This window comes from Dendrobates tinctorius, unplaced genomic scaffold, assembly GCF_039654945.1.
Source record: "Dendrobates tinctorius isolate UK_male_01 unplaced genomic scaffold, ASM3965494v1 ptg000237l, whole genome shotgun sequence".
NCBI classification, from domain to species: Eukaryota; Metazoa; Chordata; class Amphibia; order Anura; family Dendrobatidae; genus Dendrobates; species Dendrobates tinctorius.
This window is the reverse complement of record NW_027361904.1, coordinates 136178-364294: the sequence shown is the minus strand read 5'-3', so window position 1 is coordinate 364294 and position 228117 is coordinate 136178. Positions and strand designations below refer to the sequence as shown.

General features: G+C 46.3%; 1 protein-coding gene across 3 annotated transcripts; it reads left to right on the top strand.

The window, feature by feature from the left end:
• The first annotated feature begins 60286 nt into the window (after window positions 1-60286).
• Window positions 60287-200691, top strand: DDX4 (DEAD-box helicase 4). 3 transcript variants are annotated; one of them, XM_073556648.1, is made up of 31 exons: window positions 60287-60309; window positions 60814-60859; window positions 74953-75072; window positions 75481-75520; window positions 77172-77231; window positions 99196-99252; window positions 100325-100372; window positions 100940-100981; window positions 105559-105606; window positions 115204-115275; window positions 120273-120317; window positions 138891-138929; window positions 143347-143391; window positions 144310-144354; window positions 144704-144748; window positions 151699-151734; window positions 152285-152320; window positions 152518-152568; window positions 162589-162633; window positions 165035-165082; window positions 165347-165373; window positions 166132-166274; window positions 167357-167509; window positions 167980-168134; window positions 168459-168588; window positions 174274-174440; window positions 174533-174678; window positions 187119-187218; window positions 187765-188041; window positions 189803-189910; window positions 200365-200691. In XM_073556648.1, the coding sequence occupies exons 3-31, from the start codon at window positions 75004-75006 to the stop codon at window positions 200443-200445; spliced, it is 2358 nt and encodes a 785-aa protein (XP_073412749.1). In that variant the 5' UTR covers window positions 60287-60309; window positions 60814-60859; window positions 74953-75003; the 3' UTR covers window positions 200446-200691. The 3 variants fall into 3 exon arrangements, with proteins under 3 accessions (XP_073412749.1, XP_073412751.1, XP_073412750.1); XM_073556650.1 differs by lacking the exon at window positions 138891-138929; XM_073556649.1 differs by lacking the exon at window positions 151699-151734.
• The last annotated feature ends 27426 nt before the right edge of the window (window positions 200692-228117 follow it).

Below are 228117 nucleotides of genomic sequence, written 5' to 3'. Positions count from 1 at the left end.
TTTTAAAAACTTATTTTCATTTGCTCAACTACTACTGCTGTGTAACGTGCCGCCTGCAGAATCAGGTAGGACTGTGTGTTCAATGTGACAGGTTCACTTGAGGTGACAATCAACTTATGGAAAAAGTGGCTTAATCCATTGTAACTGGCTATTTACTTTAGTATTGTTTTTTTTGCGCATTTATGCTGTTGTCATACAGCTTGCTATGGGCAATATCTAATCCTGTATAAGGTGGCAAGACCACCTGAGTGATTTTTTTTCTTTTTACTATATTGCAGAGCTGGTCACCGCATATTGACAACATATTCACAAGATAGGTCATCAATTTGAGATCATTGGAGGTCTGCCCCCAGAATCTACACCTATCGGCTGTTATCAATGGAAACACTCTGATCCAAGATGCAGAGCGCAGCTCGATTCAATTTACGGTTGCTGCTGGGTACTATCAGGGCCAGACTGGCCATCTGGCAATTCTGGCAAATGCCAGAAGGGTCTGTCTGGTCGTGGGCTGCCTTGTCTGCTAAGTTGTTTAAAAGAATCCGTGTTCTCAAGGCACTCAAATTGTTAAGAGTTGTGACGGAGCACAAAGTCGCCGACTCCATCACTCCAGCAGGCCACGGGACTCATTAGAAATATTGATCATGTAGTAAATCTTGCTTTCCTTCATCCAGTGTAATATTAGTAATATATCCCATCTGGTACTTGGCAACGGGAAACAGCATGGGCCTGTATCATTTCAAATGCCAGGGCTGAATTTCAGTCCCAGTCCGTAACTGGGTAATACAGTATTCTTTTGAATGCGCTAGCCTTTCTGCGGCAGTATTTACTTGTGTCACTACACACAGAATGGAGCATTATTTTATTTACGGTATTTTGCAGCTCCGTTCAGCAGTCACTGGAGGACATAACAGCACATGATAATAATTATTTCTATAGTGCCAACATATTCCACAGCACTTTACATTATAGAGGGGACTTGTACAGACAATAGCAATAAACACATAGATCAAAACAGACACCAAGAGGAATGAGGGCCCTGCTCATAAGCTTACAATCTATAAGGAAAAAGGGGAGACACGAAAGGTGGGTGGTAACAATTGCTTTTATTGTTTGGACCATCCCTAGTGTAAGAATCGGGTGTTCCTGTTGTTGCATGAACCAGTTAACAGTCTAAATATGTAACAGTACAGACACAGAGGGCTATCAAATGCAAAAAGCATGTGAGAACATGATGCAAGGAACCTGGTTATGGTAAAACATTTTGAAATGAGCCACACAGGGATATTTAGGTTAATGCATTGAGACGGTAGGCCAGTCTGAACAAATGCATTTTTAAGGCACGCTTAAAACTGTGGGGATTGGGGATTAATCATACTAGCCTTGGTAGAGCATTCCAAAGAATCGGCATGGCACGTGAAAAGTCTTGGAGATGGGAATGGGAGGTTCTGATTAATGAATATGTTAACCTCAGGTCATTAGCAGAACAGAGGGCACGGGTAGGGTGGTAGGCTGAGACAAGGGAGGAGATGTAGGGTGGTGCTGAGCCATGGAGTGCTTTGTGGTTAAGGGTAATAAGTTTATAATGAATTCTGGAGTGGATGGGTGACCTGTGTAATGACTGACACAAGGTGGAGGCATCAGTTTGACGACTGGTGAGGAATATGATCCTAGCTGCAGCATTCAGGACGGATTGGAGAGGGGAGAGTTTGGTAAGAGGGAGAACGATTATTACAGAGTTACAATAGTCCAGTAAGAGTTTTTGCAGGGTCGAATTCTCGAAATGTTTTTGAAGTAAAGATAAGAGCGAGCCAGTGATCAGATGTGGGGGGTGAATGAAAGCTCGAAATCAAGTATGACTCCAAGACAGCGGGCATGTTGCTGGGGAGTAATGGTGGAACCACACACAGATATGGCAATGTTGGTCATAGGTAGTAGAGGGAGGAAACACGAGGAGTTCAATTTTTGACAGGTTCAGTTTCAGGTAGAGGAGGACATGATGTTAGAGACAGCGGTAAGACAATCACTGGTGTTTTCCAAAAAGGCAGGCGTGATATCAGGAGAAGAAGTGTATAATTGCGTGTTATCAGTATAGAGATGGTGCTGGAACCCAAATCTACTACTTGCTTGACCAATAGGGGCAGTCTACAAAGAGAAGAGGAGGGGGCCTAGAACCGATCTTTCAGGAACCCCAACAGTATTACGCCTTCTAAACTCCTGACGTTGCGCCCTAGACAAAACCCCAGCACATTGCATAAGTTCAGACGTTAGTTCAAAAGTTGGCAGCGCCTCCCGTGTAGTTTAACGTTCACGTAAACGCCGATCAACTTGATTTTCTAATGACATAGAGCCATCCAGACCAGAGGGAACAGGAAATGCCACCATAACATCTTTTACGGTCTCTGATAAACCTTTCCAAAAGAGAGCTGCCATGTAGTAAGGACCGCCCACTTTCGGAATTTTTGACAGTATAACTCTGCAGGATCATGACCCTGGTTTAATGCCAACAGGGTTCTCTCAGCTTGATCAACGGCATTAGGCTCATCATACAACAACCCCAAGGCTTGAAAAATTGCATCCACATTAGTCAGATTAGGATTTTCAGGTGCCAGAGAAAAAGCCCAATTCTGGGGATTGCCGCGCAGCAAGGAGATGACAATTTTAACCTGCTGTACAGAGCTCCCCGATGAGTTAGGCTTCAAGGCAAGAAATAATTGAGACCGATCCCCAGAAAACACATCAGGAGTAGGGATCTTGGGTTCAGCAGCATGTGATCGATCCAAAGCACACCGCCAGGGCAACGAAGGAGTGGCTTCGTAAGAAGCATTTCAAGGTCCTGGAGTGGCCTAGCCAGTCTCCAGATCTCAACCCTATAGAAAACCTTTGGAGGGAGTTGAAAGTCCGTGTTGCCAAGCGAAAAGCCAAAAACATCACTGCTCTAGAGGAGATCTGCATGGAGGAATGGGCCAACATACCAACAACAGTGTGTGGCAACCTTGTGAAGACTTACAGAAAACGTTTGACCTCTGTCATTGCCAACAAAGGATATATCACAAAGTATTGAGATGAAATTTTGTGACCAAATACTTATTTTCCACCATAATATGCAAATAAAATGAAAAAAAAAACAGACAATGTGATTTTCTGGATTTTTTTTTCTCAGTTTGTCTCCCATAGTTGAGGTCTACCTATGATGTAAATTACAGACGCCTCTCATCTTTTTAAGTGGTGGAACTTGCACTATTGCTGACTGACTAAATACTTTTTTGCCCCACTGTAACTATGCAGATTGCAGATCCCAGATCTTAACTACACAACTAGCAGCAGTCGTGGAGCGTACCTACGATGATCCTAGACGCCTCGTCACAACCGGAGAGCTAAATAAGCCTAAAGCAGGAAAAGAGGAAAACTAACTGCCCCAGAGCAGACCCCAAAGGAAAGACAGCCCCCCACATGTATTGACGGTGAAACAAGATGAAAACACAAAGGCAGGAAAATAGGCTGAGCAAACTATGGGGCCAAACTAACTAGAAAGGACAGGAAAGGAAAGACACTGTCTGCAATCTGCCATAAACCCTACCAAAATAATGTCCAACACTTCTGATAGCAAAATTAACCCTGAAGTCACTAGACTTCTCCCACTATATCAGCACTCTGAAATATTCTGAGACAGAGCAAAAAGAGGCCAATCTAATAAGGGACAAAAAAGGCAAATTGGCAAATACAGATAAATAAGAGTGGAAATTCAGCACAGCCCCAGCCGGGGCTGGCTGACCACACAAAAAACTGAATTGACCAATAAGAGCAAGTGTGAACATTAGCAAAAACAAACTTAACTTGAGAAGACTGGATCAGAGCTGAAGTCCAAGACCTGAGAAGCAGACTGAATCACCAGCACCAGGATAGGGCGTCAGCTGTCTTATATCCAGTCTGATACTCCAGAGATCCAATGGTTATCCTCATCAGGTGGCAGATCACTACCAATTAAATCAACCTCACTACCTTCTGTCACCACCAGAGGGAGAACGGAAGGAGAACTCTCAACTGGTGGAGCAGAAAATGAGTTCCCAACAGACATGCTAATTAGCTCAAAAAGCGCTCCAGACATCCAGGAAGTACGCCTCCACAGAGTCCTGCAGCATCATGGCACCCTACTACCTCAATGTGGAGATGCTTATTGTCTATAGCGCCCGGAAATCTGGGATCAATGTGATGCCCATTATGCCAACCGGGCAAGAAAGGAGGCGTCGTGGAGGCGCATATGTCGCCAGATGTTCCACGATTTTGGTGATCGGCCACGTGAAAAGCAGCAGCAAATCGGTAAGTACAACCAAAAAAGGGTTTAAAATTACCTCACATCAAAAAAAGGCATTTTGAATAAGCCTCCACCCCCCCTTCCTTCCTATGCTTGGCCTTTTTGCCTCATGAGACATGTAGATTTTTATTTGAACCATTGTTTTACACTGACATAATTTGTCCCTGGCCACAAGCTCCTCATCCTCCTAGGCAACCAAGTTTAGAGTAGTAACTTGACCCCTGAACTATTGTGACCCTGTATATCTGGCCTGGATGCCACAATTATATATGCCACCCTGGGTAGAAAGCACATCCCTAGAAGGCCACATGACTAGGCTACTTTTTGCAAATTTAAGCTAGCAAATATGTGAAATTTAGAATCTTTCCTGTCACATTGCAGTGGAAGATGTGATGAGATGCTGGCGCAGCATCTGCGACCAATACAGGCGGGAACGTCAGCAGCGGGCCAGGAGTGGTGATGCGGGCCACACAAAGCTCAAATACAGTTAGATCCATATATATTTGGACAGAGAACATTTTTCTAATTTTGGTTCTAGACATTACCACAATGAATTTTAAACAAAACAATTCAGATGCAGTTGAAGTTCAGACTTTCAGCTTTCATTTGGGGGTATCCACATTAAAATTGGATGAAGGGTTTAGGAGTTTCAGCTCCTTAACATGTGCCACCCTGTTTTTAAAGGGTCAAAAAGTAATTGGACAATTGACTCCAAGGCTATTTCATGGACAGGTGTGGGCAATCCCTTCCTTATGTCATTCTCAATTAAGCAGATAAAAGGCCTGGAGCTGATTTGAGGTGTGGTGCTTGCATTTGGAAGGTTTTGCTGTGAAGGAAATATGAGGTCAAAGGAGCTCTCCATGCAGGTGAAACAAGCCATCCTTAAGCTGCAAAAACAGAAAAAACCCATCCTATAAATTGCTACAACATTAGGAGTGGCAAAATTTACAGTTGGTACATCCTGAGAAAGAAAGAAAGCACTGGTGAACTCATCAATGCAAAAAGACCTGGGCGCCCACGGAAGACAACAGTGGTGGGTGATCGCAGAATAATCTCTGTTGTGAGTTCATTTTTCCCTTCACCATTGAGGTCTGATGAACTCCCTCCTCTGGTGAAGGAAGGTAGTGAGACTGATTACCAAACACCTGGGCAGCTAGATGATAACTGGGTGGCTGGAATTGAGGACTGGATATAAGGCTGCCGACGCCCTTCTTCCTGGCTGGTGATTTTCCTGCTGGATTCTTGGAGACCAGTCTGATTCCTGCGTCTTAAAGCTAAGTTTTTCTGCTCTGCTTTGTACTCTTCAGTTTTGTTTTTGTTTTGCCTTGTTTTTTGGGAGTTCTGCCATCCCCGGCCGGGGGTGAGCTGAATTCCATTTTTGTCTCTGATCTGTTGATCTTTTGCTCTGTCTTCAGAATATACCTGAGTGCTGATATAGTCTTTTGAAGCCTAGCGACTTCAGGGCCTGTTTTTCCTATCAGTCAGTTGGCTCATTTTGATAGGGTTTTTGCGGATGGCAGACAGCAGCTTTCCTATCCTGTCCTATGTAGTTAGGTTGAGCAAATGATGGGGCCCAAGCTATCTTTCTATCTGTGTTAGGGTTTTCATCTTGCTTCACCGTCATTATATGTTGCTGCCTATTGCTTTGGGGTCTGCTCTGGGGCAGTTTAGTTTTTCCCCTTTCTGTCTTTAGGCTATGTAACTCTCCGGCTGTGATCGAGGGGTCTAGGGCACCGTAGGAACCCCCCACGGCTACTGCTAGTTGTTGTGGATAGGTTCAGGGGTCTGCAATCCGATAGCTGCCAACCTCTCTGGTTTTTCTGGGCTTAGCTGGTATTTTGTTTTTTCCTCCTTCGGTGACTCATCATAACAAATCTCCATGGTGAAGAGAAACCCCTTCACAACAGCCAACCAAGTGAACAACACTCTCCAGGAGGTAGGCGTATCAATATCCAAATCTACCATAAAGAGAAGACTGCATGAAAGTAAATACAAAGGGTTCACTGCACGGTGCAAGCCACTCATAAGCATCAAGAATCAAAAGGGTAGACTGGACTTTGCTAAAAAAAAATCTAAAAAAGCCAGCACAGTTCTGGAAGAAAATTCTTCGGACAGATGAAACCAAGATCAACCTCTACCAGAATGATGGAAAGAGAAAAGTATGGCGAAGGCGTGGTACAGCTCATGATCCAAAGCATACCACATCATCTGTAAAACACGGCGGAGGCAGTGTGATGGCTTGGGCATGCATGGCTGCCAGTGGCACTGGGTCACTAGTGTTTATTGATGATGTGACACAGGACAGAAGCAGCCAAATGAATTCTGAGGTATTCAGAGCCATACTGTGTGCTCAGATCCAGCCAAATGCAGCCAAACTGATTGGTCGTCGTTTCATACTACAGATGGACAATGACCTAAAGCCAAAGCAACCCAGGAGTTTATTAAAGCAAAGAAGTGGAATATTCTTGAATGGCCAAGTCAGTCACCTGATCTCAACCCAATTGAGCATGCATTTCACTTGTTAAAGACTAAACTTCAGACAGAAAGGCCCACAAACAAACAGCAACTGAAAACCACCACAGTGAAGGCCTGGCAGAGCATCAAAAAGGAGGAAACACAGTGTCTGGTGATGTCCATGAGTTCAAGACTTCTGGCAGTCATTGCCAACAAAGGGTTTTCAACCAAGTACTAGAAATGAACATTTTATTTACAATTATTTAATCTGTCCAATTACTTTTGGTCCCTTTAAAAACAGGGTGGCACATGTTAAGGAGCTGAAACTCCTAAACCCTTCATCCAATTTTAATGTGGATACTCAAATGAAAGCTGAAAGTCTGAACTTCAACTGCATCGGAATTGTTTTGTTTAAAATTCATTGTGGTAATGTGTAGAACCAAAATTAGAAAAATGTTGTCTCTGTCCAAATATATATGGACCTAACTGTATATCTATTATGATCGCCTCTCCTTCCTCGCTCCAATTCTGGATCTAAGACCGTAAGTAGATACCTCACACCACATTACACAGATACTTTACAGGGCCAAAACTAATGTTTGGAATTTTGGCTATGTTCTATTTCATAACAGAACTCAGTCAAACCGTACGGAAAGGGAAACTGGCTCAGATACAGAGCCCATCATTGATCCTGCGGCTGGAGGAGAAGAGGTGGCTGGCCCATCTTCTCCCCCTCCAAGAAGCATGGGTGAAGTTTCCTCTCCTGAAAACCCAGTGCCTGCACCACAAACCCCACCACCAGGAGCACATCCACAAGCAGGACCGTCTGCTGCTGCACCATCCGCCATACAGGAGGAGCAGGGCAACATCAGCAGCAGCCCAACTGCCCAGACACAGGGCTCCCCACAGCCTGCTGGACCATCCTGGTGAGGAAGAAGAAGGATCCAGATCCCTGCCCAAGATACCCGTACCAATGTTGACACAGGGGTACTGAACTACCTTACTCGAGTCAATAATGATGATGGGGAGGAGGCGTACTCACGCAGCCTGGCCTGTTATCTTCGGCCCCTTTCCCATGAGGTGTGGCTACGTATTCGAGGATGTTTTCAGATCCTGCTTGATGCAAGCACACACTCCAATACCCCATATGAGTTATTTGAATATCTGGAGAGGTGGCAGCTTTCCCCAAGGAATCTGATGCTCCTTAGACACCCCACACACATGCTTGCTCAAGCAGGCTCTGAGGATCCTCAAACACGTGGGCCTACACCTCACCCCCTTCCTCCCCCTACCCAACCTTACCCACAGCAGCAACATATGTGCCTCTAGCCAACCTCCCCAATATGGCCACTTGTCCCCACCCAGTGTTGGTGGCTGGTCCCAACCTGGTTGTGGACGACATGGCTATTGTGGTGGGTATGAGCCACGGGCCTACCAGCCCCAACAACAGGCCCCTCTTCAATTTCAGTCAGCCCAGTACCCACCACAATCACAGAAGGCAGTACACTACACAGAAGGCAGTACACTACCCACATCATGGGCAACAGTATGCCCCCACACAGGGCGATGGCCAAAGTAGCCAGCAGCAAACACAGGCTGGTCTTCTGCCTTCTCCTCCCCCGACCTACCAACATTTGTAATGTAGGAATATTGGTCTTGCATAATTGTTTTTTTTTTGGTTTTATGAAAATGTTTTGCTTTTAATTTTGCAAATCTGAAAAAAGACCACTTTGGGCCATTGCCACATTTACCATATTGCAATAATATGTTGTTAAAAAAAAAAAGACAAAAGTAAAAACTTGTCTACTACATTTTACGTCTTTGTCTCAATTATGAAAAAAATTATCAGCATACTAATATAAGCTTACCAAGGCAATTAAACAGTCAGAGAATCATAAGGGGTTGAAATATATATATTTACACAGACAGAAATAAAAAAAATTATAACAGACACAGCATGCTCTTGCCAAGAGGTTTCCCCCTCAGATGACAAAATAATTTGTGAAAATATTGCGCACTTTGAGCCCAGAGAGTGGTCTATGTTGAGGGTTGATATGTGGTCTCGCCCTACGCACATTCTCCGACCCACGCACAACTCCAGCTGAGGAGGAACAATCATGTATCCTGGTGAAGTTATGAAGAACGACACATGCCATGATAACTTCATTCACATTTTTTTCACTCAGCTGAATGGCAGACTGTAGGACCCGCCATTTGGCACAAAGAATGCCAATGGAACACTCCACCAGTCGCCGAGCACATGATAGGCGCAAGTTAAAAATTCTGTGCCGGTGGTCCAGGTTACGTCGGGGATATGGTTTCATGACATTGCACGTTAACTGAAACGCCTCATCTGCCACAAGGACATAAGGGACTGATTCTTGAGTGGAGCCTGGTAGCTGGCGTGGTGGGGGTAGATCCAACTGGTTGGTGCGTAGCCACCGACCCATAATGGAAGTATTGAAGACTCTAGAGTCTCCCGTCCTTCCATAGGCCCCAATGTTGACAATTATAAACTTGTATTGAGGGTCGGCCAGAGCCAACAATACAACAGAAAAGTATTGTTTATAATTGAAGAATTGGGATCCAGAGTTCGGCGGCTTACGCACCCGGATATGTTTCCCATCCAGGGCCCCAATACAATTAGGAAACTGACATTCCTCCTCAAAGTCCCTTGAGATCCTCAACCAGTCTTCCATCCTGGGCTCGGGCATGACGAGTTGATGGAGTCTTGACCATATTTCTCTACATGTCTATGCCAGAAATGGTAGATCTTCCAATGAGAAACTCATGGTGGTGGGCGGCATAAGACAAACTAGTGGACAGAAAGCTGAAGAACAACAGAAATGGAACATTTTAGAAGGAAAAAAGGATAAAAAGACCAGCTACAGACATACCAAATTTGCTATTGTTTCATATCTACTAACACACACATTTTTTCTGGCATAATGAATACGTAATATTCAGTACATATTACACATAACATTCTGGTAATTTTTAATATATCTGGAGTAAGATGAGGGCCAAAAAATTATTCCAAAAACAAAAATACACATACTTTGGGCAACACATCATGAACATATAGAATGTGGTTGTGTAGTACATACCGTAATGTGAGTAGAAGTCGCTCCTCTGCAGATATAGATTTGCGCATCCTTGTGTCCTGAAAGGTTATCCCAGGGCGCACTGTCTCCAAGAGTAGATCAAATGGTGCAAGGCTCATGCGACAATATTGGAAAATTTTTTCCGGATGATCCCGCAGAGAAGAATAGAGGCGGTGAAAATGACCTCTTGTCAGTCGTTGCCTCAAAAGTGGATGGACCCACATGCGTCTCCTCCTCCGCGGATCCACTATCACTGGGTATGGGTGACCAAAGCGGCGTGACAAAAGCCAGTTGAAGAGAACCTGCTCAGTTGTGTTGAAACTCAGACTGTCTGCCATGTTGCACATACAACACCAACACACCCAGTGAAGGCAAGGTCACAAATGGACAGAATGGAGGCAGCCACCTGTTCCAGAGCCAATAAATAGGGTGTAGGCTAATGATATAAATAGTTTGCAGGCCTCAAAACCTTTAATTTTCCATTTTGCAAGCCTGCGAGAAAATCTCGCCATATGGATTACATACGGATGATTACATGCGCAAAATACGCGACCACACCTTGCTTACTGATGTCATACGGAGCACTATTTAGGGGACATTTCTCCGTATTACGCATGTAAAATACGGACCGTATTTTGCGTCGGTTAGTGTGACTCCGACCTTAGATCATGGGTGTGGTGGTAGACAGACTGGAGATGAGATGTAGGGCTGTAAACAGATGAGGAGATGTTGGGCGGTGATGCACCATGGAGAGGATGGTACAGTGGTAAACAGAGATGAGGAGAAGTAAGGTGATGCAGCAGTGTGAAGAGGACAGGTAGGATGGTAAACAGATTAAGCATTGTGGAGAGGATGAGTGGGGTGGTAGACAAGAGATGGAAGTGATGCAGCACTGTGGAGAGAACAGGTGGTATGGTAAACAGATATGAAGAAATGTCGGATGATGCAGCACTGTGGAGAGGACAGGTAAGTTGGTAGACAGAGATGAGGAGGAGATGAAGGGCGGTACAGCACTGCGGAAAGGACGTGTAGTGTGGCAGAAATAGATGTAGGGTGTTGCAGAACTGTGTGGAGGACCTTCCCGGTGTCCACCGCATAGTAAACCATGGAACTGCGGGGTCTCTGGCCTTTCACAAAATGTCGGCAGAGCCCCATAGCACCACAGGACACCTGAAGCACCGGGCCGCACATCTGAACATCCCTTCATCCCAGCCTGCAGCCTGTAGCAACGCTCCACTCTTATCTCCTCCAGCAGCAACCCTAGGACCCCGCTTCACCGCAGCCACCTCTCCCGGTAAGCAATAAGATGCATAAATTATAAGAAGCACCACAATTTTATTAAAAAAAAATGTTTGTTTTTTTCCTATTTTTCTCAAAATTTGGAGTGCGATTTATAATCCAGAGCATCTTACAATCCGCAAAATACGGTAAATAAATAAAATGAATAAAGCTGGCAATGTGCAAGATTAATTTTCCATTACATGACCTATAAGTCTACTTACGTCAGCTTGGCACTCTACAAGGAGAACTGTTACCCCTTAGACATTATGTAGGATGCCATGCATTATTCTTAGCACCTCAATAGCGTCTGATCCAGAAACATCCTTCACAGTCTGAATAGAATTGAAGCTAGAAAGGATATGTGTAATTTTGAAGCCAGAAAGGGAAATGCCTACAGGGAATCTTTTCAGAATTTGTGGAGGACTATGCCCAAGAATATTTAACGGCCTCTCCCCCAATTACAGACAATCACACAGAGAAAGGATTCCTCTACCATGTTTACATGCTCTACTGACAGAGAAGACCTTAATTTTTTTTTTTTAATTCTCATTTTTTGTGCCAAACAATTCTCCTTCAAAGACATTATAGATGTGGTGTAGACACTTTCAAAGTGTGATTCCACTGTAGGCTCTGCATCCCCTGCCGAGAGCGTCAGGACACATCCATAGTCACATCTTCTCCCTCACCTCAGCTTATACTCACATTCTCTGATAAGCCAACAAAAAGTTTTGAAAGTTTATTGAACTGATCAGTTTTCATTAGAAAAAAAAAAGGCACGTCAGCATTGAAATCATCCATAGTGACCCAGTCAGGTTTCATGCTGCATAAATCCACGGCTATTAAGTTGAGAAGGCTTCTCTTAAATATGCAATTGAGTTCTAAAGTTATCAGTTCATGGACGGTTTCTTTTTTTTGGATGCTGTCAAAGCATTCGACATAGAAGAATGGAATTTTCTGTGGATGGGATTTGGGCCTAACTGTGTCGTTTTTATCAACTTGCTCTATAATGAACGAAATGCTAGAATAAGAGTTAATGGAAATTTTTTGGGAAGGTAGGCACTGGGCAAAAGGGACAAAACAGACGGGGGCCGAGCTATTCCCAATGCTTGGATTTATTATCATTGATGGGTCATAAGTCTCCTCACTCTGACATGCCAGGCTTGGCTTGTCACTCTTCACAAGGAGAAATGTTCTAAAAATAATAACAAATAATAAATTTTATTTCTATAGCCCCGACATATTCCGCAGCACTTTACATGTCAGAGGGGATTTGTACAGACATTAGACATTACAGCATAGCAATAATCACATAGATTATAACAAATACCAAGAGGAATGAGGGTCCTGCTCGCAAGCTTACAGTCTATGAGGAAAGAGGTAGACATGAAAGGTGGGTGGTAACAATTGCCCTGCTTGTATGGACCAGACATAATGTTAAGTGTGAAACAGTACAAACACAGAGGGCTAATGGATGCATAAAGCATGTGGGAACATGATGCAGGGAACCTGGCTATGGTAAAACTTTTGGCTGTGCCACACAGGGATAGATTAGGTTAATGTGTTGAGGCGATAGGCCAGTCTGAATAAATGAGTTTTCAGGGCACGCTTAAAATTGTGGGGATTGGGGACTAATCGTATTGACCTGGGAAGTGCATTCCAAAGAATTGGCGCAGCACGTGTAAAGTCTTGGAGACGGGAGTGGGAGGTTCTGATTATTGAGGATGCTAACCTCAGGTCATCAGCAGAATGGAGGGCGCGGGTAGGGTGGTATACTGAAACAAGGGAGGAGATGTAGGGTGGTGCTGAGCCATGGAGGGCTTTGTGGGTGAGGGTAATAAGTTTATACTGAATTCTGGAGTGGATGGGTAGCCAGTGTAATGACTGGCACAAGGTAGACGCATCGGTGTAACGATTGGTGAAGAATATGTTCCTGGCTGCAGCATTCAAGACAGATTGGAGGGGGGAGAGTTTGGTAAGAGGGAGACCAATTAGAAGAGCGTTACAATAGTCGAGACGAGAATGAATAAGAGAAACAGCAAGAGTTTTTGCAGAGTCAAAAGTAAGAAAAGGTCGAATTTTAGAAATGTTTTTGAGGTGCAGATGACAAAAGCGAGCCAGTGATCGAATGTGGGGGGCAAAGGAAAGCTTGGAGTCAAGTATGACCCCAAGACAGCGGGCATGTTGCTGGGGAGTAATAGTGGAACCACACACAGAAATGGCAATGTCGGGTATAGGTACATTAGTAGAGGGAGGAAACACAAGGAGTTCAGTCTTTGACAGGTTCAGTTTCAGATATAGTGAGGACATGATGTTAGACACAGCGTTTAGACAATCGCCGGTGTTTTCTAGAAAGGCTGGCATGATGTCAGGAGAAGAAGCGTATAATTGGGTGTCATCAGCATAGAGATGGTACTGGAAACCAAATCTACTGATTGTTTGACCAATAGGGGCAGTGTACAAGGAGAAGAGGAGGGGGCCTAGAACCGATCCTTGAGTAAGGGGAAGGTGAGAGGAGGAGGAACCGGCAAAAGATACAGTAAAGGAGCGGTCAGAGAGATAGGAGGAGAACCAGGAGAGAACGGTGTCCTTGAGGCCAGTGGAACGGAGCATAGTGAGGAGGAGCTGATGATCCACAGTGTGGAATGCTGCAGAGAGATCCAAGAGAATTAGCATGGAGTAATGACCATTTGATTTAGCTGTTAGTAGATCATTAGAGACTTTAGTGAGGGCCGTTTCAGTAGAGTGTAAAGAGCGGAAACCGGATTGGAGAGGGTCGAGAAGAGAGTTATCAAAGAGATAGCGGATAAGACGGGAGTGGACCAGGCATTCCAGGAGTTTCGAGATGAAAGGAAGATTTGAGACAGGTCTATAGTTTGCGGCACAGTTTTGGTCGAGGGATTTTTTTTAAGTAGTGGATGTATGATGGCATGCTTAAATGAGGAGGGAAAGATACCAGAGAGAGGTTAAATATTTTAGTTAAGTGAGGGGTGACAGCAGGGAAAAGGGACTGGAGCAGATGTGACAGAAATGGGTCACTGGTGCAAGTGGTTGGGCGAGAAGATGCAAGGAGCCTGCTTACTTCTTCTTCTGTGACTGGTTCAAAATCAGAGAGTGAGCTAGATGCAGTGGGGGAGGGAGGACAGTGCATGGTATGAGGGGATTGGGAGATAATTTCCTGTCGAATCTGGTCAATTTTTTCTTTGAAGTAATTGGCCAGATCGTCAGCTCGGAGCTCTGTGGTTGGGGCCTGTACTCTTGGGTTGAGTAGAGAATGAAAAGTGTCGGGTTATTGGACAGTGAGGTGATGAGGGGGTTGAAATAGGTTTGTTTGGAGAGGAGAAGGGCAGTGTTGTATGCGCTAAGCATAAACTTATAATGGATGAAATCTTCGGGTAGGTTGGATTTTCTCCACAGATGTTCGGCGCACCTGAAGCACTGCTGCAGGAAACGTGTTTGCAGGGTGTGCCAGGGTTGTCGCCGTCTGTGTTGTGGTGTTCTATGTATAGGAGATTCAAATTCATCCAGGGCACTTTGAAGTGTTTCATTGTAATGCTTCAATGCAGTATCAGGACATGAGAGGGAGAAGATAGGGGCCAATCAAGACTGCAAGTTCTTCATAAGTTTCTGGGTGTTAATGGCCTGTATGTTTCTATAAGTCTGGACAGTGGGGGTGACTTGAGCAGCCTGGCAGTTCTTGATAGAGAATGAAAGAAGATTGTGGTTAGAGAGCGGGAGAGGGGAGTTTGCAAAATCATCCACTGCACAAAGCCGAGAGAAGACCAAGTCGAGGGAGTTCCCGTCTTCATGCGTTGGAGAATTAGTAAGCTGCGAAAGGCCAAACAAGGAGGTTAGAGATAAAAGGTGAGTAGCAGATGGGGAGAGGGGAAGAGCAATGGGGATGTTGAAATCTCCCATGATGAGGGTAGGGATGTCACAGGAGAGAAAATGTGGAAGCCAAGTGGCAAAATGATCCAGGAACTGATGGGAGGGGCCGGGAGGACGATACACCGCCGCCACTCGCATGGAGAAGGGGGTGTAGAGTCTGAAGGCATGGACCTCAAAAGAAGGGAAGACTAGTGAGGGTAGTTGAGGGATAACCTCAAAGGTACATTTTGATGATAGGAGCAGACCAACGCCTCCACCTGCTCTATTGTCTGATCTTGGGGTATGAGAGAAGTGTAGTCCCCCGTATGAAAGAGCAGCAGCAGCAGCGGTAGTGTCTGACTGCTGGATCCAGGTTTCAGTAAGAGCCAGGAGGTTAAGAGAATTAGAAAGGAAGAAGTCATGAGTGAAAGAGAGTTTGTTACACACTGAGCGAGAATTCCAAAGTGCAAAATTAAGAGAGACAGATGGCATGCAGGGAATATTAATAAGATTAGAGGGGTTTCTGAGTGTAGCAGTGGGGGGGTTTGACTTTCTATAACATGGGGGACCAGGTTGGGAGCAATGTCTCCTGCGACTAGGAGAAGGAGGATAGAAAGAGTGAGCAGATGGTTAAGTGATTTGTGAGAGCGTCTCTGATGTTGAATGGTGGGACTGACTGGATCTGTGCAATTTAACAATGTGAAAAGAACGTGAGTGCTATACATAGGAGATTCAGGTCCAGGGCTTCTCATCCAGCCAAATCAGATCTCACACTTTACGCTGATGAGAGGCAACACCACAAAACATCGTTCCGGCAGACAGATTCTGGTTTGGCTTCTATCCCAAGTCACTGCAAGGCTTATAAAAGTGTCGATATTGACTTTTAGGATTGCTACTTCCTATAGGTGGCTCTAGATTTTTAGTCCTCTTCCTCTCTGAAGAGACAATTTGCATATTTAATTTCCCATAGGAGCATGCAAGGCTTAGGCTGGTTTCACACTTGCGTTTTTTTGTGCTGTTTTATAGCGCAAAAAAAGCATGCGTTTTTTCCCCATATCTTTTACATGGGTGCGCATAGGTGCGCATACAGATGCGTTTGTACGCGTTTGTATGCGCATGCGTTTTTTTGTAGTGTGCGCTCGGGCGCACAAAATGCATCCTGTTGCATTTTTTGTGCATCCGACTTGCCCAAAAAAAACGCATGCGCACGCAATGCGTTTTTATACAGCAAAACACCCCTTATAATCTATGGGTGCGCATACGTGCGCTTTGTAAGGCGCACGTATGCGAAAAAAATGCGTTTTTTTTAAAAGAAGCGCACCAAAACCCGCAAAAACGCATGATGCGGTTTTTTTCATGCGTTTCTGTGCGCAAAAAACGCACAGCAAAAAAAACGCAAGTGTGAAAGTAGCCTTAATCTTAAGTGCCCTAGATGTGCTCTACCAGAGTTACTGTGGTTTTTTTTGGCTGCTGCAACATTGCAATCAAGAGAAAAAAAATTACATAAAGTATAATTTTTATTGAAAACACAATGAATGAAAATAATCCATGTACAAATATATATACAAAAACTGGAACAAACATGTGTAACAAATGGAGTAAAAATTTAAAATATAACCAATAAATATCGTTCAACTTCACAATTGTGTCCCACTTGTTGTTGATTCTTCAACAAAAATTTACATTTGGCATCTTTATGTTTGAAGCATGATATTTTGGAAAAGGTTGAAAAGATCCAGAGGGCCGAATACTTTCGCAAGCCACTGTATCTTGACTTGGGAAAAAATATTTTAACAATCATTTTGAGACAGGTAGTTGGGTCAAAGCATTTAAGATAACTTATTCCTCAACTTCTTGTGCCCTGCTATGTGTAACAAAAATGGTCATCTGCTATGAGCGCTAGCCACAGGGCAGCGCTCCTAGCAATCCGGCAATGACAACCACAGAGGGCAAATTACCCTCATTTTGCCCCATTCAAAATACAACAAATAAAATAAAAAATACACATATTTGGTATCGTCGCATTCAGAATTGCCCGATCTATGAAAATATAAAAAGAATTAATCCGATCGGTAAACGGTCTAAGGAGAAAAAAAATCAAAATGCCAGAATTACTTTTTTTGGTCGGTGCAGCAGTGCATTAAAATGCAATAACGGACGCACAAAAGATCGTATCTACACAAAAATGGTATCTATGAAAATATCAGCTCGGCACACAAAAAAAAGAGCCAACACCCAGCCACAGGTCACGAAAAATGGAAATGCTACGGGTCTCCGAAAATGAAGACTTTTTTTTTTTTAAACAAACTTTGGATTTTTTTTCACCACTAAAATAAAAAAAAAACCTACACATGTTTGATACAGGAAGATGTATATTTTTGTACCGTGTTAGCCAGTAGATAGAAAAATATTCAGAATTGAGAGTCCTCAGTGGTTGATACCTTTTAATGGCTAACTGAAAAGATGGTAACACATTGCAAGCTTTCGAGACTACTCAGGTCTCTTCATCAGGCTAGACTAATACAAAATCTGAAGAGTCACATATTTATGCACAATACAGCACAGAAAAAATGCAATAGATGAGACAAGTGACGTGAAGCAGAATTATGATTATGGGAGAGGGAGAAACATAAATATTGCTCCAGTTCATAGATAAGGAGTCCGGATGTTTTATTGTCCTCTGATTGGGGTCTCCTAATGTGTTGTGATGCCCCCACACGGTCTTAGGAGCAAATTCCTTAATTGATGTAAAAAGACATAAATCCATGCGTTAATGCTGGAATGAATGTGTCGCATGGATTTATGTCTTTTTACATCATTTTTTCTGTGCTGTATTGTGCATAAATATGTGACTCTTCAGATTTTGTATTAGTCTATGCCTGATGAAGAGACCTGAGTAGTCTCGAAAGCTTGCAATGTGTTACCATCTTTTCAGTTAGCCATTAAAAGGTATCAACCACTGAGGACTCTCAATTCTGAATATTTTTCTACACATGTTTGGTATCTGTGAACTCATAATGACCTGGAGAATCATAATGGCAGGTCAGTTTTAGCATTTAGTGAACATGGTAAAAAAAAAACAAAACAAAAAAACTTATGGAATTATACCTTTTTGCTGTTTCATTGCACTTTGAATTTTTTTTCCTGTTTTCCAGTACACTATATAAAAAAATCAATGGTGCAGTTCAAAAGTACAACTCGTTGTCATGATCCAGTGTTGGATCTGGCGGTATTAAATGCATTAAGTGAACTTTTTTTCCTTTGGTTCCAAAGTGTGTCGTGATTGCCCCCGGTGGCCATTAGAATTATCACGTGGTGTCGTTCATTCTAAGTTGCCCGGTGGTGGGGAATGGTATCGCACCTTAGGTTTAGGTTAATGTTCACTTAATTATGGATCAGGTGTGACACCCTATAAAGAGGTGCTCAGGGTGTTCACTCACTGCCTGTGATATTGTGAGTTTGTTTTCTCACTCACTGCCTGTGATATTGTGAGATTGTTTTCACTCTGAGTGGGAGAGCCTGGAGGAAGGATGGAGCTGGTGAGGAGTCCTGCGCAGCTTAGCCAGGGGGGACATGTTTCAGCTATGGTGTCTGGACGAAGGGCTTGCATGGCGTGGTGGGGTCGCAGTGATGGTGTCAGCGGGAAGTGTCTGCATGGGCTGGTGGAGTGGCGACTATGGAGAGTGGCACTCACCATGTGGGACTTGGCCGCTGAGCTGGACTCAAGCATGCTCGACTTCGTGTCAGAAGCTGAACTCTTCCTTGGGACTCTGGTTCTAAGCAGCTGCAACTGGTGGTGGACTCTGCTCCAAGGCTGCACTAAGGTGAAGGATCCTGTTATGGTGATGGATCCGGGTGGAGGAGAAGACGCACGCAGGTGGTGGGCTCTGTTGCTAGGAGCGCACGCAACAGAGCAAAGCTAAGTGGTGTTTCCCCTGTATTGTCTCTTTCCTCATGTGTGTTATTACTGCAGTGGTGGGATTAGTCTCCGCACCGACCCATTCCCTAGTGAGGGTTTAGGGTCAGGGTGAGCAAGGGCGTTAAGGTACGCATGTGGCGACAGGTGCGGAGCCTGTTTAGGGAATGTAAGGAGTGCAGGGACACTGGCTCAGGGGAGCTTAGGAGGTCTCCATGTCCCCCATTCCCTATCACAGTGCCCACCATTGTTAAAGTTACCCAGGTTCCCCCTTTATTATTTGATTTATTGTATAACGTGTAATACCTAAATTCGCCAGGTGGAGGCGGCGTATCCACCTGCACGTTTTATTATTTAAATGCGCCCCACTGGAGGCGGTGTATCCAGGGTCACGTGCGTTATGGGTCCGCCTTGCGGTATCATCTGCGTCCTGACACACGTGACCATGACACTCGTCCCACAAAAAAACAAGCCCTCACACGAACACAGAAAAATAAAGTAGGGGAGCAAAAAAAGGGAAACGTAAAAACGGAAATATTTCTAGTTCTTAAGGAGTTATAAGAAGGGTTTTTTTACACAAATTACCCCAGAATTTTGGTATATTTCACTATATAAATCTACAGCAATGATGCCTGATGAACTGACCTGTACTGCACTCAGAGGCCTAAAATGTGACTTTTTTTCAATTATCTATTAAAAAGGGATCAGCCATGGAGGAATCCCAATTTTTAGGTCTTAAGGTACTGTCACACTTAGCGATGTACCAGCGATCCCGACCAGCGATATGACGCGGCAGGATCGCTGGTACATCGCTAAGTGGTCGCTAGTGAGCTGCCACACAGGCAGATCTTACTAGCGACATCGCTGGGGACGGGGGTCGCTACTTACCTGTCACACCAGGCGATCCTGCTTCCTCCCGCCCGGCTCCACGCGTCGCTCGTCTTCACAGCAGGAAGCGCCGCAGGAAGCTGACGACGAGAAACAGTCCTGAACGTTCTAGCGCGATCAGCGATAACCAGCAGGGGAGCCGGTCGTAGGTAAAGGCCCCGTCACACTAAGCGACTTACCAGCGATCCCGACACCGATATGAAGGTGTCAGGATCGCTGGTAAATCGCTATGTGATCGCTGGTGAGCTGTCACACAGACAGCTTCACCAGCGATCAGCACAGCGATGCCGAGCGCCCGGCATCGCTGGCCATCCTGTAAAAAATAGAATCAAAATAAAAAATATAGTTATTCTCACCTTCCGATGTCGCGTTCAGCCATCCCGCCTCTCTCCACGCTCCGGTCCCAGTGATCCTTTGCGAGAATGACCGCGAGATGTCACAGTCTTGCGGGATAACAAAGTCTCGCGGTCATTCGTGCAAAGGATCACTGGGACCGGAGCGTGGAGAGAGACGGGATGGCTGAACGCGACGTCGGAAGGTGAGAATAACTATCTTTTTAATTTTTTTTATTATTTTTTACACCTGATCGCTGGTCTCCCGCCTGTCACACGCAGCGATGTGTGCTGGCCAGCGGGAGACCAGCGACCAAAGAAATGTCCAGAGATTTCTTCCAGCGATCAGCGATACCGGCAGGGGGGCCGCTCGCTGATCGCTGTCACACACAGCGATCTCGCTGGTGAGATCGCTGTTATGTCACAAAAGTTGTGACTCAGCAGCGATCTCGCTACCGAGATTGCTTAGTGAGACGGGGCCTTAAGTATCACACACAGAGATATCGCTAGCAATATCGCTATAACGTCACTAGTTATAGCGATATTGCTAGCGATATCTTAGTGTGACATGCCCTTTACCCTAACAGTTGTATCCTAATTTTAAGGATACCTAAGCCATGTTTAATCATGGAGGCATGAGAAAAGACAAAAGCTCAAAACTAGCAAATCTAGTCAACCTTGAGACATAGAGACAAGAAATGATGGGAGTAGAGGTGAGGAAGTCTGGGAATGCAAACTGATAAGAAAGCCCCCAATCACTAAAGAACTGATAACACACAGTTCACAGCCCTGCACCCAGCAGACTGACTTCAGAGCTCTGAACTCCTAAATGACCCCATGCACATTAGAATAAAGTAGACTGAACCCAAGGCTGACTATTTGATGTCCATGGATCCTCTTTGACTCTCTTCCAACAGACTATAGGCCCCGTCACACTAAGCGACTAAAGCCCCCGTTACACACTGCGATATCGCTAGCAATATCGCTGTAAAGTCACCGATTTTGTGACATTACAGCGATATTGGTAGCGATAACGCTGCATGTGATACTTACCTCCGACTGGCTCCCCCGCTGGTTATCGCTGATCGCGCGAGAAGCTGCTGGACCATTTGTCGTCGTCAGCTTCCTGTGGCGCTTCCTGCTGTGACGATGAGCGACGCGTGGAGCCGGGCGGGAGGACGCAGGATCGCCGCCTCTGACAGGTAAATAGCGATCCCCGTCCGCTGCGATGTCGCTGGTGAGATCTGCCTGTGTGGCAGCTCACTAGCGACCACCCAGCGATTCACCAGCGATCCTGACCGCGTCATATCGCTGGTCGGGATCGCTGGTGAGTCGCTAGGTGTAACGGTACCCTTACCAGCGATCCCGACACCGATATCAAGGTGTCAGGATTGCTAGTTAAGCCCCCGTTACACACTGCGATATCGCTAGCAATATCGCTGCAAAGTCACCGATTTTGTGACGTTACAGCGATATTGCTAGCGATATCGCTGCATGTGATACTTACCTCTGACCGGCTCCCCCGCTGGTTATCGCTGATCGCGTGAGAAGCTGCTGGATCATTTCTCGTCGGTCACTTCCTGCGGCGCTTCCTGCTGTGACGACGAGCGGCGCGTGGAGCCGGGCGGGAGGACGCAGGATCGCCGCGTCTGACAGGTAAGTAGCGATCCCCGTCCCCAGCGATGTCGCTGGTGAGATCTGCCTGAGTGGCAGCTCACTAGCGACCACCCAGCGATGCACCAGCGATCCTGACTGCGTCATATCGCTATTTGGGATCGCTGGTGCATCGCTAGGTGTAACGGTACCCTAAGTCGCTATGTGATCGCTGGTGAAGCTGTCTGTGTGACAGCTCACCAGCGATTGGCACAGCGATCCCTGTAAAAAATAGAATCAAAATAAGAAATATATTATTCTCACCTTCCGACGTCCCGTTCAGCCATCCCGCCTCTCTCCACGCTCCGGTCCCAGTGATCCTTTGTGAGAATGACCGCGAGATGTCACGGTCTCGAGGGATAACAAAGTCTTGCGGTCATTCGTGCAAAGGATCACTGGGACCGGAGCGTGGAGAGAGGCAGGATGGCTGAACGGGACGTCGGAAGGTGAGAATAACTCTATTTTTTATTTTTTTTATTATTTTTTACACCTGATCGCTGGCCTCCCGCCTGTCACACACAGCGATGTGTGCTGGCCAGCGGGAGACCAGCGACCAAAGAAATGTCCAGAGGTTTCTTCCAGCGATCAGCGATACCGGCAGGGGGGCCGCTCGCTGATCGCTGTCACACACAGCGATCTCGCTGGTGAGATCGCTGTTACGTCACAAAAGTTGTGACTCAGCAGCGATCTCGCTACCGAGATCGCTTAGTGTGACGGGGCCTTATGTCAGGGGAAATAAGGGTACCGTTACACATAGCGACGCACCAACGATCCCGACGATACGATCCAGCTAAGATCGTTGGTGCATCGCTAGTAAGCAGTCATACAGGCCGATGTCCATAACGATGCATCAGCGATGTTACTAACGACCACGGCGATCGTTGGGTCCTTGTCACACACTGTCTATTGTAACGATTCAGACTTGGAATAGGCGTCATTCAGCTCTACCTTTTCCACGCCCCTCCGCACTGATTGGTGACCACAGCTGCGCTCTCATTCATCTTATTTGGCGATGTATTTTACAACGCCCCTCTGCTCTGACTGGCGGCCACATTTTAAAATCGAACTTATTTGCGCTCCCATCATTTGTTCCGGAGCACTGAGAGCTATTGAGTTCTCTCTGGCTTCACTTTGTATTTGCTTGCCTCAGCGACACTATATCGGAGACGCTACTGCGTGATTCCCCCCCCCCTTGTTCTTCAGGATTTTCTGTCTGTATTTCAAGGTAAGCATTGTTTGCTGCATTTACATTTAATGAACATATATTCATTGTATTTAATCCTAAATTGAATCACCTTTTTGTTTTGATTTGTCACCCATTCTATTTTTCCTGCCACCGCCATTTTAGGATCTAGACAGCATTTAGATTTATGGGCCATCTTTTCATTTCATATAATAATAATTCACTTCTCTTTTTTTTCAGCCTTTGCTCAGGCATGGTCACCCATTTTTCTTTTCCTGCCGCGCCCGCCACCGCCATTTTAGGTTCTTGGCAGCATTTAGATTTATGGGCCATCTTTTTATGACAAAAATTCGATAACCCTTTTTTCAAATTTTTTTTTCTTTTTCAGATGTCGGCCGACAAACAAGAGTTAATTCGCGAACTAATTGAGAAGTATCGCTCACTGCCGTGTCTGTGGAAAATAAAATCTGCAGACTACAGCAACAGGATAAAAAAAAGGGAGGCCTATGAGCAGCTGATCCAGTTGTACAAACTTCACAACCCAACAGAAACAGTGAATGAGGCAGTCGTGAAAAAAAGATACAAAGGCCTCCGCACCGTCTACAAGAAAGAACTTAGGCTGGTTTCACATTTGCGTTTTTTTTGCGCTGCAAAAAAACGCATACGTGCGCATGCGCTTTTTTCCCCTATATTTAACATGGGCGCGCATACGTGCGCATTGGCATGCGCACGTATGCGTTTTTCGTGCGCTGCGTTTTTTTGTGGTGTGCGATTTTATTTTCCAGACGCTACATGTTGCATTTTTTGGTCCGCCCAACCACTGTAAAAAAGCGTATGCGCACGTTTTGCGCTAAAAAAGACAATTATGGCCTATGGATGCGCATACGTGCGCATTAGCATGCGCACGTATGCTTTTTTTAGCGCTGCGTTTTTTTTGGTGTCCACTGGTTAGACAAGTTATAAAATTCCCATCTCAAAAAAAAAAAAAAAAAAAGTCTATATAAAGGCGGTGTCTGCTAACACTGTACCACAACTATAGTGACAGCTTGGAGACAAGAAATACAGCAACGAACCCGTTTTCAATCAGCGTCAAGAATGTGAGTATTATTAAATCTAATAATGTATGCCTGTCCTTTCAAATTGTGTATGTACTAATGCTTTTTATTATTTTTACATGCAGTATGTCTTCGGAATCAAAATATTCCCCATCCCGGTAGGAACTGGCGCAAGCAGACCGTGAGGTGATTATTTTCGTGCGTCTGGTAAGTAAATCTGCTGCTTCTCCAAATCTCTTATGTTTTTGTTTTTTTTCAGACATCGTCTTCTGCGGACGTGACTACTGAGGGCGAACAGCAGGAACAGCCAAGTCAAGTCCCGGTGGTGATACAGAATGTATGTATCAAATGATTTGTAATGTTCTTTATTTTTTATCTTCTATATTTCATCTTTTCTGGGGGGTTTTTGTAACTTTTTATTCACTCTAAATTTTATTATTCTAATGAATGTGTTTTGTCTAGGTTCCACAACGGGATGAAGACGTCTTCCTGGATAATGAGCAGCTCATTAGCCTGGTCCAGGAGCGTGCCCCGTTGTGGGACAGCCGTGACCGGCTGTACAAGGACAATGTGGTGACACGGCGGCTATGGAATGAGGTGGCCGCAGCGTTGATGGATGGCTGGGACAGCGCCACTGCATCGTCCAAAAAGGCGTTTAGTAAGTATTTCCCTGCTCTGTTATGCCGCAGTGACTATTGTCCTTGATGGCACTGTTGGGTTTCGTGCTAGATATATTCTAGCAGGAAACCCAACTGTGTCATCGGGCTCTACAGTGACTGCTTTGGGTATTGTATTGCTGTATTGTGCCGCATTGACTATTGTCCTTGATGGCACTGTTGGGTTTCGTGCTAGATATATTCTAGCAGGAAACCCAACAGTGTCATCGGGCTCTATAGTGACTGCTTTGGGTATTGTATTGCTGTATTGTGCCGCAGTGACTATTGTCCTTGATGGCACCTTTGGGTTTAGTGATAGCATATGTCGTGCATCAAACACAATTGTTACATGTTGTTGGTTTGTTTTTCCAACAGTGGACAAACTCCGAACACGTTGGCGCTCGATCAAGGACCGCTTCAACAGTGATGTTCGTGCTGAGGGCCAGGTTCGCAGTGGATCTGCGTCAAGGACAAGAACAAGATACCGTTACTATCACGCGTTGCAGTTCCTAAGACCTGTCATTGCCACCAGAGCGTAAGTATTATAATTATTATTATTATTTTTTTTAATCTGTTTTTCTAATCCACAGCTGATGCTTCTTGTAAAGGCATGATAGTAATGATTTTCCTTTCTTCAACAGCACCTGGAGCAGCACCCTGCAACCTGGGCCTGGAGCGGTCCTTCATCGGACATCCTCTGACCCGTCCCAGCCATCCGACAGCCAGGAAGCACCTTGCAGGTCAGCCACACAGACAGCTGGTGACCAGGAAGCTGGGCCATCAGGTGTTCCCCTGTCCCAGGTCTCTGCCACTGGTTATGCGGGCACTACCCGCCAGCGGCAGAGGGCCTTGGACAGGAATGTCTTGTCCGAGTTTATGCACTTGAGCGAGGCCTTTAATGCCTGCCTCAAGTCGCTGTCCGACAGAGTGGAAAGCGGTTTTTCACTCATGGAACGTGGTTTTAACCACATGGAACACCGCTTCAATTCTGTCGAACAGCGCCTTGACCGTCTGGAGGCAGACCTCAACAGACCAGCGCACCATTTTTTTAGTAAGATTGAAAAGGGCATGGCGGAACACCTTAGGTCCTGAACAACAGCTGAATGTGCTGCAGGCCTGCAACAATGCTTTCTTGCAGGCTATGCAGCATAATCGGTATGGGCAGCAGTCAGTGGTGGCATTTCCACCTGTGCCACCATTGACTCGCTTCACCTCACTACCGACTTGTGCTGCATACCACTGCACGGACACTTCTATTCAAAGCCAGGACACCCACCGTTACACCACCACAAGTCTGAGTGCAGCTGATCACTTCACCAACACCACCATGGCAAACGCTGCTCCTGTCTGGAGCACCACAGCCACCCCCATGCATGCTTGGAGCACAGCCACCACTCCGCAAATGTGGAACAGCCCTGCCGCTACAACAACATGTAGTAGCCCTGCCACCACCACTCCGCAAACTTGGACCATCACTGCCGCCACCAGTCCTCCTGCCAGGACGAGCACTGCCACCTCCACCACAGAGCATCAGCAGCAGCCTCTGCAGCAGCAGCAGCAGCCAGAGCAGCAGCTAGAGCAGCAGCCAGAGCGGCAGCAGCCACAGCTGCAGACGGGGGACCCACATTCTGTATTTGCCCCAAGTTCAAGGCGCCATCAAACAAGGCGGGCATTAGGCCCAAGTAGACCAGTTTGCGTAGACAAGCACTTCGGACCAATGTACCTGAACCTATTTCATCTCCTCAAACTGTTTCTACTGCAAGTCCCATAACTGGACTCCCTTCCCCCACAAGTTTTGTTGCCCCTTCCCCTAGAACACCTTCTTTAACAGTTAGTTCTGCATCTTCCCTGCACAACCCCAACTTGCAACCATCTGCCCCCAAACGCAGAAAAAAATAAAGTTTTTTTAAATATTTCTGGTTCAAAATAAATTTAAAATTTCTGGTTCACCATAACAAAGTTTGATTAATGTTTTTGGCGCCGCTCACACACACTGCGCCGTACACACAATGCGACTTAAACTTTGCAAGGTGTCATAAAAAGTGTTTGGAGGATTGACTGTTTTTACCATCCTCATTTCACTTATTGTGATTCTAGGCAAGGGGGATTATTGATATACCTTGTAATTAACAACATACTCTTGTGTTTTGAATCCATTGATGGGTAAAATACACGTCATATGTTAATGTTACCTACCAAGGCCTAGTATAATAACTAGCGTTTTACCGACTAGGATCTGGTTTCCAGAAACACAAACTGGTGAAACTCGGTCCAAAAAAAGGCGAGTTTCTTTGCATTGTGGTTTGGTTTTGAATGAATCTCCTACTTGTTTTCCACTAGTTGGACAAGTTTTATTTGAAACAAATTTGGTTTCATGAAACCCGATCCTAACAGATTCGCTCAAATGTCATAATCATAACTATTTATCAATCATGGCCTGGTTAATACACATATCATATTTAACCTGCAGCTTTGCTTACGTACCAATGTATTTAACGCAGACAAAAAATGTGTAAAAAAACGCAAACGAAATAAAAACGCATACAAACGCATAAAAACGCGTTTTTTTCCTGCATGCGCGAAAAAATGCTTGAAAAAAACGCTGCGTTTGTATGCGTTTTTTCCATGCGTTTTTTTGCGCAAAAAACGTGCTGCAAAAAAAAGCAAGTGTGAAAGTAGCCTTAACAAGGTCGAAAAAACGACTAAATCTGGTGCTGGTACTGAAGAAGTGTATGTTCCAAAGCTGTGGTACTATGATTTAATGGTGTTCACGAGAGACCAGGAGGTACCAAGAAAGATGGTATCCATGTTGGCCAAAGAACCGAACATCCAGTCAGAATCACCCGTAGGCAGGGGTGGGATTCAGCGGGTTCTCCCCGGTTCGGTGGAACCGGTTGTTAAAAAAGCAGCCGGTTCCCCGAACCGGGGAGATCCAGAGCCGCGATCCGGTCCTCTGATGTCACGGGCGGCGCTGCCTGCAGGCAAGGAGCAGAGGAGGACTCTTGCTGTGCTTCCTGCCGGATACCGCGTGCGCATTGATACTTGATGTGCTGCTCTCTGTCTGCTGACTACTGGACAGAGCAGCACAGCACACCCCGGCGGCCCCCGCTGCCCGTGCACTGATTCCTGCGGCGCAGTGCGGCTATAATTGGCGGGTAACTAGACTCTGGAGCTCGCTGAACTGGACTCAGGAGTTACCGCCGCTACGGCTGCCCAGTGAGCACCTGAGCCTGGACAGGAGGACACTAGTCTGTGTGTGGTGACCGTGGCCCGCCGCCCGCCTGCCTCACCGCGGGATTATTTACTTCAGTCTTCAGTTCAACTTCAGCCTGTGGTACACACAGGCCAACACCAGGTCAGTTGTATATATGCAGTGCTGCTGCTTATTGGGGACCTGTGCTGTGCAGTGCTGCCTATTAGGGACCTGTGTGCCTGCCTATTGGGGACCTGTGCAGCACTGTGCTGCCTATTGGGGACCTGTGCCTGCCTTTTGGGGACGTGTGCTGCCTATAGGGAACAATGCTGCCTATTGGGGACCTGTGCCTGCCTTTTGGGGACCTGTGCTGCCTATTGGGGACGTGTGCTGCCTATAGGGAACAATACTGCCTATTGGGGACCTGTGCCTGCCTATTAGGGAACAATGCTGCCTATTGGGGACCTGTGCTGCCTATTAGGGAACAATGCTGCTGTCACGGTCACGTGTGTCTTGACGCAGCGAGTACTGCAAGGCGAACCCATATGACACACGTGACCCTGGATACACCGCCTCCAGTGGGGCGAATTTAAATTATAAACACGTGCAGCTGGATACACCGCCTCCAACTGGCGAATTTAGACATTACACGTATATACAAGTCTGGAAACCCCGCCTCCAGTAAGGCGAATTTAAACAATAAGGGAAACCTGGGAAACATTAACAATGGTGGGCCCTGCGACAGGGAATAGGGAAATGGAGACCTCCTGAGCTCCCCTGAGCCAGTGTCCCTGCACTCCTAACGTTCCCTATGCCGGTTCCACACCGGGCGCGCACAGGAACCTAAAAACCCTAGCTTGCCCTGACTTAAACCCTCACTAGGGAATTGGTCGGTGCGGAAACTAATCCCACCACTGCACTAAACACACATGAGGGAAAATGACAATACAGGGGAAACACCACTTAGCTTTGCGCTGTTGCGTACGCTCCTAGCAACAGAGCCCACCACCTGTGTGCATCTTCTCCTCCACCCGGATCCCTCACCATAACTGGATCCTTCACCATAGTGCAGCCTTGGAGCAGAGTCCACCACCAATTGCAGAAGTCCAATAAAAGAGTCCCAAAGATGAGTTCAGCTCCTGCCCAAAAAGTCAAGCATGCTTGAGTCCAGCTCTCAGCAACCAAGTCCCGCATGCAGAGTGCAACTCTCTCCGTAGTCGTCACTCCACCAAGCCATGCAAGTACTTCCTGCCGACACCATAAACTGTGACTCCACCACGCCATGCCAGCCCTTCTTGCAGACCACATAACTGCCACTCGTCCCCTCTGGCTGGGCCGCGCAGGACTCATGTTCAGCTCCTTCCTTCACCCAGGCTTCCTTGAGAATGACTAACTCACAATATCACCAAAAGTGATTGAACACACCTGGCTCTCTTTTATAGAGCCTCACACCTGATTCATAATTACGTGCACTAAACCAAAGAAACTAAAGTGCACTACCACTCACCACCACCGGGGCAACTTAGAATGAACGACACCACGTGTAATAATTCTAATGGCCACCGGGGCAATCACATCACTTTGGCACCTAGCCAAAGGAAAAAAAGTTCACTTATCCATTTAAACTGCCAGATCCACGCTGTATCATGACAGCTGCCTATTGGGGACCTGTGCTGCCTATTAGGGAACAATGCTGCCTATTGGGGACCTGTGCTGCCTATTAGGGAACACTGCTGCCTGTTGGGGACCTGTGCTGCTTATTAGGGAACAATGCTGCCTATTGGGGACCTGTGCCTGCCTATTGGGGATTTGGCACTTTGTAGTTCTGATGTGATTTTATAAGTACTATACATTAATAAATTATTATTACTCTGTCGATTATACTTGTGGTTGTGATATTTTCATGAACCATTCTTTTTGTGGTGTTCTAGTTGTGGAAATATGCCAATTTAACCCTGCAATTAAAATCATCATTGTTTGACATAGATGGGACTTGAGTAACACCAGTTTGTAGGAAGGGTATGGTGATTTTTACTTTTAATTTCCATTAGGACGCAGACATGTAGTGCACAGCCTGGCCAGCCGGACAGTCAAGTGAGACAGCTGCATAAATATATGCAGCTGTCACACTCGGGTCAGGAGAGCCACTGGCCAGAATGTGCACTGTTCTGATCTCATTCCAATTTTTTTTTTTTTTTCAACTGTTTGACTGCGCCCCTACTTGTATATGTTTGAGGAAAAGGTGCGTGTAAATGGGTGTGGCTTAAAATGGGTGTGGTTTTCCTACACACATTAACACAGAACCTGTTGTTAAAAATTTGAATCCCACCACTGCCCGTAGGAGATGTAAGTACCTAGTACTTGTACATTGTAAAGTGCTATCTACTAGGCTAGGTCAAATAGAAAACAGCACCTCTGGTTTAACAAGATTACTTTAGCAGGTTATAACATGTCATGTAGTTGTATGATAGACATTTTCTTGATTTCTTGGCTTTAATGTTCCTTTTTTTTGGTTAATGCAGGTGCCTGATGAAGCCTTGTCGACGACTGAAGCCAGTGACGGCATCGACTGCACGACTATTGCCACGGAGGAGGATAACACCGAACCTGGCCCTTCAGCATTACCTCAGCGAATGCAATCTTCTGCGCGCAAAAGAAAGGCCACCACCTCAGATACTCCGGAATTCATCCAAATTGCAAAAAAAAGTTCTTTCAATGCAACAAACACAACCGGTAATCACCGGTATTGCCCATTATGTAAACGAAAAAATTACAACTCTTGAAGAAAGTCAGCGTGTGCACGCAGAAAGGATCATTCTGGATGCCTTAAGCAAAGCGGTAACGGGGAAACTCAGTGACACGACTGCCCTCGTTGACAGCCTATACCTTTTTACTCCTTGGCACACACACAGGAACCTCTGGAGAGTGCAATGCGGAGGGGGATAGACAGTACGCCAAATCAGAATCTCGGGCCCCCGCAAAATTTCTATTTCACTCCACCGAGGCAACGGTTTAATGACTCAGACCCATATTACCAGCAATTGTGATTCTTTTGTTGTTTTCTTTACTTATTATTTTCTTTCTATAAATATTGTGTACAGTTAATGTTTTCCACTTTGCTTACTGTTATTAAAGATTTATTTTGATTTTTAATTGTGGTCGACTCTAATAAATTCTCTATACACTTTTTTGGGTGTGCTGCAAATCATGGGTAATGGGATGGCTTCACGGCTGGTGAGGACCGCCATCTGGACGGTAATCTTGGAATACAGGCCCAGATATAATGGTGCATTTTATTTTAAAGTTGATAATTTATTTAAATGTGTTGGTGCAATGTCGATTTTACTCCCTTCCTGACATCTGATGACGGTTCAAAGTACTCACCGCACATCTAGATAATTTTCTTTGTGGGGTTAACTTGACTAAAATGGGCTTACTTATGGGGTTTTTCAACAGTTTAGGCACATTGGGCGCTCTCCAAACGCAACATGACATCCGCAGACACTTCCATCAAAGTGTGCATTCCAAAATTTCACAACGTTATAGCCACACATGTAGAAAAGTGCCTTGGGGGGTTAAGTTTACAAAATCTTGTAATCTGTTATGTGGGTTCCGTATTAAGATGTTGACCTGCGGTGTTAAAGTGGTTAAGGTGTTTGTGTATGATTATATGTAAATTTTTTTTTTTTTTTAAATTTTTTTAAAAGTAGACACTGCAGCGGGTGCCAAGTTTCACTCTAATTTGTTTATAAAACAGTTTAAACTTTTTTTTCTCAAAAAACATCGACAACACTGTCAAATAGTAAAAAAATAAAAAAAAATTATTGCCTGCGGCCCTGTTGGAGGTAAGCAACCAACCTTTCCAGCATCACACCGTGTTGCTGCATTAATTGCTGCAATCATTCGCCGCTGCGAGGCCACAAGGTCTTCAAAAAAGGTGTTGATTTCTGTTGACGTAGAGAGTGGAAGTTAACCAGGCTTTTTCTGTTGCAATATCTAACAACAGGTACATGTTTTTTGTTTTACACTTAATGGTTTTGAGGCTCCCCTGCTTCTTCAGAGGAGGAGCTTATAGCCCACCCCAATCCTGTGGCTCCAGCAGCTATGAAAGCACAAAAAAAAAATTACAAGACAGGCCATCATCCTTTGAAGACCAAAACAGCAGTTCGAACTAGTATCGAGCTTATCTAGGTAAAATTATTAGCTGTAATTACCGGAAGATGAGCCAGCAGCAGTGTCCTGGAGTGATGCTGGGGAGAAGCCAACATCAGGGGATGACAAGGAAGAGGGCAAATTTGGAGGCGGGGTAAAAACTGGAGATGGGGTAGCTGCATTCGGTGTACCACCCGGTGATGGTGGTGCAGATGGTGGCGCTGCAGGTGGTGCAGGCGTAGATGGTGGAGAAGCAGGTAGAGCTGCGGGTGGTGCTGGCGGCGATGGAGGAGCAGCTGGAGATGGTGGTCCTAGGGATAGTAAAAATATGGTTTTGATATAAGCAGGTATTTACATTTTTGAAAATTCAACAATATTCTACTTCATTCCTCGCGTTGGCACAATTACGGCGCAAAGTGATTTATATGATTTTTATATGTATAGGTTTTGACACACTATTAATTTTTTTTTTTTTTAAGGCCCAAAAATTTTGGAATACATGGATCCCTCGTTGACGTATTTTTTGAGCTAAAATTTCAGAATAAAACAATGTCAGAATCACCGGGATCCCTGGAAGCGTTCCAGAGTTATAACCTCATAAAGGGACTGTGGTCAGAATTGTAAAAATTGGCCCTTGTGTTAACGTGCAAACCAACCTTGGTAGTAAAAGGGTTAAATTGCCTGTAATTGTCTTTTTAAAGTTTTATTAACATTTTACATAATACTTTTTTTAAAATTAATTTTACTTTCGCTTTCAGTTTCTGAAATGGCTTTGGTCCATCATAGCTATGCATTATATACACTCACTGGCCACTTTATTAGGTACACCTGTCCAACTGTGTGTTAAGACTTAATTTCTAATCAGCCAATCACATGGCGGCAACTCAGTGCATTTAGGCATGTAGACATGGTCAAGACAATCTCCTGCAGTTCAAACCGAGCATCAGTATGGGGAAGAAAGGTGATTTGAGTGCCTTTGAACGTGGCATGATTGTTGGTGCCAGAAGGGCTGGTCTGAGAATTTCAGAAACTGCTGATCTACTGGGATTTTCACGCACAACCATCTCTAGGGTTTACAGAGAATGGTCCGAAAAAGAAAAAAAATCCAGTGAGCGGCAGTTCTGTGGCCGGAAATGCCATGTTGATGCCAGAGGTCAGAGGAGAATGGGCAGACTGGTTCGAGCTGATAGAAAGGCAACAGTGACTCAAATTGCCACCCGTTACAACCAAGGTAGGCAGAAGAGCATCTCTGAACGCACAGTGCGTCGAACTTTGAGGCAGATGGGCTACAGCAGCAGAAGACCACACTGGGTACCACTCCTCTCAGCTAAGAACAGGAAACTGAGGCTACAATTTGCACAAGCTCATCGAAATTGGACAGTAGAAGATTGGAAAAACGTTGCCTGGTCTGATGAGTCTCGATTTCTGCTGCGACATTCGGATGGTAGGGTCAGAATTTGGCGTAAACAACATGAAAGCATGGATCCATCCTGCCTTGTATCAACGGTTCAGGCTGGTGGTGGTGGTGTCATGGTGTGGGGAATTTTTTCTGGGCACTCTTTGGGCCCCTTGGTACCAATTGAGCATCGTTGCAACGCCACAGCCTACCTGAGTATTGTTGCTGACCATGCCCATCCCTTTATGACCACAATGTACCCAACATCTGATGGCTACTTTCAGCAGGATAATGCGCCATGTCATAAAGCTCGAATCATCTCAGATTGGTTTCTTGAACATGACAATGAGTTCACTGTACTCAAATGGCCTCCTCAGTCACCAGATCTCAATCCAATAGAGCATCTTTGGGATGTGGTGGAACGGGAGATTCGCATCAGGGATGTGCAGCCGACAAATCTGCGCCAACTGTGTGATGCCATCATGTCAATATGGTCCAAAATCTCTGAGGAATGCTCCCAGCACCTTGTTGAATCTCTGCCACGAAGAATTGAGGCAGTTCTGAAGGCAAAAGGGGGTCCAACCCCTTACTAGCATGGTGTACCTAATAAAGTGGCCAGTGAGTGTATATGCAGAAAACTGGTGAGACCATATTGCGCGTTTACACGCTGAGACTGTTCCCAGCCAGCCCGTGCACTGTGTAACCAAATTTTGAGAATTAAGAAAAAATTGAAAAATGTGTGCTTAAAATAGAAAAGTGTACCAAAAAAACAAAAACCAAAAACCCTACATAACATCTTGTCTGAAAAACACTCACCACGACGCTGTTCATTTTGTTGGCGGATGCTGGCAATCCTGTCACTCGACCGGTAACGCAGGTCCGCTATTTTTTGCGGATTTGCGTTGTGGAACATTCTATTCCAAATTGTCGGGAAAGGCCCCTTTTGATCTTGTGCAGCACCTTTTTTTTGTGCCGCATAGAATGGGCAGTGTGATGGTGACATTCGTAGTCACGTGCATCAATCTGACTAATAAAGTAGCGCACCTCGACATCCCCCCATGGTGTTGCACGCCTGGACGCCATGTTTTCCCTCCAATGTGCGCGACGCTGCATTAACGACACCCACCTGTGTGTCGTTACGTCATCAAGCCGCGCTGGCGCCGGTAGAGACGCAGCTGCGTTCAAATCTAAAAGCGGTGACGCAAATGCGTCTAAACATAGGCATCCTGACGTCACTCACGACGCACGAGTCGGCGTCGTTAGAGCGGCGTGGTGCACATTGCTGTCTAAACATGGCGTCCAGGTGTGCAGCACCATGTTTGTGATGTAGAGGTGTGCTGTCTTAACCCCTTTACTCCCCAAGGATGATCACACATCACATGCGAATCTACCTCGAGGAGTCTATATTATTATAAAAAAAAAAAAAAGGGGACACCATTCTAAAATCTACATCCCCGGAGGACATCAAAACCACATTCAAGCACTTTATTAACCCTTCAGGTGCTTCACTTTTATTTTTTTATTCTTTAAAAAAAACAACAAACAATTGCACTTTTTTTAATTTACCAAATAAAAACACTGCAGGTCTCCTTTTTTTTTATTTTAAAAAAATATATTGGACAGCGAAAGTTTTTGCTATTTGTCCTGTGTACGCTGATACTTGGGGGGGTGGGTGGGATAGTTATCTGTGGTACAAGAAGACGTTGTCAGTGGTACCAAGGAGATTTTTATGCGTTTTTTTGATTAACATCACTCCCCTTTCCCCATCACTCCCATAACGCCCTTGTGTCTGAAATAGCCATAAAGCTTTTTTAAAAGTTAAACATAGCTTTTATTTTATTTAATACAATGCCAACAAATGACAAAAAATAACAGAATAACAACAAATGAGCTTAAAAACATCTATAACAGTGATCTGTAGGCCACTAGAGCTGATGCTTCCAAGGTACAGTACCAGGTCCATTAAAATATGCACAGTATTTGTCTCGGCAGGCCTTGGCATCACCCCTTGTTCTGCCGTATATGACAGGTTGTAGTCCAACAATTGCTGTATCATTTTCCCGCCAGTCGCCGAGCACCACTTCTCTGTTGGTTTGGTCAGCTGAGTCCACAAATCCTGGCGGACTTTACACAATAGCATCGCGCCATCTAAGGAAATTATGAAGAATGCAACATGCCAACACCACAGAGTCTATGGATTCTAGCTTCAGGTTTATGGGTATGTGGAACACTCTGAAGCGGTTGGCTATGATGCCAAAGGCATTTTGGACAACACGTCGTGCCCGTGACAACCGGTAGTTAAAAATTCTTCTTTCCGCCGTCAGACTTTTTTGTGGGTATGGTTTGACAAGATTCGCATTCAGGGATAATGCTTCATCGCCCACAAAAAACAAAATTTAGGTTGCCTCTAGTGTCACTATTGGGAGGCAAGTGCAGGTCACCGTTAGTCAAGCGTTCACCAAAAATTGTGTGCTCAATTGTGTACTCCACCATCTGAAACTCTCCCATTCATGCCAACATCAACGTTAATTAACTCATAATAGGCATTTACAAGGGCCATCAGGATTATGCTAAAATATCCCTTGTAGTTGTAATAATACGATCAGCTGTTAGGTGGTTGCGTGATCCGTACATGTTTTCGTCCAAAGCCCCACCACAATTTGGGAACTGCCAAATGAGCTCAAATTCAGAAGATATTTTTTGCCATTTTGCCTCCGTTTTCGGAAACGGCATGTAGCTCCGTAGACTTTGTACTATTGCCTTGCATGTCTCTGGGATTAAACTGCTGAGCAAAGACCTCGAAACTGCAGACGAAAATTGCAAGTCTTGCAGAGAACGTCCGGTGGCAAGGTATCTCAGCGTCACTGCCAATCTTTCGTCGGCCGGGACAGCTGCACGCATCACTGTGTCCTGACGTTCAATAAGCGGCTTTACAATCTGCAGTAAGAGTTGGAAAGATTCCTCTAACATACGAAGATAGATCCGGAAGTCATGCGGATTCTTCTCCTGCAACTCTCGTACTAATTGCATATGTGAGAATTTATCTCTCTGTTGCAGCCATTCTCGGATCCACATGCGACGCTTTCGTTTGGATCGCCTCTCTCGCATCCGTTCCTCTTGTTGCCGATCTCCCTCTATCAGTAACGCAGCAACAACAACAACACGCTCCACGGTGTTGATAGTTATGGTGTGCAAACTGCAAAATAAACGTAAATGATCATAAATATGGATAAATCAACAACAGAAATTATTATAACTGGACATGTTTAAATGATAACATTACATATAACAGATAGCTCAATTTATTATTAATGGTAATGGTTACAAATAGCCAACAATGGCGGTGGCGGGCGCGGCCGGAAAACTAAAATGGCTGCCCATTAAAAACCCAATGTTCACAGGCATAGAAGCCAAACAGGAAAAGTATAATGGCGGACTATGTGAAAGCATACAGTTGTGGCCAAAAGTATTGACACCCCTGCAATTCTGTCAGATAATACTCCTTTTCTTCCTGAAAATGATTGCAAACACAAATTCTTTGTTATTATTATCTTCATTTAATTTGTCTTAAATGAAAAAACACAAAAAGAATTGTCCTAAAGCCAAATTGGATATAATTCCACACCAAAGGTAAAAAAGAGGGAAGATAAAAAAGAGGGTGGACAAAAGTATTGGCACTGTTCGAAAAATCTTGTGAGGCTTCTCTAATTTGTTTAATTAACAGCACCTGTAACTTACCTGTGGCACCTAACAGGTGTTGGCAATAACTAAATCACACTTGCAGCCAGTTGACATGGATTAACGTTGACTCAACCTCTGTCCTGTGTCCTTGTGTGTACCACCTTGAGCATGGAGAAAAGAAAGAAGACCAAAGAACTGTCTGAGGACTTGAGAAACCAAATTGTGAGGAAGCATGAGCAATCTCAAGGCTACAAGTCCATCTCCAAAGACCAGAATGTTCTTGTGTCTACCGTGCACAGTGTCATCAAGAAGTTTAAAGCCCATGGCACTGTGGCTAACCTCCCTAGATGTGGACGGAAAAGAAAAATTGACAAGAGATTTCAACGCAAGATTGTGCGGATGTTGGATAAAGAACCTCGACTAACATCCAAACAAGTTCAAGCTGCCCTGCAGTCCGAGGGTACAACAGTGTCAACCCGTACTATCCGTCGGTGTCTGAATGAAAAGGGACTGTATGGTAGGAGACCCAGGAAGACCCTACTTCTTACCCCGAGACATAAAAAAGCCAGGCTGGAGTTTGCCAAAACTTACCTGAAAAAGCCTAAAACGTTTTGGAAGAATGTTCTCTGGTCAGATGAGACAAAAGTAGAGCTTTTTGGGTAAAGGCTTCAACATAGAGTTTACAGGAGAAAAAAAGAGGCATTCAAAGAAAAAAACACGGTCCCTATAGTCAAACATGGCGGAGGTTCCCTGATGTTTTGGGGTTGCTTTGCTGCCTCTGGCACTGGACTGCTTGACCGTGTGCATGGCATTATGAAGTCTGAAGACTACCAACAAATTTTGCAGCATAATGTAGGGCCCAGTGTGAGAAAGCTGGGTCTCCCTCAGAGGTCATGGGTCTTCCAGCAGGACAATGACCCAAAACACACTTCAAAAAGCACTAGAAAATGGTTTGAGAGAAAGCACTGGAGACTTCTAAGGTGGCCAGCAATGATTCCAGACCTCAATCCCATAGAACACCTGTGGAGAGATCTAAAAATGGCAGTTTGGAGAAGGCACCCTTCAAATATGAGGGACCTGGAGCAGTTTGCCAAAGAAGAATGGTCTAAAATTCCAGCAGAGCATTGTAAGAAACTCATTGATGGTTACCGGAAGCGGTTGGTCGCAGTTATTTTGGCTAAAGGTTGTGCAACCAAGTATTAGGCTGAGAGTGCCAATACTTTTGTCTGGCCCATTTTTGGAGTTTTGTGTGAAATGATCAATGTTTTGCTTTTTGCTTCATTCTCTTTTGTGTTTTTTTCATTTAAGACAAATTAAATGAAGATAATAATACCAAAGAATTTGTGATTGCAATCATTTTCAGGAAGAAACTGAGTATTATCTGACAGAATTGCAGGGGTGTCAATACTTTTGGCCACAACTGTAAAATTATTTAAAGTCGAGTTATCTAATATATAAAGCTCCAAGTGTGTATGTATGTATGTCCAGGATAGGCATCTGCACCGTCACAGCTACAGCCACAAAATTTGGTAAAGTCACACGTCTGGACCCCGAGAGCGTCCTAAGCTATGTTGTGAGGCGAATTTTTAACCCCGCGCGTTCCAATTTTTGCCCCTGCCTACATACTGGGGAAAAAGTGTGTGAGCGTCAAGCCCCGCCCCTCATTATGATGTCATAATGCCCCTATTTGCATAATGGGGAAACAGTGTGTGCGTATCAAGCCCCGCCCCTCATTATGATGTCATAATGGTTGCCATGGCGACGCTGATGTCATCATAGGTTGCAAGCCCCGCCGCCGCTCATTATGATGTCATAATGGTTGACTATGGGATGGAGGATGTGTGATGGGTATATGGGCACTGGACTATGGGATGGAGGATGTGTATGATGGGTATATGGGCGCGGGACTATGGGATGGCAGATATGTATGATGGGTATATGGGCATGGGACTATGGGATGGAGGATATGTATGATGGGTATATGGGCACGGGCCTATGGGATGGAGGATGTGTGATGGGTATATGGGCACGAGACTATGGGATGGCGGATATGTACATGGGCACGGGACTATGGGATGGAGGATGTGTGATGGGTATATGGGCACTGGACTATGGGATGGAGGATATGTATGATGGGTATATGGGCACGGGACTATGGGATGGAGGATATGTATGATGGGTATATGGGTACGGGACTATGGGATGGAGGATATGTATGATGGGTATATGGGCACGGGCCTATGGGATGGAGGATGTGATGGGTATATGGGCACGGGACTATGGGATGGCGGATATGTATATGGGCACGGGACTATGGGATGGAGGATGTGTGATGGGTATATGGGCACTGGACTATGGGATGGAGGATATGTATGATGGGTATATGGGCACGGGACTATGGGATGGCGGATATGTATGATGGGTATATGGGCACGGGACTATGGGATGGAGGATATGTATGATGGGTATATGGGCATGGGACTATGAGATGAAGGACGTGTGATGGGTATATGGGCACTCGACTATGGGATGGTGGATATGTATGATGGGTATATGGGCACGGGACTATGGGATGGAGGATATGTATGATGGGTATATGGGCACGGGACTATGGGATGGAGGATATGTATGATGGGTATATGGGCACAGGCCTATGGGATGGAGGATGTGATGGGTATTGGCACGGGACTATGGGATGGCGGATATGTATATGGGCACTGGACTATGGGATGGCGGATATGTATGACGGGTATATGGGCTTCATTATAGACTTCTTTGGTTTCACCAGACCATATGACATTCTCCCAATACTCTTCTGGATAATCCAAATTCTCTCTAGCGAACTTCAGACGGGCCCAGACATGTACTGGCTTAAGCAGGGGGACACATCTGCAACGGCAGGATCTAGGCCCTTGGCGGCGTAGTGTGTTACTGATGGTAGCCTTTGTTATGGTGGTCCCAGCTCTAAGCAGGTCATTCACTAGGTCCCCCCTGTGTGGTTCTGGGATTTTTGCTCACCTTTCTTGTGATAATTTTGACCCCACAGGGTGAGATCTTGCGTGGAGCCCCAGATCGAGGAAGGTTATTAGTGGTCTTGTATGTCTTCCATTTTCTTATTATTGCTCCCACAGTTGATTTCATCACACCAAGCTGCTTGTCCTATTGCAGATTCAGTCTTCCCCGCCTGGTGCAGGGCTACAATTTTGCTTCTGGTGTCCTTCGACAGCTCTTTGGTCTTCACCATAGTGGAGTTTGGAGTGTGACTGTTTGAGGGTGTGGACAGGTGTCTTCTATACTGATAAAAAGTTCAAAAAGGTGCCATTACTACAGGTAATGAGTGGAGGACAGAGGAGCCTCTTAAAGAAGTTACAGGTCTGTGAGAGCCAGAAATCTTGCATGATTTTAGGTGACCAAATACTTATTTTCCACCATAATTAGCAAAATAAATGATTTTCTGGATTTGTTTTCTCATTCTGTCTCTCATAGTTGTGGTCTACCTATGATGTCAATTACAGGCCTCTCTCATCTTTATAAGTGGGAGAACTTGCACAATTGGTGGCTGACTAAAAACTTTTTCCCCCACTGTAATTAATAAGATTTTCAGTGTGGAAATATGGAACAATTTAAAACTTGGCTTTAAACGACAACACACCCTACCTGTCGAGTTTTTGTCATCAAGTTTGCCAGATAATTTGGACAGGCTGCTATAAAACTCTAGCTTTTACTTGCGCTCCTGTGATTGGGGTGTTTCCTATGCACCATATGGAGAAAAGTATTGGGCAGTTCATCTTAATCACCCAATTGTTTTCTCATTCAGTACCATAGGTACAAGGGTTTTAACATCCGGCTCCTTGAGTCTAACGTGTGAAATAACAAGATGTTTACAACGAGCCCCTGATACCAGCGCGGTCCTGTAATAGAAGCCACCAGGGTCACAAGTTCATCTATGACATTTCTTCCCCATCACCTGTGGGTGATATTTTTGAGAAATGTAAGGAACCACAAGAACTCCCCACGTAGTAGAGACCCTGTAATGTTACAGAGCGGGGGGCAGAGTTCTGAGGAGCAGAAAATTCACCACTGCTCTGCTGACCCCATACAATGCCCACAATGGAGTTGTGTAAAGCCGCCACCACTGGACTCTGGAGGAGACGTGTTGTCAGGAACCCCGCACTGAACTTGCTCACTGAGCCGGTGCGCATGTCCTGAGTAAAGCGAACAGTGCTCAAAGATACCTGTGGAGCGGGCAGCAGCTGAGCAGTTGCGTATTTCAGAGCCGCAGGACCTGAAGCACGTGACTGCTAGGGGCGTGGCCTAAACTCCACAGAGCTAGGAGCTGCAAGATAACTCCTAGCAGGGTAACTGCGAGACAAAGTTACCAGGGGGCATAGACAGGGAGAATAGTCAAGACGTAGCCAATGAGTCACACACAGAGATAGCTGCAAAGGTACAAGAGGGGAGAGCAGAGAGTAGTCAGGTCACAGGCAATGAGTCATACACAGAGATAATAACGCAGTACAAAATCAACAGGCAAACTCACAACGGGAAAAAGAACCGGGTCAGAACCATATAAACAAGCTATAGCAACAAACAGGCACACAGGGGTCAGCACACTAGGCCAAAGGCAAATGTATAACTGGCAGGGATTGAAGCTTCCCAGGAGTTTAAGAAGCTCTCCCAGAACCAGAAAGAGGCCACAATCATTAACTCCAGGTGTGCAGGTCAAAACCTGCACCGAGCTCCAGACATTAATCCCAGGTGTGCAGCTCAAAAACCTGCACTGGGATCATGACAGTACCCCCCTCTCAACAGGGGGCCTCTGGACCCCCAGGCTTCCCCGGGTACTTGGCATGGAAAGCCCAAACCAGGCGATCTGCATGTACCGAGCGAGCAGGGACCCATGAGCGCTCCTCTGGTCCATGTCCCTTCCAGTGGACCAGGTACTGCAAAGAGCGGCGCACCCGCCGAGAGTCCACAATATGTCCGACCTCATACTCCAATTGACCCTCCACCAGCACTGGAGGAACAACAGACTCAGAGTTCTCTTTGACAGATCCTGCGGGTTTCAACAGAGATTTATGGAACACATTGGATATTTTTAAGGAGGCAGGGAGACGCATCCTATATGCCACTGGGTTGACTATCTCCATAATCTCGTACGGACCAATGAACTTTGTTCCCAACTTAGCTGATGGTACCTTTAAGTTGATGTTACGTGTGGAGAGCCAAACCTTCTCTCCCACCTGAAACATGTCTCTCGAGGCTCTCTTTTTGTCAGCAAAATATTTGCATCTCCCCTGGGCCCGAGAGATATTACGCCGGACTTCAGCCCAGAGGTTTTTTAACCGTTGAACGGACCCCTCTGCCCCTGGACAACCGGAATCCACTAGAGAAAACTCCCCAAGATGCGGACTAAACCCATAGTTAATCAGGAATGGGGACATGTTGGTGGACTGACTCACCCGGCTGTTAAAAGCGAATTCAGCCAACGGTAACGCATCACACCAATCCTCCTGTCTGGCGGAGGTCAGACACCTGAGAATTTGTTCCAGGGATTGATTAGTGCGTTCCGTCTGACCATTACTCTCCAGGTGATATGCCGACGAGAAGGAGAGTGAGATGCCCAATTTCATACAGAACGCCTTCCAAAATTTGGCCACAAACTGCACACCTCTGTCAGACACAACATTCAGGGGTACCCCATGCAATCGGACCACATGCTGCACAAACAACCTTGACAATGTTTCTGCTGAGGGCAATGCTGCCAAGGGAATGAAATGGGCCTGTTTAGAAAACCTATCCACCACCACCCAGATCACGGTATTGCCCCTGGAAGGTGGAAGGCCGGTAATAAAATCCATGGAAAGATGAGTCCATTGCCTATCAGGAACCAGTAAAGGTATGAGTTCCCCAGCCGGTCGGTTATGCGAGCTTTTGGAACTGGCACACATGCCACAAGCAGAAACAAATTCCTTGACATCGGACCTTAATGAAGGCCACCAAAAACCCCTGGCTACTGCCTCTCTAGTGGCCGTGATACCTGGATGAGAACTCAGCCTATACTCATGATACTCCTGCAGAAGTCTAGGCCGCAATGAATCTGGAACAAACAGTTTATCCCCTGGCCTGGTTGCCGGAGCTAGGGCCTGAGCCCTTAGAATTTCTTGTTCCAACTCAGTTGAGACCCCCGCCACTACCACCCCTGGGGGAAGAATGGAGGACGGCGGCTCAGGGGGAGACAATGGATCAAAACTTCTGGACATGGCATCCGCTTTAACATTTTTGGACCCCGGTCGAAAAGTAAAGGAGAACTGAAATCGTGAAAAAAAAAAGTGACCAACGGGCTTGTCTACGAGTAAGCCTCTTAGCAGATTCAAGGTATGCCAAATTTTTGTGATCGTGACAACCGTGAAAGGATGAGCCACCCCTTCCAAAAAGTGCCTCCATTCCTCAAACGCCAGCTTGACCGCAAGAAGTTCCCTATTGCCTACATCATAGTTTTTCTCAGCTGAAGAGAACTTCTTGGAGAAGGAGGCACAGGGTTTGAGATTGGTAAGGGTGGCCGGACCCTGGGACAGCACAGCCCCCACCCCCACTTCAGAAGCATCCACCTCCACAATGAATGGTTTGGACGGGTCAGGTTGTACCAACACCGGGCAGACATGAAACATTTCTTAATCGTTGAGAAAGATTCCTTAGCGAGTACAGACCAATTTTTTACATCAGCGCCCTTCTGGGTAAGATCCGTGAGTGGTTTAACCACTTGCGAGAAACCTTTAATGAACCTCCGGTAATAGTTCGCAAATCCTAAGAAGCCTTGAGATCTCGAGGCTGAACCCAGTCAGCGATCGCCAGCACCTTGTTAGGATCCATACGAAACCCCTCACAGGACACAATCAACCCCAAAAAAGACAGCTCCTGTACAAAAAACGAACATTTTTCTAATTTAGCGAACAATTGGTTCTCCCTGAGTCTCTGGAGAACTGTCTTTAGATGTTGCAAGTGAGATTGACTGTCCGGGGAATACACCAAAATGTCATCCAAATAAATAATAACAAAACGGCCTATCAGATCAGAAAACACAACATTGATGAAATTTTGCAAAATAGCGGGTGCATTAGTTAACCCAAACAGCATTACCAGGTTCTCAAAAAGTCCTTCTGATGTGAGGAATGCAGTTTTTCACTCGTCCCCTTCCCAAACCCTTATCAGATTGTAGGCCCCCCGCAGATCTAACTTGGAGAACCATTGGGCCCCAGCTAACTGGTTACATAAGTCTGGGATGAGGGGAAGCGGGTAAGAGTTCCTAACCGTTATCTTGTTCAGTTCCCGAAAGTTGAGGCACGGCGGCAAACCACCATCTTTTTTATTCACAAAGAAGAACCCTGCTGCCACAGGTGACACAGAAGGCCTAATATGCCCTTTGCGGAGACTGTCAGCTATGTACTCCTTCATGGCTTGGTGCTCAGGCCCAGACAAATTGAACAATCGAGCCTTAGGTAACTTGGCTCCAGGTACTAAATCAATGGCACAATCGTAGGGTCTATGTGGTGGCAGCGCCTCAGCCTCACTTTCGGAAAAAACGTCTTCGAAATCCTTCAGGTACTCCGGAATACCTTCCAGACCGACAGACGACACAGACACGGATTTAACAGCGTTAACAAGATGTCCCAGGTTACCACATTTATTATTGCATCCCCATTGAGTGATTTCCCCTGTAACCCAATCAATGGTAGGATTATGGCGTTGAAGCCAAGGCATCCCCAGTACCAGTCCTGCAGGCAAGTTATCTAGCACAACACAGCTTAGTTTTTCCACATGAGTGGAACCCACTTTTAGAGAAAAAAGTTCAGACCTGCAACAGATACTGTCTTGAGTAAGAGGCGACGAGTCAATTGCCACAAGTTTAACAGGATTGTGAAGCCTGACTGTCCCTATCTTATTAAGAGTCATAACCTTGGTATCAATCAGGTTCACAGCAGAACCGCAGTCAAGAAAAGCAGTAGTCTGAACAGGACCATAACCAAGTTCCAGTTCCACCTGCAGCACCATTTTTGCACAAGAGGAAAATTGTACCTGAAGGTCTGGGTAGCCTCCTCGACTACTACCCAGACCTAGTCGTTTCCCGCCATCTTGTAGGATGACGGACAGGAGGGGCAGTCCTTCTTCCTATGTCCAGATTTCCCACAATAGAAGCACAACTGCTTTTCCTGGCGGCATCTTCTTTCCTTTCCCTCACAAGTGACAGCGCTCACCTCCATAGCCATAGGAAGAGTCCGGGTCTCATCTCCACTGAAGAATAAGGGTGTTTCCCGTTGCATAATGCCTCTAGCCCGCAGCCTGCGATCCATGCGAACTGCTTGGATCATGGCATCTTCCAGGGAGTCAGGGGGAAGATGAAGTGCCAAAGCATCCTTCAGACGTTTACACAGGCCTCTGTGGAACAGTCCCCGAAGGGCGGCATCACTCCAGGAAATCTCGGCTGCCCAACGTCTGAATTCAGTACAGAACCATTTGGCCGAGTGCTCCCCCTGACAGACACTCATCACCTTGTCCTCAGCCAACCGCACTCTGTCAGGCTCATCATAAATAAGCCCTAAGGCTTCAAAACATGCATCCACAGACATTCTCTCAGGGGCAGAAGAGGAAAGCGAAAATGCCCAGGCTTGTGGGGACCCCCTAAGCCGGGACATCACCACCCCCACCCTCTGTTTCTCATCCCCAGAGGAGCAGCGTCTCAAAGAGAAAAAGAGCTTACAGCCCTCCTTAAATGCCCTGAAATCATCCTTACCAGAAAATGTATCTGGCAATTTAACCGGGGATTCGGGTGGGACTAAAATGACATCTCTATACCCCACCTGCTGGAAGCCTGCGGAAAGCACCCCCTGAACTGAGTCCTCCACCCGCCGTTGGGACTGGGCCAGAGCTTGGTGTTCCAAACTAAGCTTCTGCAGTGACCGAGTCAAGCATTTCACCTGCTCAGATAAAGCACACATTGGGTCCATGCTGCAGAAGTGAGGAGAGAAAAAAAAATTGTAGGCCAGTTATAATGTCAGGAACCCCGCACTGAACTTGCTCACTGAGCCAGTGCGCGTGTCCTGAGTAAAGCGAACAGTGTTCAAAGACACCTGTGGAGCGGGCAGCAGCCAAGCAGATGCGTATTTCAGAGCCGCAGGACCTGAAGCACGTGACTGCTAGAAGCGTGGCCTAAACTCCACAGAGCTAGGAGCTGCAAGATAACTCCTAGCAGGGTAACTGCGAGACAAAGTTACCAGGGGGCATAGACAGGGAGAATAGTCAAGACGTAGCCAATGAGTCACACACAGAGATAGCTGCAAAGGTACAAGACGGGCGAGCAGAGAGTAGTCAGGTCACAGGCAATGAGTCATACACAGAGATAATAACGCAGTACAAAATCAACAGGCAAACTCACAACGGGAAACAGAACCGGGTCAGAACCATATAAACAAGCTATAGCAACAAACAGGCACACAGGGGTCAGCACACTAGGCCAAAGGCAAATGTATAACTGGCAGGGATTGAAGCTTCCCAGGGGTTTAAGAAGCTCTCCCAGAACCAGAAAGAGGCCACAATCATTAACCCCAGGTGTGCAGGTCAAAACCTGCACCGAGCTCCAGACATTAACCCCAGGTGTGCAGCTCAAAAACCTGCACTGGGATCATGACACGTGTTCTGTGCAGTGATGGATCGCACTTCTATTTCTGCATCTGATGGAGGAGTCTGGGTTTGGTGATTCCAGGAGAACATTATACCCTGATGCATTGTGCCCGCTGCACAGATGGTGGAGGATAATGCTATGGGCTGTTATCAGGGCTCGGCCTTGGACCCTCAGCTCCAGTGATGGGAAATCTTAATCTTCATTCAACACAAGACATGTGGACAATTGTATATTAAGCTTTGTGGGAGCAGTTTGGGGAAGACCCTTACCTGTCCCCTATGACTGCACAAGCTCCATACAGACATAAGAACGCGGGAGGCCGCACAGAGCCCGGACCACAGCCCCAACCAGCACCTATAATGGAGATTGAGTGTCCGGCCTCCCCCATTATAAATAATTATAATCATTAATAACCATGTAATACAATACTTACACATCCAGGGACCCCTTAATGACATCAGTATCCTGGGCTACAGTGATGTTATTTCCACATGGATCTCCATCTCTTCAGCCTGTGTTGGATGAAAAGGGGACTAATACTGTTTAGCATTTACAACCAGGCACTTTCATGGAGAATACGTAGAGAGCGTTCACCCAACATAACGTGAGCACAGCCATCCATGCGACGCATACACCAACGGGCCGATTCATCAACACTGGTTTCGTATAGGGATGAGCGGACCTGTGGAAGTTCGGGTTCATCAGGTTTGACCAAACTTTAGTCCAGAACTCTACCCGAACTTTAACCAGAACCCCATAGAAGTCAATGTGGACCCGAACTTTGATTTCTCTATCCTCCTGAAATTCACCCGGAACTCCGAAAACTAAAACGGACTTCCGGGAGAAGTCTGTGTTCAGAGTTTACAAATAAAGTTTGAATCAGACATCATATGGTAAGCCCAGCCTGTGGAGTTCATAGGAATACAAAGATGGCGTCGTCAAAAATGAACAGCAGCATCTAAATGGTTAAACAGCAGTGAATGGAGCTAGCCATGGTCGCTGCTGTTAAAAGACAGATGCTGGCTGTAACCGGTGCCTGCCTCAAACATTCGGCATCTCAGATACATATACGGCACATATCGGAATTTTTTTTTACTATTATTTCCCCCCTTGACTATAGTTATTATGTAAAACCTGCAAAAGACAAAATGAGCAAAAACCCTGCTGTAACTAAATAAGTAAAAGCAAAAGTGAATCTAAACAATACTCTCTATTGTTTAGATGCACTTTTGCTTTTACTTATTTAGTTACAGCAGGGTTTTTGCTCATTTTGTCTTTTGCAGGTTTTATGGCCAATGTCAACATGCATTTATATGCTGCATATGTATCAACTCAAATCAAGCTCAATTTTTGTGTTTTTTTTATAGTTATGTGTATATATGAAAAATACATACCCCCTTCTCCCAGTTCAATCGATTTCTGCACCACGTGACAGCAGTTCTGGCTTGCTGGCTCTTCGGTGTGGTACAAAGACACTTTCTCAATATAAATCTATGGGACTTACATCGAGGAGGCTGCGCTAAACATATATTGAGAAAGCGACTTATGGTCGAGTGGGCGAATGAGAACTGCAGTCACGTAGTACTACAGGGAACTGGAACTGCGCTAAAAACAGGAGACGTTGGCGACAGATAAGTATTGTGCACGTAACTAAAGCTGAGTACATCATAAAAGAAAAATGGCAAAACTGTCAAAGTGTTGGGTCTGGCTCCTCTAAGGCCTTTTTCACACAAGTTTTTTCTACAATCAGTCGCAATCCGTCAAAGTTTGAAAATAAAGGATCCTGCGCAGATTGTGAAAAACTGATGCGACGGATCCGTTTTTTTGACGGATGTGTCGCAGCAGTTGTAGTTTGTGGTAAACTTTGTCCCTTGTGGAGTTAAGAGAGAGAGAGACCAGAATCCGCAACGTTTGCACATACCCTTCAAAAACGGAATCCGTCGCCGGATTCTGTCTTTTGATGAACGACGGATCCTGCGCCCATAGGCTTCCATTATAGCCAACGACGGACGGCGCTGGATCCGTCGCTTTCCGACAAAGAATTTCCGACGGATCCGTCGAACAACTGATGAAACGTGAGGCCATCCATCACAATCGGTCGCTAAGGCTAGTTTCACATTAGCGTTTACGGCCGCAGCGTCGGGCTGCGCGCGGCCGCCGCTAAGCCCTGCCCCCTGCCGCGCCTCCGCCGGTAGCTCCGCCTACGGACGCAGGACGCTGCATGCGTCCCCTATCTTTAGCACTGGGGGCGCAGGTATGCGTTTGGCGGTGCATGCGTCCTTTTGACGCTGCGCCGAGCACACCAAATTGCAACCTGTTGCGTTTGGCGCTGGTCGGCGCAGCGTCAAAAGGACGCATGCGCTGCCAAACGCATACCTGCGCACAGCCTGCGTCCCCAGTGCAAAAGATAGGGGACGCAGGACGCATGCAGCGTCCTGCGTCCGTAGGCGGAGCTACCGACGGAGGCGCGACAGGGGACGGTGCTTAGCGGCGGCCGTGCGCAGCCCAACGCTGCGGCCGTAAACGCTAATGTGAAACTAGCCTAATACAAGTCTATGAGGAAAAAAAACAGATCCAGCAGCATCAGTCGCTGGATCCGTTTTTTATAAAAAAAAAAGACGGATTGTGACTGATGGCAAAAAACTGATGTGTGACAGAGGCCTAATTCTAAAGGGCCCGTCACACTAAGAGATATCGCTAGCAATATCGCTATAACGTCACTGGTTTTTGTGACGTAGCAGCGATGTTGCTAGCGATATCGCTATGTGTGATACTTACCTCCGACCGGCTGCCCCGCTGATTATCGCTGATCGCGCGAGAACGTCCTGGGCCGTTTCTCGTCAGCTTCCTGCTGGGCTTCTTGTGGCGCCGACGAGCGACGCGTGGACGCGGGTGGTAGGACGTCAGGATCGCCTCGTCTGACAGGTAACGACCCCCGACCGCTGCTATGTCGCTGGTGAGATTATTATTATTATTATTATTTATTGTTATAGCGCCATTTATTCCATGGCGCTTTACATGTAAGGAGGGGTATACATAAAAACAAGTACAATAATCTTAAACAATACAAGTCGTAACTGGTACAGGAGGAGAGAGGACCCTGCCCGCGAGGGCTCACAGTCTACAAGGGATGGGTGATAATACAGTAGGCGAGGGTAGAGCTGGTCGTGCAGCGGTTTGGTCGATCGGTGGTTACTGCAGGTTGTAAGCTTGTCAGAAGAGGTGGGTCTTCAGGCTCTTTTTGAAGGTTTCAATGGTAGGTGAGAGTCTGATATGTTGTGGTAGAGAGTTCCAGAGTAGGGGTGATGCGCGAGAGAAATCTTGTATGCGATTGTGGGAAGAGGAGATAAGAGGGGAGTAGAGAAGTAGATCTTGTGAGGATCGGAGGTTGCGTGCGGGAAAATACCGGGAGACGAGGTCACAGATGTATGGAGGAGACAGGTTGTGGATGGCTTTGTATGTCATCGTTAGGGTTTTGTAATGGAGTCTCTGGGCAATTGGGAGCCAGTGAAGGGATTGACAGAGGGGAGAAGCTGGGGAATAGCGGGGGGACAGGTGGATTAGTCGGGCAGCAGAGTTTAGAATAGATTGGAGGGGTGCGAGAGTGTTTGAGGGGAGGCCACAGAGCAGGAGGTTGCAGTAGTCAAGGCGAGAGATGATGAGGGCATGGACTAGGGTTTTTGCAGATTCTTGGGTGAGGAATGAACGGATTCGTGAAATATTTTTGAGTTGAAGTCGGCAAGAAGTGGAAATGGCTTGGATATGTGGTTTGAAGGAGAGATCAACGTCAAGGATTACTCCGAGACAGCGAGCTTGTGGGACTGGGGAGAGTGGGCAGTCATTTACTGTAATTGATAGGTTCGTAGGGGGGGCCACGTGAGATGGGGGAAAGATGATGAATTCTGTTTTGTCCATGTTGAGTTTCAGAAATCTAGCGGAGAAGAAGGATGAAATAGTGGACAGACATTGAGGGATTCTGGTTAGTAGGGAGGTGATATCTGGTCCAGAGATGTAGATCTGTGTGTCATCAGCGTAGAGATGATACTGAAAGCCATGAGATTCTATGAGCTGACCCAGGCCAAAGGTGTAAATAGAGAACAGCAGGGGCCCAAGGACTGAACCTTGTGGGACTCCGACAGATAGGGGGCGAGGTGAGGAGGTGGTGTGTGAGTGGGAGACGCTGAATGTCCGGTCTGTTAGGTATGATGAGATCCAGGATAGGGCCAAGTCTGTGATGCCGAGGGATGAGAGGGTCTGTAATAATAGGGAATGGTCCACTGTGTCAAAGGCAGCCGACAGGTCCAGGAGGAGGAGGACAGAGTAGTGTCGCTTGCTCTTGGCGGTTAAGAGGTCATTGGTGACCTTAGTAAGGGCAGTTTCAGTGGAGTGGTGTGACCGGAAGCCAGATTGTAAGCGGTCGAAGAGGGAGCAAGAAGAGAGATGGGAGGACAGTTCAAGGTAGACGTGTTGTTCCAGTAGCTTGGAGGTGTAGGGGAGAAGTGATATAGGGCGATAGCTAGATACAGAGGATGGGTCAAGAGAGGGCTTTTTGAGGATAGGTGTGATGGAGGCATGTTTAAAGCTTGAGGGGAAAACACCAGTTGTTAGTGATAGGTTGAAGAGATGGGTTAGGGTTGGGATGAAGACTGTGGTGAGGTTTGGTATGAAGTGGGATGGGATCGGGTCGAGTGCACAGGTGGTGAGATGTGATCTTGAGAGTAGAGTGGAGAGTCGATCTTCTGTAATGGTGGAGAAGTTGGTTTTGAAGGTGGAGGGCTGGGAAGTCGGGAGGAAGGGCTCTGGGGGTTGTTGACCAAAACTGTCTCTGATGTTATCAATCTTCTGCTTGAAAAATTAGGCAAAGTCTTCAGCTGAGATGAGTGGGGAGGGAGGAGGTGCTGGGGGGCGGAGGAGAGAATTGAAGGTGTTGAATAACTGTTTAGGGTTGTGAGACAGGGAGGATATGAGAGATGAGAAGTAGGTTTGTTTAGCTGTGGCGAGTGTGGTCTTGAAAGTAGTGAGGGACTGTTTGAATGCGATGAAGTGCTCGTTGGAGTGGGATCTTTTCCATCTGCGCTCAGCAGCCCTGGAAGCTTGCCTCAGCTCTTTGGTCAGGCTGGTGTGCCAAGGCTGTCTGTTGATTTTGCGAGTTTTGGTATGTGTAAGTGGGGCAGCGGAATCCAAAGCTACAGCTATTGTGGTGTTATATAGAGCGGCAGCGTCATCCGCATTGTGTAAGGAACTTATATCTGTAAGAGGGAGGAGGGATTCAGAGAATGAGTGTAGGTCAAGGTGTTTAAGATTCCTGCGAGGGTGTGAAAGTTTGTGGGGTGGGGATTGTAGACATGGAGTGAAGAGGGAAGAGAATGTGAGAAGGTTGTGGTCAGAGAGAGGAAGAGGTGAGTTAGAGAGGTTAGATAGGGAGCAGAGGCGGGTGAAGATGAGGTCCAGTGTGTGGCCATCTTTGTGGGTGGCTGTAGAAGACCATTGAGTGAGGCCGAAGGAGGAAGTGAGAGATAGGAGTTTAGTGGCAGCTGAGAGGAAAGTGTCAATGGGGATGTTGAAGTCGCCCATGATGATAGTAGGGATGTCTACGGAAAGGAAATGAAGTAACCAGGTGGTGAAGTGGTCAAAGAAGGTGGTGGCTGGCCCTGGGGGGCGGTAGATGACAGCCAGTTGGATGTTGGAGGGGGAGTAGATGCGCACAGAGTGCACCTCAAAGGAAGGGAGGGTAACAGAGGGTGGCAGTGGGATTGGGGTGAAGGAGCAGGTATCTGACAGGAGAAAACCAACTCCTCCGCCATGTTTGCTGCTGGGGCGGGGGGTGTGAGAAAGGTGGAAGCCGCCATACGAAGTGCAGCAGGAGAGGCTGTGTCAGAAGGGGTGAGCCAGGCTTCGGTGATGGCGAGGAAGGAAAGTTTGGTAGTAACAAAAAGATCATGGATGTAGGAAGCTTGTTGCAGACAGAGCGAGCGTTCCACAGAGCTCCTGTTAGTGGGACTGGGGAAGCGGGGGTTGGGTGAATGGGTATAAGGTTGGAGAGGTTACGGAAGGTTGTGATAGAGCGTGGATGGGAGGTAGAAATGACTGTGGGAATGTGGTGAGGACCAGGATTTGGGGAGATATCACCAGCAGTGAGAAGGAGCAGAGAAAGTGTTAGCAGGTGGGAGCAGGAGAGGGCATGAGGGGGCTGTCTGTGTTTGGAGACAGATGATTGTATGGTAAGGAACAGTTTTGAGATGGAGGTGAGGTGGATGGGGAGGATTGAAGAAGAGATGAACAGTTCCTTACTAGGAGTAGGGATTAGGGGGATTAGCAGAAAGTGGATTATAGGGGTGAAAACAAACAGAAACATTGTTTACAGTGACTGTGTCCAGTTACCTTCAGTTCCCTTCTGGTTTTAATTCTTAAATTAATCTTCACACTTCTAGAACACACTTATAGCAATCACACTGCAGACTGAAGTCTTTATGCAGACTTGAGCTAAGCAATATATGTACAACTAAGTGCAGTCAGGTGTGAAGCAGAGAGGAGTGGTCTCTGCTCTTCTTGGTCAGACAATTCAGAGTGGACCAGATGCATATGATCAAGCCAGAGTAAACAAGGTCATAAATAACACTGGGGTAAGCTGGGGTTAGCTGCCTGTGTGGCAGCTCACTAGCGACCACTTAGCGATGCACCAGCGATCCTGACCGGTCATATCGCTGGTCGGGATTGCTGGTGCATCACTAAAAAGTGTGACAGTACCTTTAAGGCTGAGTTCACACGTGGCGTTTTTTTCGCGTTTCCGCGGCGGTTTTAACCGCGCGATTTTTCCGCGAAAACGCGAAAAATAAGCATCCCATGCATTCCTATGGGATTCCGCAATGCTGTGCTAATGCTGCGGTTTTTACCGCGGCGGAATCGCTTTGCGGTAAAAAAACGCAGCATGCTCATTAATTTGCGGAATCGCGGCAATCCCGCACCCATAGGAATGCATTGTTCCGCTTACTTTCCGCATGTGGCTGTGCACACCATGCGGAAAGTAAGCAGAACAATTGCGGATGGTACCCACGGTCCGGAGGAGAGGAGACTGTCCTCCGGGCTTTGGGTACCATATCCCTGTAAAAAATAGAATTTTAAAATAAAAAATATTGTTATTCTCACCTTCCGACGTCCCGCGCAGCTTTCCCGCCTCTCTCCACGCTCCCGTTCCCAGTAGTCCTTTGCGAAAATGCCCGTGATGGCGTCCGTTCTCGCGGGATCGCGAAGTCTCGCGGTCATTTGCGAGACGTCGCGATCCCGCGAGAACTGACGTCATCGCGGGCATTTTCGCAAAGGATTACTGGGAACGGATGCGCGGGACGTCGGAGGGTAAGAATAACACCATTTTTTATTTTTTTTTACATTCTCTCTTTTACTATTGATGCCGCATAGACAGCCTCAGTAGTAAAAAGTTGGTCACACTTGTCAAACACTATGTTTGACGAGAGTGACCAACCTGTCAATCAGTTCTCCAAGCGATGCTCCAGATCGCTTGGAGAACGCTAGCATTCTGCAAGCTAATTACGCTTGCAAAATGCTAGTTTTTCCGCGGGAAAATCGCGGGAATTTAAAATGCGATTTTCCCGCGGGAATTTCCGCGAGAGTTCCGGTACGTGTGCACTTAGCCTAAGATCCCTGGGGTTGCTTTGTCAGGCAGGGTGTTCTCAAGGTATGCATCACAACACAGAGGTGTTGAGGAGTGCAACAAAAAGTCATAAAATGCAATTAACTAGGGTGGTCATTGACATCATAGGACGTGGCGGAGGGGGGGTGATGAGCACTCAAAGACTCCAGTATATAAAACGTAAGCAAGTCTCTGGATGTTGGTCACTTGCTGGGGATAAACTGAACTGGACGTCTGTCATGGTCTCTGCTGCCCCAAGGCGCTGCATCCTACACCCAACACGTGAGTATTAGTTACTGGTTTATTTCATAACTAGATTATGGCCCGATGCTATCGCATCAGGAGGATGCGATAGCATCACACCTCTTGCCATGTTAACCCTCAACACACACACTCCTCAACACACACTCCTCTCACCTTTCACCATCTCCACTCACTCTTTCACTCCACATACGACCCCTTCTCTCACTCCATCTCTCATACTCACGCCATCATCGCCGCTGGTCCACGATCCCCGACATCTTCTTCCGCCGGCGCCATCCTGGATCCAGACGTTGTCCACGCCGGCGACATGTTCTTGCGGCGACGCCATCTTGAGTATCGTGAAATCCCGCGATAGTCAAGATGGCGTCGCCGGAAGAACATGTCGCTGGCGTGGACGACGTCGGGATCCAAAATGGCGTCGGCGAAATCTTGCGAGTTTTCGCCGACGCCATTTTGGATCCCGACGTCGTCCTCGCCGGCGACATGTTCTTCCGGCGACGCCATCTTGACTATCGCGGGATTTCACGATACTCAAGATGGCGTCGCCGCAAGAACATGTCGCCGGCGTGGACGACGTCGGGATCCAAAATGGCGTCGGCGAAATCTCGCGAGTTTTCGCCGACGCCATTTTGGATCCCGACGTCGTCCTCGCCGGCGACATGTTCTTGTGGCGACGCAATCTTGACTATCGCGGGATTTCGCCAATCCAAAATGGCGTCGCCGCAAGAACATGTCGCCGGCGTGGAGGACGTCTGGATCCAGGATGGCGCCGGCGGAAGAAGATGTCGGGGATCGTGGATCAGCGGCGATGACGGCGTGAGTATGAGAGACGGAGTGAGAGAAAGGGTCGTATGTGGAGTGAAAGAGTAAGTGGACGTGAGTGGAGATGGTGAAAGGTGAGTGGAGTGTGTGTGTGTTGAGGGTTAACATGGAAAGAGGTGTGCGGTGACGTCACCGGTTACAACTGGACGGAAGTTGTTACAACCGGAAGTTGCTTAGGGCATTTATTTATTTCATAATGTGCTAAGACACTTTTTTTTTTTACTTCCATGTTATTGGTTATCTTTTTGTATTACTTTAGTAATGTGTAATTAAATCGGACAAAGAAAAAAAGTGGTTTGGTACCGTGTTAACCAGTTGAAAAAAATAATGCTCTCGGTGCGAAGGAAGGGACCTAAGAAGTCCGGAAAGCTCACTTTGTGACATCATTTATTATATTTCTGTTCGCCAATAAAAGGTCTCATAACTAGAAGACTATCTTATTTTTCACCCTGAGAGCATTATTAAACAGTACCTATCATTTAAAACTTCTTTTTACAATATAAATTACTACTACTTATGTGTAACAAATCGGTGGGGGTCTCAGGGATTGGTCCCCCACCAATCACTCAAAAAGTGACTATCAAAAAGTGGAAGGGCTAAGTAGAAAGTCCATGACACTACATACATAGTGGAGAATAGGACACTTTCAACTGAGCCCCTCCGCTGCTCTGTACAACGTGAGGGTCTCAGGACACAAACCACCTATCATTAAACCCCTTAAACACCTGAGAATTTTTCATTTTCACAGTTTTTTTTTTTTTTCACTTGTTCCAAGAGCAATAGCTCTTATTGTTCATTTGAAATATCTGTAACGGTGAAAAAAAAAATCCAATTACTGTGCCATTTTCTGAGACCAATATCTTATTTTTTTGATCGATGGAGCCGGTGTGACTTTTTTTTTAATACCATTTTGGGGTACATATGACATATTTAAAGCATTTTATTGCAATTTTTGAAGAATTGCGGCAAAAAAGGTAATTATAGCATTCCAATTTTTTTTTCCATATGTAAATGTAATATTTTTTGATAGATCAAACATTATAGAACCTGATGATATTAACCCCTTAGTGACGGAGCCAATTTTTAAAATTCTGACCAATACCACTTTATGTGGTGATAACTCTGGAACATTTCAACAAATCCCATTGATTTTGAGAATGTTTTTTCGTGACACAGTTTATGATAATGGTAAATTTAGGTTGATATGTTTTGTGTTTATTTATAAAAAAAATGTCAGAAACTTGACAAAAATGTAATAAATGTGATACTTTAACATGTTTGCATCAATGCAAAATATGTTCATTTTATTTATTTTGGAGTTCTGTTTATGGAAATAGTGATTTTTTTTTTCAGTTACCATTCACTTCTTTATTCTCATTGACCAATCTGGTATTTTATTGAGCACAAAGATGTCAGACGCAGGGGGTCTTCTTGTCTGCAGCCACAGCTAATCAACCCCCCATAGAGGACAACAGACTGATAGAGGGCTCCTCAGTCTGACCACTTAGATGCTTCAGTGACTACTGACTTGAGCCGTCTGAAGTCGGAGCTGTAGGTTCCCAATGTTTAGGTTTATTCCCCCCCCCCCCCCAATGACTTCACTCAGATTGAAGGGTCTTTACATTTACAGATCAGACTATGTGCCCACGCAGTTTTTAGGTTGTGCGGATTACGTTGAAAAATCCACAGGTAAATCTGCAGGACAAAAGTCCTGCGGTTTATCTGCGGTTTTGCCCTGCGGTTTCACACCTCATAATGATAAGGTGTGAAACCGCACAAAGAATTGACATGCTGCGGATTGTAACCTGCGGAGAAATCCGCAGCATGTGTACTGCGTTTTTTTTCCCCCATAGGAAATAAAGGCAACGCAGCAGAATCTGCCGCGGACCCGCAGGGCCAAATCCGCTTCGGATCCGCAGCAGAATCTGCAGCGTGTGCACATACCCTCAGACAGATTTTACTTTACGTCTAGCAATTGGTAGAAATATAGTGTTTTCCCGGCACTCCTGGTTTTGTCTTACAAAAACATATGTAAAATACTGAACGTATGAACGTGGCATAACACTATATCAAAGGAAGGTTATGGCGCAAACAGGAAAGTCACTAAAACAAAGTAATTTTCTTTAAAATGGGATGTGCTAAAGAGAGTCAAAATGTGATAAAACCACATATATATATATAAAAAAACCCCAAAACAAAACAAAAAAAAGACTAAGGGCATATCCATACAATGGATTTTTCTGCATCAAAACCCAGAAGACGTGCACACAATAGATGCCTTTTTACATCCATTTTTTTCTCATGCACTTGAATGGGTTAAAAAAAAACCCCCACAAGTGTACTGCAATAGTGCAGAATTGAAAAATACAAAAAAAACCCAAACAAACACCCATTGTTAAAATACTCAAAAACAAACAAACACACACAAAAACAGCATGAGGCTGTGTGCACACGCTGCGGATTATGTGCGGATTCATCCGCGCGGATTTTGTAAAATCCGCAGGTGAAACCGCAGGTCAAAAGACCTGCGGTTTTACCTGCGGATTGCTCTGCGGTTTTTCATCTCAATAGAGGAGATGGCAAACCGCAGGAGAATCCGCAGAAAGAATTGACATGTCAATTCTTTCTGCGGATTGAAAACCGCAGATAATCCGCGCGGAAAATTCCGCACCGTCTGCACTGCGGTTTTTGATTCCCATAGGGAATCATGGTACTGTACACCGCAGCAGAAACTGCTGCGGGTCCGCAGCAGCCAAAACCGCTGCGGAACCGCAGCAAAATCCGCAGCATGTGCACACAGCCTGAGACTTCAAAAATCTCAGAAGCCTGAATAATAAAGCTACGTTCCCACAATGATGTTTTTACACTGCGTATTTTCGATAAAATGTGAGTAACCTATTTTAGTTAGGCTATTTTCACATTAGCGTTTTTTTAGCGCAGCGCTTCGTGCGCAATAGAAACGCATGCAAAAAGCGCATCATGCGTTTTAACCAGTTTCTAGCCATGTTAACTCTTAAAACGCATGAGCACGCCTGCGTTCCCATAGACTGTAATGTGTTATTTTGTCGCATTCCGTGCGCATACGTTTTTTTTATGCCATTGGACGGAACAAAAAATGCAACAGGTTGCGTCTGGCGCGCCTAGGCACACACCTTAAAAAACCGCATGCACACGAAAACGCATATGAGCGCATGCAAATGCTAGACTATGCGCACGCCATGTTAAACATAGGTGTGCATGACACATGCGCATGGATGTTCTTGATGTGCTGCGCAAAAAAACGCTAATGTGAAACCAGCCTTAATAGGTGAAGAAATGGTGCAAATCTGGAAAATTTAAAAAAAAAACACCTCACCAAAATTTCATCGTGGGAACGTTGGCTAATAATAACATAAATATATACACACACACCTATTATGTTTTTTTTTTCCCTTTATGCCATATGTATCTGACAGCGGACATATATGTTTAAAATCCAGGCGTCAGCAGTATTAGGCCTCCTTCACACTTCCGCTACTGGTGCTATCCATGTCCGCCCGCGTGTATAACATCCGTCTGCCGCATCAGTGTGACAAGTACCGGTGCGTGTGAAAAACCCGTACAGTTAGCGCTGTTCCCAGGTGCAGATCTCATCACGGTCGCCTGCTCTATGATCAGTGAGACAGGCGACGATGATGGGACTTGTTGTCTGTGTATTAAATAAATAATTAAATGAGAAAACCGGAGTGGGATCCCTTATAATTTTCCAAAGCAGCGGTGGCATGGTGTTAATATTCTGGGAAGGGGTCAATAGCCAAAAAGATGATGATCCCCCCAACTCCGTTACATCCAGATGTTGTGGTGAGCGGTGACATCAGCGCTGCGACCGCTCACCACACCAGGCAGAACACAACGAGCTGAGCGTGAGAACGCGGCTGCGTGTGACTGGCGGTGACGTAGTTAAGGTCGTCACTGGTCACAGGCAGCGCTTCTCACACATTTCTTTGGGTTATTATTCTCTTACAGGGGTTTTCTATTAGTGGACAACTCCTATAAAAAGGCTATTGGTCGTATTAAATAAAAAAAAAAAAAAAAAAAAAAAAAAAGAAATTATACAAATTTAACGAGTCCCACAATACACCTGCTGGGTCGCGGTAACATCTTGGACTAATCATGTGACCCCCGCCAGCCAATCACAGGCCTTAGCAGAGGTCACATGGGCGTTGGCGACGCTCTACCCTTCTCTGAGGCCAGAGTCGCCATAACTGGGCCTAGCGGCGATGCTCCGGAGCGGGAACAGCACCGGATTTATCATTAACATGTCTAATGAAGTTTTTTGGCAAAATTTTGGAATAATTTAAGTAAAAAAAGCCTTAAAATGAGAAACTGGAACCAAATTCTACAACTTTTACCTCAGGAAACAGCAGTCGCTGCTCCCTGATGTGATGTACACACACAGGGGCCGTCTCATAGGAGATAACACACCTGTTATAGCAAAAAAAAAAAATGGCAGAAAAATAATTCATTCAACACACACACTCACACAAAAAAAAACCCACATGAGGCCCCCAGAGAGAAATCCGCCATTACTGAGACCCCCAGAGAGAAATCCGCCATCACTCATCTCTCCTCACCCGTTATCTACACCACGTGACACGAGTCCACCACTCAGCGGGCCGGACGCCAGTAAGACGCCGTGTGATTGGCTGAGTCTATTGGCGCCTTTCATCTAGAGTCTATATAAGGTTGCGCTCTGCGGTGCTCCTCGCTCTATAGGCTGCTGCTGCTGTGGGGAAGGTAAGGAGCGTGAGGGAGAAGCGGCGGCACCGCCTGCGAGGTCCTCTGTGTGCATCACCCGCTGCGGAGGAGCCTCCTTGGCAGGTTTACGGTCGGTGTAAGACACGCCATCCGTGACATAACATGGCGGGCCTCGGCCGGTACAGGTGCGCGGCTGAGAGACGCTAACCTGATGCCATAGCCGCCATGTTTGTGGTGGACGCTGTTCCCCTCTATAGCTGTGACGTCACTGGGCAGGTAGTTTGGTTTCTCTGCCGCTTGGACCGTTATAGACCCCGGGGACTTGTCAGTCTCTGCGGTGACCGTTGGCAGTTTGAATTTAAATTTGTATTTATTAACCCTTTATTGCTGATGCCGCCATTTTTATTTTTTTTTTATATTTTTTCTTTTTTTTTTTTTTAATTTTTTTTTTTACTCCTTTTCTTAAAATATCCTTATTTTTTATTAATTTATTTTTCCATCCATGTGGCTGTGTTGGGACTTGTGTTATTTTTTTTTTTGCAGGACGACTTGCAGCTTTACTTGACTTAATTCATTTTCCTATATAGTAGTAAGTATAATTCCATCATTGAGTTTTGTTTTTTTTTCTGTTCATTGTGCATTAAAAAAAAAAAAATGACCGACCTGGACGAAGCTGAAGTTGGTTTCTTATTCGTTCAGTTTCTTATTCGGCCATTTTTTATTTTCTGTTTTTTTCAGATTTTTCAATAAAAATAAAACATTCTAAGTATATAGACCTGGTAACTTTCTCCAGGTCTCAGGATTACAGCGATGCAAAACTTGATTGCTTTGTAGTATTTTAAAGGGAACCTGTCATGTGAAGTCATTTAGCTGCATATATATGGGGTTTAATCTACAGGTTAATGACACCCCCCCCCCACAAACACTGCTGGGAGGAAGTTAACCCCTTCACCACCTTGGAATTTTTCGTTTTATGTTCTCCTTCTTCCCAGAACTGTAATGTTTTTTTTTTGGCATCAATATAGCTGTATCGGGGATCATTATTTTGCGGGACGAGTTCTTCTGATCGACACAATTGATTTTACCATATGTGTATATTTACCATTTTCACTATACGGTAAAATTGACCTGCCGTTATGATTCAGCAGATACCAAACATGTAAAGTTAAATTATTGTAAAAAAAAAACGCCATTGTCAGAGATTCGTAGCGTCATTTTTTTGTGGTCTGTGGCTGGGTGAGGGCTGTGTTGCGTCCCAAGCTGACACTTTTACCGTTTTGGTCTTCTCTTGGTTTTATTTCAATGTGACGACCTAACAAATGCAATTCTGATGAATTTTTTTTCTCTTTATGCCGTTTACTGATCTGATTACTTATTACTTTGACCAGACATTTGTGAATGCAGCGATACCAAATGTTTTTTTTGTTATATTTTGAATGGGGAAAAAGGGGTGATTTGAACTTTTATGTTAATCTAGCTGAAGAGCCTGGTGCTGCCCGGGCATAGTAACTAACTGTGGTTAGTTATAACAAATTATAATTTATCCTCCATCCCATACTCCCGTGCCCATAAACCAATCATACATATCCTCCATCCCATAGTCGAGTGCCTGTATACCCATCACACATCCTCCATCCCATAGTCCCGTGCCCATATACCCATCACACATGCTCCATCCCATAGTCCCATGCCCATATACCCATCACACATCCTCCATCCCATAGTCCCGTGCCCATATACCCATCACACATCCTCCATCCCATAGTCCCATGCCCATATACCCATCACACATGCTCCATCCCATAGTCCCGTCCCCATATACCCATCACACATCCTCCATCCCATAGTCCCATGCCCATATACCCATCATACATTCTCCATCCTATAGTCCCATGCCCATATACCCATCATACATCCTTCATCTTAGTCCCATGCCCATATACCCATCATACATATCCTCCATCCCATTGTCGAGTGCCCATATACCCATCACACATCCTCCATCCTATAGTCCCGTGCCCATATACCCATCACACATCCTCCATACCATAGTCCCATGCCCATATACCCATCACACATCTCCATCCCATAGTCCCATGCTCATATACCCATCATACATATCCTCCATCCCATAGGCCCGTGCCCATATGCCCATCATACATCCTCCATCCCATAGTCCCATGCCCATATACCCATCATACATATTCTCCATCCCATAGTCCTGTGCCCATATACCCATCACACATCCTTCATCTCCTAGTCCCATGCCCATATACCCATCATACATATCCTCCATCCCATAGTCCCGTGCCCATATACCCATCACACATCCTCCATCCCATAGTCCCGTGCCCATATACCCATCACTCCATCCCATAGTCCAGTGCCCATATACCCATCACACATCCTCCATCCCATAGTCAACCATTATGACCTCATAATGAGCGGCGGGGCTTGCAACGTATGATGACATCAGCGTCGCCATGGCAAACATGAAATCATAATAAGGGGCGGGGCTTGATACAAACACACTTTTTCCCCATTATGTAGATAGGGGCAAAATTGTTTGGTAAATTGGAACGCGCGGGGTTAAAATTTCGCCTCGCAACATAGCCTAGGACACTCTCGGGGTCCAGAGGTGTGACTGTGCCAAATTTTGTGGCTGTAGCTGCGACGGTGCGGATGCCAATCCCAGACACATACATTCATACACACACACTTGAGCTTTATATATTAGATTTAAAAAAAAAAAAAAAAGCTTGACCAAGTTTGACCGATATGACAACGCCACCCCCTTTCAGGCCTGATATACAGCAATCTATAATGCTGTATATCTGCCCCCAAACTGGCCTTAGAGGCGAGAGACCTTTTATTATACTTGCGTGTAGGCGGGATGGTCCGAGGGGTGTCACCAGTAAAGTACTGGAGTGCATGCACTTGGGTTCTTATACGTTTCCCAACGCCTGCACCCTGCAGTACTTTATTTTACCCTAGTCAGGGCAGTAAAGCATGCCTACATAGGAGCATGATGCCAGGGACTGTGTGGATGACATGGGGACACGTCAAAAAGAGGACAGCATCGCAAGAATAAGGGAGACACTGGTCCAACAGCGGCAACACCCCACAAACCACCACGCAGGCAAGTATAATAAAAGGTCGTTTTCTTGACTTGCAGGTTGGATTGAGGGCAGATATAAAGCATTAATAGAATGCTGTATATCAGGCTTGACAGGTGGTGGGATCTCATCCGTCAAATCTGGTGATAGGTTCACTTTGAAGGGGTTGTCCGTTCAAAGCCGATAAGTCTGCAGACTTATGAATTGCCCCCAGCGTGCTCTGTATACATAAGATCCTGTCTGCAGCCACCACTAGGGGGAGCTAGTGGTGGCTGCAGACAGGATCTTAGGTATCCGTATACAGGGAGCTCCCCCTAGTGGTGGTGCAGACAGAATCTTATCTATCGCTGTATACAGGGAGCTCCCCCTAGTGGTTGCTGCGGACATGATCTTATCAAGTATCTCTATATAGGGAGCTCCCCCTAGTGGTGGCTGCAGACAATGTCTTATGTATAAAACAAAAAGTTAAACTGCACCCTATAAGCGTCAAAGTCTTTGAGACAGATTTTGTAAAGGTGCACGTCAAAACCAGTGAGTCCTTCCTAGAGCAAGTTCCAAAACAATAAATAAAAAGACAGCGCCTCAGACAGTGGTGTAAAACAAGCCTCACATTTTATTCTGCCTCCTGTGGCGACCTTTCGGTCCGAAGACCTTTTTCAAGCTGAAAAAGGTCTTTGGACCGAAAGGTCGCCACAGGAGGCAGAATAAAATGTGAGGCTTGTTTTACACCACTGTCTGAGGCGCTGTCTTTTTATTATTTTAGAATATTATGTATCCTCTGTATGCAGGGAGCTCCCCTCCATTAGTGGCTACAGACAGAATATTATCATGTATCTCTGTATACAGGGAGCTCCCCTTAAGCTGGAGTCACACATAGCGACTCACCAGCGATTCCAACAACGATATCAACGTGTCAGGATCGCTGGTGAGTCGCTATGTGATCGCTGGTGAGCTGTCAAGCAGACAGTTAGACAGGCAGTTAGTTCGTTAGTTACAAGCGCGCTGATGCAGGGAGCTGGTAACTAATGTACCACAAAATGCACCATAAAACTTGTGACTCAGCAGCGATCTCGCTAGCGAGATCGCTATGTGTGACGGGGCCCTTAGTGGTGGCTTTAGACAGAATCTTATCACGTATATCTGTATACAGAGCTACCCCTAGTGGTGGCTGCAGACAGGATCTTAATATGTAAAACAAAGGTGAACAGCATCTCATCCGGGTGAAAAACATATAAACATTTATTGTGCCATGACAAAATGCGACGTTTCGACCATCACATGGTCTTTATCAAGCATAGCATACAGCAGGATATGGCAATCTTAAATAGGCCAATGTGGCCAATCAATAGCAAGTATCCGCCCACATCATATGAAATAGCATAAAATAATACAAATAAAACATATAAATAACATTGTACATACATAATAATATAGTGCACATACATACATATAACAATAAACAAAAATTATACAATATATTAGCACATGGTGTTAATAAATAAATGAACAACAACCAAAGAAATGTCCGCATTCCTGTATCACCTAGCAACCACCCACCAATGAGCAACTTCCATACATCAAGTGTTAACTACCAACCACCTCAGCCAATGATTATGACTCCTTATCAGGCGCCAAAAAACCAATAACCTATCAGAATTAACAACAGACCTGAGCGCCGAACTTCCCCTCCCATATCAAAACCTCCAAATGATCGGGTGACGTCACCCGGTGTCGCATAGGAAATGATGTAGCTCACTCACGTGATATCGCGACCAGAGAATTGCGCATGCGCACCATAGCTCCCCACTACCAGATGATCTATACTCACGATGCCCACAATCCACCGCAACTGGTCACGTGACAAGTCACATCATCACACCTCCACCAACCACATCATAGAGCGGTCACATGGAGAGATCACATGACCGCACCCGCCAGATTACAAATATATGCGTCCACATATAAAAAGAAAATGTATCTAGCGGGTTTGTAGCGTTTCAAAAGGGCACATAATATACCTGGAGGATAAATTCGGCTACCATAATCCAGTGGTCTACAACCCCAGTCAATCATATAGTAATATTCATGAAAAATATATTAGGTTATCAGGGACCTGTATAAAGAATATAAACAAAGCCACAGAAAAAAAGGGGAAAAGAAAAAACTTTATTATAACACCACAGTGCACAGACAAGAGGGCAAGGGGAATGAACCAAAAAACATATATGTCGATTCAATCACAGTCCACAGAATTTCAGGACAATTCAGTCCCCTTGTCCTCCGGTCACACCAACGCACCAACCTATGTAGAAAAAATAAAAATAAAAAATATCAAAGATCAAAAACCGCTATAAAAAAAAATAAAAAATGATGCTGTTAAGACTAATATGGATTAGTTAATGCAAATTTGCAAATTGTATTCGAGATTCAAGCCCTTCGGCTGCAATGTATCTAGAGTCGAGATCCACTTCAACTCCTTTCTTTTCAACAACAACGTCCTATCTCCACCTCGTCTCAACATGGGGACCCCATCAATCACCCTGAATCGCAACTGATTCACAGAATGTCTAAATTCCACAAAATGCTTTGGTATCGGTAAATCAACGAGTTGAGTTCTGATTGTACTCTTATGTTTACTGATACGAGCTTTGACCTCCATAGTTGTCTCACCCACATAAAGCAATCCACATGGGCAAGTGATCACATAAATAACAAAACTAGAAGTACAAGTGTAATATTCCTTTATTGAGAATCTCTTACCAGTATGTGGGTGATAAAAACTATCACCCTTGATCATATTACCACAACATGCACAGCCAAGGCATGGAAAACTGCCACCCCTCAAAGGGCCTAATGTCAACTGTCGTGGAATCTTACTAGGGCCCACATCCGCTCTCACCAATTTATCCTTCAAGTTAGATCCACGTCTATAAGATAAAATAGGTCTATTAGTAAATTCAGAGACATCCGGTAACCCTTTCTGTAATAGACCCCAGTGCTTATTCAAAATACCACCGATTTTATTACTAATAGGACAAAAAGTTGATACAAACGGAACCCGTTTAGTAGCAGTTCTATCACTTTTACGGTGAAGATCACCACCGACCAAATTAATGGCCCTTTCTTTAAACTGTCTAACTTTACCCACAGGATATCCCCTATTAGTAAATTTATGGCACATCTCATCAAGTCTGTTAACTAATTTATCCTCATCATTGACTATCCTCCGCACTCTCAACATCTGACTCCAAGGTAATGATTCCACCATCCTCCTGGGATGGTTGCTGTTATATAGCAAAAGACTATTCCTATCAGTTTCCTTTACATAAAGATCTGTATTTAGCATATTCCCTTCTTTATATATCAATGTGTCTAAAAATTGAATTTGAGTCAAGGATTCCATCAGAGTAAATTTCAACTCTGGATAAATCCCATTAAGCTCAGTTTGGAATTTGTATAGATCTTCTATACTGCCATCCCAAATACAAAAGACATCGTCGATGTAGCGCCACCAGGCCCGGACGGAGCCCCAGTAGATGGACTTGTACACATAACGATCCTCGAATACCGCCATATAGATGTTAGCGTAAGTGGGGGCCACATTGGACCCCAGGTACCCCTAACCTGCAGGAAAAAATCATCCTCAAAAAGAAAATAATTCTTCCTAAGGATGAAGCCTAACAGGGAGAGGATCATCTGTGCACAGTCTGGGGCCACGTCCGAGCCCGATAACACCACATCGACAGCCTCCAGTCCCTTCTCATGTTGAATGGAAGTATACAGTGAAACCACATCAAAAGAGGCTAACACCGTGTTGGAATCAACCTGAACATTTTTAATCTTATCAAGAAAGTCATTCGTATCAAGAATGTAGGATCTTGCTGCTATTGCAAACTGTCGTAGGACCTTATCCAAAAAAATCGCTACTTTATTAAAAAGCGAACCCCTCCCGGATACAATGGGACGTCCGGGGGGGTTTTGAAGATCCTTATGTATCTTCGGCAAAGTATACAAAATTGGTATTACCGGATTGTCAACGATTAAAAAATCAGATAACTTCTCATCTATGAGTCCATTCACACGGGCCTCATTGACCAGAAGTCGTAACTCAGTAAGAAAATCAGAGGTAGGATCACCAGCCAATCTCATATAGACATCACTATCAGCTAATTGGGTCACAATCTCGGCCTTGTACCTATCAGTGTCCATGACAACTACAGCACCACCTTTGTCCGCACTCTTGATTGTAAGAGCTGTATTATCAGATAGTTTCTGTAAAGCCTGTCTTTCAACAGAGCTAAGATTACCTCTAACTATAGAACACGTACTTTTCTTCAAAAGTGTAATGTCCCTCTCTACAAGCTGTATGTAAGACTCCACAAAGTTATTTTTAACAGGGGGCTGAAAATTACTCTTAGTATATAAACCCACTCCATGTAATGTAAACATAGATCTAACCCCCTCCGGTGCTATACTAGAGACCTGTTTATCAGAAAAATAAGTTGTCAAACGTAATCTTCTAAAGAATGCAAATAGATCACATTCAATCTCAAACCAGTTTGGGGAATTCACAGGACAAAAAGACAATCCCTTAGAGAGAACATCATAGTCAACCTCAGATAATTGACAAGATGAAATATTTACCACCAAATTATCATGTCCTATGGGCCCTTTCTCTTCCCCTCCATATGGCGAGTTTTCATTGGGGGGATATAAGCCTTCCCCTGTTTGTGCACAACCCTTCTTTCTCCTGTGTTTCCTGCCACCTCTCCGACTCCTTCTCTTACAGTCACTCTGTCGACTGTGTCCTTCCCTAAAAAAAGAGAGGAAGAAGAGGCTCCCAAATTGGAATCATCAGTGGAATCTGACTCGGCTGTAGTGAAACCAAAATTCTGTTGCCGTTTGTCTTGTGGTTTCCTCCGATTGCGTATTTGTGTCGGCCTATCCCTCCTATAATAGGAAGGAGCACCAGCCACCACTTGCCACGAAAAAATACGGCCCACTCGGTAGTCCTCTGCATCACGGAACCACTTAGTCCTCTTTGTCCTTTCAATATCAGCACGGTATTTCAATAGTTTTTCATCCAACTGGGTCTTATAAAGTTCCACTTCCTGTGTCGTCATCTGTGATAATTGCTGTTCAAGGTCCATGATTGATTTTCTGACCACATCCATCTCTAATCGGAGAAACTCAATATTAAGAAGCATTAAGTCAAATGCATATTTGTTTGTAATTGACTCAAACTTACTGCAGAAAAGTACATTGTCCGCAAGTAAAGTCGGACGTAAATGTGGTCTCAACCCACGTGGAATTCTATGTAGCCTGTAATACTCACACAGGGTTGTTACATGTAGCTCAAAAGAAATGCGTTTCCTTTTCTCATTCTCAAATCTTTTTTTGAGCATATCTGCAGTTGGTTTATTCAGAAATGACATATCTGTTTGGGATCCAGAGAGGATCCGTAATGCATCATCTTCAGTATAAGAAAAAGTCATGGCATTATCCAGTTCACCCACCTCTGGAATAGTAGTATCCATAATAGAGATCCGGTGCAAGTCTGCCAAGGTCCAAATCAATCAACATAGAAGAAAAAGTGGCTGACAGCAACTCCTGGATCCAAGAGAGGCACGTTCAAAGTCCAAAGACCCAGTTGGACACGAAATCCATAAAACAAAGGTGAACAGCATCTCATCCGGGTGAAAAACATATAAACATTTATTGTGCCATGACAAAATGCGACGTTTCGACCATCACATGGTCTTTATCAAGCATAACATACAGCAGGATATGGCAATCTTAAATAGGCCAATGTGGCCAATCAATAGCAAGTATCTGCCCACATCATATGAAATAGCATAAAATAATACAAATAAAACATATAAATAACATTGTACATACATAATAATATAGTGCACATACATACATATAACAATAAACAAAAATTATACAATATATTAGCACATGGTGTTAATAAATAAATGAACAACAACCAAAGAAATGTCCGCATTCCTGTATCACCTAGCAACCACCCACCAATGAGCAACTTCCATACATCAAGTGTTAACTACCAACCACCTCAGCCAATGATTATGACTCCTTATCAGGCGCCAAAAAACCAATAACCTATCAGAATTAACAACAGACCTGAGCGCCGAACTTCCCCTCACATATCAACACCCTCCAAATGATCGGGTGACGTCACCCGGTGTCGCATAGGAAATGATGTAGCTCACTCACGTGATATCGCGACCAGAGAATTGCGCATGCACACCATAGCTCCCCACTACCAGATGATCTATACTCAGGACGCCCACAATCCACCGCAACTGGTCACGTGACAAGTCACATGATCACACCTCCACCAACCACATCATAGTGGTCACATGGAGAGATCACATGACCGCACCCGCCAGATTACAAATATATGCGTCCACATATAAAAAGAAAATATATCTAGCGGGTTTGTAGCGTTTCAAAAGGGCACATTGGGACAATCCCTTAGAGAGAACATCATAGTCAACCTCAGATAATTGACAAGATGAAATATTTACCACCAAATTATCATGTCCTATGGGCCCTTTCTCTTCCCCTCCATATGGCGAGTTTTCATTGGGGGGATATAAGCCTTCCCCTGTTTGTGCACAACCCTTCTTTCTCGTGTTTCCTGCCACCTCTCCGACTCCTTCTCTTCCAGTCACTCTGTCGACTATGTCCTTCCCTAAAAAAAGAGAGGAAGAAGAGGCTCCCAAATTGGAATCATCAGTGGAATCTGACTCAGCTGTAGTGAAACCAAAATTCTGTTGCCGTTTGTCTTGTGGTTTCCTCCGATTGCGTATTTGTCTCTGCCTATCCCTCCTATAATAGGAAGGAGCACCAGCCACCACTTGCCACGAAAAAATACGGCCCACTCGGTAGTCCTCTGCATCACGGAACCACTTAGTCCTCTTTGTCCTTTCAATATCAGCACGGTATTTCAATAGTTTTTCATCCAACTGGGTCTTATAAAGTTCCACCTCCTGTGTCGTCATCTGTGATAATTGCTGTTGGATTATGGTAGCCGAATTTATCCTCCAGGTATATTATGTGCCCTTTTGAAACGCTACAAACTCGCTAGATATATTTTCTTTTTATATGTGGACGCATATATTTGTAATCTGGCGGGTGCGGTCATGTGATCTCTCCATGTGACCGCTCTATGATGTGGTTGGTGGAGGTGTGATCATGTGACTTGTCACGTGACCAGTTGCGGTGGATTGTGGGCGTTCTGAGTATAGATCATCTGGTAGTGGGGAGCTATGGTGCGCATGCACGATTCTCTGGTCGCGATATCACGTGAGTGAGCTACATCATTTCCTATGCGACACCGGGTGACGTCACCCGATCATTTGGAGGGTGTTGATATGTGAGGGGAAGTTCGGCGCTCAGGTCTGTTGTTAATTCTGATAGGTTATTGGTTTTTTGGCGCCTGATAAGGAGTCATAATCATTGGCTGAGGTGGTTGGTAGTTAACACTTGATGTATGGAAGTTGCTCATTGGTGGGTGGTTGCTAAGTGATACAGGAATGCGGACATTTCTTTGGTTGTTGTTCATTTATTTATTAACACCATGTTCTAATATATTGTATAATTTTTGTTTATTGTTATATGTATGTATGTGCACTATATTATTATGTATGTACAATGTTATTTATATGTTTTATTTGTATTATTTTATGCTATTTCACATGATGTGGGCGGATACTTGCTATTGATTGGCCACATTGGCCTATTTAAGATTGCCATATCCTGCTGTATGTTATGCTTGATAAAGACCATGTGATGGTCGAAACGTCTCATTTTGCCATGGCACAATAAATGTTTATATGTTTTTCACCCGGATGAGATGCTGTTCACCTTTGTTTTATGGATTTCGTGTCCAACTGGGTCTTTGGACTTTGAACGTGCCTCTCTTGGATCCAGGAGTTGCTGTCAGCCACTTTTTCTTCTAGGATCTTAATATGTATCTCTGTATACAGGGAGCTCCGCCTAGAGGTGGCTACAGACAGAATCTTATGTATCTCTGTATACAGGGAGCTCCCCCTAGTGGTGGCTGCAGATAGGATCTTATCATGTATCTCTGTATACAGGGAGCTCCCCCTAGTGGTGGCTGCAGATAGGATCTTATCATGTATCTCTGTATACAGGGAGCTCCCCCTAGTGGTGGCTGCAGACAGGATCTTATGTATCTCTGTGTACAGGGAGCTCCCACTAGTGGTGGCTGCAGACAGGATCTTATCATGTATCTATACAGGGAGCTCCCCCTAGTGGTGGCTGCAGATAGGATCTTATGTATCTCTGTATGCAAGGAGCTCCCCCTAGTGGTGGCTGCAGACAGGATCTTATGTATCTCTGTGTACAGGGAGCTCCCACTAGTGGTGGCTGCAGACAGGATCTTATCATGTATCTGTATACAGGGAGCTCCCCCTAGTGGTGGCTGCAGATAGGATCTTATCATGTATCTCTGTATACAGGGAGCTCCCCCTAGTGGTGGCTTTAGACAGGATCTTATCATGTATCTGTATACAGGGAGCTCCCCCTAGTGGTGGCTGCAGACAGGATCTTATCATGTATCTCTGTATACAGGGAGCTCCCCCTAGTGGTGGCTGCAGATAGGATCTTATCATGTATCTCTATATAGGGAGCTCCCCCTAGTGGTGGCTGCAGATAGGATCTTATCATGTATCTCTGTATACAAGGAGCTCCCACTAGTGGTGGCTGCAGACAGGATCTTATCATGTATCTCTGTATACAGGGAGCTCCCCCTAGTGGTGGCTGCAGACAGGATCTTATCATGTATCTGTATACAGGGAGCTCCCCCTAGTTGTGGCTGCAGATAGGATCTTATCATGTATCTATACAGGGAGCTCCCCCTAGTGGTGGCTGCAGAAAGGATTTTATCATGTTTCTCTGTATACAGAGAGCTCCCCCTAGTGGTGGCTGCAGTTAGGATCTTATCATGTATCTCTGTATACAGGGAGCTCCCTTTAGTGGTGACTGCAGACAGGAAACCTATCATGTATCTCTTTATACAGAGAGCTCCCCCTAGTGGTGGCTGCAGACAGGGTCTTATCATGTAACTCTGTATACAGGGAGCTCCCCCTAGTGGTGGATGCAGACTAGATATTATCATGTATCTCTGTATACAGGGAGCTCCCCCTAGTGGTGGCTGCAGACTAGATATCATGTATCTCTGTAAAGTGCTGCGGAATAAGTTGACGCCGTAGAAATAAAGTTTATAATTATTATCTCTGTATCAGGACAAGGTCTTGGCTGTTTGCGTCCACTATTTCCCTGTTTCTTACCTTCCTTTTCCTGTACTTTCCTTGTTTCCTGTAGTAATACTGGAGCTTTATAAACGTTACAAGATTTCTGTTTAGGATCTTATGTATCTCTTAATTTCTATTCCCATTAAAGTCTAAAGCCCCCGTCACACTAAGCGAGATCGCTGCTGAGTCACAAGTTTTGTGACGCAACAGCGATCTCGCTGTGTGTGACACATATCAGCGACCGCCCAAACCCCCCCCCCCCCCCCCCCCGCCTGGTATCGCTGATTGCTGGTATCCAAGGTACACAGCGGGTAACTAAGCGACGCACGCCTGTTACCCACGTCGTTGCTGGTCTTGATTGCTGGTGACATCTGCCTGGTTGGCAGCTCTCCAGCGATCATGTAGCGACACACCAGCGATCCTGACCAGGTCATATCGTTGTCAGGATCAGTGGTACGTTGCTTAGTGTGATGGGGGCTTAAGGACCAACATTTGACCATCGTTCTGTTCTTTTTTTTTTTTTTTTTTTTTTTCAGCTGTTGTGAATAGCTGGGTTACAGTTCTCTGCAGCCTCATGACAGTGAATGGAGCGGTTTCTGGGCATGCACACTAGAGAAGTGTCCTGTTCTGCTGATCAGTGTGGATCACAGCGTTCAGATCCCCACAATAAATAGGTTATTGTAAATCAGTTATTGCCTAATATATGAAAATGTAATTCATATTTTCACATGACCAACCCCCTTTAAAGCAGGGCTGTGGAGTCGGAGTCGGAGTCGGTGCTCATTTTGGTGGAGTCGGAGTTGGAGTCGGTATAAAATGGACCGACTCCTAAAATATATAATAAATTGGGTACAGTAATTCAATGCAGGAGGTGCTGAATATTTTTTCATAGGAGTTTGGGAAAGTTATGAAATGTCCTATAAATGACTGTTCTATTCCTGATCTAAGGCTACATTCACACACAGCGTTTTTCCTGTGTTTTTTGAGGATACGTTTTTCAGCTGCAAAAGCTGATCATCTTTTTAAAAAACCGCATCACCTGAAAGGTTTTTGAGCTCATAGATAATGTTTTCAATAGCAAAAGCAGATTAGAAATCTGCTCTATCTATCCATTTATCCATATCTGTCTATCCATATTGTATCTGTACCAAAAAGAATGAAAACCGGGTAGTACACCAATATATATTCTGTTCTATCTAAATATCTTGATTATTGGATCATAAAAATGATTAAATGTCTGAGGTTCACATTGTACTATAATACATTTTTCACTTAAATATAAGCAATATGTGTGGGAGTCGTGGAGTCGGAGTCGGTGTAAGGGAAATTGAGGAGTCGGAGTCGCAGGTTTGGCTTACCGACTCCACAGCCCTGCTTTAAAGCAGATCTCGCCCAAGATTTCACAAAACAAATTGCATACAAAATTAAAAAGATCTCTTAGACCCAATGAGGCTGGTAAAGTTACTGAAAACGCCCTTTCAAAATGACTGACTGTATAATCCAGATAATAAAGTGAGCAGTTGAATCCAGCAGCGTACAGTAAGTGAACTTTTAAGTCCAAATGAAATCAGTTTGTTACCCAGCCTGACATACAGCTGACTCTTAGGCCGGGCTCACACATGCGAGAAACACGGCCGAGTCTCGCATGTTAATACACGGCACTGCCGCCGGCACTCAGGAGCGGAGCGTGCGGCTCCATTTATTGTTGTGCGGCTTATTGTTGTGCGGCCGCACGCTCGGCTCCTGAGTTCAGGCGGCAGTGCCGGGTATTAACATGCGAGACTCGGCCGTGTTTCTCACATGTGTGAGCCTGGCCTTATACTGAGATTTCAGCAGCAGGGAGCTGTCAATTGGGTTTGGTGGGAGGCGCTTCAGCAGCAGAGGCATGCACTGGACCGGCAGTCAGGGAAAGGTGGCTGTGGGAAGAGTTTAACATTTCCTAAAGAATTCTATAACCCTTCAAACTTGGGGATTTCACAGTAAAGACACCAGCCACATCGGGTATAAGGTATCTATTTGAAATTGTGTATGTAGGTTGTGTTCTGAAATCTGATAACTGATCCTCTTTAAAAGGTGTTCTTCCAAGAATCCTATCTCCTTACTTATCACTGGCATTCGGAGCCCATTGCCCGCCATTTCCGTTTTTAATGCCTCTTCATGGTGATAGGAGGTGGACGGGGCAGGCGATTCTGTTCCTAACTATTCTGTGTTAAGAAATATCTTGAGTTTATTATTGGTAAAAATCACTTTCATCTTTGCAGGAATTTTTCGGAGAGGTCAGAACCTGTTTTGTTTTTTTTTAAACCTTTAACATGGCTGATGAAGATTGGGAAAGTGAACTGGTTAGCGGTCCCGCCTATGTCAGTAATTTCGGCGGCTCGGTATGTGCTACGGTCTATGTAACGTGTCATCTGTCAATGTTCAGTCTCTGCTAGATGTTTTTACAAACCATTTACTTTGATGCATTTTTGGGGTATTTGGAATACTGGAAAACTAAATAACTGAATAAAAAAAAAAAAAAAAACATCCTCTTTCTTATGCTATAGATACTAGCGTTGCTACGGATATGAACGTAATTGGTGGCCATAGGATGGGAGCCTCGAGAAGCACTGCATCCGCTGCTCTTGTTTTGATTAGCCAGCCTGATGCGATGCTTGAATGATAACGCGATGCCAGGCTGGCTAATCAAAAGAAGAGTTGATACAAAAGTATTCAGTCTTGTACAATGAAATGTTCGGTAGAGCCAATTGTTAAGTCTATTTCTATAATATTTATTTTTTCTTTTTAAGGAACCAGAATTTAAAGAAAATACTCACAGCTCCTTCTCAAGTAAGTGTAACACTTCTGCAATGCAACTTGGGTGTTTTAATAGCATTAGTGAGGAAGAAAAGTGCAGCCCACTGTATCAACAAGGCTGGGGCTACATGGTGACATTTGTCAGTTGCAGCTTGTTGCATGACTGAGCTCTAATTATTCAAGTAAAATAGACAAGTTTGCCCGTATTTTGAGGTCTATTACAAGTGTCTCTTGTGACCAGCGACTGAAAGTCCAACACATTTGGGAATATGCAACACATAAGAAAATCATTACATCTAATGTTGCAATGTGTCACTGCAATCTCAGCATTGCACATTGCACCTTGATTGATTGCTTTTGGCAGCGCACTTTTCCTTTGGCTCTTGCCTGATCTCCACACTTTACTTGGACTATGAATTGCTGCATTTGCACTTTTCCATATTGTGAGCATCACACTAAATAGTTGTTCAAGAACTTTCTGACATTAAACGCTTATGTAAGGCTAGTTTGACTAGCGTTCTTGGGTGCAGTGCAGGGCCGCCGCTAAGCCCCGGTCTCGCCCCCTCCGGTCAGTTCCTCCTCTGATCGCATAAGGCTGTATCCTACAGCCAGCACCTACTTGTAACAGCAGCGACTGCAGCTTGCTCCTGTCATCATGGCAGCTCGCCTGTCTTCATTGGAGATTTTCATTATATACGGCAGTACTAGAATATTGCAATATACAGTACAAACAATCCCAGGTTTAAGACCCAGCGGAGCAAAAAAAAATATAATTTTGAATTGGCCGCTTTCAAAAAATACTTTAAAATAAAAAAGTAATGTTATTACGTCCGTAAAATATCAATTTATGAAAATCGAGAACTAACCCAAACACCATAAAAAATGACTCCGATGCATTTCAACTTTCTAAAAAAATGCAGTGAGTTATATGGACTCCAGAACAGTAACAATAAAACTTACTGTTCAGTTCACAAAAAAAATCAAGACCTCGTAAAACTCTGCTCCATTGATGAAAAAATAAACATATCTTTCTCACTCCATTCTTTTATATATAAATACATATTTTTTTAAAAAATATATAAAAACGTCCTGTACAAGTTTTGTGTTGCCGTTATTAGAATAACTTGGAGAATCATGTTGCCTATTTATTTTTACTGTTTTATGCCGTTAAATGCGCAGCTTTTTTTTCGCCATGCTTTTTCATTTTCATTCTTTGTGATATGTGGCACAATAAATGATGTCATTAAAAACTACAATCTGTCCCACAAAAAAAACAAGCTGTGATATGACCATGTAGTTGTAAAATTAGAGAGATTACTTATGGAAGATAAAAGTTAGTGTCAATGTTGGGAACCTCATGGGTTGATCAACGCCACCAATCCGGCATTTATAGCATAGCCTTTATAGCATAGCCTGTTGCAGTGTCCTAAATGTCCATGATGCGGCCCCACCACATTTTTACTGTAATATCACAATATCAAATATTATAATATCCAATCACATCTGGTGATTTCTCTTTGCTCTGATGTGTGGTGGTGGATATATGTGGTAAAAGGTCGTCTTTCCTTTGGAGATATTCAGTATTTTTTTTCACTTTCTTGTGTGTGTACTTATAACATTTTCGACTTCCTGGTTTGAGCGTGATATTTCTCTTGATTTATGTGAATTAACTTTTCAATTTTAGCAAATCGTGACTTCAACAAAAACTTTGAATCGACCAACCAAGACTTTGGAAGCAAAAAAGGTAATTAGCATTTGTTTTTGGTTAAAAAAAAATAAAAAAAAATACTACAAATAATTATAATTTTGCACCAGTAAAATTGACCTTCATCCGAAAAGGAAATTCACAGTTGATTTAACTATAATGGGTTTACAAGAAAGACAAAAATATTACAATTAGTAAATAACACAGTAATGTAGTCAAATACACACAGCCGGACGCTTCAGATGAATACATTCTGTGAAAGAAGATTTATAGAAACAACAATTTTTGACAGTGTCGGTAGAATATTTTAATCACTACTGAAATGCGAATCTGAGAAACGGTTGAAAGTGAGTTCAGTGAAGATCCACAGAGTCCATGGGCAGTGGTAAAGGGTTCGTGCTATAATGGTTATTAAGGAACATAAAATATGCGTGCCTTGAGGGATATAAAGAAGTCTGTGCATAAAAGTACTGAAAGAAGGATACTGAGAATATTTGTGGTCTGCTTGACTAATTGGTGCTTGTGCACCATAAGTGGAAGGTGGTAGCTGATTGAAGTGGGTGCCCAAACAGATACCTGAAAGGAGCTGTAATGGAAAATTCCATATATCATGAGAGACAGCTGGCCTGTGTGGTAATCAGTACTGAAAGAGAATCACAAGTAACTTTAATACGCAATAACAGCACGTAGTGATATTCGTGGTTTACCTATGAGTAGTCTGAAAAAGGAGAATAAGCCCATGTCAATCAATTAATACCTGAATATCTGGTCTAAAATCGGTGACGGAGCCTCAGACGCTGCAGGACGGGTCCGAGGCTCCGTCACTGAAAAACGGCACATCGCGAACGCTTGCCACTTTACGGCATGCGTCGCGATGCGCCCGACAACGGGGCTCAATGGCAGCGTTAACGAACTGCGTTATACCGCGGTGTAACGCAGTCCGTCAACGGACTGCCTAAAACGCAGTTTGACCCCGCCTAAGACATTGGTTGTAACCGCTAACTGTCGCTACATGCCGTATGCGACGGTGAATCGGAATAACTACTAAATTTCTTGGAGGTATTTGCCAATACATCTACTACATATTGGGATAGGATCGTGTGGATGGGAATATACCCCTTTAATCACAGACAGAGGAACTCTGTTCGGTTCCTGATTCTCTTCCAGACTTGCATCCTGCTATCGATATAGCATTAGAAGTGGAGAGACTTCGATGAGATACTACCAGAATGACAGACTCAACGTCTGAATGAGGCTGTTGCAGAAAGGCAGTGACGCTCAGCTCTGAATAATATCTGAATTGTAGATGACAGGGAGAAGGACGCTAGTACGGGTTAATGATCTCATTAAGATGGAAAGAAATCATCTGGACATAAGATCTCCTTAGGCTACTTTCACACATCCGGTGTGTGGGGTCCGGCGGCGTGCAGCGAAAAGCCGGGCCGCCGGATCCGGCCTGCAGCCGTGACAACGGATGTGTGTGCGGCGAGAGATACGGCTCGGACGTGATTTAAAGGAGCCGCAGGATGAGGTGGACAGAGGCAGCCGATGAGAGACAGCTGCTGAAAGGGAGGTGAGAGGATAGGGGAGGGGAGGGAAGAGGGGGGTGGAGATAGACATGGGGGGTTAACACTTAGTGTCCAGGCGAGAGAATCTCTCTCTTGCCGGGCACTTGTGGGGTTAACCCCACAGAGAGATCTCTCTCTCTCACCCAGACACTGTGAGTGTTAACCCCACAATTGCCCGGCGAGAGAGATCTCTCACAAGTGTCCGGGTGACAGAGAGAGATCTCTCTCGCCGGGCACTTGTGGGGTTAACATTCACAGAGTCCGGACATGCGCGGTGGAAAAAGCCGGTCCGGCGCTGACAAAAAACGTTGCAGGGAACGTTTTTTGCATATGCCGGACGGCTAATTTATGCAGTGTCCGGCAACAACCGGACATGACGCATAACCATCCGGCACGATGCGGCGACCATGAAAGCTTATGGGACAAAACCGGATCCGGTGCTGGATCCGGTTATTAAAAATTTCGCCGCATCGTGCCGGATTAAAAAAACGGATGTGTGAAAGAGGCCTTATCCTTGAGAAGGACAAAAATAGGAGAACAGCTGCCTTCTATAGTAGTTTTCTAAAAGTAATTGCTTCCTTGAAAGCAACCTTTCAAGAGAGAGCAGGAAGATGTCTTGTATCTGTTCAAAGGGGGAAAGCGTTTTAACCCCTTAACGACCGCCGATACACCTATTAATGGCGGTAGTTAAGGGTACTTAAACCACGGTGCCGTTAATTAAAGGCGCTGTGGAAAAAGTGTATAGCACTCCCCAGAGTCGGATTTTCTCTTGGGTCTTGGCTGCCGGGGGTAGCCAAGACCCCAGAAAACATGATTAGGGTCGGATTTTAAAGACCCCGCTTTTGCGATGGTCGTTATTAACCGTATTACGGCGACCGTAAAAAAAGCCGCAGTTTTGCATTTACTTTCTCTCGCCTCTGATGTGATCACACATCAAAATAGAAATAGGGTCCCTGATTCCCCCCCACCACCACCCTCGATACCTCCCAATGATCCTCGGGCCCTCATGCATCCTCCGGTGGGCGCCGCCATCTTTGTCCTGGAAAAAAAAGGCGGGCGCATGCGCAGTGCGCCCACCAAATCGGCCAGCAGATTCCTTTCTTTCAATGTATATTTTGATGAGTGATAAACCCTATCACAGTGATCAAAATAACAATAGTAAATAACCCGCCCCTTTATCACCCACTTAGTTAGGAAAATATAACGAAATAAAGAAAATATATTTATTTTCATTTTTCTGTTAGAGTTGGAATTAGGGTTAGGGGTGTGTTGAGGTTAGGTGTCATGAACTCATTTTCTGCTCCACCAGTTCTCCCTCCACCAGTTCTCTCCCCTTCCGTTCTCCCTCTGGTGGTGACAGGAGGTAGTGCGGTTGGTTTAAGTGGTAGTGATCTGCCACCTGATGTGGAAGATAACGATTGGATCTCTGGAGTATCAGACTGGATATAAGACAGCCGACGCCCTATCCGGGTGCTGGTGATTCAGTCTGCTTCTCAGGTCCTGGACTTCAGCTCTCTTCCAGTCTTCTCAAGTTAAGATTATTTGCTGATTTTCACACTTGCGCTTGTTGGTCAGTTCAGTTTGTTGTGTAATCAGCCTGCCCCTGCTGGGGCTATGCTGAAATTCCACTCCTATTAATCAGTATTTGCCAATCTGCTTTTTGTCCCTTATTAGATTGGCCTCCTTTTTGCTCTGTCTCAGAATATTTCAGAGTGCTGATATAGGTTTAGAAGTCGTGACTTCAGGGTTAATTTTGCTATCAGAAGTGTTGGACAATATATTGGTAGGTTGTTTTTGGCAGATTGCAGACAGTGTCTTTCCTTTTCTGTCCTTTTTAGTTAGCCAGGCCCCATCGTTTGCGCAGCCTATTTTCCTGCCTTTGTTTGTATTTTCATCTTGCTTCACCGTCAATACATGTGGGGGGCTGTCTTTCCTTTGGGGTCTGCTCTGGGGCAGTTAGTTTTCCTCTTTTCCTGCTTTAAGCTTATGTAGTTCTCCGGTTGTGACGAGGCGTGTAGGAACCAGGGCTGTGGAGTCGGTAAGCCACAGTTGCGACTCCAACTCCTGGATTTTATCAGACTCCGGCTCCGACTCCTTCATAAATGGCCAATTCATAACAACAAATTTACTGTTGTAAAATATTAAACATCGTGCTTATTCAGTTTCTCACCATCATATAAGTAATCAGACCACTTAGAGCAAAAACTACATTTATTAGAATACAATTAGAATCTAGCAAATAAGTTTTATAAACTTTTCTAAACTGTAAGTAAATATACAATAAACACTTTTATGCAGTTAATAAGAAGAAATCTATAAATTTGTCCTCAAAAAGTATTGCCTCTGTCAGATCCTCCTTCATGGATGCCCTCAAATCTGATCTAATTATTTTGAGAGCAGAGAACAACCTCTCTACACTAACTTGTGTTGGTGGCAAAGCAGTAACCACATCAGTAGCAACATCTCTGACAATGTCAGGATACAGAGGAATCGCTTGTTGCACTGTTATTTTTGATGAACGGTCAAATTTCTCAATTTCTTTTAGTGCACATGGAACACAGCCAGTACATTTCAGCAGAATTTTTCTTGATGGGGGGATGACTCTTCTTCTATGCGGGAGCGCTTTGCACGGTCCTTGTGATCCAAATATTTTTCGAAATTAAATTCTTCATCAGTTGATGATGAGGGTGAAGATGTGGCAGGACGACCAAATTCTTCTTGTTCCTCCTGACTGTTCTGCAACCCTTTCATCCTTACTGCTATTTCAAACAGAGCTTCTTTTCCTTTACTTAGCTGTTGATCATCTAGAAGAATCCGATGCATTGGGTCTACATAAACAGCTGCCAAAAGAATGTTATTTTGTAATAGTAGCTCCTCTCTCCGTTTCATTGATGTAGCAATGCCACTTGCAATTAACCCTCCTCTTTTGGGACAGGCGAAACATCAGGTTCTTCCACTCCTTTAAGAAAATACCTGGAGTTAAGTCCTCTGCTTGTAATTTTTTAGTCACTGTAAATGGGTGCTCTAGCAATTTTTCCAGCTCAGTCACCTGATTCCACTGACTTTCATTTAGAGTCAGTTGAAGGTTAGCCATGTCTACAAGAAAGGTTTTCAGTTCAACCAAGCGCTGAATCATTAAGTAAGTACTGCCCCATCGTGTGGCTTGATCAATAATTGCCCCTTTTCCAGCACGTCTCTTCAAAATTGAGTCAACTTTAGGGGTTCTGGCAACAGTAGCCAATTTTCTCACCTTGCCAATCAGTGCAGCAGCATGTCCTTCTTGCAGACTGTCTCTTATAGCCAGCTGTAGCATATGCACAACACAGCGCATGTGATGAATGAAAGAACATATTGACACAGTTTCAGCAAGATCATCTAAACCAGTGGTCCCCAACCTTTTTTGCACCGGGGACCGGTTTCAAGCAAGACCATTCTTCCATGGCCCGGCAGGGCGGGGATGGAGGTGTGGCAGGGGCGGGGCTTTGGTCATAAGGGGGCGGGGCTATGGACACGGTTGTAGTGTAGCAGTGCATACTTATAATTAAATAACATAATGTGACTCAACTCACCATAGGTTTTGAATAAGTGCTCCATCACCCCCTTCTCCCCATCATTGCCTTCACCCCATCACTCCCTTCTCCCCATCATTGCCTTCACCTCATCACTGCTGTCTCCCCATCATTGCCTTCACCCCATCACTGCTGTCTCCCCATCATTGCCTTCACCCCATCACTCCCCTCTCCCCATCATTGCCTTCACCCCATCACTCCCCTCTCTCCATCATTGCCTTCACCCCATCACTCCCTTCTCCCCATCATTGCCTTCACCCCATCACTCCCCTCTCCCCATCATTGCCTTCACCCCATCACTCCCTTCTCCCCATCATTGCCTTCACCCCATCACTGCCATCTCTCCATCATTGCCTTCACCCCATCACTCCCTTCTCCCCATCATTGCCTTCACCCCATCACTGCCATCTCTCCCCATCATTGCCTTCACCCCATCACTGCCATCTCTCCATCATTGCCTTCACCCCATCATTCCCCTCTCTCCGTCATTGCCTTCACCCCATCACTCCCTTCTCCCCATCATTGCCTTCACCCCATCACTCCCCTCTCCCCATCATTGCCTTCACCCCATCACTCCCTTCTCCCCATCATTGCCTTCACCCCATCACTCCCTTCTCCCCATCATTGCCTTCACCCCATCATTGCCTTCACCCCATCACTCCCTTCTCCCCATCATTGCCTTCACCCCATCATTGCCTTCACCCCATCACTCCCCTCTCCCCATCATTTCCTTCACCCCATCACTGCCATCTCCCCATCATTGCCTTCACCCCATCACTCCCTTCTCCCCATCACTCCCTTCTCCCCATCATTGCCTTCTCCCCATCATTGCCTTCACCCCATCACTCCCATCTCCCCATCATTGCCTTCACCCCATCACTCCCATCTCCCCATCATTGCCTTCACCCCATCACTCCCATCTCCCCATCATTGCCTTCACCCCATCACTCCCTTCTCCCCATCATTGCCTTCACCCCATCACTGCTGTCTCTCCATCATTGCCTTCACCCCATCACTCCCTTCTCCCCATCACTGCCTTCACCCCATCACTCCCTTCTCCCCATCATTGCCTTCACCCCATCACTCCCTTCTCCCCATCATTGCCTTCACCCCATCACTCCCTTCTCCCCATCATTGCCTTCACCCCATCACTCCCTTCACCCCATCACTGCCTTCACCCCATCACTCCCTTCTCCCCATCACTCCCTTCTCCCCATCACTCCCTTCTCCCCATCACTCCCTTCTCCCCATCACTCCCTTCTCCCCATCACTCCCTTCTCCCCATCATTGCCTTCACCCCATCATTGCCTTCACCCATCACTCCCCTCTCCACATCATTGCCTTCACCCCATCAGTGCCATCTCCCCATCATTGCCTTCACCCCATCACTCCCCTCTCCCCATCATTGCCTTCACCCCATCACTCCCATCTCCCCATCATTGCCTTCACCCCATCACTCCCTTCACCCCATCACTCCCCTCTCCCCATCATTGCCTTCACCCCATCACTCCCCTCATGGCCTTCTCCTCATGTCCCCATCTCCTCCAGGGCCAGGCTACACAGACACACACACACACAGACATACATGTACACACACATACACACACATACATACATACATACATACATACATACACACATACACATACGCACACATACATATTATACGTACACACACACACAGACACCACCTCTCTCCTCTCACCTGCCCGCCGCCCGCGCTTCCTCACTCTGACACAGCAGCGGCCGCGCTCTCCTCTCTGTGTCAGTCAGAGACAGGAAGCGCGGGCGGCGGGCAGGAAGCTGGACGGGTCCTTGCAGCTCCGCTCCTGCTATTCCCTCTTGCAGGCAGCGGAGCTGCTTGATCGCTCCCTGCCCGCCGCTAAGAGCTGCTGCGCGCCGCCCCAGCCCCCGCTACGCCACTGACCGCCCCTGGCTCCCCTTGTGTCCGCGGACCGGCAAGGGCACTGCAGCGGCCCGGTGCTGGGCCGCGGACCGGCGGTTGGGGACCCCTGATCTAAACTATCATGTTGCTGTTCATCTGAAGCAACTTCAGTTTGCTCCTCAGTTACAATACTGTGTTCCTCTATTTCAAACATTTCTGTGTCTGTGGACCCAGAATGTTGTTCTAGCTGCTGGTCACCATCATTACTCTCATTCATTAGTTTAATAGTACTTATCATATTTGAAGCATTGTCAGTTACGACAGAAAGAACTTGCTCTTAAGTTCATAGTCTTGCAGAACCTTTTCCACCAAGACCTGGAGAAACTCACTGGTGTGATGAGCTTTGGTGTCTTTTACTGCCAATGTCTTGGTAACAATTTCATTTTTGTCACAAACAAATCTGACATTGATGGCAAAATAGTTCACTCTGTGACGTGTGCAGGCATCCATTTTAAGAAACAGAAAGCGTCCCTTGAGAGTTTTTTTTAAGTTCTTCCTTTTGTTTAAAAGCTTCTTCGATTACTAATTTTCTAATACTCTCTCTCTCTCCAGAGAAACACCAAGCTTGCTGGCCATTTCCCCATTCAGACACACAAAAGCTGGTCGTGAAAATAATGAAATAGGCACACTATCCTTTCCAACAAGCTCTATGATCTGTTTTTTAAATGTATCTACTGTCATTGTCACAGTAACTTTGTCACTGACAAAATATCTTGCAACTGATGGCTGCAAAGTTCTCTGCTCCTTTGTTTGGCTGGAAGAGCTAGGCACTGGTTCATTGGTTTGGATGCAGTCTTTCAGTACTTCTGGATGAAAGCGCTGTAAATGTCTCTTTAGATTAGAAGCTCTGGTAGGAGCATTTTTATCTTTGCCTGAATATGCACTCATCTTTGCTTCACAGCATTTGTTTTCGTCTGGATCATTTGTCATACACTGACAGACATAATGTTTTCTATCTTGAGTGATGGTGAAATGTTCAAATACAGCTGATTTAATGTGATGCTTCTTTGACATTCTCAGGTTTTTAATTCTGCATTCACAATCCAAATGACAATTGTTTTTCCTAAAAACAATTGTACAAAATTATTGCCAGGTCATACAACTGATAGTGGTCAGTAATACTGTTATTATTCCTCATGTACTTACAGTTAACTGATGCAAAGTTTGTTGAAAGGATAATACTTCTTACAGTCTTCCTCTTCTGAGTAGCAGGCAGCTGTGAGATGCTTGGAAGACGCACACCTAGTATGATCTAGTCTAGAGGAGGAGCTTTACTACTAAGAATTTGCAATACATTTTCACTTTCAGTTTCATACATTGTAAGTAGGGGGGTTGGGGCAGCATGAGGTTAACCAAGTATAAGATTAGATAAGGGCAGTGGAGAACAGTGACACACAAGAAGTAAGAAATGTCTCTATCTCCAGCAGAACTGCTTATCACTGTTGTTCATAGTTTGATAGAACATATATATTTGAGTAACATTTATAAAATTCATATGAAAGTTCAATTATGAAATAATTCATTTTTTTTTAAAGCTGGAGTCGGTACATTTCTACCGACTCAGACTCCAACCAAAACTAACTCCGACTCCACAGCCCTGGTAGGAACGCTCCACGACTGCTACTGCTGCTAGTTGTGCGGTTAAGATCAGGGATCTGCAATCTGCATAGTTACCAACTTTCTCTGGTTTTCTGAGACTTAGCTTGTTGTCTTGTTTTTCCTCCTCGGTTTCCCATTCATAACAGTTAGGGTTGGAGCTAGAATTGAGGGGTTTCCACTCTTTAGGCACATCAGGGGGTCTTCAAACACAACATGGTGTTACCATTGATTCCAGACAATTTTGCGTTCAAAAAGTCAAATGGTGCTCCCTCCCTTCCGAGCCAAGACGTGTGTCAAAACAGTGGTTTACCTCAACATATGGGGCATCAGCGTACTCAGGACAAAATGCACATCAACTTTGGGGGTCTAATTTCTCCTGTTACCCTTGGGAAAAAAAAATTGGGGGCTAAAAAAAAAATCACTTTTGTGGAAAAAAATTATTTTCATGGCTCTGCGTTATAAACTTCTGTGAAGCACTTGGGGGTTCAAAGTTCTCACCACACATCTAGATAAGGTCCTTGGGGGGTCTATTTTCCAAAATGGTGGTCATTTGTGGGGGTTTCTACTGTTTAGGCACATCAGGGGCTCTGCAAATGCAACATGACGCCCGCATAACATTCCATCAAAGTCTGCATTCAAAAATGGTGCTCCTTCCCTTCTGCGCTCTCCCAGGTGCCCAAACAGTGGTCCCCCCCACATATTATGGGGTATGCGAGTACTCAGGACAAATTGCACAACAACTTTTGTGGTCCAATTTCTCATGTTAGCCTTGTGAAAATAAAAAATAGCGGGCTAAAAAAAATCATTTTTGAGGAAAATGATTTTTTTTATTTTCACGGCTCTACATTATAAACTTCTGTGAAGTACTTGGAGGTTCCAAGTGCTCACCACACATCTAGATAGGTTCCTTAACGGGTCTAGTTTCCAAAATAGGGTCACTTGTGGGGGGTTTCCACTGTTTAGGCCAAGCAGGGGCTCTCCAAACGTGACATGGCGTCCTGTTATGAGCTCATTTTCTGCTCCACCAGCTGGGAGTTCTCCTTCCGTTCTCCCTCTGGTGGTGACAGGAGGTAGTGAGGTTGGTTTAATTGGTAATGGTCTGCCACCTGACGAGGAGGATAATGATTGGATCTCTGGAGTATCAGACTGGATATAAGACAGCCGACGCCCTATCCAGTTGCTGGTGATTCAGTCTGCTTCTCAGGTCTTGGACTTCAGCTCTGCTCCAGTCTTCTCAAGTTAAGTTTGTTTTTGCTAATGTTCACACTTGCTCTTGTTGGTCAACTCAGTTTTTTTGTGGTCAGCCAGCCCGGCTGGGCTGTGCTGAACTTCCACTCTTATTTATCTGTATTTGCCAAATTGCCTTTTTGTCATTTATTAGATTGACCTCTTTTTTGCTCTCTCAGAATATTTGAGTGCTGATATAGTGGAAGTCTAGTGACTTCAGGGTTAATTTTGTTATCAGAAGTGTTGGACATTATTTTGGGTAGGGTTTTTTGGCAGATTGCAGACAGTGTCTTTCCTTTCCTGTCAAGTTAGTTTGGCCCCATCGTTTGCTCAGCCTATTTTTCTGGCTTTGTGTTTTCATCTTCACCGTCAATACATGTGGGGGCTGTCTTTCCTTTGGGGTCTGCTCTGGGGGAGTTAGTTTTCCTCTTTTCTTACTTTAGGCTTATTTAGCTCTCCGGTTGTGACGAGGCGTCCAGGACCATCGTAGGCACGCTCCACGACTGCTGCTAGTTGTGTTAAGATCATGGATCTGCAATCTGCATAGTTACCAACCTCTCTGGTTTTCTGAGACTTAGCGTGTGCTGCTTTTTTTCTCCTCTGTGACCCATTCGTAAGTGTCCAATCTCAATTCCAGCCAATTCTGCATCGAAAGTCAAGCGAGCTCCTTCCGTTCCAAGCCCTGCTGTGCACCCAAACAGTGGTTTACACCCACATATGGGTTATCGGCGTATTCAGGAGAAATTTCACAACAATTGTGGTTCATTTTATTTTACACTTGTGAAAATAAAAAAATGATTCTGAAGTAAAATGTTAGTAAAAAAAAAAAAGTTAAATGTTAAAATTTTTTCCTTCCACATTGCTCCAGTTCCTGTGAAGCACGTAAAGGGTTAATAAACTAATTGAATGTGCTTTTAAGCATCTTGAGGGGTGCAGTTTTTAGAATGGTGTCACTATTGGGTATTTTCTGTCATATTGACCTCTCAAAGTGACTTCAAATGTGAGGTGGTCCCAAAAAAATGGTTTTGTAAATTTTGTTGTAAAAATGAGAAATCGCTGGTCAACATTCAACTTTTAACCCTTATAACTTCCTAACCAAAAAAAATTTTGGTTCCAAAATTGTGCTGATTTAAAGCAGACATGTGGGAAATGTTAGTATTTTTGTGACATATCTCTCTGATTTAAGGGCATAAAAATTAAAATTACTCTGTCGCCTAATTGGGGGACACAGAACCTTGGGTGTTATGCTGCTGTCCACTAGGAGGCGACACTATGCATAATCTGAAAAAGATTAACTTTGGCTCCTCCTCTGCAGTATACACCCCTAGACGGCGTCAGCCTTCTCCAGTTTTTGCTTAGTGTCGCAAGGAGGCACACCTTTTTTCTTCCGTTTTTTTCCTTTTTTTTTTTTTTCACGGAAATACAGATGAAGAAAAGTGGGTCTCCAGCGAGACTCCCGGCATGGCTCCCTCCTCGGTGCCCTATTAGGGGTACCCGGTTGAGGTGGTTTTTTCCCCATGTCGCTCCCTCCCCAGTCCCTCGGGTCCTGGTTCGAGGTCGAGACCCCCCTCCTTCCCCAACACCCTTAAGGGGTCTGGGTTGAGGTTGAGGCGAGGATGAAGACCCCCTGACGGTGACAGACGCACCCTCCCTAATCCCCCGCAGGGGGTATTAGGTTGAGACGCCTCAGGTAGGGTCGGAGATCAGGCAGCATTCCGCAGCTTCCAGGGACCCCAGGCCGGCTGAGGGATCCTGTGGGGGCCGGGGGAGGGTGCGGACTGGATGGCACAGCAGAAACAGGGCTTTTGCTGCGTCCCTGTCTCTGCAGCAGCAGCGGCTCCATAGCCCTTCAGGGGCCCCCCATACAAAAACCGCTACCCCTGCTACCCCCACCGCTATCCAGTCGACCGTTCTGGGGGGGTCTGGTACAAATCCGCCCCCCCCCCCCCCCCGGACTACCGCGCCGCTCTGGAGCCCTCCTGGGCATCAGGCTTCAAATTTAGACCGCGGCTTCGGCCTAGCTGAAGCCGCCGCCTTTTCCCCTCCCCCCGGATGACCAAAATGACACACTGGAGTGTCATAGAAGGGGAGGATTGAGGCAGAAAGGGCGCGTTTTTACACAGCCCTGCGCGCCCTTTTCAGCTCTCCGCCCCCTCCTCCCTCTCCTCAGAGCCCCGGTGGCCATTTTTTCTGGATGAGATCCAGGAGAGAAGCATCACAGCGGTCTCCGGGGGGCACAGAACTGGGATCTGTCGGCGCTGGACCTAGGGGCACACCGGTGTGGTAAGCTCACAGCTGGGTTCTCATTACTCAGCGGTGAATCTATACTTCCTATAAGGCTTTCTGTGGGTTCCCTCTGCGTAGCCACCCCTGTACGATCCCTTATAGTCAGCCTCCGTGCACTATGCCGGGCTCAAGGAAGAGAACCAGGCAGGAATGTTTCTATGCATTCTGCACAGCCTGCAAAGCCACGATCCCTAGTGGCAGCACGTATCCACACTGCCGGGACTGCATCCAGAACTCTGGGTCAGAACCCCAGGGAGTCCCTACTGACGCTTCAGTGTCACAGGCCACGCCGGAATGGGCAACTCAGATGTCTCAGTCTATGTCACAGTCCATAGACAACCTAACTGCTACATTGCTGCAAGCTCTGCAGAGTCGGGCCCCGGCTATGGACGGTACACAGCAAACGGACAGCTTGTCTCAGGAACATGCTGCTTCCGACTCTCACAGACGTAAGCGGACTCACAGGTCTCGATCACCTGAGTCGCACTATAGCACAAGGTCGTCCCCCTCTAGGGAGAGACAGCGTCATTCCAGGTCTCCTGGGCAGTCCCCTGCCACAGACAGACAGTGCAATTTACCACAGGGATCCCCCACCACAGAAGACCCCCGCCCCAGGTCGCCCTCCAGGGATCACCTTAGTGAGGCACAGGATTCGGAGGGCATCTGTGACTCCGACTCAGATAATGAAACGGTCAGGTCCGTGGTACCTTCTCTCCCTAGCAATACAGCGCTAGTTGAGGAAATAATTTCTTCTATTCATCGGGTGCTAAAAATTCCAGAGTCGCCCCCGGAAGTCCCAAAACATAGGATTTGCTTCAAAAGTGTTCAAAAACCACCTAAGGTCTTCCCTAATCACGATGAGTTTGAGAAAATACTTACCAAACAGTTTGCGCAGCCTGACAAAAAATTCGCTAATCGCAAATATCTGGAAGCGAAGTAACCCTTCCCACAGGAAGACACCAAACAATGGGCAGATCCACCTGAAGTGGACCCTAGCTAGCAGCGCAGACTTTACTCTCTCTGCCGGATAGCTCAACCCTCAGGGACGCAGCAGACCGGCAAGTAGAACGCATGGCTCGTTCTATTTTCAAAGCGGCAGGCGCCTCTCTGGGCCCTGCGTTTGCTTCAGTTTGGGCAGCCAAGGCCATCCTAGCTTGGGCCAAAAGACTACAGGAGGGTCTTCAGGCTTCAAATCCTGAACTCTCGGACCAAGCGGTCCAGATGGCAGTGGTAGCAGACTACATGATTCATGCAGCCCTGGATTCCGCCAGAGGTGTAGCGGGAATAGCATCAAACGCCATCACGATCCGACGCATCCTCTGGCTGCGAGAATGGAAAGCGGATACGGCCTCAAAGAAGTCCCTCACGCGACTTCCGTATTCTACTGGTAGACTTTTCGGCGAAAAGTTGGACACCATGATAGCCAATGCCACCGGGGGTAAGAGTACCTCTCTCCCTCAACTAAAACCGAAACGCACGTTTAAACGAAGAAACCAGACGCGATTCCAATCCTTTCGGAATTCCTCGGGCTGGTCCGTTTCGCGCCCAGTGCAAAACCGTAACCGTTCTCCACGCAGAGACAACCCACGGACGCAGCAGCGACCGGACAGGGCTTGGCAGTCGAAAGCAGGCCAAGCGAAACCCAAGGGAGGAAAACCTCAGAACTTCACTTCATCATGACTCGAGACCTCCGGAAGACACCCCACCAGTAGGCGGCCGACTTTTACTCTTTCAGCAAGTCTGGCTGCCTATTACAGAAGACAGGTGGGTCAGGGAAATAGTGTCTTCCGGATACAAGATAGAGTTCACTTCCGTTCCACCGAACCGGTTCTTCCTTTCTGTTCCTCCAACACCACCAGAAAAGGCTCGTGTCTTCCACCAAGCGGTTTCCTCTCTCCTTCAATCAGGAGTTGTGGTGCCGGTTGCCGCGAACGAGAGATTCCGAGGATTCTACTCAAATTTGTTTGTAGTCCCCAAGAAAGGAGGCGGCGTCCGACCCATACTGGACCTAAAACAGCTCAACAATTACGTACGGGTCCGTCATTTCCGCATGGAGTCCCTCCGGTCCATCATTACATCCATGGAGCAGGGAGAATTCCTCGCCTCCATAGACATACAGGATGCGTATCTCCACATACCAATTGCTCCCGCCCACCAAAGGTTTCTCAGGTTCGCGGTCAACCAAAACCACTACCAGTTTGTCGCCCTTCCGTTCGGACTCGCCACGGCTCCAAGAACGTTCACCAAAGTCATGGCGGCCACCATGGACGTCCTGCACTCAAGAGGCATTCTAGTCGTCCCGTACCTGGACGACCTCCTCGTCAAGTCTCCCACTTTCAAAGACTGCGAGGTCAGTGTCTCAATCACTCTAGACACTCTGAGTCGCCTGGGATGGCTAGTCAACCTACAGAAATCGTCGACCATCCCAACTCGGACTCTAACATTCCTGGGAATGGTATTCGACACCACCAGGGGCCTGGTGCTCCTTCCCAAGGACAAGACACTGGCCATCCGTCTGGGAGTTCGCACACTCCTTCGCAGTCCTCCTCGATCTCTCCGGTTTGCCATGAGAATCCTCGGCAGGATGGCAGCAGCAATAGAGGCAGTGCCATTTGCCCAGTTTCACCTCAGGGTCCTTCAGCTAGCCATACTCAGATCTTGGGACAGGAACCCCTTCTCCCTCGACAGGGAGTTCAGGTTGACGTCATCAACCAGGAGGTCCCTGCATTGGTGGCTCAAACCAACCTCGCTTACACGAGGGAAGCCATTCCTCTCAGGACAATGGAAGATCCTGACTACCGATGCAAGCCTGACAGGCTGGGGGGCGGTGCACCTACATCACTGGGCACAGGGCAAGTGGTCACCGAGGGAAGTGACATTGCCCATCAATGTTCTGGAAATCAGGGCTATTCTCTTGACACTGAGAGCCTTTCATCACTTGCTTGCAGCCTCGCACATACGGATACAGTCGGACAATGCCACGGCTGTGGCATACGTGAATCACCAAGGCGGGACCCGCAGCGCCCAGGCGATGAGAGAAGTGGCTCATATCCTTCGCTGGGCGGAAGACACAAGGTTGGTACTTTCTGCGGTACACATTCCGGGTGTAGAAAACTGGGAAGCCGACTTCCTCAGCAGGCAAGGAATGGACTCGGGGGAGTGGTCTCTCCATCCCGAGATTTTTTACCAGATCTGTCAACGATGGGGAACCCCGGATGTGGACCTAATGGCATCCCATCTCAATACCAAGGTTCCCAATTTCACGGCCAGGACACAAGACCCGCGGTCGCTCGGAGCGGATGCCCTGGTCCAGGACTGGTCCCAGTTCCGACTCCTGTACATTTTTCCACCCCTCCCCCTAATCGCCAGGGTCGTGAGGAAGGTCAAGCAAGAGGGAGTTCCGACCATCCTCATCGCGCCAGACTGGCCCAGACGTACTTGGTACGCCGACATCGTCCAACTTACGGCAGACGCCCCCTGGCGTCTACCCGACCGCCACGACCTTCTGTCTCAAGGTCCGTTCTTCCACCAGAATTCAGGGGCCCTCAATTTGACGGCATGGCCCTTGAAACCTGGATTCTAACCCAGGCAGGTTTTTCACCGGCAGTCATTGCAACTATGATCAGGGCAAGGAAGCCTGCCTCCGCCAAGCTCTATTATCGTACCTGGAGAGCCTTCTTTTCTTGGTGCGAATCTCATGGACAAGTCCCACTCCCTTATTCCCTCCCACGGTACTAGGTTTTCTTCAATCGGGCCTAGATGCCAAGCTATCCTTAAGTTCGCTTAAGAGTCAGGTGTCGGCGCTTTCAGTCCTTTTTCAAAAGCGCATTGCTATTAAACTGCAAGTAAGGACTTTCATCCAGGGAGTTTCCCGATTGGTTCCTCCCTACAAACGTCCGATGGATACGTGGGACCTCAATCTGGTCCTGACAGCATTGCAAGCTCCACCCTTCGAACCTCTTAGAGGAGTTCCACTCTCCATTCTGTCTCAGAAAGTGGTTTTTCTAGTGGCTATCACCTCGTTACGCAGAGTGTCGGAATTGTCAGCACTTTCCTGCAGACGACCTTTCCTAGCCTTTCACCAGGACAAGGTGGTTTTCCGCACGGTACCATCCTTCCTTCCGAAGGTTGTGTCCAACTTTCACCTTAACGAAGAGATTTCACTGCCTTCCCTTTGCCCGGTTCCGGTCCATAGAGTGGAGAAGGCTCTGCATACGCTTGACCTAGTCAGGGCATTGCGGATTTACGTGTCCAGGACTGCACCTTTCCGGAAATCCGATTCCCTCTTCATTCTTACGGAAGGTAGTCGCAAGGGGTTGCCGGCTTCCAAGGCTACCCTTGCCAGGTGGATCAAGTCCACCATACATGAGGCCTACCGACTTAACAGTTCCCCTCTTCCGGCCGGTATCACGGCACACTCTACACGGGCAGTAGGGGCCTCCTGGGCCATTCGGCATCAGGCTTCGGCACAACAAGTGTGCAAGGCGGCCACTTGGACTAGCCTACACACGTTTACGAAACACTACAGTGTTCATACCCAGTCCTCAGCGGATGCGAGCCTGGGTAGACTGGTTCTGCAGGCGGCAGTACCCCAAGTCTAGGGGACTGTCAGCACAATATTCGTCCACTGCTTCCCACCCAGGGACTGCTTTGGGATGTCCCAAGGTTCTGTGTCCCCCAATTAGGCGACAGAGTAAAGGAGATTTTTGTGTACTCACCGTAAAATCTCTTTCTCTTAGCCTTTAATTGGGGGACACAGCTCCCACCCTGTTGCCCATACGGGCCGTTGTTTCCTGTTGAGTTCTCATATTATTCTTGAGCTCGTACATAGTAGCCTTCTTACAGGCATGGTTATGTTATTTGGTTACGTTCCTCCTTATGCTTTGGCACAAAACTGGAGAAGGCTGACGCCGTCTAGGGGTGTATACTGCAGAGGAGGAGCCAAAGTTAATCTTTTTCAGATTATGCATAGTGTCGCCTCCTAGTGGACAGCAGCATAACACCCAAGGTTCTGTGTCCCCCAATTAAAGGCTAAGAGAAAGAGATTTTACGGTGAGTACACAAAAATCTCCTTTTTGAAAATTGCAAAATTTTGAAAATTTAAATAAACGCAGGTCATATTGAAGAAATTTAACCACTAACAATCTCAGAATCAGTGGGATCTGTTAAAGCGTTCCAGAGTTAAGCCAGATTCTTCTGAAAAGGAGTAGACTGGGCAGAAAAATATCTCTTGAAGGAATTGAGAGCTAAGCCGGACTTGACCCAACTGGGACAAGAAGATTTGGGAAAGAGAAGGGTGTAATAGAAAAATTTAATACACAAATATGAAAATGGTCTTTGAAGTAGGATGATGGGAGTGTAAGGAAGTGGGCAGTAGTGCTTGAATCATAGAACAACCTCAACAGAGAACTGAAGAATTAAGAACTCTCCATTTAATAGCCAAGTCGATAGTGAACGACCGTGAATATGGATGGGGGGGGACCCCTGTACCCAGGTCTGGATAATCCAGCAGTCTACACGGAGTGTCTTTGAGAAAATTGATAACTTCTGCATCCAAGATCTTCTGGGTTAGTAGTCCTGAGCCACAAGGATGACTGGGAACCCTTTCAGACTAGATCTTTTTGAGACATTTGGTTCTGTCTGACTAGCGTCAGATCAATGTCTGGAGTGCCCCACCGGAGACAAATCTGGAGGAAAATGTCCAGGTGAAAGATTGCTTTCTCTTCCTTTTGTAGCTTAGGAAACTCATGCCCAGTAGTCCACTGCGGGTATATCTACTGCTAACATTGCATTAAATTCTTTATTCTGCGGTGGCAAGAATCCAAAAGATCTCTGGTATGGAAAAATGAGTTTGTTCAATTCTGGTTGTTAGGCCACAGTGGTAGCATTGTAGGACTGGATTCGGACAGGTAGACCTGTCAGCTCTCCTACGAATGGGAAAAAAAATCAGACAAATGACCCTGAGCTCCAGGATGTTGAAGGCTTTGTGATTCTTCCCAACTAGGTAACTGGCATCCGTATCATAATCTGTCAATGAAAAGGAAAAAAATGGCGGTGAAGGAAGGAATCCACCAGCAGACACTACTTGACGTTGAGTAGGATAATTGGACAATCCATGAAGAATAGTTTTGTCCCAATAAGACAGGAGTATGTTGTAGTGGAATATTATGGAAAATGTGCAAAGACAATAGTCTCTGGCAGTAACCATTGCCCAAAATGCTCATGCAGAATCGGAGGTGAAATGGGGTCGGGAAATATATTCCGGTTCGGCAACTAGAAATATTGTATTGGAGAAAACATCTACGTTTGAACTGATTTAATTTTAATAAGAATGTTGTCCAGGTAGGAGGCGTCGCGTTCCCTGGCACAAGAGGACCATAATGGCAGCCTTGATCTTTGTTAACACGCTTGGGTCGTAACGAGCCCAAAAGGGAGAGCCCCAACTAGAAGTTATTGATTGAAACAAAGAAAAACCTGAGTTGATACATGCACAGGATGGCATAGTTGTCGTGAATATCCAGCGTATAGAACTGTTCCATGAAATCTCTGATTGAAAGAAGACAACATTTTGCAGCAGTGTGGTCGGACCTGTTTGTTCAGGTCCAGGATTCACCAAACCATCCTTTTTTGATATGAAGAGGTTTGCATAAAAATCTTAAGTGCCTTTGTACAGGAGCTAGAACAATAATCTCTGATTAAGTGAGTAGATGGGCTGGAAATGCAAGACAAAGAGGACAAGATCATAGAATTCATTCAAGTATCTGGAGGAGACAAACTCTTATCCAAGTGTCTCTATGGCGACGTCCACGTGTACCAGAAATTAAGATTAGCATCCCACCCGAAAAAGCTTCCTGGTTGTAGGAGTGTTTTGTAATGCTGAGGGAAACTTATTGCCCCTGGAAATGGAAGAAGTTTCAATCCTTGCACCCACACAGCAAATCATATTGGGCTTGTCGTACGATCTCTTCATCTTTTGAGATCCGGAGTCCACTCTTGGCAGATGGAAGAGAATTGGTGAAAAATACAGTGATTTGGGGTGTGGGGGGGGGGCGTGGCGATGCTGAGGATGTGCTTAGGCAGAGCTCCTATGATCCTGACTCAAATCCTGCCTTTATATCACCTGAAAGACCTACCTTGATAATACTGTGCACTCCCTTGGCTCCGTGGAACCTCTGGCTTCCGAGGAGGTGCGGCTCCGGTCAGGGCAGATCCCGGGGGCCGTTTTCTACTGCATGCTCTGAAACTGAGACGCAGCCTAGAAGACTTCACCTCAGGTGCGGTGGGTTGGACAGAGCACAGGACTCAAAGGTACACAGGAGGTTGGGTACGGTGTGAGCTCTGAGAAATGAGCCCCGTGCTCCCTCATTGAAGTTATACGCTGCCCGCTGGCCCCCGCCATCTTGTTTACATTCACCACTCTAATCACCTCTCGGCTGCTTGGGACTGGGGCCGGGGTCTCCACGGCAGTTTGCTGACAGCACACTTCAGCGGATCGCACGCTGGGGTCTGTTGTAGGACCTTTATAGTACGATCTTACTGCCCTGAAGCTAAGGTCGCATTGGGTATTATCCCAAGCGCTTGGGATTCGCGGCGGATACCGCGTCCACACTCCACATACCACCACGCAGTGGGACGGCTTCATGTGCCTCCTCACAGGATTGGTCTATCTCACTAAGCCCAGTCACTAAGAACCTCACAGTACAATATATCGTACATTGATGAAGGTCCTAGACCGAAACGTCTGTGTATGTATGTACTGTTATATTAAAATCACCTTTCTGTATCAGAAACCTTTGGTGTGTGCCAAGTCTATATATACAAACGTTAACATATGACTCTATTATGATGATCGTGTATACATTGCATTGGTTATTTACAAAATCTATACATCTTTATTTAATAAACAAATTAAAAAAAAAAAGTGATGTGGTCTGTCTGCTAGCTGGACGATTGGACCGGAGTGTGGAAGCAGAGTGCTCTTCTGGCATCTTGACATGATCTTTGTCCTGAAAAGGAAGGTTAATAAATCCTTTGAATATGCGACTGTGTACCACGACTGGAGCCAAGAACACAACAGATCATCCCAATGTGGACCGAAGCCTGAACAGTCAGCAGCCACGAGACAAAGCAGAGATAATTACCTGCGTGGAAAATCTGCTCTGTGAGGTTCAATAGTACAATTAAGAGCCCCAGAAAAGATGCCCAGGTGCTGATGCCAGTCAGTAGCAGCCTTGGCAACCCAAGTGGCGGGTGAAAACAGAGCACAAACACCAGCCTTGCAACTTTGCCCACAAGGGCAGACTTGACCAAGGATTGCGCATGTTTGACCATGGAATCCTGGAGAGAAGTGGCACTCAAGCATGAGTCGTGGTTATGGATAACCGGAAGATGGGGGTCCACCTCGAAGAGGCGAGGATGTGACAGTCCAGGTTCGCTTCAGTCTGAGTGGTGGTCCGATTCTGGTGGTGGTTAAGCCTCAGACAAGGGGGGGAGTGAGATATCAAATACATAGTGGGAGGAACGGAGCCTAAAGGGCCTGTCACACTAAGCGATATCGCTAGCAATATCGCTATAATGTGACTGGTTTTTGTGACGTTATAACGATATTGCTAGCGATATCGCTATGTCTGATACTTACCTCCGACCGCTCCTCCACTGGTTATCGCTGATCGCGCGAGAACGTCCTGGACCGTTTCTCGTCGTCCGCGTCCTGCTGGGGCTTCCTGCTGTGGAGACGAGCGACGCGTGGACGCGGGCGGGAGGACGTCAGGATCGCCTCGTCTGACAGGTAAGTAGCGACCCCTGCGATGTCGCTGTTGAGATCTGCCTGTGTGGCAGCTCACTAGCGACCACTTAGCGATGCACCAGCGATCCTGACCGTGTCATATCGCTGGTCGGGATCGCTGGTGCATCGCTAAGTGTGACAGTACCTTAAGACTATGAAGTTGCTCAAGGCTGTTTGGTCCTTTGCTGCAAATTGCCTTGTTGGTGCGGAAAAGCTGGTTTGTCTGATTCTCTTACTGAGGTGGTCAGAGTTGAAAGGTGGTTGTTGGCATAGGTAAAATGCTTCATAACTGTTTCATACAGGAAATGGGTGTGCTATCATTGCAGGCTGTAAAGCAAGGGTAGGTGAGTATGTTATGCCAGTAAGCTGGTGTAGTCAGCTGAGGAGTCCACTTATTTAAAAAGCTGTCACATCAAATAATGCTATTATCCTGGATATAGAAAGGTGCTCGGAGGCTGCACTGAAAGCTCGGCTCCACTGTGAAAATGAACTTAATTAGTCCTGGGAGCTTGCCAGCTTTCATTCTAAGTACTGGGACTTGCTTTCATCCAATTCTCACAGTGCTATGAGCTGGCACATCTGTATGGCTGGGAACCGTGTTTTCAGTATGGCAGCCATTCAGCTTTTCTAACACTATGAACCTGCCGGTGCACCCTCGGCATGGGATAAGGAGAGAGCCTTCTGATTATAAGGGTCTGCGCCGATCAAGGGAGGAAGAGCGTGCATTCCTCCTCTCCATTCATCCTCTGTGGGACCACATATGTAATCACCGATGCAGTGTGTAACTTTAAAAAAGGAAGGACTCAAACCACATGATGCAAACTATTTTTTAGGGGAATTTTTACGATTCTTTTAATGGAATTTTTTTTTTCGTTTATGCAGACACTAATGCTCTCGTATACTAACTACAAACGTTTTAATATTTGCCATTAATACATTGAGTATTTAATATTGCTTCACTTGCATGCACTGTTACAGCAGATGAGTACTTAACATTTTTTTTATTACTCGTTTTCTATTTTAGACGATAATTTCAATCAAAACTACGAATCGTCTGGAAGAGGTTTTGGTTGGCAAAGAGGTGAATGCAAAATCTGTTTTGTACGCTGAATTCACACAGGGATTAATAATGCAAGGGATTGTCCAATCAAAAGACGTTATCGCCTAGTCGCAGGATAGATAACTAGAGATAAGCGCATCTGACAAAATTTGATTTAGACAAATTGGGTAGATTTTACTGGGTCATTCTCAGCCGAGTTATTCTCTACGAATTGAATATCCCCTTATGATGCCCCAGATTTTATATAACATGAATACCTCAAAACTAAGGTCCAGTTGCACTTGCTGCCCACCAGTTATCCCCTCCTTCGTTCTGCTGGTGCGAACCGCCCCTCCGACCATGATTAGGCCTCGGGCTGACCTGCTCACGTGACTGTGCAGTGCACAGTGATCTCCGAGGCCTCCTGTTTTTATCCAGACAGAACCCTGTGACGTTCTTTTCTGTGGTCACTTCACTGCTGAGGCCTCGATTATCTGCAGCGGTCAGGTAACTGGACCTGTGATGTCGTCATCCAAGAGTCTTCTAATGACCGTAAAGGGGGTTTTACACTAAGCGATATCGCTAGCAATATCGCTAAAACGTCACTGGTTTTGTGACGTTATAGCGATATTGCTAGCGATATCGCTATGTGTGATACTTACCAGCGACCGGCTCCCCGCTGTCCATCGCTGATCGCGCGAGAATGTCCGGCTCCATTTCTCGTCGGGCGCTTCCTGCTGAGACTTCCTGCTGTGACGACGAGCGACGCTGGACGCGGGCCGGAGGACGCAGGATCGCTGTGTGTGAATGGTAAGTATCGTGCGCTGCGTCGCTGCTGCATCGCTGTGAGATCTTTCTGTATGAAAGCTCACTAGCGATCATTTAGCGATGCACCAGCGATCCTGACCGGGTCGGATCGCTGGTTGGATCGCTGGTGCATCGCTAAATGTAAAAGGGCCTTTAGTCATCTGACTGCTGCATCCAACCCCAGGTCTCTGATCTGGTGACAGAAAAAAATCAGACATTGTTGCCTCTGGGAGCATGGGAGATACAACTAATCAAAGTTTGTGCTTCAAATTTTATAACAAAGTAAATTTTACCTTAAATTTCATAGGTCGTTCAGATGGCGGAAGAGGAAGAAACAGTAACACTTTTAATAGAGGTAAAAAAAAAAGTTGTTTCTGAGGTGATATTTTCTAGAGTATATAAGACCTGGGTCTACTTAGTGGCTTGGAAATTACCATCGGGGACTCCGCAGAAAAGCGTGTGCTCTGAGTACGGGTGTGAACTTGTGCCAGTCCATGAAGTTTTGCTGTGCATGTGACTATGTAGTCATCCCCATCACTCAGTCACCATGCAGCACGCTGTGTGCTAGGAGGTCTGCATGGTCATGTTACTCCCCACCCATTGTCTGTCCTGGAAATGTTGTATGTCCCTCAATGCTGTTAACGAGAAAATTGGATTTTTGTACTCTTCCTTATAAAAATATTAGGGGACACCACTCCCTCCAGTCGGAGCCCAAGCTTCTTTTTTTTCTGTTTGTCGAGCCTCCTGTTGGCCCCACGGTCCTGTCTCCTAATGTATTCAATGAGAAAAATGTAATAAATTTTTTTTGTAGAATTTATTTCTTCGCATCCCTGCAGAGCGGCTGAGTACATGCTAATATCTGGGTCAGCTTCCATGTGTGACCAGTTTCTTGTATGCACTGATTTTTCCTTTGCTGTTGTAGGATTTGATTCATCTGATAGTCAGGAACGACCGAGGTTTTCAGGTAAAGACATTTCATTTGAGTTCGGTCTTAAAGCCTTATGTGGGTGCACAATGTCCCGACTTCCTTTGTTTAATGTAAGTTTCCAGGACGTCCTATCCTGATAGCACCATGGGGTTGTCCTTTCATCCTTACATGGACAGGAAATGCACGAGAGGTTAAAGGTCCCCTCCCATACCCACACTCCAGTGTTTTTCCTGTCCCTGTAAGGACAGGCACGAGAGTGCCACAGCTGCGGCATCCAGCTAGCTTACCGGGGCCAGGAGGTTCGGGGTCCTAACTTCAACTTCTCCAGTCGGACGGTGCAGGGTGGCACCCCCCTAAGGGGGGTTCTCCGCCGGCGGTCCTGTGGAGCGTCGCTTCGGGACTCGATACCGCTTTCCCCCAGCGCGGCTCCCGCGAGAGGATGCCTGGTCAGGTCTTCCCAGTTAATGACCATATCCGGGCAATGATCCTGGAAGAATGGGAAGATGCCAAGAAAAGACTGATTGTGCCTCGAGACTTTAAGCTGCGACTTCCATTTAACCAGGAGGACATCAACACTTGGGACGAAGTTCCTAAGATCGATTCCCCGGTGGCCAAGGTGTCAAAAAAGACTTAAATTCCCTTCGAAGATTCTTCAAGTCTCAAAGAACCCATGGACAAAAAGCCGACGTGCTCTTAAAAAGAGCTTGGGAGGTCTCAGTGGCGGTGATGAAAGCAAACATAGCCACCACATCAGTCGCCAGATCCATGCATCTATGGATCGACCATTTAGAGCAGCAGTTAAGAGAAAACCCCTAGGTGTGATATCCTAGAGAGCATTCCCCTGTTAAAGATCGCGACTGGTTTTCTGGCGGACGCTTCTGCCGAATCCGTACGGTTTGCGGCCAGGAATAACTCCTAATCCATTGCGGCTCGCCGAGCCATATGGATGAAAACCTAGTCGGGGGACTACCAGATAAAAGATAAATCATGTTCCATACCCTTCTCAGGCGGGAAGGTATTTGGGCCGGCCTTAGCTAAGATTCTACAGAATGCCTCGGACGACAAGAGGGTTTCTGGAGGAAAAACCAAAAAGGCAGTTTCCCTTTCAAAGATCCCGTCCTTACCAGAGGCAGGAATATAGAGGGAAAGGGAAATCATCTCGCTGGGAGTACACGAAGGGGGGAAAAAGTAGGGCTCCCCCGTCTCGCTCCGGACAAAGTTCCAGAAGCAGGAGACAATGACGCCATACCTGTAGGGGGGCACCTCAGACACTTTGCGGAGGCATGGCAACTCATCTCCCAAAACCCATAGGTTCTCAGTGCGATCTCCCAGGGCTATACCCTCGAGTTTACAAAAACCCCCCCCAGCATGATTCGTGGTTACAAAACCCCGTTCCAGAGCCCTAATAGATCCTATATGGGCAGACATAAGAGACCTGTTAAAAACAGAAGTAGTGGTTCCGGTTCCAGAAGTAGAGAGGTCAGGGCCACTATTCAACTCACTTCACAATAAAAAGAAACCGTCTGGGGGGGAAAGCCGAACCATTATAAATTTAAAACCATCAATGGGTTCGGTACATGAGATTCCGAATGGAGTCCCTGAAAACCACCATCCCGCTAATAGACCAGAATGCTGCGATGTGCACTATAGACCTAAAGAGCACGTATTATCACGTTCCCAGCCATCCTCAGTCTTAGAGGTTCCTACGCTTTGCACTAAAAAAAGAAGCAGGTACTACCACTTTCAGTTTCAGGCTCTTCCGTTCGGCTTGGCATCAGCACCTCGAGTTTTTACTAAACTGGTCGCCGAAGTCGTAGCACATTTAAGACAGGAGGGCATAATCATTGTGCCATACTTAGACGACTTCTTGGTAATATCCCGTTCAGCGTCGTAGTTAAAAGAACAACTCTCAGTAATCTGCATGCTCGAGAGCCTAGGTTGGATCCTGAACAAAGAAAAATCGGACCTGCAGCCCAGTACCCAGAAGAAATTCCTGGGAGTCATGTTGGACTCCAAAAGAAGAGTCTCATTCTTGCCGAAAGGGAAGAGGAAACCCATCATGGACAAAGTTCGTCAGCTCGGTCGAGACCAGATATCAATAAGAACCGCGATGAAGATCCTGGGCACCCTAACGGCATGCATACCCTGCGTTATGTGGAGCCAGGCTCACACAAGAATCCTGCAGAGGGAGATCCTGACAAGATGGGACAGACGGCAGTCCTCGCTGGACAAGAAGATTCGACCATCTCCAGCTTTGAGATCATCTCTGAAATGGTGGCTCAACCACAGAAATATCAGCCAAAGGGGTTCCTTGGATCCTGTCTCCATGTGACCATCACCACGGGTGCCAGCAGAGAAGGATGGGGAGCCCACCTATTGGGAAGATACTTACAAGGAACATGGCCCAAAAACATCAGCTTACAGTCCTCAAACTACCGAGAACTGCGAGCAGTTTGGGAAACGCTGAAGAGAAACAATTCGAGCCTACAGAACCAACATATAAAGATCATGTCGGGCAACGTGACCACAGTAGCCTTCCTACGCCACCAGGGGGGCCCATGGCATGGGAAGCTCAGGATCTAGCAGCTCGCATCCTCACCTGGGCAGAGAACAACTCTCGTTCCCTGTCAGCAGTACACCTAGAAGGCTCCCAAAACAGTACAGCCGACTATCTGAGCAGACAGGAAGTCCGAGCCACCGAGTGGGAACTAAAAGAAGAGATCTTCGTGGATTTGTGCCATCGCTGGGGGACACCCCAACTGGACCTCTTTGCAACAAGAAAAAACACCAAGCTAAAGATTCTACTCCCTCAATCCGGCCGACCATCCAGAAAAAGTCAATGCCCTGAACCAGAGTTGGAGATGGGGACTGCTATACGGGTTTCCCCCTATCGCCATAATACCGAGGGTTCTCAGAAAGATCCAGGTGGAGGGAGCTCGGGTGATGCTAATCGTACCCTTTTGGCCCAGGCGGAGTTGGTTTCCCCTCCTCAAGAAGATGGCTAAGAAGGGGCCACTCCATCTACCAACGACGTCGGACCTACTTTCCCAGGGCCCAGTTCTACACCCAAACCCAGGAAACCTACAACTAGCAGCATGGATCCTGAGAGGGACATCCTAAAGTCCAGAGGCCTCTCTGACCAAGTGATCTCCACATTGCAGGCCAGCCGTAAGCCTTTTACAAGGGCGATATATTGTAAGATCTGTAAGAGGTTCTGCTCAGAAAGTGGTAGTACCCCCTTAGACCTGTCTCGGCCAAATATCCCTCAGATCCTGGACTTCTACAGGCAGGATTTGTTAAGGGCCTGACCCCGAGCACACTGAAAGTCCAGATAGCGGCTTTAAGTATTTTCTTCAATTTCTCCCTATCCTCCCATCCATGGATCGCACGGTTTACAAAAGCCACCCAGAGATTAAGGCCCACATTAAGAAAACTGTCCCCCCCCGTGTGACCTAAATCTGGTACTCGACACTCTGCATAGGCCCCCTTATGAGCCAATATCCGAGATAGACCTCTCAAAGCTCACACAAAAAAACGTATTTTTGGTAGCTATCACCTCAGCCAAACGATTAGGCGAGATCCAGGCCCCCTCAGTCCAGAACCCCTACATTCAGATCTTCGAGGACCGCATAATACTTAAACTAGACCCAGGGTTCCTCCCTAAGGTAGTGTCTCCTCAGAATCTAAACCAGGAGATAATCCTACCCTCATTCTGTCCAGCTCCAAAGAATGATAAAGAAAAACTGTTTCACTCACTGGATGTTAGACGTGCAGTCACCCGCTACTTAGAAGTCACCAGAGATTGGCAACAGGACACAAAACTATTTATACAGTACGGTGGTAAAAATAAGGATAGAAGCACAGCCACACATACCCTGGCAAGGTGGATAACATCAATTATCACCTCAGCGTACGAGGCCGAAGGGTTACCTATACCTGAAGGGCTTAGAGCCAATTCCACCAGGGCGATAGCGGCATCATGGGCAGAGAGGGCGGGAGCCTCAGTGGAGCAAATATGCAGGGCCGCCACCTGGTCTACACCAAACATTTTCTGTAGACATTATAAGTTGGACACTCTTAACAGCTAGCCAGTCGACCTTCGGTCGTAGAGTGCTACAAGCAGTAGTCCCACCCTAAGCGAATTCTTACTTTGGTATTCCCCATGGTGCTGTCAGGATAGGACGTCCTGGAAAACGGAGATTAGACCTACCGGTAATGTTATTTCCAGGAGTCCTTCCTGACAGCACTGGTAGTTCCCTCCCTATGATTTGTATTGGTGTCATGCTTGTACTAAATCTCAATAAATTTTAATTGCATCCATACTGGTGTGGTACTTGGAAAACTCAATGGAGTGTGGGTATGGGAGGGGACCTTTAACCTCTCGTGCATTTCCTGTCCCTGTAAGGATGAAAGGACAACCCCATGGTGCTGTCAGGATGGACTCCTGGAAATAACATTACCGGTACGTCTAATCTCCGTTTTTGTTGCCTTGATTGGAGAAGTGTCCGGAGATAAATGGTGTGGTTTTAGTGGAGCAATGTGTCCAGTTTGTGTTTACTGAGAGGACTCTGCGTCCGTCTGATCAGGAAACTAAATTGTCTGTTGCCCCACAGGGTTTGGCAACGATCAAAACAATGACCAATCTCGACCTTCAAGAGGCGGTGAGAAACGTCTGAAAGCCGATTTATCAATGTGTTTAATCCTCTTAATTTCAACGTTTGCAATTTTTCCCCCCTTATTCTTTTTATAAGACCATAACCTTTTTCTTTCCCCATGAAATGGAGCCAAGTGGGAGCTCTGGTTTTTAGTCTTTTCTTGTTTTTTTTGTTTGTTTACGACATTGGTTAATTTTTATATTTGATAGCGCATACTTTTATGGATGCAGCAATACTATTTTTTTTTTTTTGTGGCAGTTTAAATATTTGTGAAAGCTTAAATTTGCCAGCACAGTACCCGACCCCATTCAGTTGAACGTGGGCCCTAACATTTGTTTGCTACACTGTGATGTGCATGAAATCGCCGCAAAATCATTACTGCCGTTCAGACAGCTGTGGTTCCCACGTTGTCAACAGTGAGAGCAGGTGGCAACTGATGGGAGTTATTCATCAACCTGCGCTCTAAATAAACAATTAAAAGGGAAAGAAACCAGCGTGGGTTACCCTGTATTTCTCTAGTCACCTTCCACGACAGCCATATCGGAGGATGTCTCCCCACCCTAATGGGGGACAGGAAATGCACAAGAAGGTGAAATAACCCTCCCCTTCCTGCTACCACCAGTGTTTTTCCTGTCCCCTATGGGGCATGATGAGGTCCTGATAGTGCTGCCGTGGCTGGCGACCGGAGGCACTACAACATCAGAATACCTTTGCCCATCGGGCAGCCAATGGTCAGGGGTAGAGATGAGCGACTTTGCCTTTTTTAGGGGAGTCAGGTTTCATGAAACCCGACTTTCTCAAAAGTCGAGTCGAACAAAATCGGCCGACTATAGGGAAAAGTCGTGAAACATGAAACCCAATGCAAGTCAATGAGGAGAAAAGTCAGCAGTGAGTGGAGGACTGTAAACACACCTGGCATGAATTTTAACCCTAGAGGCGGTGAAATTTCTCTCTACCTCTCTCTCTTTCTCCCACTCCAGCTGCGCTCCTGCTACGCTCCGCTTCTCTCATTGGCTGAAAAAAGTCACGTACAAGCATTCGGCGAAACCCGACTTTGGCGCTTGGGTTACCGACCGCATGGCCGACTTCACACTGGTTGGGTTTCGTTTCATGAAACCCGACTTTGGCGAAAGTCGGCGACTTTTGAATCAGACCGATCTGTTTCGCTCAACTTTAGTCGGGGGCTCTGCTCTCCTCTGTGGGAAGGCTGCTCCCGTCTCCACTTCGGTGGTACTCGGGACCCTTGCCCGCCCCTCCTGCGCTCCCTCAGTGGGGTAAAGCGGGGCGGTGCTGTGCGGCCGGGGTCCTCCTGGAGCTCTCCGGCGTCGTCCTCCCCATGCGGCATGTGCCGTGACTGCGTGCACGTGCACACCGGAAGTGGCGTCGGGACCGGCGCCGAACTTCCGGTTTGCCTCCCACCTGTGTGGAACGCACTCGCGGCCTGCAGTTACCGGACTTCCGGAAAGTTTGGAAGAGGTTCTCGTCCTGGTGCTCCCCAAATCTTCCAGATCCCTTCCGTCCCAAGATTGCACAGATCTTAGAGTTCCTCCAGGATGGCCTAGATCTGGGCCTCACACCCAGTACCTTCAAAGGTACAAGTGTCAGCCCGTAGCTCATTCTACGATCAGGACTTGGCAAGCCATCGATGGATTAAACTGTTCATGACCTCGGCGTCTAGGATCCGTCCCAGACTCCGTAGCCAGATTCCCCCCTGGGATTTGAACCTGGTCCTCAAAAGCCTGACTGCCGAACCATTTAAACCTCTGGCTTCCACGACTCTGAAAAACTTGACACTAAAAACAGTGTTCCTGGTAGCAATCACTACCGCAAGGCGCATAGGAGTGCTACAGGCCCTTTCGATACAGGAGCCATATTTAACCATCATGGAAGATAGCATCATCCTAAGATTAGATCCCTCCTTTATGCCTAAGGTAGTCTCGAATTTTCATAAGAGCCAGGACATCGTATTACCCGCCTTCTGTCCAAATCCCTCCAACGCGAAAGAAGGGTTCCATACCCTCGACGTACGCAGAGTACTCTTCTACCTACAGCAGACGGAAAGTTGGAGGGTTGATCAGAACCTATTCGTTCAGATTTCAGGCCGAAATAGAGGATAAAAGGCGGCAAAAAATACAATCGCCAATTGGATCAAGCAAGCGATCAGCCTCGCCTACTCGTCACAGAACATTTCCCCTCCTGCATCATTAAAAGCCCACTCTACTCGTTCCGTAGCAACATCGTGGGCACGAAGAGGGGACGCATCTACAGAGCAGATATGCAGAGCCGCCACCTCTTCGTCTGTCCACACATTCACCATACACTATAGACTAAATTTCAACAGGGATTTAACGTTTGGCAGACGTGTTCTGCAGGCTGTTGTCCCTCCCTAATAAATTAGTTGTTGGTATTTCTCAGATACTGCTGTCGTGGAAGGTGACTAGAGAAAATAGAATTAGTCTTACCGGTAATTTGGTTTCTAGGAACCTTCCACGACATCACTAATTTCCCTCCCTACCTGATGTTCTACCGGATGATTCCTGCGGAATTAGTCCCTTGGAGGGAAATTGCTCCTTATAGGAAATCCATAAAGTGGACGTGCGGAGTCCAGGGTATCTAAAAGAGCGGCTCTTCCATTTGAGGGCAACTCTCAATGGCGAGCTTGCTTAGGAAATCATGGGATGCCTCCACAACCCTGCTTCCCTGTTCCGCTGGTTGCGTACGCTGGAGGATCACCTCACTCGGGGGACGTCTAGCCAGTGGGCCATGGACAGGTCCGGGGAAGAAACCCTTGACTCATTCCCCTATTACAAAGCGACAGGGTTCCTAGTGGATGCTTCCACTAAGTCTGTCCGGGTAGCAGCAAAATCTGCGGTCCTCTCCCAACTCAGCCATCTGTGGCTGAAATCTTGGGGAGGAGACTTTACGATTCTCTTTCAGGGAAATTATTACTTGGCTCAGCTCTGGATGATATCCCAGAGGAAGCCACTGATAAAAAGTCGCCTCCAGAACTGCCGTTAAGCATCTTAAGGCTTATTCCGGACCAGATTCCTCCCAGAGAGAATTCAGAGAAGCGCAAGAAAGGGCCGGTGGAGTTATCCTAAAGGAGGTAAGGGCAGAATATTCTTGCCCCCAACAACAGCGAGGAACGTACTGGTAACTGCAACGTACTGATCACTACAGCGTAGTGATCAATACAACGACAGTTTGCAATTTTCACAATGACTGTTCTCTGGTCAGGAGCCGACTATCGAATTGCATAGATCGTTGCAATCCATATCAAACTAATGGGTTATTTGCACCATTTGCGATAGACTGAGATTGAGGTTCGAGAGTCCTCCCCCTCAATGCCTAAGAGTGACGTCTCTGCAGGCGCACCTCCAAAAAATCCTTGCTATCAGACATCACACTTCTGCAAGCTTGTAGGCTGTACTTGACTGCTCCCGTCAGGAACGATCTCCTCAGTTCCACAACAGACTTGCCTCTCTGTATGTGTAAACCCTCAGACAGGGTCATAATAAACTTAAACCCTTGAACCAAGTGGTAAAGTACAGAAGATGGAGTCGGTCAAGTCAGGCCACCAGCCATTCTAGGCTGAGCGTGACTGCAGTCTGGTGGCGGCCGCTGGCCAGCTTGGGGCTGGGCTGGGTCCAGAATGGGAAACCAGCCTGCAATCACGGGTCATGCATTTAACAATCCCCCTCGTAGGACAAATTTGTGTGATTTTCCACAATGGATTGAGGGGACGCTTTCTTTCACGTCCCGTTTCATCAGACGGGGAATTCCTCAGGTCCCGGGGTCCCCAGGTCAACCACTACCAGTTCAATGTCTTGCCGTTCGGGGTGTCATCAGCCCCTCGAGTGTTTACCAAGATAATGACAGAGGCAATGATCTTCATTTGCCAGCAGGGGATTTGCACTTTCCCTTACTTAGACGACCTTCTAATAATTGCTCCATCCACATCTCGCCTGAACCAGGACGTCGAAAACTCCCTGGAGATTTTACAGTGCTTGGGTTGGATCCCTAACCTGGAGAATTCAGACCTTCCTTCTTCAAGGAAGAAGTTCTTAGGGATACTCCTGGAATCAGGAAAGCGAACATCTTTTTTACACAGGAACAACAACTCGACTTGGTTCAGAGGACCTCCAGGTTCAGAGACCAGAGAGCACCAACCCTGAGAGACTCAAATGTCCATCCCAGGTTAACTTACAGCGTGCATCCAAGCTGTTTCCTGGGCTCAAGCACATACTCGGACCCTTCAGTCCTATGTACTCCGGTGATCAAATAAGTATCGGAATACTGACCAAGAGAACCCCTTCCTGGTCAGGTGAAGGTGTCTCGCCTATGGTGGCTGGACTACCAGAACCTCCAGCGGGGCGTCAGCTGGGATCAGCTCTCCCTGAAAATCATCACCACAGACGCCAGTCAGAGTCTGGGGTGTTATAGTGGAGTATTCACACTTCCAGGGGGTATGGACCTCAGGCATCAGAACCAGCTCCCCAAATGTGAGAGAACTGAAAGCTGTAGAGGAAGTGTTGAAAGCAGGTACGTGGACAATGCGACTACAGTGTCCTACATCCGACACCAAGGAGACACGAAATTCTTCAACCAAAAAAATTGGTGGCTGCAAGAGTTTTTTCTTTGGGAGAGAAACGTCCGTCCATATCAGCAGGCGGACTTCTTCAGCAGAAAGGATGTTCATTTTGGGGTGGAGCCTAGACCAAACAGTATTTTTGTGTCTGGTGTCAAGGTGGGGAAAACCCGATGTGGACCTTTTTGCCATCGGTCAGAACGTGAAGGTGGAAACATGTTTTTCCCTCAGTCCCACCGATGGAGCGTGGGGAGGTAGATGATTCCTCCCATCCGGGGCAGTTCGATCTGGCTTACGCCTTCCCTCCAATTCCCATGATAGCGAAAACACTGCAGAAAATACGGGCAGAACAAGTCGCTACAATCCTAGTGGCTCCCATGTGGCCATGGAGAAGCTGTGCTGATACGGAGCCCTACGAAACTTGGCTCAGGAAGCCCCAATACTTCTGCCCCAAAGGGCCAGTCTCCTACTACACCCAGACCCGCACAGAATGAACCTTGCGGCCTGGCTACTGAAGCCGAAATTCTAAAAGCTAAAGGCCTTTCCGAGAAAGTGATCCAATCTCTACAGGGCCACTGGCCATTCTAGGCTGAGCGTAACCAACGCCATTTCGGGAAGGCTTGGAAGAAGTTCTCATCTTGGTGTTTCTCAAGTGCCCAAACCCCTTCCATCCTAATATCGCACAGATCTTAGAGTTTCTTCAAGACTGCTTAGTTCTGGGGCTCACTCCTAGTACACTAAGGGTTCAGGTGTCAGCTCTTAGTTAATTTTGCGAAGCCAACGATGGGTCAGGCGATTCATGACCTCAGCAACTAGAATTCATCCCAGACTCCGTGGTCCGATTCCCCCCAGGGACATGAACCTTGTTCTCAAAGGCTTGACCAGGGAACCGTTTGAGCCACTGTCTTCCACGACTCTGGGAAAATTAACCCTAAAAACTATTTTTGTAACTATCACCACCGCAAGGCGCATATAAGAATTACAGGCCCTTTCAATGCAGGTGCCATACCTGACCATCACAGAGGATAGCATCATCCTAAGGTTTGATCCCTCCTTATGTCTAAGGTAGTCTCGAACCTTCATAGGTTCCAGGACATGATATTGCCTTCCTTCTGTACAAACCCCTCCAATACGAAACTTCCTCACTCTTGACGTCCGTAGAATAGTTCTCTTCTACCTCCAGCAGACAGAATTGGAGGACTGACCAAAATTCTTCATTCATTTGAATTTTCTGGTTGGAATGAAGGAAAAGGCGGCAATAAATACAATCATGAATTGAATCAGGCAAGCGATCAGCCTCACCTACTCGTCACAGAACGTTCCTCCTCCTACATATCTGAAAACCCACTCTGCTCGTTCAATGTTAACATCATGGGCAGAAAGAGGGAACACATCTTCGTAGCAGATATGCAGAGCCGCCACCTGGTCGTATGTCCATACATTCACCAGACATTATAAACTAAATTTCAACAGGGATTTAACGTTTGGCAGACGTGTTCTGCAGGCTGTTGTCCCTCCCTAAGAAATTAGTTGTTGGTATTCCTCCGATATGGCTGTCGTGAAAGGTGACTAGAGAAAATAGAATTAATCTTACTGGTAATTCAGTTTCTAGGAACCTTCCACGACAGCACTAATTTCCCTCCCTATCTGATACTCTTATTGGATGATTCCTGCACTTTGGTGGTAACTATACATGCTAGTGTGTCCAGAAAAAACACTAGTAGCAGGAAGGGGAGGGTTATTTAACCTCTTGTGCATTTCCTGTCCCCCATTAGGGCGGGGAGACATCCTCCGATATGGCTGTCGTGGAAGGTTCCTAGAAACAGAATTACCGGTAAGACTAATTCTATTTTTTGATTAACAGCCAGGTAAAGCTGACAGGTGCGGGCTGCAACCTTCAGCTGTTGGCTTTAGGAAGGTTGGTTTTCAAGGAAAAATAAGATCCCCACGCCTTTTTAAAATTATGTAAATGTAGCTGTGGCATGTGAGGTTCATATTTGTGGGATTGATGTCTCTTTTGTATTGTCTGGTGACATCAAGCCAATAGCTTAACGGAGAGGTCTCTATGTGTAGAGATGAGCGATTTCTGTTCCGATTGCGATCAGATTCAAATATTTTTGCAATATTCGTCCAACACAGCCGAACGTCATTAGTCAGTGGGAGATGAAATTGCTAAATTTGTTCGGAACCGATCATAAGACAAAGATTTGTCATGAATAGTGTTCGAATATGGCCCGAACATGTTAAAATCTGATTTGGGACCAAAATTCACTCATCTCTATTATTATTAATTATTTATATAGGGCCACTGATTCCACGGTGCTGTACTATCTATAAGAATACCAGCCTCCAGCTGTCTGTCATATTGGGGGGGGAATCTCACGCCATTTTTTTTATTTAAATAAAAAAAAACTGATTGTGGTCTCCTATTTTTTATTTTAACTTGGTTTATTGATAATAAACACATTTCCCATGTCCATAAACAGAAGTACACTTTGTTATTACACTGGTTTACAAAATTAAAAACAGCAGTGTTTGAATTACTAGTATTCAGTCCCATGTTTGGTCGTTAACCGTCCAGCAATGTTATACTGTGGTTAATTCACATCTAACCACTCATTGTAACTTGTCATCTCAGCGTACGTTTACTGGATCACATATAACGTCGACTTTAAAACTTAAAAAGATCGATACCCAATTACTATTTACATAATAACTAAAAATTAACATTTCTGCTGGAAAAACAGACGCACCTGTAAACGTGGTTTGGGCACACCCCCACGTCCATATTCTTAGGCACGTCTTAGATAGTGATGGGTGTTAAGTTCCAGAAGTCCCATATTTTTTTTGAATTTCTCCGGGCACCCTCTATTTTGATAGACCGTGTTTTCATATAGTCACTAAATTGACCAGTTCTACCCAGGATCTGTTTTGGGTATTAAACTATCCATCCATCTCAGAGCAGCTAATTTCCTGGCCAAATATAGCATCTCTCGGATAAATATTTTAATATAGTGGTCCCAATTATCATCCATAACCTCAAACAGTCACATCAAGGGATCCAGCGGAATTGGTATTGCTATTAGGGATAAGAAGGTGGTAACCTCCTGCCAGAATGTGTGTATTACCGGACACCTCCACATCATGTGTATGAAGTCAGCCTCCAACTCATGACACCTCGGGCATTCTGAGGACTGAGAACGGCCCATTTTTGCTAATTTAGCTGGTGTAAGATATGCTTGATGGATTGTATATAATTGGGTCATTTTGTTGTTGGCTGATAGGGAAACCTTGATTGAGGACTCCAGCATCTCCTCCCAGTCCTCCTTCTAAATGTTAGGAATCAAGAGCTGCCATTTTCCCCTAACCGCCAAAGGAGTAGAGTCCATGTTTGCAGATAGTAGATGGGTGTATAGCGTGGAGATGAGACTTTGTGGTCCCTGTGACTTAAGTATGCCAATCAGCGGAAGAGAAGATGTGTGCCTGTAGCTATATGGGATATTGTCGGGGTAGCTATTGAGGGAGGACTAAATTAACCTTTCACGGTTGAGCCAGTGATGTCCAAATTAATTCACAGGGCGTTGGTAGCAACTGGGAATGACCACACGGAGACGAGGGTCTCTGTACGGGAGGATTGAGACAGATCACTAGTCCCCTTTATTTTAGTCACTTTAATAATCTTTTGCTTAATTATGCAAAGTTCTCAACTACCAATAGCATCATTTTACTTTATAAGCCAATAATATTGCAAGAAAACCGGAAACTGCATATATGTCCGTATCCAAATAGCATAGAAAGTAATATAATGGCATATTCTTCAGAGTTCTACACCCCAGGTTCCCTTATCTTGCACCTGATGGGAACAGTCTGGCTTCATGACAGCCTGAACTTTTTCATCCTAATTACAAAAATTTACCTTACAGCAACAAAAATGGAGAAACGAAACCTTCAGAGAAATGAAACTTCAGCTCTGATTTTAGTTTTAACCCTTCACACTAGGATGACTCTTAAGTTTAGTGGCTAGGATTTTTGTTTTGTATCTTAAAATCTACATTTACTAATGAGATTGGTGTGATCCACATTCTAGTGGGTCTTTCCCTTTTTTAAGAACTTGTTTGCGACTCCTCTATTCTTAATAACCAGCCTTGCTAAAGCTGACAGCTGAGAGTTGCAGCCCACAGCTGTCTTTTATCTGGCTGATTATTGAATATACAGAGGAACCCACACCTTTATTTATTTTTTTTATTAAATCCTTTAGGGCACAGACATCGGCTAATGATTACTCCATCAGCCGCCGCCTGCTCTCGCTTTTATTAGCGGCAGCAGGCATAGGCCTACTACTATTCCCATCAACTGGCGCCAGTGACCGGAGCGGGTAAACTTTTTACCTCCAATCACAGTTGCCTGCTCATGACAACTGTTGCTGTCTGAACGGCGGTGATGATTTTGCTGCCGATCAGAGGCGGTGTTTGTTGTGCTGTCATGCACATGGCAGGGCGATAAAAATCTGGTGTTCAGGGTGCCGAGCCTGAACAGTATCACAGACTTCCTGGTGAAGTCAGTGTTCTGTGTCCGTGCCCGAACAGAGTAGGTGTTTGGTACAGACACCGAACTTTACTGTTCAGGTTCGCCCATCTCTAGCCAGAATATAATTTGTCATACTTTATGCCCCCAACAAAATTGTTGGCACTCTGCCATGCCTCCTCCAGCTAAGCTCAAAAGTTGGAGCTGTCAATAACTGGTACAAAAAAAATCCTAAAAGTTGCAAAGGTTTTGGCACAGTGAAGGCCTTTGCAAAAATGATAAAACATTTGTGTGCTAGAATTCTGGTGAAATGGGGCCTGACTATGGATACGGCAGGTTGTAGTGCAGGCTTCAGATGTAAATAGTGGGAAAGTCTGATCCAAAGCAGATTTATGCAAACTAGCTGTAAATATGAAGTAAAAGGCTCAGAAATATCAATTGTTCCACAGAAATGAGCAATTTCATATTTTAGTTTTTTTTTTTGTGTGCAGGGTTTAACAATGACAATTTTAGATCAAGAGGAAGAGGCGGAAGCAGAGGAGGCCGAGGGTCTTACCATTCAGGTAGGTTTATAGGCTCGATATATAGGCATAATTCAGACTGCAAAACAATAAAAAACTGAACAAGCTACAGCTTTATAACTAAAACTTGTGATCCAGACATGTTTCATCCTCTCTCCTGTCTGCAGCGGCCGCTTTCTGCAGACAGGAGAGGGATGAGTGTGGCACAGTGCACGTCCAGTCGCACGACCAGGAATTAAGTTCGGGCAGTGTAAGCGCTTCAATGATGTGCGGCGGCTGAACTGTGCACTGAACCCTTGACCTCGCCAAGGAGCCCTTATTTACACATGTAATAAAGAGGGATTTTTGGTACTTACCGTAAAATCTTTCTTGGAGCCTTCATTGAGGGACACAGTTTACCATGGGTGGTGTATGCTGTTGTCGCTAGGAGGCTGACACTATGCATATAAGGAAAATAGCTCCTCAGCAGATAACACCGACAGGCACAAGTCAACTCAGTTGGTGCTAAAGCAGTAGTAGGAGCAAGTATGAAAAAACTCAACCTATGTACCAACCCAAAACTGCACAATGGCCAACACTGTACAACATTCAGGGAGGGTACTGTGTCCCCCAGTGAAGACTCCCAAGAAAGATTTTATGGTAAGTACCAAAAATCCCTTTATCGCTTCATTGGGGGACACAGTACCATGGGACGTCCAAAAGCATTCGCAAGGGTGAGAAAGGTATGCAGAGAAGGGAACTTGGGTCGGCCGGTGGGAAACCACCGCCTACAGTGTCTTCCTACCCAGGCCTGGCGTCAGCAGTTGGCATGAGTATTCACCTTGTTAAACCTCACAAAAGTGTGAAGGGACGACCAGGTTTCAGCTATGCAAACTTGCAAAGCCAAAGCCAGGTGATGAATGGCCCAGGAAGCTCCCACAGCCCTGGTAGAGTGAGCCCTCGCCCCCGGAGAAGGCGGTTTGTCCTGAATGTGCTCCGCCGCCTCCAGAACCGCTGAACGAATTCAATGAGCGATGGTGGATTTAGAAGCTGGGAGCACCTTTCGACGACCTTCAGAGACAAACAGGGAATCGGACTGACGAAAAGAAACAGTCCTAGAAAGTTAGACTCGAATAGCCCTGACCAAATCCAGCTTGTGGAGAGATCTTTCCAAGGGATGAGCTGGGGAAGGGCACAGAGAAGGAAGGACGATGTCTTCGTTGATGTGAAAGGCAGAAACTACCTTTGGCAAAGGAAACTGCTGGAGCACCACCTTATCCTGGTGCAGAATCAGGAAAGGAGAACGGCTGGAAAACGCTGCTAACTCTGAGACCCTCCTAATAGAGGTGATGGGGATCAGGAAGGCCACTTTCCATGAAAGGAGAGAGAAAGAAATGTCCTGAATAGGCTCAAAAGGCGCACGCTGGAGGGCGCCCAGGACAAGGTTGAGATCCAATGGATCAACCGGTGAATGGTAAAGGAGGCGCTATGTGAGCGATGCCCTGAAGAAAGGTCTTCACCTGGGGAAGTGATGCCAGATCCCTTTGGAAGAGAATAGACAGAGCGGACACCTATCCCTTTAAGGTACTGAGGGAAAGGCCCGAGTCGAGACCTGTTTGTAGAAAACCAAGGATGGAAGGAAGGGAAAATGCCATAGAAAACAAACTGTCTTCACACCAACGGAAGAAGGCTTTCCAACACCTGTGATAGATGCGTGAAGATGCCGGTTTTCTTGCCCTAATCATGGTCTGTGACCTTGTGAGAAAAATTTGCGTCCCTTAGGAAGAGGGGCCATTGTGATAGAATATCTGGACGTTCTGGAAGCCTCCAGGGGACGTCCGAGAGCATGTTCACTAGCTCCGCATACCAATCTGGAGCTACTAACAAAACGGGGACCCCTTCTGCCTTTATCTTTTCCACGACTCTTGGGATCAAGGGAATAGGTGGAAACAGATAAGGCAACTGATTCTGGGACCACAGGATCACAAGTGCATCGCAACCGACGGCCATCGGGTCCTGGGACCTGGCTACGTACTGGGGAACCTTGTGGTTAGTTCGAGAAGCCATTAGGTCGACATCCGGAACGCCCCATCTCTGACAAATCAAGTTGAAGACTGCTGGTTTGAGAGACCATTCGCCTGACGCGAGCCCCTGACGACTCAAACTCGGCTTTCCAGTTGTCCACCCCTAGAATGTGGACGGCTGATATGGCGGGGACATGGCTTTCCGCCCAACGCAGAATCTTTGCTACCTCTGCCATGATTTGCTTACTGCGAGTCCCGCCTTGGTGGTTTATGTAAGCCACGGCTGTGCCATTGTCCTACTGAATGTGGACTGGCTTGCCCACGAGGAGGGACTGCCAGCGGAGGACAAGGATTGCCCTGATCTCCCAAGAGATTGATTGGAAGGAGGGCTTCCTGAACGCTCCAGTGTGACCCTGCGCTGTGAGATGGAGGAAGACTGCTCTCCAACCCTGAAGGCTGGCATCGGTGGTGATGACCTGCCATCGGAGAGGGAGAAATGACCTCCTGCGCAGGACAGAGGCGGATAGCGTCCACCAAGTGAGAGACTGCCTCACATTGAGAGGTAGAAGAACTGAATGATCCAGGGAAAGTGTACTTCTGTTCCAGGTAGACAGGAGGGCCAGCTGAAGGGGTGGATGTGGAACTTGGAGTAAGGCACTGCTTCCATGGAGGTGATTATCTTCCCCACTACTCTCATGTTGAACCGAAGGGGAAGAGGAACTGGCGCTTTAGGGCTTTGATTCCCTGTCGGAGAGATGCAAACTTCTCCTTTGCCCCGGAACACTAGACGCCGAGTTGGGATCAGGGTCGACTTCTCCTTTTTTGATAATCCATCCAAGACGGACTAGCGTGTCCAGAGTGATCTGGAGGCTCTGGTCGCAGTCACGGTGAGACTGGCCCCTGACCAGGAGATCGTCGAGATAAGGAATTATGAGAATCCCTTTGGAACGTAGGATGACAATGACACAGACACATAGAACACATAGACACATAGTGAAGGCCCTGTGGGCGGACGCCAGGCCAAACGGGAGTGCCGTGAACTGGTAATTGTGCTCCTGTATGGCAAACCGAAGGAACCTCTGCTGTACAGGAACATGCAGGTAAGCATCCTGAATGTCCACAGAGCAAAGATATTCCCCCGACTCCATAGAGGCGATCACTGAGCGCTAGGACTCCATTCTAAAGTGGCAAATCCGATGGTGGTGATTCAACTGCTTGAGGTCCAAGATCGGGTGAAGGGAACAGTCTTTTTTCGGGACTACGAACAGGTTTGAGTAGAAACCTGAAAACCTTTCATGCCAAGGAACGGGTACAATCACTCCTGAGCTTAGCAGGGGAGAGATGGCTTTGAGAAGCCCTTGGACCAGAGAGGGCTGTTTTGGAGGGTGTAAGAGGAAGAAACGTCTTCCTGGGGGCGAAGAAAATTCTATCTTGTAGCCGAAGGTAACTATCTCTCTGACCCAGGCGTCGTCTACCTCTGACAACCAAACGTCACTGAAAAGAAGCCTGCCTCCCACCCTGGAACGATGTTCAGGTGGGGGTGACCCGTCATTCAGAAGAAAATGTGACTGTGGGGCTTGGAGGGGCGGCCCTTAGGCCTCCAGTGAGGAGTAAGTTTGAAGGAAGATTTCCTTTCCCCCTGTGCGGACAAACGGTCCTGCTGGGAGGAGCCTCCTGAGGATGAGACAGGGCGAAAAGGCAGAGGTCCTTTCCTATTGAAGGGATGTCTGGGTCTGGATTGAGGCAAGGATGTGCTTTTGTCCCTGGTGGCGTCTGAAATGATCTGGTCCAGCTTGGGCCCCAAAGAGTCTGGAACGAAAGGCCAGTGAGAGATTTTTTAAAGGCTGGATGTGCGTTCCATGCTTTTAACCAAAGGACGCGTCGAATGGCAATAATGTTGCGCATCTAAGGAGGCATTTAAGAGATTTACCAGCATGAGCAATCTGGTCTGCTAAATCTGCTAGCTCCTCTTAGGCGCTTCCGCCATGATGCCCCTGTGAAGAATCTTGGCCCAGGCCAATATGGCTTTTGCCACCCAAGTGGAGGTGAAATTAGGGCAGAGAGACGTGCCAGCTGCCTCGAAGGCCGATTTGGATAAAGCCTCAGTCTGTCCGTAGCGTCCTTGAGAGACGCTGCATCAGGAATGGACAGGACTGTTTTTGAGGATAAGCGTGACACCGACGGATCCACAATAGGGGATTCGGACCATTTGCTGACAAGGTCTGGACTGAATGGGTACAGAATGTCTAGATGCTTTCTGCCTGGAAAACGTTTGCCGGGATGCACCCAATGTTTAGAAGTAGTAGCCTCAAACTCTGATTGGGAAAAGTTCTGGAGGGACGCTTAACCCGTTTGAATGAAACGGAATCGTCCTGACCAGCCGCTTCCTCCTCCTTTAGTTCGAGGGTTTGAAGAATAGCCGAGATAAGGCTATCTCCATGTCCTGCGTTCCAGAAGCCTGATCTACTTCTGAGTCAGACTCTTGACTAAGGCTATATCCGACCCAACGTCTGCATCTGAGGAGGGAGAACAGGTAGAGAGGGGCACTCTGGAAGCTGCAGAGGGTCCCAGTGAAGTGGATGAGGAACTAGACTGTCTGCTTTCTAGATCTTTTCCCTGATCTGTCCTTGAGGGTTGTGGTCAGGTGCGTGCGAGTCACCGTGGGAGGCGTTCGGAGCATCGGTGGCAGCCGAAAGATCCTGCATACGTTCCAGGACCTGAACCAGGGACTGTAAAAGAAAATAATGCGGATCTGGTGTTAGATCCAGGTCCGCCTCCTACAGACACTAAGCAAAGACTGAGATGCCTTGTGCCTGTCGGTGGGTGTATACTGCTGAGGAGGAGCGATTTTTTTTTTTTTTCCCCCTTATTTGCATGGTGTCAGCCTCCTAGCGACCACAGCATACAACCATGGTAACCTGTGTACCCCAATTAAGCGGGAAAGAAGAACCTTTGCTTAAGGTGTAACTATAAAATGTAATCTTACCTGTAGATTTAGTTTGCATTAAATCTTTTATTGGTCTCGATAAACTCTAGGTGACACTGACGATGTAAACAACCAGAGAAATTTTGCAAGAACAGGTAATTGTCTACCCCCCTCCCAAAATCTTCATCCTTCAATTTCCACTGAATCCTCTTGTTCATTATACCATCATATAATAAGAATTCCCTCTTCTGAATACTGATTGGTTTGCTGTTAAGGATAGATCATGCATCTCTCAGGTTTTGGCATTGCCAGACTAATGTTTAGAATTTTATTTTATTTATTTTTTTTGTTTTAACCCCTTAATGTCCAATGACGGGCACAGTTCGTCATTAGACATATCCCCTGCTTTGATGAGGGCTCCGGCACTGAGCCCGCATCCAAGCCGGAACATGTCCGCTGTTATGAACAGCTGACATGTGCCTGCAATAGGCGCGAGCGGAATCGCTGTCCACCCGCACCTATTAACTAGTTAAATCCCGCTGTGAAAACTGACAGCGGGCATTTAAATAGCATTTCCGGCTTCCGGGCCGGAAATGACCTCATCGCCGACCCCCGTCACGTGGTTGGGGGTCGGCGTCATGTTGCCTGGACAACCAGAGGTCTCTGACACCTCTATGGTCGCTCCAGGCATATGGCTTTTAGCGCCACCCGGTGGTCGGCGCTGAAAGCACAGGAGTGAATTTGCTACATATGGGCGATCTGCTCATCGCCCATATGTAGCAGAGCCGATCGGGTTGTGCATACTTATATTCTTATTTTGAAGCATGCCAAAATTAAAAAAAAAAACCTAAAAGTTCAAATCACCCCCCTTTCGCCCCAATCAAAATAAAACAGTAAAAAAAAAATCCCACATACACATATTAGGTATCGCCGCGTTCAGAATCGCCCGATCTATCAATAAAATATATCATTAACCCGATCGCTAAATGGCGTAGAGAAAAAAATTCAAAACGCCAGAATTACGCTTTTTTGGTTGCCAAGACATTGCATTAAAATACAATAATGGGCGATCAAAAGAACGTATCTGCACAAATGTGGTATCATTAAAAACGTTAGCCCGGCACGGAAAAAATAAGCCCTCACCCAACCCCAGATCATGAAAAATGGAGACGCTAAGCGTCTCGGAAAATTGCGCAATTTTTTTTTTTTTTTTTTTTAAGCAAACTTTGGAATTTTTTTCTCACCACATAGATAAGAGGACACAGACATGTTTGGTGTCTATGAACTCTGTTTTGGTCGATTAGACAACATTAACAGTAGCTATCCCTTCGAGGCGTAGTTTACAGTACAGAAAAACACAACTGTATTGTAAAATTTTATATTTAATCCAAAATCCAGGCAGTGTTTATGAAACATACACAAGATTTTTACAAAAGGAACAAAATAATACAGCATGGGGGTGGGCGTGGCTATAGCGGCGAGAGAGGACGCATCTGAAGAGAGCTCCTGCCATCCTGATTATATCTGGCCAGTGGACCCTTAACCTCAGCGGCGCGGTCGCTGTGTTTTTTTTTTTTTTTTTTACCCCCCCCCCCCCCCCCCCCCTGAACTGTGGCGGGGCTGGAGTCTTGTGTGGCGAAGCTTTGAAGGCCGGCGGGGCCTGCATGGGGCGGCGGCCATCTTGGAGGCGCACGCTCTGCCTGTGAGACACGGCGCCGGGTTCCCCATCGCTGCAGTGAGCAGACATCCTGAATATATATGAGGGACAGGCGGTGTGTGCCCTGAAAAATTGGGCCCCGCATTCCCCCTCTCTGCCAAATCACCTGGCCTGTCAGCGCCATTAATATATGAACTTGGATGCCCCTCTGGCTGCTATCCCTGTGGGGTGCTGTGGGTCTCTCCCCGGGATATATGAGCCCTTGGCTGCTGCTTGGAGCTGGACATTACCTCCCTGTGTGATGCTGCAGATCTGTGCTGCTCCTGGGACCCTGCAGCTACTATCTGATTTCAATCAGTATAACCTTGAGTTAAGGGACTCCGGGGTGTACTGTCTTTGGTATCCGGCTGTGCCCTATTGCTATCGAAATGAGTCGTTCCAAGGGGTCTGGGGCGGCGGAAAGGCTGAAGGAATATGCCAGAATAGACCATACTGAAGCTTCAAGATCTCTTAAAAATAATCCCTCACAGACTCAGCGTAAGAACCGCCCCTCTGAGGGTGGGGAGGAGAGTGAGCAAGAGGAATTAACCCTTAAGCAGGCGTCTGAGCAACTCATGCAGGCCATCTCCTTAACCAGGACGTCTGTCGGTGAAGATAGAGGAAGAGAACACCAAGATGGGACGCCTCCTACAGGATATGCAAGCCATGAAGGGCCGCATTACGGAGGTGGAGACGTGGGTATCTGAGGTGGAAGACACCATCACACCCATGGAAGCCAAACTAACGAAAGCGGCAGGTTCTATGAATGCGTGGAGGCAAAAAGCAGATGACCTGGAGAACAGAATGCGTCTGAATAATATCCGAATTATTGGACTACCGGAGCGTTCGGAAGGACAACACCCGGAGCAATTCCTAGAAGATTGGCTTAAATCTACTTTGGGAGACGAATTCTCCCCAATATTTGCGGTAGAAAGGGCTCACAGGGTCCCTACTAGACCTCTTCCTCCTGGAGCCCCACCTAGACCTTTTCTGACGCGCCTCCTTAACTGCAGGGATAGAGACGTGGTTCTGCGTCTGGGGTGGCAAGAGAGTCCTATCAAGTTCAACAATGCCATGATCTCAATTTTCCCAGACTTTTCTATGGAACTCCAGAAACAACGGGTGCAGTTTACGGAGGTCAAAAGGCATCTGCGGGAGAGGAATGTTATGTACTCGATGATTTGCCCAGCTCCGGGTGGTCCACGAGGGTTCTACGTCGTTTTTTACAGATCCAGCGGAGGCGGCAGAGTGGCTACGGTCTCACAAAGGGTCTGCTGCAAAGAAATCCTAATGTATCTATTGATAGTTGGTATTTTTCTATTAATTGGCTGATTGCAGCTTTACTCAAAAGCATCGAAGTTACCAACAATACCGGACACTGGGCTCAGTGATGTTATCTCCCTGTTTGCTTCATGATGGGAGTACAGGACTCTGCTCCCGCTTTTTGTTGTTTATTCATTTTGTTTTTTTCCGTAGTGGTTTTCTGTATTTTTTTAGGTAAAAATCGCAGCCGACGACAATTTGTTTTTAGGTGATGTCTCTAAATTTTGCCCGGGCAGTATTATGCACCATATTCAGCCGAACAAAACATAGGGTCTGAGTTGATATGTATGTCATGGAATGTGAGGGGTATAAAAACTCCTCGGAAAAAGATTAGTCTTCTCACAGATCAGACACTACTGCCCTCACATTGTGGCCTTGATAGAGACGCACCTGACCAGGGAAACAGCGTGGTGTGTGCAGAATCCTTGGGTACAATGGTCTGTCCATGAATTCCACACCAGCTATTCGAGAGGGGTCTCACTGTTGGTACATAGAGACGTCAGATGGGAAGCCAGGGAGACTCGGAGGGACCCTGAGGGTCGTTTTGTTATTATCCATGCATTGATAAATACCAGGAAATATGTAGTCTTTTGCATTTATAACCCCCCCCTGGCTCGTATGTCCATTCTACAGAAGGCAATGAGCTTTGCCCTTAATTACCCAGATGCTGATGTTATTTGTATGGGAGACTTTAATATGGTCATGAACAACTGCCGTGATAAATTGAGGCTGGATGATGGAGTGACTGGGGGGTCCTCTCCATCGACTACAGCCCCATTGTCATTATTTATGGGGGGTGGCGGGTGGTTGGATTTGTGGAGGGTGCGTCACCCTGAGCTAAGGGAATATACCTGCCACTCATCCACTAAACGCTCTTAATCACGCATAGACTATATATTTGGTACTGGCGGTCTGGCAATGTGGGTGGCTGATATAGAACATGGAAGTAGGGGGATATCAGACCATAGTCCGGTCATTCTTAAACTCAAATGTGGTCAAATAAACAGCGGGATAGCTTGGAAGTTGAATCCTTTCTGGTTAAAATTGATGGGACCTCCTGACAGAACGAGTGATCAGTTGCATTGCTTCACCGCATCCCACCTGGAACTGGAACCTCAAGATATCTATATTGGGAGGCCCTTAAGGCATACCTGAGGGGCTGTTTGTCCTCCTCCGATCTCTTATATTAAGCGGGTAACCTCAAGTAAGGATGATGAGGTGGAGCAACGACTGAAAGTCGCAGAGGCAACATATATATCTAACCAAACTAGTGGCAACAGGATTGAGTGGCTGGCCTCCCAGAGGTTATATAGTCAGCATGTGGACACTAAATCTAAGCGTAATCTGTTCTTTACCCGTCAATCTTTGAATTGGGGAACCAGACGGGCAAATTCTTGGCCTATCTGGTGCGCCAACATAGCACCTCTACTACAATATTACAGATTCGTGGGGCAGATGGTCTGTTGGTGTCTTTGACTGAGGAGATACTTGGCTGTTTTCATGACTACTACAGGTCATTATATGAATCTAAAACTGACTTTGACACTGTCGGGGTCGTAAACGACAATGAATCCTCATTCACCAGTCATTCCAAATCATTGTGCGAGCGCAAAACATCTGGTACCGATTAAGAATGACTCAGACACGCAGCTGATTCAGTCTTAGCTAATGTCCTGCATCCACACCTGTCAGGAGCAGTACAACAACTGGCTTTTATTTACAAATACACAATACTATATTGAGTGTTAGGGGAAGGCGTGCATTAGGCGGGGTTTATGCAGTATACATCTAGTGTCCAGTCTCTCTCTGATTCGTCAAAACGTCTCCCGATGGTTACTTCTTCTTCACATTCCTGAGTTATCTTTTTTAGGAGAAATGAAACTTAACTTAACTCTTTAGACACTGAATTTAAGTGAAAGTGAACACTGGCAGCCATCTTTAATACAGTTACATTTGCATTAGCAAGCAATTAGGAAAAACTTATTGTTTCACAGTATAAAAATATAAAAGTTATATAAGAAAATATATTTTCACCTTGACAATCCCCCCTAAACAGTTTTTCCCTTAATGAAAGATCCTTCGAGACTGTCCATGTGATGGGAAAAGGGGAGGTGGATTTCTTCATCCAGACACCTCAGAAGCTCTCCCCTAGCGAGAGGCCTCCAGGCAGCTGAACCCTTCACTAACCTCACATGGAGTTCTCCCGCTGTCCCTAAACTAAGTCTCTTAACATCATCTGAGAATGGGGGGTTTTGTCTACTCTCTTGAGGGGAATATACTTAGGGATCTTCCCTAGATCAGTACCATCGTACTCTGGTGGGTCTACTTCTTGATTGAGGAAGGTGCCAGTCGGAGTTGCTTTGGCAATAACCTTTTTATACAAGGGAATAACAGACCTACAGATGACTACCCATTCCTGCTACTACATGTGGGGACAAATGACACCGCAAGAAACGACCTGGAAACCATCTGCAGAGACTTTGAAGACTTAGGCAAGAAAGTGAAAGAACTGGGAGCGCAGGTGGTCTTCTCTTCCATCCTCCCAGTGGATGGCCATGGAACAAGGAGGTGGAATAAGATTCTGCAGGTGAACAACTGGCTACGTCGATGGTGCCGTCAGCAACTATTTGGATTTCTGGATCACGGAGTGAACTACTTATACAATGGACTACTTGCTAGAGATGGGGTGCACCTTTCGAAGACTGGAAAGCAGGTATTTGGAAGTCGCCTTGCTACACTTGTAAGGAGAGCTTTAAACTAGAACAACATGGGAAGGGAAGCAAAAGACCAGAAAAAGCCATACACCTGACAAATGCTACTGAGAACTCTGCTATTAGAAGTGGAAAGGAAGAACAAAGACGAAAGAATCTAATTAAAAAAAATATTGGAGAAAGAGAAACCAATCACAAACTAAAATGTTTCTATACTAATGCACAAAGCATGGGCAACAAACAAGGAGAATTGGAACTACTATCACAGGAAAAGAAATATGATGTCATTGGAATCACTGAAACTTGGTGGGACAATACACATGATTGGAATACAAGACTAGAAGGATACAACTTATTTGCAAGAAACAGACTTGATAAACGAGGAGGGGGTGTCGCATTGTATGTTAGAAACGCGTATATCTGCACAGAGATTGAAGCTTCAGAGACTGGGAGTTCTGTGGAAACTGTTTGGGTAAGAATACAAGGACAGAACAATGGAAAGGACACCATTGTAGGCATTTACTACAGGCCGCCTGTGCAAGCTGAAGATATGGATGAACTCTTTATGCATCAAATGGCCAAGTTCTCCAAAAAATATGACATAGTTGTCATGGGAGATTTCAACTATCCAGACATTTGTTGGGAATCTCTCTCAGGCAAAACTAACAGGTCAAGGAAATTCTTATCCTCTCTTGCTGACAACTTTATCTTCCAAAAGGTAAAGGAGAAAACAAGGGGAACTGCTACCTTGGATCTAATCCTTATAAACAGGGAGGAAATGGTTGAGGAGGTAAAAGTGGCTGGGACCCTAGGAGGTAGCGACCATGCTATTTTAGAATTTTGGATAACTAGAGGCGGAAGACCTGTGAAGACTCAGACGTCAAGGTTAGATTTCAGAAAGGCAGATTTTAAGGGATTCAGAAAGAGAATTGGAGGGATCCAATGGCTGGATATCCTTAAAGACAAAAATGTCCAGGAAGGATGGGAAATCTTGAAAAATGAAATTCTCAAAGCACAGTTGTTAACAATTCCGAAAAGAGGGAAGAATAGGAAGCATTTAAGGAAACCAGGATGGATGAACACAGAACTTAAGCACATGCTAAAAAGGAAGCAAAAAATGTTTATAAAATGGAAAGAAGGAGGCATATCTAAAGAAGAATATAATGCTGTCTGCAGAACCTGCAAGGCACAAATCAGATTATCTAAAGCTGAAAATGAATTGAGGCTTGCAAGAGATGTCAAAAGCAATAATAAAGGATTTTGGGGATATGTCAAAAGTAAAAGAAAAGTCAAAGATGCTATAGGATTTTTACAGGATGAAAATGATGAAATGGTAAGACAGGATGTTGAGAAGGCTGAACTTTTAAATTCCTATTTTGCATCTGTTTTCTCTCAGAAAGGAAATGTAACATCAACTGTTATTCACTGTCCTATTAAGGGAATAGAAGAATCCAGGATATCTATAAACAGAAAGATAGTGAGGAAACACTTAGCTAACCTAAATGTATTCAAGTCTCCAGGTCCAGATGAATTACACCCCAGAGTACTGAAGGAGATAGCAGAAGAAATTTTTGAACCCCTCTCCATAATCTTTGAAAATTCTTGGAGAACAGGAGAAGTGCCAGAAGACTGGAGAAGAGCAAATGTTGTTCCTATCTTCAAAAAGGGGAAGAAGGTGGACCCAGGCAACTATAGGCCGGTGAGTCTGACTTCTATACCAGGAAAGATCTTTGAACAAATTATTAAACAACATGTATGTCAATACCTGGATAAGAATGAAGTGATTAAACAGAGTCAGCATGGGTTTGTAACTAATAAGTCATGTCAGACTAATTTAATTTCCTTCTATGATGGTATTACTGATTGGGTGGATCAAGGAAATGCTGTAGATATAGTATATCTTGACTTCAGCAAAGCATTTGACAAAGTCTCTCATACAATCCTTATTGAAAAAATGACTAAGTATGGAATGGACAAGGCAACTGTTAGGTGGATTCATAACTGGCTTAGTGATCGGACCCAAAGAGTGGTCGTAAATGGCTGCACATCCAGTTGGAAGAATGTCTCAAGTGGGGTACCACAGGGCTCTGTCCTGGGCCCTGTATTGTTCAACATCTTTATCAACGATTTAGATGAAGGAATTGAGGGTAAACTGATTAAATTTGCTGATGACACAAAGCTAGGAGGGATAGCTAATACTAGAGAAGAGAGAGAGAGGATTCAAAAAGATTTAAATAAACTGGAGAAGTGGGCAGCAACTAACAGAATGGTTTTTAACAGGGAGAAATGCAAAGTACTACATCTGGGCAATAAAAATGAAAAAAGCATATATAGAATGGGAGGAATAGGGCTAAGTGACAGCACATGTGAAAAAGACTTGGGTATACTAATAGATCACAGACTGAATATGAGTCAACAGTGTGATGCAGCAGCAAAAAAGGCAAATGCAATTCTAGGATGTATTAACAGAAGCATACAGTCTAGATCACGTGAAGTAATTGTTTCCCTCTACTCCTCTTTGGTCAGACCTCATCTGGAATATTGTGTCCAATTTTGGGCACCACATTTTAAAAAAGACATCAACAAACTGGAGCAAGTTCAGAAAAGAGCGACCAGAATGGTGACCGGTCTGCAAACCCTGTCTTATGAGGAAAGGTTGCAGGATTTGGGAATGTTTAGTTTGCAAAAGAGAAGACTGAGAGGAGACTTAATAGCTGTCTACAAATATCTAAAGGGCTGTCACATTGTAGAAGGATCAACTTTATTCTCATTTGCACAAGGAAAGACTAGAAGCAATGGGATGAAGCTGAATGGGAGGAGACACAGATTAGATATTAGAAAAAACTTTTTGACAGAGTGATCAATGAGTGGAACAGGCTGCCACGAGAAGTGGTGAGTTCTCCTTCAATGGAAGTCTTCAAACAGAGGCTGGACAGACATCTAACTGGGATGATTTAGCGAATCCTGCTTTGAGCAGGGGGTTGGACCAGATGGCCCAGGAGGTCCCTTCCAACTCTACGATTCTATGATTCTTAACAAAGAGTTATTGATCCAATTACAAGGAGGGCAATCAGTACTATACAAGCTTGTTGAAGGAATCCCTTGTGTCCACCCAACCAGCCGGAAAAGAAAGATGTGTCTACTCCAGCATTAGTTTTCAATTCTGCTGCTAACCTAGTTATCTTTTTAAGGGCTATCATGGTTTTTCCATTCACTCCAGAGTTCTGAGGGATATAGGTACAACACTCCTCTCCCACCATCCCACAAACTCCTCCTTTCTCAGCTAATATCATATCAAGGGCTAGTCGATTTTGGAGTGTCATTCTAGTGTTAGGGCCCAATTCTTCAACTATACCTTGGAAGGCATCTTGGCTGAAATTGACAAACCTTTGTTCACTGTAATATATGTAATTGATCCATTCAACATTTTTATTAATCTGCACCTGTGGGATTATAGAAGCAAAGCCAGCATAGATCTGGTGCTGGGCTTTAAATTGGTCAGGCACCCCCCTTGGCACTCCAATAGCATCAATATATACTAGTGGATCTTCTTCATAACTCATATGGAGCTGATCGAGGCTTCTCCTTTTCCTGGTAGGTTCATCAGGTATCTTTGGATCCCAGGGTAGAATCTTGAACTGCATAGCTAGTTTAACAAGGGTGCATTGGCCTGTCCAGGCATTTGGCAACCTAGGACGGAGCTTACCATCTCCACATAACCAATAAATGTCATACATATATTGTGTATGTTTGATTAACAAGTCAGTATCTAGAGAACTATTCTCTTTGCAGAAACCTGTCTCGAAGATCCCTACTGGTGTACCTGTGGTGTCGTGGGAATTATAGCAGGTGTAATTGTCAGCTAATACAGTTACTTCTCCTGGGACCTTTAGTTTGGGTTCCTTATGAATTAGTGGGACGTAATCTGGGCAATCAGTGGGCTTCAAACCTTTCAACAAATTCATGACACAGGCAGTGGTGTTTAGGTATGCTCTGAGTATTCAACTGGTCATTCGGAATAACAAAGGTAGCTGGAGTCAAACGACCCAGAGTACAAGCACCTTTTACCCCTACTGGCAACCATTTATATGCATTGTCTCCACATACCCAGAACATGTCACTAGGTAGGTCCCATAGGGCTGAATGTTGTAATACCAGTCTATGAACTAAATCTATGAACGCAGATACATTCTGAAGCATACACCAATTTGGAAGTTGTCCTAAAGGGCTACAATACCCTACATTGGGATTTCTACAGGTGGGAGTTCCTTTCTCATATCCAGATGACTCGTTGCAAGGTATATTACCTGAAATATTAAAACAAGTTTCATTATTGCCCTGGGGAAATAAATTGGAATACTCCCAGGACGTGTTATGCAACCTTCTTTCTAGCAGTATTGGTTTGAAGGCATCAGTAGAGTGGGAAGTTACATTAAAACTAACTTGTAGGCCATACATTGGAATTTGCCCCAGGTAGGTTAATCGAGTTCTATTCCTGGGTACCCAAGCCCCCCCTTTATATGCCAGATATTGAAGGTATGTGTTACTTCCTGAAAGATTACCCTGCCACCAAGGGTATCCTACCCATCCCACAATAGGTATTCCAACAGTTGTGTTCCATATCTTCACATTATTTGTGGCATTATTAGCGAGTGTATCAGAACAACTGGTCCAGGCAAATAATTCCTCGGGTGGCACAGGAATAACAAGGAACGGAATACTAGTGGCCGATATTGGTGAATGTGTGCAGATCCAGCAATCTGCTGGAGACTGAGTGTCTTTTGACCAATCATTTAGTATTTTTTCATGATGTTGTATAAACTTATTATTCAAGGACATTGGAGAATTTAGATTGTCCCACGCAGCTACCATTATTACAGATAATGCAACAAAACCAAACCAAAACATTATGCACTCTTATGCTTTGTTAATTCCTGTGGCTAGTTTGCAATGCGATGCGTGGATCCAGGTTGGTCGTCCTTCCAACTTAACAGAAGTAGGCGTTGTCAGGAGTACTTGGTAAGGTCCTTGATATCGGGGTTCAAGGGTCTTTCTGGAGTGTTTCTTGACATATACGTAATCACCAGGTTGTAGACAGTGAGTTCCTTCCACACTATCTGGATCTGGAATGGAAGAGAAAACTAGAGAATGCATTTGAGTTAAATGCTTTTGCAACTGGATTACATAACTTGTCAAATTATCCACATTGAGTGTTAAGACCTGTGGGTAGTACAACCCTGTGTTCGGTGGTCTTCCAAACAGTATCTCGAAGGGTGACAGTTTAGTTTTCCCCGTGGGTGTGTACCTTACTGAGAATAATGCTAATGGGAGACACTCTGGCCATGGTTTATGGGTTTGTTCCATGGTTTTCTGTATTTTCAATTTTAGTGTCCCGTTCATTCTCTCTACCTTCCCTGAACTCTGTGGGTGGTAGGGTGTATGAAATGCTTGTTCTACACCTATCATTTGCATTACATTTTGCATTACCTCAGCAGTAAAGTGTGTACCTCTGTCTGATTCAATTGTTTCAGGGACACCGAATCGTGGTACTAGTTCCATCACCAGTTTCTTTGCAGTAGCTCGAGCTGTAGCCGTTTTCACCGGGTAGGCCTCTGGCCATCCAGAGAAGAGATTTACACATACTAGGATATTTGCATACACTCCTACCTTGGTAGCTGTATGTCGTCAATCTGCCGTCTCTGAAACGGGTAGAGAGGCCTAGGTGTCGCTTTCTTAGGGACTTTTACTGTTTTACCTGGGTTGTGCTGTGCACAGATGAGGCATGATTGTACAAGTTTCGCGGCTGCTCAACTGAAGCCAGGAGCGATCCATAAGGCATCTACCATGGCACACATGTGACTTTTTGAGGTGTGATTGGGGCCATGTGCTGCTTGCGCCATGATTGGGAACAGGGACTTTGGTGGGCACATTTTATCCTTATTCTCCCATACTCCATTTGAGTTCAGCTCAGCTCCCAGTCTCCCTCGGTGTACCTTCTCTGTTTGGGCAGCCTTTTGCTGGAGGGATTTCAGGACATCTAGACCCAATGTGGCTGGAATACGCTGACTCCCCGCCACCGTCCACTGCTCTCTCTAGGCCGCCTTGTGCTATTTTAGCAGCCTCGTTCGCCCTTCTATTGCCCTCTACCTCCACGGAGTCACCTTTTGTGTGTGCTTTTACCTTGACAATGCCAACCTGGACTGGTAACATCAATGCCTCCATCAATTGTTTCACCAGCTCTGCATTTTTAATGGGCTTCGAATCTGTGAAAATATTAGCGACTTTACCTGCAGCGGCTCTACACGCCTCAGTGAGTGCCTTCAACTCTGCCTCCTGCGCCGACATGTGAGGAGAGAGTGGTTCCGCTCGGATTACCTCATGTGAGGATACTACTGCATATCCAGTGTAGAATCGTCCATCCTGGTGGTATCTGGGGCCATCTACAAAAAAGAAACTCAAAGTCTGCATTAGGAACAGGTTTTTCATGAATGTGTGCAAACCCAACTGTCTCCTGACTCATCAGTTCTATGCAGACATGTTCATGCGTCATGTCAAAGTATCCTTCCTCACTTGCCAATACGGTCACCAATTCCCCCCTTTTCTGAATCCACAGGCAGGAGGGTGGCTGGATTCAGAACGTTACATCTTTTGAGGAGTGACATACTCAGGAATTAGTAGAGCACACTCAAGTCAGAGCTGTCTGGCCATAGACAGATGTTTTGGTTGAACTTGTAGGAGTATGGCATGGATGTCATGTGGGGAATAGATTGTCAAAAGAAACGTCAGTGTCATCTCACATGCCTTCCCTATTACGTCTCCACTTTTTTCCTTGTGCTCCAGCATACATGACAGGTCGTTTTATTGTCCTTGTTTGCTCAATTTCTTTAGCTACCTTAAGGAGGTCTTTCGGATCTACATGTCTCCATTCAGGTCTGTACTGCGTCTCGTAAGTCTTTGTTCATACCGTCAATGAATGCATCCACCAGTATTCTAACATCAAGTGGGTTTATGCAAATGTACCCCATGTCTGCCCATTTCAGCTGTAACCGTCCAAGGTATATCTCTACTCTCTCTCCTCTTTGCTGTGTCACATTAGTCAGGAGTACAGACTGCTCTGATTGTTCCACTGCAGCCCATTGTCTTAGTGACTCACAGTACGTCTCCCCAGATCGTGCAGATTTATCATCCATGCCCCAAGCCTGATTCTTTGTCACATCTGTGTGTCTTAATTATATGATCTAGTGCGTCACCTGCCTTTAAACTCATCAACCTCTCTAGGTCTGCCCAGGTACACTTATATGTCTGCTGTACTTCCTTTATGTGTCTGTAAAACGGGAATGGTTGGTCTTCAGGGGCAGGCAGCTGCTTCAGCAAAGCTAGCTGGTCAGAGGGGCTCCAGGGATAATACACCTGTATCTTTCTTATTCTAGTCACACTTCTAGGTCCTGATGGGGTTGGCCGTCTGATGTCTACTGTCAGCTTACTCCTCAAGGGCCAATGTCCCCACTACCCACTATCCACACTATTATGTCAGCTTCTTATGATCTTGTCTGGATAAGATTTAGTGCAATTCTCTTAGGTCAGTAGCACAGGTCACACAAGTAGCTATTCAGTCTGGATTTGTCTGAGTCTGACCACAGTGTTTACAAGTCCATCTGTTTTGTCTGGGTCTCTGGTTACACTTTGTCAATCAAACATTCATAATACACCTTCCATACTGCTGCACATTCTCAAGCATCATTTATTCACTTGCTATTTTCTTCCCTTGTCTGTGCCTTTTTGTACATCCAAACATTCACACTCTGGTATTTTTGCCTTTTTCAATGTTTGTCCCACTTGTTTTACTGCTTCCTTCCTTCTCTGTCTCTTGTAATTTGACACAATTTGCTATACAAATCAATCACACAACTAGAAGCAGGTTCAAACACATTAATGGTCAAGCAATCACTTACAATTCCCTTCTAAATTAGGCACCATATCTTACTTTTAACTTCCAATCTTCAATTAAGTACTGTTGCTTTAAAATGCACAAATCTTTCAGCGTGTACCTTACGGATAGAATTACAGAGAATTTTGAGCACAGCTCACACTCAGCAGAGATAAGAGCGAAGGGAGAAGAAAAACTACGCAGCGCCATCCTTCACCCCTCCCGTCAGAATGCAGCGTCGTCCTTCACAGAATTCTGTAGTTCTTTAGACTTATCAAAATCAATTTCTACAAAGAAACTCAAAATCACGGGATTTCACTGTAAGAGCAGATAACTGTATAATGAGATTAACCATGCCTTGCCCTTTTTCTGGCCAAATGCATTCAGGAAACTTTACAATGTAATGCCACATATAACACGAACTATATCATTACTCAATTCATTCAGTCTCAGATGTAGATTTGAAATATCTATAACGCATCTGTCCGGGATACGGCAATGCTCGGGTGTCCTGTAATCATATATAGGGCCTGCAGTGTGTAACACTATATCACAGGGCAAATTCCCTCCCTGGGTGGACATAGCGTCTCCTGGATGCAAGGGGCCATAATTGGCAAGGTAGGCCTGACACTCTTGGGTTATGGCTGGGCCTCCCTTTTTAGCTATCTGTTGGGCCAAACCACCTCTATGCGACAGGGTAGAGTTAGCTGGGTTCACTATGGCTCCTACCTGGTGGGTAACTATGTCCCCATACCCCACTGAGAAAAGAACCTGGGAGCCCTGAGGTGTGATGTAATAGCGTGAATGACAGGGGAACCAGATTTCAGGGTCATGGGGCAACCTAGAGGATTTGTTGAGAGGGGTAGGTAGTGGGCTCCTTCCGGGCCGGGGGGATTCGAACGGACCTAATAGCAGTGGCGGGGCAGGGGGAATTGTAGCAACCTGATTGTCAGAATCTTCTGATCCCTCATCATCTCTGATAGCCTGGCGCCTCATACGCATTACGGACCGGAAAGCCGTACTGCCGGTCAGGGCATCAAGAGTGAAGGGACCTTGACCAGGTGTATTTACAAATATCACAGTGGGTTGCACCGGGAGACTAGGCCCAGAGGCCGGAACAGAAACAGGAACATTAGAGGTGGGAACAGCATCGGTCGGTGCCGGAGGTTTCTCAGGAAGTGGTGGTCCCTGATAGTACTCGCCGGAAAGTGTTACCAGCGGACATAGTGGCTGGGGAGGAATTCCGGGTGCACCAAGATGGCTGCCGGTGGAGGCGTGGCATGCCCCACTTCCGTCCATGGTCTGGGCGGAACCCCAAGGACGGCCCGCCCCACACACACGGCAGGTTTCCACCCAGGTTGGATTCTGCACGCCACAAACAGGACACACCCACGTTTCTGGAGAGCTCGTCTTGTCGCCATTATAGGGCGGTGGTTGGGACTGCATTTTCATCATCAGTGGCACGGCGGCCATTTTACAATCTATAAGATCACAGTTCAAAGGCATTTTATAACCAAACACAGGTTCCGCATTGTCTGATCCTCCTTCCCCATCAATCTCTTTCCATCCTTCATTCTTCAAGCCTCGCGCAACTCGCAGATGAGCTTGTGCTTGTTCTAACAATCCTTTATCTTTCAACATGCCTCGTTTGTTCTCTATGAGATTATGCCACATAGCCGGCTGTAATCTCCCTGACGAGGGCAATCCTACATGCTTATACAATCTCTCAACATTCTTGACTGCCTTCTTGCCTTCCCGTGACGCTACTATTGCCTTGACCTCCACAGCATCCTCATCTAACTTGTGGGGCACAGACTTCTTCTGCTTTAAGATACGCAGCATGACTCTTACAGAATACTATGGTTCTCTGCAGAAAAACCACTGGTAGCGATATCAACACTGATGTTCCACAGTACGGAGCCTCACGTTCGACGTACTAGGAAAAGAGCCTCGCGCTCAATATTTCCTTTCCCTAACCTTGAACAGCAGTGATTAACAGATTATCCTGCCACGATATTCCAACAGTCGGGAGGCGGTCTCCTAGTGAGAGCCCTCCACAGAAATACAGGTGGTCCCTTCTCGGGACGTCTTAATTACCTAGCTGGTACAATATCACAGAGGCTGCGTCTCCTATCCCTTCCTCTAGGTTGCCCCACAATCTGCAACTAGCTCAATTTACCACTCCACTTCACTACTAGACAATAGTCACGGGTAGGGTGGTTGAATGGAGTACAATGACCGGTGGAGGAGGTGTGGTGTACACGAGGACGCGCAGAATGCGACGTCTCTCAGTTGCTGGTTCAGAGCGTGGCACAGGATCGCACTCAGTCTCACCACTCGACCGGTCACCCCTCAGACCCAAGGAGACCACAGACAAACCAATAACGGCTGAGACACTAGCAAGTGTGACACATACAGTGTATATGATCTCGCTTACCGTGTTTTGGAGGGTGATCAGTCCTCGAGGTCAGCCACTACAGGTATCATCCACAGACATCCAGGCATGGGTCCAGAGGAGCCTCGGATCACTGTCCACGCCCCCCGTTGGGCTCCAAATTGTCGGGGTCGTAAACGACAATGAATCCTCATTCACCAGTCATTCCAAATCATTGTGCGAGCGCAAAACATCTGGTACCGATTAAGAATGACTCAGACACGCAGCTGATTCAGTCTTAGCTAATGTCCTGCATCCACACCTGTCAGGAGCAGTACAACAACTGGCTTTTATTTACAAATACACAATACTATATTGAGTGTTAGGGGAAGGCGTGCATTAGGCGGGGTTTATGCAGTATACATCTAGTGTCCAGTCTCTCTCTGATTCGTCAAAACGTCTCCCGATGGTTACTTCTTCTTCACATTCCTGAGTTATCTTTTTTAGGAGAAATGAAACTTAACTTAACTCTTTAGACACTGAATTTAAGTGAAAGTGAACACTGGCAGCCATCTTTAATACAGTTACATTTGCATTAGCAAGCAATTAGGAAAAACTTATTGTTTCACAGTATAAAAATATAAAAGTTATATAAGAAAATATATTTTCACCTTGACAACACTTTGGGGTGCTTAGACTCAATAACAGAATGATACAATTATATATAATAAATCAATCATACTTGACTCCGATGCGACTTTTTAGGATGGGTCGACTGCAGTCATCAGAATGTTTGCGATGTCACTTGCCAGATGCTGATTTTATTCACATGGTGTGGCAATGTCCACCATTATCCTGCATTACTGGAAAGAGGTTACGTCACTATTGACATCCTTGGTACAAACTCCAGTCCCTCTAGAGCCATTGGTCTGCTTGTTTGGGGTATGGGAGGAGGAGATTTGGGATCGCTATACTGGGGTCTTCCTGCGCGAAACACTGTTTATGGCGCGGAAGGTACTGGCACTGCGGTGGATGGGAGACTTGTGTCCTTCTCTTAGATTTTGGGTTGACTTGGTAAATTCGATTGTTCCATATGAGTGCACGTTATACCAAAATAGGGGATGCCCGGGTAAATTTGAAAAAATTTGAGAGATGGAATTCCTCTCATCTTACTCTGCAAGTTTGAGACATCACATGCGACATAATGATATAGGAGACTAGGCTGCAGAAATAGTAGACACTAGTTGATGTAGTGATAGTTGTAGTTTAGGAATTTTAGTTAGACTTTATTTCCGAATGATATTACAAGGCTTGTGAAATTGGGATTGATATACATGATGCAAAATGTATAGCCAATTATTCTTTACATACGCTTGGAAGATATGTACATATTGCCTTGTTTATCTACAAGAATGTGCAATTTCTTTGATTTATATTTTGCAATGGACAGAAACGTGTGCTATGTATAATGTTTATCATAAGCCATTATGTATGTTGTACATTCTCTGTGTCCTGAGGTTCAATAAACAAATTAAAAAAAAAAAAACAGCATTAACAGTTGCATAAAATAAAAGGGATTAACAGAAGAATTTACTACACCGATCGCAGAGACATTCAGTTTAGCTGAAAGAGCGCTTTGATTTGGCCGTCAAGACAGGGTCCCTACATACACAGGATATGTAACTCTTGTACGAACACGAATCACAATTGGGATTGATCTTTCATCAGACCCTGAGTCCCCCCCCCCCCCCCCCCGTGATGACCTCACAAGGACCCGGTTGTGGGCCGTACATGGCCTTTCATAATTTTAGGAAACCCCAATATATGTATTTTACTCCTCATAGAGCGATCACAGAAGGTAGAGACTAATGTCCTCTTTTCTATTGGGATTTTAGGTACGCTCAGAGACCAAACATGGCCTAGCTACTGGTGGTTATATGGCCCCTATTGCTTTGGGGCTTTTTGGTGGTGGTTATGATTATGAGAAAACATGTATGATTGCCTAGTCATCCCAGTGCTGACAATATACGTTTCATTAATATTGGATGTATGGAAAATCCAATATTCCATATTTTCTCCCGGAGCCATACTGCCTCCCCTATAAATTGTACTGTCACAGTGGCTATTTGTGAAGGGTGTGAGATCTTCTTTGATCCACTTGGATCCTAATTACCTTTTCCTGTCTTTCTGTGGGCATAATAGACTTCCTTTGAAGTTACCTGGACATAAAAAGTAATCCTTGCATTTTAATTAATATGTTTCACATAGCTGTGTCACTACCATTTTGCATAGACAGGTGTGAGTGCTAGCTCACAGGTCCTCATGACAAAATGGTTGATGAAAGAAAAAAAAAGGAAGGGGGGTCATGAGATGTCAAGGATTTTTTAAATATTTTCCATGACATCAGTGATCACTGTATGACTCAATCACTGCAAGAGTCAATGGCAGGGAGAGGAGCAGTGCAGCTGGGTGAGGAGTTGAGGGGAATGATAAATGCAGGGAGACGAGACTTCCTGTTTCTTCATAAAGCAGAGAAAAAAAAATTAGCTGGGTAGAAAGGCAAAATGAGCAATTGTAAGTACACAGTGCTGTATAATGATTGCATTATAGTAAGAGGATAAAAACTTAGCTGGGAGGTGTGCTTCTTAATGACTTTTAGTTAATGGGCTATAACATTTTTTTGATTCTTGGTTTTAGGAGACAATCATTTTGGCAACAGGGGATTTGGAAGATCAGGTAATGTAGACTGGATGTGAGGGGGTGCATCTCTCCCAGTAATATAGGCTGGATGTGACGTCTGTCTCTTCCAGTAATATAGGCTGCTGGATGTGAGGTCTGTGTGTCTCCCAGTAATATAGGGTGGATGTGAGGTCTGTGTGTCTCTTCCAGTAATATAGGCTGGATGGTGAGGTCTGTGTCTCCCAGTAATATAGGTTGAATGTGAACTCTGTGTCTCTCCCAGTAATATAGGCTGGATGTGAGGGTGGGATGCATCTCTCTCAGTAATATAGGCTGGATGTAAGCTCTGAGTGTCTCTCCCAGTAATATAGGCTGGGTGTGAGGTCTGTGTGTCTCTCCCAGTAATATAGGTTGGATGTGAGGTCTGTCTCAATATAGGTTGAATGTGAGCACTGTGTGTCTCTCCCAGTAATATAGGCTGGATGTGAGGGGGGAGGTGCATCTCTCCCAGTAATATCGGCTGGATGTAAGCTCTGAGTGTCTCTCCCAGAAATAGTATTGGTAAAAAACGGCATCTTCCGTTTTATCACGGCGGACCGTTGAACTTCTGTGGGTCGATTTTGCGGCCCCATAGGAATTTATTGGGGCCGCAAAATCTGCCCGCATAAACTGTGTAAAAGCAGCCTAATAGACTGGATGTGAGGTGGTGTGTCTCTCCCAGTAATATAGCCTGTATGTGAGTCCTGTCTGTCTCTCCCCTTAATATAAGCTTGATGTGAGGTCTGTGTCTCTCCCCTTATAATATAGGCTGGATGTGAGCTCTGTGTGTCTCTCCCAGTAATATAGACTGGATATGAGGTCTATGCGACTCTCCCAATAATAAAAGCTGGATGTGAGCTGTTTTTTTCAGTAATATTGTCTGGATGTGTGAGGTCTGTGTCTCCCAGTAAAGGCCACATCACACATAGCGATCTCGCTAGCGAGATCGCTGCTGAGTCACAATTTTTGTGACACAACAGCGATCTCACCAGCGAGATCGCTGTGTGTGACAGCGACTGCCCCCCCCCTGCCGGGATCGCTGCGGGAAAGGCCAGGACTTTTTTTTGGTCGCTGGTCTCCCGCTGGCCACCACGCATCGCTGCGTGTGACAGGCGGGAGACCAGCGATCTACTGGTAACTAATGTGCACATCGGGTATCCAAGGGACGTGTTTTTTTTTGTTTTGTTTTTTTTTGCATTTATTATGGCAATATAAAACAGAGTTGACTTTATAACTGAGGGAGGGTGGGAATAACAGCTTCCAGGGGTCAGCCGAGGGGAAGAGAGACAATGAATTTAACCCATGATGGTGTGGCCGGACGCCACTTCCCCTTTAATCCTGTTGGGCGTCTCAGTGCATCACCTGGGGAGTGGTGGAAGGGAGGGAATTGGGCACTGAACAGTATTTTCCTCTAACTTTACTCTGCATTCAGATGTGCACGTTCCTTGTTTAGTACTGTGCCTGCCATTAACCCCTTTCTGCCATCAGACGTACTATCCCGTCCATGTGCCCTGGAACTTAATTCCCAGGGACGGGATAGTACGTCATAGAAATCAGCGGCGCCCACCTAAATGAGGTATCGCTGTAATCGTACTGACCCGAAGAATAAAACCGCTTTATCAATTTTACCGCACGCAGAACGGTGTAAACACACCCCCCCAAAAGAAATTCATGAAACGCTGGTTTTTGTTCATTCTGCGTCCCAAAAATCGGAATAAAAAGCAATCAAAAAATGTCACGTGCCCGAAAATGGTGCCAATAAAAACGTCAACTCGTCCCGCAAAAAATAAGACCTGACATGACTCGGTGGGTCAAAATACGGAAAAATTATAGCTCTCAATATGTGGTGAAGTAAAAACTATTTTTACAATAAAAGCGTCTTTTAGCGTGCGACAGCTGCCAAACATAAAAACTACCATAAATAGTAAATCAACCCCTGTTATCACCTCCTTAGTTAGGGAAAAATAATAAAATAAAAAAAAGTATTTCCATTTTCCCATTAGGGTTAGGGGTGTGTTGGGGTTAGGGTTGGAGTTATAATTGGGGGATTTCCACTGTTTGGGCACATCAGGGGCTCTCCAAATGCAACGTGGCGTCTGATCTCAATTCCAGCCAATTCTGCGTTGAAAAAGTCAAATGGTGCTCCTTCCCTTCCAAGCTCTGCCATGCGCCCAAACAGTGTTTTACCCCCACATATGGGGTATCAGCCTACTCTGGACAAATTGCAAAACAACTTTTGGGGTCCAATTTCTCCTGTTACCCTTAGGAAAATAAAAAATTGGGGGCAAAAATATCATTTTTGTGGAAAAAATGATTTTTTTTTTTCACGCCTGGGCGTCATAAACGTCTGTGAAGCACTTGGGGGTTAAAAGTGCTCTCCACACATCTAGATAAGTTCCGTGGGGGTCTAGTTTCCAAAATGGGGTCACTTGTGCGGAGTTTCAATAGTTTATGTACATCAGGGGCTCTCCAAACGCACATGACACCCGCAGACCAATCCATCAAAGTCTGCATTCCAAAACGTCACTACTTCCCTTCCGAGCCCCGTGTGCCCATACAGTAGTTTTCTCCCACATATGGGGTATCAGTGTACTCCGGACAAATTGGACAACAACTTTTGGGGTCCAATTTCTCCTGTTACCCTTGGGAAAATAAAAAAAAATTTGGTGACTAAAAGATCATGTTTGTGGAAAAAATACGATTTTTTTATTTTTTTATTTTCACGCCCGGGCGTTATAAACTTCTGTGAAGCACTGGGGGGGTTCAAAGTGCTCACCACACATCTAGATGAGTTCCTAAGGGGGTCTAGTTTCCAAAATGGGGTCACTTGTGGGGGGTTTCCACTGTTTAGGTACATCAGGGGCTCTCCAAAAGCAACATGACACCCGCAGACCATTCCATCAAAGTCTGCATTCCAAAACGTCACTACTTCCCTTCCGAGCCCCGACGTGTGCCCATACAGTAGTTTTCTCCCACATATGGGGTATCAGTGTACTCCGGACAAATTGGACAACAACTTTTGGGGTCCAATTTCTCCTGTTACCCTTGGGAAAATAAAAAAAATTTGGTGACTAAAAGATCATGTTTGTGGAAAAAATACGATTTTTTTTATTTTTTTATTTTCACGCCCGGGCGTTATAAACTTCTGTGAAGCACTGGGGGGGTTCAAAGTGCTCACCACACATCTAGATAAGTTCCTTGGGGGGTCTAGTTTCCAAAATGGTGGTTTACCCCCACATATGGGGTATCAGCGCACTCAGGACAAATTGCACAATATCTTTTAGGGTCCTGTTACCCTTGGAAAGATGAATTGAGGGTGAAAAGATCATTTTTGTGGAAAAAATATGATTTTTTAATTGTACGGCTTTGTTATAAACTTCTGTGAAGCCCTTGGGGGTTCAAAGTTCTCACCACACATCTAGATAAGTTCCTTGGGGGGGTCTAGTTTCCAAAATGGTGTCATTTGTGGGGGGTTTCCACTATTTAGGTACATCAGGGGTTTTTCAATCGCGACATGGTGTCCGATCTCAATTCCAGCCAAAAACGTCAAATGGCGCTGCTTCCTTTCCGAGCTCTGCCATGCACCCAAATAGTCATATACACCCACATATGGGGTATCAGCGCACTCAGGACAAATTGCACAATAACTTTTAGGGTCCCGTTAAATTGGGGGTGAAAAGATCATTTTTGTGGAAAAAATATGATTTTTTAATTGTACCGCTGTACGTTATAAACTTCTGTGAAGCCCTTGTGGGTTCAAAGTTCTCACCACATATCTAGGTAAGTTCCTTGGGGGGTCTAGTTTCCAAAATGGGGTCACTTGTGGGGGGGTTTCCACTATTTAGGTACATCAGGGGCTCTCCAAACGTGACATGGCGTCCGATCTGTATTCCAGCCAATTTTGCATTGAAAAAGTCAAACGACGCTCCTTCCCTTCTGATGTCTGCCATGCGCCGAAACAGTGGTTCCCCCCCACATATCAGGTATCGGCGTACTCGGGACGAATTGCACAATAACTTTGGCAGTCCAATTTCTCCTGTTACCCTTGGTAAAATAAAAAAAATTGAACCTGAAGTATTTTTTTTGTGAAAAAAGATAAATTTTCATTTTTTTAAATATTCTAAAAATTCCTGTGACGCACCTAAAGGGTTAATAAACTTCTTGAATGTGGTTTTGAGCGGTCAGAATTGTAAAAATTGGCCCAGTCATGAACGTGCAAACCACCCTTGGGGCTTAAGGGGTTAAGTTACTTTCTCTGAGTATTGTAGGTGGCGATGATAGTTATGGAAAAAGAGGTAAGGTGCCCCCTTTATTTTTATATAACAGGATCCTTTGTCACATTCCAGTTTACTTTACTGGTTTTACCCATTTCCTTCAGATGAATCTGCATTTGTTAACTTATATAAAACAGATTTCCATTTTATCCCACCTGCAGGTGACGGGGATGATTCAGATGACAAGAGAGTGTCTGAGAGAACAGGTAAAGTTGTGCGAGCTATGTATGCATATATCAAAGGAGACACCTGTCCATCGCCCCATGTTTTAAAGCAAAATATGTATCTAGGCAATAATGATTCAAGTTGCTGTGTTTTCGAGCAGCATGAATCGTCTGACAGGTTTACACTACCCAATATTCAGCATGGCTTAGTTGGGGTTTGAATTCTAGGACCCCTCAATAATACTGTGAGAACAGCATTTTAAAAAGCTCTGGTAGAAAGGATGCGAGTGTGGCACCCGTCTTCCATAGATAACTGCATAGTGGAGTGAGTGACCACTGCTGCTTTCCCATGGGGCTCTCAGATGGTGGCACAAGTACATGGCCACTGCCCTATTCCCATGGGGCTGTTAGATGACTACATGGCACGAGTTAATGGGCACTGCTGCATTCCCATGGGGTTGTTAGATGACTGCATGGTGGCATGAGTGCATGACTACTGCTACATTCCAATGGGTCTGTTAGATGGTGGCACGAGTTCATGGGCACTGCTGCATTAAGGGGGCTATTAGATGACTGCATGGTGTCACAAGTGCATGGCCACTCCTGTATTCCCATGGGGCTCTTCGATCATGACTGCATGGTGTCACGAGTGCATGGCCACTCCTGTATTCCCATGGGACTCTTCGATCATGATTGCATGGTGTCACGAGTGCATGTCCACTGCTGTATTGCTATGGGGCTCTTCGATCATGACTGCATGGTGTCATGAGTGCATGGCCATTCCTGTATTCCCATGGGGCTCTTTGATCATGACTGCATGGTGTCACGAGTGCATGGCCATTGCTGTATTCCCATAGGGCTCTTAGAGTCCCGTTAGCGCACAGTCGTCCTTTTGTTCTCAGCGAGTGTCCCAAGAGACGCCCAAGGAATACTACATTAACAATTTTTTGCTTCTTTTAGGCTTCAGTACTGGTTTCAGAGGCAGGAGAGGCTTTGGGAGAAGAGGTAAGGCCCTACTCCGCTCATTATCATTCATGGAGACTTGCTGTAAACTAAAAAATAAATCTGCAAACAATATAATTTTTATTTTTACATTTTGCACAAATAAGTCAACAATTGCAATTGTAATACTATACAAATTGCAGTATTTAAAAACTGCCTAATAGAAGAGAAATAATTGCATAGTGGTAAAAATAAAAACTGATTCAGTAAATATGGAGACTATAGATAATCGGTGGGGAAATCAGAAGAAAGACCAAAGCCGAAGCAGCACTCTAACCCAAGTATGTTTATAATATGTTTACTTCACGTTGTAGTTTTATAAAACAGAACATTATAACATTTTTGTTTTCAGGAGGTAACAACGATGCAGATGGCAATAGGAATTTTGGAGGCACAGGTCAGTATCTACAGATTCTGACTTAGTTCTGACTCACTACTACTTCACACCTTGCCACAACTTTTATTTTTTATTTCTCCTATGCCTCATTGGGGGACGCCAGAGACCGTGGGTGTGGGTGTTATGCTGCTGGCCACTAGGAGGACACTAAACACAAAAAGAGGTTAACTCCTCCCCTGCAGTATACACCCGCTCGCTGGCTGGGAATTCCCCAGTTCTTGCTTAGTGTCTGTAGGAGGCACTTGGGTCTGGTTTCAGACCCCACCGTTTTTATTTTATTTTTTGAATTTTCTGTAAAAAAAAATTTTTAATTAGCTGAGTGAAGGAGGAGACTGTTCCTTTCTACGGCCCGTTCTCCCCCAACCAACAACAGGCAAGCACACGGAGTAACCCTTCACGTACCTTTCCTGCGACGAACGGGGCTGATTCCTCTGACGATGGTTCCCATGACGGTCGAACGGATACGAGGGCAAGCACAAGTTCGCACAGGAGTGCATGTAGAAGGACCTGAACAGCGCTTTAGCGGATGCCCTGAATCAGCCCCAGAGCTCTCCGTCCCCCTACCCAGAGGGAGGACCGATTGAGCATACCTCTTTAAGCTCTCCATCCCCCTACCCAGAGGGAGGACCGATTGAGCATACTGTACCTCTTAAAGCTCTCAATCCCCCTGCCCAGAGAGAGGACCGATCGAGCATTCCCCCATTCAAGAACTCCTCCAGCTCTGCTACATCAGCTCAGGAGAATAAGAATGGACTTAGGCGCTGACTTAAGCACTGGAGTTGAGGTATGGGGGGTCGGGTCCTGCCCCCGGGAGAAGCACTGACTTAGCGTCAACGGCGGCACCCCATCGCGGCCCCCTGCGTGCTCAGCATTTTCAGTTGGCCCCAGAAATTTAGTCCCCGGCATTTCCCGGCCTGCTAGGCCACAATTTCAATAGCGCCGCCCACTAGCCCCGCCACGCTACCGGCGCCTGCCGCGGTTAGGCCAAAAAGTGAGCCCCCTGCTTTTCCGGCCTACTAGGCCGCAATTTGAATAACGCCGCCCACGCTATTGTTGCCGCCCCCCTCCTCTTGGCGCCTCTCGTTCCTAACGAGACGTGCAATTTTAATCTCGGGGGCCATGTCTGTTACCTCTGCTGCAGTTAACCCTTGCAGGAGCAGCCGAATACCGGGCGACGACACAGGACCACCATTTTTCCTCCCGGGGGACATAACACAGGACTTGAGGGTAAGCTGCATCTGCCCTCGTATTAAAGCTTAACCCCTTCCTGACATATTTGCTGCAGCCAGACTCTGCCGTTAACCCTTTCTGGAGCGCTATGCATCACTCGAACGAGCCTAAACGGGCTGTTAAGAAATACACCGCGTTTTTAACCGTGTGTACCACTTGCAAGTCTGCCCTACCCAGTGCACAATCTAATTCGTTGTGCACGGACCGCGCAGCCTGCGCCCCGACCTGCGCTCCAACGCCCCTCGCAGCGCTGCTGATGGGCTTCCTGCGCATGGTACCCCTGAGTGGACTGCGCCCTGTCACGGTCGCTGGAGTCTCTGACCCAGACTATTCTCCCTCCGGGAGGACTATTAAAGTCAGGAGCCATGCTCGTCCAAGGGATGGTCAGGTCTCTGAAAAAGCGGACACATGGCGCGTCCCCTAGTCACGTTCGCACTTCATCATCAGCGACTCCTGTCTCGTTCGCCCTCTCCTGAGGTTCACATCGATCATGCCTCTGAATTCGTATCTGACGCGTCAGCCCCTCAGAATCCCCCAGCTGATCATAGAATCGTAGAGTTGGAAGGGACCTCCTGGGCCATCTGGTCCAACCCCCTGCTCAAAGCAGGATTCGCTTAATCATCCCAGTCAGATGTCTGTCCAGCCTCTGTTTGAAGGCTTCCATTGAAGGAGAACTCACCACTTCTCGTGGCAGCTTGTTCCACTCATTAATCACTGTCAGAAAGTTTTTTCTAATCTCTAATCTGTCTCCTCCCATTGCTTCTAGTCTTTCCTTGTGCAAATGAGAATAAAGTTGATCCTTCTACAATGTGACAGCCCTTTAGATATTTGTAAACAGCTATTAAGTCTCCTCTGTCTTCTCTTTTGCAAACTAAACAATCCCAAATCCTGCAACCTTTTCTCATAAGACAGGGTTTGCAGACCGGTCACCATTCTGGTTGCTCTTTTCTGAACTTGCTCCAGTTTGTTGATGTCTTTTTTAAAATGTGGTGCCCAAAACTGGACACACAATTCCAGATGAGGTCTGACCAAAGAGGAGTAGAGGGAAATAGACTTCACGTGATCTAGACTGTATGCTTCTGTTAATACATCCTAGAATTGCATTTGCCTTTTTTGCTGCTGCATCACACTGTTGACTTATATTCAGTCTGTGATCTATTAGTATACCCAAATCTTTTTCACATGTGCTGTTGCTTAGCCCTATTCCTCCCATTCTGTATATGCTTTTTTCATTTTTATTGCCCAGATGTAGTACTTTGCATTTTTCCCTGTTAAAAACCATTCTGTTAGTTGCTGCCCACTTCTCCAGTTTATTTATATCTTTTTGAATCCTCTCTCTCTTCTCTAGTGTTAGCTATCCCTCCTAGCTTTGTGTCATCAGCAAATTTAATCAGTTTACCCTCAATTCCTTCATCTAAATCGTTGATAAAGATGTTGAACAATACAGGGCCCAGGACAGAGCCCTGTGGTACCCCACTTGAGACATTCTTCCAACTGGATGTACAGCCATTTACGAACACTCTTTGGGTCCGATCACTAAGCCAGTTATGAATCCACCTTACAGTTGCCTTGTTAAGAGTAGCTTGATTCTCTTATAGAATCAGTCAACAGGATTCTAAAATTGGATGAGGAAATTATTCCCGCTCCAATCTCCGTCTCATTTATGTAACAAGTGTGGGCGCTGTTATTTTCCAGCCGTCCAGTAACAGGGATTGGCCACATAAGTGGCTCTATGGACAAAAGTATACTCTGGCTAAATACTCCAGAACTATTGAAGGATTGATTACAGTTCCCTCCGGTGAACCTTCCTGTACCGCGGCTTTCTTCTACAACGCTCCTATTTGTTTCTGGGCGTGCCTCAGTCAGAAACCCATCCGATCGTCAAAATTGACTACCTGCCCGTTCAATATGTGGAAGCTTCAGGAGCAGCTCTTTCTCCATCCTTCGTGGCAGTTTAGATCACCAAGGCAATTGCCGCTTGGACAGAAGTCCTGATTATTTAATTCCAGGGCACAAATCTTCTCCGCAGGCAACCACTGTCGCCAGCCAGATGATTCATGCAGCGTTCTTTGTAGTAGACTCTTCTGTTGATACCGCCAATTGCGCGGATCAATCTGCCGCTAATGTGATCTCCATTAGAAGAGCCCCAGGGCTCCGCACCTGGTGAGAGCATTCCACATTGAAAAGATCATTGACTTCCCCCCCCCCCCTTTCAAAAGGGTCGTCTTTTGAAGGGAGACTAGACCAGCTCATTTCTGATTTTACCAGGGGGAAGAAAGTAAATTCCTTCCTCTGTAAAAGGGCTGTTTCGCAACCAACAGCCGACACGTTTTCGATCTTCTACAATCCCGGTTGGTCCTCTGCTTTCTCTTTTGGATCAGGTCGGTCCCCATGTGGAAACAGGCTCCCAGACCTCATACGGACCTAACCGTTCTTGGAAACCCAGCCCTAGGGATTCTGGATCTAGGCGAGCCAGATCTCATAGATCTACCCAATGACGGAAATTATGTCTGGAGGCTGGTGTTCTTCGGATACAATATAGAATTTATTCTCCCCTTTCAACCCGGGGGTTTTTACTTTCCTTTTTCCACAAGAGAAAGACAAGAGCCTTCCTTCGGGCTGTTTAGGCTCTGCTAAAGGACGGAGTCATCATTCCGGTCCCCCTTCACGAAAGGTTTAGGGTTTTTTTATTCAGACCTTTTTTGTGGTTCCAAAAGAGGACGGGACGATGCGACCCATTCTGGATCTCAAATTGTTAGATCAGTTTCTCAAAGTACGGTGATTCCGAATGGAAGCTCTCCCATCAGTTGTCGCTTCTATGGGAAAGGGGACAGTTCCGAGCATCCATCGACATCAAGGACACTTACCTTCACATTCCGATCTGCCCGTCCCTTCAGAAGTTCCTGCGTTTTGCAACTCACGAGAAACACTTTCAGTTCGTGGCTTGTCCTTCGGACTTGCCACCGCTCCCAGGGTTTTTACTCTCCAAGAGTGGTAGTGTTACCGTATCTGAACGACCTGATCATCAAAGGTCCGTCCCTTCCAGCCCGTGAGGAGTTTGTGGATATCAGTAGATACACCTTCTCGCCTAAGGTGGAAGATAGACTGTGAAAAGTCTTTCCCAGGACCGGCTCGCACTTCCCGCGAGTTCACCACCCTCCCTCAGTAGAGACCCAAGCCTTACAACAAGCAGCGTGGTCTTTTTCGACCGGGTTCTCACTCCATTCATTTCACCATGGGAGTTCTCGGAAGGATGGTGGCAGAGATGGAAGCAGTTCCATTTTCCACAGTTCCACCTCCGTCCTTTACAACATGCGTTGCTGTTAGCTTGGAATGAGAACCCGTTCTCCCCGGATCGTCGGATTCCTCTGTCCCTGCGGGACAGGCAAGCCCTCAGGAGGTGGACACTGAGGTCCTCCCTGAATCAAGGGAGGCCTTTACCCCCCGTAAGATGGTTGGTAGGAACCACCGACGCAAGTCTCCTCAGCTGGGGTGCGGTGTCTCGTCGCCACACGGCACAGGGTCATTGGTCAACCCGAGAGTCACGTCTCCCCATTAACATTTGGTGACACGAACAATCACATTAGCTCTATGGAGTTTCCACCTCACCCCATTGGGTCTCAATCAGAGAACGCCACGGTTGTAGCGTATATCAATCGCCAGGGAGGAACCCGGGACAGGATGGCCATGCACGTCGTGAGTTACATCTTCTATGGGGCCGAGACCAACCATTCGCCCATCTCAGCAAGCCACATCCCGGGCTTGGAAAAATTGGGAGGCAGATTTTCTCAGTCACCAAGGCATTGCCTCGGGGAAGTGTTCTCTTCATCTGGAAATCTTTCAGCAGATTTGTCTTCGCTGAGGAACCCCGGATGTGGATCTCATGGCCTCAAGACTGAACAACAAGGTTCCTCGGTTCGTTTCCCGATCGTGCGATCCATGCGCCATCGGAGCGGCCATGGCGCTGTTTCCGGCTCCTGTACATCTTCCCCCCTCTTCCCTTGCTTCCGAGGGTCATCAAGAAGATCAGAGAGTAGGGAGTACCAGTGATCCTAGTCGCGCCAGATTGGCCGTGCCGAGCATGGTATGCAGAACTAATACAACTGGTCGCCGACGTGCCCTGGCAACTTTCAGATTGTATGGATCTACTCTTGCAGGGCCCGATTTACCACCAGAACTCTGAGGCCCGGTCTTTGACGGCGTGGTCGTTGAATCCTGGTGTTTAGCTCAGGCTGGGTTCTCTCACGTCGTGATATCCACCATGATTGGTGCTAGGAAACCTGTGGTCATGCGCATATATCACCGCACCTGGATAACCTTTTTCGTGGGCAAGGTTCATGGTCAATCACCTCTGGTGTTTTCCATTCTGGCCATATTGGAATCCCTTCAATCTGTATTAAGATAAAGGCCTCGCGCTTTGCTCGCTCAAGGGCAAAATTTCGGCCTTGTCAGTGCTTTCCCAATTTGCCACAAGGCTTCAAGTCAAGACATTCATTCGAAGAGTTTTCCATGTGGCGTCTCCTTATAGAAGGCCACTCATGGGGCCTTAACCTGGTTCTTGTGGCCTTACAGGAGGTTCCTTTTCGGACTGCTGCAGGACGTGCCACTGACCGTCCTCTCTTGGAAGGTGGTCTTTCTAGTGGCAGCTACGTCAGACGAGTTTCAAAATTCAGTCCTGTCCTGTCGTTCTCCTTTTCTGCATTTTCATCAGGAAAAGGTAGTTCTCAGGACATCCCCGTCCTTCCTGCCCAAGGTCCTCTCCTCTTTCCATCTCAACGAGGAATTTGTTTTGCCTTCGTTTTGTTCCGGCGCCAGTCCATCGCATTGAGAAGGCCCTCCACACCATGGATGTGGTTGGGGCGCTGAGACTTTACACCTCGCGGATGGTTCCCTTCCACAAGTCAGATGCCCTGTTCATGCTCCCAGTGGGGCATAGGAAAGGTCTAGTCGCGTCATAAGCTTCGCTAACAAAGTAGATTCGCTTGGCGATCCAGTAATCCTTCCGTGTCAGGAAAGCGCCTGTCCCAGATGGGATTAAGGGGCACTCTACCCGTTCAGTGGGCGCCTCTTCGGCACCAGGCCCCGGCAGACCAGGTCTGCAAGGCTGCGACTTTGTCCAGTCTGCATGCTTTTTACAAGAAATTACGAAATTCATTCTCAGGCCTCTCCGCGAGGCTGCGACTTGGTCCAGCTTGCATACCTTTTACAAACGGTGCCTAATTCATTCTCAGGCTTCTGCGGATGCAGCTCTCGGCAGACGCAGCCTGCAATTGGCAGTACCACGGTGTTAACTCAGTGGTACATTGGGTATTAGCAGAAGTATGCTCCCCACCCATGGACTGCTTTAGGACGTCCCACGGTCTGTGTCCCCCAATGAGGCGTAGGAGATAGATTTTTGTGTACTCACCGTAAAATCCTTTTCTCCGAGCCAATCATTGGGGGACACAGCACCTACCCTGTTTGGCCTATTGGCTCACTGTAGCATTTTTAGGTCTTGACAGTTATGATTGTCATTCGTTTAATACTCCTATACTGCTTTTTTAACCGAACTGGGGAATTCCCAGCCAGCGATTGGGTTTATACTGCAGGGGAGGAGTTAACTTTTTTCTGTGTTTACTTAGCGTCCTCCTAGTGGCCAGTAGCATAACACCCACGGTCTCTGTGTCCCCCAATGATTGGCTCGAAATTATCACAAATTACTTATTTTTTACTTGGTTCAGATGAAAGTGATGGCTTTAAAGGCTTTGGGAGAAGAGGTGAGTTTTTAATTATTTTTTTTCATACATAATTTTCTCCTTGGTATTACATTTTTTTCATTGTCATTTTTTTTTTTTCTTGTTTAATCTAACTATAAATACTTGTATACTGAAACACAGAAAAATAGTATAACAAACGTGTAAATACGCTGTTGTAAAAAATGTTTGTATGGAACAGTAAACAGCAAGTGCTAGTAAAAATATAACAAAGCAGGGTATTTGGTTGATACGTTTTTGCAAAAAATGTATACTAAGCCGCTCCACCAAACGTCAAGGTATACCCATATCAGGGCAGTCCTAACCGATGTATTTATAACCTGACTGTGAATAGTACCTATATGAGCAGGATTTAGAAAGGTAATGTCTGATGTGGACACGCTGTGAAAGACGGCTTTTTATGTGCATGGCTCACGACAGGGGTGGGGACTTCCCAAAACTTGCAAAAGCAAGAAACCAATTGAATACAAACGCATAAGCCTTGCCACAATTTTTTTTTTTTTTTTTTCTGGTCTCCATAAATCACAAATTACTTATTTTTTACTTGGTTCAGATGAAAGTGACGGCTTTAAAGGCTTTGGGAGAAGGGGTGAGTTTTTAATTAAATTTTGTTTCATACATAATTTTCTCCTTGGTATTAAATTTTTTTCTTTGTCATTTTTTTTTCTGGTTTAATCTGTAACTATAAATACTTGTATTTTTTGGACAGCAGCATACTATCGTTCCAGTCTTTTTGTGTTTGCTTTTCAATTATAAACTATTAAAACATCTGTCATTCACATTTAGCTAACAATGATGAGGCTGATGGCGGCGATGTGGGAGAGTTCAGAAGAGCAGGTAATGGTGAAATTAACCTTATACAGGCAGCGTGCTGATAGATTGCATCTGATCCCAGAGACCACCACCGTTACGAAGTACAGTGGCAACCCAACCATCTTATGTGATGGAGCCATGTCAGAGCCCTGGTTTTGGGATTGGTGGGGTTCCCCCATTGTCTTACATCTCATCCTATATCAGCACTGCACATAAGTTATCGGAGGTAAAAGTATCGCCATATTTCTAGTTAATAGTATTAGGGGGACATAAGGCCCGTGGGGGTACACACCCTGCTAGTAGGAGGCTCGACACTTGGTAGGAAGGTGGTGGGCCATACCCTTAGACACGAGGCAGCTCAGCCAAAGCTTCTCACCCTACCCAGTCCGAATCCTCGGAGGAGTGTGGTGGGGGCGCCTCTGACTTTCTCTTATGTCAGAGCAGGATTTTCTGCTGGCTTCAAATATGCAGGATTTTATTAAAGCAGTGAGAGACTTCCTCCAGATCAAGGACTAGTCAGCCTCCCCATCTCGGGAAGTGGTTTCCTTTTGTCGACACTGTATGAAATGTGTCATAAAGACTTAAACAATCTTCCAGCGTGAAAGTGAATAACCCCTGATTTGCCTTTCCTATACGGGGTTTGAGGCCCTCTATCCCTTTGCAAAGAATTGGTTGACAAATGGTCCATATCTTTGGACCCCCTGGCAACTTGAGTCACTATTTTGCCCTTTTTTTTTGATGCGTCCTCTGTGTCCTTCGTCCCTCTGTGTCCTTCTGGATTAAGAGGATTGACACTCTAAAGCTGCTTTTTATTCAGCAAGCTCCTTACGTCCTGCCCTACGGCGTCCAGGGTCAGCATCTTCTGGGGAGCTTCAGGAGGATCTTTTCAACCTTTGTTCTCATTTGCTGCTTGCTTTAGTTATTTTGAGAGACTGTTCCCTTATCGACACAGCTTGCGGCCCGCTGAGCTGCCAATTCTGTGACTGTTCAAGGATCAGATCGTGGTCTACTGACCTGGTATCCAAAAACAGCCTTACTCTGTACTCCCCTTTGCAGGAGGTGGACTCATTGGAAAGTGGGCTTACATGATGACATCAAGGATGCTACTGTGAGCAAAACTAATTTTTCTCCAGAATTATAAGCACTCATCTGTCTACAAGCTTCCAGGCCTTTTCACTTTTTTCGTAACTAGGTCATCCCAGTACCTGCAACTCCAGGAGGCTCTCGTTCAGGACTAAACCGTCCTGATAACCCGCGCCAGAGCTGCGCACCCTCCACTGCATTTAGGTCCTTCCTCTTGTATCATTTTTTTTTTTTTTTTTTTTTAGCCAAGCAGAGGACATCCTCTCCTTCACAAGTTAAATGGCCCTCTTTTCCAGTTTTTTGAACTCTTGATGGCAATGCTCCTTGCCAGAGGGGTGGCATCAATCACTATCTGGATCATCCTCTGAATAAGTCCTCATCCATAGAAGTGTCGGGGTCGTAAACGACAATGAATCCTCATCTAACTTGTGGGGCACAGACTTCTTCTGCTTTAAGATACGCAGCATGACTCTTACAGAATACTATGGTTCTCTGCAGAAAAACCACTGGTAGCGATATCAACACTGATGTTCCACAGTACGGAGCCTCACGTTCGACGTACTAGGAAAAGAGCCTCGCGCTCAATATTTCCTTTCCCTAACCTTGAACAGCAGTGATTAACAGATTATCCTGCCACGATATTCCAACAGTCGGGAGGCGGTCTCCTAGTGAGAGCCCTCCACAGAAATACAGGTGGTCCCTTCTCGGGACGTCTTAATTACCTAGCTGGTACAATATCACAGAGGCTGCGTCTCCTATCCCTTCCTCTAGGTTGCCCCACAATCTGCAACTAGCTCAATTTATCACTCCACTTCACTACTAGACAATAGTCACGGGTAGGGTGGTTGAATGGAGTACAATGACCGGTGGAGGAGGTGTGGTGTACACGAGGACGCGCAGAATGCAACGTCTCTCAGTTGCTGGTTCAGAGCGTGGCACAGGATCGCACTCGGTCTCACCACTCGACCGGTCACCCCTCAGACCCAAGGAGACCACAGACAAACCAATAACGGCTGAGACACTAGCAAGTGTGACACATACAGTGTATATGATCTCACTTACCGTGTTTTGGAGGGTGATCAGTCCTCGAGGTCAGCCACTACAGGTATCATCCACAGACATCCAGGCATGGGTCCAGAGGAGCCTCGGATCACTGTCCACGCCCCACGTTGGGCGCCAAATTGTCGGGGTCGTAAACGACAATGAATCCTCATTCACCAGTCATTCCAAATCATTGTGCGAGCGCAAAACATCTGGTACCGATTAAGAATGACTCAGACACGCAGCTGATTCAGTCTTAGCTGATGTCCTGCATCCACACCTGTCAGGAGCAGTACAACAACTGGCTTTTATTTACAAATACACAATACTATATTGAGTGTTAGGGGAAGGCGTGCATTAGGCGGGGTTTATGCAGTATACATCTAGTGTCCAGTCTCTCTCTGATTCGTCAAAACGTCTCCCGATGGTTACTCCTTCTTCACATTCCTGAGTTATCTTTTTTGAGGAGAAATGAAACTTAGGAGAAATGAAACTTAACTTAACTCTTTAGACACTGAATTTAAGTGAAAGTGAACACTGGCAGCCATCTTTAATACAGTTACATTTGCATTAGCAAGCAATTAGGAAAAACTTATTGTTTCACAGTATAAAAATATAAAAGTTATATAAGAAAATATATTTTCACCTTGACAGAAGTAATACCCTTCCGGCCTCCAAATCACCTTGGATTCCTTCGAGTTCTTCGGCTGGATCATGAACAGACAGATATCATGTCTGATGCTCTCCAGCTCCTGGATTTTCTGAGCTTGATCTTCGACACCCAGGTGACAGGTGTCTGGTTTACTGTCCACCAGTCGCTCCTTTCATAGAGCTGTAGCGTCTCATTGTGGATGGAGTCATCTTGCTCCATCTATTTTTTGCATGAATGTTTTGAGCTAGAGGGTATAGGTTTTTGAGGCGGTTTTCTTTGCCCATAATCGCTCCACTCAATGTCTTGCACTAAAGAAAGAACACCACCTGTGTAAACCTTTTAGAGAGCTGTTATCTTTAACTCTCTCCCATTTCAGGGATCTCCTGTTTCCAGGACGTCCACCTGACAGCACCATGGAGGACGTCCTCCTCCTCACAGGGACAGGAAAACACACGAGGTTAAAAGGTCATGTCCCACCCCCTCTCCCTCAGTGTTTTTCCTGTCCCTGCAAGGAGGGACACACATGAGACTTACCGGAGGGGCTCGGGATCGTGCGGCCAGTCCAAGCCTTCCCCTGTCAAGAGGTCCCGGGGCCGAAACTCTCCGATGGGGGAGTCCCTCTGCTCGGCTCTCGGCTCCAGGACGCACCGCCATAACAGGCGAGGGTCGGCTCCCCGCAGGCGGCTGGCCGAGCGGGCACCGGCAGAAGGAGGGGCGCAGCAGCGCCATGACAGGTGGGCCCCTGCAGGTGGCGGGCCAGGCACCCGCAGGATGGCTCCAACGGCGGGGTCAGCGCTGGAAGGCGCCAACAGAACGCCAGAGCAGGCGGGGGGCGGTTCCCTGCAAGCGGCAGTCTGAGCGGGCACCGGAGCAGAGCGCGGTCGCGCGCAGGAGCCCAGGCAGGAAGTGGAGGAGGCGGCCTATCGCGGAGGTCGTGCGTCACATCCGGTGACGTCAGACGCCGGCTTTTGAATCCTGGGCGCGCGCTCCTGAGATCCGCAGCGCTCTGTAGAATCGTGCCAGAATGGAAGGCAACGCTCCAGCAGGTGGAGGGGTAAGTGCGCATAGCGCAGACCACCCTCCCCCACCCATCCTCACAGCCCAGATCTGAGTAGGTGCCCCTTCTGTATTAGGACAAGGGAACCCCGGCAGAATCCCCCTCGGTGAAGGACCCGGCAAAAGCCACCTCCAAATCTGTCCGATGCCCCGTATGCAGGGTAAAGCTGCCAGACACCTATAGCAAGACCCTATGCGGACCCTGTACCTCAAGGGTCATAGGCGAGGAACAGCCATCCCTCCTTTCCGAAATGAGATTGCTGATAAGGGAGGAAGTTCAGGCCTCTACAGCCGGCCTCACGCGGCGTCAGTCCCCCCAGCCCAGGGCCAAGTCGCAAGCGTCCAAGGTGGGATGCAGACCCAGTGTCGGAAGCAAGCCCTAGCGAGGAGTCCGACTTCCGGGATTCAGACCAGGAGGAAGAAGGCGAGATCCCGAGGGATAGACAGGATCAGAGCAGGAAGTACCTGTTCAGACTGGAGGACACGGACGAGCTGGTCCAGGCAGTCAGAAATACTATGCAAATAGAGGAAGTCCCTAAACCACAGTCTAGACAGGACTTAATGTTTGGAGGACTCGTGGCCCGGAAACAGGTAGTGTTCCCCGTAAGTGAACACATCAAAACAATGGTCCAGGAAGAGTGGAAAGAGGCAGAGCGTCGGTTGATACTCTCCCGAGACTTTAAAAATAGACTGCCTTTTGATCCCGAGGAAACACGGGCATGGGAGGAAGTCCCTAAAATAGATGTCCCAGTCGCCAAGGTTACCAAAAAGACGGCCATCCCATTCGAGGACTCGTCAGGTCTCCGAGACCCGATGGATCGGAAGGCGGACGTCTTGCTAAAAAGAACTTGGGAGACGTCGGCGGCTCTGATTAGGGCCAACATAGCAGCCACCTCAGTGGCCAGGTCTATGTTTTTGTGGATGGGGCAGTTTGAGGAACACCTAACCAACAAGACCCCTAGATCAGAGATCCTAGCATCACTTCCTCTCATGAAATCAGCCACGGCGTTCCTGTCTGATACGTCGGCTGAATCAGTAAGGTTTGCAGCCAGAAACAGCTCCCTCTCTAATGCGGCCCGGAGAGCAGTCTGGCTTAAATCCTGGTCGGGGGATAACGCTGCTAAAACAAAGCTATGCGCCATCCCCTTCTCGGGCCTGAGGGTATTTGGTCCAGCCCTAGATAACATCCTAGAGCTAGTGTCCGATAAAAATAAAGGGTTCCCAGAGGAAAAACCCAGGCGGCCCCAGTCCTTTCGGAGAGGCTCCTTCTTCAGAAGGCAGACGGAATATAGGGGTCGGGCAAAGTCCAATAGAAGCTCCTATAAGGGCTCCTTCAGCCAGGACGGGAGGAACAAGGGTCCCTCATTCACATCATCATCTAGATCGAGGAGGCAATGACGCCATAGGTGTTGGGGGGAGACTTCGCAACTTCACAGCAAACTGGTCCCGAGTCACCCACAATCCATGGGTTCTCAGAACCATCGCGGAAGGCTACAGTATAGAGCTCTATTCACCTCCCCCCGACAGATATATTGCCCCCACTGTCGTCCTGGAGGACTCCGCAATGTGGACGGATCTTCAGGACATGGTAAACTCAGAGGTCATAATACCAGTTCCCCCGACGGAATGAGGGAGAGGGCACTACTCTTCCCTGTTTTCAATCACAAAACCATCCGGCGAGGCCCGTACCATCATAAACCTGAGACCACTAAATGCCTGGGTCAGATACAAGAGATTCCGGATGGAATCGATCCAATCCGCAATCCCCGTAATAGACAGGGACGCCGTTATGTGCACCCTAGACCTAAAAAAGGCATACTACAGGTCCCTATCCATCCCTCATCCCAGAGCCTTCTAAGGTTCGCGGTCAGTTTACCAGCCCGGACCTGCCAGTTCCAGTGTCTTCCTTTCGGGTTGGCCTCAGCTCCCAGAATCTTTACAAAATTGGTGGTAGAGGTGGTGGCCTACCTGAGAGATCAGGGTATTGTGATCATTCCATACCTGGACGACTTCCTACTGGTGGCAAGATCCAAAGAAGCGCTCATTCGAGACAGAATTCGAGCAACTACCGTAATGGAGTTCCTTGGCTGGGTGATCAACTGGGAGAAGTCGGACCTCAGGCCAGACACCAAAAAGTATTCCTCTGAGTCCTCCTAGACTCAGCCAACAGAATGTCCTGGCTACCCGAGCAGAAGCAGAAGACTGTTCAGGCCAGAACCAGAGACCTGTTGAGGCGTCAATGTTCCATAAGAGAGGCAATGGAAGTCTTGGGCCTCATGACAGCCTGCATCCAGTGTGTCCGTTGGGCCCAATTCCACTCGAGGTTGTTAGAGAGAAATCCTCGCAGGGTGGGACAGAAGTCAGGCGTCGCTAGACAGACCCCTAAGGCTGCCAGAACGAGTGAAGGAGTCCCTGCGGTGGTGGACACAGTCCAGAAACCTTCAGGTGGGCGTACAATGGACAACCTCTCCATACGTGGTAGTCACCACAGACGCCAGTGCGTGGGGATGGGGAGCCCACATAGAAGGGAAGATCTTCCAGGGGAAATGGCCAGCAGGCATCAGGACCAGATCCTCCAATTTCAGAGAGCTCTTCGCGGTTTGGGAAGCATTGCGGAGAAACCAGTCGGTACTAAAGAATCGTCATGTCCGCATATTATCCGACAATACAACGGCAGTGGCATTCCTGAAGCACCAGGGAGGGACCAGACATCAACCACTACAGGCCCTGGCGGGAAAAATATTCACGTGGGCAGAACGAACAGTCCGATCAGTGACCGCAGTACACTTAGAAGGTTCCCAGAACGAAGTGGCAGACTACTTGAGCAGACAACAGATCCACCCGACAGAATGGGAACTGAACATGGAAATCTTCGACCACCTTTGTCAGCGTTGGGGGACCCCCACTATAGATCTTTTCGCAAGCAGGAAGAACTCGAAGGTCCCCAAGTTCTACTCCCTGAATCCGACGGACCACCCGGAAGGCGTAGACACCCTGAGTCAGACTTGGGGAGAATCCCTCTCTTATGCGTTCCCACCACTGGCTCTCATACCGGCAGTGCTCAGGAAGATACGCGAAGACCACGCAAGAGTGATGTTGATCGTGCCATATTGGCCGAGGAGAAGCTGGTTTCCCCTTCTAGGAGCCATGGCAGTAGAAAATCCAGTCGAACTACCCCTGTGGAAGGACATCATCCACCAGGGCCCGATCCGCCACCCGGACCCAGCAAGACTCCACCTGTCGGCTTGGATCCTGAGAGGGACATCCTGAAGGCAAAGGGACTGTCGGATCAGGTCATACCCACCTTACAGGCCAGTAGGAAACGGTGACATCCGCAATCTATCGAAAAATATGGAAAAGATTCTGTCTGGAGGGTGGCAGGTCCGATCTTGTGGCAGGCGCCCCTGACCTCCCCAACATACTAAGCTTTTTGCAGGCAGGTTTTAATAAAGGCCTTAAGCCCAGCACTCTAAAGGTTCAGGTTTCAGCCTTGAGCACCTTCTTCGATTACCAGTTAGCTTCACATCCCTGGGTAATAAGATTTATAAGAGCCACACAGCGCCTGCGCCCCACTATTAGGCAGCTCACCCCGCCTTGGGACCTAGGCCTGGTACTTCGGTTTCTCTGTACAGACCCCTACGCTCTCGATGAGAAAATAACCATCTCTGCTCTCACTCGTAAAACGGCCTTCCTAGTAGCCATTACCACGGCCAAAAGAATAGGGGAGATCCAGGCCCTGTCCACTAAGGACCCATATCTCCAGATAAGAGAGGACTGTATAATCTTAAGACTAGACCCGGCATTTACCCCAAAGGTAGCCTCTCTAAAAAATCTAAATCAGGAGGTAGTGTTACCATCCTTCTGTGATAATCCCCGTAATAAGAAGGAGCAGCGCCTTCACTCGCTGGATATGTGGCGCGCAGTTATAGACTACCTAGAGGCCACCAATAGCTGGCGCATCGACCCGAACCTGTTCATCCTCTTTGGGGGTAGAAATAAGGGGAAGAGGGCCTCTAAGGCATCCATCGGCATCCATCGCGCGCTGGATTACCTCAGTAATCTCAGACGCCTACCAAGCTGAAGGCGCCAACCCGCCAAATTCCATAAAAGCCCACTCTACGAGGGCAGTATCGGCCTCATGGGCCGAACGGGCGGGGGCGTCGGTTGATCAAATCTGTAGAGCAGCAACCTGGGTCAGTCTTAATACATTCTGCAAGCACTACAAGCTTGATGTGTTAGCTGGTCAACAGACCGCATTTGGGAGAAAGGTTCTCCAGGCGGTAATCCCACCCTGAGGAGGTGCTTTGGTACTCTCCATGGTGCTGTCAGGTGGACGTCCTGGAAAATAGGTATTAGACCTACCGGTAAGGATGTTTCCAGGAGTCCATCCTGACAGCACGGGTAGTTCCCTCCCTGTTATGTTATACTATGTTGTATTGTTATGTCATATCCTGTAATATGATTGTTTCATTAAACTGTTACTAGCATCATCCACCTTGTGGTACTTGTTAAATCACTGAGGGAGAGGGGGTGGGACATGACCTTTTAACCTCTTGTGTGTTTTCCTGTCCCTGTAAGGAGGAGGAGGACGTCCTCCATGGTGCTGTCAGGATGGACTCCTGGAAACATCCTTACCGGTAGGTCTAATACCTATTTTCGATAAGTCAATGTCATAGACAACTGTCCTACCTGAACCATCATGGTTGCACCAGGAGCTCCTCAGCCATTAGGGGAAAGCATGAAGACTTACCGGTGGTTAAAGCTCCATGTTCCTGCTCTTTCAGCGGTCATGGCATGGAATACTAAGCCTCTGACTTGTTCAGCCAAGAAACTCTGAATCCAGGCTAGTGGGCTCTTCTCATAGGTCTTCAATCAGCTCCATGTTTGCTGGAGTCTTGGACTTCTTAAGCAAACACAAGGTCACTACTTATGTCATCAGGTCCTGAGTTCTTAGGGCTTTTGTCGTAGACACTCTGGTCACTCCATGGACAGAGTTCTCTGCATTATCTCTTCCCCACTGCTTCCCCACGCACTTTTAGGGGTCGTGGTTTAGGTAATTCTGGTGATCCTGATATCTCTAGCCTGGGAATATTTCTGCTTCCTTATATCACAAGGTCCTGTGTTCCACCTCATTTTGCTTCAGCTGTGTTTGTCTTGGCTGTTTGAAGTTGAGGTTCTGAAACCCAAAGATCTGTTTGACTCCACAGACTATGTTGAGGGCTCGTAAGTCACAACCTGCAATGGTTTACCTAGGTATCTGGAGATTCCACTTCTCTAGTTGGAACCAAGGGATTTCATCCTGTGACGCTATCCATTCCTAGAACTTTTCTTCTGGTCTTGTTTCAGGTCTCAGCCTCGCCTTCTTCAAGGGACAGTTGTCCTTTGCTTGTGTGGTCTGCACTTTAGTAGTCTCCCTTTGAAACTTTCTGAAGCATCTCGTGAAGGCGCCTATCGTGGAAAGTGACATTTGCTGTTTCTATTACCTCCACACATATGGTGCGTGTGCTCTCTGCCCTTTCCTGCAGGGCTCCCTTCCTTGTTCTCAAACAGGACAAGGTGGTCTTGTATTTTACCCGTCGTAACTTCCTTTTGTGGTCTCAGCCTTCTACGACAATAGGGGATATTGTCTTTCGCTCTGTCTGGTCAGGGGCATTAGGGCTTTTTTGTCATGGAGGCCTCCTAGCATTTCAATTATTTTTTTTTTATGATCTCTTTTGAGAAACACAAGTGTCTATCAGCCTTTAACTTGTCCATTTCCAAATGGATCAGGTCGGGACTTGTGGCGGCCTACAAAAACAAATTGACTGCCCTATAGCTTATTCTGCAGGAGCAGTCGAGGGCTTTCTGGGCAATCATCATCCGGCCTACAAGCCTTCCTGTTTCCACACCTTTTGTCTTATTCTACAAGATCCACCCTGTGGACTTTGCCTATGGCGGCCTGGGGTGTAAGGTGCTGCCAGCCCCTGTCTGCTAGGTGAGTATTGCACGCCAGTCAGAGGCAAGCCTTTTCTCTAATCATGTCGAGCCTTCGTGTCAAAGCGTATGCCCACGGTCCTGTGTCCTCCAGTGTATTCAACCTGAAATGGATTTTACAGTAAGTACAAAATCCAATTTGTTTCTATATTGTTTTATAAATCGAACATCAAAATAGTTGTAATATACCTCCTTCGTGGTTGACAAAGAAGCTTCATTTTTTTATATCTTTGTTTCAGGTGGCAATACTGGTTTTGAGAATAGAAGAGACTTTAGCCGAAGAGGTGACCGACATATATATTTTTTTTTAGCAGTTTGCACGTAAAAGTAAACATTTTTAACCCCTTGCTGATGTTGGATGGGATAGTATGTCCAACATCCGTAGTCCAACATCCGTATCCCCCGCTTTGAGGTGGGCTCCGGCGGTGAGCCCACCTCAAAGCCGGGACACGTCAGCTGTTTTCAACAGCTGACATGTGCTCGCAATAGGCGCGAGCGAAATTACTGTCGGCTCACGCCTATTAACTAGTTAAATGCCGCTGTCAAATGCTGACAGCGGCATTTAACACACGCTTCCGCTCATCGGGCCGGAAATACGTGCACCGCTGACCCAGTCACGTGATCAGGGGTCATCGGTGCATTGGCATGACAACCAGAGGACTCGTTGAGACCTCTATGGTTGTTGATGCTGGATTGCTATGAGCGTCACCCCTGTGGTTGGCGCTCATAGCAAGCCTGTAATTCTGCTACATAGAGGCGATCTGAGCATCACCTCTATGTAGCAGAGCCGATCAAGTTGTGGCAGCTTCTAGCTTCCCCCATGAAGGCTATTGAAGCATTCCAAAAGTAAAAAAAAGTGTTAAAAAATATAAAAGTTCAAATCAACCCCCTTCCGCCTCATTCAAAATAAAACAATAAAAATAAAATCAAACATACACATTTGATATCGCTGGGTTCAGAATCGACCGATCTATCAATAAAAGAAATGATTAACCTGATCGCTAGAATAATGTTTGGCCTGCACTCTTGTCCAGATGCGAGGTGCTGGTGCAATGGGCCTACAAGACCCCAAGTCTATAAAAAATGAAATTCACAGCACACTGACCATATAATGATGCGAAGGGGTAATTTTATTCCACTCAGTAACAACAATAGAAAGGGGGAAGTAGGGATTCTTGAGCAACTATAGATACGTACCTGATCGCTAAACGGCGTAGCGAGAAAAAATAAAAACTCCAGAATTACGTGTTTTTGGTCGCCGCGACTAAATTGCAATAACGGGCGATCAAAAAATCGTATCTGCGCCAAAATGCTATCATTAAAAACGTCAGCTCAGCACGCAAAATGAGTCCTCACCCAACCCAAGATCACGAAAAATGGAGACGCGTGTTTCGGTAAATGGCGCAATTTTTTTTTTTTTTTTTTTTTTTTTTTTTAGCAAATTTTGGAATTTGTTTTCACCACTTAGGTGAAAAAGAACCTACACGTGTTTGGTGTCTATGAACTCGTAATGACCTGGAGAATCATAATGGCAGGTTAGTTTTAGCATTTAGTGAACCTAGCAAAAAATGGCAAGCAAGAAACAAGTGAGAGATTGCAGGGTTTTTTTTGCAATTACACCGCACTTGGATTTTTTTTTTCCCTTTTCCTGTACACGATATGGTAAAACCAATGGTATCATTCAAAAGTACAACTCGTCCCGCAAAACACAAGCCCTCACACGGCCATATTGACGGGAAAATAAAAAAGTTATGGCTCTGGTAAGAAGGGGAGCAGAAAACGAAAAAAGCTCAGTCATGAAGGGGTTAATGTTTTTATAGTTCATGGATACTTTCATTCTCAAGTCTCACTTCACAGGTAAACTGTCTGATGTGGAAAAACACCCAGATCCTTCTCTATACGTGATTCTCCTAGTTTTACTTCCCTAAACCATATGATGTGCAAAGATTTACTCCCACTCCATTCTTTTCTATAAGTGACTCTTCTAGTTCTACTCACCCTAAAATATGTGCGCAGATTAAACCTAGATCCTTCTCTGTAAGTGGCTTACTTTTGCTCCTTAGATATATGTTCAGATTTATTAGTACGTAGATACTTCTGTTCATGACTCCTCATTTTACTCCCCCTAGAACGTACGGTGCCTACAGATTATTGCACACAGATCCTTCCTTGCAATGACTGTTTTAATCCTCTTAGAGCATATGATGTGCATATATTTTTACACCCACAATCTTCTCTACAATGGACTTGGTTCACTTTTCCTAAAATATATTGTCAGATTACACCCAGTTCCTTCTAGACAAGTGGCTCTCTTAGTTTTCCTCCCCGTAAAACACATGATGCACGGATTTGGACTCAAAACCTTCTCTTCAAGTGACAATCTTGGGATTATTTCCCCTAAAACATACCTAGAGATTACATACAGTTCCTTTTCTACAAGCGACTCGTAGTTTTACTTCCCTTCGAACATCTAATTCTGACAGATTACTACATCCAGATCCTTAGAAAAGATCCTTAAAATGGGCAGATCCCTTAAAACCTATAGTGCCCTCAGGTTCTTAGTGCCCAGATAAATAACTTGACATTCATCCACACAAGTCATTTGCCGGTTAGATGCCCTAACATTCATCTTGTGCACATTTAGACATGGATATGTAAGATTTATGGCTTTATTATTCCTTCTAGGTGGCTACAGAGGAAAAAATGAAGAAGTGTGTTTTGATTCTGGAAAAGGTAGAATTTGGAATCTTTGGTGCTTGGTCCAAGTGAATTGTGAATGATTTCACTGTGCTCTCACATTTATTAGGGTCATTAAGAGTCTTTAATGCCAGAATTTGGATCCTCGTAGGAGCAGAAACCCCTCTTTACTTTAGGGGGAACAGTAAGGATTAGACCCAAGAAAAATGGGAGACGCTCCTCCTGTAAAAGTTGCATTGCTGAGTATTGTTCCAGTCCGGCCTTTTCGTCTAATTTTTTTTTTTTTATATATATATATAGGTCAAGACGATGCAAAAGCAGATACTGGTGTGTATTGTTTTGTGTTCCTGCACAATGATGACATTTACAGCAAAAAGCAACAATGCCCAGATTGCGCCAAAGGGTTATTTCCCAAAGGCTAGCTGCCATTTGGGAATAACTCCCTGATAGCTGGCACGCATCGAGTGATGTGACAAATGGCAGCTTTCCTCTCCCTGCACTGACTAGGAGAGAAGTGCAGATCTGACTGTGCTGTGAGATGAGAACTGCAGCCTGTCACATTGTTCGGCATCTATCCTAGCGATTTGGGGATAATGCCCTGGCAAATGGCACAGATCTAGAATGATGTGACATACTGCAGCTCGACTGTGTGGAGAGAGAAGATGAAAGCTGACAGTGCTGTGAGATGAGTGCTGTGAGATGAGGGCTCTAGTCTGTGTTCTGGATTTGTGCCAGTTATCAAAGTGTTAATCCCCAAAGCCTGGGATAAATGTGAGGGGTCTTTGTAAGGTCTCGCAGCTCTACACATTCAGCTTGTAGGTGCTGGCCGTGAGTAATATGGGGAGGAGAGTACAGCTGCCTTCTCAAAGAAACAAATTTTTCCACCTCTGCGTGTCACTGTTAACCATAGCACAGTACAAAAATATTTTTTTCCTATATGTGAAGCCTTAATCTGCAAAATAATCAAACAACTCACCAATAATATGCAGATGCTGCTTACGAGCTACATGTGAATGAATGAGAAGACTGCAGCTCGTTTCCCACCATGTCGTCGCCTCACTCGTTTTTGTGCATCATTATTTTAGGCCCTAAGGTGACATACATCCCCCCTCCTCCACCCGAAGCTGAAGAGGACATCTTTAGGCATTATCAAACTGGCATTAATTTTGATAAATATGATAATATCATGGTCAACGTAACTGGAAGCAATAGGCCGCCGGCAATCCTGGTTAGTGTCCTCTAACAATGTGTTTTTGTATTTGTTTTTATTACTATTACCTTTTTTTTTTTTTATTGTGGGGGTTGGTGTTTATTAAATTATTCGTAGCAGTCACATTATATAAACCCCAGGTGACCACACACGCTGTGCCCCAGGCTCGGGAGCCGAGCCCACACCAGCGGTGGTATGCCCGAGCAATAAATGTCAGTGTCTCAGTAACTTGTCCTGTGTCATCAGCACCGTCTCCTGCTTCTCACAAGTGGAGTTAGTGTCTGCTGAGGCATGGTGGCCCTTGGGTCATTGAGGTCTGGGATAGAATCAGGAGCCTCTACACGGCCACTCAGCTGTTCCCATTAGGTTTTCTATGGGATTCAGGTCTGGAGAAAGTGTAGCCGCGCTCTGATGCGACCTCGATGAGCTTGGAGCATTGCCGTCCTTGAAGATGAAATTAGTCCTGTGTTCGTGCAGAGGCACAATGACTAGATGAATGATATTCTAGTAGGGGCTTGTCACACACTGTAGGTCAGTTCTCTAATGACTAGACACACCTGCCCACACAAACACCACCACTGAAGACTCGTCTAGTGACAACAGTGGCTAATCCATAGCGCTCTTTTTCACATCTCCAACGTTGTTGTTGGCCATTATTTCTGCTCGACATGAATCGACTCATCAGTGAGCAGCACTGAGGTCACTGGCCCCTCGTCCAGTGTAGATGACGCCTGTGCCTGGTGGTGTGGTCAGGTACCTTGCAGGTCATCTATTGTGCTGATGTGAATGGTTTTCGAGACTTTGATGCCTCTCACCCACCTCAAATGTGCCTGGGCTTGTGTGGCAGGTTGGAGGTTCATGGGTCCCTGATCTGGCAGCCACTGATGTATGACGCGACCGCAGCTCCAGGGTCCTGACAATTTATACTCACCTGTAATATGTCTGAGGAAAGAGCAGATCTATTAACTGCTGGTCTAGAGGGGTCTGCTCAATTTTTAACATACAGTAATTAGAGGAGTTTGTTTTCTGGCAGTTCAAGAGTTCAAGCAATATGGGCTATTTATTACTAATTTACGTTCTATGCCATTTTCCATTTTCAGTCATTTGAAGAGGCTGATCTCAGCGAGAGTTTAACCAGAAATGTTTATAAGTCTGGTTACGTAAAGCTGACGCCCATACAGAAGCACAGTATTCCTATAATAATGGCTGGACGTGACTTGATGGCGTGTGCCCAGACCGGATCTGGAAAAACTGTAAGTGTACAATCTGTTTAACTGTTGGAAGTAACAGATTGACTCTGTGGGGAGGCCCGGGCTCGGATGGACTCTGTGGGGAGGTCCGGGCTCGGATGGACTCTGTGGGGAGGCCCGGGCTCGGATGGACTCTGTGGGGAGGTTCCGGGCTCGGATGGACTCTGGGGAGGTTCCGGGCTCGGATGGACTCTGGGGAGGTTCCGGGCTCGGATGGACTCTGGGGAGGTTCCGGGCTCGGATGGACTCTGCGGGGAGGCCCGGGCTCGGACGGACTTTGCGGCGGGGGGGGGGGTGGCTTTGTTCGCTTGGATGGACTCTGCAAGGGGGCCCAAGCTCAGATGGACTCTGCAGTCTCTGCCCCGCTGAGCTCGGATCGACTCTGCAGGGGCCTGGGATTGGATGGGCTCAATTTTTCAACATCCGAAAATACAATTGTCCTTAATTACAGACCTTTTTCTTTATCTTCGCAGGCGGCCTTTCTCTTGCCCATTTTGGCTCATATGATGAAAAATGGAGTTGCATCAAGTCATTTTCAAACTCTTCAGGAACCAGAAGCGATAATTGTCGCACCTACCAGAGAACTGATCAATCAGATTTACCTCGATGCACGAAAGTTTGCACATGGGTGCGTCCACTGACTATACCTAACCCCACCAGGCTTTAATACTGATAGTGTGGTAAATGTCCAGCACAGGGAAGCAGCCTGAGATAACACTGATCCCGTCCGTGTAACCCCTCAGATGCAAAGGTCCGCAGTGACCCACAGCGTCTGTGTTGAGACACCGAGAGGGAGTTAATGTCTTTTATAAGACATGGTAAAAAAAAAGATAACAGGTGAAAATGGCTGCGTCCTGAAAGAACTGGTGTTGCATAAATGTCAGCAGTGTAGGTGATATAACTGTTAGTAATATATGAGGTTACAGCTGGTAAATGATTTCCCCACATTCAGGACAATCGTGCGCCCGGTGGTGATCTACGGGGGAACGCAGACGTCTCATTCCTTTCGGCAGATCTGTCAAGGATGCAACGTTCTCTGTGCAACGCCTGGAAGGTTAATGGACGTGATTAACAAGGAGAGGGTGGGTTCTCTGAAATGTAAAGTGCTGACCAATGTTGCCATTAAAAATAATTTTTATTTCTAGATGTTCTTTTCTTTTGGATTTTTAACTTGCGCTTGTCAAGTTCAGAGATAAATATTCTTCATGAATTGTGATATACCCTAAAGACACTCCTGTATGTGGGCAGCAAGGCGTCATGTGGGCGGTCCTCTTACCATCAGCTGTAGATCGCCGCCTACTGGACTTGTAAGCGTTTAACCCCTTCACGACCATTGACGCCACATAGGCGTCATGAAACCTGGTTCAAATCTGACCAGTGATGCCTATGTGGCGTCATGACTTCAAAGCCCCCCTGCGGGTCGGGTGACCGGGGTCACTGAAAGGTCACCCGACCCGCAGATACAGGGGGCTTTGTAATTCACCTCAGGGGGCGTGGCTTCGCCCCCACGTGGCTACGATCGCTCTGATTGGCTGTTAAATGTGAAACAGCCAATCAGAGCGATAGTAATATTTCATCAATGAAAATTGATGAAATATTACAATCCAGCCATGTCCGACGCTGCTGTAGCATCGGACATGGCTGGAGACACCGATTCCACCCCCCCCACCGGCGATCGCCCCCCCCCGCAACTGAATGACAGCGGCGATCTGCCGCCGCTGTCATCATCTGCCCCCCTCCCATTCCCTCTGCTCCCCGCCAGCCTCCGATCCCCCCCTCACCCCACCCCGGTACCTCCTGAGTCCCCCCGACCCTCCCGGTGTCCCTCGGGTCCGGATGATGGGCGCCGCCATCTTTGAAAATGGCGGGCGCATGCGCAGTGCGCCCGCCCGAATCTGCCTGCTGCAGATTCCATTCTTTCATTTTGATCACTCTCACAGTGATCAAAATGAAAGAAAAAGTAAATAAACCCCCCCGATTATCACCCCCATAGGTAGGCAGAACTAATAAAATAAAGAAAATATTTTTATTTTTCCATTAGGGTTAGGGTTGAAAAGAGGGTTAGGGTTGAAAAGAGGGTTAGGGTTGAAAAGAGGGTTAGGGTTGAAAAGAGGGTTAGGGTTGAAAAGAGGGTTAGGGTTGAAAAGAGGGTTAGGGTTGAAAAGAGGGTTAGGGTTGAAAAGAGGGTTAGGGTTGAAAAGAGGGTTAGGGTTAAAAAGAGGGTTAGGGTTAAAAAGAGGGTTAGGGTTAAAAAGAGGGTTAGGGTTGAAAAAAGGGGTTAGGGTTGAAAAGAGGGTTAGGGTTAGGGTTGGAAAGAGGGTTAGGGTTGGAAAGAGGGTTAGGGTTAGGATTGGAAAGAGGGTAAGGGTTGGAAAGAGGGTTAGGGTTGGAAAGAGGGTTAGGGTTGGAAAGGGTTAGGGTTGGAAAGGGTTAGGGTTGGAAAGAGGGTTAGGATTGGAATTAGGGTTAGGGTTGGAATTAGGGTTCGGGGTCTGTTGGGGTTAGGGTTATGGTTAGGGTTGGAATTAGGGTTAGGGGTGTGTTGGGGTTAGGGCTGGAGTTAGAATTGAGGGGTTTCCACTGTTTAGGCACATCAGGGGGTCACCAAACGCGACATGGTGCAACCATTGATTCCAGCCAATTTTGCGTTCAAAAAGTTAAACGGTGCTTCCTCCCTTCCAAGCCCCGACGTGTGCCCAAACAGTGGTTTACCCCAACATATGGGGTATCAGCGTACTCAGGAAAAATTGCACAACAACTTTGGCGGTCTAATTTCTCCTGGTACCCTTGGGAAAATAAAAAATTGGGGGCTAAAAAAATATTTTTGTGGAAAAATTTTTTTTTTAAATTTTCACGTCTCTGCGTTATAAACTTCTGTGAAGCACTTGGGGGTCCAAAGTGCTCACCAGGCATCTAGATAAGTTACTTGGGAGGTCTAGTTTCCAAAATGGGGTCACTTGTGGGGGGTTTCTATTGTTTAGGCACATCAGGGGCTCTGCAAACGTAATGACGACCGCAGACCATTCCATCAAAGTCTGCATTTCAAAACGCCATTACTTCCATTCCGAGCCCTTACGTGTGCCCAAACAATAGTTCCCCCCCATATATGGGGCACCAGCGTACTCAGGACAAACTGTACAACAACTTTTGGGGTCCAATTTATCCTGCTACCCTTGTGAAAAAAAAAATTGATGGCTAAAAATCATTTTTTTTGAGGAAAAAAAAATATTTTTTGTTTTCACGTCTCTGCGTTATAAACTTCTGTGAAGCACTTGGGGGTTCAAGGTGCTCACCACACATCTAGATAAGTTCCTTAGGGGGTCTAGTTTCCAAAATGGGGTCACTTGGGGGGGGGGGTTCCACAGTTTAGGTACATCAGGGGTTCTGCAAATGTAACATGATGCCCGCAGACCATTCCATCAAAGTCAGCATTTCATAATGTCACTACTTCCCTTCCGAGCCCCGACGTGTACCCAAACAGTGATCCCCCCCACATATGGGGTATCAGCGTACTCAGGACAAACTGGACAACAACTTTTGGGGTCCAATTTATCCTGCTACCCTTGTGAAAAAAAAAATTGCTAGCTAAAAATCATTTTTTTTGAGGAAAAAAAAATATTTTATATTTTCACGGCTCTGCGTTATAAACTTCTGTGAAGCACTTGGGGGTTCAAGGTGCTCACCACACATCTAGATAAGTTCCTTAGGGGGTCTAGTTTCCAAAATGGGGTCACTTGTGGGGGGGTTCCACAGTTTAGGTACATCAGGGGTTCTGCAAATGTAACATGATGCCCGCAGACCATTCCATCAAAGTCAGCATTTCATAATGTCACTACTTCCCTTCCGAGCCCCGACGTGTACCCAAACAGTGATCCCCCCCACATATGGGGTACCAGCGTACTCAGGACAAACTGGACAATAACTTTTGGGGCCAATTTATCCTGCTACCCCTGTGAAAAAAAAATTGCTGGCTAAAAATCATTTTTTTTTTGTGGAAAAAAAAATATTTTTTATTTTCACGGCTCTGCGTTATAAACTTCTGTGAAGCGCTTGGGGGTTCAAGGTGCTCACCACACATCTAGATAAGTTCCTTGGGCGGTCTAGTCTCCAAAATGGGGTCACTTGTGGGGGGGTTCCACAGTTTAGGTACATCAGGGGCTCTGCAAATGTAACATGACTCCCGCAGACCATTCCATCAAAGTCAGCATTTCAAAATGTCACTACTTCCCTTCCGAGCCCCGACGTGTGCCCAAACAGTGGTTCCCCCCCACATGTGGGGTACCAGCGTACTCAGGACAAACTGGACAACAAATTTTGGGGTCTAATTTATCCTGGTACCCTTGTGAAAATAAAAAATTGCGCACTAAAAAATAATTTTTGGAGGGAAAAATTTTTTTTTTATTCACGGCTCTGCGTCATAAACTTTTGTGAAGCACTTGAGGGTTCAAGGTGCTCACTACACATCTAGATAAGTTCCTTAGGGGGTCTAGTTTCCAAAATGGGGTCATTTGTGGGGGAGCTCCAATGTTTAGGCACACAGGGGCTCTCCAAACACGACATGGTGTCCGCTAACGATTGGAAGTAATTTGCATTTCAAAAAGTCAAATGGCGCTCCTTCCCTTCTGAGCCCTGCCGTGTGCCCAAACAGTGGTTCCCCCCCACATATGGGGTACCAGCGTACTCAGGACAAACTGGACAACAAGATTTGTGGTCCAATTTCTCCTGTTAGCCTTGTGAAAATTAAAAATAGTGTGCTAAAAATCATTTTTGAGGAAAAAAAATTATTTTTTATTTTCACTGCTATGTGTTATAAACTTTTGTGAAGCACTTGGGGGTTCAAAGTGCTCCCTACACGTCTAGATAAGTTCCTTAGGGGGTCTAGTTTCCAAAATGGGGTCACTTGTGGGGGAGCTCCAATGTTTAGGTGCACAGGGGCTCTCCAAATGCGACATGGTGTCCGATAACGATTGGAGCTAATTTTCCATTCAAAAAGTCAAATGGTGCTCCTTGCCTTCCGGGCCCTGCCGTGCGCCCAAACAGTGGTTTATGACCACATATGAGGTATCTGTGCACTCAGGAGAAATTGCTCAACAAATTTTAGGATCCATTTTATCCTGTTGCCCATGTGAAAATGAAAAAACTGAGGCTAAAAGAAAATTTTTGTGAAAAAAAAGTGTTTTTTTTTTTTTTTTTACAGATCAATTTGTGAAGTACCTGGGGGTTCAAAGTGATCACTATGCATCTAGATAAGTTCCTTGGGGGGTCTAGTTTCCAAAATGGGGTCACTTGTGGAGGAGCTCCAATGTTTATGCACACAGGGGCTCTCCAAACACGACATGGCAACCGCTAAATATTCCAGCATATTTTCCATTCAAAAAGTCAAATGGCGCTCCTTCCCTTCTGAGCCGTGCCGTGCGCCCAAACAGTGGTTTATGACCACATATGAGGTATCGTTGTACTCAGGAGAAATTGCCCAACAAATTTTAGGATCCATTTTATCCTGTTTCCCATGTGAAAATGAAAAAATTGATGCTAAAAGAAAATTTTTGTTGGAAAAATTAAAATGTCCATTTTTTCTTTCCACATTGCTTTAGTTCCTGTGAAACACCTGAAGGGTTAATAATCTTATTGAATGTAGTTTTGAGTAGCTTGAGGGGTGCAGTTTTTAGAATGGTGTAACTTTTGGGTATTTTCTGCCATATAGACCCCTCAAAGTGACTTCAAATGTGAGGTGGTCCCTAAAAAAAATGGTTTTGTAAATTTTATTGTAAAAATGAGAAATCGCTGGTCAACTTTTAACCCTTATAACTTCCTAACAAAAAAATATTTTATTTCCAAAATTGTGCTGATGTAAAGTAGACATATGGGAAATGTTATTTATTAACTATTTTGTGTCACATAACTCTCTGGTTTAACAGAATAAAAATTCAAAATTTGAAAATTGCAAAATTTTCTAAATTTTCACCAAATTTCTGATTTTTTGACAAACGCAAAAATTATCAACCTAAATTTACCACTAACATGAAGCCCAATATGTCACGAAAAAACAATCTCAGAATCGCTAGGATCCGTTGAAGCGTTCCTGAGTTATTACCTCATAAAGGGACACTGGTCAGAATTGCAAAAAATGGCCTGGTCATTAAGGTCAAAATAGGCTTGGTCATGAAGGGGTTAAAGAGCAGGGGGCTAAAAGTAGTAAAATACAAGTTATCACCGTTCTGCACTGTAACACCCCGATCAGAAGCTGCATTTAGTTAAGTGTCTTGTGCCAGTGTCTCGTGGGGCAGCAGGCGTATTTACACGAGATCCTATCTTTATGGCCTGACTATATACGCCGGCAGTATTGCTGATAAGACTCCACCATTTCGATCAGGCCTGTATAGAGGGTGCTCTTTTTTCTTTTTTTTTTTTTTTGAGCGGGTTGGTCTGTAAGACAAATGGTTTCTGTCTGCATTAATGGCAGAGTTGACTGCAGACTTGTCATTTTAGACCGGATAACCCCTCCTAAGAGCTCAGAAAGTTGCAAACTCTGCAGTCAGAACCAATTCACTGACCGATTTTCAGTTAGCTCACTCTGCAGGCAGACAGTTGTACAACACATAGGCTGTAGAAAATGTAGATTTATTTATTTTTGCTAAAAAATGTCTCTCCAAATATTTCTGCTGAATCTGTAAACTTTCTTCCATGTCTCTGCTGGTGAGATCGGCAGGTTGTCAGTGTAACCGAGGACATTACTCCCTGTAGCTGATTCTCACATTTCTTAACAGATCGGATTGAGCAAAGTGAAATACCTCGTACTGGACGAAGCCGATCGTATGCTGGATATGGGCTTCTTACCCGATATGAAGAATTTGCTGGCAAGTCCAGGAATGCCGAGTAAAGAAGAAAGGCAAACGCTGATGTTCAGCGCCACATTCCCCACAGAAATACAGGAGTAAGAACAGCCATGGGCCCCGTCAGAGCGAGGAGCAACTTCTGTCCAACAGTCGGGCGTTTAATTATAATCCTGATCTTTTTTTTTTTTAGCCTTGCCAAAGATATTTTAAAGCCTGATTACTTGTTTGTGGCGGTCGGCGAAGTTGGCGGTGCCTGCAGTGACGTCGAGCAGCAAATCATTCAAGTGGACGAGTATGGAAAGCGGGATAAACTGCTGGAGATCCTGCAAAGCATTGGTAGGCATTACTTCGAAAATATGCGGCTCAGACGGGGGCACATAATGCATTTTTTTCCTTTTGATACTCCATATTTGCATTATTGCAATGAACGCTGCTGGGAACGGCCCGATTGTCGCTGCCTCTGATTTTCCTGCTTGTTTCATCTTGCAACATTCAAGACTGTGGTGAATAAGGAACGAGCGATGGTGTAATGTTTCCTGTCCTACACTGCTCTTGTACGGTAGCAGACAGGATTGTGTGTTTATAGTTTGTTGTTTTTTGTGTGTGTGTGTATGTATGTATATGTGTATATGTATGTATGTAGAGAAGTGGTGAGTTCTCCTTCAATGGAAGTCTTCAAACAGAGGCTGGACAGACATCTGACTGGGATGATTTAGCGAATCCTGCTTTGAGCAGGGGACCAAAATCTCCCTTATCCTCTAGTCACTTTGGTCACAGCTGTGCCATCGAGCCTGTCACATAGCGCTCAGATATCAGTGGGCCTCACACAATCCAAAAGTGTCCAGTGTCCAAAAGTGTGTGCAGAGATTCAAAATCTCCCTTATCCTCTAGTCACTTTGGTCACAGCTGTGCCATCGAGCCTGTCACATAGCGCTCAGATATCAGTGGGCCTCACACAATCCAAAAGTGTCCAGTGTCCAAAAGTGTGTGCAGAGATTCAAAATCTCCCTTATCCTCTAGTCACTTTGGTCACAGCTGTGCCATCGAGCCTGTCACATAGCGCTCAGATATCAGTGGGCCTCACACAATCCAAAAGTGTCCAGTGTCCAAAAGTGTGTGCAGAGATTCAAAATCTCCCTTATACTCTAGTCACTTTGGTCACAGCTGTGCCATCGAGCCTGTCACATAGCGCTATGATATTCAGTGGGCCTCACACAATCCAAAAGTGTCCAGTGTCCAAAAGTGTGTGCAGAGATTCAAAATCTCCCTTATCCTCTAGTCACTTTTGTCACAGCTGTGCCATCGAGCCTGTCACATAGCGCTCAGATATTCATTGGGCCTCACACAATCCAAAAGTGTCCAGTGTCCAAAAGTGTGTGCAGAGATTCAAAATCTCCCTTATCTAGTCACTTTGGTCACAGCTGTGCCATCGAGCCTGTCACATAGCGCTCAGATATCAGTGGGCCTCACACAATCCAAAAGTGTCCAGTGTCCACAAGTGTCTGCAGAAATTCAAAATCTCCCCTGTCCTATAGACACCTTGTACCTTGTTTTACATTACTATATAGTTTGTTGGATTTTGTCTACATTTCTACCAAAAATGAGGAAGGCTGGTGGAATTGGGCGGGGGTTGGCAGCTGGTAATGATGGTGTTGGTGGTGGATCTGATGGTAGTGGCAAGAGCAAAATAGGACCGAATGCAGGAGGTGCTGACCCTGCGTCATCGTCTGGCTACATAAGGCCTCGAACGCTTAGTTTTCTAGGAGTTGGCAAACCGCTTTTAAAGCCAGAGCATCAGGAAAAAGTTTTGTGTTACATTGCTGACTCAGCCTCCAGCTCTATCGCCTCCTCTTCTTCAGTTGTAAAAAGTAAAAGCACTGAGTCGTCATTGGAGGCTCATGTTCATGAACCACACCTTTCCTTGTGTCCTTCACCCCAACCAAGATTGAAGGATGACGCAGGCCATACTACTGATTACTCCATGGAGCTGTTTTCGCATACCATGCCTGGATTATCAAGTGAAATGGTGAATTACCCAGGCCAAGATGAATCTGACATGGAGTGCACTGATGCACAGCCGCTGATGGATGATTCTGCTGGTACATTCACTCAGAGCACTACATTGTCCTCGCAGTGTACAGAGCCAGATTCTGACCCTGATGAGACTCAGGTGCCCCTTCCCGCACACTATACCACCATACACGGTGACACAGAGGAAGGTGCACATGACATAGAAGAGGAGGTGATGGATGACCCAGTTGTTGACCCAGATTGGCATCGGGGGAAGAGGGTGCTGCTTCCAATAGCTCAGATGAGGAGCATCCACAGCAGACATCGACATCGCAACAGCTGTTATCTGGCAGGCCCGGAGCACTCCAAAGACCGGTTCCAAACATCAAAAGAGTTGCTGGACAGCTTGTCCAGAGGGTCAAAAGATCACAGCGTGCTAGGCCGCAAAATGTCTGCCAAAGTAGGAAGAGTGCAGTGTGGCACTTTTTTGAACAAAATCCTCATGATCAGGCCAAGGTTATCTGTAAAAAGTGCGCAAAGACCTTTAGCCGAGGGAAAAATCTGAAAAATTTGAATACCAGTTGCATGCTTAGACATTTAACCAGCATGCACTTGCAAGCCTGGACACAACACCAAACCTCAAGTGCCACATGTGCAACTGATCACAATGAAGGTAGTCAGCAATGCTACATTGTTTCCCCCACTTTAAGCCCACCGGTTAGCACAGCAGCAAATGTTGAGGTGTCGTTGCAAGACCACAGCAGTCAGGGAATCCCACTGTTATATCAACGAAAGACTGATTCTAGGCCATCAGAAATAACACCAACTCCATCACCATCATCAACCCTCTCTCAGTCCGCCCTGTCCACCGCTACTTCCACCATATGCAGCTCTCAAGTCCAGCTCACCCTCCCAGACACTGAGTAGGTCAAGAAAGTACTCAGTCTCTCATCCGCGTACACTGGGTTTGAACGCCCACATTGCCAAACTAATCTCGTTTGAGATGATGCCCTTTCGGTTGGTGGAAAGCACAGCTTTCCGCGAACTCATGGCCTATGCAGTACCACGCTATGACCTACCCAGTCGCCACTTCTCTCGCAAAGCCATCCCAGCCCTCCACCATCATGTGAAAGACCGCATTGTCCATGCACTCAAGCAGTCAGTGAGCGGAAAGGTGCACCTCACAACTGATGCATGGTCCAGTCGGCATGGCCAGGGCCGTTACGTGTCCATCACTGCGCACTGGGTTAATGTGGTGGATGCAGGGTCCACGGGACAGCGGTGGTGGGACAGTGCTGCCTAGCCCACGGTATAGGAAACAGTTGGCTGTAGGCGTTCGACCCTCCTCCTCCTTCAGAAGCGAAAGCTCGTCCACAGAGCGCAGTCGTACGAGCACTCCATCTGAAGCTGCCACTGTTGCACACGATGTGTCCCCCTATCGAGCAGCTAGTGGAAAGCGTCAGCAGGCTGTGTTGCAGATGATGTGTTTGGGCGACAGACACACCGCCGAGGTGCTGGCCGAGTACTTTCAGCGACAAACTGAGTCATGGCTGGGCAGTGTACATCTTGAGGCAGGCAAGGTAGTTAGTGATAACGGCCGTAATTTTGTGGCAGCCATAGCCCTTTCAAAACTCAGCCACATACCTTGCTTGGCTCACACCTTGAACCTGGTGGTGCAGTGCTTCCTCAAAAATTATCCGGAGTTAACAGCCCTGCTCCAGAAGGTGCGAAGACTGTGCGCGCACATCCGCCGGTCGCCTGTACACTCCGTTCGTATGCAGAAGCTGCAGCGATTGCTCCACCTTCCCAACCACCGCCTCATTATCGACATTGCAACAAGGTGGAACTCCACCCTGCACATGGTGGAGCGGCTGTGCGAGCAGAGGCAGGCCATAATGCATTTGTGGGAGGATACACGGCCAGGCACTTTGAGAGCAGACATGGAGTTGACAGGTGTGCAGTGGTCGAAGCTGAAAGACCTTTGTAAAGTCCTTCAGTGTTTTGAGGAATGCACACGGCTGGTAAGCGCAGACGACGCCATCCTAAGCATGAGCATCCCACTTATGCGTCTGCTCATGCAAACTTTGACGCACCTTAAGGAGCAGGCGTCTGCAGCCAATGTTGATGAGGAGGAAGAGGAGGGAATCCTTGATGACATTCAGCCATTGTCTGCTCAGGGACCTCTCCTGGACGAGGTGGAGGAAGAAGAGGAGGAGGAGGATGATGATGAGGATGATTGCTTAGGGGAGGAGGATGCATCTCGTGGGGCAAGTGAAAATGTTGGCGTGGCAAGGTCTGGTACAGGGTTTGCGTGACTGGAGGGATGTGGATTTGCCAGAAAGTGCTCCTCCACCCAGCACTCGCAGTGCATCATTGACACCGGGAACATTGGCCCACATGTCAGATTATGCCTTGCGGATCCTAAAAAGGGACCCCCGCATTGCCAAAATGATGAACGATGACGACTACTGGTTGGCCAGCATCCTGGATCCACGCTATAAAGGCAAATTACAAAACATCATGCCACAGGAGAACCTTGACCTAATATTGGCTAATAAACAAGCAACTCTGGTAAATCGGTTGCTTGAGGCATTCCCAGCACACAGCAGCGGTGATGGTTCTCACACGAGCCGTACGGGCCGGGGGCAGCTTGGCAGAGGTGTTCATGGTGCACACAGCAGAAGTGGCGTTGGAGACAGGGGTTTCATGACAATGTTGTGGACTGATTTTTCAAATACCGCTCACACAACTGGTAATACTGCATCGATGGAAAGTGACAGGAGACAGCAGTTGTCAACTATGGTTACAAACTACTTTTCCTCCCATATCGATGTTCTCCCTCACAGGTCATTCCCCTTTTACTATTGGGCCGCTAAACTGGACACCTGGCCTGAATTGGCCCAATATGCCTTACAGGAGGTCGCTTGCCCAGCTGCAAGTGTGCTATCGGAAAGAGTCTTCAGTGCAGCTGGATCAATCCTGACAGAAAAAAGGACCCGTCTGTCAACCCAAAATGTGGATGATCTAACCTTCATTAAAATGAACCACGCATGGGTTTCCAAGGATTCTGTCCCACCTTCCCCTGATGACACATAGGGTGACAGAAAAATGGCTTGCTTTGGTCCACCTCTTCCTGGTACTTCACCTATTTCGCCTTTTGCATCAGCTGAATGTCCAACATCAACATATGCCACTTTCTAAAACTCCCTAACTGTGCTGCCTCCCCCCCCCCATGGCCGGGGTCACCACCTAGCGCACGACACCGTTCGAGTGCCGTTGCCCTGGACAGGTGGGTAGGCCGACTCTTGGGCGCGGGCACTGGCACAGGGTCCCTCATAGTGCAATCAAGTGTCTCTGACGGTGGTGGTGCACACCCGCCGTCAGACACACCCCTGAACTATGAGGGGCCCAGTGCCAGTACCGACGCCCACGAGTGGGGGCCCACTCGTGGGCGTCGGTACTGGCACTGGGCCCCTCATACTGGCACTGGGCCCCTTGCTTGGGCAGGGCCCCAGCATTTGCAATCTTTACCTCTCCCTGCTCCTCCGCTGTGTAATCTGGGCCGTCAAATCCATACTGTGCCTGACACCGTCTGAGCCTGCCTCCTGATGTATAGACATATTTTGAATGTGTACGCTATCCATACATGTTATCCGGGGAAACGGTACCCTTTCTAACCTTTGTGCAATCACGTGCAATCCATACTGGGCCTAACACCGTCTGAGCCTGCCTCCTGAGACATATATTTTGAATGTGTACGCTATCCATACATGTTATCTGGGGATACGGTACCCTTTCTAACCTTTGTGCAATCACGTGCAATCCATACTGGGCCTAACACCGTCTGAGCCTGCCTCCTGAGACATATATTTTGAATGTGTACACTATCCATACATGTTATCTGGGGATACGGTACCCTTTCTAATTTTTGTGCAATCCATACTGGGCCTAACACCGTCTGAGCCTGCCTCCTGAGACATATATTTTGAATGTGTACGCTATCCATACATGTTATCTGGGGATACGGTACCCTTTCTAACCTTTGTGCAATCACGTGCAATCCATACTGGGCCTAACACCGTCTGAGCCTGCCTCCTGAGACATATATTTTGAATGTGTACACTATCCATACATGTTATCTGGGGATACGGTACCCTTTCTAATTTTTGTGCAATCCATACTGGGCCTAACACCGTCTGAGCCTGCCTCCTGAGACATATATTTTGAATGTGTACGCTATCCATACATGTTATCTGGGGATACGGTACCCTTTCTAACCTTTGTGCAATCACGTGCAATCCATACTGGGCCTAACACCGTCTGAGCCTGCCTCCTGAGACATATATTTTGAATGTGTACGCTATCCATACATGTTATCTGGGGATACGGTACCCTTTCTAACCTTTGTGCAATCACGTGCAATCCATACTGGGCCTGCCTCCTGAGACATATATTTTGAATGTGTACGCTATCCATACATGTTATCTGGGGATACGGTACCCTTTCTAACCTTTGTGCAATCACGTGCAATCCATACTGGGCCTGACACCGTCTGAGCCTGCCTCCTGAGACATATATTTTGAATGTGTACGCTATCCATACATGTTATCCGGGGATACGGTACCCTTTCTAACCTTTGTGCAATCACGTGCAATCCATACTGGGCCTAACACCGTCTGAGCCTGCCTCCTGAGACATATATTTTGAATGTGTACGCTATCCATACATGTTATCTGGGGATACGGTACCCTTTCTAACCTTTGTGCAATCACGTGCAATCCATACTGGGCCTAACACCGTCTGAGCCTGCCTCCTGAGACATATATTTTGAATGTGAAACTGGGTCTGAGCAGAAAAAGTAAATTAATGTGCATGCAAAATGTAATTGCATATGAACACATGACCTTTACACAGAGAAAACCAAAAACAAAACAAATATCCTGGAATAAAGTAAAAAAGTATATTGCAAAAATTGCATGAAGGTAGTAATAATAGTAATAAGGGTATTTAGTTAACATAATTTTGATCAAAATAATGTAGAAGCCATCCCGCCACGTCACGGCAACCCTTGTGGGACAGTCCTAACTCTTGTATTTAAAACCTTTCCACTTGTCAAGTGACGTAAATGTGAACAAGGACAGAGGGACTGAACCACCAGTAATAGTATAGGCCAGACAGGATGGATTTTCCAACTCAGAAACAGGGCGGTCACACCCTTATATGCACAGAATGCACAATGAAACAAATGAGAAACTGGGTCTGAGCAGAAAAAGTAAATTAATGTGCATGCAAAATGTAATTGCATATGAACACATGACCTTTACACAGAGAAAACCAAAAGCAAAACACAAAACAAATATCCCGGAATAAAAAAGTAAAAAAATATATTGCAAAAATTGCATGAAGGTAGTAATAATAGTAATAAGGGTATTTAGTTAACATAATTTTGATCAAAATAATGTAGAAGCCATCCCGCCACGTCACGGCAACCCTTGTGGGACAGTCCTAACTCTTGTATTTAAAACCTTTCCACTTGTCAAGTGACGTAAATGTGAACAAGGACAGAGGGACTGAACCACCAGTAATAGTATAGGCCAGACAGGATGGATTTTCCAACTCAGAAACAGGGCGGTCACACCCTTATATGCACAGAATGCACAATGAAACAAATGAGAAACTGGGTCTGAGCAGAAAAAGTAAATTAATGTGCATGCAAAATGTAATTGCATATGAACACATGACCTTTACACAGAGAAAACCAAAAGCAAAACACAAAACAAATATCCTGGAATAAAAAAGTAAAAAAATATATTGCAAAAATTGCATGAAGGTAGTAATAATAGTAATAAGGGTATTTAGTTAGCATAATTTTGATCAAAATAATGTAGAAGCCATCCCGCCACGTCACGGCAACCCTTGTGGGACAGTCCTAACTCTTGTATTTAAAACCTTTCCACTTGTCAAGTGACGTAAATGTGAACAAGGACAGAGGGACTGAACCACCAGTAATAGTATAGGCCAGACAGGATGGATTTTCCAACTCAGAAACAGGGCGGTCACACCCTTATATGCACAGAATGCACAATGAAACAAATGAGAAACTGGGTCTGAGCAGAAAAAGTAAATTAATGTGCATGCAAAATGTAATTGCATATGAACACATGACCTTTACACAGAGAAAACCAAAAGCAAAACACAAAACAAATATCCTGGAATAAAAAAGTAAAAAAAATATATTGCAAAAATTGCATGAAGGTAGTAATAATAGTAATAAGGGTATTTAGTTAGCATAATTTTGATCAAAATAATGTAGAAGCCATCCCGCCACGTCACGGCAACCCTTGTGGGACAGTCCTAACTCTTGTATTTAAAACCTTTCCACTTGTCAAGTGACGTAAATGTGAACAAGGACAGAGGGACTGAACCACCAGTAATAGTATAGGCCAGACAGGATGGATTTTCCAACTCAGAAACAGGGCGGTCACACCCTTATATGCACAGAATGCACAATGAAACAAATGAGGATATTTGTTTTGTGTTTTGCTTTTGGTTTTCTCTGTGTAAAGGTCATGTGTTCATATGCAATTACATTTTGCATGCACATTAATTTACTTTTTCTGCTCAGACCCAGTTTCTCATTTGTTTCATTGTGCATTCTGTGCATATAAGGGTGTGACCGCCCTGTTTCTGAGTTGGAAAATCCATCCTGTCTGGCCTATACTATTACTGGTGGTTCAGTCCCTCTGTCCTTGTTCACATTTACGTCACTTGACAAGTGGAAAGGTTTTAAATACAAGAGTTAGGACTGTCCCACAAGGGTTGCCGTTACGTGGCGGGATGGCTTCTACATTATTTTGATCAAAATTATGTTAACTAAATACCCTTATTACTATTATTACTACCTTCATGCAATTTTTGCAATATATTTTTTTACTTTTTTATTCCAGGATATTTGTTTTGTGTTTTGCTTTTGGTTTTCTATATATTTTGAATGTGTACGCTATCCATACATGTTATCTGGGGATACGGTACCCTTTCTAACCTTTGTGCAATCACGTGCAATCCATACTGGGCCTAACACCGTCTGAGCCTGCCTCCTGAGACATATATTTTGAATGTGTACGCTATCCATACATGTTATCTGGGGATACGGTACCCTTTCTAACCTTTGTGCAATCACGTGCAATCCATACTGGGCCTGACACCGTCTGAGCCTGCCTCCTGAGACATATATTTTGAATGTGTACGCTATCCATACATGTTATCTGGGGATACGGTACCCTTTCTAACCTTTGTGCAATCACGTGCAATCCATACTGGGCTTAACACCGTCTGAGCCTGCCTCCTGAGACATATATTTTGAGTGTGTACGCTATCCATACATGTTATCTGGGGATACGGTACCCTTTCTAACCTTTGTGCAATCACGTGCAATCCATACTGGGCCTCACACCGTCTGAGCCTGCCTCCTGAGACATATATTTTGAATGTGTACGCTATCCATACATGTTATCCGGGGATACGGTACCCTTTCTAACCTTTGTGCAATCACGTGTAATCCATACTGGGCGTGAGAACGGCTGGCGAGCTGTTAAGCAAGCTACAGCACCTGTGGTTTGCACACGTAAGTTTTTCATTTTTTCAGGAATGACGGTTAGGCCTAATTCCGGAACTGCGGTTGACCTGCACTTACTGGGAAATCATTGTTCGCGGGTAATAATTGTAATCAGTGATCCCCATCACTAACGTTGTTCAGCGGGTTATCTGCACCTGTAAGCGACAAACGCTGGCCTTTTCAGTGTAGCGCGCATGCAGCCACGGACATGTAAGGGCATGACAGACCAGTTATTGGCCAATCTCATGTGCCAGAGCCTCACGTGTCCCTCTAGTAAGCCTGACTCGGACCGCGGGGCATGACGGAGTCTCGTTCGTTAACGGAATTAAGCTTGCAATGTGTGCATCTGTTCTGTAGCTGGCATGGTTGAGGTTTCCCAGGTGGAGTCGAATTTAACCGTAGGCTCCACTCCTGGTGGTGCCCTTTTGGACATTCCTTTAAGGTTCAGCTTTGCAACCATACTGCCCACGTAAAACAAACACTTTGCCTTCATGAATGCTGTTTGGAGGGTCATGACTCGTGGGAATAACGCCGCCCAATCAGTTAACCTGCTAGAGAGATCCTTCGTTGCTCCCAAGCATGACATCACACTCCCTAGGAGGAAGGTAATGCCACTGTGGCGACCGTACTCCTGGGGGCGACACAAGTGCACTGATGCCCAGCCACTGCTCGATGAATCTGCTGGTACATTGACCCAGACCACTACATTCCCCTCGCACGCTACACGGCCTGAATCTGACCCTGATGAAACTCAGGTTACCCTTCCCATATACAGTTCCATCTTACACGGTGACAAAGAGGAAGCTGCAGATGAAAGTGCAGGTTCGGCCCACCCGCCATCAGACACACCACCGTACTATCAGGGGCCCTGTGCCAGTGTCGTCGCCAACGAGTGGGCCCTCCCTGCTTGCTCAGGATCACAGCACTTGCAAGGTTGAAATACTGTGCAGTGAGATGGAAGATGGGGACGACGAGGAGTCCAGACTAGTACAGGGATTCCCTAGCGAGGAGACTTATTTGATTGTTTTCAATGTTGGGACAGCAATTTTTGGGGAGCACTATACTCTGGAGAATGATAGATGGGGCCCACCATACACTGGAACATTCCAAAGGTGGACATCAGACACTGGAGCAGCATTTACAGGGCCCATTATACACTAGAGCATTAGAAATGGGGCCCATTATGTTTGGAGCATTATTTGGGCCCATAAGACAGTGGAGCTTCATCCATGGGGACCAACATATACTGTAGCATTATGTGGAGCTCATCATATACTGTTTCAAACATTATATGGGACCAATGATTCTGTATGGAGAAATAGATGGGCCTCGTCATGAGATGTAAAAAGTGAGGTATTTTTCATTGTACTATACCGCTATTTCTCTGCCGTATCGGAGCATGATGAGTTGTGGTATGTGTTAAAGGGGCGCTCTTTCGCCCAGGGCACATGAAAACCTGGAGCCAGCCCTCCCCCCCCACAGTCTGTAGCCAAATAACCCCCATTTTTCAGTGCGTAACTTGTATTATGAAGTTAATTAAGGTTGACAAGCTTAAGTAAGAAGAATTGATGCTTTTGGCATTCAAATGGGCACTGTAGGTGTGTTTCCTGTCCTCCTCTCACTGCCGACTTTTATTCCCCATTGACTTACATTGGGTTTCGTGTTTTGGGACGACCCCGACTTTTCCCTATAATCGGACGATCTTGCTCGACCCGACTTTTGGAAAAGTCGGGTTTCACGAAACAAAACGCGACCCTAAAAAACCAAAAGTCGCTCAACTCTAGTAGTGACCATGGTGTCCATTTTGAAGTCGGCCGTTTATTTTTTTCAGTGGGAAGAGGGTCATGTGACACATCAAACTTATTGAGAATTTCACAAGAAAAACAATGGTGTGCTTGGTTTTAACGTGAGTTATTTACAAGTTTATGACCAATTATAAAATGTGTTCAAAGTGCTGCCCATTGTGTTGGATTGTCAATGCAACCCTCTTCTCCCACTCTTGACACTGATAGTAACACCACAGAAGAAATGCTAGCACAGGCTTCCAGTATCCATTTCAGATGCTGCACATCTCGTATCTTCACAGCATAGACAATTGCCTTCAGATGACCCCAAAGATAAGTCTAAGGGGGTCAGATCTGAATACCTTGGTGGCCATTCAACTGGCCCATAACGACCAATCCACTTTCCTGGTAACTGTTCATGAAGGAATGCTCGGACCTGACACCCATAATTGATGGTATGGTGTGGTGTGTGGGGTACAAAGCTAGTGGGACCATTCTTCATCAATGGAAACCTCAATGCCACTGGATATCTGAAATTGCTACATGAAGTGTTGCCTTCTTTATGCACTGAAGATGGCACGTTCCCTGAGTTTTTTGAGCAAGATGGTGCACCACCACATTATGGGTGTCCGGTCCGAGCATTCCTACAAGGAATCTGATCCCCTTAGACTAGCATTTCTTCTGCAGTGTTGCGATCAGTGTGTCAAGAGTGGGGAAAAAAGGGTTGCATTGACAATCCAACACAATGGGTAGCACTTTGAACACATTTTATAAGTGGTCATAGACTTGTAAATAACTCACGTTAAAATCAAGCACACCATTGTTTTTCTTGTGAAATTCTCAATAAGTTTGATGTCACATGACCCTCTTCCCATTGGAAAATATAAAAGTTGGATCCAAGCCTTCAAATTGGCCACCATGGTCCCCACCAATCTTGAAAAGTTTGCCCCTCTCCCAAATACTAATGTGACAAACAAAAAGTTGATATCACCAACCCATCCCATTTTATTTAGGTGTATTCATATAAATGGCCCACCCTGTGTGTATGTGTGTGATATATATATTCCAAAAGAACGAAGGCAGCACTTCAATAGAAAAAATAAGTGTGATTTATTGGCCCATGTGCGATGTTACAGTCCAAGATGTGGACCTTTCTCAAGCTTGGACCGAAACGTCGCACATGGGCCAATAAATCACACTTTTTTTTCTATTCGTTCTTTTGGACTATAGCATGAGGTTTGGTACATACCTGGAAGGATTTTTTGCACCCTTTGTTGTCTTTTGGTGCTGCTTTCTGTTTTCTTTTTAGAATAGATATATATATATATATATATATATTATTTTAGTAACTCCGCAATTATTTCTAGGTCACGAGCGCACAATGGTCTTCGTGAAAACCAAAAAGAAGGCGGATTTCATCGCTTCTTTTTTAGTTCAAGAAAATATAAAGTCAACTAGCATTCATGGGTAAGAGCGTGGTCAACATGTTTTCCTGAAAAAAGTGCAAAAATTGTTTTTTTTTTAATGGTTTCCTGATTTTCTTTTAAGAAAGTTCCAAGCACCAAAGTTTAAAATTACAAATGTTTAAGCAAAAGAGTTGTGAAATGAAATCACTCCAGTACACTAAAACCTACAGATATGACTCCAGATTTCCAGACCATATAAGGCCAGCTTCACATTTGCTTTTGGCAGAGGGCTGAGTAGTTCCTCCGTGAAGATCCGCCCATTGCCGCACCTCCTCCGGTCAGCTCCGCCTACGTCAGCATGCTTCCTGCGTACCTATGTTTAACATTAGTTACACAGGTCGTGCAGATGCGTCCGTATGCGCCCTTTTGACGATGCGGCGACCCACGTTGAACGCATCGTGTTGCAATTTGTTGTAGGTGCGGCAGTGGGCGGGGCTTCACACAGGAACTACGCAGTCCTCCGCAGCTCTGCTGAATGCTAGTGAGAAACTAGCCTAAGATATTGGTCTCTGAATCTTTTTTTTTTTTTTTTTTTTTTTTTTTTTAGGGACCGACTACAACCAGAGAGGGAGAAAGCTCTGACAGATTTCCGCTCTGGCGAGTGCCCGGTGATCGTAGCCACTTCTGTTGCTGCCAGAGGATTAGACATTGAGAATGTTCTTCATGTGATAAACTTTGACATTCCGAGTGACATAGACGAATATGTTCACCGAATTGGACGCACCGGTCGTTGCGGCAACACTGGAAAAGCAATTTCCTTTTTTAATATTAGAGGTGAAGATGAAAAACTCGTTTGTCGAGGACTAGTAAAAGTCTTAACCGATGTAAGTGAAGCATGGATTGTGACATTTTTATAAGGTATATTTGTGTTAGTAAGATGTCAGGAGTTGCTGACTTCTAGGAGTAGATAGTTCTACTATGCAGGCAGGAGGGTTTTTCCCCTGTAACAAAGGCTCCAGTTACAGGGGATATATCACACACACACAATAATTTATTACACTGTTCAAAAAAGTAAAGGGAACACTTAAACAACAGAATATAACAAGTAAATCAAACTTCTCTGAAATCAAACTGTCCACTTAGGAAACAACACAGATTTTTTAACTCGAATAGATTTTTATTAAGAAGAACATCACAGTATTCATACAACAGTGGTACAAGCATTTTTTATTTTCCTATAAACCACCCCCCCCATAACAATGCAAATTCACCTCACCCCTTCCCCCTTTAGACAGCTCGTATTATCCCTTTAACACCACCTGTACATGTGTATAGAATTGCATTATACACCATCATCTGTTATAGCAGTGTAGACAAACAACCCGCATATACCAACCCCCGAGACTGTTCATTCACCTATCCACTCATCCCAATTCCATCCAAGGTGTCCACAGTTTGTCATACATCACCAGTTTTCCCCTTTTATTGTAGACCCCTTCTCCAGCTTTAAGGACATGCTTCACATAGGCAAGGTATTCTCCCCTTGAAGGTGGATCTTCCTTTATCCAATTCCTCACCATTACCTTTCGAGCCATATATAGTAATCTAGCATTTGCCACCTTCAGATTGTTTTCGACTTTTAACTCCTCCACGTATCCCAGCAAGCAAACCACTGGCTCTCTTGGAGGAAACACTGATTGACAATCAATTTAACATGCTGTTGTGCAAATGGAATAGACAACAGATGGAAATAATCAGCAATTATCAAGACACCCTCAATAATGGAGTGGGTCTGCAGGTGGGGACCAGAGACCACATCTCAGTACCAATGCTTTCTGGCTGATGTTTTGGTCACTTTTGAATGTTGGTTGTGCTTTCACGCCCGTGGTAGCATGAGACGGACTCTACAACCCACACAAGTGGCTCAGGTAGTGCAGCTCATCCTGGATGGCACATCAATGCGAGCTATGGTAAGAATGTTTGCTGTGTCTGTCAGCGTAGTGTTAAGAGGCTGCAGGCGCTATCAGGGGACAGGCCAGTACACCAGGAGACGTGGAGTGCGCTGTAGGAGGGCAACAACCCAGCAGTAGGACCGCTACCTCAGACTTTGTGCAAGGAGGAGCACTGCCAGAGCCCTGCAAAATGACCTCCAGCAAGCCACAAATGTGCATGTGTCTGCTGGTTTGTCTGTTAGAAACTGACTCCATGAGGATGGTCTGAGGGATCGACGTCCACAGATGGGGGTTGTGCTCACAGCTCAACACTGTGCAGGACGCTTGGCATTTGCCACAGAACACCAAGATTGGCAAATTCGCAACTGGCGCCCTGTGCTCTTCACAGATGAAAGCAGGTTCACACTGAGCACATGTGACAGTCTGGAGACTCTGTGGTTTGGCAGTGGGTCAGTAATGGTGTGGGGTGGCATTTCTTTGGAGGACTCTTTACTTTGTTCTCAACGCATGCCACTATGCAATGAAAAAAGATTTGCAGCTGCAATATTTCATTCAGTGATATCTACAATGTGGTATGTCAGTGTTCCCTTTATTTTTTTTTGAGCAGTGTGTGTATATATATATATATATATATATAAATATATATTTTGAGCACTATCAAAAATATCTTTTTACAATCCTTGCCTCTTGTAGGCTGAACAGGAGGTCCCTCTTTGGCTGGAGGAAGTTGCATTCGGTGCCCATGGTATGTCAAGCTACAGTCAGACTTCAAGAAATTTTGCTTCAGTAGATAACCGGAAGGTGAGTTTTATACGGCACAACAAGTCTGTCAGTGTGTGTATAGCCAAGGAAAAGTGAAGTAGCATATGGCTGCTAGTCATAAAGCCCCAATTTATTGGAGCTGTTTAAAGCTAAAACTTACTGCTCACAGCATTTAGTTTTGATAACCACCAATGTGAATACTCTCTAGGATATCTTCCCTTTTTCTTGCTTCAAACGTTTTTTTAAATTGTGGTTAAAAACTGCAATATGACCACAAAGTGTGAATGAGTTTTTAATGCTTTAACCCCTTCACCCCCAAGGGTGGTTTGCACGTTCATGACCGGGCCAATTTTTACAATTCTGACCACTGTACCTTTATGAGGTCATAACTCTGGAACTCTTCTATGGATCCCGGTGATTCTGACATTGTTTTCTCGTGACATATTGTACTTCATGTTAGTGGTAAAATTTCATTCAAATAACTTGCGTTTATTTGTGATAAAAATAGAAATTTGGCAAAAATTTTGAAAATTTCGCAATTTTCCAACTTTGAATTTTTATGCCCTTAAATCACAGAGATACGGCACACAAAAAAACTTGATAACTAACATTTCCCACATGTTTACTTTACATCAGCACAATTTTGGAACCAAAATTTTTTTTTGTTAGGAAGTTAAGGGTTAAAAGTTGACCAGCGATTTCTCATTTTTACAACGCCATTTTATTTTTAGGACCACATCACATTTGAAGCCACTTTGAGGGATCTATATGATAGAAAATACCCAAAAGTGACACCATTCTAAAAACTGCACCCCTTAAGGTGCTCAAAACCACATTCAAGAAGTTTATTAACCCTTTAGGTGCGTCACAGGAATTTTTTTGAATATTTAAAAAAAATGAACATCTAACTTTTTTTCACAAAAAAAATACTTCAGGTTCAATTTTTTTTTATTTTACCAAGGGTAACAGGAGAAATTGGACTGCAAAAGTTATTGTGCAATTTGTCCTGAGTACGCTGATACCTGATTTGTGGGGGGGAACGACTGTTTCGGCGCATGGCAGAGCTCAGAATGGAAGGAGCGCCGTTTGACTTTTTCAATGCAAAATTGGCTGGAATTCAGATCGGACGCCATGTCACGTTTGGAGAGTCCCTGATGTACCTAAACAGTGGAAACCCCCTACAAGTGATCCCATTTTGGAAACTAGACCCCCCAAGGAACTTATCTAGATATGTGGTGAGAACTTTGAACCCACAAGGGCTTTACAGAAGTTTATAACGTACAGCGGTACAATTAAAAAATCATATTTTTTCCACAAAAATGATCTTTTCACCCCAATTTTTATTTTCCCAAGGGTAACAGCACCCTAAAAGTTATTGTGCAATTTGTCCTGAGTATGCTGATACCCCACATGTGGGGGTAAACCACTATTTGGGCGCATGGCAGAGCTCGGAAGGGAAGCAGCGCCATTTGACGTTTTTGGCTGGAATTGAGATCGGACACCATGTCGTGATTGGAAAACCCCTGATGTACCTAAACAGTGGAAACCCCCCACAAATGACACCATTTTGGAAACTAGACCCCCCAAGGAACTTATCTAGATGTGTGGTGAGCACTTTGAACCCCCCAGTGCTTAGCAGAAGTTTATAACGCCCGGGCGTGAAAATAAAAAATTCGTATTTTTTCCACAAACATGATCTTTTAGTCACCTTTTTTCTTTATTTTCCCAAGGGTAACAGGAGAAATTGGACCCCAAAAGTTGTTGTCCAATTTGTCCTGAGTAAGCTGACACCCCATATGTGGGAGAAAACTACTGTATGGACACACGTCAGGGCTCGGAAGGGAAGTAGTGACTTTTGGAATGCAGACATTGATGGAATGGTCTGCGGGTGTCATGTTGCCTTTGGAGAGCTCCTAATGTACCTAAACAGTGGAAACCCCCCACAAATGACCCCATTTTGAAAACTAGACCCCCTAAGGAACTTATCTAGATGTGAGGTGAACACTTTGAACCCCCCAAGGGCTTCACAGAAGTTTATAATGCCAGGGCATGAAAATAAAAAAAATCGTATTTTTTCCACAAACGTGATCAATTAGTCCCCAATTTTTTTATTTTCCCAAGGGTAACAGGAGAAATTGAACCCCAAAAGTTGTTGTCCAATTTGTCCTGAGTATGCTGACACCCCATGTGTGGGAGAAAACTACTGTATGGACACACGTCAGGGCTCGGAAGGGAAGTAGTGACGTTTTGGAATGCAGACTTTGATCGAATGGTCTGCGGGTGTCATGTTGCCTTTGGAGAGCCCCTAATGTACCTAAACAGTGGAAACACCCACAAATGACCCCATTTTGGAAACGAGAACCCCTAAGGAACTTATCTAGATGTGTGGTGAGCACTTTGAACCCCCAAGTGCTTCACAGAAGTTTATAACGCTTGGACGTGAAAATAAAAAAATCATTTTTTTCCACAAAAATGATATTTTTGCCCCCAATTTTTTATTTTCCTAAGGGTAACAGGAGAAATTGGACCCCAAAAATTGTTTTGCAATTTGTCCTGAGTAGGCTGATACCCTACATGTGGGGGTAAAACACTGGGCGCATGGCAGAGCTTGGAAGGGAAGGAGCACCATATGACTTTTTCAACTCAGAATTGGCTGGAATTGAGATCAGACGCAATGTTGCATTTGGAGAGCCCCTGATGTGCCCAAACAGTGGAAACCCCCAATTCTAACTCCACCCCGAACCCCAACACACCCTAATCTCAGCCCCAACCCTAACCCAAGCCCTAGCCCTAATGGAAAAATGGAAATAAATACATTTTTTTTAATTTTATTATTTTTCCCTAACTAAGGGAGTGATAACGGGGGGTTTGATTTACTATTTATGGCGGTTTTTATTTTTGGCAGCTGTCGCACGCTAAAAGACGCTTTTTATTGTAAAAAATAGTTTTTGCATCACCATATATTGAGAGCTATAATTTTTCCGTATTTTGCCCCACCGAGTCATGTGAGGTCTTATTTTTTGCGGGACGAGTTGACGTTTTTATTGGTACCATTTTCGGGCACGTGACATTTTTTGATCGCTTTTTATTCCGATTTTTGGGACGCAGAATGAACAAAAACCAGCGTTTCATAATTTTCTTTTGGGGGGGTGCGTTTACACCGTTACGCGTGCGGTAAAATTGATGATGCGGTTTCATTCTTCGGGTCAGTACAGTTACAGCGATACCTCATTTAGGTCGTTTTTACTCTGTCGCCTAATTGGGGGACACAGAACCTTGGGTGTTATGCTGCTGTCCACTAGGAGGCGACACTATGCATAATCTGAAAAAGATTAACTTTGGCTCCTCCTCTGCAGTATACACCCCTGGACGGCGTCGGCCTTCTCCAGTTTTTTGCTTAGTGTAGCAAGGAGGCACACCTTTTTTCTTCCGTTTTTTTCCTTTTTTTCACGGAAATACAGATGAAGAAAAGTGGGTCTCCAGCGAGACTCCCGGCATGGCTCCCTCCTCGGTCCCCTATTAGGGGTACCCGGTTGAGGTCGAGGTGGTTTTTTCCCCATGTCGCTCCCTCCCCAGTCCCTCGGGTCCTGGTTCGAGGTCGAGACCCCCCTCCTTCCCCAACCCCTTTTAAGGGGTCTGGGTTGAGGTTGAGGCGAGGATGAAGACCCCCTGACGGTGACAGACGCACCCTCCCTAATCCCCCGCAGGGGGTATTAGGTTGAGACGCCTCAGGTAGGGTCGGAGATCAGGCAGCATTCCGCAGCTTCCAGGGACCCCAGGCCGGCTGAGGGATCCTGTGGGGGCCGGGGGAGGGTGCGGACTGGATGGCACAGCAGAAACAGGGCTTTTGCTGCGTCCCTGTCTCTGCAGCAGCAGCGGCTCCATAGCCCTTCAGGGGCCCCCCATACAAAAACCGCTACCCCTGCTACCCCCACCGCTATCCAGTCTACCGTTCTGGGGGGGTCTGGTACAAATCCGCCCCCCCCGGACTACCGCGCCGCTCTGGAGCCCTCCTGGGCATCAGGCTTCAAATTTAGACCGCGGCTCCGGCCTAGCTGAAGCCGCCGCCTTTTCCCCGCCCCCCGGATGACCCAAATGACACACTGGAGTGTCATAGAAGGGGCGGATTGAGGCAGAAAGGGGGCGTTTTTACACAGCCCAGCGCACCCTTTTCAGCTCTCCGCCCCCTCCTCCCTCTCCTCAGAGCCCCGGTGGCCATTTTTTCTGGATGAGATCCAGGAGAGAAGCATCACAGCGGTCTCCGGGGGGCACAGAACTGGGATCTGTCGGCGCTGGACCTAGGGGCACACCGGTGGGGTAAGCTCACAGCTGGGTTCTCATTACTCAGCTGTGAATCTATACTTCCTATAAGGCTTTCTGTGGGTTCCCTCTGCGTAGCCACCCCTGTACGATCCCTTATAGCCAGCCTCTGTGCACTATGCCGAGCTCAAGGAAGAGAACCAGGCAGGAATGTTTCTATGCATTCTGCACAGCCTGCAAAGCCACGCTCCCTAGTGGCAGCACGTATCCGCACTGCCGGGACTGCATCCAGAACTCTGGGTCAGAACCCCAGGGAGTCCCTACTGACGCTTCAGTGTCACAGGCCACGCCGGAATGGGCAACTCAGATGTCTCAGTCTATGTCACAGTCCATAGACAACCTAACTGCTACATTGCTGCAAGCTCTGCAGAGTCGGGCCCCGGCTATGGACTGTACACAGCAAACGGACAGCTTGTCTCAGGAACATGCTGCTTCCGACTCTCACAGACGTAAGCGGACTCACAGGTCTCGATCACCTGAGTCGCACTATAGCACAAGGTCGTCCCCCTCTAGGGAGAGACAGCGTCATTCCAGGTCTCCTGGGCAGTCCCCTGCCACAGACAGACAGTGCAATTTACCACAGGGATCCCCCACCACAGAAGACCCCCGCCCCAGGTCGCCCTCCAGGGATCACCCTAGCGAGGCACAGGATTCGGAGGGCATCTGTGACTCCGACTCAGATAATGAAACGGTCAGGTCCGTGGTACCTTCTCCCCCTAGCAATACAGCGCTAGTTGAGGACATAATTTCTTCTATTCATCGGGTGCTAAAAATTCCAGAGTCGCCCCCAGAAGTCCCAAAACATAGGATTTGCTTCGAAAGTGTTCAAAAACCACCTAAGGTCTTCCCTAATCACGATGAGTTTGAGAAAATACTTACCAAACAGTTTGCGCAGCCGGACAAAAAATTCGCTAATCGCAAATATCTGGAAGCGAAGTACCCCTTCCCACAGGAAGACACCAAACAATGGGCAGATCCACCTGAAGTGGACCCTCCGGTTTCTAGGCTAGCAGCGCAGACTTTACTCTCTCTGCCGGATAGCTCAACCCTCAGGGACGCAGCAGACCGGCAAGTAGAACGCATGGCTCGTTCTATTTTCGAAGCGGCAGGCGCCTCTCTGGGCCCTGCGTTTGCTTCAGTTTGGGCAGCCAAGGCCATCCTAGCTTGGGCCAAAAGACTACAGGAGGGTCTTCAGGCTTCAAATCCTGAACTCTCGGACCAAGCGGTCCAGATGGCAGTGGTAGCAGACTACATGATTCATGCAGCCCTGGATTCCGCCAGAGGTGTAGCGGGAATAGCATCAAACGCCATCACGATCCGACGCATCCTCTGGCTGCGAGAATGGAAAGCGGATGCGGCCTCAAAGAAGTCCCTCACGCGACTTGCGTATTCTACTGGTAGACTTTTCGGCGAAAAGTTGGACACCATGATAACCAATGCCACCAGGGGTAAGAGTACCTCTCTCCCTCAACTAAAACCGAAACGCACGTTTAAACGAAGAAACCAGACGCGATTCCGATCCTTTCGGAATTCCTCGGGCTGGTCCGTTTCCCAGTGCAAAACCGCAACCGTTCTCCACGCAGAGACAACCCACGGACGCAGCAGCGACCGGACAGGGCTTGGCAGTCGAAAGCAGGCCAAGCGAAACCCAAGGGAGGAGAACCTCAGAACTTCACTTCATCATGACTCGAGACCTCCGGAAGACACCCCACCAGTAGGCGGCCGACTTTTACTCTTTCAGCAAGTCTGGCTGCCTATTACAGAAGACAGGTGGGTCAGGGAAATAGTGTCTTCCGGATACAAGATAGAGTTCACTTCCGTTCCACCGAACCTGTTCTTCCTTTCTGTTCCTCCAACACCACCAGAAAAGGCTCGTGTTTTCCACCAAGCGGTTTCCTCTCTCCTTCAATCAGGAGTTGTGGTGCCGGTTCCCGCGAACGAGAGATTCCGAGGATTCTACTCAAATTTGTTCGTAGTCCCCAAGAAAGGAGGCGGCGTCCGACCCATACTGGACCTAAAACAGCTCAACAATTACGTACGGGTCCGTCATTTCCGCATGGAGTCCCTCCGGTCCATCATTGCATCCATGGAGCAGGGAGAATACCTCGCCTCCATAGACATACAGGATGCGTATCTCCACATACCAATTGCTCCCGCCCACCAAAGGTTTCTCAGGTTCGCGGTCAACCAAAACCACTACCAGTTTGTCGCCCTTCCATTCGGACTCGCCAAGGCTCCAAGAACGTTCACCAAAGTCATGGCGGCCACCATGGACGTCCTGCACTCAAGAGGCATTCTAGTCGTCCCGTACCTGGACGACCTCCTCGTCAAGTCTCCCACTTTCAAAGACTGCGAGGTCAGTGTCTCAATCACTCTAGACACTCTGAGTCGCCTGGGATGGCTAGTCAACCTACAGAAATCGTCGACCATCCCAACTCGGACTCTAACATTCCTGGGAATGGTATTCGACACCACCAGGGGCCTGGTGCTCCTTCCCAAGGACAAGACACTGGCCATCCGTCTGGGAGTTCGCACACTCCTTCGCAGTCCTCCTCGATCTCTCCGGTTTGCCATGAGAATCCTCGGCAGGATGGCAGCAGCAATAGAGGCAGTGCCATTTGCCCAGTTTCACCTCAGGGTCCTTCAACTAGCCATACTCAGATCTTGGGACAGGAACCCCTTCTCCCTCGACAGGGAGTTCAGGTTGACGTCATCAACCAGGAGGTCCCTGCATTGGTGGCTCAAACCAACCTCGCTTACACGAGGGAAGCCATTCCTCTCAGGACAATGGAAGATCCTGACTACCGATGCAAGCCTGACAGGCTGGGGGGCGGTGCACCTACATCACAGGGCAAGTGGTCACCGAGGGAAGTGACATTGCCCATCAATGTTCTGGAAATCAGGGCCATTCTCTTGGCACTGAGAGCCTTTCATCACTTGCTTGCAGCCTCGCACATAAGGATACAGTCGGACAATGCCACGGCTGTGGCATACGTGAATCACCAAGGCGGGACCCGCAGCGCCCAGGCGATGAGAGAAGTGGCTCATATCCTCCGCTGGGCGGAAGACACAAGGTCGGTACTTTCCGCGGTACACATTCCGGGTGTAGAAAACTGGGAAGCCGACTTCCTGAGCAGGCAAGGAATGGACTCGGGGGAGTGGTCTCTCCATCCCGAGATTTTTTACCAGAACTGTCAACGCTGGGGAACCCCGGATGTGGACCTAATGGCATCCCATCTCAATACCAAGGTTCCCAATTTCATGGCCAGGACACACGACCCGCGGTCGCTCGGAGCGGTTGCCCTGGTCCAGGACTGGTCCCAGTTCCGACTCCTGTACATTTTTCAACCCCTCCCCCTAATCGCCAGGGTCGTGAGGAAGATCAAGCAAGAGGGAGTTCCGACCATCCTCATCGCGCCAGACTGGCCCAGACGTACTTGGTACGCCGACATCGTCCAACTTACGGCAGACGCCCCTGGCGTCTACCCGACCGCCACGACCTTCTGTCTCAAGGTCCGTTCTTCCACCAGAATTCAGGGGCCCTCAATTTGACGGCATGGCCCTTGAAACCTGGATTCTAACCCAGGCAGGTTTTTCACCGGCAGTCATTGCAACTATGATCAGGGCAAGGAAGCCTGCCTCCGCCAAGCTCTATTATCGTACCTGGAGAGCCTTCTTTTCTTGGTGCGAATCTCATGGACAAGTCCCACTCCCTTATTCCCTCCCACGGTACTAGGTTTTCTTCAATCGGGCCTAGATGCCAAGCTATCCTTAAGTTCGCTTAAGAGTCAGGTGTCGGCGCTTTCAGTCCTTTTTCAAAAGCGCATTGCTATTAAACTGCAAGTAAGGACTTTCATCCAGGGAGTTTCCCGATTGGTTCCTCCCTACAAACGTCCGATGGATACGTGGGACCTCAATCTGGTCCTGACAGCATTGCAAGCTCCACCCTTCGAACCTCTTAGAGGAGTTCCACTCTCCATTCTGTCTCAGAAAGTGGTTTTTCTAGTGGCTATCACCTCGTTACGCAGAGTGTCGGAATTGTCAGCACTTTCCTGCAGACGACCTTTCCTAGCCTTTCACCAGGACAAGGTGGTTCTCCGCACGGTACCATCCTTCCTTCCGAAGGTTGTGTCCAACTTTCACCTTAACGAAGAGATTTCACTGCCTTCCCTTTGCCCGGTTCCGGTCCATAGAGTGGAGAAGGCTCTGCATACGCTTGACCTAGTCAGAGCATTGCGGATTTACGTGTCCAGGACTGCACCTTTCCGGAAATCCGATTCCCTCTTCATTCTTACGGAAGGTAGTCGCAAGGGGTTGCCGGCTTCCAAGGCTACCCTTGCCAGGTGGATCAAGTCCACCATACATGAGGCCTACCGACTTAACAGTTCCCCTCTTCCGGCCGGTATCACGGCACACTCTAAACGGGCAGTAGGGGCCTCCTGGGCCATTCGGCATCAGGCTTCGGCACAACAAGTGTGCAAGGCGGCCACTTGGACTAGCCTACACACGTTTACGAAACACTACAGTGTTCATACCCAGTCCTCAGCGGATGCGAGCCTGGGTAGACTGGTTCTGCAGGCGGCAGTACCCCAAGTCTAGGGGACTGTCAGCACAATATTCGTCCACTGCTTCCCACCCAGGGACTGCTTTGGGACGTCCCAAGGTTCTGTGTCCCCCAATTAGGCGACAGAGTAAAGGAGATTTTTGTGTACTCACCGTAAAATCTCTTTCTCTTAGCCTTTAATTGGGGGCACAGCTCCCACCCTGTTGCCCTTACGGGCCTTTGTTTCCTGTTGAGTTCTCATATTGTTCTTGAGCTCGTACATAGTAGCCTTCTTACAGGCATGGTTATGTTATTTGGTTACGTTCCTCCTTATGCTTTGGCACAAAACTGGAGAAGGCTGACGCCGTCCAGGGGTGTATACTGCAGAGGAGGAGCCAAAGTTAATCTTTTTCAGATTATGCATAGTGTCGCCTCCTAGTGGACAGCAGCATAACACCCAAGGTTCTGTGTCCCCCAATTAAAGGCTAAGAGAAAGAGATTTTACGGTGAGTACACAAAAATCTCCTTTTTATGTTTTGTCGGTTTTATGCAATGAAAACTATTTTATATAAAAAAATTATTTTTGCATCGCTTTATTCTGCGAGCTATAACTTTTTTATTTTTTCGCTGATGCTGTGTGGCGGCTCGTTTTTTGCGGGACAAGATGACGTTTTCAGCGGTACCATGGATATTTATATGCGTCTTTTTGATCGCGCGTTATTACACTTTTTGTTTGGCGGTATGATAATAAATCATTTTTTGCTTCGTTCTTTATTTTTATTTTTTAAGGGGATCGCTAAAGGGGTTAACTAATGGGACAGTTTTATAGGGCTGGTCGTTACGGACGCGGCGATACCTAATATGTGTACTTTTATTGTTTTGGTTTTTTTTATTTTAAAAGAATTTATTGGGGAATTTTTTTTTTTTTTTTTACCAATTTATTTGGTGTTTTTTTTTAAATTATTTTTACACTTTTTTTTATTTTTTTTTTACTTTATTACATAGTCCCAGGTGGGACATCACTGTCCTGTGACAGGTCGCTGATCTGTCACATCACAGATCACTGTGACAGGTCAGCAATCTGTCACAGGCATTGAAGAAGACTTCCTCTTGCCTGCGCTTTGGAGGAAAGGAGCCCCCCGCAGCAGCGCTGCACATTGCGCTGCCGTGGGGGGCTCAGGGAAGCACGGAGGGAGCCCCCTCCCTGCCGATGCTTCCCTTTAACTCCCGGTACACCGCGATCATGTTTGATCACGGTGTGCAAGGGGTTAACGTGTCGGGGGCGGTCCGTGACCGCCCCTGACATAGTGCCGGGTGTCAGCTGTGATAATCAGCTGACACCCGGCCGCGATCAGCGGCGCTCACCACGTGGGCGCCGCTGATCGCGGTAGACGTACTATCCCGTCCATGGGCATAGGGGCCCGGGTCCCATGGACGGGATAGTACGTCGGATGTCAGGAAGGGGTTAAAAAAAAACGTAGCCCTGACCTCTGTCTGCCGTGACGGTCAAGGTTTTTCTCTGTTACGATAAATGAATGACTGTACGTGGTTTCACTAATCAAACGCTCATTTTTTGCAGCAATCTACCCCTTTACTGATTAGTAATGTGCAGTTTTTGTCTCTTCTACAGAGAGGCGGCTATCAACAGGACGGTTATAGCAATTCTGGATTTTCACAACCTGCGGCGGAGGAAGAGGAAAATTGGGGCTAGTAGGGGAGCAAATGTTCAAGCCCATGGAAGAGTCGTTAAGATTTGTTTTTTTTTTATTGGACAATATGTTGTATGTTTGTAAAAAGGAAAAAAAAAAACATTTTGGGACTGTTACCAGACTAAAGTGTTATTTATATAATTTCCCTGTTTTGGAAAATACCACATTTTTGTTTATAGCCAGTAGCTGGTTGCTCAAAAAAATTTGAGCACAAAATTAAAGTTTCTTTTGTCATTTGTACAGTTTAATTGTGTGGATTTGTGCATTTTTTTATGGCTCCATTATGACTTTTTCTCTATCGCTTCATTGGGGGACACAGGAACCATGGGTGTATGCTGCTGCCACTAGGAGGCTGACACTATGCAGAGAAAAAGTTAGCTCCTCCTCCGCAGTGTACACCCTACCGACAGGAAGTAGGATGTTCTTTTTAGCTTAGTGTCAGTAGGAGGTGGACACGGGTCTTTCACTAGACCCTTACCACCTCAATGTGCGTCGTTTCTTTTCAGGTTTTCCGGAGGGATACAGTGTGAATGGTCACTACTGTACTCCCACACAGAGACTGAGTATGGCGTGTACTGCCACCCCGTATCCTCGTATGTCTGGACGGCAGGACCCCATACCCTAGCACAGAAGCGTGCTTAGGTGTTCCAGACCCGGTCCTGGCCCACCGTCTCCCACCTACTCGCCCACCAGAGCCTGTTAGTTGGATGAGACGTGACGTCCGGCAACCGTCAGGACAACTTCAATAAGAAGATAAGTAAAGAAGAGGAGACCCCTTGTCAGGTGTAGACGGTCACTGGTAATGTAGGCCCCGGCTTATATTGGGGCCTAGTCCTCCCTTTCCCCTGGCCGCTCTCCTGCTGCACTTGTGGGGAGCTCACTTCCCGGCTGAGGCCAGCAGATCATGCACCCTCCTTTCGCCGTGCGCTTCAGGCTTTCCTCAGTGCCTTCCCTCAGAATAGGTGACAGTGGGCAGCAGCCTGCTCTCAGAGCGGTGCCCCCACCTCACCATTTGCGGCCTAGTCCTCGGTAGCTCCGCCCCCGTCTTCTCTGTATTCGGGTGGGCGTTTTTCCCGCCCGTCTCCCCTCACTTCCCCGGCGCAAGCTCCGCACTCTCTACCCGGCCTCACATGCGGCGCAGAGATAGTAGCCATCACTGCCATCTTCCTGCACCCAGAGCTGACGTTTAGCTCCGTCCCCTTGCGGGCTGTGCACAGCGGTGTTTTTCACAGCGCGCCCATTCTATTGCGACGAGAAGCGTCGACCTCGGCATCCCCCAGCGGTCACATTCTCCCAGCCTGGGACCCGGTTAGTGCCTTCACCAGGCAGGACCAGCTCTTTCCTGCCTATCTCCGCTCAGCCTAATCAGGTACGATGCGGAGTATAAGCCCCTCATAGTAAAACTAAGCAGGGCCACACTTTCCGCATGTCCAGTGAAGGAGCAGAGAATCCATTTTTGCTAGTGTCTCATGGATATGCGCTGTAGTCGTACCGTGCAATCGATAGTGGTATAGGGACAGTCATTAGCGGAATAGCACCCTGCAGCCATACAGTCCCTGACGTAATGGTTCTCTGGAGCGTTACAGTCACTAACGTAATGGGTTTTCTGGAGCCGTACGGTTACTGACGTAATGGTACTCTGGGGTCGTGCAGCCACAGACGTTACAGTACTCCAGAGCCATACAGTCACTGATGTAATAGTACTATAGAGGCGTGTAATTCACTGGCGTAATAATAATCAGCCGCGCAGTCTCTAGTGCATCAGTATGTCTGGTGTCATAGCACACAGAGCCACGTAGAGCCACGCTGCTGTCTTCTGTAATTGCCGCATGGTGTTTGGTAGAAGGTTCCACCCGTAATTGCAGGTGTGCCTTAATTTTCAGTAGAGCAAGACTCGACCTTTGCCTCACACATAATGATGCTGGAGCCCTGACATAGCAACTGCTTCCATATCTGCTGCTCACAGGCACTCGCCCTTCCTTTTTTCTGCAGCCCCCTCAGGACGCTGGCTTCACACTGCCCTAAGCAGAATAATGAGCTGCTTCTATCTCTTCACGTCTGCAGTGTTTTGGGCCGGACTTCCAGCTGGATAGAAGTCAGTGTTATCTGGCAATTGTCGGCTGTGGCTCAGTGAATAAGGAAGCTGTCCACAACTTGCAGGTCCAGGGGTTGGAACCCTGGCACACAACAAAGTAGAGTTTAGTCTTTCTGATCCCAGAACTACTGTTCTACCGTCAAGAGAATTGACTGGTCAGAATCTGCTTTTAGGGTATGTGCACACGCTGCGGATTTGGCCGCTGCGGATGCGCAGCGGTTTCTGCTGCGGTGTACAGTACCATAATATCCTATGGATATTAAAAACCGCAGTGCAGACCGCAGAAAAAATTAACGTCAATTCTTTCTGCGGATTCCGCTGTGGTTTGCCATTGTGGAGATGCAAAACCGCAGGCTAATCTGCAGGTAAAACCGCAGGTCTTTTTACCTGCGGATTTTACAAAATCCATGCGGCCAAATCTGCACCCCAATCCGCAGCGTGTGCACGTACCCTAATAGACTTCATGGTATGGTTTTCTACACGTAAAGCCGTTATTCTACCTAATGTCGTCGGTTATCCAGACTGCAACACAGAAGCCGTTATTCTGCCTAAGGTCGTCCGGTATCCAGGCCTAGACCGCACCGCAACACAGAAATGGCTGTCTCCTATACCGTTTTCCGTGTTTTCTCCACGCTGATTTGTTCACAGGATACTTAGAGCCTATGGCAACTGCTATATCCGCTATCCAGGCTTCAGACGCACCACCTACCAGGTACAGTGGTTGAAATGGCCGTATTACTGTGGAGACGTGTCAGGGGTTGACTGGTTCAATGGTACTGGGGTTCTGTACTGTATTAAGGTAAGTCAGACGCCCTCGTCTTCAGGTTCCTCGCGTCCTATTGCAGCAGTATTCTATCCCTTATTGAGCACTTGGATAGTCCTCTACCAGACAGTTTTAGTCCATACACGCCATCTTTCCGGTAACTCAAACGTACGCAAAGTCCCATCGACTACACCGGCCCGACCCTACTGTCCCATTGGCAGATGAGTTAGGAGCATCCTGTCTCACGTTCCTCAGGGTCCTTTGCAGCCTTTGCCTAGCTCCCGTCTAATCACCACTCGAAGTGAGGTGCCGGCATTTATTACCTCTGGCGGGCTGCAGCTGCGATTTCAAGCCTCTTTCATGTGAGTCTAAGGCCGGTTTCACATTAGCGCATTTTCAGCGCGCGCACGGCCGGGGGTAGCTCCGCCCCCGAGCCGGCTCTCTGTCCGGCGTGCCCGCCCCTTCCTTGTAGCGCCGCCTCCTAGCGGACAGCGGCGCCTGCGATCGGCGCACCCTATCTTTAGCATAGGGTGCGCAGGCCGTGCGCTAGTTGCGCTTTGACCTGCGCTGCGCACTTTTGACGGTGCGCCGTGCGCGCCAAAATCAAACTTTTCGGATTTTGGCGCGCACGGCGCACCGTCAAAAGTGCGCAGCGCAGGTCAAAGCGCAACTAGCGCACGGCCTGCGCACGATCGGCGCACCCTATGCTAAAGATAGGGTGCGCCGATCGCAGGCGCCGCTGTCCGCTAGGAGGCGGCGCTACAAGGAAGGGGCGGGCACGCCGGGCAGAGAGCCGGCTCGGGGGCGGAGCTACCCCCGGCCGTGCGCGCGCTGAAAATGCGCTAATGTGAAACCGGCCTAAGACACCATTCAGCTGCATATTTCATAGTCAATAACATCTGTGGTTTGTTAACAGTTAAACGTAAAAGGCTACCATGTCAAAACGTACCACAGAGCGGATCTCAGTAGCAACATAACTGTATACTCCACCTTCAGGTAGGTCAGGCACTCGTGTCAGGTACGGATGGTCGAGGTTTACTGTGGCATGATCTGGACCCTAAGTGTGAGTTGCTCCACAGGAGTTGTACCGTCCGCATGCTATCTTTACTGCCCTGTGTGTTACGCCTATCATTAGTTTGGCTAATAGTAGTTTATAGATTCTAGTATGTCCTAAGGGCCTTCGAGCTACCACAATGCCTAAGCTCCTTATCTGTCGGAACGTACCTATTCTTACAGACACCGGAAAAAGCCTCCAGCAGCTCACAGATGTGACTTCTGACCGTGACTGGGGCAAGTATCCCACCTCAGACAGGAGTGGGATCTCACTCTGCGCAAGTATCGACAAGGGTAGAAAGCGGCTCCAGTCTTGGATCTAAGGATGAGTCTGGTGATAACATGTTTCTTATTTCAGCTAGAATTGTATTTTTCACTGTGATCTTTGGGTGCGTGTTTTCTTAGACGTAGGCACGCGGATCTACACACTGCAATCCCCTCCCTAATCCAGAGGATCCAGGATGGATTCGGCCGTTTACATCGTCATAAGGATTGGCCTTCCTTTCATCAGCCTAGTTTTCTTTCTGGGGTCTATTTGAGCTACCTAGAGCCAACTTTCTTTGCAGTTGACATATTCCATGTTTTGCCGTGGACTTTCCTTGCTCGACTTCGATTTTTTTAAGTCCAGCTGGACTATTTTTTCCCATATTCACCCTCATCCCTGTATGTTGGGTTTATCTTCCTCTTTATCTCAGTCTGAAAAGTCATCCAGTAGTCTTCAGTCTACCTGCTTAATCGAGCGATCAGTTCTCTTCATAGCCAACCTATGCCTACATTGCAGCGATGAGATCCAGGTTATCCCCAGGTTCCATTCAGTATGTTTTCAGTGTTCGGTTCTTTAGCAGGTTCTCAGGGCCTGCTCTCAGGTCTTGTCATATTCTCATGGAACGGACTTCAGCCATTTCCAAACAAGGGGGCGCCTCGGTATCTTTGTTTCTCCTGAGCGCTTAACAAATTAGACTACTGCGACTACGAACCCTCCAGTTCCAAGTTCTCCACTACGTACGGTCCTTCCTCACCCAGACGTTCATCCCTCAGGGATACCAACGTCGAATTCACACAGTAGTTATCAGGGTCAACCTTCAAAGCACCCGCTGCTATAGTGTGTCCTGCCTCAGCCCCCACTCGTGTTGCAAAGTTCTATAGACGCGTGGCCTAGCTTGCTCAGAGCATTCTTTCTGGGGTCCGGTCGGAAGATTTGACCGTCCTCACTGTCCAAAAATTTTTCTTGCATGGAGACATAGTTTTTCGCCTAATCGTTCCCATCTAAGGGTCCATTTGACTTTCGGTTTCACTAGCGAAATTATGCCCAAAGAGGTCCCTCACCAACTTTCCGTACCTTCCGTGTGGCTCCAATAGGCCAAATTATTAAGGAGCTCAACGGAAGGACAAGCGCTCCCCTTCCTTAGGCTAAGCCTCGTCGTTCTTCAGTGCTTTTTCCTCAGCATGACGTTTGGGGATCTAGGATTCAGGCCATCCTTGTTTTTTTTCAGGAAGAAATTTTCTTGATTCAACATTTACCTTCTGTGAATCGCTTGATTTTTTCCTTGTTCCATGAAGCTCTTATCCAGGTCCTGATTTCTTTACAGAGTCTGTAGCAGCTGTGGTACACTTCCTGTGGATCAAGGGTCCACACTGTCATTTTGAATTCCCTTTCGTCCGCCTCGGACTTTTCCTTCGTGTTGCCCTCTCATCAGGCTACTTTGCCACAGCAACGGTACTTCTCAAGCTCAGGCTTGAAGTGTAGAGGTCCTCTGGCCTTCATTTTAGAGTTCTGTTCGCGGAAACTGGTCGGCATTAGTAGGGTTGCCGGCTCAGGATGGACTGCGTTCTTTTGAGTACGACGCAGTCGGCCCGGGCAGTGTGTGTCCTCTTGACGGTACTCTTTGGGCCTTCGTCTGGCACCCCTGCAGTGCGATGTTATGTCCTCCACAGGTCTATAAGGTTTTCAAAGCCCATGCCTAGCTTCGGCAAGTGCTGATCGGGGTAAAAAAGACCTCGCAGGTGACGAGGGTGACTTCCTCGTCCTGATGGAGCAATTTGCTGTTCCCTCCCCTTGAGGACTGCTTTGGGACGTCCCATGGTTCCTGTGTCCCCCAATGAAGCGATAGAGAAAACAGGATTTTTAGTTGCTTACCGTAAAATCTGTTTCTCTGAGCCTTCATTGGGGGACACAGCACCCTCCCAAGTTGAACAGCTCGGTTTACTGTATAATATTGTTTGGATTTGTGTTTCTGTGGTTTTTCTCGTTTACAGATTGCTTCTTTTACTGCTTTCTTACTAACTGAACATCCTACTTCCTGTCGGTGGGGTGTACACTGCGGAGGAGGCGCTAACTTTTTTTCTGCATAGTGTCAGCCTCCTATTGGCAGCAGCATGCACCCATGGTTCCTGTGTCCCCCAATGAAGCCTCAGAGAAAGATTTTACGGTCAGGACAGGAACCCTACTGAAGATAAAAGGGTGGTACCTCTCACTCGCTTCAGTTGGGTTTCCTGTCCTGACAGGGACCCGTGTGCTGAAGACAGCGGTCACACGTACCTACCCCTCTTCCGTGCCAGCGTGGAAGATCAAGCTGGTTTCCTGAGTGCTGTGCGTCGGGAGGGGGAAGCGCCTTCGCAGGTCCCCCGGGGGCTCAGCGTCCGGGCGGGCGCAGAAGCAGCACAGCTGGGGCTCTGCCGTGGCTGGCGCGCCGCCCTCTCCCCCTCTGCCGCGCCCAGAAGCAGCGCAGGAGCTTCAGGGAGTGGCCGTTTCCGGGTCGCGCCCCCCTGACGTCACGCGCAGGGCATGCTGGGAAAGGGGCATGACGTCGGGAGGCGGCGCCGGCGATCCAAGATGGCGGCGCCCGGCGAAAGATCCCGGCGGCAGGGGGGAGGGGCTGTGGGGGTAACTGGAGGAGGCGGAGAGTGCAGTGGCTCCCCCTTACATAAGGGAGATGACCACAGAAAAGACGCACTCATGCCCAAGGCTTCAGGATGGAAGTGGGGCAAGACGAGCAGTGTCGGCAGCAAGACCTCTCGCCAGATGCCAGGCCGAGCCGCCAGCATACCTGGAGCAGTCGCTCGAGTGGTGGGAGCGGCAGTCATAAACGCAACCGGCATGACTCTGAGACGTCCAGGAGAAACGTCACAAGTGCATCTGAGGAGCCTCTGAGATCGGTACCCCTGATTGACAGCGGTGGTGAGTGATCTACGTGAATGTCACCCTTATGGTAACGGGGTTCCATTTTCTCTGATCACTAGGGGTCAAGAAAGGCCAGCAGCAAAACCAAAAATAGGGCGCATTCTCTATGTAAAAACCCGCTGGCAGATCAGTGGCAGAAAGACCTCTGCGCTGACTGTATAAACAAAACTATACAGGAGGAGACACCTGATTTGGTGACTAGCCTTAATGAGTTAATACAACAGGAGGTGAAAGGCTCCCTAAAGGCAGCCCTCAAAAAGAAAGAGAAAAGAAACCGTAGACGGAGCTGCGATTCAGAGGCCTTGCCAAGGCAGAAGGGGCGGGATAGATCCTTGTCCCCCTCCACCTCCTCTTCCTCTACTCAGTCCTCAGAATCCTCCTCGGACAGCGATATAGGCGGCCGTCCATGTTTCCCAACGGAAGACGTAGAAAAGCTGGACAAAGCTATTAGGGCTACAATGGGCCTTAAAGAGGAAAAGGCTCCCAAATCAATAGAGGATGTAATGTTTGGAGGACTGGAGAAAGCGAAAACGTACCTTCCCTGTAAATGATAAAATAAAAGCACTAATTGACAGGGAATGGAAAAAACCAGAGAGGTCAGGGGGCTTACCTTCCACATCAAAGAGGTACCCTTTTGAGCAGAAGGATTCAGAAACCTGGGAAAAAGTCCCTAAAATTGATGGGGCCATAGCCAGATCCTCAAAAAAAAAGTATCCCTACCATTAGAGGACTCTGGCGTGTTGAAAGACCCGCTTGATAAAAAAGCAGATAGTTTCCTAAAGCACATCTGGGAAGCTTCAGCAGGTGGATTGAAGCCAGCGATAGCTGGTACCTGTACCGCTCGTGCCCTCATTGTCTGGCTGCAACAAATAGAGGACCAGATCAAGGATAGAGTTCCTAGGGACGAAATTCTGTCTAATTTGACACTGGTGCACGGAGCAGCGGCTTTCCTAGCAGATTCCTCTGCAGACTCCGCAAGATTGACAGCTAGGGCAGCAAGCCTGTCAAATGCGGCAAGACGAGCCCTGTGGCTTAAAGGGTGACCTGGAGATTTACCATCAAAGCATAGGTTATGTTCCATTCCATGCGATGGCCAATTCCTCTTCTGGAAAAAACTAGAAGAGATTTTGGAACATGCGGGGGATAGGAAGAAAAGCTTTCCCCGATTTCCGGGAGAGCCTAAAAAGCAGCCCTTTCGGAGGAGTAGATTTAACAGGGGTCGTCCCCCGGGAGATAGAAAAAGCTGGGACTTTAAAGAAAGAAGAGGATCGGGCTATATGTTTAAAGGTCCCTCCAAAAAATCTCCCCAATGACATTGGGCCGGAGGTAGGGGGAAGGCTTTCTTTCTGCCTGGGCAAATATCTCCCCCCGTACATGGGTCCTAAATATAATCAAGGACGGCTTAAAAATAAAATTAATCTGTCCACCCAGGCATACCTTCATAATGACATCCTGAAGGAAAGCCCAAGAGCAATAGCTGGCCCTGGAGACGGAAGTCTTGGGACTAGTGAAAAAACAAGTCCTACAGGAAGTCCCAGTGCAAGAAGGAAGGGGGTTCTACTCCCCCCTCTTCTTAATACAAAAACCAGACGGCTCTTGGAGAACCATTGTCAACCTGAGGAGACTCAATCAGTGGGTAGACAATTGCTCCTTCAAAATGGAGTCAATCAACACGGCCACAAAGATCCTGTTCCAGCATTGCCTCATGGCAGTGATAGACTTAAAAGATGCCTACTATCACATCCCATGTCCAGGGGCAGGTGAAACACTACCAATACGCAGCCCTTCCGTTTGGCCTGTCTACAGCCCCCAGAGTATTCACCAAAGTGATGGCCGAAGTAATGTTTTTTCTGCGTTCCAGGGACATAGTGATCGTCCCATACCTAGATGACTTTCTTGTAATAGGGAGATCGGAGTCCCACTGTGCATATCAAGTGAGAGAAGTAATAGCAACTCTAGTAGGACTAGGTTGGATAGTAAACATCCCCAAATCAAGGATAACCCCAGTAAAAGAGCAATACTTCCTAGGGTTGATATTGGACTCCGAGCAACAACGCTGCCTCCTACCAGAGAGCAAAGTGACCAAAATAAGAGGCCTAGCTCGCACAGCAATACAAAGGCCAAATATGACACTGAGGAACGCAATGTCCCTTTTAGGCTCACTGACATCATGCATACCCGCAGTAGCATGGGCGCAGTACCACTTAAGGCAACTACATTGGGAAGTTTTGTCAGCACAGAAACAATTAAAAGGGCATTTAGAGGGCAAACTATGTCTCTCAGTGGCTGTAAGAGATTCCCTGCTCTGGTGGACTGTAGAAAAGAATCTAACAGCCGATGTCCCGTGGCAAAAACCACAGTCGAGGACATCATTACAACAGACTCGAGTGCCACAGGATGGGGAGCACACCTGAGATCCCACTCAATACAGGGGACCTGGTCCCTCGTAGAAAGGGATCATGGTTCAAATGTAAAAGAACTGTGGGCAGTGGAAAAAGCTGTGAAACATTTCCTTCCCTTACTTCGGGGCCGCCACACCCGGGTCATGACAGACAATCAGACAGTAGTAGCCTACATCAATCACCAGGGGGGAAAGAGATCTCGGGACCTCATGCAAATATCGGATCTACGCTTCCAGCTAGCAGAACAACATCTGTTATCCATCACAGCACTGCACATAAAGGGGAAGAAAATATACAGGCAGACTTCCTGAGTCGCAGGCATCTAAGACAAGGGGAATGGTCCCTAAACCCCCCAAGTCTTCCAACAAATAGTTCAGGCCTGGGGCAAACCAGAAATAGACCTGTTCGCTACCGCACACAATCGGAAGGTCAGGGACTCCTGTGACTCCATGGAAGCAATGACTGAACAAAGGGGACTCCATTTTGAAATGTCGCAGTTGAACTCTTGCTCAGTAATTTTGGATCTAGATTTAAAGGAGGCCCTTTTCCTATCCTGGTGAACCTGTGGCCTTTCTTCACGGGAAAAATCCTCCATTGAAGAGGGTTGAAATTTACGCTTCAAAGGAGGACAGTGAGGTTTAACCTGAAGGAGAGAACTCGTCCCTCCAGTGACCTCATTAATAACTTGGTCCAGCCCTGAGCCAAATAGACGGAATCCGTGGAAAGGCACTTTTTGACGATAAGTCCGCTTGCCACACCTTAAGCCAAATGCAGATGGTGACTATATTGCTGGATGCCTGAGCAGCACATGAAGCAGTGTCCAGTATGGCAGATACCACATACTTTCCTGCTTGAGAGATCTGGTCCGCAAGGTCTGCCAATTCCTCCAGTCGGCATCCATAGAGAATGCCCTGACGGAGCTGCTTAGCCCATGCGGCTATGGACTTTGACACCCAGGTGGTGGCAAAGGCAGGGCACAAAGTAGAAGCGCCTGCTTAAACGGTTGATTTTTGCAAAGGACTCTTAAGAGCCTGTCATTGGTGTCCTTGAGGGATGCTTCACCATTAAGAGGGAGAACCATGTTGGTAGACAGCCTGGAAACTGGAGGGTCCACAGTTGGAGAAGGGGTCCAGTTTGCAGTGTGCTTAGAGGTAAGAGACACTTCCATCTTTGGAAGCGTCTGTTTGGATTTTCCTGTTCCCTGGAAAGGACCGCCTCAAATTCCTTATGTTGGGGGGTGAGACTCTGGAAGTTGGTCTTGACCATCTAAAGGAAACCGACTGTTCTGCGGGTTCCGAAGTAACTTTAACCCCTTACTGACATCGGACGTACTATTACACCAATGTCAGTATCTCCCGCTTTGATGTGGGCTCTGATGGTGAGCCCACCTCAAAGCTGGGACATGTCAGCTGTTTTGAACAGGTGACGTGCCCGCAATATCCGTATTAACTAGATAAATGCCGCTGTCAAACTGACAGCAGCATCTAACAAGCACTCTTGTTACGCTGCTTAAGAAAATAAACGGAACACTTAAACAACAGAATATAACTCCAAGTAAATCAAACTTCTGTGAAATCAGACTGTCCACTTAGGAATCAACACTGATTGACAATCAATTTCATATGCTGTTGTGCAAATGGAATAGCAAACAGATGTAAGTTATTGGCAATTATCAAGACGCACTCAAAGGAGTGGCTCTGCAGGTGGGGATCACAGACCACATCTCAGTACCAATGCTTTCTGGCTGATGTTTTGGTCAATTTTAAATGGTGGTGCACTCGTGGTAGCATGAGACTCTACAACCCACACAAGTGGCTCAGGTAGTGCAGCTCATCCAGGATGGCACATCAATGCGAGCTGTGGCAAGAAGGTTTGCTGTCTGTCAGCGTAGTGGCTGGAGGCGCTACCAGGAGACAGGCCAGTACAGCAGGAGACGTGGAGGGGGGCCATAGGCGGGCAACATTCCAGCAGCAGGACCGCTACCTCCGCCTTTGTGCAAGGAGGAACACTGCCAGAGCCCTGCAAAATGACCTCCAGTAGGCCCCAAATGTGCATATGTCTGCACAAGCGGTTAGAAATCGACTCCATGAAGATGGTCTGAGTGCCCGACGTCCACAAATGGGGGTTGTGCTCACAGCCCAACACTGTGCAGGATGCGTGGCATTTGCCACCGAACACCAGGATTGGCAAATCCGCCACTGGTGCCCTGTGATCTTCACAGATGAAAGCAGGTTCACACTGAGCACATGTGACAGAGTCTAGAGATTCTGTGGAGAGCGATCTGCCTGCAACATCCTTCAGCATGACCGGTTTGGCAGTGGGTCAGTAATTGTGTGGGGTGGCATTTCTTTGGAGGGCCACATAGCCCTCCATGTGCTCGCCAGAGATAGCCTGACTGCCATTAGTTACCGAAATGAGATCCTCAGACCCCTTGTGAGACCATATGCTGGTGCAGTTGGCCCTGTGTTCCTCCTAATGCAGGACAATGCCAGACCTCATGTGGCTGGAGTGTGTCAGCAGTTCCTGCAAGATGAAGGCATTGAAGCTATGGACTGGCCTACCTGTTCCCCCACCTGAATCCGATTGAGCACATATGGGACATCGTGTCTTGCTCCATCCACCAACGTCACATTGCACCACAGATTGTCCAGGAGTTGGTGAATGCTTTAGTCCAGGTCTGGGAGGAGATCCCTCAGGAGACTATTTGCGGCCTCATCAGGAGCATGCCCAGGCGTTGTAGGGAGGTCATACAGGCATGTAGAGGCCACACACAATACTGAGCATCATTTTGACTTGTTTTCAGGACATTACATTCCACTTTAATTTTGTCTGCGGCTCCAAATCCATTGGTCAATAAATTTGATATCCATTGATTATTTTAGCGTGATTTTGTTGTCAGCACATTCAACTTTGTACAGAACAAAGTATTCAATTAGAATATTTCATTCATTCAGATCTAGGATGTGTTGAGAGATCCCTTTATTTTTTTGAGCAGTGTATATATGGATGTATGACCAGCAGTAATTAACGTCTGTCCTTAAACCGCAGCTCTTCAGAAAGGTCCCATCATATGTTATCCTGAGAGTCGTGCTCCAGTCTTTCCAGGGGGCCTTGCTTTGAACACACAAAGTGGAAACATTTTGCACCTTCTGACTCTTGGAGAGGTGCCAATTACAGCCTGACACTATATTAACAAGAAAGATCACACAAATACTGTTCAGAGGAAAATAATGTATTTATGGGTAAATAGCCATGATCCAGTCACAAACCAAGAATTAGAATATTATCATGAGAGGCTGGTCTAGAAATCTGAGGGACAGCCAAGCTGGTGTGAACCATTCCATATTCCCACCCCTCAGGGAACAGAAAGCAGCAGGGCTGTGGAGTCGAAGTCGGTGCTCATTTTGGTGGAGTTGGAGTCGGTATAAAATGGACCGACTCCTAAAATATATAATAAATTGGGTACAGTAGTTCAATGCAGAATGTGCTGAATATTTTTTATAGGAATTTGGGAAAGTTATGAAATGTCCTATAAATGGCTGTTCTATTCCTGATCTAAGGCTACATTCACACAGCAGTTTTCCTGCATTTTTTGAGGATACGTTTTTCAGCTGCAAAAGCTGATCAGCTTTTTTAAAAAACCTCATCACCTGAAAGGTTTTTGAGCTCATAGATAGTTTTCAATAGCAAAAGCAGATTAGAAATCTGCTCTATCTATATATCCATTTATCCATATCTGTCTATCCATATCTTATCTGTACCAAAAAGAATGAAAGCCGGGTAGCACACAGACTAACACTCCTTTTTAGGGCCAGTCAGGTACACCTCATAGCTGCCCAAAAGGACGCCCAGGACAGGCATTGCTCGTCTTCAGTAACACATCAACATCAATTGATAGTTGGAATAAATAGACTGCATTCATCACCACATCTTAACCCCTTAACGACCGCCGATACGCCTTTTAACGGCGGTAATTGAGTGTACTAAAACCACAGCGCCGTTAATTCACGGCGCTGTGGAGAAAGTACATAGCGCCCCCCAGTGTCGTATTTTCTCCGGGGTCTCGGCTGCCAGGGGTAGCCGAGACCCCAGAGAACATGAATCGGTCGGTTTTTACCGACCCCGCTTTTGCGATCGCCGTTATTAACCCTATAACGGCGACCGCAAAAAAAAGCCGCGATTATGCATTAAATTTATCTTTCCTCTGATGTGATCGCACATCAGAGGAGAGAGAAATAGGGTCCCCGATCCCCCCCCAGTACCTCTCCGTGGTCCTCTGTCCCCTCCCGGTTCCCGCCGACGTCCTCCGATGGGCGCCGCCATCTTGAAAATGGCGAGCGCATGCGCAGTGCGCCCGCCGGGAATCTGCCGGCTCCGGCTGGCAGATTCCATTCATTATTTTGATCACTATGATAAACGATCATAGTGATCAAAATAAAAAAAATAGTACATAACCCCCCCCCCCCCCCCCCCTGTTTATCACCCCCTTTATATAGGCAAACAATGAAATAAAGAAAATATTTTTTTTTTTCAGTTATCCATTAGGGTTAGGGCTAGTGTTAGGGTTGGGCTAGGGTTAGAATTAGGGTTAGGGTGAACTAGTATTAGGGTTAGGATTATGGATTAGGGTTGGGATTAGGGGTGTGTTGGGGTTAGGGTTGGAGCAAGAATTGAGGGGCTTCCACTATTTACCAACTTTGGGGGTCTAAAAAATCACTTTTGTGGAAATAAAGACTTTATCTTCACGGCTCTGCGTTTATAAACTTCTGTGAAGTGCTTGGGGGTTCAAAGTGCTCACCACACATCTAGACAAGTTCCTTAGGGGGGTCTAATTTCCAAAATGGGGTCACTTGTGGGGGGTTTAGGCCCATCAGGGGCTCTGCAAACGGACAATTCCATCAAAGTCTGCATTCCAAAATGGCACTCCTTCCCTTCCAAGCTCTCCCATGCGCCCAAACAGTGGTTACCCCCCACATATGGGGTATCAGCGTACTCAGGACAAATCGCACAATAACTGTGGGGGTATGATTTCTCCTGTTACCCTTGTAAAAATAAAAATTTGGGGGCGAAAAGATCATTTTTGTGGAAAAAAAATGGATTTCTTATTTTCACGGCTCTACGTTATAAACTTCTGTGAAGCACTTGAAGGTTCAAAGTGCTCACCACACATCTAGATAAGTTCCTTAATGGGTCTAGTTTCCAAAATGGGGTCACTTGTTGGAGTTTTCCACTGTTTAGGCACATTAAGGGCTCTCCGAACGCAACATGGCATCCGATCTCAATTCCAGCCAATTCTGCGCTGAAGTCAAACGGCGCTCCATCCCTTGTGAGCTCTGCCGTGTGCTGTAAAAGTGGTTTACCCCCACATATGGGGTATTGGCGTATTCAGGAGAAATTGTACAACAAATTTTGTGGTTGATTTTCTCTTAACACTTGTGAAAATAAAAAAAATTGGTTCTGAAGTAAATTTTTTGCAAAAAAAAGTTAAATGTTAATTTTTTCCTTCCACATTGCTTTAGTTCCTGTGAAGCACTTAAAGGGTTAATAAACTTCTTGAATGTGGTTTTGAGCACCTTGAGGGGTCTAGTTTTTAGAATGGTGCCACTTTTGGGTATTTTCTGTCATTTACACCCCTCAAAATGACTTTAAATATGATGTGGTCCCTAAAAAATATGGTTTTGTAAATTTTGTTGTAAAAATGAGAAATCGCTTGTCAACTTTTAACCCTTATAACTTCCTAACAAAAAAAAAATTTTGTTTCCAAAATTGTGCTGATGTAAAGTAGACATGTGGGAAATGCTATTTATTAAGAAATTTGTGTGACACATCTCTCTCATTTAAGGGCATAAAAATTTAAAGTTTTAAAATTGCAAAATTTTCGCCATATTTCCATTTTTTTCATAAATAAATACAAGACTTATCAAAGAAATTTTACCACTAACATGAAGTACAATATGTCACGAAAAAACAATCTCAGAATCAGCGGGATCCATTAAAGCATTCCAGAGTTATAACCTCATAAAGGGACAGTGGTCAGAATTGTAAAAATTGGCCTGGTCATTAAGCTGCAAACTGGCTCTGTCGCTAAGGGGTTAAGGTGCAGGCTTTATTTTCAAGCGTAGGGGTGTGCAGTATGAGGCTCTGCAGCAGCTGAGGTGTGCAGTATGAGGTTCTGCCCCCCCAGGTTTGATCCTGGCCACGCCCATGGTGTGAATGTTGCCTGAGGATCTAGGCTTTGTCTTAGCTGAGATGTCAGTGTTGTGTGTGTATGTATGTGTATATATATATGTATATATATATATATATATATATATATATATATACATACATACATAAACACAGTACAGACCAAAAGTTTGGACACTCCTCATTCAAAGAGTTTTCTTTGCTTTTGTTTGTTTGCTTTTATTTGGACCATCATTTATTTTTCAACAGGACAATGACCCCAAACACATCTCCAGGCTGTGTAAGGGCTATTTGACCAAGAAGGAGAGTGATGGGGTGCTACGCCAGATGACCTGGCCTCCACAGTCACCAGACCTGAACCAAGTTGAGATGGTTTGGGGTGCGCTGGACTGCAGAGTGAAGGCAAAAGGGCCAACAAGTGCTAAGCATCTCTGCCAACTCCTTCAAGACTGTTGGAAGACCATTTCCGGTGACTACCTCTTGAAGCTCATCAAGAGAATGCCAAGAGTGTGCAAAGCAGTAATCAAAGCAAGAGGTGGCTACTTTGAAGAACCTAGAATATAAGACATAGTTTCAGTTGTTTCACACTTTTTTGTTAATTATATAATTCCACATGTGTTAATTCATATTTTTGATACCTTCAGAAGGAATCTACAATTTTCATAGTCATGAAAATAAAGAAAACGCTTTGAATGAGGTGTGTCCAAACTTTTGGTCTGTACTTATATATGTAATCGATATTACATAGTGTATTACATATTTACAATTTATTAGAGTTTTTAGTGTTCTAAAGTTGTATTCCAATAAATATATATTATGTTCCATCTAAATATCTTGATTATTGGATCATAAAAATGATTAAATGTCTGATGTTCACATTGTACTACAATAAATTTTTTCTTAAATATAAGCAATATATGTGGGAGTCGAAGTCGCAGGTTTGGCTTACCGACTCCACAGCCCTGGATAGCAGACTGCAAAGTTTAAATATTTCTGTAAGTTTTCTCTTTATTTTATCACTGTTTTTGCATATTAGTACGTCACTTTTTATTTCCATTTTAATATCCTTTTTATTGTAAGCACTGTACCTTTTTTTATTAAAGCTTAAAACTTTAGTAAGTTTGAACCTTGTATTCTCTAAAGAATCCGTAGCCTTAGGGTACTGTCACACTTAGCGGTGTACCAGCGATCCCGACCAGCGATATGACGCAGTCAGGATCGCTGGTACATCGCTACGTGGTCACTAGTGAGCTGCAACACAGGCAGATCTCACCAGCGACATCGCTGGGGACGGGGGTCGCTACTTACCTGTCACACTAGGCGATCCTGGCGTTCTCCCGCCCGCGTCCACGCTCGTCTCAACAGGAAGCTGACGACGAGAAACGGTCCAGGACGTTCTCGCGCGATCAGCGATAACCAGCGAGGGAGCGGGTCGTACGTAAGTATCACACAGCGATATCGCTAGCAATATCGCTATAACGTCACAAGTTATAGCGATATTGCTAGCGATATCGCTTAGTGTGACAGGCCCTTTAGAGTGTGTGCTCCTGGTGATTGGCAGACCGTAGTAATATTTCCGGGACTCATCGTGCGTGTTCGGTGAATGGTGGCAGCGTGTATAAAGGGGGGAGGGTCTGTCGAGGTGTGATTTATGCTCCCACTGCAGCATAGAACAGAGGATGAATGCTGTACTGAGTGATAGGATATAGATTAGCCCTTAAAGGCGTAACCCCAAATCGAAGTGGGTACGTGACAATGTCCATTAGCCTCTGGAACGTGCCTGGGGTCCCATGTAGTCCAAAGGGCAAGACGACATAGTGGTACACACCCTCCAGTGTTATGAATACTGTCTTTTCCTTTGCCGACTCTGTAAGAGGCACCTGTCAATAACCCTTGGTCAGATCGAGCGTGCTAAAATACTTGGCCTGACCCTGTCGCTCGATTAGCTCTTTCACCCTGGGCATTGGGTTAAGGTCGAACTTTGACACCTCGTTTAACTTATGGAAGTCATTACAGAAGCATAATGACCTGTCCGGCTTTGGGATTAGCACAATCGGGCTAGCCCAGTCACTCTGGGATTACTCTATTACTCCCAGCTGGAGCATTTGTTTTACCTTATTCGAGATGGCTTGTCTCCGGGCCTTGGGCACACAGTACGGTTTCATTCATACCCTTACGTGAGGCTCGGTGAAATGTCATGCTGGATAACAGAGGTATCAGTGGGTAGACCCGTGAATGCATCAGTATTCCCTTGTATCAAATTCCGCACCTCTCGCCGCTACTGTTTCGAGAGGGTTTCTCTTCTTTTTACCTCTCCCTCCGTCCAGGCCGATATTGGAGGGTCCCCAGATGGTAGGTCAAGAGTCAACTCCGTAAGTATGCACTCCCGGTCCTTTCACGCTTTCAACAGATTCACGTGATACAAATGTTCGGGCTTTCTTTTTCCGGGCTGCTAAACTCGATCTTCATACAGCCTTTGCCACTTGGCCATGAGCTTGCTCAGGCAGCACATGTGGCTCTGTGCTGCCTGAGCATCCAGCAAATACTCCTTCACTATAGGCCTGACCGCCGCTATTCTGCCCTGCATGTTGGCCCCCTCCCACGTCTCTGGCTACATCCAACAGACCCCTAGGATGCCTGCCATACAGTAGCTCAAAAGGTGAAAATCCCGTGGAAATCTGCGGTACCTCTCGAATGGCGAACATCAAGTAGGGCAACAACATGTCCCAATCCCTTCCATCCTTAGAGACTACCTTCTTCAACATGAATTTTAGGGTTTTGTTGAAGCGCTCCTAACCAGTCAATCTGGGGATGATACACCAACGTGTGCAACTGTTTTATTTTTAGAAGCTTGCACAGTTCCTTTGTCACCTTGGACATAAAAGGAGTCAAATAGAGGAAAATCCAGCTTCACGAGCAAGTGAAAAAAAATCCATTTTTTTATTCATTTAAAATTTCAGAGATAGAGGATACAATTTCTGCATAAATAGCAGCAAAACATGCGTTATTCATTTTCACAAAAAAGGAGTCCCCTGACCAGTGAGGATCTCCTTTGGTAGCCCAAGGAGACAACATGGCAAACAACTCCTGGGCGATAAGTTTAGCTGAGGTGTGCCGCAGCGGAATCGCCTCCGCGTACCGGGTGGCGTAATCTACAACCACCAGTATGTGTTGGTGGCCCCGGGCAGATTTTACTATCGGCCCCATGAGATCCATTGCAATCTGCTCAAATGGTACCTCTATGATGGGCAGAGGTACCAAGGGACTCGGGTAATTTGTGATGGCTGAAGTCAGTTGGCACTCTGGACACATGTCACAGTACCTCTGGACCTCTGCATAAACCCCAGGCCAAAATAAACGCAGGATGCATTCCTGTGTCTTTTTGGCCCCCCAAGTCCCCTCCCAGCATGTGGGTGTGAGCCATTTCTAGCACCGCCCGACGGTAGGGTTGAGGCACTACCAGCTGTTCTACCACCTCATCCCGGATTTTGTCAACCCTATACAATAGGTTGCTGAGCCACTCCATTAACCTCTATCACCCTTTCTCTTGCCCGGGCAAGTGTGGGATCCTGGAGCTGAGCTGTTCTGAAATTACCAGGGGACGCTTCCAGCTCGGGGATCAGTGGGGTCTCTTCGACCTCTCCTGCCAATACCTCTAAGGGAAACCTATCGGGGTTACACTCTAATCCTATAACTGTGACGCCTACGGCAGGTATTCCTGACTCGGGATCTTCGGGTTCTGCGCCCAGAATATCATATACCTTGGGAGGGTTAACCCTGGTCTCCCACAGGGACCAGAACAGGGGTAAGTCTCTTCCCAATGTAGTCCCATACGGAAGAGTATTTACCACTCCCACCACATGTCTAATCTCCACACGCGGTGGAAAACGTAACCTCCGCGGTCAGGCACTCTTGGAGTTCCCCATGAATGCATACCACCTCCACCTTCCATCCATTGGGGTTGTCCCCAGCAACCAGGGACCCATGTACCGGAGTCACTAAGCTCCCTGAGTTCAAGAGAGCATCCGTCTGGTACGCATTAGCAAGCACCTTGCACAGCTGGTGTTCGGTACTGGCAGGGCCTGTAGTGGCAGTGCTGACTGGCTGTGCAAACATAGACACAGCGCATATACCCGCAATCCATGGGTTCTGTCACTTAACTGCGACACGAGGGGACCTTGGGGCCAATTTAGGGGACACGGGTCTGTTGTCACTCTCCTTCTGGGATATCCCATCAGCATGGGCATGGCCCAAATTGGCCCCAGTGGAGGGTTGTGGACCTTTCCCCGGCTCCTAAGCTGGCAGGGCATTACGTGACAGCCGAAGTGAAGCAGTGTCAGGTATAAAGTCCTGAGTGGCTGTATACCTCTCAATCAGTGCAACCACCTGGTCCATGGCTGCTGGCAGAGCCCTCACTAGCTGGTCGACCACCACCCTCTCTAGCATCTTGAAGGGATTTAAGGTCTCAGGCTGGAGCCATTTTTTAACTAACTGCAGCAAGTCATATGCCTGAGACCTGGTGGGACACTACACAAAAGTCTACTGGAACACCCGTTGAGCCTGCACATAAGTATTAATCCCCAGTCGGGCAAGGATCTCAACTTTCAGCTACCCATAGTCCTGGGCATCGTCCTGACTGAGGTCCAGGTAGGCCTTCTGGGCATCTCCTGTCAGGAATGGGGACACCACTTCAGCCCATTAGGTCAACGACAAGCTCTCCCGCTCTGCTGTGCTCACAATAACGGTGAGGAAGGCCTCCATGTCATACTCAGGACCTATCTTCCCCAGCGCTGACCGGACTTTATACCGTGCCTCCGCACAGATTGAGGTTACTGGTGGGGCCGCCTCTCGCATAGCAACGATCTGCATTAACAGGTTGTTCGTCTGCTCCTGCTGCCGTTGCTGCTGCTGCTCATGTTGCCGCTGCTGAGCGAGGACCAACTGCTTCAGAAGTTCCTCCATCTTGTCAGCAGGTTTGAGCTGTAGCTTTGCCGGCTTTATTACGGACATGCAGCACGCTTTGGGTTATACCTCAGTTCACACTGCCCGCATTCTCCAACTAATTGTAGTCCAGTGGGGATGGTTTCAGTGTGCCAGACAGTGACCACAGGAACAGTTTGCAGCAAATGTCCACACTCGCATAAGGTACAGCATATGGAGACCTACGGATCACAGCCGGAAAACAACAGACCATGGGAGTCCAGTTGCTGAGTGTGATGACACCACCATATCACACTGCGGGGTGCCAGGAGTTAGCTCCTTTGACTCTGTGCTAGCTCACACAGATGGAGCTCTGTAAAGCCTTCTGCTCCGCAGGTTACAACACTCTAAACTGGCACACCCAAAACTCTATACTGCAGGGTTTAAACAGGAATCTGTGGCCATGGCCACATGTAAAGGTCCCGTCACACTAAGCGAGATCGCTGCTGAGTCACAAGTTTTGTGACGTAAGACCGATCTCACCAGCAATATCGCTGTGTATGACACAGATCAGCGACCGGCCCCCCTGCCGGGTATCGCTGATCGTGCTCGAAAGGTCTGGACATTTTCTTGGTCGCTCATGTCCCGCAGCATAGCATGCATCGTCACGTTTGACACCTACCCAATGACCTCGTTAGTGACTCAGAAGCGAGACAAAGGCATGGATTTGCGTTCCCGTTTCCACGCCTCCCTCAGTTCCGATTGGTGGTCGCTACTGCGCCCTGATTGGCAGGCTTGTGTTTAAAAGAAGATAACAAAATAGCGCTTCAGTACTTTGTTGCTGACCCGGGTGTGTCCTAGTTCAGATCCTATTTGCGTTCAACGGCTGTGACTCCACATTGTCTCATCTTCTTTTTCATCTGTATTCAACGGTGCATCTATAGTCTGTGTTCACGGTAGGTATGTTTTGGGGTCTCAACAGCGTTTCCAATTTTTTTTTCAGATTTGTTTAATTCTTTTAAAATTATGTGCTACAGTTGCTCTGGCGGGAGGGTGGAAGTTTTGTTATATATGAGCAAAGGGTCATGCATGGACAGCCATTTTAGGGTGTTTTTTTTACATATGTCTTACAATAGTGAGGAGTTCATTCGGGAGATGATTGAGCTGTGTCGGTCTCTGCCATGTCTTTGGAAAATCAAGTCCGCCGACTACAGCAATAGAATCAAAAAAAGGGAGGCATATGAGAAAATGATTGCCCTGTTCAAGCATCATAACCCAAGCGAGAAGGTTGATGAAACTCTTGTTCGTAAAAAAGTCCAGTCTCTCTGCACCGTTTACAAGAAGGAGCTGAACGAGGTGGAGAAGTCGAGGAAGTCTGGTGCAGGCACAGATGAGGTGTACGTGCCCTCGATGTGGTACTATGACTTACTTGGCTTCACCCGTGACCAGGAGCTTCCAAGGAAGACAGTGTCTTCGATGTGGCCGAACGTGGAACCAGACCCAGAGATCGAGAATGATCCAGACTCCCCTGTTGGAGATGTAAGTACCTTCTTTTTTCCCATGAAAATTGCATTTTTACTTTGCATGTACATGCCATAGTTAATTTGAAAAATATTACCTATGGTTGTACCCGTTAAATTCGGCAGTTCAATAAAGTAATCACTATTTCACCCCACTCAGTACTCATAACGTACAATCCGATGTAATATCCTGTATAGCTATTGCCTCCCTTGACATTTATCGCAATTGAACATCTACCCATCCAGTAAAATTTTTTGGGTGTGGCATTGAAAGTTGTGAAATATTAGCCATTCTTTGCGTAACGTTTTTTTTTTGGGTTCTTTGTTTTTGTTCCCACAGCACTGGCAGCAAGAACAGGCCACGCAAGGGAGTGACACCATCACCGAGAGTGAAAGGAGTATGGAGGAGGCATTAGAGAGGTCGAGTCAAGAACCTGCTCCCCTTACTTTATCTCGACGACAAACAAATTCACAGAAAAGAAAGGGAACTTTGCCCCCGTCCCCAGACATGATGTGTTTGGCCAATCAAATAATGGCAAACTCCGCCATGGACAGCTTTGAAAAACTTTGCAGCAGATCGCCTTGGTAAGCTGGATGCAACCCAAAGGAAGCACGCCAAAATGGTCATTTTTGAAACTTTGAGTGAAGCGGCGTCAGGTCGACTGGATGAAGCTTGACCGTCAAAAGTGTGATTGCCCAACGGTACAATTTGAACAGATTAGGTATCATATCATGTCCCACTTAATAGACACGCAGGCGGAGTTCACATGCAACGAGTTCGATAGAATGGTGGATGCAGCAAAAAACTTCTCGTCTATTTCAATGCTGTACAGCACGATGAGAGGGGTGCTTTTAGATAGTCATCCAGATACCTTCTATAAAAAATGGGAATCGCAACTGGAGGACAGGGCTATTGGAGACAAAATAAGGAAGGGGTGGACTAAAGCTCGCCAGTCCCTTATTAATGAAAGCTGGAGAGAAACTCAATTCAAAATAATACATAGGGCAATATACGCCTTCCAGTTTCCAAGGAGCTCTGATAAGCCAGAAAGACTCACGAAATGTCCCAAATGTAATACCCCATATACTGACTTACTTCATGGCCTGCTGATTTGCAAGCAGGTGGCAGACATGTGGGGTGCAGTTAGAAAATATATAAAGAACATTTGGGATTGGGGCGATGAAATCCCGAGAGATTTGGTTTTATCTCACCACTGGGAAAGGTCCCCCGATGCTCATGTAGGGGGGGGGGGGCCCGCAGGTCGTCCACATAATCATAATGCTCATGAAAAAACTATTATTAAAAAACTGGCTACAGAAGGACATGCCCACCATAAAAGAACTCTCGGGATGCCTGAAACATGTAATGCTAATGGAGAGGTTAGAGGCAGAGAAGAGGAAGTCTTGCGAAACATCTAGATTTTTTACAAAATGGGAGGCATTATATTGTGGAGCACTGTAATAAGGAGAAAATACAACGCATAGTTGGTCCTTTCAGAGACACAACGTGGTACCACAGGGAATCCTTGGGGGGAACACTGGGAATATTAAGCCTGAACTGAAGCAAATGATTTCTGTGAGCCAAAGAAAGTCAAAGACGGAAGGTCTTAGGGTCTGTGAGCGAGTAGGTTTTTTTTTTTTACAAAGCAAGGGAGGAAAAGGTTTTAGGGTTTTTGGGGGGCGGGAGAGATTGTTGGGGAGGGATAAGGGCAACAAGGTCAAGGTTGATCTTCTAATATGTAATCATAGGGAGGAAGTGAGACGCTAATGATTATTAGACAGACTGCTACGAGGTGTACATGTTTACAATTATGGCTGCGAGGATACGTTTCTCCAAACTATGCAACTATGTACCATGACTTGTATCTGTGGTTTCTTTTTCTTTTTGTTTGGTAACAAAAAATTTGTAATAAAAATAGAGTTTAAAAAAAAAGTGTGATTGCCCGTGACCCTTCTTGGCCACATTCATGGACACAAATACAAGAGCCACTGCGGAGCACACCAGTGTGGAGGATTGGGCCACCGCAAAACCATCCCTTACCCCCACCCAACCACCATTTTCCTCACTTCTCTCAGTCATTTCTTTCCGAACTCTCTTCTCCGCCCAGGCGTGGATTTTCAAATCAAGAGAATCAATATGAGAAATTATAGGGTTTTTTTTTTTCTTTTTTTGTTACCAGTTTAAAACTTTTAATTTATATTTTTCTAAGTGTTTGTAAATAAACTATATAATTATACACTGTTTTTCTTTATTTGTTGGATTTTAATAAATCTTTCATGTTTTTGGCGTAAAAGTAATTGTATTCTTCATTTTATTTTGCATAAACCTTTTTTATAGCTTGAATTTGAGCAATCATTAATTCCAACCAAAATAAGAAAATTAAACAAAAACAAACAGAAATTCAAAAAACACAGGAACAAAAGAGAAAAAAACAAAAAAATTAAGGTCTTCCGCCCCGTGGTTGGGCCTCCACAGCCCTTAACAAAAGCTGTCGGTGTTCCTCCACAGCTTGGGTCACTCTGCTGAGTGACACCAGGAGGTCTTCATGACTTGGGATTCCTATGGTGGGAAATGGTCAAACTTAAATTCTGTACATGCAACAAAATATAGGTTACTTTTTGGTTATTAAACACTCACGGTTTCTCGGTCCCTCCGGTTCTTCTGAGGATGACGGGCTGATGTTCCAGCCGGATCCTTGTGCATCCTCTTGGTCAGTAAGCGCCTCCAGTGTCTCCGGCTGTGGCTGTGGGTCTTCTAATGACCCAACATGGCTTGCAGTGTCTGTAGGAAATAAACACTATTATCAATAGCACAGGTACAATGTGGGTCTGTACAGGTGTTAGCATGGACTTTTCAGGGACTATACGGGGCTTCGTGTGTCTGTGCAGGTACAATGCGGGTCTGTGCAGGTGTTAGCATGGACTTTTCAGGGACTATACGGGGCTTCGTGTGTCTGTGCGGGTACAATGCGGGTCTGTGCAGGTGTTAGCATGGACTTTTCAGGGACTATATGGGGCTTCGTGTGTCTGCGGGTACAATGTGGGCCTGTGCAGGCCTTGGCTGGGACTTTTTTTGGACTAAACGGGGCGTGGTGGAATGTGCACTCACCATGATCGGAGACCATCTGGGAGCGGACACTGGCGATGCGGTCTCGGGATCTATATCACAGATCTGCAAGTTTTTTGCGAATCTGACGGGTCTAGCGCTGGAGACCATACCTTCTTGCCAGGCCACGGCTGATCCCACGCAAAACAGCCTGTCTATGTAGGACAGGATAGTCACGATGATGGTTGCAGGCATAATCCTGGGAATCCACCTCCTGGATGAGGTAACGCACCTGAGCGTCACCCCAGTGTGTTGAACGCCGCTTGGTCACCATTTTAACGCCAGCTAGGCCGCAGTAAGGTCATAAAACACGCCCACGACTCAACAGCTCCACCCACATTAATTATTGACATGCGGCGGCTTCGCGGACGCTACTGCATTCTCAAAGGAACCTTTTACATTCTCCCTGTCCACAGGAGACGCTATTGCGTCCTTAAACCGATTATCTTCTCACATAGGCCTATATTCATAGTGTATAGAATATATATCTATGCTTATCAGTTTGTGTGTGTGTATTATTAGGTAAAGGCACATTTCTGTGTGTGTGTTTGTGTGTAAATAGATTAGTATGTACCTTTATATGTTTAATAAAGAACAACACAAAGCTTTTTGCAATTAAAACACTTATTTTATTATACAACAAAGTAACAAATTTGTAAACTTGTTAAATAAAAAAAAAACGTTTAGTCACTGATGATGCTGCCAAGCAGCTGCGCCAGGACCATTGAAATAATGGCAGTACTGTTCACGGCAGGTCTTGGCATCGTGGGTGTATCTGCCAGGTCCTAATGGTCGAAGGCCTGCTATTGCGGGTTTGGTTGAACGCCATTCCCCCAGCTGCACTTCGCCATTTGTTACGTCCACTGAGTCCACGAACCCAGGTGGGCAGTACGCACTGGAATCACGCTGCCTAAGAAAATTATGAAGCACACAGCAGGCTAACACAACAGAGTCAATGGAGTCCAGCTTCATATTTATAGGCGTGTGCAATACGCGAAACTGATTGGCTATGATCCCAAAGGCATTTTCAACCACCCGACGTGCCATTGACAAGCAGTAGTTGAAAATCCTTTCAACCGTTAGCGTTTTTTGGGGGAACGGTTTAAGCAAATGTGGATGAAGCGGGAAGGCCTCGTCGCCGACAAAAACAAAGTTCATGTTTCCTCGGGTGTCGGAGTTTTGAGGCAAGTGAAGGTCTGAGCTAAATAAATGTTCTCCAAAATGAGTATGCTCCAAAACTCCACCATCGGAAACCCTTCCGTTCATGCCCACGTCCACATAAATAAATTCATAGTTGGCGTTTACAAGGGCCATCAGGATACTAAAATATCCCTTGTAGCATAGTAACATAGTTTTGAAGGCTGAAGGAAGACCTTATGTCCATCTAGTTAAGCCTATTTTTAGTGCAGCTGTTTTGCATTGTTGATCCTGGGGAAGGCAAAAAACCCACAGAGAAGAAGCCAATTTTCTCCATAGGGAAAAAAATTCCTTCCCCTAAGCTGGGTCAACCATCTACCTATAATATTCTGTTATTCGGAACCTTCTATACTGTTACAAGAAAAGCCTCCATTCCTTTCTTAAATTCATTCAGTGAGTTGGCCATCACCACTTCCTCAGGAAGAGAATTCCAGAGCCTCACTGCTCTTACTGTGAAGAACTCTCTTCTATGCTGGTGCAGAAACTGTCTTTCCTCCAAACGAAGAGAATGCCCCCTTGTCACATTCCTTGGTACAAACAGTTCATTGGATAGATCTCTGTATTGCCCTCTGATATACTTGTACATATATATATATTAAGTCTCCCCTAAGTCTTCTCTTTTCTAGAGTAAATAGACCTAATTTTGATAACCTTTCTGGGTATTGTAGTGAACCAACTCCATTTATCATTTTAGTAGCCCGCCTTTGAACCCTTTCAAGTTCAGTAATGTCTTTCTTGAGCAACGGCATCCAAAATTGCACACAATACTCCAAGTGTGGTCTGACGAGTGATTTGTAATTAAAGAAATATGACCCGCTGTTGGGCGGTTGTGTGATGCGGACATGTTTGCTGCGTAGACATTGGAAAATCGCTGTGCATGTCTCCGGAATAAGAACGCTCAGGAGGGGCCTTGAAATAGCGGCTGAAAAATGCAGGTCCTGAAGTGAGCGTCCAGTGGCAAGGAATCGCAGCGTGACTGCCAATCGTTCATCTGCCGGGATGGCAGCACGCATTTTTGAATCCCTCCATTCAATAAGTGGAGTAATTTGCTCCAGAAAATAGATGAACGATTCCTCAGACATCCTCAGATAGTTCCGGAAATCGTGTGGATTTTTGTCCTGCAACTCTCACTAGCTGCATGTGCGACAATTCGGACCTCCTCTGCAGCCATTCTCTGGTCCACATGCGACGTTTTCTTTTAGAACGCCTCTCCAGCATCTGGGCCTCATCACGACGGTGAGCTTCCTCAGC

Bases quoted from the DNA above. Each gene is read 5' to 3' on its own strand.
- DDX4 (XM_073556648.1), top strand. From the start codon at position 75,004: ATGGCTGATGAAGATTGGGAAAGTGAACTGGTTAGCGGTCCCGCCTAT. The intron at 162,634-165,034 runs GTGACCGACATA...TATTCCTTCTAG, and splicing joins AAGAGACTTTAGCCGAAGAG to GTGGCTACAGAGGAAAAAAT. The intron at 165,374-166,131 runs GTGTGTATTGTT...TCATTATTTTAG, and splicing joins CGATGCAAAAGCAGATACTG to GCCCTAAGGTGACATACATC.